The 288,358-nt window shown below is 37.0% G+C and overlaps 1 protein-coding gene, 1 non-coding gene and 1 pseudogene across 2 annotated transcripts; all 3 read right to left on the bottom strand.

Moving 5' to 3' along the window:
* Positions 1 to 46,791: 46,791 nt before the first annotated feature.
* Positions 46,792 to 262,851, bottom strand: HTR1F (5-hydroxytryptamine receptor 1F). Its single transcript, XM_030939734.1, has 3 exons — positions 262,730 to 262,851; positions 224,731 to 224,847; positions 46,792 to 48,011 (listed from the first exon to the last, which is right to left on the bottom strand). Exon 3 carries the CDS (start codon positions 47,967 to 47,969, stop codon positions 46,869 to 46,871), a length of 1,101 nt encoding a protein of 366 aa, XP_030795594.1. The 5' UTR covers positions 47,970 to 48,011; positions 224,731 to 224,847; positions 262,730 to 262,851; the 3' UTR covers positions 46,792 to 46,868.
* LOC115892216 lies at positions 129,570 to 129,695 on the bottom strand. The gene has a single exon (XR_004052104.1). It is a non-coding gene; the product is annotated as a U6atac minor spliceosomal RNA (small nuclear RNA).
* Positions 262,852 to 274,902: 12,051 nt separating the features above from the next.
* On the bottom strand, positions 274,903 to 275,509 carry LOC104677660 (annotated as a pseudogene).
* Positions 275,510 to 288,358: the final 12,849 nt, after the last annotated feature.

The following is a 288,358-nucleotide window of genomic DNA, read 5'->3' as shown; positions in this document are numbered from 1 at the left end:
AGAATAAATTTCTTCTTAGCGTTATTTACGTGTGAATTGTTCTGTTGTATATTTGTGCATATATGTGTGTGTAAGAAATTCCTTGTTATGGGTGACCCACTGTCACTATCTATTATATTTCTGATGTGATTTTTTTCTGATGCCATCTTTGTGTCTTTCTAGGAATTTTTCCAATTTCATCTACGTTTTCTTATCTGTTGGCATAAAGTTGTTCATCATTTCCCTGTATAATGTTAAGTTTTGTAGAGTCTGGGTGATATCCTTATTTCTGACTTTAATAAATTATGTCTTATCTGTTTTGTTCTTGGCAGGGCTTGCTAAAAATTTATTAATTTGTTAATATTTTCAAAGAACCAACTTTTCACTTTATTGATATTCTCTATTGTCTTTCTTTGTTTTCTGTTTTCTATTACTTATTTTTAAATTGACAGGTAAAATTTTTATACATTTATGGTGCACAAAAACAGAAGGAGCAGCAAGGTCAGCTGAGGAAGGAAAGTTAGTTTAAAAAAGTAAGAGTTGGCCGGGCATAGTGGCTCACGCCCGTAAATCCTAGCACACTGAGAGGCCGAGGCAGGCAGATCATGAGGTCAAGAGATCGAGACCATCCTGGCCAATATGGTGAAACCCCATCTCTATTAAAAATACAAAAACTAGCTGGGTGTGGTGGTGCATGCCTGAGTCCCAGCTACTTGAGAGGGAGGCTAAGGCAGGAGAATTGCTTGAACTCAGGAGGAGGAGGTTGCAGTGAGCTGACATCACGCCATTGCACTTCAGCCTGGCAACAGAGCGAGACTCTGTCTCAAAACAAAATGAACAAACAAAAAAAAAGAGTCATGGATACCAATCAGACTGAGCCAAGAGACAGGCATTGACTGATGATTAATAGTTTTGATTAAGTTTTTTTTTTTTAAACTTGCTTTCAGGAAATTTAATAGTTTCTATGATTTGATGTTCTGGATTTAGTTAATTTGTCATTTTTTGATAGTTTTTCATTCTTAGTTTCCTAATAAAATTTCTTTTGAAAAAATACCAACACAAAATACATATGCTGTAAATACAACTGAAGATGTTCAACAAGCCCTGGATGTTAGTTCTGACTTGTGCGTACACTACTTGCATAATTTGGATGAGTTCGTATCAACTCTGAATCTGTTTTGTTTTTTTTTTTTTATTGAGACGAAGTCTCGCTCTGTCACCCAGGCTGGAGTGCAGTGGCCGGATCTCAGCTCACTGCAAGCTCCGCCTCCTGGGTTTACGCCATTCTCCTGCCTCAGCCTCCCGAGTAGCTGGGACTACAGGCGCCCGCCACCTCGCCCGGCTAGTTTTTTTGTATTTTTAGTAGAGACGGGGTTTCACCATATTAGCCAGGATGGTCTCGATCTCCTGACCTCGTGATCCGCCCGTCTCGGCCTCCCAAAGTGCTGGGATTACAGGCTTGAGCCACCGCGCCCGGCCGAATCTGTTTTAACTTCTGTGAAATGGCAAGTTTGGTCTATCTGGTCCCCAAAGTACTTTTTGGTTTAACAACGATGAGAGAAGTTCTGGTATGTGTTGAGGTGCTGATATGGTAGAACACTCAGCCTGCTCTTCGAAGAGCAGAGTCTGGAGGTATTTAAATGGTCAGAAGCCAAGAAGGAAAGAGTCCAGACAGCTGTAGGTCTTGTGAAATTTCTTCCTGAACTACTCATTTATATTGGTGTATAAGTAAGTTAAGCATAAATGTAAAAATATCTTAGCGTCAACTTTAGTTGTGGTGACAAAATATATACAGTGGCGATAATATAAGGTAGAATGGTATACAGCTGTAAGAGTAGTACTCTGAGAACAGAGAGGAACAAAAAGCTTTCTTTCTTCATTTTTGGTTTTGCACAAAAAAAATGTTGAAAAATATCATCTACAAGCAAGGAGCGTTAAAAGTTAATTGGGCTGTGTGGTAGATTAAATATGACCCCGAATTCCTTGACATTCCTCCCATCCTAACATGAAGATCTATGTTCCCTCACTTTAAATCATAGTGGGCTCAATGACTACTTTGACAAATAGAGGACAGCAGAAATAATGCTATGCCAGTCTCTAGGACTTAAGAAACTCACAGCTTTTACTAACTGTTACTTACAAAACTCTTTCTGGGTGCTGTAACTTGTCATGTAAGAAATATTATCTTGCAACTGCCATGATGGTAAGGTCACATATTGGTGCTCTGTTTAATTGCTTCAACTGAAGTCAGCCTTTTAGACTTTTTAACAAAGGTGCCAGTGATTATCTCAATCAATCCCACACGGAGCAGTAGAGTCTCTCAGCTCAGATCTGTTCAACTTCTTTATCCACAAAATTGTGAGATATAATGTAATGAAAATTGTTGTTTGACACGGCGAAATCTTGGGGTAATTTGTTATGTAGCAATAAATAACCAAATAAAATGATAAAATGCAATAGATAACCAGAAAGTAGATCCTTTTTTCCCTGAAGTTTTATTGGATTTGTGGTATACTGGAAAGACAGTTTATAAAATCAGACCTTCTCATCTTGGGTCTTTTTTGATAACTTCTTGAATGTTAAATATAGACAGAATTGCCTATGTTCTCTTTTGCTCCTTCTCCTTTCTATTTCTGGGTAGCTGGGTTGGCATAGAATTCCTTTAGGTCTTTTCGAATGGTAATCCAAGCCCTATTAGGTAAGATCCAACACCCTCTTATTTATTTTTTAAAACTTTGTTTATTTATTATTCCTTTGATTTTTTTTTTTTTTTTTTTTTTTGTAGATATGAGGTCTGATGGTTTGGCTCTTTGTCCCCACCCAAATCTCTTATCTAATTGTAATCTCCACATCTCTAGGAAGGGACCTCTAATACCCATGTGTGAGGGAGAAGGTGATTGGATCATGGGGGTGGTTTCCTTATGCTGTTCTCATGAGAGCGACTGAGTTCTCACGAGATCTGTTGGTTTTGTAAGTGTTTGGAAGTTCCTCCTCCACTTCTCTCTCTCCTGCCACCTTGTGAAGAAGATGCCTGCTTCCTCTTCTGCCATGATTGTAAGTTTCCTGAGGCCTCCCCAGCCAAGCGGAACTGTGAGACAATTAAATCTCTTTCCTTTATAAATTACCCACTCTCAGGGAAGTTATTTTTAGCAGTATGAAAATGAACTAATACTAGGTCTTACTAAGTTGCCCAGGCTGATCTCAAATTCCTGGCCTTGAGTGAGCCTCCCGCCTCAGTCTCCCAAAATGCTGATGTTAGAAATGTGAGACATCTTGCCCAGGCAACCTCCTATTCGAAACAGGCAATTTCCTCCCATATATTTCTGCTTCCGTGGTTGATAACATGTTGGAATTGGGAGAAATTCTATATCTATTTTTTAATCAGCTGAATTGGGATAGAAGAGCTAAGACTTTTATTTTTATTTTATTTTATTTTTTTTTTTGAGACAGAGTCTCGCTCTGTCGCCCAGGCTGGAGTGCAGTGGCCGGATCTCAGCTCACTGCAAGCTCTGCCTCCCGGGTTCACGCCATTCTCCTGCCTCAGCCTCCCGAGTAGCTGGGACTACAGGCGCCTGCCACCACGCCCGGCTAGTTTTTTGTATTTTTTTAGTAGAGACGGGGTTTCACCGTGTTAGCCAGGATGGTCTCGATCTCCTGACCTCGTGATCCGCCCGTCTCGGCCTCCCAAAGTGCTGGGATTACAGGCTTGAGCCACCGCGCCCAGCCGAAGAGCTAAGATTTTTAAAACAGAATTAAATTTTTCTACTTAAACTAATCCTGTTTCACCACAGGCAAACTACTAGATTTACTATTTTGTTTTATTTTTTAATAAAATGAGGATAGTAATTTCTACTTTGTTGTGAGGCTGGTAGCAAGTGTATACATGAAAAGAAAGTGCTATAAAACAACTTGGTAATAAATATGACATACAGTATGAAAATAATTTGACCATTAGAATAAATTTCTTCCAAGTTCAAGTCCCATTCTGCTTCTCTTTCTGTTCATTTCAGTTATTACTGAATGCCTGACATATTTCAGGTTGTAATCTAGATACTGGACATACAAAGATGGATAAGTCACAGCTCTGGCCTTGAGGAGCTCACAGATCAAAGAGGGATTTGGAAATTAAGTCATATATGTAAAATCATATAGCTCCACAACTGAGGCATTGGAATGGCTTGTTTATACATCACGGCAGCCCTAAGAACAAAACACAAAATCTAAGGAAGTTATTAAGATGTAGAACTCAACAGGAGAGATTCCCCACAAGCACCGAGTGTGGCAGGAGACAAATCATGTTCTGAAAATCACAGTGAGAGGAGATATTGAGAACAAGAAAATTATTGTCAAATAAACTCTGGGCAAAAAAACCCAGGTGAATTAAACATGCAGAATGAGCAAAAGCTTCTGATAGGCACAGATCAGAAAAAGGTTTGGTAAAAGGTTGTAAAAGGTTTAGTATAGGATGCTAGTCCTTTGTTAAAGAGGTTTAAAGGGAGCTCAGTTGAACACTTGATGCCAGTAAGGCAGCAGTGCCCGTAAGGCAACACTGCCAAACTAGACCCTTTCACTCTGAGAAACTGAAAGTGAAACGAATTGCAATAACATCTAAGTAGCCCACCAAATAACATGAATGCATGCGTATGTATGTTTACATCTGATCCACAACTGTTCTAAAAGTCACCTAGTCTCATGTTCAAGGACATATAACACCTCCCCACCCATACTCAGCCAGAGGCCTTTTATAGACAAAACTCACACTCAGCCCCATCTGCACCATCTTCCAGGCCCTACCTGCTGTGTCTCCTGAACTTTCCTGTTACTCTTCCAGACAGAAGAGTTCAATGAAGGCTATTTAAATAAAAATGGTATGCTGTAATTGTATTGGCTCTTCATTCCTTCAAAAGTATTACTTGAGTACCAGCTATATTCCCAGTATACCAAATCATGTAAATTTTATTTTCAACACAAATGATTCATTTAGCAAATGGTTTTTATGGACTATCTATCATAAGCCCTTTGACAGCCTTGATAACTTGAGATCCTGAAGCCAAGATTTCTTTGGGACAATTATTTTTGCATAAAGGAGAGTTCTGTTCTCTCTGGATTCCAAAATTAATCACCAAATTTAAGTATGTCAGTTTCTGTACAAAACTATGTTTGGCTTAAGACAGAGCTATCACCAGTTTCAATACAATGGAAAATGCATGAATAGATAATTTGGTTGTTAGGTTCTGTAAGTATCTAAAACAGAGATCAACAATATCTCCATTAAGGATAGCCAATTGTTGGAGCATAAGTAAATAAGCATTTAGATACTAATCTAAAAATGCCTTAAGGTACTTAAGCTACTTTAAAGATCATTAAAATATTTTAAAGTAAAAAAGAGAATTAAAACATTAAAATGTGATAAAAGCTAAGACTTTAGGATTAGATAATGTAATGAATTATTTTTAGAATAGTTTGATGTTTGGCTAACTATATTTTTCCATGATTGCCAGCTTTCCTATTTAAATATAAAATTTTAAAAATTATAATTATAAAACTGATTATGATGCAATTAAATGTTTTATTCTGCCAAATATCTGTTTTTAGAATTTTATTTTGCTGTTTACTAGAAAAACACTTCTTATTGGATTATGAGAATTACAAAATCTAGAACTATCAGCCTAGTACATTTTATACATAAGAATAAATATATTTCGTTTAGATAACTTTAAGTACAAGATGCTTTCTGTATTTTCTATTTACAAATAAACTAGTGACTTTTTTTCATTGTATGTTATTATTCTAATTGACTCATTTGGAATGATAATAATCTAAAGGTTTAAATTGGATAAATACTTATTCAATTTAAATTGATAATATTGGATTATCAAATAGGGGATTGAGAACTTTATGGCTAAAGTTTGCTGAGAGATAAAGCAAAATGAAACCCAAGAGGAAACCTGATTCAGAAAGCAAAACCCAAAATCTTTCAAAGAGAGATGTCCATTAACTTGGCTGTATGAAAGAGTGTGATCTTTATTTTATGTGAAATACAATTTCCATTTTACATGATTAATAGTCAACAGTAATATGACACTATTTTTTTAACCTCTGGCAAAACTAGTTGCTAGTCTCACTTTTGGATCATGTTATGCTGTGATTATTTGTACAACCTTCTCTTGTTTGATTTTTGTCTCATTTAACTTTATTATATTTCCTCTTCAGATTCTATTCCCTTTCATATCTAGTCCCTTCTCCCCAGGGTATATTCTAGGAGATTTTTTGTATCTTTAAAAATTTCATAATATTTCTTTTGTATTCACTCGTTTTTAATTTACACAAATGATATTACACTAGGGTTTTCTTGTTTGTTTGTTTTTACTTAACAGCATGTTTCCAAGATCTACCCATTGGCTTTTATTATGTCTAATTCACTTTTTCTGACTACTTCATAACATTCTGCAACGTGCATCATCACAGTTAACCTATCTGTTATCTAGGTGATGAACAACTAAGGTGTCTTCAAGTCCTCACTTCCATAAGTAATAATGTGAGAAACTTGTATCTGTTGCTTTATGGGCATGTGTAAGATTGTCTCTGGGCATATTCCCTAGAAGAGGTTCTAAGTCATCAATATTTATATGTCCATCTTATATGTCTTCTCAAAGAACCAGGTTTTGTTTTGTTGATTTTTAAAATTTTTTATTTTGCTTTGTTGCTGTTCTCTAATTTATTATGTCTTTATCTTTTTTATTTCTGTCCTTTCTAACTTTTTGAACCTTAGCTCATTTATTTTTAATTGTTCCAGTTCTGTGATATATTCAAAACTATACTGCTTCTGTGAAGCATTACTTTAGTAATGTTCCATAGATTTGATGTATAGTATTTCATAAGTTCCCCTCCACATTGTTTTGTTAACCAAAGGGTAATTTAGTAGTGTGCTATTTTAAATCCCCAAACATACAGGATTATTAAAGGCATTCTTTTATGCCTAGTTCTATAGATGAGCTGGATTAATATGTTGGAATAAGCTAAAAATGAACTGCTGCTGTACTATAGACCTACTCAGGTGTGGCCCTGAAAAACAATGATGAAGGAAAATCCTCCAGGGCTGGGGTTCAAGCAGCACACTAGGTCAGCACCTTTGTGGATAAAGAAGTGATTTGAAAGAAGACTATACATAATGTTTTAGAAAGTGCCATGAAGGTTGTCTGGTGGGTCAGGAGCTCAGAATGAGATTGGAAGATCAGATTCAAAAAAGATTGGGGAAGAGGCTTGTAGATACATCTTTGGTATGAGCATAAAATAAAGGGAAGGATTCAAACAATCAAGTGTACATCTAAGTTAGCTAGCCTCTGTTATCTTGGCCATTCCAGTGTCCACAATGAACCCACAAAGAGTGGTCATGGTGGTGGAGATGGAGGTTATACATGGGCTCAACAGTACAGATTCCTCCTACTAACATTAATCTAACTACTGCAGCTATTGATTAAATCAAATCTGCCAGCAGCAGAGACGGATGCTGAGTCCTCAAATAGAGATCAACCTTTTGGTAAGTTGGTTGCACTGGCCCCCTTATGTCAAAGGAGGGATGAAAATAGCAGGTGACCAGGATCCACTGGTCCTACCATATACCACATTACCCTAATCTGTAAGTCTGATAGTGAAATGGAATTGTTCCCTTGATCCCTTTGCAGGACTTGCAAAGGAGTTGGCTTGTTTACTCAGTCCACAGTGCTCAACCCCTCATGGAATGGGGAGCACACAGGTGAGCAGGTGCAAGGGCCTAGGACGAGTGCTTTTGGGCGCCGGCAGGAGCAGAAGTCTGTGTGGTCCTGCGGCAGCGTCTGGGGGGTACCGATGACTCCTGGAGCCCCAGAGGGCATATGTTACAGTGCGATTTTAGCTTTGCCATCCACAGATGGCTGAAGTGTTTAACAACTCAGTTTGACAGCCCTCTGTATCCTGAGCTCTTGTTGGGCGTCCAGGAAGAATCAGGACACATGAACAAATTGAAGATGGTAAATGTGGGGGATTTTATTGCTGACGAAAGTGGCTCTCAGCAGGATGGAGAGTTGGAAAGGGAGAGTTGGAAAGGGGACAGAGTGGGAAGGTGGTCTTCCCCTGGAGTTCAACCATTACCAGCTGAATTCTTCTCTAATGTCTAGCCATCAAGCTGTCCCTCTGAAGTCAAGCTGCTTCTTGCTGATGTCAAGCTGCTGCTTCTCTTCTCTGCTTCTCTGCCACTCTGCTGCTCTGCTAGTGGGGCCTAGGGGTTTTTATGGATACAGGATGGTGGGCCAGGGTGGTTTTGGAAAAGGTAACATTTGGGTGGGAAAACAGGAATGCATGTTTCTCACTTTGGGCCATGGGTCCAGGCTTGAGGGTGGGGCTTTGCTAGGGACCCTGCCCCTTTCTGGCTAGTATTTCTCTGCCTCTTGTCTGTTTCAACAGAATGTTAAAACGGCCTCTTAACAATAAGCCTTGTGGATGGCACTGTGGCTTTTGAGTGCTGTTTTTTAGGATATGGTATATATTTTGAACGAATGGCCATTATATGTCCTATCACTGTGACAGCTAGAACATATGGTTTCAGGAATAAAGGATAGAAGTAGCAGTGGGTCTTATTATTACTCACAATGCACCACTTTGGAGGTTTGTGCTTTCATCTGCAAAGCTTGTGTTATACTGGACTATAGGGGATCAGTAAGGTTCTACTAAATTTGAAGCTCTGGCGGCCACTGGCTATTTTTGGCTCCTCAGGCCAATAGACCAGCAAACAAAGAATGGAATTGCTATGCAGAAAGTGTAATCGATCCTTAAGGTGGTAGAGAGATAAAGTTACTACCACTTAATGGCAGCAAGGAGAATTATGCCTTGAATTTAGGGGACTCACTAGGTTCCTCTAGGTGCTTCTATGTCTAATGATCACAGTGAACAGGCAATTGCAGCAACCATGAACTGATTAGAGAACAATAAAAAGGGGATCAGATCCAAGGGATATGGGTCTGAGGTTCATTAAAGTGAACCGATCTAGACTAGAAGTGGTGGCCAAGGTTGAGTGAAATGTAAAATGTCTGCTAAAAAGGTGAGATGATGAATAGCAGTCATAGCCTCAGGCCAACTGCAGTAGCAGAGGCTGCAGTTTGTCCCACTGGCCTCCTATGGTTAGTATTTAATTTCATTTTATTTTAAAATTGTGACTAGCCACTACATTGAAGAATAGTTGCTAGGTGGAGGGAATTTGATTCAAAGCATGAGTGAGTCTGCACAGTACAGTGAGTACAGTATAGCAGTTACAGCCATATCCCCTATGCAATTATGTTTCCCACACATGCCAATAACTTCTTTACTTGAGGTAACTTCTTTACTTGAGGTAATCCCTTAGCCAGAGGGTTTCCTGGTTGGAGGGTGCTTGGCCTCTGTAATCTCCAGGGAGTTATTAACCATGAGCACAGCTTTTAAACAATGAAGAGTAGAAATTGATCTTCTCCTGGAGTTTGGCCATCCAGCAGCTGATTTCCACCTTTCTTGCCCCTTGAATGGAACAACTCTGAGGCAAATTCTACATCTACTAAAGGGCTCCAGTGAGACCCCATCCAATTGCCCCAAGTGACAACCTGCTTGTTAAGGTATTCTGAATTCAGATTAGTTCTCTGTTATTCTCTATCTTACTTCTGCAGTCCCCTGTTGGTGCTTTTTGAGATCACCACACGCATGCAAACATTTGCACTAAAATCCTTGACTCAGGGTCTGATTCTGGGAAAATCCAGCCTTGCACAATATGGATATGCTCCCTTCCAAGAAGATCAGTATGTTAGCCCTCTTTTAACACCCACCAATCTTTTTATCATCCTTCAACTACATTGACATTATTATTAGTTTAATCGCAGATCCTTATGAGACAAATAAGGGACAAGGAAATACCAGATAGAAAAGGACAGTTCCCTGGCAAAGGTCCCACCCTCAAGTCTGGAAACCTAAGGACCTAAATGGGAACAGGCGGTACTGTGGTAGTGCCCCAAAGCTGCCTTTTGGCCTGCCACACCCCTCTATCCTGTACACATAAACACCATAAACCACAGGCACCATGAGCAGATGAGCAGATAAGCAGACAAACAGAAGAGCAGAAGAGTGACAGAACGGCATGGCAGAGAAGGAGAGAAGAGAAGGAGTGCCTGAATATCAAGAGGAGTTTGGCTGGGGATGGTCAGAGGGGAGATCGATGCTGGATGGCCAAACTCCAGGGGAAGATCATCTTCCCACTCCATCCCCTTTCCAGCTCCCTGTCCATCCCACTGAGAGCCACCTCCATCACCCAGTAAAATCCCTGCATTCACATCCATGCATAACCTGATTCTTCCTGGATGCCAGACAAGAACATGGGTACCAAGAGGGCACTAAGCTGGTTATCACTTAAGCTGTCTGTGGATGGCAGAGCTAAAAGAGCACTGTAGCACACCTATGGGGGCTTTGAGAGTCACAGGCACACATCCCTAGACATCACTGTCGGGCCAAAGCCCAAAAGCACATACCTGGCTCCTGCACCTGCCCGTCTGTGTGCTCTCCCTCCCATGAAAGGTTTGAGCAGTGGCAGCAGCCAAACAGGTGAGTCACATCCCTGTCACACATCCTGTGAGGAGGGTCAGAGAACTCTCCCATTTCACTTATTGATGCATTGTTTTCATTTCTTTCTGTTTTTATTTTTTTTTCTATTTTTGACAGTGGTTATATAAAAACAGTCTTATTCATTATTTCCAAAAGTGTTTTCAATAATGGTTTTAGTTTTAGTGTGATGAAATCTCTGAGACTATCAGGGAAACCCACCCCCAAAAATTCAATGTATTTCACGTAGGTTCTTTTCTGTTTCCCTAAGTGTCGGCCGGTCTGAGAAATTAAGGGAAAGAGTACAAAAGAGTGAAATTTTAAAGCTGGGTGTCCAGGGGAGGCATCACATGTCAGCAGGTTCCATGATGCCCACTAAGGCGCAAAACCAGCAAGTTTGTATTAGTGATTTTCAAAGGGGAGGGAGTGTATGAATAGGGTGTGGGTCAGAGAGAGCACATGCTTCACAATGTAATAAAATGCCACAAGGCAAATGGAGGCAGAGAGAGATCACAGGACCAGGGCAAAATTAAAATTGCTAATGAAGTTTTGTGCACGCATTGTCATTGATAACATCTTATCGGAAGACAGGGTTTGAGAGCAGACAACTGGTCTGACTAAAATTTACTAGGCGGGAATTTCCCCATCCTAATAGGCCTGGGAGTGCTATGGGAGACCAGGGCTTATTTCATCCCTTATGTGCAATCATAAAACGCAGACATTCCCAGAGCTGCCATTTTAGAGACCTCCCTATAGGAACACATTCTCTTTCTCAGGGCTGTTACTTGCTGAGAAAAAGAATTCAGCGATATTTCTCCTATTTGCTTTTGAAAGAAGAGAAATATGGCTCTGTTCTGCCTGGCTCTCAGGCAACCAGACCTAATGGTTATCTCCCTTGCACCTTGAACATGGCTATTATCCTGTTTTTTTTTCAAGGTACCCAGATTTCGTATTGTTTAAACAATTTGTGCAGTTAACACAATCATTACAGGGTCCTGAGGTGACATACATCCTCATCTTACAAAGATGATGGGATTAAGAGATTAAAGTAAAGACAGGCATGGGAAATCACAAGAGTATTAATTGGGGAAGTGATAAATGTCCATGAAATCTTAACAATTTATGTTCAGAGATTGCAGTAAAGACAGGAGTAAGGAATTATAAAAGTATTAATTTGGGGAACAAATAAATGTCCATGAAATCTTCACAATTTGTGTTCTTCTGCCATGGCTTCAGCCAGTCCCTCTGTTTGGGGTCCCTGACTTCCCACAGCAGGCAACAGGGTGAGACTCTGTCTCAAAAAAAAAAAAAAGAAAAGAAAAGAAAAGAAAAAAAGAAAGAAAGAAAAGGAAGAAGGAGTTAAATTTAGGCTGAAGTTCTCACATAGCACCAAGAGATTTAATCATTAATAATAACTAACAATTTTTAAATTGCTTGAAAAGTATTCATTTTTTGCTTCTATTTTCAACTTTTAACAGGTGTGCTTGTAAATCATGTATTATTTAACTTCTAAGTATTATGGAATATTAAAATGCACATTGAAAACAAAGATACCAGGCCTTGCACTCAAAGAATTTCAGATGAATTTAAGATGACTGAGACACACACACACACACACACACACACACACACACACACATATAACAAGAATATAGGATAATATAGATTATTTTTCTTGCAGGAAAAGTCTTGAAAAATTTTGGAATACATATAGTAAGAATGCACTTCACTGCAGCAAAAGTAAGTGTGGCTTTGAACAAAAGTTTGCTTCAGTATAGCTGTTGTGTGACACATAGTAGCTCTGTGGTTTTTGTGGACCCGTAAAATAAACTGAACTCTGAAGAGCATTTCCACAGTAGTCTATTTTACATAAGTACACTGGTGCCAAACATTTAAGGCTAACCACAGAGTGAAAAAGGCAGGATGCATATAAATAAATAAATAAAAATTGAGATGTAAATATCATAATCACATCACTATAAACCACATGTTTTTTATGAAATATCTTAGTTTTCATATTGGCAGGCTGAGCACCTGTAATTGGAGAAAGCCTTCAAACTAAATAAATATAATCTATTATAAACATAAATAATTTGAATTGATTGGGATAGGGGAGTAGCTATAAATTATTTGATATTTTATCAAATCCCAATTACCACAGCTAAGGCCGGGCATGGTGGCTCATACCTGTAATCCCAGCACTTTGGGAGGCTGAGGTGGGCAAATCACTTGAGGTCAGGAGTTTGAGACCAGCCTGGCCAACATGGTAAAGCCCCATCTCTACTAAAAATACAAAAATAAGCTGGGCATGGTGGTGTGCTCCTGTAATCCCAGCTACTCAGGAGGCTGAGGCAGGACAATCACTTGAAGCTGGGAGGCAGAGGTTGCAGTGAGCCGAGATGGCGCCACTGCACTCCAGCCTGGGTGGTAGAACAAGTCTCCATCTCAAAAAATGAAAAAAAAAAAAATTACCACAGCTAAATTTAAAAAGTATAGTCAGGGAAATCCTTTATGCTTTACTGAATCAATATGCTTTAATATAAAAATACGATTATTGAATGAAACTGGAGGACACTATGCAAAGTGAAAAAAGCTAGGCACAAAAAGATGAATACTATATAATCTTAATTACATGATGAATCTAAGAAAGATGATCTCATGGTAACAGAGACTAGGAGGAAGAAGAGCGATTGGGAAAAGGAAGATGTTAAACAAAAGCTACAAAGTTTCAGTTAGACTGAAGAAATAAGTTTTAGTAATCTATTGCACTATATGGTGACCACAGTTAATAATAATGTATTGTATACTTCAAAATTGCTGAAATAATAGAGTTCTAACTTTCTCATCACACAGACAAAAAATGCTAAGTTGGTCAGGTAGTGGATATGTTAATCTTTCTATAATGTATACATAGATGAAAAGATCACATTATATCCTATAAATACACATAATTACCATTAATCAATTAAAAGTAAATTTTATTTATTTATTTATTTATTTATTTATTTATTTATGTTTTGGGATGGAGTTTCACTCTTGTTACCCAGGCTAGAGTACAATGGAGCGATCTCAGATCACCGCAACCTCTGCCTCCCGGGTTCAAGCTATTCTTCTCCTCAGCCTCCCCAGTAACTGCAGTTACAGGCATGTGCCAGCACACCCAGCCAATTTTGTATTTTTAGTAGAGATGGGGTTTCTTCATGTTGATCAGGCTGGGCTTGAACTCTAGACCTCAGGTGATCTGCCAGCCTCAGCCTTCCAAAGTGCTGGGATTACAGGTGTTAGCCACTGCACCTGGCTTAAAAGTAAATTTTAAAAATAAACAGTTTAGAAATTAGAATTAATAAACAAACATTGAAATTGTATTTAAAAGAATGTTTCCAAATACAAATGGTTTAAAAAACCAGTTCTCTATGTGATAAAAACCCTCAACAAATTGGATATAGAAGGAACATATCTTAGCACAATAATGGCCATATATGACAAGCCCACAGCTAATACCATTCTGAAGGTGGAAAAATTGAAATCTTATCCACTGAGATCTGGAACAAGACAAGGATGCCCACTTTCACCACTTTTATTCAGCATAACACTAAATGTTCTAACCAGAGCAATTAGACAACAGAGAAAAGTTAAGTGCATCCACATTGAAAAGAAAGAAGTCAAATTATCTTTGTTTGCAGATAACAAGATCTTATATTTAGGAAAACCTAAAGACTCCACCAAACTACTCTTAGAGCTGATCAGCCAATTTATTTAAATCGCAGGATATAAAACCAACATACAAACATCATCTGAAAGGGAAATCAAGAAATTCCATTTACAATAGCTACCCAAAAATAATAAAATGCTTGGGAATAAATTTAAACAAGACATGAAAGATCTCTACAAAGAAATCAACAAAACACTGATGAAAGACAGTGAAGAGACCAAAAAAACCAAAAATAGACCATACACCTGAAATAGTTTGGACATGTGTCTCCTATAAATCTCATGATGAGTTGTAATCCCCGGTGTTGGAGGTGGGGCCTGGTGGGAGGTGATTGTATCACGGAGGCAGATTTCTCAGGAGTGATTTAGCTCCTTCCTAATTAGTGCTGTCCTCTCAATAGTGAGTTCTTGCAAGATCTGATTTTTTTCAAAGTGTCGCCACTTCCTCCACCTTGCACCACCATGCTTTCACCATGTGAGATGCTTGCGCCTGTTTCACCTTCTGTCATGAGTAAAAGCTCCCTGAGGCCTCCCCAGAAGCTGAACAAATGTCAGTGCCAAGCTTGTATAGTCTGCAGAAGCATGAGCCAATTAAGCTTCTTTTCTTCATAAGTTACCCAGTCTCAGGTATTTCTTTATAGTGTTAATTAAAAAAATGATGAGACAAGTCTCAATCATTTTAGGAGGTTTGTTTGCCAAAGCTAAGGACAGGAACTCATGACACAGCCTCGGGAGGTGCTGACAACATGTGCCCAAGGTGGTCGGGGCACAGGTTGGTTTTATACATTTTAGGGAGACATGAGACATCAATCAATATATGTAAGAAGTGCATTGTTTTCGTCCAGAAGGGTGGGACCAACTCGAAGCAGGGAGGGGGCTTCCAGGTCACAGGTAGGTGAGAGATAAATGGTTGCATTCTTTGAGTTTCTGATAAACCTTTCCAAAGGAGGCAATCAGAATGTGCCTGTATCTCAGTGAGCAGACTTTGAATAGAATGGGAGGCAGGTTTGTCCTGAGCAGTTTCCAGCTTGACTTTTCCCTTAGCTTAGTAATTTTGGGGCCCCAAGATTTTCCTTTCACAATAGTAACACAAGAAAAGGCTAACACAATATCTCATCCTCATGGATTAGAATAATTAGTATTGCTAAAATGTCTATACTACTTGTATTAGTTCTCATACTGCTATGAAGAAATACCTGAGACTGGGTAATTTATAAAAGAAAGAGTTTAATTGACTCACAGTTCTGCATGGCTGTGGAAGCCTCAGGAAACTCACAATCATGGCGGAAGGCACCTCTTCACAGGGCAGCAGGAGAGAGAATGAATGCCGAGCAAAGGGGGAACAGCCCCTTATAAAACCATCAGATATCATGAGAATTCACTTACTGTCACAAGAACAGCATGGGGGTAGCTGCCCCCATGATTCAATTAGCTCCCACCGAGTCCTTCCCACAACATGTGGGTATTATGGGAACTGCAGTTCAAGATGAGATTTGGGTAGGGACACAACCAAACCATATCACTACCTAAACCAATCTACAGATTCAATACAATTTCTATCAAAATAGAAATGACATTTGACACAGAAATAGAAAAAAACAATTATAAAATGTATATGAAACCAAAAAGAAACACAAACGGCTAAAGTAATCCTAAGCATAAAAAGTAATCCTAAGCAAAGAAAGAATAAAACTGGAGGTATCACACTACCTAATTTCAAATTACACTACAAATGTATAGTAACCAAAACAGCATACTACTGTCCTAAAAACAGACATCGACCAATGGAATAGAAGAGAGAACCTAGAAACAAATCCACACACTTATAGCCAGTTCATTCTTGACAAAGATGACTAGAACACACACGGGGAGAAGGACAGTCTCTTTAATAAATGGTATGGGAAAACTGGACATCCTAATGCGGAAGAATGAAACTATATCCCCATCTTTCAGTATATACAAAAATCAACACAAAAAGGATTAAAGATTGAAGTGGAAAACCTGAAATTATGAAACTACTGGGAGAAAACATAGAGTAAATGCTGTGGGACTTTGATCTGGGCAAAGATTTTGGAGGTAAGACCTCTAAAGCATAGGCAATAAAAATAAAAGTAGACAAATGATATTACATCAAGCTAAAACATTTCTGCACAGCAAAATAAACAATTTTAAAAATTGAATATATATCCTACAGAATGAGAGAAAATATTTGCAAACTATCCCTCTGACAAGAGACTGGTAACCAGAATATATAAGGAATTCAAACAACTCAATAGCAAAAAACAAAAATCCATTTAAAAATGGGCAAAGGATCTGAATAAACATCTCCTAAAGGAAGACATACAAATGGCCAACAGGTATACAAAAAGATGCTCAACATCAATAATTATCAGGGATGTGAAAATCAAAACCACAATTAGGTATCATCTTACCCAGTTAAAATGGCTATTACCAAAAAGACAAAAATAATAAATACTGGCAAGGATGTAAAGAAAAAAGGAAAACTTATACACTATTGGTAAGGATGTAAAATAATACAACTAGTATGGAAAATGGTATGGAAATCCTCACAAAACTAACAATAGGCCTACCACACAATCCAGCAATCTCACTGATGGATATATGCCACCCCCACCACCAAGAAAAGGAAATCCGTGTATCAAACAGACATCTGCACTCTTGAGTTTATTGCAGTACTATTTACAATAGCCAAGATATGGAATCAACCTACATTTCCATCAACAGATGATAGGATAAAGAAAATGGGGCACATATACACAATGAACTAGTATTCAGCCATAAAAAAGAATGAAATCCTGTCGTTTGCAGCAACTGGATGGAACTAGAGGTCATTGTGTTGCTTGAAATAAGCCAGGCACAGAAATACCAATCATCACATGTTCTCAGTCGTACGTGAGAAATAGAAAAGTTGATCTCATGGAGGTAGAAGATAATAATGGTAATTATCAGAGACTGTAAAGGTAAGTGACAGTAGGGGAGGAGAAAGATAAGTTGGTTAATGTTTGAAAACATACCATTAGATAAAAGGAATAAGTTCTAGTATTCAATAGTACAATAGGAAAAGTATAGTTAAGAATAGTGTATTGTATATTTCAAAATAGCTAGAACTTTAATGTTTTCAACATAAAAGAATGGTAATTTTTTGAGGTATCCCAATTACCCTGACTTGATCACTACACATTGCATGCTTGTATCGAAATATCACATATACCCCATAAATTTGCATAACAATTATATAACTATAAACATATTTTAAATGGGTGAAAACAATTATGTTTTGAACTGAATTATTCTGTCTTTATGAACTTTCTTATATAATTTACAAAAATATTCTGAGTTATTGATGTCTAAATTCTTAAATTTTAGTGTTTTGTAAAGCATAACACACTAAAGGTAGAAAATGTTAACTCTGAGTCAGAAACCACTCACAGATTTCTTAAAGCCAAGAAAGTAAACAGGAACAATGTAATCAGTACCACCAAATCTATATCCAAATTGTAATCTACTGCGGTAAAATTGGTTGGTTTGGTAAACTGTGAATGGGTTAAAGAGGTAATGGTGAGCATTTGCATTCTTGTTATACTATAAATACAAAATATGTCATGTCAATCCAGCAAAGGCTATAGTAAAAATAGTCTATAATAAAAACATATCTATTTTTGATAGCCCCAAATTCATTTCACTGCAAGCCCTGATGGGGCTGAGAATAGGAAAAGTAGAGGATGCTGGATGATGGTAGTGCAACTCCATGGAATCACGTGGAAAATTATCAGATTTCTCTGGGCTGGGCTTTCTACATAAATACACAACATACACTCATTTATTCTTGTTAGTCCTGGTGCCCCAGAAGCAGACACCAAGATATAGTCAGAAACTCAAGAGGTACAATGAGAGTAACACTTGTGCAAGATAAGGAGTAGAGGGAGAAAGAGTAGGCAGAGATAGCCTACAGTCCACCATGCAAGTCCGACACCTGAGAAAGAAAAGGTGTAAGGAAGAAAGATGGAGGGGGAAGAGCCTCAAACTCTCTGTGGTGCAGAAAATCTCAGTGAGCCCAATGGGGAGCTCTAGTGCACAGATTGCTAACAGAAGAGTTTCAAATTGAGAGGAAATTGCCATGACCTAATACCCCTGCTTTGTTTAGTTATCTAGCACCCCTGATGTGCTTAGTGTCACTAGGGAGCTGACTGAAGAGAGTTGGAGGCTGTCAGCTCACTACACTCTTTGGGGCAGGCTCTCTCTTGAGGAAAGATCTAATACACCTTCATGACTGTCACATTTCCTGTTCAAATTATAGTGGCCCTTGAAGTTTTCTTTCCCCATAATGATAACACAGCTTTTGAATGCCAAATGTAATATATATTATCTTAGCAATATGTCATATGGACAATTTGATCTTGCACTCACTGTGAAAATAAATTATATACAAGAAAAGTTTCCAAGAAGATGCAAAAAGATCATATATAATGGAGAAAGAATTAAAATGATATCAGGCTTCTTAACAGCAACAGCAGAAGCAAGGGGAAAACAAAGCAGTATTTTTTAAGTGCTGAAGAAACTTTAAATTAGGATTTTATGTCTAGATAATCATTTAAATGTAAGGTAAGTTGAAGATGTTCTCAAGCATACAAAGTCTCATATTGCGGGAAGTTAGGGACCCCAAATGGAGGGACCAACTGAAGCCATGGCAGAAGAACATAAATTGTGAAGATTTCATGGATATTTATTAGTTCCCCAAATTAATACTTTTATAATTTCTTACTCCTGTCTTTACTGCAATCTCTGAACATAAATTGTGAAGATTTCATGGACATTTATCACTTCCCCAATTAATACTCTTGTGATTTCCTATGCCTATCCTTAATCTCTTAATCTCATCATCTCTGTAAGCTGAGGATGTATGTCACCTCAGGACCTTGTGATGATTGAGTTAACTGAGCAAATTGTTTAAACAATATGAAATCTGGACACCTTGAAAAAAGAACAGGATAACAGCAATGTTCAGGGAACAAGGGAGATAACCATTAGGTCTGGTTGCCTGAGAGCCAGGCAGAACAGAGCCATATTTCTCTTCTTTCAAAAGCAAATAGGAGAAATATCGCTGAATTCTTTTTCTCAGCAAGTAACAGCCTTGAGAAAGAGAATGTGTTCCTAGGGGAAGGTCTCTAAAATGGCCATTCTGGGAATGTCTGTCTTTTACAGCTGCAGATAAGGGATGAAATAAACCCTGGTCTCCCATAGCACTCCCAGGCCTATTAGGATGGGGAAATTCCCACCTAGTAAATTTTAGTCAGACCAGTTGTCTGCTCTCAAACCCTGTCTCTGGATAAGATGTTATCAATGATAATGCGTGCCCAAAACTTCATTAGCAATTTTAATTTTGCCCCGGTCCTGAGATCTTGCCCTGCCTCCATTTGCCTTGTAATATTTTATTACCTTGTGAAGCATGTGATCTCTGTGACCCACACCCTATTCTTACACTCCCTCCCCTTTGAAAATCACTAATAAAAACTTGCTAGTTTTGCAGCTTGCGGGTCATCACAGAACCTGCCAACATGTGACGTCTCCCCCAAACACCCAGCTTTAAAATTTCTCTCTTTTGTGCTCTTTCCCTTTATTTCTCAGACCACCTGACACTTAGGGAAATAGAAAACAAACTACGTGAAATACGTTGAATTATCAGGGGTGGGCTCCCCCAGTAGTCGCCCAGGCTGGAGTGGAGTGCAGTGGTACCATCTCAGCTCACTGAAACCTCTGCCTCCCAGGTTCAGGTGATTCTCATGCCTCAGCCTCCTGAGTAGCTGGGACTAAAGGTGTGCACCACCTCACCTGGCTAATTTTTGTATTTTTAGTAGAGATGAGGTTTCACTATGTTGGCCAGGCTGGTCTTAAACTCCTGACCTCAGGTGACCTGCCTGATTTGGCCTCCCAAAATGCTGGGATTACAGGCATAAGCCACCACACTTGGTGGTGTTCATTCGTTCTTCCATTCTTCCTTCCTTCTTTCCTTCCTTCTTTCCTTCCTTCCTTCCTTCCTTCCTTCCTTCCTTCCTTCCTTCCTTCCTTCCTTCCTTCCTTCCTTCCTTCCTTCCTTTCTCTCTCTCTCTCTCTCTCTCTCTCTTTCTTTCTTTCTTTCTTTCTTGCTTGCTTGCTTGCTTGCTTGCTTGCTTTCTTCTTTTTCTGTTTCTTTCTTTCTATACTTTTGGTATTGGTTGCCCTTTCAAACAATGAATACAGATGTTAATGAAAATATCATTTCAATCTAGGAATTATGAATATGCTGGATGAGCCTAGATCTTCTAGTCTTTCCACAGTGATCATTTGTAGTCATGGTGGAATTATCTGACCTTGGTAAGCTTACTCAAATATGAAGATGAAATCTCTAACTTTGGCTAGTTACCACTCTGCTTTTTCTATCCACAGGCTATGTCATTAACTCTCTTCAGTTTCTTTTTCCCCCAAATGCATGGTGAAAATTCGAAGTTGATATCAACCATACAGGCACATTCTGGGGAAAGTGGTAGAAGGATGTCAGTCCATGACCTCAGTCTTTTTCAGGCTCATTACAAAGACATTGGGAGGAGGTGTTAAGGTGTTCGTGGGCCCTTTTATAAAGACTTGTGTGGAAATATTAGTAGCCTGGGTTCCAGTTAGTAGTAGTTCCTGTAATATTGTTTCAATATAATACTCTATTAAATAAAAACATTTCTCAGATATCTCTAAATCTGTCCATCCTTCTGTAATCATTTATTAAGCTTTACAATATTTGTCCCAGAACTTTGCTAGGCTACAAGCTAAGTAGACAGGAAAAAATATGTATGGCTTTTGATGTCAAGGAGCTAAGAGGTTTGGAGAAGATGATAATGAAAACAAGAACCCTCAAGCCTGTAATCCCAGCACTTTGGGAGGCCGAGACGGGCGGATCACGAGGTCAGGAGATCGAGACCATCCTGGCTAACATGGTGAAACCCCGTCTCTACTAAAAAAACACAAAAGCTAGCCGGGCGAGGTGGCTGGCGCCTGTAGTCCCAGCTACTCGGGAGGCTGAGGCAGGAGAATGGCGTAAACCCGGGAGGCGGAGCTTGCAGTGAGCTGAGATCCGGCCACTGCACTCCAGCCTGGGCGACAGAGCGAGACTCCGTCTCAAAAAAAAAAAAAAAAAAAAAAAAAAAAAAAAAAAAAAAAAAGAAAAAGAAAAAAAAAAAGAAAAGAAAACAAGAACCATAGGGAAAATAGGTGCTCAAGATAATAGAGGATATAGCAAGAGAAGAAGTTGAATGCTAATCTGGAGTGGAGAAAACTAAGAGAGGTTTTTAGGAAAGAGGTATTACTCAAGCTGAGTTTAAAAGAATGAATAAAATTGATCAGGGGCTTTAACTTTACAAGCAAGTTAAGTGTAAGAGCTGGGGGTAGAGTATAAAATAAAGTTGGAGAGGAGGGCGGGGGCCAGTTTTCTCCATCTTGCTAAGGAGCAAGGACTTGATCCCACACAGGTAGTGGGGAACCACTGAAGGATGTAAACAAGAGAAAACCTGGACCACCCTTGAGATTTAAAAGAAGACTTCAACAATTTTTATGGAGGACAGATTGCACTTGGATAGAGTTGGATGTAGAGATAGCAAAGGAGAGACAATGAAATCTTAAACTTGAGACATAGTAATGAGAAAAGGAGAGAAGGGGATGAATAAGAGACCTATCAATGTACACACTAACTTGATGTACTCATAAGGGAAAGGAGGGATTGAGGAAGCTTCTCAGGTTTCCCGTTTAGTTTGGTTTCTTGGGAGTATAATGGAACTATTAAACCGAAAGAGGGAAGCTTAGAAGAGGAGAATAGGGCAATGCATCATAGTAATGAAATAACATTTTTACACGTTGAGTTTCAAATGCCTACGGGCATTCAGTTAGAGATGTCCATTAAGCTGGTCGCAGGGCTGCCATGAATTGTTTTTGACGTTGTCCGCCATCCTAGGGTGCCATTCTCATGATCTGCAATGTGAATGTTGCTCCCTAGTTTGTGCAGAGCATTGTTTGTGCAGAGTATTGTTATAAGTGGTGGCCATGTCATTGGTCTAAAATAGAAGGAAAGGATATGAACCAGGAACAAACATTTCATTTAATCTTTAACAAAGTTTTGAGTGTGTGTGATGTGCCAGGCACTTTTCTAGGCACTAGGGATACAGCGGTGAGCAAATCAAAATCCTTGATCTCATTGGACTTGCATTCTAGTGGAGAAAATACTTATTTGCTCATTTTACTTTCTTGTTATTTATGTGCTCATTTTATTTGCTTATTTTCTGTCTTCTCCATTAGAATATAAGTGCAATGAGAGAATTTAATGGCAGATAGTAGTATAGGCTATTATTAATACATCTATAATTAATAAATAAGTAGTCAGGTGGAGAACTATTCCAAGTAACTTAACAGGGAGTCCCTGAAGAAATAGCTGGTTCTAGATTTTAGACAGGAATACAAGAAGATAACCTTATAATATCTTCTTATTTGAGAAAGCAAGCAAGTTACCAAAGACTACAATGTTGTGTATGTCCAAAGGACCCAGGAGCCAACTTGAAGAAACTCGTTATCAACTCAGATTCAGACAAGAGAAGAGCCGTGACAACTATTAGGGAAGCAGAACGTTTATGATAAGAATTGAATTTACATGAGTGTGGAAAAGCTAGGAAGGAAGCCAGAAGATCACATCATTAATGTTTTCAGCTTGAAGCTTGAAGTGGCTTGAAAGGCAAGAATTTGAGAAGAGTGTGAGAAGCTTTTAGTCTTCCTCCCACAGGCAAAATGGCAGCTCATGGAGAGGTCTGTGAAGCCACTGAATATCTGCTTCCACTTCCAACTTCCAAATTTTGCCTAAGTTACATCTAACTCAAAGTCACATAGGGAAGGTAATTCTGGGAATTGTAGTTTTCAGCCATAGAAGATGTGTCAGGAAATTCTCAAGTAAACGCAGGACCCCACTCTCCAAATATAGACAACTTGAATATCAATGATGATATTGACAAATACATCATACAATCAAATCCACGAGTTAATAATGATCTTAGAATAATGATCTGATAACTGGAACAATGATCTTAAGTTAGGCTGACTGCAAGAAAAAACAGCCTAAAGTATTCTTTTCCCTATATTCATATTCATTTTGCTATGTTGGCAGCTCCTTCCATAAAGAGGTATTTTTCCCCATCTCTTGAACCGGAACTAGCCTTATAACTTGCTTTGATGAATAGAAGGCAGCAGAAAAAACAATATACCAGTTCTGAATATAGTCCTCAAGAAGCCTTGTGTGCTTTCTGCTTACTCTCTTATACAATTTTGCTTTCTCATTTTTGCAACACTGCCACCACCGTGTGACAAAGTTCAGGCTAGCTTCTTGGCCAATAATAGATTACACGAACAGAATTAAGTCATCTCAGCTGAGGCCTAGACCAGCCAGCTATCACCTGACCAACAAAGCTCAGCCCAAAGAAGTCAAACTACCCAGCTTATTTTTAATGCCTATTAAAAAAATTTTATTGAATTAGACACACAATAAACTATACATATTTAACATGTACAATCTGCTAAGTTTTGATGTATGTGTGCATGCATGAGACCACGAACATGATGAACATAGGTATCCATCATCCACAAAAGTTTTCTGAAGCCCCTTGGTAATCCTTCCTGCTTGTCCCTACTGTTCCTCAACCCCAGGAGACCACTTCCATGCTGTTACCACACATTAGTTTTCATATTCTAAATTTTGTATGTATGAATAAAATAGTATGTGCTCTTCTTCTGGCTTTTACTCAGAATAATTATATTGAGATTCAACCATATAGGAGTGCTTATCAATAGTTCATTCCATTTTAGAACAAATTTACCTATTGATGGAATTTGGTTGTTTCCAGAGTTTGGCTTTTACAAATAAAACTGCAATCAGCATTCATGTGCAAGTGTTTGTGTGTATATATGCTTTTATTTCATTTGGGTGGAATGTGGAATGTTTGGATCATAGAGTAGGTGTATGACAAACTTTTAAAGAAACTGAACTGCCTAAACTGGCAAAGTGCTTGTACTATTGCATATTCCCACTATTATTATTCCCACCAGTATTAAGAACATTCCAGTTCATCCACATTCTCTCCTACATTAGATATAATCAGTTTTAAATTTTATTTTAAATATAGCCATTGTAATAGATGTGGAGTTGTATCTCAATGATTCTGGTTTGTGTTTCCCTGATAACCAATGATACTGACCGTCTTTTCATATGCTTATTTTCCATGTGCTATTTTCTTTGATGAAGTATCTGGTCAAATCATTTGCCAGTTTTTATTGAGCTGTTAATTTTCTTACTATTGAGTTTCTTCAGACTGTCTGAATACAAATTTTTTATTATATATATAATTGGCAATGTGTTATGCTTGTTTGTGGTTTAGAGATTATAGAAATATCAGTTTTTGTGTATTATTCCTCTATTCCGTAGACTTGCTAAGTTAATTTATGTGTTCATAAATTTTTTGAAGATTTTATTGGATTTTATTAATAAATAGATTATCTACTCAACTGCTAATAAAGAGAATTTTACTTCTTTCTTTTCAAACCAGGTGCCTCTTATTTATTTTTTCTTACCTATTCACACTGAATAGAACTCTAGCACAATGTTAAATATAAGTAGAAATTTTTGTGATTTTTTTTCCTGATCCTAGGAGGAAGGCATTCAATCTTTCACCATTAAGTATGATGTTAGTTACAGATTTTTCATAAATGCTCTATATCTGATTGAGGATTTCTCTTCTATTTCTATTTTTTACCAAGATTTAAAAACTTTTTAATTTGATTACTGTTTATTTATTTTATTTTATTTTTTGAGACAGGGTCTCACTCTTGCCCAGGCTGGAGTGCAATGGTGCAGTCTCAGCTCACTGAGCCTCCTGGGCTCAAGTGATTCTTCCACCTCAGCCTCTGGAGTAGCTGGGGCTACAGGTGTGCGCCACCATGACAGGCTAATTTTTTTTGTATTTTTTGTAGATACTGTGTTTTGCCATGCTACTCAGGCTGGTCTCAAACTCCCGGGTTCAAGCAATCTGTCTGCCTTGGTCTCCCAAAGTGCTGGGATTATAAGCGTGAGCCACTGTGCTAAGACTAAGATTTATTTATTTTTTTTAAATCAGAAATGAGTGTTGTCAAATCTATTGAGATGAACATACAATTCTTAAAATTTGGATTTTTTAAAATGTTAAACTAGCCTTGTATTTCTGGGATAAATACCACACTTGAAAAACAATGGTGAGTCAGGTGCAGTGACTTACACTTGTAATCCCAGCACTTTCGGAGGCTGAGGTGGGCTGATCACTTGAGTCCAGGAGTTTGAGACCAGTCTGGCTAACATGATGAAACCCCGTCTCTACTAAAAATACAAAAATTAGCTGGGTGTGGTGGCACATGCCTTTAATCCCAGCTACTCGGGAGGCTGAGGCAGGAAAATCGCTTGAGTCTGGGAGGCAGAGGTTGCAGTGAGCCGAGATTGCGCCACTGCACTCCAGCCTGGCTTACAGAAAACAAATAAACAATCAAAAACAAACAAACAAACAAAAAAAAGTGTATTTTTCTTTTATATACTGTTGGGTTAATTTGCTAAAATTTTGTTTAGAATTTTAAATCTCTGTGAGAAATACTAGCCCATGGTTTTTTTTCCTTATAATTTTTTTTTCTCACAGTGATGTTGGCATCATAGAATGAACTGGTATGCATTCCCTTACGCTGTGAGGCATTCCATGGGTTGCCTTGATATCTTCAAGCCTCCTGGGCTTCCAAGGCCTAGCTGTGTGTTCCTGTGCTCTTATCAGATCTGCCTCCCACCAGTGTGAAAGTTTCTCTGTCCAACTAGTTCTCTATTAGCTGGACCAATTGCACTCTACCTAGTCTTCAACCTAACAGGTTTTATCTCCCTGTCAGCTTGTAAAATTATTCAAAGAAGCCAATCACATCCTCCCATAGGGACCAGTGGTCACCCCACCCTGTTTTCCCTACATAGCCTGCCTCCCCACAGTTCCTGCTTTACTCTGTTCCTGAGTGCAAGCTTCATGTGGCCATGTGGCTTGTAGTATCATCTTCCCCAGTCTGTGAGTACTGTATATGTGACTAATCTTAATCTCTTAGTCTCATCTGTGCAGTGTTAGGTGTTGTGTATTTGGTCATCTTGTTCTACTTAGGGAGGGGACCCCTCCTTAACGAACAGGATGAGTAGGAAGTGATTAGAACATCTCTTCATTTCAGTTCTCTAGAAGAGCTTGTGAGGAATTTGTATTATTCCTTCCTTTAATGTTCGGTAGAATTGACAGTGAAGCAAAGTGGCTTGGGGTTTTCTTTATGGGAAAATTTTAAACTATAGATTCACATTTATTAATAGATAGATGGTTATTAGGTTGTATATTTCTTCTTGATTGAGGTTTGGCAGTTTCTGTCTTTCAAGATTTTTTTTTTCCACTTCATTAAGGTGTGAATTTGTAGGCATAAGGTTGTTTGTATTTCCTTATTATTCTTTAGTAATTGTAGATTCTTTTTTTTTTTATTATTATACTTTAAGTTCTAGGGTACATGTGCATAACGTGCAGGTTTTTTACATATGTATACTTATGCCATGTTGGTGTGCTGCACCCATCAACTCGTCAGCACCCATCAATTCATCATTTATATCATGTATAATGAGGTTCCCTCTCTCACTGTATCTTCTCTCTTTTTCATGATCAATCTGGCTAGCAGTTTATCAAGTTTATCGATCTTCTGAAATAACCAACTTCTGGTTTCATTGATTTTTCTCTTTCTTATGTCATTAGTTCGTGCTCTGGTATTTATGATTTCCTTTCTTCTATGACTTTGAGTTAATTTAATCTTTTAAAATAGTTTCTTAAGGTGGAAGCTAAAGTAATTTATTTGAGATCTTTTTCTCTTCTACTACTGGCTCTTATAATAAATTTCCTCCTAAGAAATACTTTACTGGCATTTCACCAAATTTGTTACGTTCTGTTTTCACATTCAATACAAAATAATTTCTGACTTCTCTTTAGTTTTCTTCTTTAACCTCTAAGTTATTTAGAGTTGTATCAATTAGTTTCCAAATATTTGAGAATATTCCAGATAACTTTTTGATATTAGACTTTATCACGACCAGTGAACACATTTTGTGTGGCTTTAATCCATTTGAATTGAGACTTGCTTTATGTGTCAGAATACAGTCTCTTTTGGTAAGTGTTCCATGTGCACTTAAAGAGAATGTGTATTATGCTGTTGTTGGATGGCATACTTTATAAATGTCTATTAGGTCAAATTCTAATATTCTATATCAGTAAACTTTTTTTTAAAGAGAAGATAGTAAATAATTTAGGCTTTGTGGGCCCTAGAGGCTGTGTCACATTATACTACTTCTAAAGTGGAAACTGAAATCATTTATTCAAGATGCTTTTTCTTTTCTTTTTTTAAGACAGTCTCCTTCCTCTATTGCCCAGGCTGGGGTGCAATGGCACAATCTCGGCTCACTGCAACTTCCGCTTCCTGGGTTCAGGCCATTCTTCTGCCTCAGCACCCTGAATAGCTGGGATTATGGGTGCTCACTGCCACACCTGGCTAATTTTTGTATCTTTAGTAGAGATGGAGTATCACCATGTTGGCCAGGCTGGTCTCGAACTCCTGACCTCAAGTGATCCACATACAAAATCATTCGATGAAATTATTTTGTAACATTAATGGTTTTAAAGGCTTTAAACTGTTTGTTTAAACTCTTGGCCTCCCAAAGAGCTGGGATTACAGGTGTGAGCCACCGCGCCCAGCCCTTTCTCTTTTTTTATAATGGCACTTAGTACTATCGATTTTCCTTTAAGTACTGCTTTAGTGGTGTTTTTATTTTCATTTGTTACAAAATATTGGCACCTAGTGCCAATTTCCTTCTAAATTCTACTCTTCTGTTGTAATGCGAAAGCAGCCATAGACACTATCTAAGTGAATGAACTTAGACACAATTTAAGTGATTGCTGGGTCAAATGGTAGTTCTGTTTTTAGCTTCTTGAGAAATTGCCACACTGCTTCCCACAATGGTTCAACTAGTTTACAGCCCCCCACCAACAGTGTATAAGAGTTCACTTTTCTCTGTAACCTTGACAGTATCTGTTATTTTTTGACTTTTTAATAATAGTTGTTCTGACTGGTGTGAGATGGTATCTCATCGTGGTTTTAATTTGCATTTCTCTAGTGATCAGTGATGTTGAGCTTTTTAACATATGCTTGTTGGCCGCATGTATGTCTTCTTCGGAAAAGTGTCTCTTCATGTCCTTTGCTCACTTTTTAGTGGGGTTGTTTGATTTTCTCTTGTAAATTTTTGTACATTCCTTTTAGATGTTGGGTATTAGAGCTTTGTCAGATGCATAGTTTGCAAATATTTTCTCCCATCCTGTAGGCTGTCTGTTTACCCTGTTGATAGTTTCTTTTGCTGTGCAGAAGTTCTTAAGTTTAATTAGATCCCATTTGCCATTTGTCAGTTTTGGTTTTGTTGTGATTACTTTTGACATCTTTGTCACTGACATCTTTGTCCATTCTTATGCCCAGGATGGTACTGGCTAGGTTGTCTTCCAGGTCTTCTACAGTTTTGGGTTTTACATTTAAGTCTTTAACTCATCTTGAGTTGATTTTTGTATATGGTGTAAGGTGGAGATCCGGTTTTAATTTTCTGCCTATGGCCAGCACTGTTTATTGAATAGAGAATCCTTTCTCCATTGCTTGTTTTTGTCAGCTTTGTTGAAGATCAGATGGTCTTAGGTGTGTGACCTTATTTTGGGGCTCTATATTCTGTTCCACTGGTCTATGTGTCTGCTTTTGTACCAATACTACGCTGTTTTGGTTACTGTAGCCTTGTAGTATAGTTTGAAGTCAAGTAGCGTGATGCCTCCAGCTTAGTTCTTTTTGCTTAGAATTGCCTTGTAGACACTGGGGCCTGCTTGAGGGTCAAGGGTGAGAGGAGGGAGAGGGGCAGAGAAAATAATTATTAGGTACTAGGCTTAGTACCTGGGTGATGAGATAATCTGTAAATGAACTCCTGTGACACGAGTTTACCTGTATAAAAAACCTGCACATGTACACCCGAACCTAAAATAAAAGTTTTTTTGAAAGGAACTCAGAGAATAAAACAATAAAATGTGGTTGGTTGAATCCATCATTAAGAATTTATCTTAATGAAACAGAATTTTATCTCTAATTGATTCATTGACTTTTTAGAGACCCTTAATATTTACAGTTACACTCATGTCTCCAAAGACATACAGATGTGGCCTGCCATTTCTCTCTGCTCAAGTTTTGCCTCTATTCCTTTTTTGGATGTGATGCCATCAGGGATTCTTGGGCAGTTTTCATGTGGTTCTGTGGTTACTGATTCTGAACAAGGAAGCCAACATCTCTATGTACACATCACGACCTGTTCATAAAAGATGAAATGATTTTGTAACATTAACGGTTTTAAAGGTTTTAAACATTTAAAAAAAAAAATCTATTTGGACTTCTGTTCTGCATTTAGATTGAGATTCTTACAGAAAACCCCAAGTACAATTCATCATTTATTAGAGAAGATATTTGCCTTTCAGAAAAAAAATGAAAAATGTGGCCTGACTATGAGCTCTTGAAGGCAAGAATGGTATGTTTGTTATTTTTCTGTATTCACAGATGTGATCATTCACGATACATTCACATTGCAGCATGAATGAACAGATGCTTGATAAATGTTGTCCAATTGACTCACTGACTGAGAAATGGATGTTTCTTCATTGGTAAAATATAAAGAATAATAAAGCCTACTGTCCTCTGAAAAAACTAAAAGATTACCATGGTTTTGAACAATTTGATTGTAATGTACCTTGGTGTGTTTTCCTTCATGAGTCTTGTTCTTGGGGTTTGTTGAACTTCCTGGATCTGTGGCTTTATAGTTTTCATCAAATTTAGAAAAATTTCAGTTGTATTTCTTCAAATAATTTTTCTTTTCCCCCTTTTGAAACGTCCTTTAGGCACTTATAAATATGTGTACATTAGTCTGTTTCAATTGTGTGACAGCTCACAGATCTGTTCATTACAAAACATTCCCTGTTCTCTGTGGTTTTATTTTGGATAGTTTCTATTGCTGTATATGCAAGCTTACTAATCTTCCAATCTCTTCTTCTGAAATGCTAATCTGCCATTAACTACATTCAGCATTTTCATTTTACACATTGTAGTTTTAAGCTCTAAAACTTTGGTTGGGGTCTTATAAATATCTTTTACATCTCTATTTACCTTTTCAAATGTATGGAATACAGCTATAATTTTTAAAACATTGTTGGTTGCTAATTCTAACATGTGCTGACCATTCTAGCTTGGTTTTGATGGAGTGACTTATTTTCCTACTTCTCTCCAGGCCTAATAATTATTTATGGGTTGCCAGATGATGTAAATTTCACCTCATTGGATGTTGAATATTTTTGAATTCCTATAAGAATTTTTGAGCTTTGTTCTGGGTTACAGCTATGTTACTTGAAAACAGTTTGACCTTTTGGGTCTCGAATGTTAGATTTCTTTGATGAGACAAGCTCAGTAGTTAGGCTAGTGCTAATTAATCCCTTTCATTGAGACAAGACCTTTCCATGTACTCTTCCCGATGCTTTATGAATCATAGGGTTTTCTAGTCTGACTTGTGGCCATAAGCACTATTCTTGACCACATGTGAATGACTGGCACTGTTGGCTCTCTATATTTGAAATTCTCTATAATAGAATTAAAAAAGGGATAATATCAGGGAAAGCAACAGAGCCATAATGAGTGCTGTTTTAGTTAGGGTGGTCAGGGAAAGCCTCTCTTATGAGATGAGTTTTGAGAAGAGGCTTGATTGAAATGAATTAGCAACATGAAGATTAAAATAAGTTAAGTCTATAGTGTGCTTCAGTTAGAAAGCCATTGATGGCTTCATTCTATTTTACTGTTTTCAGTGGAGAGTGGGGGATAAAGTTTGAGTGAACTGGCTGAAAATGAGGAGGGGAAGACAGTATTCTTTTTTTTTTGAGACATGGCTTTGCTTTTTATCCAGGCTGGAGTGCAGTGCAGTGGTGGGATCTCAGCTCACTGCAACCTCTGCCTCCCAGGTTCAAGCCATTCCCCTGCCTGAGCCTCCCAAATAGCTGGTACTACAAGCATGCACCACCACACCCAGCTAATGTTTGTATTTTTACTAGAGATGGGGTTTTGTCATGTTGGCCAGGCTGGTCTCAAACTCCTGATCTCAAGTGATCCGCCTGCCTCAGCCTCCCAAAGTGTTGGGATTACAGGTGTGAGCCATTGTGCACGACCAGTATTATTCTTTCTAATAGTTTATTCTTTCTAATAGTTTAGTAGAAATACCTTTCTAATAGGAAGGGAAGAGAAGAGAGTTGTTTTTCTTCTCTCTGGTGGGAAGGACACTAAGCATATCTGACACAGTACAGAATTTTCCACGTCTCTGCTTGGAATTGTCATCTGACTGTAGCTTTCTTTCTGGGGCCACTTTTTCTGATCCTATTTCCTTTTAATTTTAGGTAGTTTTCTTATCTTTTTTTTTTCTGCCTAGTTATCTTCTTCAGCCCTGCATAATTCCTTCCTTTAGGAAGCCACCTTTGAATCTCTTATCAATACCAGGTACCACATAGAGAGCATTACCAGAATCCTGTGCTGTTGGAGGCTTTTATTTCCTCAGCTTTTGCACACATCGATTCTTCAATTGTTTGTCTTTTTACCTGTTTTCTCTCTACTGACTTTGACTTCATTATTCACTTTCCATTTCAACCTTGTCTTGCCTTTTAGACTAGATTTTCAGCATTGTTTTCTTATCTATAATCTTGTCTACTTGTTGGCCAAAAATTAGGTCCTTTGTATACACTTTCTTGGGACACACTGTCTTGGGATTATTTCAGTGCAGTCCCAGGATCTATATGCTGTTTACTGAAGTTAAGCTACTAAAAATCGCACATTAGGTTGTTATCCTACAGTTCTGGATACCTTCTTGGTAAAGCTATGGCCAGTTTGTGCTCAAATTAACATCCCCCATGGCTAGCTAACCTGTCATGAGAGGCAGAAAAACATCACTCTTATAACCAGAATCCCTGGGCCCAATAACCAGTAATAGAGACCAGGGCAGAACTGCTGTTTCTGCATCCAAAGGCGCAACTCCACAGTTCTGGAAACTCTCAGAACACTGTGGTTTATTCTAAAGCACCCACTAAGGCATTTTTTCCACCAGTTCAGTCCTGCTCTTTTCTAATGTTTTGTGTGATGACATGGGAAGTGTGCATAAAGCACTTTTGTTGAACAATGAGTATGATGATGGTTATCTTGAGAAAATCACTAGGGACCTAGTTTGAATTGCAACTGAATTATCTGCTTCTTGCCATGGAATGTTTTTTCTACTTGAAAAAGTGACTGCCAGACAGACCATGGTTATTCAGATATGTGCATTTGGAAAATACTTTCTCAAAAATGAATGAAATGAACTTGTTACTTCAAGAAAGCAACTGACAGTATTTGTTGTCAATGATAAATTTCAAGTTTTTGAGCAAAGGAGGATGCCTTATATTTATGAGGTTTACTTTAGTATTTTTTTCTACTTAACTTTTCTGTAAATTATCCAAGTGATGGCCAGGAAATGGCCTCTATTAAGCAACACCTCCCATACGGTGTTCTGTTATTTGACACAACCAACCGGTACAATTCTTGTTGTGGTAAAGGAGCTATTTCTCGCAAAATAGGATTTTAGTGGCCAAGTACTACACTTTAAAAATGTGATTTAGCAATTGTATTATCTTACCAGTAAGGGGCAGCAAATAACAATGTTTGTTTGAAATCCTAAGCCATTATTGTACAGTAATTTGGAATCTGTCCTTTTCTTCTTTTGCTTAATGAATAAATCTCTGACTCCTGTCTCACTCTTCCTACTGATGTTAAAGTAAGAGAGATTGAGGATGAAAGGCACATTCTAAAGGGAAAAGAGTAAATTATGACATTTAAACTATAATACTAAGAAAAGTAAATCTGCCAGTCCTTTATGCTGACAAATGGTGACTTTCTTTTCTAAGTTGGGTCTTAGTAACTGCCATAAACCAAGTATCCACAAAATGTATTCAGTCCACTAATGAGAAAGAGAAGGTAAAAGTAATATCTTGCCTTAATTCAATATTTCTATCAAAAGATTGGTTTCTCATCTGTGCTTTAGCCATCTAGTTTAATAAAAACTTTTATGTCATTTTAATAAGTATTTATCAAGTACGTACCATAAGCCAGGGCCATTCTAGGTATTTGAGACAAAGGATAAGCAAAATAGATTTAATACCTGTTCTTGGGGTACTTTGCTTTAGAGGGGAGAGTTATCCAAACTAAGGGAGGGGCTAGGTAGAACAGAAGAAATGATGAACACCCGACATAAACAGAGAGTAAGATGCTAGTGAAAGGATGGACAAAAGCCAAGTGATTGCGCTGGCAACATTTCTTCAGAAACTTCTTTTGAATCTTTCACTATTTTTCTCCCATCATAAACGCTGGTGTGAAATGTAATGTTTTTCTTTCATCTGGATAAAATCTCTATCTCCATACCCTTTTCTGTCTGAAGGATAAAGCTTAACGATTTTCAAGTAAGCTTCATTGCTCCATGGGTTTCTTAGTGTTTCACTTGACTCAAATTCAGAATCTGTTCTCCCTAACACTCTTTCACCTTAGGTTTAGGAAACAACTTTTGTTGTTTGGGCTGTCTCAGTGCTGTGTTGTAATCTTTGAAATATAACTCATTGCATATGGTACTCGTGAGTTCTCTTTCATGCTGACATCAATATCAAGATGTGATTACAACCAAGATGTGATCTGCTGTGGTGACTTCTGGCACTCCAGAGGACCTCTGCAGGGCAGCTCATGGGCGTGCACACACGTGTGCTCTCTCCCTGTCTGTCTCTCCGACTTTTACATCCTTTCTGGAATCTTTCAGAATTCCCAAGCCAAAGCAGGCCATAGGATGCTCACTGGGGCTGCACCAGATCTTTACTGCCCCTATATCCTGTGTGGCTATATTTAAGAAACTGAACCTATATTCACCTTGAAAAGAAAATTATGTGGAAATATTCTGTGGAATAGAATATTTCAGTTGCTCAGGGTGCTATAAGTAAAGTAGGCTCAGAAACCGTTCACTTTTACAGTCCTTCATATATTCTGGGGGCTTCTATTATCCATATCTATACTTTGAAACTTAATAGTTGGAGGAATTAAATGAGATATACAGTCTTTTACAAGGCTTTTGAACTTGAGGGCTGATATTTGCACTTATTCCAGAAAAGTTTCCTTGAATGAGGGGTAGTCTAGTCAACTAATGAAAAGGAATTTAGAGGAAAAAAATGATTCAGTATCAATCAAGCAATGATTTACAATTTGACCTACATGTTCAACTACACTGTTATTTAAGAATCAAAATCAAACCAACACATAACTTCTATCTTAAGCATATTTCTCTTTTCTTTTTACTGCTAACCTTCTCAAAAGAGAAATACCTACTTCTCAATCATCCAACATGTAAAATTTCCCAGTCATATGGCATACATGAAATGGAAACAGAAATACTTTGCAATTTCATGAACAGTCTTATTTCAAGTTCACTAATGTACATCTGCATTAGAAAGAATATAGAAGTTTCTGTGTTTTCCAGAATTCCAATATTGTCTGTGAGTTTTAGATTCACCTGCAGAGGGCAGCAAATAGCAGTGCAAATCCCTGTTCTGTAACTTTAGACCTCAGGTTTGGTAGTAGCAATTGATTATGCAAGCATGAATGCTTGCTTACGTCACTTAAAATCAATACTGAAAGGTTTTTTTTTTAACGTAAGAAAGATTTTTTTGTGGCTACTTAAAAAAATAAAAGTAAATGCTGGGCTGACAGTGAAAAAGACGTAGTCAAATTTATTTTTGGTATCTCTTTATTCCTCTGGTACTTCTAGAGCTTTTTTTTCTAGACAACTATGACCCGCTTACTTAAATAAGTTTAAGGCAGAAACCATGAGAGAAAAGTAAAGCACTGACATTGGTTTTTTGCCTTAGTGGCAATTGCTGAGCACAGAAGATCTCAAGCATTTGTTGTTAAGGGTTCATGGACGGAAGACAAAGCCTATGACCCACTCAAGTTTGAGATTATACCAGGAGATTCCTTCTAAACAAAACCAGAACCCCAAAGTGTTATACTCCCAGTTTAAGAATGCATTAGAAATAAACTCTGACATTAATCTGGAACAGAACAAAAAATTTCCTATCTTGAAACTTGATTATTCAACCTTGATTCTCATGGGAGGTGGAAAGAATTTCTCCTGAAGATTCCCACCCACAATTTGGCTTCTATTCAAGTTTGTATCCAGAATTCACACCACCTGGTGTTATGAAACACACACACTCAAGCAAGAAACCTGAAGCCAATGATTTAGTTTAAATTGATGCAGCACTGATGATGTCCACAAATACCTGACAGAAGCAAATGCTAATCCTCCCATGAAGAAATCCACTTTCATCTCAGGCCTCAAATAATTTCCACAGATAAAGTTCAAATGAAAATGAGAAAATTCAGGCCAGGGATGCTGGCTCACGCCCGTAATCCTAGCAGTTTGGGAGGCCGAGGTGGGTGGATCACCTGAGGTCAGGAGCTTGAGACCAGCCTGGCCAACATGGTGAAACCCCGTCTCTACTAAAAATACAAAAATTAGCCAGGCCTGGTGACACATGGCTGTAATCCCAGCTACTCAGGAGGCTGAGGCAGGAGAATCGCTTGAACCCAAGAGGTGGAAGTTGCAGTGAGCTGAGATCGCGCCATTGCACTCCAGCCTGGGGGACAAGAGCGAGACTTCATCTCAAGCCAAGGCATGGTGGTGGACGCCTGTGATACTAGCTACTCAGGAGGCTGAGGCATGAGAATCGCTTGAACCCGTGAGGTGGAGGTTGCAGTGAGCCAAGATTGTGCCACTGCACTCCAGCTGGGGCAACAGAGTGAGACTTTGTCCAAAAAAAAAAAAAAAAAAAAAAAAAAGAAAGAAAGAAAAGAAAAGAAAATGAAGAAAATGAGAAAGCTCAAAGAGAAAAAAAGTCACTAAATATACAGGGAAACAAGGCACTGTGAATGAGAGCAACTATAAACAATATTAAGGCTCAAAAGTCTTCATATGTGGGAATTATAAAACTGAAAAAATAAAAACAAGCTTGTTTACAATGTTTCACACAAACATATAGAATGGTGAGTAAAAAGTTAATAGATGTGTAAAACCCAGCCGTTCTAGAAATGAAAAATATAATGAAAATGGACGATTTTACACAAAATTGTCTGTAATTGAAACCCAGAGTTATAAAGAAATAGAAAATACAAAAGAGACACGAAGGACAGAATAAGACGGTGTAATATTTATCCAGTTGGGATAATAGAAGAAGAGAGAGATAGAGATAGAACATGAGGTAGAAGCTGTATTTGAAGATATTAACTGAGAACCTTTTAGAACTTGTGGAATAAAACAAGCATTAGTTCCAGGAACTCTAGTGAACGAGGATAACTTAAGTCAAAGTTAGAGGTTCAGCAAATTGCAAATCATTACACAAGAAACAAGAAAAAAATAGAAAGAAAAAAGAGGAAAATATTCTTAAAAATTTGATGGAATTTTTTCTAAGTAAGAAATTTATCCAAATCCCATTTCCTGCCATATCCCTAAGAAATAATTTGTCTTATTCTTTCCCCCAAATACTTGGACAAGAGCTAGAAAAACCTGTACTGTAAATCCTATTCCTGAATAAAAGAAAAAGAGAATATTTTTGGGGGGGAGGAGTATGGGTCAATTAGAAAGGTTTTATCTTAGTTGACAGCTGTTAGATGTTTCTGGAGCAGTGTCAAGACGTGAGTGGACACCTCTATCTTTGAACAGGTAAACGTTTTTTGAACGTTTTTGAACGTATCTTTGAACAGGTAAACGTTATTACATTTGTGCTAGTATCACAAAATTAAATTCAGCTGAGCTAAGCTGACAACGTACAAGATACAATTTGCTCTGAGAGAACCACTGTGCGGCATAATGGTTACCAGCAAGCTGAGTAACAGGCAATAAACAGTCCGGTTATTCTACAGTCAATTTACTTCGGCATGAACCCAGTCGCTGATGTGAAGGGGAGGGGAGGGGTCAGCGTAGTTAGGGAATTTGAGGCTCCTGTGACTGCGCATGCTCTAAGCTCCAAGCCCACAACCTCCTTTGAACGAAGACTACCGCCAACGCTAGCGCAAGGGGGCAGATGTGGTTGTAGGTTTTCTGCCTGCAGAGGTAGAAAAATAGTTCATCTAACGTCTCAGCAAGTAAGTCACAGGAACCTGCCAAAGCTCCACCCTCTAAATCGCAGCTGTATACACGGAAGTGATACTGTAATCAAAATAAGGAGGAGGAGGGAGAGAGGGGAGAAAAGGGGATACAAAGATACAAATAAAAGTAAAACAATCTCACTTTTCTCGAGTAAGTACAATTACCTGTTCGCAAATATTTGGGAATAGGTGCAAAGATTTGCTTTAAAATAATTTTTAACATAGTTTCCTTAATAATTAATGAAGGTATACCTTTCTCTATTGAATACTTGCAAACATACTTATTCAAAGAGCATTCATTATAACTTTTTCTTCTCATTCTCTTAAATGCCAACAATGTTTTTCGCTTTGTCTCTGTCAAGATTTATTTTGGGAGGGAAAAGTTGAAGGAAACTGTTTCTCAAAATTTAATACATAATTCTACGTGATTACATTCAAAACTGTTCTTGCAAGATTTGAATTCAGAATATTTAATAACAATATTTCAGTAACTATGTTTACTTATTTTTTAAAAATTTAAAAAAGGAATTGTCTAGAATATTATTTAGTAATGATATTTCAGTAACTACATTTACTGAATTTTGTTTAATTTCAGAAAAATAAAAGGAATTGTCTTTGTTCTATATTGAGTTTTAAAAATGAGAACGCTAACTCTTTTGATTTTAGTGAAGTGAGGTGAAGGACCAGAGGTGAAGTTATGGTAGGTTTCATGGTCAAATGAAGGTGACTCATTTTAAAGTTCAGGCTGCCACAAACACTTTGGACAAGCACTTGGGCACTTAAAATTCATGTCTACTGCATACCATTATTCTTCCTTTGTAGTTTTCTTAACAGGATGCTATAGGATGTTTTGAAATCATTAAGTTAAAGCCAACACTCATTATTTGAAGAATATGGTTTATTTCATATTATATTATATTTTTGGGCTAAGCAACATTAAATTCCAGCATACATTTATTTTTTTTCCACCCTCAACAACAGCAACAAACTGAGCAGATTATACCTCATAGATTCCTAAAATTCATGTTTGAACATTTTCTGTAGTTTGGGCAATTGGTATTAAAATTGTTAAAATAAACTTGACTGTTTTTTCTTGTCTTTTTTTAAATGAAATAAAACAACTACTATATATTATTTTTTATTAATGGGAAGATTTTGAGAAAGAAAATACATTTAAATTTTGGCTCAGGTTTAATTGCATACATACACAAGTCTCGTTCAGACAATATTCAATAGAAAATACAAATATAAGAAATCTATTATTCAACCTGAGCCTCTAAATATTTTGCATATGATATACTAATAAGAACAGGGAAAAGGACAGTCGATTCCTAATATATGCATGCATTTATAATTGAAGTTATTTTTGTGTAAGTATGGTAGGTAGAATAGATAGTATTTAAACCTTTAGATTTATAGGATGATAAAATAGGAAAATACCCCAAAGCTTAACACAAAAAGTCATTGTTGAGTTCAGTTTCATATTTTGAAACACTGAAATGAATAAAAACACAATAAATAAATCTATGAACTTGCAATTTACCTTTTATTCCCTTTTTTCTAGGATATGTAATGACAATACAAGTTTGTGAACAGAGGGACCACCATGACGAACAGGCTTCTTGGAGAACAAGGCGAGTCCAGTTCGGTTGCCAGAGTTAACATATAGTATGTTTCCTGTGATTGGTGTGGTTCTCAGGTGCTTGCTGTGAATTCGGGCAGTGTTAAAGGGTTGGCATTTCTATGTTTGGTCAACCTGATAGTGCTTGTACCATAATCATATAGGATGGTGAAACAGGTATGGGACTTAAGTCCTTAAGAAATTTAAGATTTAACTTTTTAAAATGTAAAAGATCTAATCTTTTATATCATTAAGATTTGATCTTTTAAGATGCTTGAGTTAACTGAAACTCATAAGAAACTGGTAAGTTGTTTCTCTAGCTTTTAAAAATATATGGAGTGAGTTCTATAATTCCTCAGGAGGTAAGAGCTGTTCCTTTTGAGCTGAAGAACATATTGCATTTCCTATTTCATTGCAGAGATATTTCCATACTTTAAAATGTTATCCTCTTTTCATCCACACAAAAATTGTGAAACAGAGAGGGTTGGGGCCAGCCAGGAAGTTATGAAGAAAAGTAATTTCACATTAGGTGGGCTGGAAGCCAATAGCTTAATTTTAATATGACCAAGTAGATTATTTATTATTTATATCTGTTTTAAAATAATAACAATTATAAAGACAATAATAAAAAATATTGTCTTTAAAATAGGTGATTTAAAGCATATTTATATATTGCATAAATGATTAATAATGTATGATTAGCAAACAGCTTTTTGAAATTTATCATTATGCATAGACAATACTTAATTTCCAGAAAATTAGTGTTCTATGAATTTTATGTATTTCATTATCAGTAAGGTATTCTGTAATCATTGAAAAATAAGCACTGCTTTTCTATTTTTAGCAACCTCTCAGTTTCCTTTTTGATAATAACACGTTTGTATTTCTTTTATTACATATAGAAGTGAAGATAAACATTTGGGATATATGTGGAAGGGACAGAAATAAACACATGTCCTTTAAGTAACTTACAGTACTCTTTATAGTTGGTATAAAAACCAAACACTCATGAAGAAATTGGAGATATTTAAAACAAATAAGGAATTATTGGAAATAATATTAAAGGATACTGACTTCAAGCACAGTATGGATTCAGTTTCAAGGAGGAAGTGAAATTGAATCTGTACTTTGAAGGATAAGTTACTTAACATCAAGGAGGTGGAGGGCATTTCTTGTGGGAGATGAAAACAAAAAGCCTAAAGAGCAATGAAGACAAGAATGAGGAAGGCACATGGTGAGGACAGTGGAGAGAGGGACCAGATTGGAGAAGATAGCATTTGTTGGGACTAAGCAGGACAGTGGGAAGTAAGATTTTCCAGAGAGTGGTATTTTGCTTATAAAGACCCTAAAAGCCAAGCAAGAGAGTCTGGATGCAGTGAAATAAGCAGCAGAGAGACATTGATATTGAGTAGTTTCTTAAGTATTAATATTTGCATATAAATTAGTAGTATTTTTTCTAATACTTAATAGAACCTAAAATTACACCTTTAGTCTTGTTTTCATCAACTTAGAATTTTCATTTCAAATGAAAATTTCACCTTTATTATTTAAAGGATTGAAATAAAACCCTAATCTAGAACATACGGAAAAACGTCTCTGAATACATCAATAGAAGAAATTGCTCCTGGAATAATTGCAGTTATGAATTTAATAAGGTAGAATAATTGCATTACATTTTTCTAGAAAGCTAAACAAGCTTTGAGCATGCCAGTCTTTTAGTAATAAGGATGGCAGTATAGAGCAAAGGAAAAGACTGTGAGTACCCACAGGGTGGTATTTGTGGCTGTGTATGGGGTTATTGGGAGTTACTGTTCTACCATGGAGAGCCAGGAGCAGGAGGCCATCGACGACTTACTGACGCTTCTCCACACTCAGAAACAGGAAACACATAATGCAGAACACCAGGTTGCATGTCAAATGCCCTCTGACTCACTCCTTAGTAGGGGGAATAGTGATAAATAATGCAAATTCCTATTTTGTAGTCTTTTAGCATTTTTTCAAGAGCATTTGTGTTATTTCACTTTATTTCCGTAGCTGTTCATCTCTAATCTGAAGAAAGCAGGTTAGATGAAAGTTGCTTAGCATCAAGTTAATGATTAGCAGAAGAACCATAATTCAACTTCAGCCTTTTCTGATTTCAAATCTGGAATTTACCTTTGTAACAAGCATCTTTGCTGATTCTTATGCACATTGCTTTGGTTTTCTATGTCTACATAAATCAATAAGGTAATTTTAGTGTCCTTGCAGAGGAAGAAACTGCGGGAAAAATTGGAACTGAAACTAAAAACAAGTTTTGATGAAAGATTGCTTTGACAAGATTTACCATTGTTACTGTTGATAAAATAATATGCTTTTTACTCAAACAAAAATTTTATCGTTTCTGGCCTAACCAGAGTGTGTAAATTCTTTGAAAAAGTTCCATTCTTTCCAGATTGACTTCAAGCATGCCACATTTTGTACAGAGAAGATATTCTGTATGAATAACTCAGTATTTATTATAATGCTGGAAAAGATTTATCTCAACAGTAAGTTTCTCTCATTTCAAATAATGAGAGAAAGCATATTGGCTCAAAAGAGCAAGATAAATTATCACAATATCATAAGAAAATATTTACTTTATTCATGACAAAAATACTAGTTTGTTTTTAGAAATATTTTCTGGCAAAATAAAGGTCTGAATATAATCATTTTAGTTATCTAGTTATTAGAGTCTAGGAACACATTTTCTGAAACGAATTAATATGGACACATTTTGAATTGAGCAGGATTACTTTTGAAGGACTTCAGGATATGTTAAGGAAATATTTTTCTTGCTTCCTTTGTACTACCAAGCAGTAAACCTAATTCTTTGACCTATAAGTTAAAAATAGTCTGCTGTAAAGTCATCAGAAAATGGTTTCTTCCTTGAAGTAGAGGAATGCATTTCAGCAATAACCTTATGATAATCTCCACTTTCATGCTATTTGGTGGAGCACATCAATGCATTGCCTAGTAATTGGCTTCCGATGAATTCTCCATTTAGTTTTGACACAGGACTCTTTGGGTACAGAGGGACAAGCTTAACTTTGAGCCTGTGAATATGGGGATGATGCTGGACTAAGGGAATTTTAAAGTTTGGAACTGACATAACTGATATAAACAAGGGACATACCACTTAGGGCAAGCTGGGGATGGGTGGGTGGGGAAACAAAAACACTACAAAAGGGAGAGGAAACTGGTTTTGGAGATTCAAGTTGGAAATCGGCCCTACTTAAGGATGGACCCACTGACTACCAGGACTTGGATAAACTGTGCTAGAGATTTGACCCTGTGTGTTTATTGTAAAATAGAACAAAACCAAAACAATTCAATTAACTTAGGCAATCCATATACTTAAACCAGTTCTACAGTAAGACCATGTTTCACAAGCAGAAGTGAATTTTCAAGCATAATTTTTACATAGGTATGTCTAATGGTAGAGTATTGGAGTGAATTTAGTTTTTAGTAGTGTGACTTTCTGTCTTTCTTTGGTCTCTTTTCCATGCCTTTCATCACTTGATAAGTTTTAGAGGAGTGGAGCAAAAATAAAATTTTCACTTAATTTTCCAGGGCCAGTATACTTAAAATTCTAGCTGGAGGTAACTCTTCCTTATCTAGTATTTAGCTATTTTTATGATATTTATATTTTCTTTTTCTACCTTATCAGTTTAATACATAAATTCTTATATTGCTACATTTGTTATAGGTGCCAAATATATATATGTATATCTGTAAAAATGCTTAGCTATTAGTAACTTGGAGGATTTTTCAATGAGAGAAAAATCTCATTGAAATCCTATGTATTCAGAGAAATATATCATGTTAATTGTAATCTGTCCTTCATAAGTTTCAAAGAAAGTACAAATTATAAATGATTAATCTCTATGTAACCTACCTGACCCTACCACTTTGAAGATATTAAAGAGAGGCCAGGTGTGGTGGATCAAGCCTGTAATCCAAATGCTTTGGGAGGCCAAGGTGGGAGGATCACTTGAGGCCAGGAGTTTGAGACCAGCCTGGGCAACATAGCAAGATGTCATCTCTACAAAAAGTAAGAAATAAAAAAAATTATCCAGGTGTGGTGGTGCATGCCTGTAGTCCCAGCTACTTGGGAGACTGAGGTGAGAGGATCACTTGAGCCCCAGAGGTTCAAGATTGCAGTGAGCAGTGATTGCACAACTGTACTCCAGCCTGGGCAACAGAATGAGACTTTGTCTCTAGAAAAATAAAATGGGCTGGTTGTGGTGGCTAACACCTATAATCCCACCACTTTTGGAGGCTGAGGTGGGAGGATCACTTGAGCTCAGGAGTTTAAGACCAACCTGGACAACATGGTAAAACCCCGTTTCTACAAAAGATAGATAACTTAGCCAGGTGCAGTGATGCACGCCTGTAGTCCCAGTTACTCGGGAGGCTGAGGTGGGAGAATGGCTTTAGCCCAGGAGGCGGAGGTTGCAGTGAGCCAAGATCACACCACTGTACTCCAGCCTGGGCAACAGTGAGACCCTGACTCAATAAAATAAAATAAAATAAAATATCTAAATATTCATGTTCATATTTTTTGATGAAGGAAGGCATGTTCTGTACCCTCAGTATGTGGGGAAACACATAGATGAAGTGATAATAATTGGAATTTGTTGTGGTCCTTTGGATCATACACAGTAATGATAAACTTGATTCTCCTCTGAGTTCTGAAGGGATCTATTACTTTGTCACTTACAATGTTATTTTCCTTGATTTGGGTCTCAGTCCAACTCAGACCAGAGGGCAGTATCTGTATTTGGGTGAGCCTTACTCTCCTTGGGTTGTTGATGGGTTGTGTCTCTTAGTTTCCCAATACAAATACATAAATTTCTGAGATGGGTATAAATAAGTTAACTTAACAGATAATTTTAACTTTAGCAAAGTCATTGAATGAAGACATCACAGAATTAAATTTTGGTAAGTGAGAAGAGAAGGGAAAGAGAAGTAAGCAGAGAATGACAGGGACTATGGCCGACTTTGGCCTGTCAACATAGCATAAGGGCCCTTGGGCCGTCAAGTGAAGTGAAGTGACAAAAGAGATGGCTGGGACACTCGTTTACCTGTCAGTTTTGAGGTCAGAGAGAAACCTCATCTACCTGTCAGTGTTGCTTGAGCGAGACGTGGTCTTTAGTATCTATGAGCTCTGACATGTCTTTATGTGTTTAACATACCCAAAAAAGAAGTAACTGTTTCACCATTAGGCCCTTTCTGTTGGGTTCTTCATTTTGGTTAAGGACGTCATCGCAGTGACTCATGTCTCTCCCTCTGCTTGCTTATTAAAGAATTTGTTATAGCCTGAGGATTGTACTTCTTTTGTACCATTGTTCATCTGTTTTTTTCTTTTTATTCCCCTTGGTAGAATCAGGTTCAGGACTTCATCACCTCTTGCCTGGATTATTGATTTGCTTTCTAACAGGAAGTTGTTATCTCAATAATAACTCTGCTTTCTCTCTGATGGAATTGAGACAGAACCAGTTTTCTTTCTTTTTTTGCTTAGATTCACTCTAAACTTGTAATATTTTTGCTAAAAAGTATCAGTGATTACCCATCATTACCAATAAAATTGACTGTAGACTTTTTTTTCTGACGTTCAAAGTCAGCCACAAAAATGCCCAATTTTTCTTTTAGGCTCCTTTTCCTCTATTGCTCTAAATAGTTGCCAAACTCATCGCTATTTCATGAACATGCCCCACCAAATACTTACATGGTGCAGTTTGTATCCTGATGTTGCCATCACCTGGAGTGTGCTCTTCCACTTCTCTTGCCCCAGTGCTGTGTAGTTGACATGTTTTCCAGATACATTCTTTGTGAAATATTTCTGATTTTTCTAAACAAGATGTAATCAGTTTTTCCTCTGCACCATCATAGCTGTGTAAACAACTTCCATGCTAGATTTTAGTTTGCTCTTTTCTATTATAGTTTTAATTTTTCTTGTTTCTCCTTTTAGACTGTAAACATATTCAGGAAAAAAAACTGTATTTTATTATTTCCTGTATCTTCTATCTAGTATATGTCTCAATGCCTTGTATAAAACGGGAACTCTGTAAATGTTTGTTAGATTGAGAGTAATTTGTCATAGATATATATATACATACACACACACACACACACACACATACACATACGTAAAATTGATGTAATGTGCTTTTACGCACACCATCAGGAAGGAATATTTACAATGCACATAAAGGTATGACTTAAAAAAAGGTATATATTGTTTATCAAATGATCTTGGTTGATGATAGGTCTTCTCAAAAGTAGTCTATGACCTTGCTGGTTCAAATAAAATAAAGTTCTCTCAAACTCATGGTTCTATTGTTTTCAAATCCTTATGTAAATATGGAAGAAAAAATTGCTTTGGCTCATTGAACTAGTAGAGTGACTAATTATAAAAACATATGTAAGTGTGTACATTTATTAATTAGTGCAATATGAGTCTTTTTGCCTGTTCATTTCTATCAATTGGAAAAGTAGACATATTTTAAAGTCAAGGGAAAGTTCTAAAAATTTCCATTGCATTCTGTCTAATAAAAGGGAAATAATGTTTAAATCAAAAGTATGGAAATACTGAAGTGCAAAGTACCACAGACAATTTAGTTAGTAACTGAGCTTATTAACATTAACAGAAATGAAATGCATTTTTTACTTTTAAAAAGATGTTAAGAGTATAATAACTGTGGTGAGTAATCTATGATATGTAGTGCCTTAAATTTGATTCCTAAGTAAACAAGGAGCAATTACAACAATGTCACCCATGCCCCTTTGTTGAGTTATTGTTACTAAGGTAAGGCTTTGATTTCAAATGCTGATAATATATGGATAAGATAATATTATTCTAGAAGTTTTTATTAAACAAACATATTAAATATGCACAAGTTCAGTATCGAATTATTTTGGTGTACTTAACCCACTTTTTGATTACTCTTTACTACCTAAACACAAGGACAATTTCAAGCTCTGACTTTTTTACATTTTCTCCAGTCACACTAAGTAAGAGTTGCCTCCTTCCCCCTCCCTTTTGCTCAGGGTAAGATGGAGAAGGGACAAGAATGGAGATAGGCTAAATGTGTGTGCTTTGTGGTGAATTATATTTTCTTCTACAAAATAATATAATTATATTATAAAACAATAGGACTAGATAGAAATTATGGAGGGAGGTATGCTGTTAATTGAAAACTCTTCTATAATTATTGTGAGACATAAACATGGAAAATCGCTGTCATTAACATTGTATATATATGTATTATTTTTTTCCAGTCAGCTTTTTAGGAACATTGCATAGGCAAAATATTGTTTATAACCTACATAAATTATTTTCTAATTTTGAGTACCCTAGAATAATGGTGATCAATAAATTTTATATTCACATTGCTATTAAAATATAAACTATAGCCTTATCATTTTAGCAGTATTCAGGTATTTCCCTCTAAAAGCTTAAGTGTTTTATTATTTAGCATTCATCTAGTTACTCCTCCCCTCAAAAACCCCCATCCTTCAATAATAAACATTTTTAAAACTAGCATCGACATCGCACAAGTTTTTGGAATGCTTTCTTGAAATCTTCATTAAAGATTGTGTAAATCAGTGGATTTATAAGGGAATTGAGATATCCAAGCCATGTTAAAAAATTGGACATTTCTTCAGAAATTTTACATTTTTCACAAACATTAACAACTAATTCTTTTACAAAAAAAGGAAGCCAACATATTACAAATGCACCCAAGATTAATCCCAGGGTAGTGGCTGCTTTCCGTTCTCTTGTACCTGAGATCTTTTGCCTTCTCCAAGATTTCTCATGCTTGAATTCAGACCTGAGACTTCTCACTGTGCTATGAATTTTATCAAAGTCTGTTGATGGATCAGTTAAAGACTTTTCTAGTACATACGGTGTGGAAACTGATTTAGTGCTTTTCTCACTGCTCTCCAAAAGGACTTGGCCATTCACCTCCTCCTTTGCAATCCTACTTGCTTGTCTCTTGTGGTACAATGTCTTTGCTGCTCGATATATTTTGTAGTAAAGGATCAAAATCAATGCCAGTGGGATGTAGAAAGCTCCAAATGTTGAGTAAATGGTGGAAACAATGTGGTCGTGCTTGATGATGCATTCATCATCTCTGCTAGTTCCTTGGTGCCTCCAGAATAGAGGAGGCATAGAGATAAAAACAGATATAATCCAAACTACTGTAATCATAATGCCAGCATGCTTTGGAGTCCTTTTCCTGGCATACTCAACAGCATCTGTGATCGCTCGATACCGATCCAAAGCTATAGCTGAGAGATGCAAGATGGAGCACGTGCAGCAGGTGATGTCAACACTCAGCCAGATGTCACAGACCACTTGCCCCATAATCCAGCTCTCTCTCACAATGTACACAATGCTGAAGGGCATCACCAGGACAGCCACAAGAAAATCTGTGACTGCAAGGGAGCAAATTAAATAATTGGCTGGATGGTGCAGCTTCCGGGTCACAATAATTGCAGCAATCACAAGGGAGTTGATAGTGGTTGTCATCAGTGCCAGCCCAGAGAGAGTGAGGGACACCAGAATTTTGGACGGCATTCTGTTTAACAGTTCCTCTGAGGTCAAGTTTTGATCCGATGAATTTAAGAAATCCATTTTCTTTGTTTTAAAAGATTAATGTAGCTGAAAAATGGATATCTGTAACAAGGGAAGAGAAAAAACAGTTCAGAGAAGGCTTCAAGAACTTTTCCTTTCAGAATAATTTAAAAAAAGTATATGTTATCTTTTCCCAGGATATTCTATAGATTAAAAAAATGAAGTTCAGATGGAAGGTTTTAGTTTTCCTTTTTATTTAATTTAAGAAATTCAATGAGAACAGTAAAAACAAACAAAACAAAACAAAAGTAAATTCCAAAACATTTCTTAAAATATAAGTTAAATACAATAATTTTTAATGGATACACTAACTAGTTACTCAGTGAAATCTCTGGCATTATAGAGTTGGTTTTTAAAACTGTATTAACTCTTTGCTATGCTTTTCTCTTTGTCCATGTCAGAAAAAGTTTAAAAGTGTGGCAGGCCCAGTCTCACTAATGCAGGCCTCCATGTCAACTGTCTCAGTGCTACTGACTGAGTAGTTAAGTTAAATATTCAGAGCCAGTGCCCTTATTCAAAGGCTGGAATATAACAAAGAGCGCACCAAGAATTTTGCCTAGGCTTTTCCTAGGCTTGAAGCATGACAAAATAACGAAGGAATTCTTAACAGGATCCATTTAGGACTAACAAGTTTTATTGGGGGTCTGAAGAAACTCCACAAACAAGTTTATTGGGGTCTAAAGGAACTCCCCAAGCCTTTATGATCTAGCGGGAGACAAGAAAACGGTAATCACCCCAGCACCTAGACCCATTCAGATTAAGTAAACTTACTGAGGCTCCAGAAGAAGGCCTTCAGGACTCAGACCTCAGTTATAAATTAAAAGAAGTTAATCTTCTTTGTGTTTAGATGAATGCACACTTACACGCAGACATATAGCTTAGAAGGTATTTAAGCTCTGGAAAATGTTGTAATTTCCAGGTCTTCTCCCTGTAACTGGTTACAGAAATAAAAACTCGCTTCCTCCCTAGTTTATCTGCATCTCATTATTGGGCTGTGAAAAACAGCAGCCTGACCCTCGGTTTGGTCTGGGAACAAAAGCACATGCCGTTTGTGCATTGTATGATGTAATATGAGAAAATATTATATTAAAAACAGTATTCAAAATAATAAATAACTTTGTACTTAATTGAAAGTTACATAGAGAACATTATCATTAGGCTTGTGGAGACTAAAGGAATTTTAATATATTTTATGTCAAGTTATGGAGGTTATATAAAGAGAAATAGCAAAAAAAAAAAAAATTAGTATATCCTTAGGATTCCATGATCATTGTATGAAATTAGGAAAATGTCAGAGTGCTTACTTGTCTTTGTGGATATAAGTAGTTAATTTGGTTTAAAAAGATAAAATAAGATTAGTTGGAGTCAAATAATTGTACAACACTACCCATTATAATAATGACAACTATGACCAAACAACTCAGTTACCAAAGAAATTTGCTGGTAAGGACAGCTCCTAATAGCACTTATCCTGAAATAGAAATTCTTCTTCTGTATAAGTCACCATTGTAATGACTGGGTTACCTTGCTTCTGAAAAAGGACTCTCCATTCATGGCTTATAAGTTTTGCTTTAGTCTGTGATATTAATTACAAGTCAATTAAGAACATTTGGACTATAATAAAATAGGATTAATATCTTTGATAAATAGCATATTATTTTTTATCAATCCTCTTTAATAACTTTTTAGCAGTTACCTATATTTTAGGAAAGGACAATATGGAGACCTGATATTTTATTCTTAGTTAGAACTATTACTATATTTTCGTATTCCTTAAATTAACTTTAAAGTAGTTCTATTTTATTGGAACTGATAAAATAATACTTTAAAATACTTAATATTTTTATATCAAGTACTTCCTAAGAATGAGTAATCATACATATAATGTGGTTAGGTATATTATAAAACACCTTGAACCAGACCTGGTAGCTCATTCCTGTAATACCAGTACTTTGGAAGGCTGAGGTGGGCGGATCACTTGAGGTCAGGAGTTCGAGACCATCCTGGCCAACATGGTGAAACCCCATCTCTACTAAAAATACTGAAAAAAAAAAAAAAAATTAGTGGAGCATGGTGGCACATGCCTGTAGTCCCAGCTACTTCGGAGGCTAAGGCAGGAAAATCACTTGAACTTGGGAAGTGGAGGTTGCAGTGAGCCAAGATCATGCCACTGCACTCCACTCTAGGCGACAAAGCGATACCCCATCTCAAACAAACAAACAAACAAAAAAACAAAAAACCTTGAAATGCAGCATATTTTCTATTCTATTCTACTTTGGCTACCAGTACTAAATTTAATTTTTAGTAACTGTTTGGGTTAACAGTACTAAATTTAATTTTTATTTTCAGACATTCACTGAAGGCAAGTGCTGTTAAGCAAATTGAGTGGCAGAAGAAATTTGAATACCTGAAAAAGAGTGATTGTCTACTGGGTATTTGAGAAGTAGTTGCCTTTATATATTTTTTTTATGTGGACATTAAGCCAGTTGTAAAGGGCAACTAAGACAACTCCTGGTAAAGAATGGAGGTTAAAGTCTTAGAAATTCTAAACCAGTAGTTCTTGAATTTGGGGTACCTCAGAATCACTTGGAGGGCTTGTTAAAGCAAATTGCTGTGTTCCACCCTCCGGAGTTGGTGACTCGGTAAGTCTGGTGAACCTGGGGATCTAAAATCGACATTTCTAACAAGTTCCCGGATGATACTGATGCTGTCGGTCCAGGAAGTCAGGTTTCCGGGCATAATCAACAGGTTGTTTCTCATCTGTTTGTCTTAAATTTTTTTCAATGCTGTTACATCTATGGGTTTCTCTCTCTTGATTTTTGTCCTCTGAATTTCATGCTATATAATTTTTTCAGTGTCTCTCATTTTTACATTCTTATTTCTTGGAGTTTCCTAAATAAATTATCTTACAATGGCATATATATATATATATTTCCCTATTTTTATTGCTATCTTCATCCAGCTCTTGGACTTTGTTTTCTGGGTCTTTTAACTCCCCTTCTCTCGTAATGTTTCTATTCTTTTCAGCCAGTGTGAAAGTTACGCTATGACCATATTTCTTAAAATTAGTATTGGATCACAGGGCCTATGATGTAATGGTGTGCTTAGGTACCATCAGGACAGAAATTAAAATTCTTGATATGTGTTTTTAGTATCAGTGAACCTCACAGTCTTTAGCTATTTTCCCTGGAAACATTTGTAGAAGGTCAATGATTACATGTAAAATGCTTACTTCAAAGTCAACAGGATGTATTAGTAATGTGGCAAATTAATTTCTACTTTACTTCCAATATTTCCTCTATTCCCTTATAAAATTTGCACTAAATATTAAATTTAAAAAACTGAATATTTTCTTAATTGGTTAATTCCTTTGGAATGGTGTTTGTTTGTTTATCTATTTTGTTTATTTTATTTTATTTTTTTTGAGACAGAGTCTCACTCTATACCCCAGGCTGGAGTGCAGTGGCATGATCTTGGTTCACTGTAACCTCTGTCTCCCAGGTTCAAGCAATTCTTGTGCCTCAGTCTCCCAAGTAGCTAGAATTACAGGTGCCTGCCACACCAGGCTAATTTTTTGTATTTTCAGTAGAGACGGGGTTTCACCATGTTGGCCAGGCTGGTTCAGAACTCCTGGCTTCAGGTGATCTGCCCACCACGGCCTCCCAAAGTGCTGGGATTATAGGTGTGAGCCACCATGCCCGGCCTGGAATGGAGTTTATTTAGTGCTATGGGAATTGATTTAAAAGTGCTGACAGTTTTCATAATATGAGCAAAAATAACTTTCCATTTTAATTTGCCTGATAAACAATTTTGGAATAAGAGCTCTTCAAGAGATGATTCCGAAATTACCTTTGGAATACAATTTTAAACAAGAGAAAGTGTCAGAAAGAGTTATGTGGGTTTCCAGAATAAAAATTAATTATGTAGCAAAATTGACAAGCTTAAAATTAGAGGGTGAATTAGTTGATAGTTCAATGGATTTCCCTAAGCATCAAGTTGTAGCATTTAAATTAAGCTCAATAAAATGGTACCTAATGCCAAGAAAAAAAAAAAAAAAAATTGGGGGTCATATTCTAGAATTATATGACAAAATTTTTCTGTCACATAAATTATATTGTAGCTTTCCAGAAATCTTTTTAATGTTAAATTTAGAACTGTAATTAATCTTCTGATAGTTGTATTTATAGACAACAAAGAAAATAGAAAAACAAAGGCAACCGAGGACATTGGGTTTTATTTTTATTTTTCTCCTATTTCTCTTGCTATTTACAATGATAAATGTAACAAACCATCTACCTTTATTAATTTAGACACGGCCTCTGACCAGGTTTTTTTATGTTCCTTTATATCTTAAGTTCCTACTGTGCATCCTTTTGGTGCTAGGGACTACCTCTGGGTTACTGGACATAGAGTATGTTACGTATGTCCCTCCTACTCTTAGAACATAGACTGCATTCTATATTTGAATGTCTCCACTGGGAAAGAATCAAGATTAGTTTGTAAGTAGAGCCCGCAGTCTCACGTGTTATATACAACCTTCTTGATAATAACAGAGAAAGAAAACTTCCCCAGGTTTTATTCAACATGAATATTTGCCAATTTGTTGATTTAGCTGCATGATGCATTTACCCCTCTGCTTACTCAGTTTTTAAAATCTAATGCTTATTTACATTCAGGTGTTTGTTTGATCTTGATATCCAATTATACTGTCCTCAAGATTAAATTACTAGCTCCTAGCCACGCAGTTTAATTCATTTTATATTGTAAATAGCCTGAGAGGGCTGTCATACACAAATAGTTTCTGTAATAACATTGTGAAGTAAAATTCAATTCTGTCGAGACCTCATGAATACCTACAAGTTGGCTGTTTTAATTAGAATAACAATAACATTCATCTTTTCTGAGTGTTTACTTCTGCATGCAATGTACTAAGTGCTTTCCATGCATTAACCTGTTTAATCCTCATAGCTAACGTCTGAGGTAGGTACAATTATTGTCTTTCTTCTCATAAATAAGATAACTGAAGCACAGATGTTTAATAATCTCTACAATGACAACACATCAAATAATTGGTAGAAAAATCTATTCTTCTACCATCATTTTTCTCTCTGTAGGAGATGTATTACTGAATAGTTGTATTTCAGTCATGAGGCTTATCAAGTAACTACTTTTTCTTTTCTTTTTTTTTTTGAGATGGAGTTTCGCTCTTGTTGCCCAGGCTGGGATACAATGGCGTGATCTCTGGCTCACCGCAACCTCCGCCTCCTGGGTTCAAGTGATTCTTCAACCTCAGCCTCCCGAGTAGATGGGATTACAGGCATGCACCACCACACCCGGCTAATTTTGTATTTTTAGTAGAGATGGGGTTTCTCCATGTTGGTCAGGGTGGTCTCAAACTCCCAACCTCAAGTGATCTGCCTGCCTTGGCCTCTCAAAGTGCTGGGATTACAGGTGTGAGCCACCATGCCCGGCCCTCAAGTAACTACTTTTTCTATAAAATAAAGATTATGTTATAAAATGAGAAGGGTGTTCAAACGTAAGCAAATATCCAATAAAGTTAATGTTTAAGGTAGCAACCAGCAACCAAATATCCAATAAAGTTAATGTTTAAGGTCTACATGTGTTGATTGTAACAGTAGGAATGTATTCGTAGCGCTTTCCAATTTTTTTACTGCCTTTTCAACTCTGAGACTTACCTTTTGCTCTTATATTTCTTTGCTTTCATTTATTCCTTTAAAAACCTTTTTAGTGAGTGTTATTTTTTGTGCTAATAAATTTGAGAGTTATAAAAATACCTCTTTTGGCTGGGTGTGGTGGTGCACACCTGTAATCCCAGCACTTTGGGAGGCTGAGGCAGGTGGATCACCTGAAGTCAGGAATTCACGACCAGCTTGACTAACATGGCAAAATCCCGTCTCTTCTGAATACAAATAATTAGCTGGGTGTGGTGGCACATGTCTGTAATCTGAGCTACTTGGGAGGCTGAGAGAGGAGAATTGCTTGTACCTGGGAGGTAGAGGTTGTAGTGAGCCAAAATTGTGCCATTGCATTCCAGCCTGGGCAACAGAAGTGAAAAAGCAAAAGTCCATCTCAAAAACAAACAAACAAACAAACAAACAAACACCCTCTTTCCTACCAGCACCAAGAAAAATCTATCCCTGGACAAAACAAAACAAAACAAAACAAAAAACAGCCAAACAAAACAACACTTTGTACTTGTCATTAAGAAGCTAGCTTTGGCAATGAAACCTCTTAACATATAATTATAATACAATTATACAATGCAATAAGGGCATTATAGAGATATGTATAAAGTATCCTGGAAATACTGGTGAGGGAGAACTAATTAATCATACCGTGATTAAACAGGGAAAGCCTTTGCTGGTAGAGGAAAAAGTGTGAGCAGAAGCAGAGGCGTAAAAATGCAGGATGCATCAGACATGTGAAATTAGCAGTCTGATGTGCTACCTACTTACTCTAAAGGCACTTTAGGGCTAGAGTTGGAGGTGAGAGATGAAAATTAACTGAGGAAGACAAAGAGGAGGCTTGCATGCCATGATAAGGACACTAGGTTTTATTCTGTAGGCAGTCAGAAGTCTTAGTGATGTTTAAGAAGGTAAGTGAAAGGATATCTGAGTTTTGGCAGAGTGAGGTGTGTAGGTGGCAAGGTACAGCTTGAAGACAGTAGTGCTGCTGCTCCAGGGAAAAGGCGTAAGCAAAAAGATTAAAGAACGCTTTTGAGAATATAGCTGAAATTATAACCTTCAAAAGGTAACTGCAATAAAAATGGTCTATTTTTTTTTTACTCTTCCATTAGTGCTTGAAAATTAGGGTTTATATTGCTAAGTAAAACATAATTCAATTTATTCAGGATTGGATCAGGAATTGGGCCAAGGGAAAATGTTGGTGGGTATGCTGGATCAGTACCAGTTTCATAAAACAGAGGCCAGAGAGGGCAACATGCTGAGAAAATGGGCCAGCATTGAATAATTTGAGGTCCTGATGAGGTTCAGGAGCAGCTGTAAAGTGGGCTCAGGTAATGTGCAAGGATGAAAAAAAGATGAGATTGTGGTTAGGTTCTGAGCCTGGGATTGTAGAGCTTTGAATTTCAGGAGTGATTCCAGGGCTGGAGTATGAAGATGTGTAGGATTGCTCTATGACTCTTCTGTACCAGTGAAGACCTGCTTATAGAGAGAGATGGGAAACTGCAAGGCTTTTATAGCACTTCAGTCCATGGAACCTTGCCTATATTTGCCATGTATATGTGTACATTTTCTTTTCCCTATATTTTTAAAATCACTGCCTGCTGGATCTGGCCTCTAGGATCCTGACATACACTTCTCAGATTTGTACACTTAACTTTTTGACTTTGAATACTCATCCCTTCCCACAATGTCTTGCTTTAACTGTCCATGTCCAACTTGGGGGGGTGCTTGTGTTTCCTAGATGTCTGACCTATTCTTTCTTAGTTTATGAAGTATCTTCCCTTTAGTTCGTCTGTTGGCTCCAGTGACTTCCATCCATTTCATAAGCAAAATATATTCACCTTATTCACCTGCTCCCCAAGCTCCCCCAAATCTCGTCTAATCGTGGCACCAGTCTTGAAGTCCATGATCTCATGTATTGTATCAGGTGAAGAAACAGATGAGGCTCCTTGAGGCTGCAATGCCCCTTGACTCAGAGAGCTGTGAACTAAACAGGCAATTTATCTGTTCTCCAATCCTTTATATGTAATGGTGAGTTGAGGGCAGGATAATTGCAATAGACACCTCCATTCAAAAAGATAAGGAAATGGGAAACACATAGTGGCCACAGACCCGAAATTCACCCAGACAAATAGTATCAGAGTGCTCTCCTCTGAGGGTTAGAAATTCACCTTCATTAGTGTCCACTTCTGCTTCCTGATTTGGTTCTCTAAATCACTGCACTCCACGGCTCTTGAAACCCTCTCTGGGCTCTTGACTCTGCTCTTGAAGAGATCCTGTCTGGTCTCTGGAAAGTAGTCTGGATTATAGCTTGATAGCCTTCTTAGCCTGCTTTCTGCCTACAGAAAGTCTTTTCATTTTGAGCTTTTTCCCTTTTAGTCCAAGTCAGTATAGTTTTCTTCAAAACTTTGTGTCTCCCTATGAATTGGATTGACAGTCACTACATGCCCCAAATGTCATATGCATAATTCTTTCCAAGACAGATTTTCTTCTTTTTCAGACTATTTCAGACTATTCTTAGACTATTAGGGCTGTGGGGCAACACTCTTAAGATTTTTAGAAGTCCCTTTCTCTAGCTTAGATATGTAGAAAATATCTGAGATATTTAAAAATATTTAGAAAGAGCAGGGTGCAGTGGCTCATGCCTGTAATCCCAGTATTTTGGGAGGCCAAGGTGGGTGGATCATTTGAGGTCAGGAATTTGAGGCCAGTCTGGTTAACAAGGTGAAACCCCAACTCTATTAAAAACACAAAAATTAGCCAGGCGTGGTGGTAGGTGCCTGTAATACCAGCTACTCGGGAAACTTGGACATGAGAACTACTTGAGGTGGAGTTGCAGTGAGCTGAGATCTGCCACTGAACTCTAGCCTGGGTGACAGAGTGAGACATAAAAAAAGAAAAAATTGGAAAGAAGAAAGCATTCTAATTTTAAATCAAATTTACATATACACACACTTCATTGCTCAAATGGATCTGGTTGTTTTCAAGAGACACCTGCTAGTAGTCTGCTACACTTGAGAAAATAAATTGCAACAATGACAATCTTAGATAAAATGACACCATATTCAATGAACACACTGAAACCAGCTACAGGAGTACCTGCTGTGGAAAAGAGAGCAAATACACATGTACAGACTCAGTAGGTTGTACTATTTGCTTTGACTGTTGCTGAAACCTAAAGAGAAAAGAAGTTGAGGATGTGGGGTGGAATGTAAAGGAAGGGTGGGGAGATGTGGCAGAAGTGGAGTTGTGAAGGTAACAGAAGGTGATGTTTATTCCTGAGATTATGACTTCAACTAATTAAGAGACTATCAACTATTGTGAATAAAACCCACAATTGTGGCCAGGCATTGTGGCTCACGCCTGTAATCCTAGCACTTTGGCAGGCTGAGGTAGGCAGATTGCCTGAGCTCAGGAGTTCGAGACTAGCCTGGGCAACATGGTGAAACCCCATCTTTAGTAAAATAAAGAAAAAATTAACCAGGTATGGCAGTGTGTGGCTGTAGTCCCAGTTACTCAGGAGGCTGAGGCCAGTGAATTGCTTGCACCTGGGAGGTGGAGGTTGCAGTGAGCTGAGATTGCGCCACTGCACTCCAGTCTGGGCGACAGAGCAAGACTCCGTCTCCAAAACAAACAAACAAATGAACAAACAAACCAACGAACAAACAAACCCAAAACATAAAACAAACCCACAAGTGCTAGTGATGGCAGTGATGGCCCATCTGGAGAGGCGGCTGCAAACCTAGCAGCTGTGGCAGGTGAGGTGCAGGCTGGGTTGTGAACTTCAGGGAGCTGGTGGGCGTTGGGAGCAGGTGAGAACCCTGCACCCTTCTGAGTTGGTAGGGTGGGAGCCCCATCCCCCAGGTGCAGCAGCAGCCCCCAGCTATAGCTGTGGACATGGACATTCCTATGCTCTCAGGGTCATGGGAACCCTCTGTGACCCCGGAGGCTCAGAAGTGCCTACTCTCATTGCCTGATCTCTCCCTACTCCCAGTGCCCACTCTCATTTAGGAGCAAAGTTGAAGCCCAGCCAAGTGCTGTGTGTATGCTTGAAGCAGTGCTGACATGTCAGCCCCCTGCCACCTTGGCATCCTCTGGACTATGGTCACTGACAAGCATGGGAGGGAGGCCAAGGGGGAACTGAGGGCAGCTCGGTGCAAGCCTGCAGATGCCCGTCAGCGTGAACAGCCTGAGTGCCATGGATGATGTAACTGATGGTGGCAGGAGGCAGACAGGCTCCTGGGTGGAAAGGAGCAAGCCCCCAGTGAAACTCCACCTTCAAGCCAGGGATGGCCTGAAGCCTGGAGGCTGGGCTGCCTGTTCTGTAGCCAGGAGTGAAAACTTACGGTGCTTTTTCCATGGCTGCTCATGGACCAGTCAGAATGCACTTCCTCCCTTCTGAAGCCCATGAAAACCCTGGACTCAGCCAGACTTGGAAAGATGACAGGATGACCTGCCCATGGATAGGAGCTACCCACTCTGGGTCTCCTCTCCACTGAGGGCTGCACAGATGTTGGGATGACCTGCCTACAGACAGGAGCTACCCACTCCAGGTCTCCTCTCTGCTGAGGGGTGAAGAGATGTCATCAGGACGACTGCCTGCAGATAGGAGCTACCCACTCCGGGTATCCTGAGACCTGTAATATTGCCCAATAAAGCACTCCTTTGCCTTATTTCCTCTCCAGTTGTCCATGTACCTCATTCTTCCTTGAAGCAGGACAAGAATTTGGGACCCACTGAGTGGCAGAACTGAAAGAGCTGTAACACAAACAGGGCTGAAACACACCCTGCTGCTTGCCACAGTGTGGGCAATGAGGAGAGAAGAGCCATGGCCTTTCCAGGAGCCCAGACCTAAGGGCTCCCTGAACCAGGGCTGTGACACTCTCTTTGGATCTCTGCAGTTCCTGGCATTTTCAAGCTTCCGGGTGCCACTGTATTCTCCTCATCTAGATGTGGGTGCCTACAGCAGAGGCTGCTTGCAGAGCATCTGATTCAGCTGCAGGGTTGCCCAGAAGTGGCACCTGGGGCTGCCGGCCCTGCCACAGCAGACAGCGTGCCTGGCTATGTGCAGTAGCTGGATCCCCTACTCTCTTGCTTATGCACCCCTTGCTGCTCCACTCCATGCCTGGCTCACCCTTGGAAGGCATGGAGTCTTGGCTGACAGCCAAGCTGAGAGCAGCCTGCCAGGCTGAGTGGGCAGAACAAGCCCAGTGGGCCGAGTAAAATTCAGGCAAAGGTGCCACTGGCCACAGAAGCTTCTGGCTGGAAAAGTGACAACCTAAGGATCCTGTGACATTTTTGGGGGCTCATCCAGGATCTGTGGAGGGGTGAGCACTAGCAGATTTGGTGTTTTACGTCCAGTTTTCAGAGTCCCTAAACTCCACAATCACCAGAATGAAAGGAAAATACTGGACCTCTGTCAGCCAACTAGAAATGACTATCGTGGCTGCTGGACTTAGGACACATAGGACAGACTTGCCAGGGAGAACACTGTCAATCCCCCATCATGCTCAGGTGTTGGGAATGTGGGATTTGTTCCAATCCAGTTTCTCTTCATGGAGGTCTAGTGGTTGTGTGGATTGGAAGGAGGTCCTGGGGCAACTGAAGGTATGGCTGAGGCTACTCCTTGGTGTTATACAAAAGCCCCTGGACTAACTCCAGTCCCTGACTGCCCATTAGGGTATAGCACCAGGACCCTCAGTCTTTCCCCTCCCTCCCCCCAACACACAAAAACCAACGCCCCTTCCGCCCTCCCTCAAAGGAACAAAACAATGGCCAGACGGCCAATCCCTCCCACGGCCTGCCTTCCTTCCTGTCCTTCCCCCTGTCTCCTTCCTGTCCTCCATTATTCTTCCACTCCAGTCCCTGATTGCTCATTAGGGTGCAACAATAGGACCTTCAGTCTTTCCCATATCTCTCTTTCTTTATTCGTTCTCAGCTCCATCCCTTCCCATCCAGCCGTCCTTAACTCCCTTCTTTTCTTTCTTTTTTCCTTCCTTCCTTCCTTCCTTCCTTCCTTCCTTCCTTCCTTCCTTCCTTCCTTCCTTCCTTCCTTCCTTCCTTCCTTCCTTCCTTCTTTCCTTCCTTCCTCTCTCTCTTTTTCTTTCAAGACTGCCATGGCCACTATCCTCTTCTTTACATACAATGTTAAGGGTGTTGTTACACACCACAAAGATAATATCACTGGGTAGAATGAGGTTTTGGCTGTCATCAGTAGTGTAAATCAGAACAGTGTGGTATCTGTCTATCTTTAGAAGCAAGGAGGATGTCACAATTGAGACTTTTCTTTCCCATACTCAAAAGGAATCCATTTGCATAGGGCAAGAGGCTTTTCCCCCCAGGCACCTTTCCCTCCTCTGCACTCAAGTTGTTTCTTTCTTTCCTCCACTATGTCAGGAGTCAATACAGTCCTGTGAATACAGGGAGCTTTTTTATGTGAGATATTGATTTTTTCCTTTTGGGAAGCATCTGATTAGGCCAGGTCCCCAATTCCCGGGACTCCTTTTCTCTCCCTTGTTTGGGAGGACCTGGTTCTACAGTGTCACCTGCTTATGATAAAGAAGCAATGAAAATTAAGGGGGATCTTGGCAAGTTTTCAGATGACCCTGTCAGGTATATAGAGGCTTTCCAGGACTTAATCCAAGTATTTAAACTCTCCTGGATAGATGTCATGTTACTCGAATCAGATCCTGACTACCATGGAAAAGCAGGCTGTTCTGCAAGTAGCAGAAAATTTTGGGGATGAGCTTTGTATCTCATGTAGTGCCAGGGAATGGGATGAGACTTCTCCAATTGGAAGCATAGTAGTACCGTTAGAGTACCTTAAATGGGACCCCAATGATGAAATGGGAGAATGGAAGAGAAAACACTTTCAGGTGGGCATAGAGGAGGGAGGGCTTACATAGGACTAGAAGTAAGCCTCTCAATTACTCCAAGCTACCCATGATACACCAGGAATTAGATAAGAATCCTACTGCCTTCCTGGAAAGGCTAAGAGGGCCCTTGGTATAAAGCACACCTATCTCCTAATTCAGTTGAGTGACAATTACTCCTGAAGTGTGAACGTATTATTTAGGCAGTCCCAGACATGAGGAAGCTGCAGAAACAGGCCATGGGGCTGGATGGTGCATTAGGGAACCTCCTGAAAGTGGTCATCTTGGTATTTTACAATAGGAATCAGGAGGAGGCCCAAGAGAGGGAAAGGAAACACAGGAAAAAGGCAAAGGCTCTAACAGCCACCTAACAGGCTCACAAACCCCAGAGTCCTTGGGACGCATCTGTTAACTGCTACAAATGTGGCAATCCAGGGCGTTTTAGGAAGGACTGTCCAGACAGCAGAAGGAAGCCACCTTGAACCTGTCCAATTTGCAATGGGGACCACTGGAGGGTGGATTGTCCCTAGAGACACAGGTCTCTGGGTCCAGCCCAAATCGTCCAGCAGGACTGACAGGGCCCAGGGCTCCTCTCCCTGGTTCCAGTGGTTCAGAAGTTGAAGGGAAGAAGTTGGACCTCCCCCTGGACACTGGAGCAGGAATTTGAGTTCTGTTCTCCAGTCTGCCCCCTGCCTCTCTTAGCATGATCATGGGGGCGCATCTCAGGAAAACCTTTAACCTGCTATTTTTCCCAACCCCTTAGTTGTAGTTGGGGATAACTCTTGCTTATTGTTCTTGCCTTTGTTCTGTTTCTCACCATAAGGTGTTTTTGTCAAGGACTCTTTAATCCTGAATTCCCAAAGGATTATCTACTCCCTTAAATAGTTATTTCTCTTTTAAAATTTAATTGTCCCTATACAAAATTCAATTTCTTCCACTACGGTGAAACAGCTCTAGCCACAATATTGTTTTCCAAATAATTAGTCCATTTTTTTTTTTAAGATTTTTTCCTTTTAGCTCCTCTTTTTATAATACTCATATTTGGTCCATGCATACTTAACCTCCTTGTGAAATTTGTGTCTTCTCACCTAGAGGCCATCAAACTCCAAGTGGTCACGCAACTGGAGCTGTGGACAATGACTCCCTTTTAATGGAATAGGCATCTGAGAGAGATCTGACTGTCATTTTCCCCAAAACAATGCCCCTTGTCGGCATGAAGCAGTTAAAAGCAGTCATTGTTTTTAGTGCCTACTGCCTCCCTGGAAAGGCTAAGAGAGCCCTTGGTAAAGCACACCTATCTCCTAATTCAGTTGAGGGACAACTAATCCTGAAGTATGAGCTTATTATACGTATTATTTAGGCAGCCCCAGATATGAGGAAGCTGCAGAAACAGGCCATGGGGCTGGATAGTGCATTAGGGAACCTCCTGACAGTGATCATCCACCCTAACAGCAGCTGTATGTACTTCTTAAGAGTGAGAATTGATGGCAGTGGCAGCCCGTCTGGAGCAGCTGTCAGGAAGGTGCCCGCTACAGCAGAGAAGGTGTGACTGGGGCCGTGTGCTCCACGAAGCCAGCAGGAGCCAGGAACAGGTGGGAACCCTGCCACCTTCTGAGTTGGTGGGGTGGGAGTCCTACCCTTCTGGGAGCAGCTGTAACTGTCTAGCTGCAGCTGTGGACCTGGGCATCCTTGTACTCTTGAGGGCCCGGGAAGCTCCCCTGCCCCCTCAGGCTCAGAAGTACCTGCTCCTACTGCCTGGCACCTGGCACCCTGCTCCCAGCACCTGCTCCAATTTCAGAGCAAAATCGAAGCTGAGCCCAGGCTCTGTCGTGACCTGACCGGATGTGTGTGCACTCGGGTTGGCACTGACATACCAGCCCCTGCCACTCTGGCCCCCGCTGGGCTTTAGGCACTGATGAGCATGAGAGGGAGGCTGAGGGGGTGCTGATGGGCTGATGGTGGCTTGGCATGGACCTGCAGGCAACCCTTGGCATGAAGAGCCTTGGTGCCATGGACAACATGATTGATGGCAGTAGGAGGCAGACAGGCTCCTGTGTGGAAAGGGGCAGGTCCCTGGTAAAACCTCACCTTCAAGTCAGGGTTGACTTGAAGCTTGGGGGCTGGATTCCCTGTTCCATGACCTGGAGTTAGAACTTATGGTGCTTTTTCCAGGCCCTCCCATAAACCAATCAGCACTCACTTCCTCCCTTCTGAAGCCCATAAAAACCCCCGGACTCTGCCAGACTCACAGAGACATTGGGACGACATGCCTGTGGAGAGGAGCTATCCATTCCTGGACTCCTTTCTGCTGAGGGCCACACAAATGTCAGGATGACCTGCCTGTAAATAGGAGGTACTGGGTCTCTTCTCCCCTGAGAGCCACAAACAACCTGCCTGTGGATAGGAGCTAACCACTCTGGGTCTCCTGAGAGCTGTACTGTTACTGTATTGTACTGAGAGCTGTACTGTTGCTCAGTAAAGCAGCCCTTCACCTTGCTCACTCTCTAGTTATCATTCTTCCTAAACGTGGGACAAGAACTCAGGACCTGCCAAATGGTGGAGCTGAAAGAGCTGTAACACAAACAGGGGTGAAACACAGCTCCCCCACTCATCAGGTTGTGGGTGATGAGAAGGAAAGAAGAACTGTGACCCTTCTGGGAACTCAAGGAGTGGTGCACTCGAGATGACACCCTCTTTGGGGCTCTGTGATTTCTGGAGTCTTCAAGCTTCTGAGTGCCATCATGTTCCCCTCATGCAGAGGTGGGTGCTCACAGTAGAACCTGCTTGTGGTGCATCTAATCCAGCTGCAGGCTTATATGAAGCTGGCACCTATGCCAGCTCCTGGAGCTGCCCGCCCCTCTGCAGTTACAGCTATGTGCAATGACTGGACCCTGCATTCACTCACTCACATACCCCTTGCCTCTATGCATCTAGCTCTCCCTTGGCAAGCATGGGATCTGGTCCAGTAGCATGAACTCAGTGCAGCCTTCCAGGATGAGTGGGAAGAATAAGTCCAGTGGGTCTAAGTAAAACTAACACAAAGACGCCACTAGCCACATTGGCTTCGGGCTGGAAAAGCGACACCCTAAAGATCCTGTGACACTAGATTTCAAGAAAAATTAGTTTAAAGTGACTCCCCCAGATAATAGTGTGAGCTCAGGAAAGTCATTTCAACTTTAAAAGACTCAGCTTCGGCTGGGTGCGGTAGCTCACGCCTGTAATCCCAGCACTTTGGGAGGCCAAGGTGGGCGGATCACGAGGTCAAGAGATCGATATCATCCTGGCTAACATGGTGAAACCCTGTCTCTACTAAAAATACAAAGAAAAAAAAATTAGCTGGGCATGGTGGCAGGCGCCTGTAGTCTCAGCTACTCGGGAGGCTGAGGCGGGAGAATGGTGTGAACCCGGGAGGTGGAGCTTACAGTGAGCTGAGATCTTGCCACTGCACTCCAGCCTGGGTGACAGAGTGAGACTCTGTCTCAAAAAAAAAAAAAAAAAAAAAAAAAGATTCAACTTCATTATCTGTAGAGGGAAAAGATAAATGTCAAACATTATGAAGGGTTGTTGAAGATTATATATAAATCTGTTAGGTACCTGGCTTCTAAAACACTTAATATTTTTATTTGTCATCTGGAGTATAGGGCTAGCAACTCTACCTTTAGGATTGTGGTTAATGTTGTTAATAGTTATGAAATAAGTCTAGCTGGGTAAAAAGCATTTTAATTTTTACCCCAGTCTTCCTTTGACAGTATCTATAGTACCATCATTGTCTAATATCAAGTTTTCTAATTCTATAATATGTAAGGGGATGGTGGGAGGAAATAAGGTACAATTACCATACATGAGGAATGGGGTACTCTCTCCTATTATGTGAGTTAAAATGAAAAACAGGTAATATGTTAGCAAGCTAGAGATGGAAATTTTGAAAGCTTATGGTCGTGATCTTTTCCTCTGCGTTGACTACCATTCCCTCTCCTTGAGTAATAAACAAGGCAAATAGTTTTCTCCATGGTGACATTGGATATAATAATAGACTATGTAAGTGGTTATTACCAGTAACTACACAAAAGGTCTGGGTATTCTGTACCCTTACTGGGAAGTTACTAAAACGCTGTTATTTAACTATGTGCAAGACATGAAAAATATTTTAAAACTTTTGTTTGTAAAGTTAGCTATCTGATAAATATCTTCATCTAGGGGAAAATGTTGGGTTGGACAAGGTCTATCTCAAAATGGGGGGTGATAATAGCTATTTTTCTTAAACATGAATAAAAACATTATGTTAAATTATTTAGAAAAACGACATGCTTAGGGTGTGTTAAAACTTAATGAAAGCTGTTGTGATGTTTAAAAGAAAATTAATTTTAGTGATGATATTTGATTTAACAACTTCAGTTTTTTTTAAGAGATGGGGGTCTTGCTATGTTGCCCAGACTTGACTTGAATTCCTCAGTCTCCTGAAAAACTGGGATTATAGGCGTGTGCCATGGTGTCCAGCTAGATTTTTTTGATCAATAATAATTAGTGAACCAAGCTAAGCTGGCAAAGTTTAAGCAATTTCAAGTACAACATATTTATTTCCCTCTCTTTTATTTTTGTTTTTTACTAGCACCAGGAATTAGACTGTTACTTATATTTTATACAAATGTAATTAATGGAATAAAAGGTGTTTCACTTGATCATAATGTATGCTTTTCCATTGTATTCTATTTTTCTTTTGTAAATATGTTAAATTAAAAGTATTCATTCTCTTCTTTAGTCTTCAATCTACTTTTTCTCTTTTGATTCTCTTAAGCTTTATACTTAAAGTGTATTTTACATCAGGTAGGCTTAATAAGTACCAGATGATTAACTGAGTAGCATAAATAAGACAAATGATTAATACTGACATTTATTGGGCACTCATGGCTTGGTGGGGCTGGTGCAGAAAGCAGAAGTCTAGTAACATAGCGTGAGTGCTAATTGCTGTCAGTTGAAATTGGGCAGTTGATTTGTCATCTTCAATTAATGGTATTACAGAAGGTTCAGCACTCAACACAAGGAAGATGTTATATGGCCACGATTTGGAGCTCTGCTCATATGCAATCTGGTCTTTCAGTCTGCTCACTAACCAAGGCTGTCAACGAAAACATGAGGAAAAACTTACCTTTTAAACTTGGATAAGGCAGGCAGTGATTGGCTGAGACTTGTTTAGTAAGTTTAGTATCAATGTACACTGACTTTATCTAAAGTTGAAAAAGGCCATGATTTTAAATAAGAAGGGTATCTTCCTATTTTTATTTTATTTTATTAGCGTTACTTAATGCTGTAGAATAAAATATCTTGTTTCTTCCTGTTTTATACAGTAAATTATCATGGAATACAAAGATACACAGTGAAGGACGGGACATAATTAACATACTAACATATTGAGATTCAGCTCCAAGATAATTAGGACGCATTTGTCTGTATTTGAATGACAAGAAAGGAGAACTTTCTTCAAGTACTTTGACTTAACATTCTTTTTACCATTTGAGAATACTGAAATTGATACCAAATAGTATCAATTCTCCAAGATTTTTGGAGAAAAATCCAAATATTGGATTCCAAAGTTTGGATTTTTGCAAGGTTTGGAATTTTTTTGAGATTTGGATTTTTTCTCCTTTTTGGAGATTTTTGGAGCGTTCGTTTTCTCCAAGATTTTTGGACTAGCATTTTTACTTAAGAAGTTCTTATGCAGTTACTCTGATTACTTCTGGACTTCGTTGACTTTGGTTACTACTGTAAGAGTAGCAATTATTATCTCTAGGTTGAAAGTATTTTAATAAATAAGTACACTTGAGACAGATACTCATAAAATTCTTATGTTTTAGAGAAAATTATAAAAGATTATAGAGTATGTTGGATATTTCAGAAATGACATGGTTAAAGGATGATGGATTTATATATTCCCTAGTTGTGACCTAGCACAGAACAAATCTGAACTGTCATCTGAATGGAATTAAAAAATGCTGGAGAACATAAATGCTAAACCTTTGACCTTGTTTCCTAAGTTTGGAGCATCAATCAGTCAATGTTTATTAAGCAATACAGTGTGTAGTAGTTTCTATATGTAATACACGTGCATAAAAGATGCAGCTCATACAATCAGAAAGAATATTGCTTATCAGCAGTTCAGGAAAAGACACATACACCTACTCTGCAAACATTTATTTATCCACCATTATAGTTGGCACTCTGGATATAAAAAGAATATGGCTGAAAACATTTTCTCTAATAGCTCACTATTACATATAGGAATCACTGCAATACGACGAGATAAAGGCATTCTGGTAGTCATTTTTTAAAAAAAGATTACCAGGCATCTAAGCCTGTTTTTCTTTTCTTTTCTTTTCTTTTTTTTTTTGAGACGGAGTCTCCCTCTGTCACCCAGGCTGGAGTGCAGTGGTGCGATCTCGGCTCACTGCAAGCTCTGCCTCCCGGGTTCCCGCCATTCTCCTGCCTCAGCCTCCCGAGTAGCTGGGACTACAGGCGCCGCCACCACGCCCGGCTAGTTTTTTGTATTTTTAGTAGAGAGAGGGTTTCACCGTGGTCTCGATCTCCTGACCTTGTGATCCGCTCGCCTTGGCCTCCCAAAGTGCTGGGATTACAGGCGTGAGCCACGGCGCCCAGCCCTAAACCTGTTTTTCTTATACTAGTAGAGATACTAGCAGCCATATTTGTCGTTAAAAATATAGAAATGCTTCTATACCAGTTGGTAAATAAAATATTAAGACTGTAACAAGCAGTAAATTTAATAACATGAACTCTGAAATAGACTCATTAGTACAAGCCAGTCAAAACAACTACAGAAAAATTGTTCTCTTATTTTAACGTCCATTGATAACAGAAATATTGAATATGGAAAAATCTTGGCAGATTTTAAAGGCCAGCTTCTGCTGATATCTCAGCAGAAGCTGAGGGAGGATTCAGCATGATGAACAAGATAGCTGTTGTTAAGACATTTTCTCTACTTGAGGCCACAAGTTCCGTAAAGATGTTGCCCGTTGGCAACGATGAGGTGGGAAATAGGATCTGGGCATGGCTTCTGCATGGAAGCTAGTTTCCCTGGTTGCCTGCTGAGCAGACGAGGTTTCAGCAGTGGCATAAGCAATTATCATCTGCTGCTCGAGAGTTGTCTCTCACACCAAATTGGCACTGGTGGCTCATTGGGACTTGTCTCTGGGTCCAGGTCATGTGTAATTCTGACTTCTAAGTTCATACCTGGCTGTAGTGAACAGGCATCCTGTCTAGACTATTGATTAAGCTCACTTACCCACACCACATCTTTATAAATAGTTCTTATATAAATATGTTCTTTCTGCATTATCCTAATTTGAGCATGCCATCGGTATTTCCCATTATGAAGCTGATGGATAATAAAACTCATAACTCCCTGGCAATGACTGTTAACTAATAATAATGATTAGTTTAGTAGGGCATGTGTCCAAAGGCAAGTGAATCCTAGTAATTTTACAGGAGTTTCCAGGAAGTAATTTTTATTTTTATTTTCTCACTGGACAGGCAGCAGTGAGTATTTAAGCCTGGATCTCTTGAAATCCCTTGCATCCACATGAGACACAAAGCACAATGTATTATCTGAAGTAGCCTATGCATTTTATGTATTAGTGAATGTGTTTTTGATGGTTATGGCAGTTTTGCCTGGGAGGAGTAGAAAAGATGTTACACTGAAGTTTTAAATTTAAGCTAGGCTTGGATAATGAGTTTATTGAGTCAATAGATGGTTCGGGGGAGTAGGCTGCAGAGACAGTCTTTTTGGGAGAGGAAATAGAATTTGCAAAGTTATAATATCAGGAAGAGTATGGTAGTAGAATAATTTGAATAGGTTGTGGCAGTTGAGGATTGAAAAGTTGAATGGAAAGGAAACTCTTTACATACCACAATCCTGGAGGCAATGGAGAGCGACTGAAGATGAAGCAGAATAGGTAAAGATTAGAGACCATGATAGGGATTATTATTACTTATTTTTTTTGATATGGAGTTTTGCTCTTATCACACAGGCTGGAGTGCAATGGTGCAATCTTGGCTCATTGCAACCTCCGCCTCCCAGGTTCAAGCGATTCTCCTGCCTCAGCTTCCCGAGTAGCTGGGATTACAGATGCACACCACCATGGCTGGCTAAATTTGTTTTTCTGTATTTTAGTAGAGCTGGGGTTGGCCAGGTTGGTCTTGAACTCCTAACCTCAGGTGATCCGCCTGCCTCGGTCTCCCAAAGTGCTGGGATTACAGGTGTGAGTCATCATACCAGGCCAGCTATTATTATTAAGTAGTTGAGATGACAGACAATGAGACTCTAGCCAACAAAATGAAACAAGGTGATGGAGAGAAAGAAAACAGGTTTAAGCTTCTTAAGTGTATGACACTATAGCTTATTTTTGGAGGCGAGGAGGTAAGACTTGAGGAAGAAGGAGGTTTGATTCCTATGTTACTCGGTGGGCAACTAGTGGATGATAATGTCGTTTGCATGATTGGGAACACAAGAAAAGGAGGTTTAGAAGGGATTGAAAAGGATATAGGGTCGGGGAAAGTAATAAGTAGTTTCAAACACATTGAGACTAAGGTATCATGAGATAGCCCACATGGAGTTGTCTAGAAGACAGATCTGGATTGAAATGTAATTTAAAATACCTAAATGATTAATCACAACCTTGTGCATCTATAGTCACCAGAGATTGGTGAAGACAATATATTGAAGGATGAATAAAAGATGAAAAAATCGGGAAAATATATGTGAAGTGTTCATTTAAAAGATTTGGTTACTAACAAAAAACTTCAAATTTAGAAATTTGAAAAAAGGCAAACAATAGATGGAAACTTTAAGTTAAGAAAATTGATTTTTTTTAAAACACAAAGATATTTTGATGTATGTATGTGGTAATGGAACTAAATATGGCAAAGTAAAAATTTGAATTACAAATTTAACCACCGTTTATAATTTATTGTATGTCTTCCCTCAGTAGAATGTAAGATCTAGAAGGGTGGAGACTTTAATCCCTGGGCCTACAACAAAATTTGGTTCCACTAGTCACTCAAAAATTGTTTAATAAATGAATGAACGAATGAAAAACACTGTGTGTTAGTTGAAGGTGAGGAAAAGCATGCACACTTACACATTGCTGACGTAGACTGGTAACCCCTGGGAGACAATATGGCAATCATTTTGATCCAGTTATTCTAAGAACTTTCCCTATAAATAAATTTGCATGTGGTATGAATGAATATGTATATCAATAGAAGTAGGCAAGTAAGTTATTGTATATACTTAAAATGAACAAAGCAGCTCTTTATATTTTGATATGAAAGAATTTCCAAAATGTATTTTAAAGTGAAAATAAGTGCTGAAAAGTGTACACGGCAGGTTACTATTTATGTAAAAACAATGTACTTGCTTATTTGTATATGGAATATTTCTAGAAAGATACACAAGAGGTGGTTAACTGTGATTGTCTCCAGGGAATGTGTGTCTAAGAAAACGGTTTGGATAGACTCTAAAATTTTGCACCCATTATGCATTTGTTACTTAGTTTTTATTTTATTTTATTTTATTTTATTTTATTTTATTTTATTTTATTTTATTTTGAGACAGGGTCTCATTCTGTCATCCAGGCTAAAGTGCAGTGGCATGATCACAGCTCATGTCAGAGTCAACCTCCTGGGCGCTGGTAATCTTCCCACCTCAGACTCCCAGGTAGCTGGGATTACAGTCACTCTCCAGCACGCCAGGCTAATTTTTATAGAAACGGGGTTTTGTCATGTTGCCCAGGCTAATCTCAAGCTCCTGGGCTCAAGTGATTCTCCTGTCTCGGCCTCTCAAAGTGCTAGGATTACACGTATGAGTCATCATGCCTGGCCATTGTTACCTATTAAAAAAAAAAAAAAGAGTGAAACGAACCAACCAAATGTATTGAATACTTTGATTGGGGTCAAATGCTTTTCCAAGTACCTTGCCTTGTCCTATTTGAGGTCAGAAAGAAGAAGGTAAGTGAAGGAAGTAAATTTACAGCTGGTGAATATGCGAGCATGTATGTGTTAAGGTGGTGGTAGAAAATGGCAGAAACTTAAGGGTTTTCATGTATCCTAATTTCTATTTTCTTTTTGGATGGAAGGTAGTGTCATCTGTGGAAGCGGAGGAAGCAGGGATCATGAAGGTAGAGGAACATTCAGCACAGTTGCTATAGGAAGGAAGGTGAACAAAGGCAGATAAACAAATTCTGTGTATCATTTAAAGTTGAATAGGCATCAATCTATACTACTGTGCAATTTTTCTTTGGAAGTATTCAGTAGCTATGTAAGAGTGGAAAAGAAACATTGTTGGATTATATATGTTGCTGTGGGGAAGCACATGGTAACAAGGGAGCTGAAGATATTAACAAAAAAGTAGCTAAAGTCAAATGTAAATAAAGACATCAATAGGGAAATAAGTTTAGATTATAAGAGAAGGAATCAGTGTCTTGAAAACAAGGGTGAATTTCATTAGTTGAGAGACAGTGAGAATTTCAAGGCAGAGAGAGCTCTTATCTTTTCCAATTGATCACAAAAATTCTCCCCTCCGGCCACAATTTTTTGGTTCTCAGCCCATAGGCTCTAAAGGGAGCCCTCTTGAGTAAAATTATTTTAGAATAGTTCCAGCTATTTCCTGCATGGCCCTCGCTCAGGGAAATATTCATATTTCTCATGTACATTCCCATTTTGGGCTTTTCCTCTACCTTAGCAATTTTCAGAGTGTAGTTTCTGGATCAACAGCATCAGCATCACCTAGGAAATTTAAGAAATGCAAATTCTTGTCCTCATCCCTGACACTGAATCAGAAACTTTGGGAATGAAACTCATCAATGTGTTTTAACCCCTGCCCCCACCAGAGGACTCTGATACATGCTTAACTTAGAACCATTGTTCTAGCTGTTCCCCTATATCCTTTTTTTTTTTTTTTTTTTTTTTTTTTTATTTTTTTATTTTTTTTTTATTATACTTTAAGTTCTAGGGTACATGTGCATAACGTGCAGGTTTGTTACATATGTATACTTATGCCATGTTGGTGTGCTGCACCCATCAACTCGTCAGCACCCATCAATTCATCATTTATATCATGTATAACTCCCCAATGCAATCCCTCCCTCCTCCCCCCTCCCCCCTCCCCATGATAGACCCCAGTGTGTGATGTTCCCTTCCCGAGTCCAAGTGATCTCATTGTTCAGTTCCCACCTATGAGTGAGAACATGCGGTGTTTGGTTTTCTCTTCTTGTGATAGTTTGCTAAGAATGATGGTTTCCAGCTGCATCCATGTCCCTACAAAGGACGCAAACTCATCCTTTTTTATGGCTGCATAGTATTCCATGGTGTATATGTGCCACATTTTCTTAATCCAGTCTGTCACAGATGGACATTTGGGTTGATTCCAAGTCTTTGCTATTGTGAATAGTGCCGCAATAAACATACGTGTACATGTGTCTTTGTAGTAGACTAATTTATAATCCTTTGGGTATATACCCAGTAGTGGGATGGCTGGGTCATATGGTACATCTAGTTCTAGATCCTTGAGGAATTGCCATACTGTTTTCCATAATGGTTGAACTAGTTTACAATCCCACCAACAGTGTAAAAGTGTTCCTATTTCTCCACATCCTCTCCAACACCTGTTGTTTCCTGACTTCTTAATGATTGCCATTCTAACTGGTGTGAGATGGTATCTCATTGTGGTTTTGATTTGCATTTCTCTGATGGCCAGTGATGATGAGCATTTTTTCATGTGTCTGTTGGCTGTATGAATATCTTCTTTTGAGAAATGTCTGTTCATATCCTTTCCCCACTTTTTGATGGGGTTGTTTGTTTTTTTCTCGTATATTTGTTTGAGTTCTTTGTAGATTCTGGATATTAGCCCTTTGTCAGATGAGTAGGTTGCAAAAATTTTCTCCCATTCTGTAGGTTGCCTGTTCACTCTGATGGTAGTTTCTTTTGCTGTGCAAAAGCTCTTAAGTTTAATTAGATCCCATTTGTCAATTTTGGCTTTTGCTGCCGTTGCTTTTGGTGTTTTAGACATGAAGTCCTTGCCCATGCCTATGTCCTGAATGGTACTACCTAGATTTTCTTCTAGGGTTTTTATGGTATTAGGTCTAACATTTAAGTCTCTAATCCATCTTGAATTAATCTTCGTATAAGGGGTAAGGAAAGGATCCAGTTTCAGCTTTCTACTTATGGCTAGCCAATTTTCCCAGCACCATTTATTAAATAGGGAATCCTTTCCCCATTTCTTGTTTCTCTCAAGTTTGTCAAAGATCAGATGGCTGTAGATGTGCGGTATTATTTCTGAGGACTCTGTTCTGTTCCATTGGTCTATATCTCTGTTTTGGTACCAGTACCATGCTGTTTTGGTTACTGTAGCCTTGTAGTATAGTTTGAAGTCAGGTAGCGTGACGCCTCCAGCTTTGTCCTTTTGACTTAGGATTGTCTTGGCAATGCGGGCTCTTTTTTGGTTCCATATGAACTTTAAAGCAGTTTTTTCCAATTCTGTGAAGAAACTCATTGGTAGCTTGATGGGGATGGCATTGAATCTATAAATAACCTTGGGCAGTATGGCCATTTTCACGATATTGATTCTTCCTATCCATGAGCATGGTATGTTCTTCCATTTGTTTGTGTCCTCTTTGATTTCACTGAGCAGTGGTTTGTAGTTCTCCTTGAAGAGGTCCTTTACATCCCTTGTAAGCTGGATTCCTAGGTATTTTATTCTCTTTGAAGCAATTGTGAATGGAAGTTCATTCCTGATTTGGCTCTCTGCTTGTCTGTTGCTGGTGTATAAGAATGCTTGTGATTTTTGCACATTAATTTTGTATCCTGAGACTTTGCTGAAGTTGCTTATCAGCTTAAGGAGATTTTGGGCTGAGACGATGGGGTTTTCTAAATATACAATCATGTCATCTGCAAACAGGGACAATTTGACTTCTTCTTTTCCTAACTGGATACCCTTGATTTCTTTCTCTTGCCTGATTGCCCTAGCCAGAACTTCCAACACTATGTTGAATAGGAGTGGTGAGAGAGGGCATCCCTGTCTTGTGCCAGTTTTCAAAGGGAATTTTTCCAGTTTTTGCCCATTCAGTATGATATTAGCTGTGGGTTTGTCATAAATAGCTCTTATTATTTTGAGGTACGTTCCATCAATACCGAATTTATTGAGCGTTTTTAGCATGAAGGGCTGTTGAATTTTGTCAAAAGCCTTTTCTGCATCTATTGAGATGATCATGTGGTTCTTGTCTTTGGTTCTGTTTATATGCTGGATTACGTTTATTGATTTGCGAATGTTGAACCAGCCTTGCATCCCAGGGATGAAGCCCACTTGATCATGGTGGATAAGCTTTTTGATGTGCTGCTGAATCCGGTTTGCCAGTATTTTATTGAGGATTTTTGCATCAATGTTCATCAGGGATATTGGTCTAAAATTCTCTTTTTTTGTTGTGTCTCTGCCAGGCTTTGGTATCAGGATGATGTTGGTCTCATAAAATGAGTTAGGGAGGATTCCCTCTTTTTCTATTGATTGGAATAGTTTCAGAAGGAATGGTACCAGCTCCTCCTTGTACCTCTGGTAGAATTCAGCTGTGAATCCATCTGGTCCTGGACTTTTTTTGGTGGGTAGGCTATTAATTGTTGCCTCAATTTCAGAGCCTGCTATTGGTCTATTCAGGGATTCAACTTCTTCCTGGTTTAGCCTTGGGAGAGTGTAAGTGTCCAGGAAATTATCCATTTCTTCTAGATTTTCTAGTTGATTTGCGTAGAGGCGTTTATAGTATTCTCTGATGGTAGTTTGTATTTCTGTGGGGTCAGTGGTGATATCCCCTTTATCATTTTTTATTGCATCGATTTGATTCCTCTCTCTTTTTTTCTTTATTAGCCTTGCTAGCGGTCTGTCAATTTTGTTGATCTTTTCAAAAAACCAACTCCTGGATTCATTGATTTTTTGGAGGGTTTTTTGTGTTTCTATCTCCTTCAGTTCTGCTCTGATCTTAGTTATTTCTTGCCTTCTGCTAGCTTTTGAATGTGATTGCTCTTGCCTCTCTAGTTCTTTTAATTGTGATGTTAGAGTGTCAATTTTAGATCTTTCCTGTTTTCTCTTGTGGGCATTTAGTGCTATAAATTTCCCTCTACACACTGCTTTAAATGTGTCCCAGAGATTCTGGTATGTTGTATCTTTGTTCTCATTGGTTTCAAAGAACATCTTTATTTCCGCTTTCATTTCGTTATGTACCCAGTAGTCATTCAGGAGCAGGTTGTTCAGTTTCCATGTAGTTGAGCGGTTTTGATTGAGTTTCTTAGTCCTGAGTTCTAGTTTGATTGCACTGTGGTCTGAGAGACAGTTTGTTATAATTTCTGTTCTTTTACATTTGCTGAGGAGTACTTTACTTCCAATTATGTGGTCAATTTTGGAATAAGTGCGATGTGGTGCTGAGAAGAATGTATATTCTGTTGATTTGGGGTGGAGAGTTCTATAGATGTCTATTAGGTCCGCTTGGTGCAGAGATGAGTTCAATTCCTGGATATCCTTGTTAACTTTCTGTCTCGTTGATCTGTCTAATGTTGACAGCGGAGTGTTGAAGTCTCCCATTATTATTGTATGGGAGTCTAAGTCTCTTTGTAAGTCTCTAAGGACTTGCTTTATGAATCTGGGTGCTCCTTTATTGGGTGCATATATATTTAGGAGAGTTAGCTCTTCCTGTTGAATTGATCCCTTTACCATTATGTAATGGCCTTCTTTGTCTCTTTTGATCTTTGATGGTTTAAAGTCTGTTTTATCAGAGACTAGGATTGCAACCCCTGCTTTTTTTTGTTCTCCATTTGCTTGGTAGATCTTCCTCCATCCCTTTATTTTGAGCCTATGTATGTCTCTGCATGTGAGATGGGTCTCCTGAATACAGCAGACTGATGGGTCTTGACTCTTTATCCAGTTTGCCAGTCTGTGTCTTTTAATTGGAGCATTTAGTCCATTAACATTTAAGGTTAATATTGTTATGTGTGAACTTGATCCTGCCATTATGATATTAACTGGTTATTTTGCTCGTTAGTTGATGCAGTTTCTTCCTAGCCTCGATGGTCTTTACATTTTGCCATGTTTTTGCGATGGCTGGTACCGGTTGTTCCTTTCCATGTTTAGGGCTTCCTTCAGGGTCTCTTGTAAGGCAGGCCTGGTGGTGACAAAATCTCTAAGCATTTGCTTATCTGTAAAGGATTTTATTTCTCCTTCACTTATGAAACTTAGTTTGGCTGGATATGAAATTCTGGGTTTAAAATTCTTTTCTTTAAGAACGTTGAATATTGGCCCCCACTCTCTTCTGGCTTGTAGAGTTTCTGCCGAGAGATCTGCTGTTAGTCTGATGGGCTTCCCTTTGTGGGTGACCCGACCTTTCTCTCTGGCTGCCCTTAAGATTTTTTCCTTCATTTCAACTTTGGTGAATCTGGCAATTATGTGTCTTGGAGTTGCTCTTCTGGAGGAGTATCTTTGTGGCGTTCTCTGTATTTCCTGAATTTGAATGTTGGCCTGCCCTACTAGGTTGGGGAAGTTCTCCTGGATGATATCCTGCAGAGTGTTTTCCAACTTGGTTCCATTTTCCCCCTCACTTTCAGGCACCCCAATCAGACGTAGATTTGGTCTTTTTACGTAATCCCATACTTCTTGCAGGCTTTGCTCATTTCTTTTTCTTCTTTTTTCTTTTGGTTTCTCTTCTCGCTTCATTTCATTCATTTGATCTTCAATCGCTGATACTCTTTCTTCCAGTTGATCGAGTCGGTTACTGAAGCTTGTGCATTTGTCACGTATTTCTCGTGTCATGGTTTTCATCTCTGTCATTTCGTTTATGATCTTCTCTGCATTAATGAGTCTAGCTGTCAATTCTTCCACTCTTTTTTCAAGATTTTTAGTTTCTTTGCGCTGGGTACGTAATTCCTCCTTTAGCTCTGATAAGTTTGATGGACTGAAGCCTTCTTCTCTCCTCTCGTCCAAGTCATTCTCTGACCAGCTTTGATCCGTTGCTGGTGATGGGCTGCGCTCCTTTGCAGGGGGAGATGCGCTCTTATTTTTTGAATTTCCAGCTTTTCTGCCCTGCTTCTTCCCCATCTTTGTGGTTTTATCTGTCTCTGGTCTTTGATGGTGGTGACGAACTGATGGGGTTTTGGTATAGGTGTCCTTCCTGTTTGATAGTTTTCCTTCTGACAGTCAGAAGGACTCTCTGTTGGTCTGTTGGAGATTGCTTGAGGTCCACTCCAGACCCTGTTTGCCTGGGTATCAGCAGCAGAGGTTGCCGAAGATAGAATATTGCTGAACAGCGAGTGTACCTGTCTGATTCTTCCTTTGGAAGTTTCCTCTCAGGGGTGTACTCCACCCTGGGAGGTGTGGGGTGTCAGACTGCCCCTAGTGGGGGATTTCTCCCAGCTAGGCTACTCAGGGGTCAGGGACACACCTGAGCAGGCAGTCTGTCCGTTCTCAGATCTCAACCTCCGCGTTGGGAGATCCGCGGCTCTCCCCAAAGCTGTCAGACAGAGTCGTTCGCGTCTGCACCGGCTCCCGCTACTTCCCCTGTTGGTCTTCAGCTGTGCGCTGTCCCCAGAGGTGGAGACTACAGAGACAGGCAGGCTTCCTTGAGCTGCTGTGAGCTCCACCCAGTTCGAGCTTCCCAGCGAGTTTGTTTACCTACTTAAGCCTCAGCAATGGCGGGCGCCCCTCCCCCAGCCTCGCTGCTGCCTTGCCGATAGATCGCGGCAGACTGCTGTGTTAGCAGTGAGGGAGGCTTCGTGGGCGTGGGACCCTCCCGGCCAGGTGTGGGATATATTCTCCTGGAATGCCTGTATGCTTACAGCGCAGTATTGGGGTGGGAGTTACCCGATTTTCCAGGTGTTGTGTGTCTCAGTTCCCCTGGCTAGGAAAACGGATCCCCTTCCCCCTTGCGCTTCCAGGTGAGGCGATGCCTCGCCCTGCTTCAGCTCTCGCTGGTCAGGCTGCAGCAGCTGACCAGCACTGATTGTCCGGCACTCCCTAGTGAGATGACCCCAGTACCTCAGTTGAAAATGCAGAAATCACCGGTCTTCTGTGTCGCTCGCGCTGGGAGTTGGAGACTGGAGTTGTTCCTATTCGGCCATCTTGCTCCGCCCCCCCCTGTTCCCCTATATCCTACCTGAGATAACCACTTGGTTAATTAACTCCAACTCCTTCAAATCTTTGCTCAAATTCCCGTTAATTAACTTTAACTCCTTCAAATCTTTGCTCAAATTCCCACTACTCTGCTTAATTTTGCAACATACATATACCTCTTGTCCTCCATGAATTAGTCTGTTCTCACACTGCTGATAAAGACATACCTGAGACTGGGTAATTAATAAAGAAAGAGAGGTTTAAAAGACACACAGTTCCACGTGGCTGAGGAGGCCTCACAATCATGGCAGAAGGTGAAAGGCATGTCTACATGGCAGCAGGCAAGAGAGAGAGCATGTACAGGGGGACTCCCCTTTATAAAACCATCAGATTTCTTGACACTTATTCCCTATCATGAGAACAGCATGAGAAAGATGTGCCCCATGATTCAATTACCTCCCACTGGGTCCCTCCCACAACATGTGGGAAACATAGAAACTACAATTTGACATTTGGGTGGGGACAGAGTCAAACCATATCATTCCACCCCTGGCCCCTCCCAATATCATGTCCTCACATTTCAAAACCAGTCATGCCTTCCCAACAATTCCCCCAAATCTTAACTCATTTCAGCATTAACTCAAAAGTCAACAGTCCAAAGTCTCATCTGAGACAAGGCAAGTCCCTTCTGCCTGTGAGCCCACAGAATAAAAAGCAAGTTAGTTGCTTCCTAGATACAGTAGGGGTAAAGGCACTGGGTAAATACACTCATTCAAAATGGGAGAAATTGGCCAAAACAAAGGGACTACAGGACCCATGCAAGTCTGAAATCCAGCAGGGCAGTCAAATCTTAAAGCTCTGAAACGATCTCCTTTGACTCCCTGTCTCACATCCAGGTCATGCTGATGCAAGAGGTAGGTTCCCATGGTCGTGCGCAGCTCTGCTCCTGTGGCTTTGCAGGGTACAGCCTCCCTCCAGACTGCTTTTACGGGATGACATTGAATGTCTGTGGCTTTTCCAGGCACACAGATGCAAGCTGTCAGTGGATCTACCATTCCAGGGTCTGGAGGATAGAGGCCCTCTTTTCATAGCTCCACTAGGCAGTGCCCCAGTGGGGAATCTGTGTGACAGCTTTAATCACATAGATCCCTTCCACACTGCCCTAGCAGAGGTTCTTCATGAGGGCTTCATTCCTGCAGCAAACTTCAGCGTGGACATCCAGGTGTTTCCATACATCCTCTGAAACCTAGGCGGATGTTTCCAAAACTCAATTTTTGACTGCTGTGCACTTGCAGGCTCAATACCACATGGGAGCTGCCAAGGCTTGGGGCTTGCACCCTCTGAATCCATGGCCCAAGCTGTACCTTGGTCCCCTGTAGCCATGGCTAGAGTGGTTGGGATGCCAAGCACCAAGTCCCTAGGCTGCACACAGCAGGGGAGCCCTTGGCCTAGGCCAGGAAACCATTTTTGCCTTCTAGGCCTCTGGGCCTGTGATGGGAGGGGCTGCCACAAAGGTCTCTGACACGCCCTGGAGACATTTTTCCCATTGTCTTGGAGAGTAATATTTGGCTCCACATTAGTTATTTTAAATTTCTGTAGCCAGCTTAAATTTCTCCTAAGAAAACGAATTTTTCTTTTTTACCACCTTGTCAGGCGGCAAATTTTCCAAACGTTTATGCTCTGCTTCCCTTTTAAACTTAAGTTCCAATTCCAAACCATATCCTGTGAATACATAAAACTGAATCCTTTTAACATTTAAGTCACCTCTTGAATGCTTTGCTGCTTAGAAATTTCTTCTGCCTGGCCAGGTGTGGTGGTTCACGCTTGTAATCCCAGCACTTTGGGAGGCCGAGGCAGGTGATCACCTGAGGTCAGGAGTTTGAGACCAGCCTGCCTAACATGGTGAAATCCTATCTCTACTAAAAATACAAAGATTAGCTGTGTGTGATGTCAGGCACCTGTAATAGCAGCTACTCGGGAGGCTGAGGCAGGAGAATTGCTTGAACCTGGGAGGTGAACCTTGCAGTGAGCCAAGACCATGCCATTGCACTCCAGCCTGGGTGACAAGAGTGAAACTGCATTTCAAAAAAAATATATATATATTCTGCAACATGCCCTAAATCATTTTTCTCAGGTTCAAAATTCCACAAATCTCTAGGGCAGGGGCAAAATGCCACCAGTCTCTTTGCTAAAACATAGCAAGAGTCACCTTTACTCCAGCTTCCAACAAGTTCCTCATCTCCATCTGAGACTACTTCAGCCTGGACTTTATTGTCTATATCACTATCAGCATTTTGGTCAAAGCCATCCAACAAGTCTCCAGGAAATTCCAAACATTCCCACATCTTCCTATCTTGTGAGCCCTCCAAACTGTTCAAACCTATGCCTGTTGCCCAGTTCCAAAGTTGCTTCCACATTTTCAGGCATCTTTACAGCTGCACCCTGCTATACTGGCACATATTTACTGTATTAGTCTATTCTCATGCTGCTGATACACATACCTGAGACTGGGCAATTTATAAAGAAAAAGAGGTTTAATGGACTTATAGTTCCACATGGCTTGGGAGACCACTCAATCATGGCAGAAGGTGAGAGGCATGTCTTCCATGGTGGCAGGCAAGAGAGAAAGCATGTGCAGGGGGAACTCCCCTTTATAAAACCATCAGATCTCATGACACTTTTTCACTATCATGAGAACAGCACGGGAAAGACCTATCCTCCCCCATGGTTCAGTTACCTCCACCGGATCTCTTTCATGACACGTGGGAATTATGGGAGCTATAATTCGAGGTTTGGGTGGGCACAGTCAGGCCATATCACTCCTCAAGGTACTACTTTCCCTGTTTTTTTTTTTTTTTGTTTTTTTTTTTTTGTTTTTTTTTGGCGGGGGGTGGACAGAGTCTCACTCCATCACTCAGACTGGAGTGTAATGGCACAATCTCAGTTCACTGTAACCTCCGCCTCCCTGGTTCAAGTGATTCTCCTGCCTCAGCCTCCTGAGTACCTGGGATTACAGAAGTGTGCCATCACGCCTGGCTAATTTTTGTATTTTTAGTGGAGACAGGGTTTCAAAATGTTGGCAAGGCTGATCTCAAACTCCCGACCTCAAGTGATCTGTCTGCCTTGGCCTCCCAAAGTGCTGGGATTACAGATGTGAGCCACTGTGCCTGGCTGAGGTCTTGATGTTTTCATTCAGAAGGGAACAGAAGGGAATGTTTTCATTCAGAACTCTTATAAGAAAAAGAGTTAAAAAAATGTCATTTAACCCATTTCTATTTAAATTTCTTTACTATTAGGATAGACTTAATATTTTCATTGTAGGTAGTAGAACTTTTCAGTCAATAAATTATGTAAATAATTCTGTAAGCAAACTTCATTTGTAGGTTTAATTTATTAACTCATATACTCTTAACTACTTAATAGCATAAAATGGGAGTATATGGGTTAATGCAAATTATTTCTTGGAAATCCTCAGTAACCATATGAGAGTAGAAAAGGAACATTGTTGGATTATATGTCTTGCTGTGGGGCAGCACAAGGTATTTTTGTAAAACGTGTGATGGCATTCTACTCTTACCTAATTAAGAGTATATATGAGCTAATGTACTTAAGAAATTTTCCATGCCATAGCAGTTATCTTTTATCTTATTAGTCTTAAGAAGTATGTAATGTAACTAATGAGCAAGTATGTATTTTAATTCTTAGATAACTAATGAAGATGATAAAAATAACTTGAATTGAGTCATCAACTTAAAATTTAACTCATTTACCATTTTCTGTCCAATATTAATTGTCATAAAACAAGGTTAAAGAAAGTACAATGCAAAAAGTGTCCATGTGACAGACCATTATTTTTCTATCAAAGGTGAAGTTTAATGTGCAACAAACATAAGACATCACATTTAGCCGTCAATTTTCTTCTTTGGATAGAAAAAGCTCACAAAAGTGGGAAAGACTGATCCAGAAGCTAGTTATGTAACAGTTCTGGTATCTTTCTGCCAAGCTGTGAATTGTTTATGTCTACCCAAATTGATACATTGAAATCCTTACTCTGGAGGTTATGGTATTAGGAGGTGAGGTCTTTGGGAGGTGATTAGGTCATGGGGGCAAAGCCCTCGTGAATGGGATTACTGTCTTTATAAAAGAGGCTTGAGAAAGGTCCTTGGCTCTTTCTACTACCTGAGGTTAGAGTGAGAAGGTGGCTGTCTATGAGGAACATAGACACCAAATCTGCCTTCCTCTTGGACTTCCAGCCTACAAACTCTGAGAAATAGATTTGTTGTTTATAAGCCACTCAGTTTATGTAATTTTGTTATAGTAGTCTGAATGGAATAATAGACTCTTTTAATATCCTATTATGTCTAGGAGGAGGAAGACATAATATGAAGTCCCTAAAGGACATTTTAGTAAAGAATTTAATAAGCCATCTGAAATGCAAGGGAGCTAAGCGAAGAGGATGTAGTGTTAGTTTCAGCTGATGTGGCTCTAATCTGCGTATAAACAGCCTTAGTCAATAAGCTTTTGGCATTGACTTGAAGAACAATTCACAAGCACATTTCTTGCCTTAATACTCCTTGCTAAATTTTGTATTGTGTAAGCTGTCTAAAATTAGTGCTTTGAGGATATAATCTCAGGCATGTGTGTTAATTCTGTGCTTATTTAGTATCTTCTTGCAAAAGTTGTTCCAAATAAGGTGTGTCATCAGTTATTATCTTAAAGACATTATTACCTTGTGTCCCTGGAATATGTCTATTGACTTTATTTTTAAGAAGCCAGCATACTATCAAAAGGCTTTTTAACTGTATGGAAGGTCCAAAAGGAAATGATGTGCCATTTTCAAATCTTGCTTTAGTCCAATTTAATCTCACAATTTTCATCCTCCTATTTCATAATTTGACAATACTTACGTCCTTTGGATTGATATTTAGCTTTGCAATATATGTGAAAAATATGTGAATTGTGCAAAAAATGATAGGAGATGTGTATCAAACAGATTTTGAAACATCTTTTTAGACTCCATAATGTAGAATATTATTCACTTAGAAATGTATGTCACCAATTCAGACTTTCTGCAAGTTCATGTTATTAACTGAATTAATCTGGGTTTATGAAGGGCATGACTGTTTATAAAAAATGAAATCCAATTAAATCAGCTTAAGAAAAAGAGGTCATCAACAAGTGACTTCACATCACACAGGGACAGTATATTAGTCTGTTCTCATGCTGTTAACAAAGACGTACCTGAGACGGGATAATTTATTTTAAAAAAGAGGTTTAATGGACTCACAGTTCTTCATGGCTGAGACCTCACAATCATGGCAGAAGGCAAAGGAGGAGCAAAGGTACATCTTACATGGGAGCAGGCAAGAGAGCTTGTGTAGGGGAACTCCCCTTTATAAAACCATCAGATCTCATGAGACTTATTCACTATCATGAGAACGGCATGGGAAAGATCCACACTCATGATTCAATTACCTCCTACAGGCCCCTCTCATGACACCTGGGAAATATTGGAGCTACAGTGAAGATGAGATTTGAGTGAGGACACAGCCATATCATATTCAGGCGGGAAACAAAGTATAGCTGGGCTACTCAGAGGACTGGAAAGGAAACTGGAAAGGAAGATCTCTTACTATCTTTCCAGATCCTAGTGGTCTCTCCCATCCACATTTTTCTTTGCTTCTCTTTCCCTTTACTAACTCTCTGTTTTCAATCCTGGCCCCGGTGTTGTATAACCTTTCTGTTCAACTGCATGGCTTCATCCAGCAGTTAATTTACTCAATAGCTCTCTGTCCTATTGGTAAACTCTGAGAAGAGGGTTTGGATTGGTTTCAGAGTAAAGTGCTATCAGATGTCATCTGGAGAGTAGAGTCAGGAGTTGTGGCTCAGGGAGGAGGAGGGCAGCAAAAGGAATTTCAAAGAAGGAGTGATTACTCCAAACTATGTTGATTAACTTTAAATATCAAATAGTGTTTTAGAATTTTATTACTTCCATGCTGCTTATTTTTATTGGTATGCTTATGGCCAGGATAAATAAATGACATCAGAGCTACAGGAGTGATTTACTTTGGCCTCATGTATACCCAGAAGGAAAGAATTCAGATTAAGGGTGAGGAATATATTATCGTTTTATATTCTAATATTCAAGGACAATTATATAGCAGTTTTATGGTTAATCCAAATCCTTAGGTGGAAGTAAGTGGAGAGCTGTGATAATTGAGTTAAAGCACCCCGCAGCCAATTTTAGGGAAAAAGAGCCTCGAGGGGCTTGTGAGGGTGTTAGAGGAAAAAGACATTAGTTTGGGTTCCTGAGTCCTGCTGCAAGGAAAGCAAGGAAAGCTGGCCTGGACTGGAGAAAGTTCCTGGAGCTAAATGAAAGAAATATGCATTTCACTCCTTAGTATTAATTTCTGAATTATTAAGGAACTCCCACCAAGTATGAACCTGGTGCTCTGGGGCTCTGAAGAGTAAGAATGAAGTATTGACCTTGCTTCCAAAGGGTTTAGAACTCAGTTGGAAAGACAAAGCGCATATATTGCTAGATAGGTTGGGATAAACCATGCCATAAATTTACAGAAAGATCTCTAACCCTGAGGTGCCAGCATAGATGCTTTTTCTCAAATCCTTTCACTTCCATTCAGAAGATGAGGGATCATAAACTCAGAGCTTCTTGGTTCTGAACTATAAAATCATGGATTTCCCACAAAGACCTAATATTGTAGAAAATGTTTGAGACCCACAGAAATGTCGAAAGGCATAGAATCTGGAGGTTGCTGCGTTGGAGAAGAGAGGATAGTTATTGTCACCTTGGAGGACAATACACAGCAAATGGCTCATTGTTTTATTCCTTGTGGAGTTTCACTTTTGGGACAAATAAAGATTTAGTGAAAGTAACTCTGAGTTTTAAAAATTCTTTATGTTTAGGCAATTAGGCACATCAGGATCTCAGCATCTTCTTCTTGAATAATATATTATAAGAAGCTTTCCTAGAGATAGTTGTGGCAGGAACAGCTCTATTTACAGTGCAATACTTTGTCAGAAATAGTATAACTGTTTCTGATTATTGTCCAGAAGCACAGGAAAATATTCTTAGGATAGATTTGGCTTGCACATTAAATTATCAACTATGAAAAACAAATCAAGAAAACGAGGATGCTTCAATAAAGAAAAAGTCCAATAATTGACATTTGGTACATTTATTTGGCCAGAAGGTTAAAAATGTCACTAACCCTTGCCCAAGACCATTAATTTTCCATGTATTAACAAATTTTGTAAATATCATTATCAGAGTATAAATCAGTATTTTTAATCTTTAGCAAATTACTGAAGAGGATTAAATTACACATGATTATTTGCTCTATTAAGAATTTATCAAGAAAGTAAAAAATACAATTTTCAGTGTTGTTAAAATGGTATTTATTGTCTATTAGTATCACTAGGTTAAACTACAACCAAAGAGAGAATATCTGGTGAGGGGAAGGTTGTCTGCATTTGCTTAAGAGTTATTTGGAAATCATTTTATTTTCATTATTTTAAAATGTTCTTTCCAAGCAAGGACAAAGTAAATTGTCAATTGTATTCTGTGTTTCCATTTTTTCCCATTAGTTGGATACTTCAGAGATTCTGTATTCTGTACATATAAAACTGAAGAGTACAAACATTAAAATACAAATCAATACCATTTGTAGTTTTCAAAGGAATTTCTGATTACTTCATATCCTGCTAATATAAACATAAAAGAAAAACATCTCTTATGTTTATAATGAATGAATTCATAACACTGGTATACATTTAACTTCCTTTTTTATTTTTAGAAATAGTTCTCTGACAGCACAATTCTCACATGTTGACTTAAATATAATGAAGTTCATGTCGTCTCTTTTGTGCATAAATTTCTCTCGGCTTATCTTTAGTTTTATGCTAAAAGAATTTTACATTTATTCAAATAAAAGCTATTTATTGATTCGTAACACAAATAAATTGCAGTTTGAAATAGGTTTAGTACCTATTTTTCACACTGTCAATCTTTATTTCTCTAAGCAGTTCATGCAAAATTTAACTAAGATTTGCTTTTTAGTTTTCCATTTTTCCCCTTGAATATTACTGTCCTAAGTAGTAGCCAAATCAGCTATTCTGAATTCTCAGGCTGGTCCTAATTTTTATCATCTGTTTGCAAAAAATCCAAGTTGTCTCTCTTTCTTTTTCTCTTTCGGCATGCCAATGTTTGAAAACTAAAAAAGTATTTGCTTTTTTTTGGCTTATATTCAATGGACGTCATTTTTGATGCAATGTAGATAGCACATTGAGGTTGCCAAGTTTAACAAATGAAAAAATAAGAATGCTCAGTTAAATCTGAATTTCAGATATACAATGAAGAATTTTTTAGTATGTCTATGATATTGCATGGGACAGGCTTATACTGACAAAAATATGTATTGTTTATCTGACATTCAAATTTATCCTGCTGTCCTATATTTTATCTGACAACCCTTATACATTTTGTCATAGTTGGTAGAATTTCTGTAAACCTTTGATTCTTTTTTTAGATCTTATCACCTCTCTTTTATACTGTCTCCATTATTTTCCATTTTTCAGGTTACAAAATAAGAAAACAATGGATTTGATTGTATAATTTTTTGTCACACAGTGAAGTTGTCTCGCTGGGTGAGATATTAGATACTATGTTCACATATAATACATTAAAGTTCAAAAAAATTTTTAAGTTATGTTTTATTCATTCATTCATTCATTCATTCATTCATTCATTCATTCATTCAGAATAGAGATGGGTCTCACTATGTTGCCCTGGCTGGTCTCAAGCTCCAGGCTTCAAGTATTCCTCCCATCTAGGCCTCCCAAAGTGCTGGGATTATAAATGTGAGCCACAAAGTCCAGCTGAAGTTATAAAAACATTTAACAGCACAAGTAGCCAGGATACTGATGACACTTTCAACTTTAAATCTCTAGTTTAACATTTTGTCTCAAAATTTAAAATCTCTCCTACACCTTTTTGGCTTCCTCCTTTGATTAGAGTTGGCTCGGAATGGGGTCTCTTCCAATGACAAGGAGGAGTATATCAAATTAATTTTCTTGCTTTTGACTAGTCATCAATAATATCATTCATTAGTATTCTCAATCTATGCTCTTTGCACTTGGACTACTACAATTGTTGATTGGTGCTTGTAGTGGGGAAGCGGTAGTCAAATAAAATTGGGAAATCCTGGGTAAAAAAGGTGTCTTGACTGAAGAACTTCTCTGAAACTTCAGTATTTTACTTTTCACTGGACATCACTAATAGGAGAACCGCAGTATACTGCTTTTCCCTAATTTATTTGACATCAGAAAGTTTGTGTGTGTGTGTGTATGTGTGTGTGTGCCCGTGCGTACCATACCAAGTACATTTTTTTGCAACATTAAGAGTTTTAGAAAACACAGTTAGGAAATTCTAAAGAGGGTTCCAGCAACTTTTTATCTGATTTCCAGGTCACAGGTGGCTTAAAGAGTAAAGTAGCATGAAAGTCATTAGTAACCTGTCTACCACAATATAGGTCGGGCTGCATCAACATGACAGATTTCAAACAGCTCACTCTGATTACAGATGGGTGAATTTAAATTTAATAAACCCAAGTCCAAGTAACAGAGAATGGGAAAAGCATAGAGGTAGGTAGGAGAAACTTGGAGCTAATCTTTGTTGTGCACTTACTGTGGTACTTGAATCCATGTAAGATGTTTTTATATAATTTATATAAATTATGACTTCATAATACCCTCACAACAAAAATATAGCCTTATGTAGATGAGGGAACTCAGAATGGTCTAGTGATTTGTTTATTGTCCCATAATCAGTTGAAACAGCCCAACTGAAATTCAATACAGGTTCTGTAGGCTTCAAACGCATATTCTTTCCCTACTCACAAAAATCCACTTAAAGTCATTTTCCTTTGGCTTCTGCTATTCCTAGAAGGACCTAGACTACTCCTTCAGTTTTGAGAATTACTGTCTAAAGAAGCAATGATTCTTTCATTTATAAACCATCTGGGCAGCTACTATTTTCTGATACTTACAACGACCACTTCTTTTTGTGATTTATTTAGGATGTTTTCCAAATTGCATATTAGTAACCACTCACAGGGGTAAATGAAGGCTCATCAAGTAGTGAAAAGGCAGCTGTTCTCAATTTGCTGGCTGCCACTGGAATCATCTAGTGACCTTTAAAAATGTTGATGCCTGCTTTTCAGCCCCACAAATTCCAATTTAATTGATTGGGGTATGGCAAAGGCGTTGGGATTTTAAAACACTACCTAGGTGATTTTAATGTGTAGCCAGGCTGAGAACTATTGTTTTTTAGGGATCAAGATGAGAATGTAAGTATTTCCATAAAGAAGTAAAAGAAATAATATTACTATTTATTTAACAAGCCCAATGTTTTGAATAGCTGCTGAATTTAAGGATTTTTTCAGATGGAAAATAAACAATTTAAAGTTTGATGTCTTTTTCTATATAAATGATATCTGTATTCATTTGAGGAACCTGTTTAAATATGTGCTTATTTCACTAGTTAGGTTACTGAGTCATTCTTATTTAACCTGTAAAACACATAATTCTAAAACAAAACCATGGCGGTCTCACATCATATCCCAGTGTAGATTTAATTATTACACTAAGAAATTCACATTTTCAGAACAGCATGAGCTATCCCTAAATCAACGTCTTAAATCCTTTCAACAATGCACTTTTTACATCTCATATTTGTCTCTCTCATATTGACGTTGTCGAAGGTTTAACAAAGTGAATTTAAGTAAAGTACCCCTTTCTTGATGTAACTACAGTATTTTTCAAACCATTCTTTAATTTTGGAAGTTAATTTTTTTCTAATTGGCAAAGTTGCAGAAAAAGAGGCTCTATTAGATTTCTACTAGAAATAATATACTTAAAGTAACAAAGTGACCATACAACAGGTTGAAAACAAAGCATTCTAATTGCCAGGCTTTGGCAATGAATAGATGTAGGAAGCAAGGGATAATTTGGATATTATAAGGAGGGCAAAAATTTATGGTGTACTAATTGCCTTATACATTACAGTCTCATTAAACTCCTAATAATACTAGCATTTAGGTACTATTACTATTCCAACCGTACAAATGTGAGAATTGAGTCTCAGAGAGTAGGTTTTGAACTCAGTTTATTTCTAGAGCTTGTGGTACTAACCATTATATGTCATTGCCTTCCTCTGAATGATAATATTTTCTGCTTGAGTGACTAAGAGATTGATTACATCAAACAACATAGATATATAACTCAAGTGAATTAAAACTTTCAGAGTAGGCTATCAAGGTAATAAGTTTATACTTGGACATATTTAATTTGGGTACAGGGATATTACCTGAGAAAATACTCATTAGTCGGTTGACAATATGGATCTGACAATCACTTGAAAGTTCAGAGATGAGGAAGACAGAGTACCAAATGCATGGTGCTCGTGGTTGAGAAAGTGGCAGTGGATAAAATAAGGGAGGAAATATAGAGTAAAAAGAGTTTTAATATATGATCTTGTGGGAACACCTCTAATTGTGAAGCAGATAAGGCACAAGTGGATTGGCAAGAAAGATGGCACAATAACAGAGACTACATCACAGAAACCAAGAGAAGAGACGTTTTTAAGAAAGGAATGGCGATAGCAGTGTCAAATGTGGCAGAACTGGACTAGGATAAAGTGTGGGTAAAGGGATACTGGATTTGGCTGTTAGAAAGTCATTAGCAATCTTCTAAAGAATGATTTTAATATCCTTGTAGGGCTAAAATGGAGACTAGGTTAGCTTCCTGAGTAAACAAAGGGTGTCTGTTTATAATTAGTTACTGTTTGTGGAGTGCTTCCTATAAGCCATGCGCTGTTCAAGGGTTTTACATGTTTTTAATGAGCTAACAACCCTACTCAGGGATTCAGTGTACTCAAGGGCACACAGAATTAAAGAGAGACAGATAGTCACTCCAACATATTAGAAGTTTTAAAAAACTCTTCTCTAAGCTAATGATGGAACAATTCGACCAGAAAACAAAACAAAAAACAAAAACAAGACAGAAAAACAATCACCCAAAGAGTTTATATATAAAGGATCTAAACAACACAATTTTCCACCTTGGTCTAATTTATATTTAGAACACCCAACAACTGCAGAATACGCATAAGATATTTAACAAAATCGTAAGTATTTGAAAATTGAACAACGTATATCTAAATAATCCACGACTCAAATAAAAAATTACAAGGGGAATTTAAAACAGTTTTAACTGAATGTTAATAAAAATACCATATGTCAAAATTTTGGGAGACAACTAAATTGCTCTTAGAGGGAATTTAGAGCTTATTATTTATATTAGAAATCAATGACCTATGGTTTTATCCTAATAAACTAGAAGGAGGAGAACAAACTAAATCCAAGTAGAAGAAATAAAATAATAAAATAAGAGCTGACATCAAAGACATAAACAACAGACAAAAGAAGAAAGCCAAAAGATGTTTCTTTAAAAAGATCAACAAAAGTAATGGAATTCTAACTATACTGGTTAAAAAAAGTCTAATCAGCAATATCAGAAATGAAAAATGGGTTTTCTATACAAATCATATGAATATTAAAAGGATAAAAAGAGAGTATTAAGAGCACTAATGTCAACAAATTAGGCAACTTAGATAAAATGGACAAATTCCTTGTAAGATGCAAAGTAATAAAGTTTACTGAAAAAAAATAGTTACGTTGGAGACCCTTATTTAATTAGTCATTAAACACTTATCCAAAAGGAAAACTATGATTCCATATGGTTTCTTTGGTAAATTCTATCAAATAGTTAAAAAAGAAGCAATATAAATTTAATACAAACGCTTTCAGTAAATAGAAGAGAAACATTTTCATCTGATTTTCTGATTTCATAATTATCCTGAGACCAAAACCAGAGAAAGACACGAAAAACAAAAACAGAAAAAGACCCACCCTCCCCATGAAGTTAAACGTTAAAATCCTTGCCAAAATATTAGCAGCTGAATCCTGCAATATTTGCAAAGGATAACATATCCTGACCAAGAGAGATTTATCTCAGGAATGAAAAGTTACCTTAAGATTAAGAAATCAATCAATATAATTTAACTTATTAAGAGAATGAAAGAGATATACCATGATATCATTTCACTGGAATCAGAAAAAAATCCATCTGATAGAATTTAACGTCTATTCCTGATAAAAACTCTTAGAAAAGTAGGAATAGAAAGGAACTGCCTCCATCTGATAAGAGGCATTTATAAAACATCTGCACCTAACATCATGTTTCCTTCTGAAAGTCTTAATGGTACTCTCCGAAGACTGGGAACAAAGATGCTTACTTTTACCATTTCTATTCAGTATTGTATGTCATAGACCTGGCTAAAAATGCAAGAGAAAATAATTCATGAGGATCAGGAAAAAAAAGATAACACTGTCTCCATTTGGAAATGATGAATCTGTTTACTTTGAAAATCTACAGGAATCTAAAAATCAACTATTAGAATAAGCAAATTTTACCAAGTTGCAGAACACAACGTTAATAAAAATCAATTGTAGTTTTATGTAATAGCATTAAATAATTGGTAAATGAATTTTTTAGAAGTCATATCTAAGAATACTAAGATCATAAAGTACTTGGGAATTAATTTTTCAAAGATATACAAACCATCTGCTCTGAAAATTATGGAACATGGTTGAGAGAAATTTAAAGAAGACCTAAATAAATGGAAGACATATATTTAAAGACTCAGTGTAATTAAAATGTTAATTATTCCAAAATTTATCTCTAGATTCCACATAGTCCCAGTCAAAATTCAAGTGGGGTTGTCTTTAGAAACTGACAAGCTGGTTCCAAATTTACATGGAAAGGTAAACATATTTTAAGAAAGAACATAGTTTAAGATGCACAATTCTTGATTTCAACACTTACTCTAAAGTTATAATACAGATAGTGTGGTATTGGTGAAGAGTAGAGATATAGATCATAGCAATACTTTAAAGAGTCCTCAGATAGACTTGCAGATAAATGTTCAATTGATATTTGAAGATGGTGCCAAGATAATCCACCGGAGTGAAGGAAAATCTATTAAACACCTGGTTATCCATATGAAAAATAATGATTATCAGTTCTTTATAGATACACAAAAATTAACTTGAAATGAATCATAGACATAAAAGTCAAAACTATAAAGCATATCAAATACAACATTGGAGAAAATTTTAGCTACATTAGATTAAGCAAAGGTCTCTTAGTATAAAGGAATACAAATTATAGTGGAAAAAAATCATTAAATTTGATTTTACCAAAGTGTAATAAAGCTTCTGATTTCTAAAAAACAGTTAAAAAATAAAGTCAAGCCACAGAATGGGAGACAATACCCGTAAGACCTGGGAATTATTTACATGATAAAATATTTGTATCCAGACCATATGCAGAACTCTTATATGTTAACAATAAGACTAATAATTCATTAAAAAAGACTCACTTACAAAATAGACACAAAATTTAAACAGATACCTCACAAAAGAAGACATTTGAATAGCCCAAGTCTCAGGGAATATTGTTAACATCACAGTCTTCAGGGAAATATAATTTTAAATGATAACAAAATACCAGTTTATACTCATTAGAATGGCTGATGATAAAAAGATGAAAAATACCTACATTGGTGGAAATATGGGGTGTACAGAATCTTCATGCATTATTAATAGTAATATAAAATGGTACAACTACTTTGGAAAACTATTTGGCATTTTTAAAAAAGGTTAAACATATATGTCTGACAATATGACCCAGCCATTCCATTGCAAGGACTTTACCCATGACGGATGGAAGCATATGTCCACAAAATATCCTGTACATTAATGTTAATTGTATTCATAATAGCCTCAAACTAGAAACAACCCAACTCATCAATGGTGAATGGATAGAAAAGATGTGCCATTCACACAATTGAATGCTATTTATCAATTAGTACAAAGCAGCAAACTACTGATACATGCAACATGGATGAATCTCAAAATCATTATGCAGAGTTAAAGAAGCCAGACATAGAAAGGGTCCATTTTGTATTATACTATTTACGTAAAATGCAAACTAATATGGGTGCAAAAAAGCAGATGAATGATTGCCAGGGTCCAGAGACAAAGGCAGGGAAGGACTGCAAAGAAACCTGAGGAATCTTTTAAAGGTGGTTTGAATGTCTATTTTGATTATGGTGGTGACTTCAGGATATACATAACCATTAAAACTCATAGAATTTTGCATTTTAAATTAATATAATTTAACTTATGCAAATTATTCCTCCATAAAGTTGGTGAGGCAACAAACAAAACAGATGGACACCAAACAACTGAGACAGTAAAGCAGTGGTAGCTAGAGTCCAGAACATTCTCCAAGCAGAATATAGCATAAAGTAGAGCAAGTGTATCTTGGAGACACCAGAAGATCTACAAACACTACTTGTGATGTTGAATGGGGTTGAAAACAGAAAAACGAGTTGAAAGTTTAATAGATTCCTTTACAATATTTCTAATACATGTCAGAAATAGCTTACTGAATTTTTGCTGTGATAGATGATGACTTAGTTTATTACTTCCATTATTCCACCTGCTAAGCGCCATTCTCCATATATGTTTATACTAGTATTTAAAATGTTTTAATTGGTTATCTTCATGGCTTTCCATAACACCCTATCAATTTTCTCTTTGTTTTCATTACCAACAAAATGTAGTTTTTGACTCTGTACTGTGTGAAATGATATTCATCAACCCCTGTTGATCCCTTAAATTTTCTTTTGCTTTATACTACAGAATTTCTCCTTTTACATTGTTGAGGTTCATAACATTTCTCAATTTTCTTATCATTATTAAGTTTACACAGCTTAGAACAGGTTTAATCTAAAAGTTATAAGTCAAATACATAATCGTGGCTATGTAAATATTATTTATTGCAGAACCAGTGGCTACTAATATTATACGTCTCATTTATCAGCTTTTGCTTTTCTTAGAGTTTCTAGTTTTCCTACTTTTTAATTGATACATAATATTTATACATATTTATAACATACATGTGATATTTTGATACATGTATATAATGTGTAATGATCAAGTCAAGTGATTTAGGATATATATCACCTCAAACATTTATCATTTATTTTTGTTGGGAACATTCATATCTTCTCTTCTAGCTATTTTGAAATATATAATATATTTTGATATATATAATATATCGCTGTTAACTATAGTCATCTCACTGTGCTATCAAACATACAACTTACTCCTTCTAGCTGACTGTTCATTTGTATCTATTAACCTACCTCTCTATGCTGTCTCCACTTCCCCACCACCCCACCACCCATTCCCTGTCTCTGGTAACTATCATTCTATTCTCTACCTCCATAAGATTAGCTTTTTAAACTTCCACATGTGAGTTAGAGCTTTGACATTTGTCTTTCTATATCTGTCTTATTTTACTTACCATAATGACCTCGATTTCCATCCATATTGCTGCAAATGACAGGAGTTCATTCTTTTTAATGACTGAATAATGGTCCATTATGTATATTTACCACATTTTCTTTATCTATTTATCCACTGATGGGCACTTAGGTTGATTCCATATCTTGGCTATTGTGAATAGCATTGCATTAAACATGGGGGTGCAGGAATCCTTTTGATATACTGATTTTCTTTGCTTTTGATAAATACCTACTAGTAAGATTGCTGAATTATATAGAAGTTCCATTTTTAGTTTTTGAAGAAATCTCCCACTGCTTTCCATAATGGCTGTACTAGTTTACATTCCCACTAACAACAGGTAGGTATGTCCTTTTCTCTGCATCCTTGCCAGCGTTTTCATTTATCCTTTTGGTAATAGCCATTCTAACTGGGGTTAGATGATATTTCATTGACTTGCATTTCCTTCACGATTAGTAAAGTTGAGCAGTTTTTCATATACCTGCTGGCCATTTGTATGTCTTCTTTTGGGAGATGTCTATTCAGATTCTTTGCTCACTATTTTCTTTTCTTTTCTTTTCTTTCTTTCTTTCTTTTTTTTTTTTTTTTTTTGCTGTTAAATCAATTTCTTTATATTTTCTGGTATTAATCTCTTGTCAGATAAATAGTTTGCAAACATTTCCTCCCATTCAACAGGTTGTCTCTTAAATCTGTTGATTGTTTTCTTTGCTGTACAGAAACTTTTTAATTTAATATAGCCTCATTTTTCTCTATTTTTGTTTTTGTTGCCTGAGCTTTTGAAGTCTTAGTCATAATATCTTTGCTTAGACTAATGTCCTGAAATGTTTTCTCTTTATGTATTCTAGTAGTTTTATAGTTTCATGTCTTGTGTTCTAAGTCTTTAATACATTTTGAGTTGATTTTTATATATGTTGAGATATATAAAGATTGGTTATATGATTTCTGTAAACCTGTATCCTCATTTTTCTTAGTTATTACTTATTTTGATGAAAAACATACTCACATAATTGTAGAAAATATACATGAGCTAGCTTTTATGTGTCCTTGTATGGCTGAAAATGTGGTGCAATTAGCATGGGAAAAAACAAGTAAAAACGCATAGAGGTAGCCGCCTCTGGAGAAAGCAATTGGGATTTAGAAGAGACGTGGTGGGTGACCATTGTTTTTCAGCATCCCAAAGCTTGCATTATATTGATTATAAATATTTAACAAAAGTTCCTGGTGACTTGTTTTATTCTATGCATTGACCATTTTCAGAATTTTGTCAGAAATTACATGTGTTAATTGCAAATGATGCAAAACAATTTGAGAAACAGGTTTTTAAATATCTGTGTGAAGATATCATTTCCTTTATTGCTCTTAGGGCTGATTGCAATTTACTGATGCTGGCAATGTTTTAGCACTTTTTGTACTTGTCTTTACATCTTAAAATACTTTTATGAGGAAGACACTATTTTTAATCCCCATTTTATAGACGAAAAAAGGGAGGCTCAAAGAGGTTTCCCAAAGTCTGCCTGTTTCCATATCAACATTATATTGTATTAATGAGATTCTGAAATTCTGGTAGCCTCAGTTGCTCTTTGGGGATGAATTGAATGCTTTAGAAACTATAAGGCCAGGTATAAAAACTGATAAATATTAAAAAGGTCTAATTATTGCTGTTGTTAAAAAATAAATTTTAGAATAGTTACATTTTGTTGTTGCAAGTTAGTAAAATACAAACACGCTTCATTCACGTCTTACCTGAGTCAGTGTAGAATGGGACCTTGTTTACTTTAAATATTGATATCAGGACTCAACTTGAGGGGATATGAGTTAATGCCACTTTGAAAAAAATCTTTTTTTTTTTTTTTTTTTTTTTTTTTTTGAGACGGAGTCTTGCTCTGCCGCCCAGGCTGGAGTGCAGTGGCCGGATCTCAGCTCACTGCAAGCTCCGCCTCCCGGGTTTACGCCATTCTCCTGCCTCAGCCTCCCGAGTAGCTGGGACTACAGGCGCCCGCCTCGTCGCCCGGCTAGTTTTTTGTATTTTTTAGTAGAGACGGGGTTTCACCGTATTAGCCAGGATGGTCTCGATCTCCTGACCTCATGATCCGCCCGTCTCAGCCTCCCAAAGTGCTGGGATTACAGGCTTGAGCCACCGCGCCCGGCCTGAAAAAAATCTTAACCAAGATTTCCTTTAGTAGGTCAATAGATTAACTGTGGTACATCCAGACAATGGACAATTATTCAGCGCTAAGAGGAAATAAGCTATCAAGTCATGAAAAGACATGGAAGAAATGTACATGCATATTACTAAATGAAAGAAACCAATCCAAAAATACTACATGCTGCGTGATTCCAACTACATGACATTCTGGAAAAGGCAAAACTATGGAGTCAGTACAAAGATCACTGATTGCCAGGAAACAGGAGGAGATGAACAGGCAGAGCATAGAGGATTTTTAGGCCAGTGAAACTACTCTGTATGATACTAAAATGATGGATATATATATCCATCATATATATGCATATAATTATATATTTGCCTACATCTATAGAATGTACAATATCAAGAGTGAACCCTAATGTAAACTGCTATGGACTCTTGATGATGATGTGTCAATGTAGGTTCATTAGTTGTAGTAAATATCCTACTCTTGTGGGGGATGTTGATAATGGAAGAGGCTATACATGTATGGGGCAAGTAGTATGTGAGAAATTTCTGTAACTTCCAATCAATTTTTCTGTGAACCTAAAACTGCTCTAAAAATAAAATCTATTAAAACAATTCTGTGGTAATGTACCAACACACTTTAATTTCTTTAGCAAGTATTTATTGAATGGTGTCAACTTCCTCATGCTTATTTTACTTATTTTTATTATGAGAAAGGTAATGGTATTGACCTCATAGGATTGCTAAGAGGATTAACTAAAATGACACATCTAAACTGTACAGTGTCTAGCACATAGTAAACTTTAATATATTACTATTCATGGTAATGCTGTTATAATATGTTTTAGACATTATGCTTGATATCTTTGATAGAATGGTATGCAAACACTTACAGTCTGAAATCACAGAGATCATATATAACCTGAATCCACCTGCACTTAGCAGTATTGGAGTGAGAATAGAACAGTTGTTAGGGTTTTCCAGGTTTTGGAGGTTGGCTGTCGGATGGGGAAATTGGAGACAGTGAGCGCTTCTGAAAGCAGGACTAATGTGGAAGTCGCAGATACTAGGATGAAATTACTTTTGTTAGATCCAGACAAAACAGGGCCAGGAAGGACAGAAGGAGAGGAGACACATTTATCTCTGAGATAAGAACTTGTTTCCAAGACTGTCTAAATACCCTTAATGCATTTCCTGCTTTGATAAGGCTTATCACTAGACATTATTTAGGACTGCATTAATTCAGACACAGTGTTCTTAAAGAACACTTGACCAGTAATGACATCTCCACCAATGAATTGACAACAACTCTGACTGTGAAACTCTGAAACCAATGAACTCTGTTTCTAAGCAGCACATATAGTTTTTTTTTGTTTGCAATAAAAGCTCCCCTTTCCCCCTCCCATACCAAATGTACTGATGGCTTGCTATTCCATGCATTCCAGATTATAATCATTCTTTTTATTCTCAAGTAAACCCAATATATTTAGAAATAATACTCTTTACTCCTTCCTTTTTTTTTTTTTTTTTGTTTTTTGAAAGTAGACACTATCATTATTGAGGTCTAAGATAAATCTGTTAAAAAATGACATCAGGGCATCCTGATCAACTGAAGAACTGGAAGGAGTCAAGACTTGGTTATGTATGAATAAAGCGTTGAAAGAAAAAAAGAAAAGATGGTTTTAGAGTACCAGATTTTGGAGTTAGGTTTTCAGGGGATTAGATTGGTGTAATAAGGAAGTCCAAGACAGAACTTTTGAGAGGACAAAATAGAATATATACAAAAGTTGTTTGCTATGGTTTGCATATAGTTTGTTTACACTGAATCTCATGTTGAAATTTTATTTTCAGTTTGGCAGTATTGGGAGGTGGGGCCTAGTGGGATGTGTTTGGGTCGTGTGGGCAGATCTCTTATGAATTGCTTGGTGCCATTCTTGAAGTAGTGAAAGAGTTCTTGCCTTTGTAAGAGTACATTGGTTCTCAAGGGAATGGATTAGTTCCTGGGAGAGAAGACTGTTACAAAGCTAGGGTGAGCCTCAAGTTTGGTTCCTTCTCATAAATACCTGCTTCCCCTCTGACTTTCTCTGCGGTGTTTTGAGGTAGCACAAAAGCCCTCATCAGAAGCTGAGCAGATACGCGCCCATGCTTCTCGTCTAGCCTGCAGAACCATGAGTTAAATAAACCTCTTTTCTTTATAAGTTGCCAAGCCTCAGATACTCCTTTCTAGCAACATAAAGTAGATCAAGACATTGTTCGAATTGGGAACTGTGAGGTGACCCTGTCTTATGTTTTGAATTCCCAAGGGCTCTCACAGAAAATGAAAGAAAATGAAGACTTACTTGAAACCTATGGCCTCTGATATTTAAGTCAGTAGATGGTAATTAGAGTGGTTACAGGAAGGGTGATGTAAAAGGAGATGGTATGGGTTTCAAGAGTGAGGGGATTTTGGAGTCATAGTGAGAAGGCAAAGGTCTGGAAGTGGCAATAAGAAACAAGAAGACTGTCACTCATCCCGTCTGGATTCAAGAAATAAAAAGGAGAGATAATTGTGGCTTTTATTTGAACTTTATAACCTGCCATTAAACTGTTTGCTTTCTCAATGTCACTTCTTTCCCTAACACATACATCAGACTTGAAGGAAATCTGTGTTCCTTTAAAGGAGCCTGTCTTTCTGAAGGAGTCCTCTTCTCCTAAGGACTGGGTAGAAGAAGCTTTGATTTATACCTTACAAAGACCTTTTCTAGATAGGCAGTGTTAGACTTTTAAACTGCTGCTATTAGAAACTGACTGAGCTGTCAGAAATAGAGGTACTTAGGTAATTAATAATTGTGTAAGTAGTTAAAATGAAATTATTTGTAAGACAGTGTTAGAAACTACCCTAAAGGATCTTTGCTCTACTTGGCAATACAATTAGCTTCTATCATTTTGTGTGTGTGTCTGTGTATATACAAACTCTTTTGGCTTTGAAGAACAAATTTACATACATACTTTATCAAATTCAAGTCTAGTTCGAGAATTTTTTTTAAAGTCATTTCCAAAATCTAAGCAGAGCTAAACACTGATAGGATATAAATAGATACACAATTTGTTTTACAACAGAATGGTTTATGAAACTGATCTGAAAATAAATATACTAATGAATAAGACTTTAGTGTTTAACAGATTCAAGAGGCTTGTTATTGTGCATTATTCAGTACTTCTAAAGCAAGGTTCCATAATATGGCTATTGGTACTACAAACATGGCATAACATTAAAAATTAAAGTCTTCTCAGAATAGTTCTCAAATAGTGATATTAAAATAATAGTATATAAAAAAGACTGGGCACAATGGCTCATGCCTGTAATCGCAGAACTGGGAGGACGAGTTAGGCAAATCACTTGAACCCCAGAGTTCGAGACCAGCCCGGGCAACATGGCAGAACCATCTCTACAAAAAATAAGCAACATTAGCTGGGCTCGGTGTGAGCCTGTAGTCCCAGCTACTTGGGAGGCTGATGAGGCAGGAGGATTGCTTGCGCCCAGGAGGTCAAGGTTGCAGTGAGCTGTGACTGTGCGACTGCACTCCAGCCTGGGCAACAGAGTGAGGTCCTGTCTTTTAAAAAAAAGCATATAAAAAAGAATTCTAGCTGCCAGGAGAATTGAAATGTGCCTTTCCTCTTACTTGAGACTTTCAATTTATGCATAAATAAATGTAATGAAACAATTTAACAGGATAAATAAATACATTTTTAGATACAATAAAATACAATGTCTCGGAGCCTCTTTATTCTAGTGACCTCTGCCTTTCTAATTAAGTATAGCTACCTTTTGGTCTTTCAAGTTCCTTTAGTTCACAAAAGGTATTATAATAATTAATTAGGATGCTCTGAAATTTGAGAACAGATCAGCCAAAATGAATGAAGCACTGAAAATAGTCAAACTTATGATTCAGAATCTTTAAAATTGAAGGCTAAATACTTTTTTTTACTTTACTTTTCTAAGATGATAGGATAAGCCTTAATGTTTTATAACATTTTTCAGAATGTATTTTTTTCAATGGAATAAACATCCAAGATTAGTAATACTAGATAGGATTTTTTTCACTCCTTGACAAAAACATACATATGAGTGGTTTAATATATTTTTAAAAAGAGCAGAAAATTTCAGCCTGACGAACTCAAATGTTGATTTGGCAATATTAAGACAAATTTAAAGTTACATATCAACATTATTCTATTTGAGTGTATTAAGAAATATATTAGCATTTCATTAACCAAATTTAAAAACTACGCTTATCAATAAACATAAAATTATATAATAAATATGAAGACGATTAATATTTTTGAGCAGTTACTTTGTGTCAAGCATTTTAGTTTTTATTTTATTTTATTATTATTTTTTTTGAGACAGAGCCTCGCTCTGTTGCCCAGGCTGGAGTGCAGTGGCGCGATCTCAGCTCACTGTAAGCTCTGCCTCCCGGGTTCCCGCCATTGTCCTCCCTCAGCCTCCCGAGTAGCTAGGACTACAGGTGCCCGCCACCACGCCCGGCTAATTTTGTTTTTTCTTTTTCTTTTTGTATTTTTAGTAGAGACGGGGTTTCGCCATATTAGCCAGGATGGTCTCGATCTCCTGACCTCGTGATCCGCCCGCCTCTGCCTCCCAAAGTGCTGGGATTACAGGCGTGAGCCAACGCGCTGGGCCACATTTTGGTTTTAACATACATTATGTCAATTAATTTTTAGCCCCAAATCCTACACAGTGGATGTTATTGTTATCTCATTTTATCCAACGGGTTACAGCTAGGAAGTGGCTATTCCTGGCCTTTTTGGGTCCAGTACTCAAGCTTTTCCATACCATGCTATAGATGCTCTTTTATATTTTTTGTACCTTTGACATACGTGGTTATAACTCAGAAACATTTCTATGTTTCTAAATGTTATGACTTTATGTAATAGTGTATATGAAAATAGTTCTCTTACAGTTCATTGAAGAAAAGAAAATTATCAATTCCCTCCTGCACTTACAATTACAACTTCAGACTTTGAGAGGAAAAATTTATTTTTCACTTGTTTGTGAAGAGAGAACTATTCTAGTATTCCACATATAATCATGTCATCTGTTTTTCCTGTACTTTGACATTTAAGTTAATAAGATTTGAATGTAGAAGACTTCTGTCTAGCATAGTCCTTCCAGTAATAAAAATTTCAAATTTCTCTAAATGAATGAAGAGAAAGAATATATGATAGCATTAATATTACTTTAAAGGCAAAAATACGTTAAAAACACTACAAATTGCTGAGTTTAAAATATGTTTTATTTTGATAAGAATTCAAAGCTACTCATCGAAAGACAAACTTGAAAAGTTTGTTCTTAGATTTTTTAGATAAATCTAAAAATGTATTCTTAGATTCAAAATATTCACAACCATTTTCAACACAACGATTAAATAATGAAATTAACTTTTCAGAGTATTTAGGGACAGACCTATTGCTCCTTCCTCACTCCTTTCTCTCATTTAATAATATATATGTAAATTACCTCTATCTTTTCATCTATATGTGTTAGGTACATTACATCTTCTTTAGTGTAGATAAGCATTTGATTTTAGAGAAGTTAGAAAAACTTGTATTTGTTTTATTCTTATGAATAAAAATAAATGATTTTTTGCCTATTAGAAAATGTTATGTTCCTTGGGTACAAGACTTCAGGTTCTTTTATTTGATTATATTTTAAAATTATTTTTCAAATTTGTAGAACTTCAAAACAAATCAGTATACTAGGAAAAATAAATAACATATTGGCATTGCAGTTGTAGCTTTATCTCTTTACCTTCCTTACCAAATTACTGTATTTTTCTGTGAATAATCGATGCGTACAATGAAAACCATGAGACATTTCAATATTCTAAGTATGACATTAGAACAGAATATTTATTATGTAAAATCAAGTATAATCCTTTAAACTCCATGCTAATATTCAGTATTTTCAAATTTCATTTCTTTGATTCTTATTAAAAGGATGATATTTGTATAGCTTATATGAACTAATATATTATCAGTATTTCCCCAAATATTAATAAAGATTCCAGAAGTCCTTATTAAAAACATTTGTGAGTCAATCAATCATGCTTCATATATTTTAGAAACATTATTTTCCAATGATTGAAGACATTTCTATTACAAAATATGTAAACTTAAAAAAACAAGAATTAAAATATGGAAGGGAAAAACCAAACCAAATGAAACAAAAAACCCCCCAAAATATGAAGACCACAGATCATTGGAAAGGAGAAATAAAATTCACATAATCAACACTATAATTTTTTTTAAACTTTTATTTTGGGTTCAGGGGTACATGTGGAGGCTTGCTATGTAGATAAACTCATGCCATGGGGGTTTGTTATATTGATTATTTTACTGCCCAGGTACTAAGCCTAGTACCCAAAGGTATTTTCCCTGTTCCTCTCCTTCCTCCCACCCTCCACCCTCAAGTAGGCCCCAGTGTCTGTTATTTCCTTCTTTCTGTACATGAGTTTTCATCATTCAGCCCCCACTTCCAAGTAAAAACATGTGATTTTTTTTTCTGTTCCTGCGTTAGTTGGCTAAAGATAATAGTCTTCAGTTCCATCCATGTTACTGCTAAAGACATGATCTCATTTTTTTTTTTTTTTGTGGCATAGTATTGCATGGTGTATATGTACCACATTTTCTTTATCCGATCTGTCATTTGTGGGCATTTAAGTGGATTCCATGTCTTTGCTATTGTGAATAGTGCTGCGATGAACATTTGTGTGCATGTGTCTTTATGGCAGAATGATTTACATTCCTTTGGGTATATACCCTATCATGGGATTGCTGGGTCAAATGGAAGTTCTGTTTTTGGCTCTTTGAAGAATCACCTTACTGCTTTCCACAATGGCTGAACTAATTTACACTCCCACCAACAGGGTATCAGTGTTCCTTTTCTCTGCAACCTCGTCAGCATCTGTCATCTTTTGACTTCTCAATAATAACAATTCATTCTGACTGGTGTGAGATGATAGTTCATTGCGGTTTTGTTTTACATTTCTCTAATGATATTGTGCTTTTAAAAAATATGCTTGTTGGCTGTATGTATGTCTTCTTTTGCAAAGTGTCTATTCATGTCCTTTGCCCATTTTTTTTTTTTATTATACTTTAAGTTCTGGGATACATGTGCATAACGTGCAGGTTTGTTACATAGGTATACACGTGCCCTGGTGGTTTGCTGCACCCATCAACGCTTCAGGTAAGGTGATGCCTCTTGCTTTGGTCTTTTTGCTTAGGATTGTCTTGGCTATTAAGGTGCTTTTTAGGCTCCATATGAATTTTAAAATAATTTCTTCTAGTTCCATGAAGAATGTCATTGGTAGATTGACAGGAATAGCATTGGATCTATACATTGCTTTGAGCAGTATGGCCAGTTTAATGGCATTGACTTTTTATGCCCATGAGCATGGAATGCTTTTCCATTTGTTTGAATCATCTCTGATTTCTTTGAGCAGTTTTGTAGTTCTACTTGGAGAGATCTTTCACCTCCCTAGTTAGCTGTATTCCTAGGTATTTTATCCTTTTTGCCAATTGTGAACAGGACTGTCTTCCCGATTTGGCTCTCCAGTTGCCTGTTGTTGGTGTATAGGAATGTTAGTAATTTTTTTCGCATTGATTTTTGTATCCTGAGACTTTGGTGAAGTTGTTTATCAGCTTAAGAAGCTTTGGGCTTACACTATGGGACTGTCCAGATATAGAATCATGTCATCTGCAAACAGTGTTAGTTTGACTTCCTCTCTTCCTGTTCAATGCCCTCTATTTCTTTCCTTTTCTTTCCTTTTCTTTCTTTCTTCCTCTCTTTCTCTCTTTCTTTCTTCCTCCCTTTCTCCCTTTCTCTTTCTCTCTTTCTGCCTCTCTCTCTCTCTTTCTCCCTCTCTCTCTCTCTCTCTGTTTCTCTCTTTCTCTCTTCCTCTCTTCCTCTCTTCCTCTCTTTCTCTCTTTCTTTCTCTCTCTCTCTCTCTTTCTTTCTTTCTTTCTTTCTTTCTTTCTTTCTTTCTTTCTTTCTTTCTTTCTTTCTTTCTTTCTTTCTTTCTTTCTTTCTTTCTTTCTTTCTTTCTTTCTTTCTTTCTTTCTTTTCTCCTTTGAGATAGAGTCTCATTCTGTCACCCAGGCTGGAGTGCAGTGGCACCATCTCGGCTCACTGCAACCTCCGCCTCCTAGGTTCAAGCGATTCGCCTGCCTCAGCCGCCCGAGTAGCTGGGACCACATGCTCATGCCACCATCCACAGCTGATTTTTTGTATTTTTAGTAGAGATGAGATTTCACCATGTTAGCTAGGATGGTCTCGATCTCTTGACCTCGTGATCCTCCTGCCTTGGCCTCCCAAAGTGCTGGGATTACAGGCATGAGCCACTGTGCCCGGCCCTATTTCTTTCTTTTACCTGATTGCTCTGGTGAGGACTTCCAGTATTATGTTGAATAGGAGTGGTGAGAGAGGGCATCCTTGTCTTGTGCTGGTTTTCAGGGGGAATGCTTCCAGCTTTTGCCCATTTGGTATGATGTTGGCTGTGGGCTTGTCATAGATGGCCGTTATAATTTTGAAATATGTTCCTTCAATACCCAGTTTAGAGATTTTAACATGGAGGAATGTCGAATTTATCAAAAGCCTTTTCTGCATCTACTGAGACAACCATGTGGTTTTGGTTTTAGTGCTGTTCACCTGATCGATCATATTTATTGATTTGTGTATATTGTACCAACCTTGCATCCCTGGAATGAAGCCTACTTGATCATGGTGTTTAACATGTTGCTGGATTCAGTTTGCAAGTATTTTGTTGAAGATTTTTGCATCAATGTTTACCAAGGATATTGGCTTGAAGTTTTCTCTTTTTGTTGGTTTCTGTCAGGTTTTAGTATCAGGATGATGCTGGTCTCATAGCATGAGTTGGGGAGGAGTTCCTCCTCTTTATTTTTTTGGGGTAGTTTCAACAGGGATGGTACCAGTTTCTCTTCGTACATCAAGTAGAATTTTGTTGTGGATCTATCTGGTCCTGGGATTTTTTTGGTTGGTAGGCTATTTTGATTCGATTTTGGAGCTCATTATTGGTCTGTTCAGGGAGCCAATTTCTTCCTGGGTCGGTCTTAAGAGGGTGTAGAGTCTAGAATTTATTCGTCTCTTCTAGGTTTTCTAGTTTGTGTGCATAGAGATGTTCTGAAATGAAATGTGTATCTCAGCCAAATGAATGGACTTGTGTGTGTAAATCTCCTAGTGGGTAGTAAACAGGCTTGCTATTAAGAGCTCTGGCTGTCCTGAATCTCCAAACAAAACATTTCAGTTGTTTATGCTCTGTGATTTAATGTATGAAATCAACTAAATTATAGATTGTTGTGCTTCAAAGGTCACTCTAGCTCTTATTTTATATTTTATAATTTACCATCTTATAGATCTTTTGCTGAAACCGTGGTCAGAAACATCACAGATTTTACCTCCAGTCTATGGTATCTTACTGGATGGAGTGTTATAAAAATTATCTTTTTCTAATTCATTTATTCATTTATTAAAACATTAAATGTTTATTATATTCTGTAATGTGGTCAATAACTAGATGATAAGTTTTTAAAAAAGATAAATCCTAAAGCAGTCATGGAGACTCAAGTGGCTTAGAGGAAGCAAAATTATTAATCTTTCAGTTTAATACAGTTGTATTCTATAGTGTCATTTACAAATCTTTTACCTTTGTTTGCTTAACTTCCTATATTAAAAAGTTACAATAGAGGACAAAAAATTTAATTTTAGCATACTGAATGCACAATTGTATTCTTTTAGAAAATTATTTTTGTGTAAAATTTCTCAAAATATAAAATATATTATTTGGGGTGTGTGATAGACCGAAGGCATCAGCAAACATTAAAAAATTCTACAAACAGGCCAAGCGCAGTGGCTCACACCTATAATCCCAGCACTTTGGGAGGCTGAGGTGGGCGGATCACTCGAGGTCAGGAGTTTGAGACCAGCCTGGCCAATATGGTGAAACCCCATCTCTACAAAAATAGAAAAATTAGCCAGACATAGTGGTGGGTGCCTGTAATCCCAGCTACTTAGGAGGCTGAGGCAGGAGGACCGCTTGAACCCAAAAGGTGGAGGTTGCAGTGAGCTGAGATCATGCCATTGCCCTCCAGCCTGGGTGACAGAACAAGACTCCATCTAAAAAAAAAATCCTAAAAATGTGGGAAAATGTTATTAAGTCAAATTTTTTTCAGAGAGAATAATTATTTGTCCAAAGCATTTCACTTGCAGCCCATAAAACTTCTAACACAAAGATGTTGAATAAAACCTTTCATAATTTTATGATTTCAGAATATTTTTCAAAAAAATGGAAAATTAATGAAACAGTGAAATGGTTTGTTTTTAGATTATTCTCTAACTTTAAATTTTAATTTGAGTACATTAGATAGAAAATTTTAACCCAGTTAGGATTTTCAAGTAGTTGATTTCCAATTTTGGAGGTAGGTCTTTCGGCTGAATGAAGCAGTTTCATTTAGTGGAAGACCTTTTTTTTTAATTCCTTGTTTCTCATTTAGTGGAAGATCTTTAATGAGGATAAGATACTTGCAGGAGCCTCATCCTGGTGGAATTATTTAGGTAAAAACTGGGGGAAATGGAGATAAGTTGCCTGCTCTCCTTTGAGAGGAAAGAAGAGTGAAATTGACGCTTAAAGAGCAGTCAATGCAATGCAGAGTCACCAACAATGGAGCCCGTTGGTGAGAGACAATGATGGGAGTATGGAGGAAGTAGGATGCTACCCACATTCCTTCTCCTTTTTCACTTAGTTTTTGGGTCCTTGTTAGTACTCCTCATGTTGTTGTCTCTGCCTTTAGAATCCAGCTTTTGAGAAATAACAGTTAAGAACCAGAGATGGTGGTTCACACCTATAATCCCAGCACTTTGGGAGCCCAAGTCAGGAGGATCACTTGATTCCAGGGATTCAAGACCAGCCTGGGAAATGTAGTGAGACCTTGTTTCTACAAACAAATGAAGAAAATTAGTTGGGTCTGGTGGAACGAGGCTTTGGTCCCAGCTACCTGTGAGGCTGAGGTGTGAGGATCACTTGAGCCCAGAAGGTCAAGGCTGCAGTGAGCTGTGATAGTGCCACTGTACTCTAGACTGGGTGACAAAGTGAGACTCTTTCTCAAAATGAAAACCAAAAACAGTTAAGAGCATGAGCTTTAAATTCAGACATTCTGAGTTTTTAATGCAACGCTGTACTTCTTAGGCTGTGAAGTAAATTGCTTAACTTCCCTCTTGGGGGTGATGTGAAGATTAAAAGAGATACAGCATTGCAAAGTGCTTCAGTCTTATGTTTGATTACTCAGAGACAGATCCTGGAATGAAGATTTGTATGGACATGATCGTTGAAGTCATCTTGGGAGAAACCAACAAAGGAGTCAGAGACAAAGTCAAGCAAAGGTGTGACTTCTTGTAAAGTCCCACTGAAGATAATTTCTACATGACCCTAAATAGCACCTTAGAATAGTCATGACTGATCCACAGGAGCTGGGGTTTCATGACTGCACTAGCCAGTCATTAGCCTTTGCCTTGAGATCAGGGAATAAAAACTCCCAAGCACTTCTGGTTCTTTTTACAGAGACAAAGCAGTTCGAGATGGTTAAGGGAAGGGCAGTCCTCCATGGAGAGTCAAAGATGTGGACTACTGGAGTGGGGACAGAGGGTGGGTATTAGTGATATAACAGGATTAAGGTGGAACACCAACAGTGTATGCTACAACTTTGCACAGTGCTTGGCAATGTTAAACTCGCAGCATGTGTTAACCCTTATTGTTATTTTTCACACTATTTTTCTCTTTCATTCATTCTCTATTACTGTTACTTCACTAGTGTTTTCTTGATATGCTTTGATTAACAGTTACTGTTCATGGGTTCAAGTAGGTCAAGATAGCTCACTGATAAATAGCTTGTGGTTAGAAAGAAGTATGGGGAAGAAGACTAAGAATGTGTGCCAAAGACTAACCAGATATTATGAAGTGACACACAGCAGGAACAGTTTTCCCAGGGACTGGAAAAGCTGACCAATAGAAATTTAAGGTGGCAATATAGAAAATGATGCCAGTGGAATACATGTGTAGGCTGATCCCAGGAAGTCTTGTCTTCTCATTATAGTCTGGAAAGTATCTTGGCAGAGCATGTTACTGCCCATGACTTTCAAACAGCTGGAATGGAATTAATTTCCTTATGTGTTGGTTTAAAGAAAGACCATGGCACCAGTATTCAGTCATTAAAAAGAATGACACAGAGTTATTTGACTTGGAGGAATTTCCAGAATGTCTTATTCACTTATTGAGTGAAAGACTGAGATGTACAAAAGTGTGTAATATATTTCTGTTCTTGTAAAACATCAATAATATATATAGGTGTGTATGTAAATAAGCATATATGTATAGGCACGTGTGTAAACAAATAGTAGTGGTTCACATGTATATAGTGATAATTATGTGCTATGCACTGTTCTGAATATTTTTTATTGTTATTATTATACTTTAAGTTCTAGGGTACATGTGCACAACGTGCAGGTTTGTTACATATGTATACATGTGCCATGTTGGTGTGCTGCACCCATTAACTCATCATTTACATTAGGTATATCTCCTAATGCTATCCCTCCCCTCTCCCCGCTCACCACAATAGGCCCCAGCGTGTGATGTTTTCCTTCCCGTGTCCAAGTGACCTCATTGTTCAATTCCCACCTATGAGTGAGAACATGTGGTGTTTGGTTTTCTGTTCTTGCGATAGTTTGCTGAGAATGATGGCTTCCAGCTGCATCCATGTCCCTAGAAAGGACATGAACTCATCCTTTTTTATGGCTGCATAGTATTCCATGGTGTATATGTGCCCCATTTTCTTAATCCAGTCTGTCATTGATGGACATTTGGGTTGATTCCAAATCTTTGCTATTGTGAATAGTGCTGCAATAAACATACGTGTGTATGTGTCTTTATAGCAGCATGATTTATAATCCTTTGGGTATATACCCAGTAATGGGATGCCTGGGTCAAATGGTATTTCTAGTTCTAGGTCCTTGAGGAATCGCCACACTGTTTTCCACAATAGTTGAACTAGTTTACAGTCCCACCAACAGTATAAAAGTTTTCCTATTTCTCCACATCCTCTCCAGCACCTGTTTTTTCCTGATTTTTTAGTGATCACCATTCTAACTGGTGTGAGATGGTATCTCATTGTGGTTTTGATTTGCATTTCTCTGATGGCGAGTGATGATGAGCATTTTTTCCTGTGTCTGTTGGCTGTATGAATGTCTTCTTTTGAGAAGTGTCTGTTCATATCCTTTGCCCTATTTTTGATGATGTTGTTTGTTTTTTTCTCATAAATTTGTTTGAGCTCTTTGTAGGTTCTGAATATTAGCCCTTTGTCAGATGAGTAGATTGCAAAAATTTTCTCCCATTCTGTAGGTTGTGTTCTGAATATTTTACATATATGATTGATTCATTTAATCCTCACCAAGTCTATAAAGTACAAAACTCCTCAACAAAATACTGGCAAGCTGAATTCAGCAGCACATAAAAAAGTTTATTCACCATGATCAAGTAGGCTTCATTCCAGGCATGCAAGGTTGGTACAACATACACAAATCAATAAATATGATTCATCACATAAACAGAACTAGAAACAAAAACCACATTTATTGTCTCTCAGTAGATGCAGAAAAGGCTTTTGATAAAATCAACATCCTTTTATGTTAAAAACTCTCAATAAACTGGATATTGAAGGAACATATCTCAAAATAATAAGGGCCACCTATGACAAACCCACAGCCAACATCATACCAAATGGGCAAAAGCTGGAAGCATTCCCCTTGAAAACCAGCATAAGACAAAGATGCCCTCCCTTACCACTCCTATTCAACATAGTATTGGAAGTCCTGGACAGAGCAATCAGGCAAGAGAAAGAAAGAGAGGACATCAAACAGGAAGACAGGAAGTCAAACGATCTCTGTCTGCAGATGATGTGATTCTATATCTAGAAAACACCATAGTCTAAGCCCAAAAGCTTCTTAAGCTGATAAACAACTCGGCAAAGTCTCACAATACAAAATCAATGTCTAAAAATCACTAGCATTCCTATAAAACAGCAATAGCCAAGCTGAGAGCCAAATCAGAAAGGCAATTCCAAAAGGATAAAATATCTAGGATTACAGCTAACCTGGGAGGTGAAAATTCTCTACAAAAACACTGCTCAAAGAAATCGGAGATGATACATAAACAAATGGAAAAACATTTCATGCTCATGGGTAGAAAGAATCAATATTATTAAACTGACCATACTGCTCAAAGTAATTTATGGATCCAATGCTACTCCTATCAATCTACCAATGACATTCTTCAAAGAGCTAGAAAAAACTATTTTAAAAGTCATATGGAGCCCAAAAAGACCCTGAATAGCCAAGACAATCCTAAGCAAAAAGAGCAAAGCTGGAGGCATGATGTTACCTGATGTCAAACTATCCTATAAGGCTACAGTAACCCAAACAACATGGTACTCGTACAAGAACAGACACATAGATCAAATGAAACTGAGCAAAGAGCTCAGGAATAAGTCTACACATTTACAACCATCTGATCTTCCACAAAGCTGACAAAAATGATTAATGGGGAAAGAACCCCTTAATCAATAAATGATGCTGGGATAACTGGCTATCTATATGCAGAAAATTAAATCTATAAAGTATTTCCTATTATTACCATTCCCAATATACAGGAGTTAAGTGAATGTTCAAAGTTAAACAGCTAGTAAATTTTGAAGCTGATTTTCATCTGAAAATAGATAAAACCAGATATAAGTAATCTGGTTGCAATATATGTTATATGTTCTTGTATACAATTATATTACTGTGGAGCCAGCAACAGAAGGAGACTTTGCCCTGAAGAAGAGCTTCATAACTGTTTTTCTGAGAATCAGTGCATTTTCTCTACTAGTGACATGCCAGGTGCCATGTGCTTTCTATTCTTGGCTGTTGGTTACTTTTACACTCCTGCAGCTACCAACATCATCTAAGTTGGGGGGGAACACCTCATTTGTTTCCAGACAATAGCTAATTCCTGTTAGACTCGAGTTCTCACTCACCAAATCTAAATCTGTCGTACGTTATATGCTTCTTTACCTCCAGCTGACAGGTGATATGAGGAGAAAAATGTCTCATTTCTCCAAACTTACATACTACCTTCTTGCAAATAAAAATGGATATGATCTTATCACATTATCACCAGTAGAGTTGCTCAGAGTAGCTTTTAGGCTCAGACAGCTCTTTTTCACTGACGGCTTTCTTGGTACCTGGATTACACTGGAAGTGAAATGTTGTACCCTTACACACAGAATGTATATTTCTTTCTTCCTCTTTAAAAGTTAATGTTTTTCTTTTTTTCTCCTGTTTATCAGTGGTCTTGCTTAGTTTTCTGTGTTATCTTGTAGAAATAAAAGTAAGCTCATAAAAGACAAATGGGTACATGAAAGAATGAATAGTGCAAAACCAAAACATGAAATAGGAGAATCAAAAGCTGTGGAAGGTGGTTCATTTCAGCATTGATACTAATGGTTCAAATAATTATGTGTGCACCATGGCAAATAGCAGGACTTGGGTCTGGTATATAGATTGATTTTGCAAATGAATGTGTCTGTATAAGTGAAAATAATCATTTTTAGGGACACACAAAATCATATTTAGTCGTGAAATAAAATAATATAAAATAGTATATGAACAAATGAAACAAAATCACCTATACTATTACTTATAAATACCAGAGCTGTCCAAATAAAATGTTCAATTCACAAATTTCACCATGTTGAAGAAACCATACATATTTTTCAATTAAAAGTAAATCAAGGGCCTGGCGTGGTGGCTCGTGCCTGTTATCCCAGCACTTTGGGAGCCTAAGGCAGGTAGATCACTTGAGGCCAGGAGTTTGAGACCAGCCTGGCCAATGTGGTGAAACCCCATCTCTACTAAAAATACAAAAATTAGCCAGGCATGATGGTGCATCCCTGTAGTCCCAGCTACTTTGGAGGTTGAGGCATGAGAGTTGCTTGAACCTGGGAAGCAGGGATTGCAGTGAGCCAAGATTACACCACTGCATTACAGCATGGGTGACAGAGCGAGGCTCTATCTCAAAAAAAAAAAAAATAAATAAAAGCAGACAAAGATATTGAACTATTGATATTTGTACATGTAATTTAAGGCATAGAGAGTGATTTATGAAATAATTTATTAAGTTTATTAAGGCACTAAAGGAGATTATTTACATATTTCTTGATTACCTTTGATATAAAAATTTTAAAAAGCTTTAAAATCAATGAACTGTAGAATCATCCTCTGTAAAATTATTTAACTAGTATTAATATTTATACAGTTTATTGAAGTCCCATTTGTTATGCACTTTTGCCTGCGAGAAGAATGATAGCATCTCTCTTATTTACTTGTGTATCTCCAGTAATTAGCACTATGCTTTGTACAGGTAGGCATGAATAAGTATGTGTTGCATAAATAAACAAATGCAATAATTTAGTTGAAATATTTGATTGGTATTTGTAGAGGTGATATAAATGATTAGAAAGAAATGTCAGAATAAATTTGTGCTACAAAGGTTCATATTCTTTTTTTCTTTCATTTTTCAAATAAAGGTAGCTCTATAAAATGTGATTATTTAGATTTCTAAACATAATATACCATTTAGGAAACTCAAATGGTATAATATACCTTTTTTTTAGTGAGATTATAGAGATCACTGGAAGTCTTATTTTTTTATGACATATTTTATGGATCTGTATTACATGTACTTCTTTTCACTGGGAACATTCAAACTATGGACTGCTGAGCATATTTTAAAAATATTAAAAAATTATATTTACATTTAAAACCAAGATGAATAGATATTTTTCTGTAATCAACATCAAACAACATGTGATCAACATTAGGGGTCTTGTTTTTCCCTTTTCTTTCACAGTCTTCTCTAGCGCTCCAGGAGATAACTGTCTTTTAATCAATCAGCTGTTTTTCAGGCTCTTATTGTAATTACATCCTTTGCAGACTCACTAGTGATCATCTGCACTTAAGTTGTGGCATATACCCATGGTACTAGTTTTTTTGTCTGACAGGTTGGAATTTCTGAGTTTGGGCAAGTCTTCTGAGAGTCCTCTACAAAGCCCAGACTGTGGCTTTCCACCACTCCCCTGTCAATTTTTCTCTTTTCTCTTTTCATCAAAGCAGTGGTAGCAGATTCTACCAAAGCAGCAACTCTTGCCATTCTTATCACCTCTCCCAATTCTCAGACTTGATTCTGAGCCATTTTAACTAACTTATATTTCTTAGTAGATCCTGAGGAGAAATATTTTACTGAGTAATCTTCAGAAGAGAAGACAGCAGTGCCAGGATACCTTACCTATCACCCTGTCTTCCTGATCGTTGAACAGGTGTGGGTAGCAACTCTTCCTAAGTGAAACAATTTTTTTTATTTTATTAAATTTAGTAATATGAACCCAAGTGAGTATAGTGACAATAAATCTTACCAGTAGAGGTCAATGGCTCTTTTCTAGCTTAAAGATCTTTCAGTATAAAACGATCTTTCTGTATACACTATATGAGGGCAATATTTTTCCCAGAGACTAAAAGAGAAGAAATCAATATTATTTAATAATTCTTTTTCATTTACCTATCTCTTTGAAATTTATGATGTAGTAGGCATTGATGCTTTGTCTAAAATACAAAGATTAATGGACAATGTTTCATCAAAACAAGCTCACAGGTTAGGGGACATATAAATAAACTAATCAATAGAATATTATTAGTGTTCTGATAAAAAGAAAAATGGAATGCTATGGGAGCATAGAGGAGAGTCGCCTACATGAGACTGTGCTGATAAGTGTGAAATAGTAAAGATATGTTCCAAGTGGAATTTTATCTCTGTACATATCCTACTGTCTAATCTAAAATATCTAGTTAATCTAAAGTCCCTATTAAACTTGAGAGTCAACACTGAATGAACTGCAGTGAGTACTTTTTAAAAGGATCTTGTATATAACTTAAGGTAGAAGACCTATTAATACCAACTTTATCCACTGACATACTTTCACTTCAGTAATGTCAAAAGCATGTGAATATGTAAATACAATTACATTTCTGTAAAAAGCATGGATTTAAGCCTATGTCTTAAAATATGAAATAAATGTATCTGCTTTTAGGAAAAGCAAAGTGTAAGTAATAGATGATATCAAGATAGCTGATGGGAGGTGTCCAGTGCTCATCTTTCTTTATTAAAAAATGACAAAAACAACAAATACATAACTACATTTCAAGTAAAGTATCTAAGGGAGAACACTGGAATTCAGTAAGAAGCAACACAGTCTTCTGAAGCACAAAGACTCAAGATGGCAGCATAGAGAGAGAAGTAAAGCACCCAGCCAAGATTGTGGAGAAATGGTAAAGGGGAACTCTCTAGCAGTGTCCAATACCACTACAGATACCTGCAATCATAGCTACAGAAAAAGACCACATTCCATGCAGGCCCTGAGCCACATAAGATGATCTCTGGAGTCCAAGTGTCTGCATTACTCCAGAGAAGAAAGCCATGCAGGGTCCGCCTACCCTCCAAGATGGAAGCTGCTATGGCTTGACTTCATTTTGAGAACAGAGACATTATTATGGTGCATTGTAACCTGGGAGCCCCTGCATCTCCACATTCCTAAGACCCTCATTTCGTTTCACTTTTATTTCCCTATGCCCACACCAAAGGCTAGAACACCATTACCCCAGTTAGATCAGTGGTACAACTGTGACTGCAGTACTTAAGGCCATACAGTCCCCTGCATCCCCAAAAAGAAGTGGTCCAGCACAGCAGGGAGGTCACCTCCAAGACCCAAGTAACTGATATGCACATCCTCTAGAACCCAAGGACTGACCACCCAGCACCCACAACTGCCAGTGACTCTGCCTCCACAACCAGAAAATTGTTCTATGTGCCCCCTAGAGCCTGAGGACTGGCCTGACCAACATCTGCCACCATTGATGGCCCCACTCCCTTGACCAGTGGAGCCTTCCAGAGCCTAAGAACTGACTTGCTCAGCAGCTCCATCCCTTAGCAAAGCCACACTGCTGCCTCAACAAACACCCACAGGCTAGGTCACAGGAGCATTTACAGTTTCCACTGATGTTGATTACAGTTGAAGAAATCATGAGGAGACAAAAAAATAAAAGAACAAAAAAGAATGAATAAAACCTATGGCACTTAGGGAGCACCATATTCACATTGTAAGAGTTCCAAGGAGAAGAGACCAAAACTAAAAAAAATATTAAAAAGCATAGTAAACCTATTTAATGACATAATAACTGAAAATTTCCCAAGTCTTGAGAGAGTTAAACACATCCAGATCCAAGAAGCTAATAAATTCCTCAATAGATTCAACCCAAAAATGTCCTCTCTGAGGCACATTGTAGTCAAATTGTCAAGTCACAGACAAAGAGAGAATTTTAGAAATAGTAACAGAAAAGCATCAAATCACATATAAGGGAACCCTCATTAGACTGACAACAGATTTCTCTGCAGAAACCATACATACCAGGAGAGAATCGGATTATATGTTCAAAGTGCTGAAAGAAAAAATACTGACAGCCAAGAATAGTGCACCCAGCAATGCTATCCTTCTGAAACTAAGGAGAAATAGTCTTTTCCAGACAAACAAATACATGGAATTTGTCACCACTTGGCCAGCCTTACAAGAAATGCTTAAGAGAGTCTTAGATCTGGAAGTAAAAGGACAATAACTACCATCATGAAAACACATGAAAATATAAAATTCCCTGGTAGAGCAGACACAAAACTGAGAAAGAAACCTTGTCACCACAGAAAGTCACAAAACTGCAAAGGGAAGCAATAAGAAAAAAAGCTACACAAAACAAACTAAAAACAATTAATGGAATTATACAAGTCTTAATCTATCAATAAGAACTTTACAAGTAAACATTAAATTTTCCAGTTAGAAGATATACACTAGGTCAATGGATTAAATAATCAACCCAATTGTATACTTTGTAAATAAAAAATAAAATTGCAAGGCCCTCAACCATCTGGATAGACCCCTCCTCTCATTCAAAGGTTAACCAGAGTTAACCTGAAAATCTAGTTCAGGCCATGATGGAAGAAGGGTTGGACATGCCTCATTATATCCCTCCAGCGTTAACATTAACATAGACTTTAAGTTTGATAAGAAATATTTATAATCTATTCTCTCTGAAGCCTGTTACTTGAAGGCTTCCTCTGTATGATAAAACCTAGGTCTCCATAACCCCCTATTAATATCCAGACATTCCCTTCCACTGACAATAACTCAACCAATTGCCAATCAGAAAAATTTAAAATCTATCTATGATCTGGAAGCCCCTGCTTTGAGGTGTCTGCCCTACTAGATCAAACTAATGTAAATCTTACATGTATTTACTGATATATTATGTTTCCCTGAAATGTATTAAAGCAAGCTGTATCCTGACCACCATGCCATCACGACTATGTCACGGATGTGTCCTTAACCTTGGCAAAATAAACTTTCTAAATTGACTGAGACCTGTCTCAGATATTTTGAGTTCACAACTTTTCATACAGGAAATTCACTTCACTTATAAAGACACACAAGTGAAGATATTTCATGGACTAAAATTGAAAGGATCAAAAAAGATATTTCATGCAAAACTGAACAAAAAATGAGCAGCAGTAGCTATAACTGTATTGGATAAAATAGACTTTAAGTCAAACACCATAAAAAGAGACAAAGAAAGTAATTTTATAGCAATAAAGAGATCAATTTGGCAAGAGGATACAACAATTGTAAACATATATGCACCTCAAACTGGAGCACCCAGATATGTGAAGCAAATATTATTGGAACTAAAGGGAGAGATAAACTCCACTGTAATAATAGTTGGAAACTCCAACACTCTACTTTCAGCATTGGAAAGAGCATCTAGACAAAAATTCACTAAAAGGCATTGGATTCAAACTGTACTATAGACAATATAGAACTAAAACATTTATAGAACATTTCATCCAATTGCTATAGTAAATTCTTCTCATCAGTGCAAAGAACATTTTCTAGGATAGATAATATGTTAGGCCACAAAACAAGTTTCAACAAATTTAAACAAATTGAAATCATATCGAGTATATTTTCTGACCACAATGGAATAAACCTAGAAGTCAGTAACAAGAGAAACTTTGGAAAGTGTACAAATAAATGGAAATTAAACAACATACTGATGAATGACCAATGGATCAATGAACATATTAAGAAGAAAATTTAAAAAATTATTGAAACAAATAAAAACAGAAATATAGCATGCCAAAACCTATGAGATATGGTAAAAGTAGTACCAAAAGGAAAATCTATAGCAATAAACATTTACAACAAAAAGTAGAAAGATACCAAATAAACAACCTAGTGCTGAATCTCAAGGAACTGGGAGAGCATGAGCAAATCAAACCTCAAATTAGTAGAAGAAGAGGAATAATAAAAATCAGAGCAAAAGTAAACAAAATTGAGAATAAAATTACAAAATATAAATGAAACAAAAGTTGTTTTTGTCAAAACAATAAAATCAACAATCATTAGTTAGAAGAAATAAGAAAAAAAGAGAGAAGACACAAATCATAAATGAAAAAAGAGACATTACAATGGAAACCATAAAAACACAAAGGCTCATAAAAATCATAGGCTACCATGGACAATTATACATCAACAAATTGGTCAACCTAGTGGAAATGAGTAAGTTCCTGGACACATACAATTTACGAACGCTGAACAGGAAGAAACAGAAAACCTGAACAGACCAAGAACATGTAATGAGATTGAATCATTAACAAAAAGTCTTCTGAAAAAGAAAAGCCCAGGATGAAATGGCTTCATTGCTGAATTCTACCAAACTACCAATATTTCTCAAAGTATTTCCAAAAATTAAAGACTTGAGAATGCTTCCAAACTTATTCTACAAGGCCAGCATTACCCTGATATCAAAAGCAGACAAGGACACAACATACAAAAGAAAACTACAGGCCAATATCCTCAATGAACAGAGATGCAAACATCCTCAACAAAATACTAGCAAGCCAAATCCAATAGCACTTAAAAATAGCATATAACTGATCAAATGGGATATATCCCAAAGATGCAAGATTGGCTCAACACATGCAAATCAATAAATGTGACATATCACATAAATAGAAGGAAGGATAAAAATTATAAGATCTTCTCAACAGAAGGAGAAAAAGCATTTGCTAAAGTTTAATATCCCTTAATGATTAAAAACTCTTAACAACGTAGGTGTAAAAGAAACATACCTCAAAACAATGAAGTTCATATATGAGAAACCCACAGCTAGCATCATACAGAGTGTGGAAAAATTAAAAACTTTTCCTCTACGAAGCAGAAAAAGACAAAGACGATCACTTTCATATCACTTTTATTCAACACAGCAGTGGAAGTCCCAGCTAGAACACATAGGCAAGAGAAACAAATAAATAAAATCCAAATTGTAAAAAACAAAGTCAAATTGTCCCTGTTTGCAGACATAATTTCATATATAGGAAAACCTAAGGATTCCATCAATAAACTCTTAGAACTGAGAAAAAAATCAGTAACATTGCAGGGTACAAGATCAACATTCAAAAATCAGTAACATTTCTAGAAACCAATACCAAACGAGTTAAAAAAAAAAAGAAAGCAATCTCATTTATAATAGCTATAAAAAATACCTAGCAATAAATATAATCAAAGACCAAAAAAACTCTATGATAAAAGCTATAAAACACTGATGAAAGAAATTGATGAGAACCCCAAAATGGAAAAATATCTTGTATTTATGGATTGTTAAAATGATCATGCCCCACAAGAGATCTGCAGATTCAATGCAATCCTTATTAAAATACCAATAACATGCTTCACAGAAATAAAAAAAATTCTAAAATTCATATGGAAACCACAAAAGACTTTACATGGCCAGTGGAATCCTGAGCAAAAGAAGAAAGCTGGAGGCATCATACTACCTGACTTCAAAATATTCTAAAAAGCTATAGTAACCTAAACAGCATAGCAGTAGCATAATAAAAGATACATAGACCAATGGAACACAATAGGGAACACAGAAATAAATCCACATATTAACAGCCAACTGACAGATAAATACTCCAAGAACATGCACTAGGGAAAGGACAGTCTTAATAAATGTTGCTGGAAAAACAAGATATCCAGAGGAAGAAGAATGAAACTAGATCCCATCTCTCATTATATATAAAAATTTACTCAAAATGGGTTGAAGACTTACATGTAAGACTTACATGTAAGACTAAGAAACGACTAGAAGAAAACATAAACGCTGCATGACATTGGCCCAGGCAAAAACTTTATGAATTTTATAAATAAGATCTCAAAAGTACAGGTAACAAAAGCAAAAACAGATAAATGGATTATACCAACTTAAAAGCTTCTGCACAGCAAAGGTAACAATCACCATAGTGAAGAGACAATCTGCAGAATGGGAGAAAATATTTGCAAACAATTCATCTGACAGGGGCTTAATATTTACAACATAGAAGAAACCCAAACAACTCAAAAGAAAACAAATTTGATTTCAAAATGGGGACTGATATAAATAAAATTTCTGAAAAGATTCCTATAAATGGCCAAGAAGTATATGAAAAAAATGCTCAACACCACTAATCAGGAAAATGCAAATCAAAACCAAAATAACATATCATTTTATCCTAGTTAGACTGGCTATTATATAAAAACAAAAATAACAGATTCTGACAAAGATGGAGAGAACAGGAAACTCTTATGCATTGCTGGTAGAAATGTAAATTAGCATGCTCATTGTGATGAACAGTATGAACTTTCTTCAAGAAACTAAAAGTAGAACTACCATATGATCTAGCAGTCCCACCACTGGGTGATTATATATCTGAAGGAAAGGAAATCAGTATGTGAGAGATATCTGCACTCCCATGTTAATTGCAACACTATTCACAAAAGCAAAGACGGAATCAACCTCTGTGTCCATCAGAAGATGAATGGATAAATAAAATATAGTATATATACATAATGGAGTGCTATTCAACCATGTTGCTAAGCAACATGGACAACCCCTGAAGTCTTTATGTTAAGTAAAGTAAGCAAGGCACAGAAAGACAAATAGCAACATGTTTTCACTTAATATTTCTATGGTACACAAGTCAATCATAGAAGTAGAGAGTGGAATAGTTGTTACTAGAGGCTGGGAAGGATAGAGAGGAGAAAGGGTAGGGAGATATTGGTTAATGAATACAGCTGGATAGGAGGATTCTAGTGTTCTACATCACTATAGAATGATGAGACTCAACAATTATTTATTACATAGTTTCAAATAGCTAAAGAGATGGTTTTGAATCTTTCCAACACAAGGAAATGATAATGGTTTCAGGTTATGGATAGTCTAATTACCTTGATTTGATCATTACACATTGTAAACCTATATGGATATATCAATCACACTGTACCCCATGAACATATACAATTACAGCATGTGTATCAAAAAAGCCATGTTATATCTCAAGTTCTTTCATATGAAAGAGTGTAAGGTAAATCCAATCAATATATTTAAACACTAGATGCCCTGTCATTTTTAATTTTGATATAGGCCGTTAACACAACAAACAGAATTATGTTCTGTTATATTGAATGGTTTAATCTGAATTTTAATGATTCACCTCTAACATCTAGCAATAGACATCTACTTGTAGGTCATCAACAAATATGAAAGATAGCCTCCCTATTTCAGTTATAATGAAACAGTGTGTCATGTATATAATATACAGAATAACATTAAAGACCAAGTATTGAGCTTTAGGGGATGCCATGTGAGACAGTAAGATAGTAAATTAAAACCTAAAGAAAGGATAATCAGAAAGAAAGAGGAGAAGCAAGAGGGAGCAGTATCATCTTGGTTAGAAAAAGTGCATTTTTTAAAAACAGTTTTATTTCAGGTTCAGGGACAGATGTGCAGTTTTGTTATATAGTTATTTGCATCATGCGGGTTGTTGTAGAGATTATTTTGTCACTGAAATACACTACTCAATAGTTTATTTTTATTTTTATTTTTTATTATACTTTAAGTTCTAGGGTACATGTGCACAATGTGCAGGTTTGTTACATATGTATACGTGTGCTGTGTTGGTGTGCTGCACCCATTAACTCGTCATTTACATTAGGTATATCTCCTAATGCTATCCCTTCCCCCTCCCCCCACCCCACGACAGGCCCCGGTGTGTGATGTTCCCCACCGTGTGTCCAAGTGTTCTCATTGTTCAATTCCCACCTATGAGTGAGAACATGCGGTGTTTGGTTTTCTGTCCTTGAGACAGTTTGCTCAGAATGATGGCTTCCAGCTTCATCCATGTCCCTACAAAGGACATGAACTCATCCTTTTTTATGGCTGCATAGTATTCCATGGTGCATATGTGCCACATTTTCTTAATCCAGTCTATCATTGATGGACATTTGGTTTGGTTCTAAGTCTTTGCTATTGTGAATAGTGCTGCAATAAACATACATGTGCATGAGTCTTTATAGGAACATGATTTATAATCCTTTGGGTATATCTTGTGGAATAGTGTCAATAGGATTGGTACCAATTTACCTTTGAATATCTGGTAGAATTTAGCTGTGAATCCATCTGGTACTGGACATGTTTTTGTTGTTGTTGGTAATTCTTTACTTACTATTTCAATCTCTCTGCTTGTCATTGGTCTGTTCAGGGTATCCAACTCTTCCTGATTTAAGCTAGGAGGGTTGTATCTTTTCAAGAATGTATTCATCTATTCTTGGTTTTCCAGTTTATGTGCATAAAGGTATTCATAGCAGCCTTGTATGATCTTTTGTATTTCTGTGGTGTCAGCTGTAATATCTCCCATTTCATTTCCTATTGACCTTATTTAGATTTTTCTCTCTTCTTTTCTTGGTTAATCCTGCTAACAATCTATCAATTTTACTTATCTTTTCAGAGAACCAGATTCTTGTTTCATTTATCTTTGTATTTTTTTGTTCCAATTTCATTTAGTTCTGCTCTGATCTTGGTTATTTCCATTCTGCTGCTGGGTATGGGTTTGCTTTGGTTTTGTTTCTCTAGTTCCTTAAGGTGTGACTTTAGATTGTCTGTGCTCTTTCAGACTTTTTCATGTAGGCATTTAGGGCCATGAACTTTCCTTTTAGCACCGTCTTGACTGTGTCCCAGAGGTTTTCATAGGTTTTGTCATTGCTTTCATTCGGTTTGAAGGATTTTTAAATATCCATCTTGATTTTATTTTTAACCCAATGATCATTAAGGAACAGGTTATTTAATTTCCATGTATTTGCATGGTTTTGGAGGTTCCTTTTGGAGTTTATTTCCAGTTTTATTCCACTGTGGTCTGAGAGAGTGCTTGATATAATTTCAGTTTTCTTAAAATTATTGAGAATCATGTTGTGGCCTATCACATGATCTATCTTGGAGAAAGTTCCATGCGCTGTTGAATAGAATGTTGTTGGATGGAACACTCTGTATATATCTGTTAAGTCCATTTCTCCAGGGTATAGTTTAAATCCATTGTTTCTTTATTGACTTTCTGTCTTGATGACCTGTCTAGTGCTGTCAGTGGAGTACTGAAGTATTATTGTGTTGCTATCTCATTTCTTAGTTCTATTAGTAACTGCTTTATAAAATTGGGAGCTCCAGTGTTAGGTGCATATATATTTAGGATTGTCATATTTTCCTGTTGGACAAGGCCTTTTACCATGATATAATGTCCCTCTTTGTCTCTTTTAACCATTGTTGCTTTAAAGTTTGTTTTGTCTGAAATAAGAATAGCTACCCCTGTCCATTTCCTTGAAATGTCTTTTTCCACCCCTTTAATTTAAGTTTATGTGAGTCCTTATGTGTTAGGTGAGTCTGCTGAAGGTAGCAGATGGTTGGTGAGTTCTTATCCATTCTGAAGTTCTGTATCTTTTAAGTGGAGCATTTAGGCCATTTACATTCAAGGTTAGTATTGAGATGTATCCAGAGAAACTAAGTTACCCTTCCATTCATCATGCTATTTGATGCCTGTGTACCTTGTTTTTTTGTTTTGTTTTGTTTTGTTTTATTTTTGCTTTTTAACTTGCATTTTTTTTATAGGTCCTGTGTGATTTATGCTTTAAAGAGGCCCTTTCTTGATGTGTTTCCAGGATTTGTTTCAAGTCTTAGAGCCCCTTTTAGCAGTTCTTGTAGTAGTGGCTTGGTATGGCGAATTCGCTCATCATTTGTCTGAAAAAGACTGTATCTTTTCTTCATGTATGATGCTTAGTTTCTCTGGATACAAATTTCTTGGCTGACAATTGTTTTGTTTGAGGTGGCTGAAGATAGGGCCCCAGTCCCCTCTAGTTTGTAAGGTTTCTGCTGAGAAATCTGCTGTTAATCTGATAGGTTTTCCTTTATAGGTTACCTAGTGCTTTGTTCTCACAGCTCTTAAGATTCTTTCCTTCATCTTAACTTCAGATTACTTGATGGCAGTGTGGCTAGGTGATTATAATATTTGCGATGAGTTTTCCAGGTGTTCTGTGTGCTTCTTGTATTTGGATTTCTAGGTCTCTAGCAAGGCTGGGGAAGTTTTCCTTGATTAGACCTCCAAATATGTTTTCCAAACTTTTAGATTTCTCTTCTTCCTCAGGAACACCAATTATTCTTAGGTTTGGTCATTTAGGATAATCCCAGACTTCTTGGAGGCCTAGTTCATATTTTCTCATTCTTTTTCTTTGTCCTTGTTGGATTGGGTTAATTCAAAGACCTTTTCTTTGAGCTCTGAATTTCTTTCTTCTATTTGTTCAATTTTATTGGTGAGATTTTCCAGAGCATTTTGCATTTCTATAAGCATGTCCAATGTTTCCTGAAGTTTTGATTGTTTTTTCTTTATGCTCCCTATTTATTTGCATATTTCTCCCTTCACTTCTTGTATTGTTTTTTGGGTTTCCTTGCATTGCACTTAACCTTTCTCTGGTGCTTCCTTGATTAGCTTAATAACTAACCTCCTGAATTCTTTTTTAGGTAAATCAGGGATTTCTTCCTGGTTTGGATTTACTGCTGGTGAGCTAGTGTGATTTTTTTGGGGGGTGTCATGGAACCTTGTTTTGTTATATTACCAGAGTTGGTTTTCTGGTTCCTTCTCCTTTGGGTAAGCTTGTCGGAGGGGAGGTCTAGGCCTGAAGGCTGTTGTTGAGATTCTTTTGTCTCATAGTATGTTCCCTTGATGTAGTATGTCTCATAGTATGTTCCCTTGATGTAGTACTCTCTCCCTTTTCCTATGGATGTGGCTTCCTGAGAGCTGAGCTGCAGTGATTGTTGTCTCTCTTCTCGGTCTAGCCACCCACCAAATTTACCTGGCTCTGGGCTGGTACTGGGGATTGGTTGTCTGCATAGCAGAGTCCTGTGATGTGAACCATCCTTGGGTCTCTCAGCCCTGGATACCAGCACCTGTTCTGGTGGAGGTAGCAGGGAGGTGAAATAGACTCTGTGAGGGTTCTTAGCTTAGGTGGTTTAATGTTCTATTTTTGTGCTGGCTGGCCTCCTGCCAGGGGGGTGGTGCTTACCACAGAGCATCAGCTGTGGTAGTATGGGGAGGAAACGGTGGTGGGCGGGGCCCTAGAACTCCCAAGAGTATATGCCTCTTGTCTTCAGCTACCAGGTGTGTAGGGAAGGCCCATCAGGTGGGGGCAGGGGTAGGCGTATTTAAGCTTAGACTGTCTTTGGACAGTCTTGCTGGGGCTGCTGTGGAGAATGGGGGTGAGGTTCCCGAGTCACTGGAATTGTGTACCTAGGAGAATTATGGCTGCCTCTGCTGAGTCATGCAGGTTGTCAGGGAAGTGGGGGAAAACTGGCAGTTACAGGCCTCACCTGTCTCCCACACAATCTGAAAGGCTGGTCTGACCTGCACCGTGCCCTCTCTAACAGCACTGAGTGTGTTTCTGGGCCATGGGTGGGCAGGGCTTGAGAACTTGCCCCAGGATACCCACCTCAGCTGTGAAAGAAAAGGGCTTTGATTCTTCCCCTGCCCATGGAATCTGCATATCGGATTCATGGCCTCTGCCGAGTTCTGGCCACGAGGCTTCTCGATCAGTTCAAATTGTTATAAAATTCAGCTGGAGATCTCCTTCTCCCTGTGGCCTTTTCCCAGTGCTTCTGGCCAGCCTCCTGAAGCTCCTCTGTGAGGTCAGGCAAAAACGGCTTGGTAAGGGACCCAGCGAGCTTCCAGGGGTTTTCCTGCTGCCTCCTCTACCCCTGTATTAGCTGGGCTCCCTAAATTGACTGAGCTCCAGGTAAGGTCAAAATCTTCTCTTGTAATCTAGGCCTTCAGCTTCCTGGACAATCTCCCTTTCCCACTTTCACAGTTTGGGCATCACAGTATTTGGGGTGTCTGCTGGGTCCTGCAGGAACAATCCACTTCCTTCAGGGGGTCTGCGGATCTTCTCAGGTTTCCTGCTTTATTCCTTCAGTCGTTCTAAAGCAAAAATTCATGATAGGAGCCTCCACATGCTGCTCTGTCCGTCCAAGTTGGAGCTGCAATCTAGTCCTGGCTCCTGTCTGCCATTATCCCTGTGATATTTTGTTTTCTGTTCCTGTGTTAGTTTCCTAATAATGGTCTCCAGCTTTACCCACGTTGCTGCAAAGGACATGATCTCATTCTTTTGTATGGCTGCATAGTATTCCATGGTGTATTTATTGTACCACATTTATTTTATCCAGTCTGCCATTGATGGACACTTAGGTTGATTCCTTTTTTTTTTTTTTGCTATTGTGAATAGTGGTGCAATGAACGTATGCATACATGTGTCTTTATAACAGAACAATTTATGTTTCTTTGGGTATATATCCAGTAATGGGATTGCTGGGTCAAATGGTATTTCTATTTTTAGGTCCTTGAGGAATTGCCACATGGTCTTTCACAATGGTTGAACTACTTTACACTCCCACCAACAGTGTATAAGTGCTCCTTTTTCTCTGCAACCTCGCCAGCATCTGTTATTTTTTTACTTTTTATTAATAGCCACTCTGACTGGTGTTACTGGGTCTCTCATGGTGGTTTGGATTTGCGTTTCTGTAATGACCAGTGATGTTGAGCTTTTTTTGGTATCATTGTTGGCCACATGTATGTCTTCTTTTGAAAGGTGTCTGTTCATGACCTTTGTCCGCTTTTTAATGGGTTTTTTTGTGGTTGTTGTTTCTTGTGAAGTATTTTAGGTTCCTTATTGATGCTTAATATTTGACCTTCGTCAGATGCATGGTTTGCAAAAATTTTCTTCCATTCTGTAGATTGTCTGTTCAGTCTGTTAGTAGTTTCTTTTGTTGTATGGAAACTCTTAAGTTTAATTAGGCTCCATTTGTCAGTTTTTGCTTTTGTTGCAATTGTTTTGAGGTCTTCATCATAAAATATTTGCCTATTTATCTGTCCTGAATCATATTGCCTAAGTTGACTTCCAGGATTTTTATAGTTTTGGGTTTTACACTGAAGTCTTCAATCCATCTTGGGTTGATTTTTTCATGTGGCATAAGGAAGGAATCCAATTTCAGTTTTCTGCGTATGACTAGCCAGTTATCCCAACACAATTTATTGAATAGGGAGTCCTTTCCTCATTGCTCGTTTTTGTCAGCTTTGTCAAAGATCAGTCATTTAGGTGTGCAGCCTTATTTCTCAGCTCTCCATTGTTCCATTGTTCTATGTGTCTGCGTTTGTACTAGTACCATGCTGTTTTGGTTACTGTAGCCCTGTAGTGTAGCTTGAAGTTTAGTAGCATCATGCTTCCTGCGTTTTTTTTTTTTTTTTTTTTTGCTTAGGAATGCCTGGACTATTCAGACTCTTTTTTTTTTAAACTTTATATGAACTTTTAAATAGTTTATTTTTCTAGTTCTGTGAAGAATGTCATTGGTGGTTTGACAGGAATAGCATTGAATCTGTAAATTGCTTTGATCAGTATGGCCAATTTAATGATATTGGTTCTTTCTATCCATGAACATTGAATGTTTTTCCATTTGTTTGTATCATCTCTGATTTCTTTGAGCAGTGTTTTGAAGTTCTACTTGTGGAGATCTTTCCCCTCCATGGTTAGCTGTACTCCTGGGTATTTTATCCTTTTTTTTTTTTTTTTTTAGCAATTGTGAATGGGACTGTCCTCCTGATTTGACTTTCATCTTGGCTGTTATTGGTTTATAACAATACTAGTGATTTCTGCACATTAATTTTTTATCCTGAAACTTTGCAAAGTTTTTTTTTTTTTTTTTTTTTTTTTAATTAGCTCGGGGAGCTTTTGTGCTTCAACTATGGGGTTTTCTAGATATAGAATCATGTCATCTGCAAACAGGGATAGTTTGACTTCCTCTCTTCCTATTTGGATGCCCTTTATTCTTTCTCTTCCCTGATACGGTCAGGACTTATAATAATATGTTGAATAGGAGTTGTGAAAGAGGACATTCTTGTTATGCTGATTTTCAAGCGGAATGCTTCCAGCTTTTGCCCATTCAGTATGATGTTGGCTGTCAGTTTGTTATAGATGGCTCTTATTATTTTGAGATATATTTCTTCGATACCCAGTTTATTGAGGGTTTTTAACATGAAAGGAAGTTGAATTTTATCAAAAGTCTTTTCTGCATCTACTGAGAGACAATCACAGTTTTTATATTTAATTCTGTTTATGTGGTTAATCTTATTTACTGATTTGTTTATGTTGAACAAATCTTGCATTCCAGGGATAAAGCCTACTTGATTGTGGTGGATTAGCTTTTTGATGTGCTGTTGGATGCAGTTTGCGAATATTTTATTGAGGATTTTTGCATCGATATTCATCAAGGATATTGGCCTTTTTTGTTGTGTCTCTGCCACATTTTGGTATTAGGATAATGCTGGCCTCATATCCCTTCTCAATTTTCTGAAATAGTTTTGGTAGAAATGTTAACCAGCTATTTGTACAACTGGGGCAGTTCTGCTGTGAACCTGTCTGGTCCTGATAGGCTATTTATTACTTATTCAGTTTTGGAGCTTGTTAATTGTCTATTCAGGGAATCAATTTCTTTTTGGTTCTGTCTTGGGAGGGTATATGTGTCCAGGAATTTATCCATCTCTTCTAGGTTTTCTAGATTGTGTGCACAGAGGTGTTCATAGTAGCCTCTAATGGTTGTTTGTATTTCTGTGTGGTCCGTGGTAACATCCCCTTTGCCATTTCTAATTCTGTTTATTTGGATCTTCTCTTTTTTCTTCTTTGTTAGTCTAGCAGTGACCTATCTTGTTATTTTTTTTAGAAAACAAACTCCTAGATTTGTGAATCTTTTGAGTGTTTTCTCGTGTCTTGATCTCTTTTGATTAAGCTCTGATTTTGTTTTTTTCTTGTCTTCTGCTAGCTTTTTGGTTTGCTTTTGCTTCTCTAGTTCTTTTAGTTGTGATCTGTCAATTTGAAATTATTCTAACTTTTTTGATGTAGGCATTTAGTGCTATGAATTTCCATCTTAATATTGCCTTAGCTGTGTCCCAGAAATTCTGGTATGTTGTATCTTTGTTCTCATTAGTTTCAAAGAACTTGATTTCTGCCTTAATTTCATTATTTACTCAAAAGTCACTGAGGAGCAGGTTGTTTAATTTCCATGTATTTGGATGGTTTTAAGCAATTTTTAAAGTATTGATTTCTATTTTTATTGTTCTGCAGTCCAAGCGTATGTTTAGCATGATTTCTGTTCTTTTGAATTTGCTGAGGATTGTTTTATGTCTGATTGTGTGTTCAGTTTTAGAGTATGGGCCACGTAGTGATGGGAAGAATTTATATTCTGTTGTTTTTAGGTGCAGGTAAGATACGTTTGGTCCAATGTTGAGTTTAGGTTCAAAATATCTCTGTTAATTTTCTGCCTCAATGATCTGTCTAATACTGTCAGTGAAGTGTTGAAGTCTCCCAGTATTATTGTGTGGGAATCTAAGTCTCTTTGTAGATCTCTAAGAACTTGCTTTAGGAATCTGGGTGCCTCTGTGTTGGGTGCATATATATTCATGATAGTTAGGTCTGCTTGTTGAATTGGACCCTTTACTATTATGTAATGCCCTCCTTTGTCTTTTTTGATCTTTGTTGGTTTCACGTCTGAAAAAAATGATGGTTAGATGCCACAAAATAGGTGGCAATGTCTTAACCATATATGTCTTGTCATGCCCGAGGGCCTCTTCCATCCTTGTCAAGGAGTGTGGTAACCTTTTCTCCTTTCATACAACACAGGAAAAGTTTCAAGTTGTAATTGGTTCCAAATAATTTGGGATAAAAAGCTTCCTTAAATTTGTCAAGAAAAGAGAGAATGTATACTTAGGAGAGTAATATCAATATGTATATGAAGAATAAGAAGGGATATGTTTAGATATTTAAACAGCTAAAAGAATAAATAATATAGAAAATTATTATAGATAACATAGGATACAATTTTGGCAGGAAGTATGGTACAGATTGTAGTTAGTCTGTATTAAGAATAGATTCATCTGTTAATCAGTTAATATATATTAATCAAATAATAAGAAGAATAAAAGACCATGGAGTATGCTTGAAGAAAGCTGGATAGTATACTCTTTTGTCATTTTCCTCTTTCTCCTGGTGAAGACCTTCATGCCAGTGTAATGGTTGGAGCAACAGCAGTTCTTAGACCAACTGAGAGACTTTGAAAATAAAGTCATGAATGGAGGACTATAGCAGAAAGGTAGGAGCCTGGATTTCTGAAGACATTGTGGCGCTGTCAGTTTAGACCTAGGTTTGAAGCTTAGCTTGTTCACATAAAAGAAAAAATAAACTTCTATCATGGTTTAGAAAATCTTACTTTTGGGGGCGGAGCAAGATGGCCGAATAGGAACAGCTCCAGTCTCCAACTCCCAGTGCGAGTGACACAGAAGACTGGTGATTTCTGCATTTTCAACTGAGGTACTGGGGTCATCTCACTAGGGAGTACCAGACAATCGGTGCTGGTCAGCTGCTGCAGCCCGACCAGTGAGAGCAGAAGCAGGGCGAGGCATCGCCTCACCTGGGAAGTGCAAGGGGGAAGGGAATTCCTTTTCCTAGCCGGGGGAACTGAGACACACAACACCTGGAAAATCAGGTAACTCCCACCCCAATACTGCTCTTTAAGCAAACGGGCACACCAGGAGATTATATGCCACACCTGGCCGGGAAGGTCCCAAGGCCACAGAGCCTCCCTCATTGCTAGCACAGCAGTCTGCGATCTAACCGCACGCAAGGCAGCAGTGAGGCTGGGGGAGGGGCGCCTGCCATTCTGAGGCTTAAGTAGGTAAACAAAGCTGCTGGGAAGCTCGAACTGGGTGGAGCTCACAGCAGCTCAAGGAAACCTGCCTGTCTCTGTAGACTCCACCTCTGGGGACAGGGCACAGCTAAACAACAACAACAACAAAAAGCAGTAGAAACCTCTGCAGACGCAAACGACTCTGTCTGACAGCTTTGAAGAGAGCAGTGGATCTCCCCACACAGAGGTTGAGATCTGAGAATGGACAGACTGCCTACTCAAGTGGGTCCCTGACCCCTGAGTAGCCTAACTGGGCGACATCCCTCACTAGGGGCAGTCTGACACCCCACACCTCACAGGGTGGAGTACACCCCTGAGAGGAAGCTTCCAAAGTAAGAATCAGACAGGTACACTCGCTGTTCAGCAATATTCTATCTTCTGCAACCTCTGCTGCTGATACCCAGGCAAACAGGGTCTGGAGTGGACCTCAAGCAATCTCCAACAGACCTATAGCTGAGGGTCCTGACTGTTAGAAGGAAAACTATCAAACAGGAAGGACACCTATACCAAAACCACATCAGTACATCACCATCATCAAAGACCAGAGGCAGATAAAACCACAAAGATGGGGAAAAAGCAGGGCAGAAAAGCTGGAAATTCAAAAAATAACAGCACATCTCCCCTGCAAAGGAGCGCACCTCATTGCCAGCAATGGATCGAAGCTGGTCAGAGAATGACTTTGATGATATGAGAGAAGAAGGCTTCAGTCCATCAAACTTCTCAGAGCTAAAGGAGGAATTACGTACCCAGTGCAAAGAAACTAAAAATCTTGAAAAAAGAGTGGAAGAATTGACAGCTAGAATAATTAATGCAGAGAAGGTCATAAATGAAATGACAGAGATGAAAACCATGACACGAGAAATACGTGACAGATGCACAAGCTTCAGTAACAGACTTGATCAACTGGAAGAAAGAGTATCAGCGATTGAGGATCAAATGAATGAAACGAAGCGAGAAGAGAAACCAAAAAAAAAAAAAAAAAAAAAGAAGAAAAAGAAATGAACAAAGCCTGCAAGAAGTATGGGATTATGTAAAAAGACCAAATCTGCGTCTGATTGGGGTGCCTGAAAGTGAGGGGGAAAATGGAACCAAGTTGGAAAACACTCTTCAGGATATCATCCAGGAGAACTTCCCCAACCTAGTAGGGCAGGCCAACATTCAAATTCAGGAAATACAGAAAACGCCACAAAGATACTCCTCCAGAAGAGCAACTCCAAGACACATAATTGCCAGATTCACCAAAGTTGAAATGAAGGAAAAAATCTCAAGGGCAGGCAGAGAGAAAGGTCAGGTTACCCACAAAGGGAAGCCCATCAGACTAACAGCAGATCTCTCAGCAGAAACTCTACAAGCCAGAAGAGAGTGGGGGCCAATATTCAATATTCTTAAAGAAAAGAATTTTAAACCCAGAATTTCATATCCAGCCAAACTAAGTTTCATAATTGAAGGAGAAATAAAATCCTTTACAGATAAGCAAATGCTTAGAGATTTTGTCACCACCAGGCCTGCCTTACAAGACCCTGAAGGAAGCCCTAAACATGGAAAGGAACAACCGGTACCAGCCATTGCAAAAACATGCCAAAATGTAAAGACCATTGAGGCTAGGAAGAAACTGCATCAACTAACGAGCAAAATAACCAGTTAATATCATAATGGCAGGATCAAGTTCACACATAACAATATTAACCTTAAATGTAAATGGACTAAATGCTCCAATTAAAACACACAGACTGGCAAACTGGATAAAGAGTCAAGACCCATCAGTCTGCTGTATTCAGGAGACCCATCTCACATGCAGAGACATACATAGGCTCAGAATAAAGGGATGGAGGAAGATCTACCAAGCAAATGGAGAACAAAAAAAAAAGCAGGGGTTGCAATCCTAGTCTCTGATAAAACAGACTTTAAACCATCAAAGATCAAAAGAGACAAAGAAGGCCATTACATAATGGAAAAGGGATCAATTCAACAAGAAGAGCTAACTATCCTAAATATATATGCACCCAATACAGGAGTACCCAGATTCATAAAGCAAGTCCTTAGAGACTTACAAAGAGACTTAGACTGCCATACAATAATAATGGGAGACTTCAACACTCCACTGTCAACATTAGACAGATCAACGAGACAGAAAGTTAACAAGGATATCCAGAACTTGAACTCAGCTCTGCACCAAGCGGACCTAATAGACATCTATAGAACTCTCCACCTCAAATCAACAGAATATACATTCTTCTCAGCACCACATTGCACTTATTCCAAAATTGACCACATAATTGGAAGTAAAGCACTCCTCAGCAAATGTAAAAGAACAGAAATTATAACAAACTGTCTCTCAGACCACAGTGCAATCAAACTAGAACTCAGGACTAAGAAACTCAGTCAAAACTGCTCAACTACATGGAAACTGAACAATCTACTCCTGAATGACTACTGGGTACCTAACGAAATGAAGGCAGAAATAAAGATGTTCTTTGAAACCAATGAGAACAAAGATACAACATACTAGAATCTCTGGGACACATTTAAAGCAGTGTCTAGAGGGAAATTCATAGCACTAAACGCCCAGAAGAGAAAGCTGGAAAGATCTAAAATTGACACTCTAACATCACAATTAAAAGAACTAGAGAGGCAAGAGCAAACACATTCAAAAGCTAGCAGAAGGCAAGAAATAACTAAGATCAGAGCCGAACTGAAGGAGATAGAGACACAAAAAACCCTCCAAAAAATCAATGAATCCAGGAGTTGGTTTTTTGAAAAGATCAACAAAATTGACAGACCGCTAGCAAGACTAATAAAGACGAAAAGAGAGAAGAATCAAAAAGACGCAATAAAAAGAGATAAAGGGGATATCACCACCAATCCCACAGAAATACAAACTACCATCAGAGAATACTATAAACACCTCTACGCAAATCAACTAGAAAATCTAGAAGAAATGGATAATTTCCTGGACACTTACACTCTTCCAAGACTAAACCAGGAAGAAGTTGAATCCCTGAATAGACCAATAGCAGCCTCTGAAATTGAGGCAATAATTAATAGCCTACCAACCAAAAAAAGTCCAGGACCAGATGGATTCACAGCTGAATTCTACCAGAGGTACAAGGAGGAGCTGGTACCATTCCTTCTGAAACTATTCCAGTCAATAGAAAAAGAGGGAATCCTCCCTAACTCATTTTATGAGGCCAACATCATCCTGATACCAAAGCCTGGCAGAGACACAACAAAAAAAGAGAATTTTAGACCAATATCCCTGATGAACATCGATGCAAAAATTCTCAATAAAATACTGGCAAACCGGATTCAGCAGCACATCAAAAAGCTTATCCACCATGATCAAGTGGGCTTCATCCCTGGGATGCAAGGCTGGTTCAACATTCGCAAATCAATAAACATAATCCAGCATATAAACAGAACCAAAGACAAGAACCACATGATTGTCTCAATAGATGCAGAAAAGGCTTTTGACAAAATTCAACAGCCCTTCATGCTAAAAACGCTCAATAAATTCGGTATTGATGGAACGTACCTCAAAATAATAAGAGCTATTTATGACAGACCCACAGCTAATATGATACTGAATGGGCAAAAACTGGAAAAATTCCCTTTGAAAACTGGCACAAGACAGGGATGCCCTCTCTCACCACTCCTATTCAACATAGTGTTGGAAGTTCTGGCTAGGGCAATCAGGCAAGAGAAAGAAATCAAGGGTATTCAGTTAGGAAAAGAAGAAGTCAAATTGTCCCTGTTTCCAGATGACATGATTGTATATTTAGAAAACCCCATCATCTCAGCCCAAAATCTCCTTAAGCTGATAAGCAACTTCAGCAAAGTCTCAGGATACAAAATTAATGTGCAAAAATCACAAGCATTCTTATACAGCAGTAACAGACAAACAGAGAGCCAAATCATGAATGAATTTCCATTCACAATTGCTTCAAAGAGAATAAAATACCTAGGAATCCAACTTACAAGGGATGTAAAGGACCTCTTCAAGGAGAACTACAAACCACTGCTCAGTGAAATCAAAGAGGACACAAACAAATGGAAGAACATACCATGCTCATGGATAGGAAGAATCAATATCGTGAAAATGGCCATACTGCCCAAGGTTATTGATAGATTCAATGCCATCCCCATCAAGCTACCAATGAGTTTCTTCACAGAACTGGAAAAAACTGCTTTAAAGTTCATATGGAACCAAAAAAGAGCCCGCATTGCCAAGACAATCCTAAGTCAAAAGAACAAAGCTGGAGGCATCATGCTACCTGACTTCAAACTATACTACAAGGCTACAGTAACCAAAACAGCATGGTACTGGTACCAAAACAGAGCTATAGACCAATGGAACAGAACAGAGTCCTCAGAAATAATACCACACATCTACAGCCATCTGATCTTTGACAAACCTTGAGAGAAACAAGAAATGGGGAAAGGATTCCCTATTTAATAAATGGTGCTGGGAAAATTGGCTAGCCATAAGTAGAAAGCTGAAACTGGATCCTTTCCTTACTCCTTATACGAAAATTAATTCAAGATGGATTAGAGACTTAAATGTGAGACCTAGTACCATAAAAACCCTCGAAGAAAACCTAGGTAGTACCATTCACGACATAGGCATGGGCAAAGACTTCATGTCTAAAACACCAAAAGCAACGGCAGCAAAAGCCAAAATTGACAAATGGGATCTAATTAAACTAAAGAGCTTCTGCACAGCAAAAGAAACTCCCATCAGAGTGAACAGGCAACCTACAGAATGGGAGAAAATTTTTGCAATCTACTCATCTGACAAAGGGCTGGTATCCAGAACCTACAAAGAACTCAAACAAATGTACAAGAAAAAAACAAACAACCCCATCAAAAAGTGGGGAAAGGATATGAACAGACATTTCTCAAAAGAAGACATTCATACAGCCAACAGACACATGAAAAAATGCTCATCATCACTCGCCATCAGAGAAATGCAAATCAAAACCACAATGAGATACCATCTCACACCAGTTAGAATGGCAATCATTAAAAAGTCAGGAAACAACAGGTGTTGGAGAGGATGTGGAGAAATAGGAACACTTTTACACTGTTGGTGGGATTGTAAACTAGTTCAACCATTATGGAAAACAGTATGGCAATTCCTCAAGGATCTAGAACTAGATGTACCATATGACCCAGCCATCCCACTACTGGGTATATACCCAAAGGATTATAAATCATATTGCTATAAAGACACATGCACACGTATGTTTATTGCGGCACTATTCACAATAGCAAAGACTTGGAATCAACCCAAATGTCCATCTGTGACAGACTGGATTAAGAAAATGTGGCACATATACACCATGGAATACTATGCAGCCATAAAAAAGGATGAGTTTGCATCCTTTGTAGGGACATGGATGCAGCTGGAAACCATCATTCTTAGCAAACTATCACAAGAACAGAAAACCAAACACCGCATGTTCTCACTCATAGGTGGGAACTGAACAATGAGATCACTTGGACTCAGGAAGGGGTACATCACACACTGGGGCCTATCATGGGGAGGGGGGTGGGGGAAGGATTGCATTGGGAGTTACACCTGATATAAATGATGACTTGATGGGTGCTGACGAGTTGATGGGTGCAGCACACCAACATGGCACAAGTATACATATGTAACAAACCTGCAGGTTATGCACATGTACCCTAGAACTTAAAGTGTAATAATAAAAAAATAAAAAAAAGAAAGAAAATCTTATTTTTTATTTCTGTTTTATGGAGCTGAACTTATTCTTTCTGATAAAACTGATTTTGCATCTCCAAGCCTCTTGAATTTTACAAAGTGTTTTTCAAGTAGGCTTCTAAAGGGAAAGAGAATGGGAAACTGATTTGATGCACTGTCTTTTCAATGCATATCAGTGAATTGTTCTGCTTTTATATTAAGCAGAGGAAGCATATCGTGAGCACTTAATGAGTTGCCATTTTTGACCATTAATGGAAATATGTGTGGTCATGAAGAAAGATTTTGTAATTAGATACTGACCAGAGGTATACTGAAGCACATTGGCTAGGTTACACTGTAAACCACCAGCATTTCAGTAGCTTAAAGCAATACAACTTATTTCTTGCTCACTATACATGTTCAGCATGATTTGACTGGGGATTCTTTTCCATATAGTCACTCCACACCCTATGCTATCTCCTTTGCACAGCAGGGGAAGAATGGGTTAGAGAGTTGGGCACTGGTATTTACCACTGGTGACTCACATATTCCCTCACATCTCATTTACTAGAATTAGTTACATGACTGTGACTAACTCCAAGAAAGGAAGCAGTATAGGCTTCCTCATACACAGAAGTAGGAAAGAGCTGGATATTTAAGAACATTAATTATATCTACTACTCTATTAAAACATAAAATAACCTGTGCAAACACTTTCAGTGCACAAATACGTTTTTATCTTTTGTTAAATTAATTTCTTTAGAAAGGTTTTCCTCTAAAAAGAACAAAATAAACCATTGCCAGATGAGAATTTCTACAAGATTAATCTCTCTTTGGCAGGTGAAAGATACTTTAACTGAGAAATAACAAGTCTCTTTGTTTAAGAAACAGATGAGCACTAAATCTTAAAGATTCACAAACACCCACACAAGTTTATTCATCCATTCATTTTGTAGACACTGATTGAGCATCTGCTAAGTGTGGTTCTGATGAAACCTATTGAAGTTAGAACGCAGGGTGCCAGATTTAAAAAGGGGAAATGGACATGACTCTAAATATTTCTAAAATTCTTTCTCTAAACAGAATATTATTCAAAATACAGAAACTACATTATAATCTCCAAATACATTTACGTTACCAGATAGTTCTTGGAAACTAATTATATTACTATGATTAAAAATACCACAGTGACATTCATCCCAACTGGGAAACATTTAACAGAATATATTTAACAAAACACGTCAGAATCTCTGGGAATAAGGTACTGAGAAGACTTTCCTGACCAGCTGACTCTAGCTAGCTGCACACACATTTCATAATAATAACTTAGCAATATGGTTATTTTCCACAAAATAGACAATTCACTGGTTTTTAATTTAAGAGATATCAATCTACTTCTTTTTGTTTTCTTACGTGATATTTATTGAACTGTTCTACATAAAGTATCACTGTATCAGAATTTCTTATGACAGATTAATAGTAACATAAGGCAATATTTCAAATATCAAATTGGATAAAATCTCTGATGGAAAACTTCTCAATAGATAGGTTGCCAATTATACTTTTATGTTCTATATGTATTGGTATAACACTTCTGGAAAGATTTGAAAAAGTATTTCTCCAATTCCTGATTATTTTCTTAGGATAGATGACTTGAAATGGCAATATGAGTTCAAATTTATAAGAACATAAATTTAAAAGAATAAATTCAACACATACTTTCAAATTGTTTCCAGACAGAAACTTATACTAATTTGTACTCCGATATATAATCACTCTACTAATGGCTCTTTATTTTGGTTAAAAACTTTATCTAAAATTATTCTTTCTTTGCTATTCCATTGCTTTCATCTTGAGAAGGTACTTCTCTATTCAGAAACCATGTTATTACTTACCTATATTTAATTCTAGTATTATGATTTTGTTTTACTCTATTGCCTCCAATCTATTTAAGTAATATTTACTTTATTCCTTTAAACTGTAGGTTCTTGAGAGCAACGACTTTCCTGTATACCTTTTAAACAAGAGTCTGTCTCATGGTGGATATGGTGTGAATATTTCTAGGATAAATGGGGACTATGATGTCTTTTACCTTTTGAACATCTCATGAATTTTCTATGCCTGAACATGATTTTTCAAATCAATTTTGTTTTAGACAAAACAACATTTTAATTTTTTAATTATGAAAACATAGCTATGTTGATTTCATATTTTTTGGTGTGTTTAAACATACAACCAACAAAGGACTAATATCCAGAATCCACAGGGAACTCAAAAAAAATCAGCAAGAAGAAAACAAAGAATCCCATCAAAAAGCGGGCTAAGGACGTGAATAGACAATTCTCAAAAGAAGATATACAAATGGCCAAAGAACATGAAAAAACACTCGACATCACTAATTATCAGGGAAATACAAATCAAACCCACAATGCAATACCACCTTACTTTTGCGAGAATGATCAATGATCAAAAAATAAAAAAAATAGATGTTGGCGTAGATGTGGTAAAAAGAAAACACTTTTACATATTGGTGGGAATGTAAACTAGTACAACCACTATGAAAAACAGTGTGGAGATTCCTTAAAGACCCCAAAGTAGAGCTACCATTTGACCCAGCAATCCCACTCCTAGGTATCTACCCAGAGAAAAAGAAGTCATTATATAAAAAAGATACTTGCACATGTATGTTTATAGCGGCACAACTGGCAATTGCAAAAATATGGAAGCAGCCCAAATGCCCATCAGTCAACAAGTGGCTAAAGAAACTGTGGTATATATATACATCATGGAATACTGCTGTCATAAGAAGTAACAAAATAATGGCATTTGCAGCAACCTGGATGGAACTGGAGACCATTATTCTAAGTGAGTAACTCAGGAATGAAAAACCAAACATCATATGTTCTCACAAGTGGGAGCTAAGCTATGAGGATGCAAAGGCATAAGAATGATACAATGGACTTTGGGGACCCGGGGGAATGGGCAAGAGGGGAGTGAGGAATAAAAGGCTATACATTGGGTACAGGGTACCCTGCTTGGTTGATGGGTGCGCCGAAATACCAGAAATCACCACTAAAGAACTTATTCATGTAATCGAATACCACCTGTTCCCAAAAGTCTATTGAAATAAAGATAAAGAAAAAAGTCAAAAGAATTCTTCATTAATTATAGTTCAGTTTGGTAGGCAGCAGTATTTATCAGGAGACTGTCAACAAGAAAAGATTTTTATTTCAAAACTGAATGCGAGAAAACACTATAAAATTATTCTCTTTCTTTGCTCTACAGGAATCATGGAAATATTCATCATAATAATCATATAATGACTTGTTCAATCATATTATTTCTAGTTTCCTAAAAGTGCTTGCTTTTTACAATGCATACAGTTTGATATCAATACAGATAAAGAAGGGCAGGCAAGTTTTGCATAAGGCCTTATTCATAAAAAACTTCAATTAAAGTTAGTTTCAGAAGACCAAATTTCAGAAGTTATTCTATAGCCTTAACCTTTGGTATTTTTACCCTGAATTATATATTGGAATGCTTTTATTCCCAAGTGACAATTTAGTATTTTATGTTCTTTTTTCTCTTTTTACTGTAAAATAAAGCACAACACAATAATGTATAGTTCAATTAATCCTTATAAGGTGAATATTCTTGTAACAATCATCCAGGTCAAGAAATTGAACCTTGCCAGCCATCCCAAAGTCCTCCTTTTTTCCTGATCCCAGTGGCCTTCATTTTACTCCAACAGGAATCATTGTCTTGACTTAAATCAGTATCTCTGTGTTTGCTTGGAGTTTATCACCCAAATGTGCATTCATAGGCACCACATTTTAGTCTTCAAACATTCTACTTCAAAGCTTTAAAAAATGCTGTCTTTGTGCCAATTTCTCCGAAGATTAGAATGATAGTTACCATTTATTATTATTATTTATTTTTTGCTAAATAAAGTCTTTAGAAAAGGTTACACCTTTGAGTTCTCCTTGAATGGAATGTACATTGCTCTCATATTCACACAAAACATGGACAAATTGCAGTAACATTCTTTAGAAGAAATTCATTTCAAAAAATATGTTTCAATGACAGTATTGTCAAAGGGGGCATCCCAAATTTCTACAATTTATTATGATAGCAATTATGTCTTTGTGCAGACTGCACAAAGTTTTTGTTACTACTAACCAACCTATATACTCATGAAAAAGAAAATGTACATGTTTTAAAAATTAAGGGGCAATGAAAATGTCAGTGAAAAAAGTCAGGTTTTGAGTAGAGAATTTGGTTGAGTCTAAGCCAACAATTAATGTAAATGGCACCAATTTCCTTTTCTTGGTGATTATTTTTAGACAATTTTTTTTTGAGGTGGGTTCTCACTCTGTTGCCCAAGCTACAGTGGCACTGGCGTGATCATAGCTCACTACAGCCTTGAACTGCTGGGCTAAAGAAATCCTCCTGCTTCAGCCTTCTGAGTAGCTGGGACTACAGACATATACCACCAAGTTCAACTAATTTTTAACATTGTTTTAAGAGATGGGGTTTTTGCTATGTTCCTCAGGCTGGTTTCAAACTCCTGGCCTCAAGCTATCCTCCCACCTCAGCCTCCCAAGTAGCTGGAGTAATAGGTATGAGCCATCATACCAGGCCTGGACAAACACTTTTATTGAAACAAAACTATATTGAAGAATACATAATTCATCACTGCACAGCTTTTATGAATTTTTATGAAGGAAAAATATTATAAGCCACCCCTCAGATCAGACTGTAGGACACTATAAGCAGTCAAAATAATAAGTATCCCTATGTGTCCTCCAAAACATTATCACTCCAACTTCCACAAAATGTAACCACTATACTAAGTTCCATCAATCTAGATTAGCTTACTGGTATTCGAAACATGGAATAATGTGGTATAATGTGTATGCATTCTATTGCACTTGGCTTCCTTTGCTCAACGTTGTGATAGTGAGTTTCATATTGTTGCATGCAATAGTAGTGCTTCTTCTTGCTGTGTAGTGTTGTATGGTATGACTATACCACAGTTCATTTATTCATTTTATTACTGATGGACACTTCAGTTGTTTTCAGTTTTTGCTTCATTAAAAATAATGCTGCTAGGAGCCTTCTTCTACTTTTCTTTTGGAGAATATATATATATATATATATATATACACACACACACACATATATATATATGTACACATTTCTGTTGAGTAAATAGAAAGCAATGAAATTGCTTAATGAAAGAGTATTGAGTGTCCCAATTAGCAGATACTGCTAAACAGTTTTCCAACAAAAAATTTTTTAAGTGACTTTCCTGGGTTCACTCAGCCAGGAAGCAGTGAACAGAGATTCAGAATCTGCATTGTATCCACTATGCCATGCATTGAATAGCTGGAGTGGATGCCTTTTTGCTGGTGTTACATTTTTGCCTCCTGATGTTCTTGCTAATTGCCAGTCCACACTTCTCATCTCTTCTCTCTCTCTCTCTCTCTCTCTTTTTTTTTATTACACTTTATGTTCTAGGGTACATGTGCACAACGTGAAGGTTTGTTACATAGATATACATGTGCCATGTTGGTGTGCTGCACCTATTAACTCGTCATTTACATTAGGTATATCTCCTAATGCTATCCCTTCCCGCTACCCTGATCCCACAACAGGCCCTGGTGTGTGATGTTCCCCTTCCTGTGTCCAAGTGTTCTCATTGTTCAATTCCCACCTATGAGTGAGAACATGCGGTGTTTGGTTTTCTGTTCTTGCGATAGTTTGCTGAGAATGATGGCTTCCAGCTGCATCCATGTCCCTACAAAGGACATGAACTCATCCTTTTTTATGGCTGCATAGTATTCCATGATATATATGTGCCACATTTGCTTAATCTAGTCTGTCATTGATGGACATTTGGATTGGTTCCAAGTGTTTGCTATTGTGAATAGTGCTGCAATAAACACACATGTGCATGTGTCTTCATAGCAGCATGACTTATAATCCTTTGGGTATATACACAGTAATGGGATGGCTGGCTGGGTCAAATGGTATTTCTAGTTCTAGATCCTTGAGGAATCACCACACTGTCTTCCACAATGGTTGAACTAGTTTACCCTTCCACCAACACTGTAAAGCTGTTCCTATTTCTCCACCTCCTCTCCAGTACCTGTTGTTTCCTGACTTTTTAATGATTACCATTCTAACTGGTGTGAGATGGTATCTCCTTGTGGTTTTGATTTGCATTTCTCTGTTGGCTAGTGATGATGAGTATTTTTGCATGTGTCTGTTGACTGCATAAATGTCTTCTCTTGAGAAGTGTCTGTTCATATCCTTTGCCCACTTTTTGATGGGGTTGTTTTCTTCTTGTAAATTTGTTTGAGTTCTTTGTAGGTGCTGGATATTAGCCCTTTGTCAGATGAGTAGATTGCAAAAATTTTCTCCCATTCTGTAGGTTGCCTGTTCACTCCAATGGCAGTTTCTTTTGCTGTGCAGAAGCTCTTTAGTTTAATTAGATCCCATTTGTCAATTTTGGCTTTTGTTGTCATTGCTTTTGGTGTTTTAGACATGAAGTCCTTACCCATGCCTATGTCCTGAATGGTATTGCCTAGGTTTTCTTCTAGGGTTTTTATGGTTTTAGGTCTAACATTTAAGTCTCTAATCCATCTTGAATTAATTTTTGTATAAGGTAAAGGAAGGGATCCGGTTTTAGCTTTCTACATATGGCTAGCCAGTTTTCCCAGCACCATTTATTAAATAGGGAATCCTTTCCCCATTTCTTATTTTTGTCAGGTTTGTCAAAGATCAGATGGTTGTAGATGTGTGGTATTACTTCTGAGGGCTCTGTTCTGTTCCACTGGTCTATATATTTGTTTTGGTACCAGTACCATGATGTTTTGGTTACTGTAGCCTTATAGTATAGTTTGAAGTCAGGTAGCGTGATGCCTCCAGCTTTATTCTTTTGGCTTAGGATTGTCTTGGCAATGCAAGTTCTTTTGTGGTTCCATATGAACTTTAAAGTAGTTTTTTTCCCAAATCTGTGAAGAAAGTCATTGGTAGCTTAATGGGGGATTGCACTGACTCTATAAATTACCTTGGGCAGTATGGCCATTTTCACAATATTGATTCATCCTATTCATGACCATGGAATGTTCTTCCATTTGTTTGTGTCCTCTTCTATTTCATTGAGCAGTGGTTTGTAGTTCTCCTTGAAGAGGTCCTTCACATGCCTTGTAAGTTGGATTCCGAGGTATTTTATTCTCTCTGGAGAAATTGTGAATGGGAGTTCACTCATGATTTGACTGTCTGTTTGTCTGTTATTGGTGTATAAGACTGCTAGTGATTTTTTCACATTGATTTTGTATCCTGAGACTTTGATGAAGTTGCTTATCAGCTTAAGGAGATTTGGGGCTGAGATGATGGGGTTTTCTAAATATACAATCATGTCATCTGCAAACAGGGACAATTTGACTTCCTCTTTTCCTAATTTAATACCCTTTATTTCTTTCTCTTGCCTGATTGCCCTGGCCAGAACTTCCAACACAATGTTGAATAGGATTGGTGAGAGAGGGTGTCCCTGTCTTGTGCCAGTTTTCAAGGGGAATGCTTCCAGTTTTTGCCCATTCAGTATGATATTGGCTGTGGGTTTGTCATGAATAGCTTTTATTATTTTGAGATATGTTCCAACAATACCGAATTTATTGAGAGTTTTTAGCATGAAGGGCTGTTGAATTTTGTCAAAGGCCTTTTCTGCATCTATTGAGATAATCATGTAGTTTTTGTCTTTAGTTCTGTTTATATGCTGAATTACGTTTATTGTTTTGCATATGTTGAACCATCCTTGCATCCCAGGGATGAAGCCCACTTGATCGTGGTGGATAAGCTTTTTGATGTGCTGCTGAATCCGGTTTGCCAGTATTTTATTGAGGATTTTTGCATCGATGTTCATCAGGGATATTGGTCTAAAATTCTCTTTTTTTGTTGTGTCTCTGCCAGGCTTTGGTATCAGGATGATGTTGGCCTCATAAAATGAGTTAGGGAGGATTCCCTCTTTTTCTATTGACTGGAATAGTTTCAGAAGGAATGGTACCAGCTCCTCCTTGTACCTCTGGTAGAATTCGGCTGTGAATCCGACTGGTCCTAGACTTTTTTTGGTTGGTAGGCTGTTGATTATTGCCTCAATTTCAGAGCCTGCTATTGGTCTATTCAGGGATTCAACTTCTTTCTGGTTTAGTCTTGGGAGATTGTATGTGTCCAGGAATTTATCCATTTCTTCTAGGTTTTCTAGTTGATTTGCGTAGAGGTATTTTAGTATTCTCTGATGGTAGTTTGTATTTCTGTGGGGTCGGTGGTGATATCCCCTTTATCATCTTTTATTGCATCTATTTGAGTCTTCTCTCTTTTCTTCTTTATTAGTCTTGTTAGTGGTCTATCAATTTTTTTGATCTTTTCAAAAAACCACCTCCTGGATTCATTGATTTTTTTGAAGGGTTTTTTATGTCTCTGTCTCCTTCAGTTCTGCTCTGATCTTAGTTGTTTCTTGCCTTCTGCTAGCTTTTGAATGTGTTTGCTCTTGCCTCTCTAGTTCTTTTAATTGTGATGTTAGGGTGTCAGTTTTACATCTTTCCCGCTTTCTCTTGTTGGCATTTAGTGCTATAAATTTCCCTCTACACACTGCTTTAAATGTGTCCCAGAGATTCTGGTATATTGTATCTTTGTTCTCATTGGTTTCAAAGAACATCTTTATTTCTGCCTTCATTTCATTATGTACCCAGTAGTCATTCAGGAGCAGGTTGTTCACTTTTCATGTAGTTGAGCGGTTTTGATTGAGTTTCTTAATCCTGAGTTCTAGTTTGATTGCACTGTGTTCTGAGAGACAGTTTGTTGCAATTTCTGTTCTTTTATGTTTGCTGAGGAGTGCTTTACTTCCAACTTTGTGGTCAATTTTGGAATAAGTGCCATGTGGTGCTGAGAAGAGTGTATGTTCTTTTGATTTGGGTTGGAGAGTTCTTTAGATGTCTATTAGGTCCACTTGGTGCAGAGCTGAGTTCAAGTTCTGGATATCCTTGTTAACTTTCTGTCTCGTTGATCTGTCTAATGTTGACAGTGGGGTGTTAAAGGCTCCCATTATTATTGTGTGGGAGTCTATGTCTCTTTGTAAGTCTCTAAGGACTTGCTTTATGAATCTGGGTGCTCCTGTATTGGGTGCATATATTTTTAGGATAGTTAGTTTTTCTTGTTGAATTGATCCCTTTACCATTATGTAATGGCTTTCTTTGTCTCTTTGATCTTTGTTGGTTTAAAGTCTGTTTTATCAGAAACTAGGATTGCAACCCCTGCCTTTTTTTGTTTTCCATTTTCTTGGTAGATCTTCCTCCATCCCTTTATTATGAGCCTACATGTGAGATGGGTCTCCTGAATATGTGTCTCTGCATGTGAGATGGGTCTCCTGAATATGGTACACTCATGGTTCTTGACTGTTTCTCCTATTTGCCAGTCTGTGTCTTTTAATTGGAGCATTTAGCCCCTTTACATTTAAGGTTAATACTGTTATGTGTGAACTTGATCATGTCATTATGATGTTATCTGGTCATTTTGCTCATTAGTTGATGTGGTTTCTTCCTAGCATCAATGGTCTTTACATTTTGGCATGTTTTTGCAGTGACTGGTGCCGGTTGTTCCTTTCCATGTTTAGTGCTTCCTTCAGGATCTCTTGTAGGGGAGGCCTGGTGGTGACAAAATCTCTTAGCATTTGCTTGTCTGTAAAGGATTTTACTCCTCCTTCACTTATGAAATTTTGTTTGGCTGGATATGATATTCTCATTTGAAAATTCTTTTCTTTAAGAATGTTGAATATTGACCCCCACTCTCTTCTGGCTTGTAGAGTTTCTGCCAAGAAATCTGCTGTTAGTCTGATGGGCTTCTGTTTGTGGGTAACCCGACCCTTCTCTCTGGCTGCCCTTAACATTTTTTCCTTCATTTCAACTTTGGTGAATCTGGCAATTATGTGTCTTGGAGTTGCTCTTCTCGAGGAGTATCTTTGTGGCATTCTCTGTATATCCTGAATTTGAATGTTGTCCTGCCTTGCTAGGTTGGGGAAGTTCTCCTGGATAATATCCTGCAGAGCATTTTCCAACTTGGTTCAATTCTTCCCATCAGTTTCAGGTACACCAATCAGACGTAGATTTGGTCTTTTCACGTAGTCCCATATTTCTTGGAGGCTCTGTTCATTTCTTTTTACTCTTTTTTCTCTAATCTCTTCTTCTTGCTTCATTTCATTAATTTGTTCTTCAATCACTGATACCCTTTCTCCCAGTTGATCGAATCATTTACTGAAGCTTGTGCATTTGTCACATAGTTCTCGTTTCATGGTTTTCATCTCTGTCAGGTCATTTAAGGACTTCTCTACATTGGTTTTTCTAGTTACCCATTTGTCAAATCTTTTTTCAAGGTTTTTAGTCTCTTTGTGCTGGGTTTGTAATTCCTACTTTAGCTCGGAGAAATTTGATTTTCTGAAGCCTTCTCTCAACTTGTCAAAGTCATTCTCCATCCAGCTTTGTTCTGTTGCTGGTGAGGAGCTGCATTCCTTTGGAGGTGGGGAGTTACTCTGATTTTTAGAGTTTTCAGCTTTTCTGCTCTGGTTTCTCCCCATCTTCGTGGTTTTCTCTACCTTTGGTCTTTGATGATGGTCCCATACAGATGGGGTTTTGGTGTGGATGTCCTTTCTGTTTGTTGTTTTTCCTTCTAACAGTCAGGACCCTCAGCTGCAGGTCTGTTGGAGTTTGCTTGAGGTCCACTCCAGACTCTGTTTGCCTGGGTATCAGCAGCAGAGGCTGTAGAAGAGTGAATATTGCTGAACAGCAAATGTTGCTGTCTGATCATTCCTCTGGGAGGTTTGTCTCAGAGGTGTACCCGGCCATGTGAGGTGTGAGGTGTCAGTCTGTACCTAGTGGGGGATGTCTCCCATTTAGGCTACTCAGGGGTTAGGGACCCACATGAGCAGGCAGTCTGTCCATTCTCAGATCTCAACCTCCATGCTGGGAGAACCACTGCTCTCTTCAAAGCTGTCACACAGGGACATTTACATCTGTAGAGGTTTCTGCTGCCTTTTGTTTGGCTATGCCCTGTCCCCAGAGGTGGAGTCTACAGAGGCAGGCAGTCCTGCCTGAGCTGTGGTGGGCTCCACCACAGGAAGTGAGCTTCTTGGCCACTTTGTTTACCTACTTAAGCCTCAGCAATGCTGGGCACCTCTCCCCCAGCCTTGCTGCCCCCTTGCAGTTAGATCTCGGACTGCTGTGCCAACAATGAGGGAGGCTCCGTGGGTGTGGGACCCTCCAAGCCAGGCGTAGGATATAATCTCCTGGTGTGCAGTTTGCTAAGACCCTTGATAAAGTGCAGCATTAGGGTAGGAGTAACCCAATTTTCCAGGTGTTGTGTGTCATGGTTTTCCTTGGCTAGGAAAGGGAATTCCCTTCCCCCTTGCACTTCCCAGGTGAGGTGATGCCTCGCCCTGCTTCAGTTCTCACTCTTTGAGTTGCACCCACTGTCCTGCACCCACTGTCTGACATGCCTTAGTGAGATGAACCTAGTACCGCAGTTGGAAATGCAGGAGCCAACCCATCTTTTGTGTCACTCACTGTGGGAGCTGGAGGCTGGAGCTGTTCCTATTCGGCTATCTTGGTGCCACCTCCTCCTTTTCTCCTCTCCAATGAATTTAAACCTTTTTACACTCTCATCAGCAAAGTAAGATTTCCACTTGCTTGTCATTGTCATGAACACTTGGAATTGTCAGCCTCCTAAATTTTAGGTATTTTGTTAGGTGTGCATTGATATCTCATTGTGGTCTTTTTCTGAGGATTAATGAGGCTGTAAACCTTTTTTAAATGCTTATTAGCTACTGCCTATCCTTTTTGGTGAAATATTGGTTCAAGTCTTTTCCTCATTTTGTGTTTAACTGGATTTTCTTTTTATTTTTAGAACTTTTTAATATATTCTGCATATAAGGGTTTCATCAGCTAGATGTATTGCAACCATCTAGTAACCATGGCTTAACTTTAACATTCTTAAATAATCATTTGGTTACTAGACATTCTTAGCTGTAATCAAGTCCATCTTTATCTTTTTTTTCCCTCTTTTTGTCCTGTTTAAAAAACTACCCAAGATCATGAAGTATGTTACCTTCTAGATGCTTTACTGCTGTCTTCTTACATTTAGGATTATGATTTATCTGGAATTGCTTTTTTTTTTTTTCCCCCAATGCTTTGGGGTAGGAATCAAGATTCATATTTCTCCCCAGTGAAATTAAATTTTTTCTGGAGCAATTCATGAAAAGAATAACTTCCCCCTTTGCGTAGTCGTGGCATGTTGATTATAAATCAGGTGACTATTTCTGCACGAGTATCTTTTTGGGGTCTCTGTTTTGTTCTATTGTGCTAATTTCCTGTCCTTACAACACCACTAATCTTAATTACTGCAGTTTTATGTATTTGATATGTGATTATTTAAGATGTCTGGTTTTTATTGTTTTATGTATTGAAGAGTATGTTATATATAAATTTTAGATTCCAATTTCCACCTAAATTCAACTGAAATAATTTTGATCAATTTGTGAAAAATTAATATATTTATAATATTGATGCTTTCTAACTATGGTTTATTACTGCATTTATTCAGATCTTTATCTTAGTAATGTTTGGCAGTTATTTTACAGAGGTCCTGCTGATCTTTTGTTAGATTTAATCCTAAGTACTGGATACTTTTGAAGCTAGTGTATCAGAGCCTAAATAACATATGTCACTAGAAAAGTCATTCCAGACTGGAAACAGATGATACAGGAAACTAGATATCCTCCTACATAAATAGTTATTCTCATAGAATACTAAGTAGAGACCTTTTTTTTCATTTTTGGAGAGTATATATGTAAATTGTTAATATTTAAGGAACAATTATATCTAATACATAATCACTTAAGCAGCTAGCTTAATTTCATTCTCTACATCTGTCTTAATATTACAAATAATAGTAATAATAACAGAAAGTTGAAGCCAGAAGTAAGCCCCTTAAGAAGTCTAGAAAATCTCAGGCCACTACTAATTATTGGGTGGCTTGTACAACAGAAATGTATTTTTCTCACTTCTGTAGGCTTGAAGTCCCAGATCAAGGTGTCAGCATGGTTATTTCCTCTAAGATCTCTCTCCTTGGCTTGCAGATGGCTGTTTTTCTCTCATCTCTTCATGTGGTCTTTCTTTTGTGTGATGGCGTCCTAATCTCCTCTTCTGATAAGGGCGCCAGTCATACTGGTTTGGGAACCCAACTCATGAGTTCAATTTATCTTAGTTACCACTTTAAAGCCCCTGTCTCGAATACAGTCACATCCTGAAGCCCTGGATGTTGGAAAAGGTTTCTTGCCATAATTTCAACAAATGATGGGGTATGAAAACAAGCTAAAGTAACAGAATATTTTTCAGATGTTTAATTGAGCCATATAATTGTACTCTAAAACAACTGTGTTATTGTAAAATAATTGCACTGTTGCAAAGTCACACTTGATACTGTGCCTTTTCTCTTTCCTTCTGTTGGTGCGTCTATCCTAGACCCAGTCCTTGGATGTCTTTCTCCTCTATGTGTACTATCATGGCATTTCTTACTATGTATGTATATGTCCTTATGACTTCCAAACTTACCTATTCTGGGATCCTATACATATAAACACAACTATCTACTTAAAATTTCTGCATGGATATCTAATACACATCTCACATGTAACATATCCAGAAACAAATTTCTGCTGCTTTCTCCAAACCTGCTTCTCTTGCTATCTTGGTTAGTAGCAACTCTTCCAGATGCTCAGTATAAAACCCTTGGGGACTCTCCTTAACTCCTCTTCTTCTCTTTTGCGGTATATATTTAACCCATCAGCAAATTGCATTGGTTCTAACTTTAAAATATATTCAGAAACAAATTCTCACTGCCACCTCTAGAATCTCGCAAGTCCACTTCCCATTATCTCTTGCACCCAGGCTTATGTTATATTCTGCTCATTTTTTTCCCTGCTTCCACCCTTACCACCTTCAGTGACGGAGCAGTCAGAGTCACCCTGCTGAAATGTAAGTCAGATCATACCCCTCCATTGCTGTGGATCCTCCAATTACTTCCCATCTTATTTAAATTAAAGGTTTCTACAATACCTGATTCCCCCAAACTTGTCTGGATTAATTTCTGACAACTCTTTCCTTCACTCAGCTCCAGCTACGTGGGCCTCCATGCTATTCTCTGAACAGAGACGGAGTGCACTTTTTGATTCTTCTGCCTTAAAAGTTCTTTCCAATATATCCCAATATATCTTTTCTATTGCCCCCTTCAGGTCTTTGTTTAAATGGCATTCAATCCACGAGGCTGTGTGACTGTGCTGTTTAAAATTATAACGTTATACTACTCCCTTGACTCCTTACTTTGTTTTCTTTATATTAATACTACTTATCCCATTGAAAATACTATAAAATGAACTTAATTATTTTGGTTTTATCTGCTTTTCTGCACACATGTGTAGAGCCTATGTAGATAGTAGTTTTTATTTGACTCATTGATGCATTCCCCACACATAAAATGATAGACTGTGGTTTTTGTTAGGAATCTCGCTCTGCCACCCAGGCTGGAGTGCAGTGGTGCAATCTTGGCTCACTGCAACCTCCATCTCCGGTTCCAGCAATTCTCCTGCCTCAACCTCCCGAGTAGCTGGAATTACAGCCACAAGCCATTATGCCTGGCTAAATTTTTTGTATTTTTAGTACAAATAGGGTTTCACTATGTTGGCCAGGCTGGTCTCGAACTCCTCACCCCAGCTGATCTGCCCGCCTCAGCCTCCCATAGCCGGATTACAGGCGTTGAGTCATCGCACCCGGCCATGATATACTGCCTTAACGCAATAATTAGGCTATTTAAAATTACTATGTAAATTATAGAAATTACAAAAGGATTTAGCTTTCCTACAGAGCTTTAATGTTTATAAATATATAGAAGTAACTCCTACGTAAATTAAAAGGTATTCAGCTGGTTTCCATGTTATGACAAGTAAAAACAAAAATGAACAAACTAGCTACCAGGAATAGGGAAGTGTGGGAATTTCTAAAATGCTGTTTTAATGCAAGAAATCTGGTAGTATTTATGATGGCTAAAGAAAAGTGAACCTAAAATATACCACAGTGTATAAACAAGGCTGATGGCACTAAAATACTGAGGATTGTCACCTTTGTGTCTGGGACTGAGGATATAAGTTGTTTTAGTTTCCTTGATACATTATTTGGCTTGCCTCGCATTGTCAAAGGACAGTATTTACTTAAGTTATTTAAATTAATTTTGAGAATGAAAAATTCATAAGGCTGAAAGAGGGCCATAGAAGATAAAAATTAGTTCACAGAAAATGTAATGTCAATGCTTACTTCCTGGAGCATGTTAATATATTCTGTTTTGTTCTTCATAGCAGAATCTTGTTAAAATTTCAGAACAAAAAAGGAAATAGATTCCTTGTAAAGAGACTGACTGTATCTTAGGTAGGAAAAACATACACAAAAGTAAATGTTTTGCCTCAGAAATAACTTGTATAACACTTTCAATATCCAAACATTTATTTTTAAAATACAATTTGGATTTCTCTGAGTTGCTTATAAATAAGCAACATTTCTTATAGGAATAATTTCAGCAAGAAATAACTAAGATGAATACATAAAATATTATATGTATGCAAATCGAAAACATTTAAAAAAAGAAATACCCCTCAAGAAAAAAAAAATATTGGTCAGCTACTATATCTAACTAGTTATATCTGCTAGCTTAGTGTATGGTAGTTACTGATTTTATATTTCTAAATGAAAAAATAAATTCATCTTTCATATAAAATTATTTTATAATTAAACTACAATGTTAGAGAAGAATTGAATCATATTACAGTAACATTATACCTTTATCTTATTAATAGTTAATCTGTCGAGGTGTGAGTTATGACTTAGTTTTATGACATATGCCAATTTCTTCCTACTCATTCTCGCTTTGCTTAGAAAAAAACATCAGCATGAGCTAAAACAACTTTTAAAGACTAAATGACCTACACGAGGCCTCAAGAGATTTTGTAATTCTGGGCCTTATTTTCTGTATCTGTAAAATAAAAGGCTAGGAGTAGAAGACCTAAGATGAATTCCAGGCTCTATCATCCCACAACTCTAAGACTGCACAAATAACTCACCTGATATAGATCTGTAGTCATCTCACTCAGAGCTCTTATCACACTGTCTTGTAATCTGGGTTCTTATTTATTTTTAGTCCATCTTGTTCCTTGGTAATACTGTAAGGGGATTTCCACTCTGTCTTACCTACACCCATCCAACTATCCATCTAGTGGTACACGCATCTATTTTTCATCCACCTATTTATTCATCTAACAATCCACTTATCATCCATCCTTTGATCTATTCATCTGCTCGTTTATTCATCAACTAATTATTGATCACTTGATCTGTGCCAGACTTACACTGTTGGGGAGACATGCATATAATCCAATTATAACATAGTGAAATAAGTATAATAAACAGGTTGCATAAAGTAATACACATCCCAAAGTTCTTTGGAGATAGATAAGAAAAATTTCCTATAGGAGGAACCAGGAAGAATTTCAGGACACTGTGGGAAGATAGAATGGAAGTGAAGAAGTGCTGTATGGAGGAGTGTGAAAGAACATGAAGAGTGGATAAAACAAATTGTTGCTTCTGGGAAAGTCCACATATGTGCTTTCAAGGAGAGGCAGGAAACAGGGAGGTCATAAGAATTTAGGCTGGATAAATTGGTGTCATCAGATCATGAAGGGTTTTATATGCCATAGTGGGTACTATTAAGTTAATGTAAAATCTTCACAGGACAGATACGAGTTAATAAGCTCAAAATGAATAAACTAATATTTTCATGGATCACAATATCCATTAAGAAATTAAAAATGGTTTTTGGTTTTTTTCCAAACAAAATTGAATAGGCCCTCTTATCTGACAAGGTTGCACTTGCACTGATATGTGGCCTGTTTATTGAAGAAATATATTTGACCTTTTTTTGGATTTCACATATACATGAGATCATGCAATATTTTTCTTTTTTGTGTGTCTGGCTTATTTCACTTAGCATTATGTTTTTTATGTCTATCTAGGTTGCAGCAAATGGTATAATCTCCATTTCAAAGGCTGAATTATATATATATAATATATATATGTTTATATATTATACAAACAGTTTCTGTAACCATTTGCTCACTGCTCATTGACAGGCACCATCGTTGTTTCCACATTTTGGCTATTGTGAATAATGTTGCAGTGAACACGGGAGCACAATATCTTCAACAGGTGGTACTTTTATTTCCTTTGAATATATATCCAGAAGAGGGATTTCTGGGTCATATGGTAATTCTATTTTTAATATTTTCAAGGAATATTCATATTATTTTCCATAAGGGCTGCAATAAGCTACATTCCCACCAATAGTGTACAAGGGTTCCCTTTTCTCCACACTCTCGCCAACATATATCTCTTGTCTTTTTGATAACAGCTATCCTGATGGGTATAGTGGCTTTGGCTTTGATTTATGCTTTCCTGATGATTAGTGATGTTGAGCATCTTTTCATATACCTGTTGGCCATTTTCGCGTCTCTGGAGAAATGTCTATTTAAGTCCTTTGTCCATTTTTAATTAGGTTACATATTTTCTTGCTATTGAGTTGCTATATGCATTCTTTATAAATTTTGGATATTAGTCCGTTTTCAGATCTATGATTTACAAATACTTTTTCCCAATGTATAGGTCACCTTTTCACTTTGGTGATTGTTTCCTTTGCTGTGCAGAAGCTTTTTAGTTTCGTATTGTCTCATTTATTTATTTTTGCTCATATACCCTTAGCTTTTGGTGTGATAGTCAGGAAATCACTGCCAAGGCCAGTTAGATAGACCTACTTTTAAGTTTAAATCACTTAGTGTTCTTTGAGCTAATTAATTTGAATAAAGATACACAACATGTTCTATCTTGGGCAACATCATGTAACGATGTGATTATAACTGTCAGGCACAGTACCTGGCACATATTAGACACTCAGATGAAATAGTAGATGGACTGTTACGTCCCTTCTCTGAAGCCTGGTTAGGCTCTAGGCTCCTTCCCACTCTTCAGAAGGAGGCCAAGGCTGCTGATATGACTATTGGTGTATGCACTGAGCAGGTAAAGCTCTTTTCAGTTAATGTCCCTGAGGTGAGATTGATTGACTGGTAAATAGTCAGAGTGGTCCTTGTTGAGCAGCACTAGGAGACAGCAACATTGAGAGACAAGAAGGCCATCTGTTGTCCCTGGCAATGTCACTGTTTGACATTGTGGGGGAAATAAATGATTCATAACCATTTCTCTTTCCCATTTTATTTTAAAAAGTATTTCTAATGTAACAATATAGATATTTTAAAGCACTCTTCTTATAAATATATCTTTTGGAAGGGCTTCAATTCATTGCTACTATAAATCACTTACTCATCACACCATCTGCCAGTGTTTCTCTCTCCCTGCCTGTCTTTTTTTGGTTTCAGAGCTATTAACTCTTATCTTACCTGTGCCAAATGTTATGAACGATTAGAAAGATGTCAAAAATTCACCAAAGTCTTAACTTCATTTTAAGGAGTTTCTAGAAATGATAAATGCTCAAGTAAGGAAAAGTTTTTCTATCTACAAGTATGACATATTCACTCATTTAATCTGGCAAATGAGTAATGTAAAGATGATGGTTGAAAACTATGAGGTGCAGAAATCGCTTAAACTCAGTTTCTTTTCTTCTATAACTTGAACTTGCTATTAATCTGGTAAAATCCAAAGACGTATTTTGTATCATGAGGAAATCATTCCTAACAGTCAAATTCTTTTGAAGAGAAAGATCATTTAGTATAATATATTCAGATAATATAATACCCAACAGAGAGTTGGTATCCCGTCAATATTATTTGTGTGTATATGTACACAAATAATATGTGCATATATATGTATATATAATACAGGTATATGAGCATCTTTTCATATATCTGTTGGCCATTTTTGCATCTTCTGAGAAATGTCTATTCAAGTCCACTGTCTATTTTTAATGTGTATATTTAATGTGTATTAAATGTGTATTTAATCTGTGTAAAGTGTATATATAAATATTTACACACATATTATTTCATCTACTTTTCACAAGAATCCATGAGATAGGGGATACACTTCATGTTATTAAGAGAGAAATCAAATAGTTTGGTCAGTGTTATCCACCTAATAAAAGGCAAACCTACATCTGTGACTTCAAGTCTGTGCTCTTTTCATCACCACTGTCTGAGTAGATACTCTTTTAGTTTTTGAATTTTGCAAACTAGTTAACCCCCTTTAATCCTTTAGGAATAATACCCAATTTACTATTTTGCCTTTTCAATAGTGATAGTAGTAATAATACCATTCGCTAAGCCTTAATCATGAGCCAGGCATCACGCTAATAATGCAGTATACACTATTCTATCCTTTCAAAAACTCCTTGAGGTATTTAAAATGACCAACATTTGTGTAGCCATTCTTATTTGCTAGTGGCTTTTCTCAGCAGTTTTCTCAGCATATTGACTGTCTTAATCCTCATGTGATTTGTATTATTTTATACCCATTTTACAGTAAGGGAAACTGAGGTATAAGGAGACTAAGTTATCTTGGTTAAGATAGTCCAACAGGCAAATGCAGAGATGAGATTCACATGGCTCCAGAGTCCTTGCTCTTTACTTTTATTTTGAAAATGAGGCTGGGCAATCCAGCCTGGGCGACAGACAGAGACTCCATCTAAAAAAAAAAAATGAAGATGGGCGCCATGGCTCATGGCTCACCTTTGTAATCCCAGCACTCTGGGAGGCCGAGTTGGGCAGATCACTTGAGGTCAGGAGTTCGAGGCCAGCCTGGCTAATATGGTGAAACCCTGTCTCTATAAGAAAACACAAAAATTAGCCAGGCATGGTGGTGTGTGCCCATCATCCCAGCTACTCTGGAGGCTGAGGCAAGAGAATGGCTCAAATCCTGTAGGCAGAGGTTGCAGTGAGCAGTGATCATGCCACTGCACTCCAACCTGGATGAGAGTGAGACTCTGTCATTGTATGTTCTTACTCATAAGTGGGAGCTAAGCTATGAGAATGCAAAGGCATAAGAATGACACAACAGACTTTGGGGACTCAGGCGGAAAGGGTGGGAAGAGGAGGAAGGATAAAGACTACCATCTGGGTTCAATGCATACTGCTTGGGTGATAGGTGCAGCAAAATCTCACAAATCACCACTAAAGAACTTACTTACGTAACCAAATACCACCTGTTCCCCCCAAAACCTATGGAAATAAATAAATAAATAAACAAACAAATAAATAAAAGCTATCCAAAGCAGAAAGGAAAAAAATGAGCAAACAACTCTCAAAATTTAGGTAAATTGAGGAAGATGATTTGGATAAAATTGGCCAGGTAAGGACTGTAATGCATGTGTATGGACAAGTGGCCAATCTCGAGCATATGCACCTTTGCTTATGTAGCATTATAATGAAATTAATGACACAACTTGTAATCATTTTAGATGGATATTTGCTTTGTCTTCTTAGAGAAGAATGCAGAGCATAACTTTCTGAGATGACTTAGGAACAGTCTCGTGAAAGAACACATGTTATTGTCACGGATTGCAAAGCAAAGATGCTGTCAAGAGCCATTGGCATGGATAAGGTTATTCGTGCTAGCATTAAATTGTCCCAGGCCGCTGCACTTGAACACGTCTTCTTCGTGGCCAGGCATTCTGGCCAGCCACTTGCTGCTGTTGACATTGTGCCTACCTCTAGCAGTCTTTTAATTTGGTATGTTGAAATCAAGTATCAAATAGATGAGTCAATGGATTGATATTTCTCAAATAATAATCTGCAAAATTGTAGAATCTAAGGATGTATTAGGATTCTTTGACTTTTTTAAAAAAATGAGTTAATATATTGCTCAATTTAGCATTGTAAATTAAGCGCGTAACTGTAGGTGGAATATTTTTGAGGAATGATAAACAATGTGAACAGACTCATACATGTACTAGAATTCATGCTTGGGGTTGATACCAACAATTTTGGCGATTCAGAAATATACTTATTTTGTTTAATTATACTTGATAGGTTTGAGTTTCCAAGTAAGTGACTTGTAGATAAAAAATACTAGTAAGGTTTGTGCATATATCACTCACTCTTCAGACGTACTGTCACTGGACTAGAAATTAAAGTGCATCAGGACCAACTCCCTTTATATTTTTAGCCAATTGTCCCTTACAATTAAAAAACTTTGTCAACTGTATTACAAACTTTAAAGATCTACACTGTAAAACATTCTATAATAAATCATACTTAACTTACACGTGTATATATTTTTCCTTTTTTGGTATGTTAGTTCCCTTCTCCTTTCAGGAAATTAATTAATTATTCATAGGAAATTTTGACAAAGGTAGGCCTGACAGATGAAGGTAGCAAACTGTTTTTTATTTAACAATTGTGATATTAGCTACATCCTACAAATATTTGCAGCTATGCCCAAGAGATCCTAGATGCAAACTAAATGACCTTTATTACAGTATAGAGGAAAAAAATAGCCCAAAAAGAGTGCACAATGATATAATTAATTGTGTTTTATGCATTTGAACATGCAGTATTTTCTAGATAATTAAAACCGCAAGTGAATCTAAGCTGAAAATTAATGCCATGAAAGTTAACATTTCTGGAACACCTACCATGTGCCTACAAGTGTACTGGGTAGCTTTATAGATGTTGTTTCCTTTCAAGCCCGATTTTATCCCCTTGTTCAAGATGAGAAAACTGAAGGTCAGAGAAGTTATATAAAAATATCTTGATTTTGAATTCAGGTCTCTGATTTTGTAACCCAAATTCTTTCCACTGTGTCTTGCCACCTTTGTGGTAATTGTAAAGCAAGCAAACGTAACAATGGATCTGGATATTAAACTGAAAAATTTTAATAATCATTGGAAATAAAAATGTTAAATGAAACAGATAGAGGCTTTAACATCTTCTAGGGAAAGTGCCAGTAACAGAATTAAACTAACTTTTGCTGTTTTGCAGCATACTCCATTTTATAGCTTTCACAATTTTATCTATGCATTTATTGTATCATAGCAATATTTCCCTGATTATAAATCTTTGGCTTATTATCTAAATTAAATAAAATTATGCCAGTGATACAGTTTATCCCCAATAATAACAGAAGTCACAGAGCTATTGATAGGTTCTAAAAAGGAATAAGGAGGCTGATACCAAAGATGGGGTTAAAACACTCATGTGAGTTTAATTTGATTTTTCCCCTCGAGGTGTCTGCAAGATCCGGGAAAGAAGAGAAGATACGACTATATGAGAGGGCGAAAATATGTCTTGAGTTGGCAGCTTGACAGGAACGTGAGCTTGCCTTAAGTCATCTGTGTTTCTCCCTCTCCTGGCATTGTACAGTAGTCAGAGACTAATTACAGTGGTGATTATAAAGTTAATGAAGTTGAAAAATTCCTGGAAATAATTATGTCTGAATGAATGGGATAAAAAATGTGACATACAAGACATAATGACTAATCAGACACTGAAAGACCTGATTTTGTGAACATTCCTTCATGAAAAAGAGCTCAGTGAGAGAAACATATCGAGAAACAACCAAGTATCAATCACTTGACCTGAAATAATGATGGGTCTGACAAACAAGAAAATAAAACATAAAGAGGGTTTAGAAGACAACTGGATAATAAGCAGATTCTTTGAGGTGAGTTAAGGATACTGAATCCAAATTCTTTTCAGGCAATGAAAAGCAACGTAAGGGTTTTGCAGGAAAAGGAGAACATTTGGAAAGTTCTGTTGTTAAAAGAAAGGAACTTAGATTAGATTTGTAAATTATTCTTGTTAGGTGTTTGAAATGCTTGAGGGATTTAGGTGTTAAAATTTGTAATTGAAATTTAAAATGTATAAAGAAATTGAATTAATGAGGTTCATAAGTGGTGTTAAATGTTTAGGGAAAATTAATCTGTCGACCATGTCAACTGAGCACTGATCAAAGAAAAAAAGGGAGAATGACTTTTTTTTTATTTTAACAAAAACACTCAATTTGTATGTACATTTACTAGATATCTCTTTGAAGATTTGAAAAGAATTAATTTAAATTATAATTTTAACAAATTGAATTCAAATTAAAATGAGTAACTGTAAGTACTCTTTTGTGTACATATGCATAAAATTGTCTTGGACATTAAGAAATAATTGAGCCGGATGTGGTGTCTTATGCCTGTAATCCCAGCACTTTGAGAGGCCAAGGTGGGGGGGGGGGGATCACCTGAGGTCAGGAGTTCAAGACCAGCCTGGTCAACATGGTGAAACCCCCTTTCTGCAAAAGCACAAAAATCAGCCAGGCTTGGTGGCAGGTGCCTGTAATCCCAGCTACTTGGGAGACTGAGATGGGAGAATCACTTGAACCTGGGAGGCCCAGGTTGCAGTGATCTGAGATCATGCCATTGCCCTCCAGCCTGGGCAACAGAGCAAGACTCTGTCTCAAAAAAAAAAAAAAAAAGAAAGAAAAGAAATAATTGATTTGTAGTCAAATCAGGGAATGCTTTCAGCTGGAACTTTAGTCCTACCATCAATATTTGTGTACTTTTTAAAATAATAAACTCATTTTGGAATAACTTGAAACAATAAGACTTGCCTTTCTCATCTCATCATGTCAGTGGGTACATGATATCCATATGACATTACTGGTGGTGTTTATCCTGATTACTAAGTTAAGGTGGTTTTGCAAGTTTCTCCACTGTACAGTTAATATTTTTCCCATCTAAAACTCTATTCTATATCTAGCCCATACTAAAAAAAAAAAAAAAAAAAAAGGATCAGGAGCTAAATTTCACCTTCTGGAGAGGGTAGTTACATACATTGTTTGGAATTCTTCTGGAATAAAAGCTTTGTTTCTTGTTTTGCAATTGTTTACTAAACCTCTTAGAACCCTAATCTCTAACATTACTCACGCTTCACTCCGCAAAGGATTGTTGTGAGGACCCGTAATAGAGATAAAAAATTTTATAAAAGCTGCAAAAGTTGTTAAGTGATTATACTCCCTCAGGTATATTTCTGAGATTAAGTACAAACATATATATGTAAAAATAAGAGGAAATTGTATTTTAGTGTGTTAATGCACTGAATATCGCTTTGAACTACTTTTGCTTCCTTCAGTTGACACGATGAGCAAATCCGTCATCAATGAAGTGCAGATTGTGGATTTGGATGACACACGCTTTAAAAGAAGCACACTGTATAGGTCTTATATGTTTACCTTATATTACCTGGGTACATACAAGGTATATATCTGGGTACACAAGTACACACCACAGGGTTCTAAAGTTTCCACTGAAATAACAAGATCACTTTTGTGTCTTTTGACAATTTGATACCAGGAAATATTTATAAAGCATTTTTATGACATTTTAGAATGTGTTATTACTTTCGTAAAATCCAAATTATGTTTTCAGTAGAGGTGCCTGGTGCAACACTTGTGATCTAAACTCAAAGGCTATCATATCTAAATGACAGTTAAATTATTAGTCTCATTTTCATATCAGAATTTCACTTGTCAGATTCAGCAAGTTGGCAATTACTGAGTGCAATAGGTTTCCAGACATTAAATAATAAAATGGTAAATGTCAAATTACCAAACATGGCTCATTTAAAGGAAACAAAAAAAATCAAATTTTATATAGTTTGGATTATCAGGCAAAACAGCCCTTGTTTTCAAAGAATCTTTAAATAACTGCCTAACATTTTCCTTGTGGCATCTCAAACCCAGATATGTGGGTTTTTTTTCACCTCCAAATCTTCTTAGTCAGAACACTTGCCCTAATTTGGAGGAAAAAAGAGATGTTCTCTATGCTTAAATTGATAAAATTAGATCTTTTGTGTTTTGGAAACAGTGAAGAGACTTGTTTGAATGTCCTAAAATCTAAACATGAAATAATCTTCTATTATAATTGGGGAATGGCAGGTGATAAGATGAAATATATACATTTTTTTGTATTGCAAATTTAGTCATTCACAATTTTATGAATATAACTTCTGACTTAGTCTGTTTAGTGTTGCTCTAAAGGAATACATGAGGCTGGGTAATTTATAAATAAGAGAAGATTATTTAGTTTATGGTTCTGTTGGCTGGAAAGTTTAAGACTGGGCATCTGGTGATGACCTCAGGCTGCTTCTACTCACGATAGAAGGTGAAGGGGAGCTGGGGTGTGTAGAGATTACATGGCCAGAGAAGCAGCAAAAGAGAGTTGGGGAGGTGCCAGGCTCTTTATAACAACCAGCTCTCATGAGTACTAAGAGTAAGAATTCACTCTCTTCCCCACTAGGAAGAGCATTAATCTATTCATGAAGGATATTCTCCCATGACCCAAACACATACCATTAGGTCCCACCTCCAACAATGAGGATCAGATTTCAATATAAGCATTGGAAGAGACAAACTATAGCACTTTCTGTTCTTCCTAAAATAAGAGTAATTACAGATGCTAATTTTTTTGAGTGCTTATTTTGTGGTAAGTACTGTGCTAAACACTTTAAGTTCATTATCTCACTTAATCTTTACAAAAACCTTAAGGTAGGTAGTTTTATGCTCCCCATTTCACATATAAGGTCAGTCAGTTTAAAGGAAGTTGGCAAGGAATGAACAAAAAACAGACTACAGAGCTTATGCTCATAGCCATTAATTATTTAGTGCTATACTTCCACAATATAATTCAATAACTGCATTTCCCGATATGAACATTTGTGACATCAGATGGAATTTTTATGAAAATCCATAAAGTCCATATTCTTTGTCTCACAATGTTTTTTTTCTCATACTCAATGTATTTAGTAATTTCATACTTCTATTTTTTTTATTATGCTTTAAGTTCTAGGGTACATGTGCACAACATGCAGGTTTGTTACATAGATATACATGTGCCATGTTGATTTTATGCACCCATACAGTGATGTTCCCCACTCTGTGTCCAAGTGTTCTCATTGTTCAATTCCCACCTTTGAGTGAGAACATGCGGTGTTTGGTTTTCTGTCCTTGTGATAGTTTGCTGAGAATGATGGTTTCCAGTTTCATCCATGTCCCTGCAAAGGACACAAACTCATCCTTTTTTATGGCTGCATTGTATTCCATGGTGTATATGTGCCACATTTGCTTAATCCAGTTTATCACTGATGGACATTTGGGTTGGTTCTAAGTGTATGCTATTGTGAGCAGTGCCACAATAAACATACTTGTGCATGTATCTTTATTGCAGCATGATTTATAATCCTTTGGGTATATACCCAGTAATGGAATGGTTGGCTGGGTCAAATGATATTTCTAGTTCTAGATCCTTGAAGAATTGCCACACTGTCTTCCACAATGGTTGAACTAGTTTGCAGTCCCACCAACAGTGTAAAAGTGTTCCTATTTCACCACATCCTCTCCAGCACCTGTTGTTTCCTGAGTTTTTAATGATCGACATTCTAACTGGTGTGAGATGGTATCTCATTGTGGTTTTGATTTGCATTTCTCTGATGACCAGTGATGATGAGTATTTTTTCATGTGTCTATTGGCTGCATAAATGTCTTCTTTTGAGAGGTGTCTGTTCATATCCATTCCCCACTTTTTGATGGGGTTGTTTGTTTTTTTTTCTTGTAAATTTGTTTCAGTTCTTTGTAGATTCTGAATATTAGCCCTTTGTCAGATGGGTAGATTGTGAAAATTTTCTACCATTCTGTAGGTTGCCTGTTCACTCTGATGGCAGTTTCTTTTGCTGTGCCGAAGCTCTTTAGTTTAATTAGATCCTATTTGTCAATTTTGGCTTTTGTTGCTATTGCTTTTGGTGTTTTAGTCATGAAGTCCTTGCTCATGCTTATGTCCTGAATGGTATTGCCTAGGTTTTCTTCTAGGGTTTTTATGGTTTTAGGTCTAACATTTAAATCTTTAATCCATCTTGAATTAATTTTTGTATAAGGCATAGGAAAGGGATCCCATTTCAGCTTTCTACATATGGCCAACCAGTTTTCCCAGCACCATTTATTAAATAGGGAATCCTTTCCCCATTGCTTGTTTTTGTTTGTCAAAGTTCAGATGGTTGTAGATCTGTGGTGTTATTTCTGAGGCCTCTGTTTTGTTCCATTGGCCTATATATTTGTTTTGGTATCAGTACCATGCTGTTTTGGTTACTGTAGCCTTGTAGTATAGTTTGAACTCAGGTAGTGTGACACCTCCAGCTTTGTTCTTTTTGCTTAGGATTGTCCTGGCAATGTGGGCTCTTTTATGGTTCCATGTGTATTTTAAAGTAATTTTTTTCCAATTCTGTGAAGAAAGTCACTGGTAGTTTGATGGGGATGGCACTGAATCTACAAATTACCTTGTGCAGTATGGTCATTTTCACGATATTGATTCTTCCTATCCATGAAAGTGGAATGTTCTTCCATTTGTTTGTGTTCTCCTTTATTTCTTTGAGCAGTGGTTTGTAGTTTTCCTTAAAGAGGTCCTTCACATCTCTTGTAAGTCAAAATTCCTAGATATTTTATTATCTTTGTAGCAATTGTGAATGGGAGTTCACTCATGATTTGGCTCTGTTTGTCTGTTATTGGTGTGTAGGAATGCTTGTAATTTTGCACATTGATTTTGTATCCTGAGACTTTGATGAAGTTGCTTATCAGCTTAAGGAGATTTTGGGCTGAGATGATGGGGTTTTCTAAATATACAATCATGTCATCTGCAAACAGGGACAATTTGACTTCCTATTTTCCTAACAGAATACCCTTTATTTCTTTCTCCTGTTTGATTACCCTGGCCAGAACTTCCAACACTATGTTGAATAGGAGTGGTGAGAGAGGGCATCCCTGTTTTGTGCCAATTTTCAAAGGGAATGCTTCCAGTTTTTGCCCATTCAGTATGATATTGGCTGTGGGTTTGTCATAAATAGTGCTTATTATTTTGAGATAGGTTCCATCAATACCTAGTTTATTGAGAGTTTTCAGCATGAAGGGCTGTTGAATTTTGTCAAAGGCCTTTTCTGCATCTATTGAGATAATCATGTGGTTTTTGTCATTGGTTCTGTTTATGTGATGCATTATGTTTATTGATTTGTGAATGTTGAACCAGCCTTTCATCACAGGGATAAAGCTGACTTGATCGTGGTGGATAAGCTTTTTGATATGCTGCTGGATTCAATTTGCCAGTATTTTATTGAGGATTTTTGCATGGATGTGCATCAGGGATATTGATCTAAAAAATTTTTTTTTCGTCATGTATCTGCCAAGCCTTGGTATCAGGATGATGCTGGCCTCATAAAATGAGTAAGGGAGGATTCCCTCTTTTTCTATTGATTGGAATAGTTTCAGAAGGAATGGTACCAGCTCCCCTTTGTACCTCTAGTAGAATTCGTCTGTGAATCCATCTGGTCCTGGGCTTTTTTTTTGGTTTGCAGGCTGTTGATTATTGCCTCAATTTCAGAACCTGTTATTGGTCTATTCAGAGAGTCAACTTCTTCCTGGTTTAGTCTTGGGTGGGTGTATGTGTCCGTGAATTTATCCATTTCTTCTAGATTTTCTAGTTTATGTGCATAGAGGTGTTTATAGTATTCTCTGATGGTAGTTTGTATTTCTGTGGGATCGTTAGTGATATCCCCTTTACCATTTCTTATTGCATCTATTTGATTCTTCTCTCTTTTCTTCTTTATTAGTCTTGTTAGTGGTCTATCAATTTTGTTGATCTTTTCAAAAAACCAGTTCCTGGATTCGTTGATTTTTTGAAGGATTTTTTTGTGTCTCTATCTCCTTCAGTTCTGCTCTGATCTTAGTTATTTCTTCCCTTCTGCTTGCTTTTGAATTTGCTTGTTTTGCTTCTCTAGTTCTTTTAATTGTGATGTTAGGGTGTTGATTTTAGATCTTTCCTGCTTTTGTTTGCGGGCATTTCGTGCCATAAATTTCCATGTACACACTGCTTTAAATGTGTCCCAGAGATTCTGGTATGTTGTGTCTTTGTTCTTATTGGTTTCAAAGAACATCTTTATTTCTACCTTCATTTCGTTATCTACCCAGTAGTCACTCAGGAGCAGGTTTTTCAGTTTCCATGTAGTTGTGCAGTTTTGAGTGAGTTTCTTCACCCTGAGTTGTAATTTGATTGCACGATGGTCTGAGAGACAGTTTGTTGTGATTTCTGTTCTTTTACATTTGCTGAGGAGTACTTTACTTCCAACTATGTGGTCAATTTTGCAATAAGTGTGATATGGTGCTGGGAACAATGTATATTCTGTTGATTTGGGGTGGAGCATTCTGTAGATATCTTTTAGATCTGTTTGGTGCAGAGCTAAGTTCAAGTCCTGGATATCCTTGTTAACCTTCTGTCTCATTGATCTGTCTAATATTGACAGGGAGGTGTTAAAATCTCCCATTATTATTGTGTGGGAGTTTAAATCTCTTTGTAGGTCTCTAAGGACTTGTTTTATGAATCTGGGTGCTCCTGTATTGAGTGCATATATATATTTAGGATAGTTAGCTCTTCTTGTTGAATTGATCCGTTTACCATTATGTAATGGCCTTCTTTGTCTGTTTTGATCTTTGTTTGTTTAAAGTCTGTTTTATCAGAGACTAGCATTGCAACCCCTGCTTTTTTTGTTTTCCATTTGCTTGGTAGATCTTCCTCTATCTCTTCATCTTGAGCCTATATGTGTCTCTGCATGTGAAATGGGTCTCCTGAATACAGCACACTGATGAGTCTTGACTCGATCCAATTTGCCAGTCTATGTCTTTTAATTGAGGCATTTAGCCCACTTACATTTAAGGTTATTATTGTTATGTGTGAATTTGGTCTTATCATTATGTTGTTAGCTGGCTATTTTGCCCATTAATTATTGCAGTTTCTTCCTAGCATCGATAGTCCTTACAATTTGGCATGTTTGTGCAGTGGCTGATACCCATTGTTCCTTTCCATGTTTAGTTCAGGAGTTCTTGTAATGCAGGCCTGGTGGTGACAAAATCTCTCAACATTTGCTTGTCTGTAAAGGATTTTATTTATCCTTCACTTATGAAGCTTAGTTTGGATGGGTATGAATTTCTGGGTTGAAAATTCTTTTCTTTAATAATGTTGAATATTGGCCCCCACTCTATTCTGACTTGTAGAATTTCTACCAAGAGATCCACTGTTAGTCTGATGGACTTCCCTTTGTAAGTAATCCGACCATTCTGTCTGGCTGCCCTTAACATGTTTCCTTCATTTCAATCTTGGTGAATCTGAAAATTATGTGTTTTGGGGTTGCTCTTCTCAAGGAGTACCTTTGTGGTGTTCTCTCTTTCCTGAATTTGAATGTTGGCCTGCCTTGCTAGGATTGGGGAAGTTCTCCTGGATAATATCCTGAAGAGTGTTTTCCAACTTGGTTCCATCCTCCCCGTCACTTTCAGGTACACCACTCAAACATAGATTTGATCTTTTCACATAGCCCCATATTTCTTGGAGGCTTTGTTCATTTCTTTTTACTCTTTTTTCTCTAAACTTGTCTTCTTGCTTTATTTCATTAATTTGATCTTCAGTCACTGATACCCTTTCTTCCACTTGATCAAATTGGGTACTAAAGCTTGTGCATGCATCATGTAGTTCTCGTGACATGGTTTTCAGCTCAATCAGGTCATTTAAGGTCTTCTCTACACTGTTTATTCTAGTTAGCCATTCGTCTGATCTTTTTTCAAGGTTTTTAGCTTCCTTGTGATGGGTTCAAACATCCTCCTTTTGCTCGGAGAAGTTTGTTATTACTGACTTTCTGAAGCCTATTTCTGTCACCTTGTTAAAGTCTTTCTCTATCCAGCTTTGTTTCCTTGCTGGTGACGAGCTGCCATCCTTTGGAGGAGAAGAGGTGCCCTGGATTTTAGAATTTTCAGCTTTTCTGCTTTGGTTTCTCCCCATCATTGTGGCTTTATCTACCTTTGGTCTTTGATGTTGGTGACCTACAAATGGGGTTTTGGTGTGAGTGTCCTTTCTGTTGTTGTTGATGCTATTCCTTTCTGTTTGTTAGTTTTCCTTTTAACAGTCAGGTCCCTCAGCTGCAGGTGTGTTGGAGTTTTCTGGAGGTCCACTCCAGACCCTGTTTGCCTGAGTAGCACTAGCGGAGGCTGCAGAACAGCAAATATTGCAGCACAGCAAATATTGCTGCCTGATCCTTCCTCTGGAAGCTTTGTCCCAGAGGGGCACCCACCTGCATGAGGTGTCAGTCAGCCCCTAATGGGATGTTAGGCTACATGGGGGCCAGGGACCCACTCGAGGAGCCAGTCTGTCTGTTCTCAGAGCTCAAACACTGTGCTGGGAGAACCACTGGTCTCTTCAGAGCAGTCAGACAGGGACGCATTTTCTGTGTGCCTTTTTGTTGATGATGTCTTTTAAAGAGTTGATTCATTTTGGTGAAAATTATCTTTAAAAATTTTTTATTGAGATTAATCTATGTACAATGAACTACATCCATTTAAAGATACAATTTGATACTTTCTAAAGACATATACAACTTTAAAACACACCACAATTAAGATACAAAACTTTTCTCTTACTCCCCAAAGTTTTCTCAAGCCCCTTTTCAGTCCATCATTCTTCTTGTCCTGCACCCAGTCTATCACTTATCTGTTTTTATGTCACTATAGATCAGTTTGAAGTTCTTAAAATTTTGTAAACTGAATCACAGTGTATCAACTTTTTTCGTGCCTGGCTTTTTGCACTCAGTAAGAAAAGTTAATTTTATTGGGCCTTAACTCTCAGATTTTCATTTTATATGAAAAAATACTGTTTAGATGTTAAATTTTGTATCTCTTTTAAATAGGAGGAAATATATTAGAATCACCAGACAGGAAATTCTTAATGGTCTGTTTGTACATTTTAGAGTTATGAATAGATAACAGAAAAAAATATGCTATCATTACAATTTATGTATTATTAATGGTGTGAGAAATAAGATAGGCTGATGTTGTAAGTATAGAAGCTAAAAAAATCTTGCTTAACTAAACTTTACTTACAAATTAATGTGTCAGTTAACTCCATAAAATTAAATATTCATTTTATGGAAATATAGGTGATACTTTATAATGTATTAGAATAAATTATGAAAAATTTGCTTCTTGAGCTAAAAATTTAAGAATCTTGAGAAACTGGCATAGTTTCCTTTAATGAACAATTCTACATATCCTAGAATGTTGTTATGATGCCATTACAGTTAAATTTAATTAAAAATATCATTCAAGGGTATGTGTGGGAGGGGAGAGGGGTTATGTGCTAGGGAAGATTCTTGGCTAATGCACTACCAGGTTGGCATTGCAATAAGGTGATTTTACACATAAGGAACCTCTGTAAAGCTATGGAGGGTAATGGGTTAATACCCAGTAAGTAAAAAAAAAAAAAAAAGATATTTAATATCTTGATATACATCAGTACTAAGAATGATGTTGTACAAGCAAAAATGGGAAGTTAAAATATGATTAAATGCATTATACTCTCAGGGTGAATATTTTAATTGGGAATTTGCAAATTTTTATTGCAATAAGTCAAATTTTAATTCTGTTTAACAATTACTAATGCTATACAACATGATTCCACTTAGACTGCAGATTATGTTACCACTTTTGACTTTTAGCATTCTTTTAAACTAAAGAAAAAGAAATTACTTAGTTGAAATCTTCAGGTAGTCAAGAAAAGATTCACAGTATATACTATTTGAAAAAGTTCTGTATGATTACTATACAAACACTTAAATAGCACAAATCAAAATTCATTTTCTACTTAAAAATATTTCTATCTATATTTACATATACATAACAGTTATTTTAGGTGTTAATTACATAATTTCTGCTGAAAGATGAAAAGAATAACAGACTTCCTACTGTTTTCAGAATATTAACAAAGTGAATGTTGCTTTTCTCAACTACAATATGACACCTATGAGATGAACTAAAGTTCAAGCAAAGATCTAAAGCAAGACATAAACCAACGAACAACACATAACTTTTACTTAGTGGAGGAAAACAGCCTAAACATATTTTTTTTTTTGTTTTTACTTTTCTCTTTACTTTCCTCCATTTCAAAAAAATCTCTCTGTGTGTGTGTGGTGTGCATGTGGCGTCTGCATGTGTGTAATTTCAAAGAGCAAGATCAATACAACAGAGTAGATCTGAAAGCACAATGCCTCCTCATTTTTACTTAGAGATATGATGGACATTTTTGAGAGCTTACTGCCTCTGCCTCATCCTACAATTTTAGGTGAAGCAAAACTATGAGCAAAAGTAAGAGTCTGATTCATTTGAGGAGGGCAGAAATTCTCTTTTATTCCATTTTTGTCCTGCTGGATATAATTTTTTATCAATATTTCTGTTTCAATTAGACATTTCACATACACATAAAATGATTTAGCGTTTACTTCCTGGGTCTACCAGGCTTCTTCTGGGAACACTGCTCCGGACACTGTTGCAATACAACCATCTTAAGTAACATCTACTTTTCTTCAAGATGATTTAACACTCAATGATCTGGATCATAAATGGTCTGAAGTTGTGTACTAGATTCCTGACATGTTTCAGTTGAACTTTTTCAAAGCAAAACCTCTGCTCTAGAATGACTAATTTTGTTATTGGTTACAAAAGTCCTCTTATTTTTACCTCAGAGTCCGTTCCTAGACTCTCAATCTATTCAAACTTAATCCATTCTCAAGACCCTGTCCATTCTCTCTTTTTCATTAAAACTACTATCAGTCATTCAAGTCTATACTTATTTCCTATTGGCTAATCATTTTAGAAGACCTTAAATAATAAGGTATTAAAACTGAGAGAGAAATTGGATAAACTTTATAAAATTCATTGTGTTGGAGGTCTGAAAGAGGTGGAAATTTAGAAGTGGACAGGAAGGGAAGGAGCTTTGCTAGACATTTCTCTGTTCTCTTATCCTTACCCAAAGATAAACATTGTTCATATTTTCATTGATTTCTTCTTCTATGCAAGCCTGCTTTACACATTTGAGCTCATCCTCCATGTACAGGATAGTATAGCAGCTGCTGGAAGCTTGAGCTTTAGAGTTAACTCAGAGTCAGATGAAGCTCTGCTCTTACTATTAATGGTTGGGGCCTTGGATATCACTTAGATCCTTGAAATCTCAGGTTCCTTTTTGGTAATGGGAATAATAATAGTGCCCTTTTCATGTTTGTTGTCAAAATGATATGATATAAAGCAATAATATATAAAGTGCTTAGCACATTGTAATAACTTACTCATCATTAACTTTTACATAAAAATTAATAATTTATTAAATAACTTCTTATGTAACTAATAAATCCTCCATTTATAGTTTTGGAATGGTTTTTCTTTCAGTTCACTGAAAATTGATTGGGTACCCACTCAATTTTCAGTGAGTTGAAAGGAAAAGGGAAAGGACAAATAAAATTCATTGTCTCCTATGATCAGACACAGCACAGGGCTAGAAAACTCAGGCACATCACTCCATTTAATCCTTATCACATACTAAGTAGTGGGTAACATTATCCTATTTTCTTTTATTACAAACAAACAAACAAATAAACGAAAAACAGGATTGGAGAAGTAATATCATTTGGCTAATGTCCTAGAACCTGTATGTGGCAAAATGATGGTTTCTTTCCAGAGATTTTAACTCACTACAAATCTTGTATTCTTCTATATCAGTTTGCTCTCCTATTTTAGCTGAAATAAATGGAATGACCCTATGAAAATAGGATGATTCATTCTAAATAACTTTGTAGACTATATATTTAATATCCTAGGCCTAAAATTACTTTTTGAAATGTTTCTTTTTTTATTTTAGTAAAAAGCACATATAATTAAATTTACCATCCTAATCACAATTTACCACCTTAATGATTTTTAAGTGTACAGTACAGTTTTATATATATGAACTTTATATGGCTTTAATGAAAAAGTGGGAATGAATAGGGCCTTAAGAAATAAGTTAAGTTTGAATAGACTGAGAATCTAAGATATACATATGAACAATATATATATATATGTTGTTCTTCAATAGATCGCTATACAATTTACACCTTGAAAAACTGAAACTCTACATCCATTGAACAACAAATCCTGTCTTACACCTCTCCCTGGTCCCTAGCAATAAGTACTCCACTTTTAGTTTCTGAGAGTTTGACTATTTTGTATATCTCATATAACTGAAACCATGCAGTCTTTGTCATTTTGTGACTGGCTTATTTCACTTAGCATTTTGCGGCTTATTTCATTTAGCATTTGTCATTTTGTGATTGGCTTATTTCACCTAGTATAATGTCTTCAAGGTTAATCTATGTTTTACTATGTGACAAGATGTCTTTTTTTCTTTTCTTTTTTGAGACAGAATCTCGCTCTGTCACCAAGGCTGGAGTGCAGTGGCATTGATGTCGGCTCAGTGCAACATCCGCCTTCCAGGTTCAAGAAATTCTCCTGCCTCGGCCTGCCAAGTAGCTGGGACTACAGGTGCCCACCACTATGCCCAGGTAATTCTTTTTGTATTTTTAACAGAGTTTCACCATGTTAGCCAGGACGGTCTTGATCTCCTGACCTCCTGATCTGCCTGCCTTGGCCTCCCAAAGTGTTGGGATTACAGGCGTGAGCCACTGCGCCCAGCCATCTTTTTTTTTTTTTTTTTTTTTTTTTAGGCTGAATAATATTCCCTTGTATGTATATACCACATTTTCTTCTTTTTTGTCACATTTTCTTTATCCAGTCATCCATCAGTGGACATTTAGGTAACTTCCACTTCTTGGCTATTGTGAATAATGCTGCAATGATCATAGGTGTGGGAACATGTCTTTAAGATCCTGTTTTTAATTATTCTGGATATATATACCCAGGAATGGTATTTGTGGGTCATGTTGTAATTTTACTTTTTTAAGGAATGTTCATACTGCTTTCCAGAGCAGCTGCACTATTTTGTATGCCCATCATCAACACACAAAGGCTCCAATTTTCCACATCCTCCCAACACTTGTTATTTTATGTGTTTTTTAAATAGTGGATATTCTAATGAGTGTGAAGTGATATTTCATTGTGTTTTGATTTACATTTCTCAATGACTAATGATGTTGAGCAACTTTTTATAAGCCTATTGAGTATTTGTGTAACTTAGGAGAAATGTCTATTCAAGTCTTGCCCATTCTTAACTAGGTTATTTGATTTTCTGCTCTTGTGTTCTCTGAGTTCTGTACATATATTGGGTATTAACTGCTTATCAGATATGTGTTTTATAAGTGTTTTCTCCCATTTCATAGGTTGCCTTTTCACTCTGTTGGTTGATTCCTTTGCTGTGCAGAAGTTGTTGTTGTTTTTTTTTTTTTTTTTTTTTTTTTTTTTTTTTTTTTTTTTTTTTTTTTTTTTTTGTGACGAAGTCTTGCTATGTCACTCAGGCTGGAGTACAGTCGTGTAATCTTGGCTCACTGCAACCTCTGCCCCCTGGGTTCAAGCAATTCTCCTGCCTCAGCCTCCCAAGTAGCTGGAAATACAGGCATCCACCACGACGCCTGGCTATTTTTTGTATTTTTAGTAGAGACGGGATTTCACCATGTTGACCAGGCTGATCTCGAACTCCTGACCTCAAGTGATCCACCTGCCTTGGCCTCCCAAAGTGCTGGGATTACAGGCGTGAGCCACCACACCTGGCCTGCTGTGCAGAAGTTTTTAAGTTTCATGTAATCCCATTGTTCTATTTTTGCTTTGTTAACTTGTGCTTTTGGTGTCATATCCAAAAAATTATTGCCCAGACCAATGTCAAGATGCTTCTTCCCTATGTTTTTGTCTAATAGTTTTACAACTTCAGGTCTTCCATTTAAGTCTTTAATCCATTTTAAGTTGATTTTTATATATGGTGTAAAGTAAGAATTTAACTTAATTATTTTCACATGGATATTCAGTTTTTGCAACATCTTTGGTTGAGGAGACTACCCTTTCCACATTATATAGTCTTGGCACCATTATTGGAGATTATTTAACCATATACTTCTGGGCTTTCTATTATGTTCCACTGGTCTATATGTCTGCCTTTATGCCAGTGCCATAGGGTTTTGATTGCTGTAGCTTTGTAATATGTTTTGAAGACAGGAAATGTAAGATTTCTAGCTTTGTTTTTCTTTCTCAAGATTGTTTTGCCTATTTGTTGTCCTCTGAGATTGCATATAAATTTTGTGTTTTTTTTTTTCTATTTTTGCCAAAAAAAAATGCCATTGGGATTTTGGTAGGGATTGTATTGAATCTGTATATTGGTTTGGGTAATAAGGGCACTTTCACAATGTTAATAAATCTTTTAATTCATGAATATGAGATGTCTTTCCATTTGTTTTGTCATCTTTGATTTCTTTCAGCCATGCTTTGTAGTTTTCCATATACAAGCCTTTTCCTTTCTTAGTTAAGTTATTCCCGAGTATTTTATTCTTTGTGGTGCTATGGTAAGTGGGACTGTTTCCTTAATTTTCTTAATTTCGTTTTCAGATTGTTCATTGTTAGTGTATGAAAATACAAATGATTTCTCTGTGTAGGCTTTGTATCCTGCAATTTTGTTGAATTATTCTACTAGTTCTGACAGGTTTTTTTTTTTTTTTTTGTATGTATGTGTAGAATCTTTAAGGTTTTCTACGTAGAAGATCATAGTATCTGTGAACAGAGATACATTTATTTATTCTTTGCCAATTTGGTCACTTCTTTTTCTTTTTCTTGCCTAATTCCTCTGGCTAGGAACTCCAGTATCATGTTGAATAGAAGTCATGAAAGTGGACATCTCCTTGTCTTGTTCCTCATCTTACAGGAAAAGCTTTTACTTTTTCACCAATGAGTATGATGTTAGCTGTGAGCTTGTCATATATGGCTTTTATTATATTGAGGTAATTCCTTCTATTCCTATTTTGTGGAGTGTTCTTTTCATGAATGTGTGGTAACTTTTGTCATGTACATTTTCCGCATCTATTGAAATAATCATAGAATTTTTGTCCTTAATGTTATTGTGGTGTATCACATTGACTGAGTTTTGTAAGCTGAGTCATGCTTGCATTTTAGGAATAAATCCCATTTGGTGATGGTGTATAACCCTTTTAATGTGCTGTTGAATTCAGTTTGCTAGTATTTAGTCAAAGATTTTTGCATCAATATTTTTGATGGTTAATTATATATGTCAATGTGACTGATGTGACTGTGCTAAACAATGCCCAGATAGTTGATAAAACATTATTTCTGAGTGTGTCTATGAGGGTGGTTCTGAAATAGATTAGCATTTGAATCAGCAGCCTGAGTAAAGATGACTGGCCTTATCAATGCAGGTGGGCATCATCTAATACATTGTATCTTGAATAGAAGAAAAAGACAAAGGAAGGGGTATTTTCTTCCTGTTTGAAGTGAACCATTCATCTTCTCTGCTCTCAGACATTAGTGTTTCTGCTTCTTGGGCGTTCAGACTCTGACTCGTACTTACACCATTCATCACCTTCCTCCACTCTCATGGTTATTAAGCCTTTGGACATGGACTGGGACTTACCCCATTGGCTCCTCTGGTTCTCAGAATTTTGGACTTAGATTAAGTTATACCACTGGCTTTTCTAGTTCTCTGGCTTGCAGATGGCAGATAATGGCACTTTTTGTCCTCCACAAGCATATGAACAAATTCCTGTAATAAATCTCATAAATCTCTCTCTCTCTCTCTCTCTCTCTCTCTCTCTATATATATATATATATATATATGTGTGTGTATGTGTGTGTGTGTGTGTGTATGTGTGTGTTCATCCATCGTATTGATTCTGTTTCTCTGAAGAACCTTGACTAATAAAATATTCATCAAGAATATTGGTTACTGGTCTGTAGTTTTCTTGTAGTATCTTTGTGTGGCTTTTGTATCAGCGTATTTCTTGCCTCATAAAATGGTTTCAAAGTATTCCTTCCTCCTAACTTTTTGGAGAGTTAGAGAAGGATTGGTGTCAATTTTTCTTTTTCTTTTTTTCTTTTTTATTATACTTTAAGTTCTAGGGTACATGTGCACAACATGCAGGTTTGTTACATGTGTATACATGTGCCATGTTGGTGTGCTGCACCCATTAACTTGTCATTTACATTAGGTATATCTCCTAATGCTATCCCTCCCCCTTCTCCCCACCCCACAACAGGCCCTGGTGTGTGATATTCCCCTTCCCGTGTCCAGGTGATCTCATTGTTCAGTTCCCACCTGTGAGTGAGAACATGTGGTATTCGGTTTTCTGTTCTTGCGATAGTTTGCTGAGAATGATGGTTTCCAGCTACATCCATGTCCCTACAAAGGACATGAACTCATCCTTTTTTATGGCTGCATAGTATTTCATGGTGTATATATGCCACATTTTCTTAATCCAGTCTGTCATTGATAGACATTTGGGTTGTTTCCAAGTCTTTGCTGTTGTGAATAGTGCTGCAATAAACATACATGTGCATGTGTCTTAAAAATTTGGTGGAGTTGTCTTGTGAAGCCATCTGATCTTGGGCATTTCTTTGTTGGGAGGTTTCTGATTACCTATTTAATCTCCTTACTAACCATAGGTCTACTCAAATTTTCTATTTATTCGTGATTCAGTCTTGATGGGTTGTATATTTCTAGGACTTTATCCATTTCTTCTAGGTTATCCAATTTTTTGGCCTTGTAATTGTTCATAGTAGTCTCTTGCAATCCCTTTTATTTCTGTGGCATTAGCTGTAGTGTCTGCTCTTTCACTTTTAGTTTTTATTATTTAGTCTTCTCTTTTAGTTAGACAAGCTTGGTGTTTGTCAAATATACTGATCTTTTCAAAAATCCAACTCTTAGTTCTGTTTATTTTCTATCACTTTTTCTATTCTGTTTCACCTTTTTATGCTTTAATTTTTATTATTTCCTTTCTTCAGTTAACTGTGAGTTTATTTTGTTCTTATTTTCTTGCTACTTGCATAGTAACAAGAAACTTGCATAGAAAATAAGTCAGGTTGTTGACTTGAGAGCTTTCTTTTTATTTAATGCAGGCGTTTGCCACTATAAACTTTTCTTTTGGTATTGTTTTTGCTTCAGACGTAAGTTTGGCATGTTGAGTTCTCCATTTCATTTGTTTCAAAATAGTTTTTAATTTTCTTTGTGATTTTTTTCTTTGACTTATTGGTTGTTCAAGAGCATGTTGTTTAATTTCCACATATTTGTGTATTTTACAACGTTTCTTTTGTTATTGGTTCTATGTCCATTTAACTGTGGTCTGAAAAAACATTTTGCCTGATTTCAGTCTTTTCAAATGTGTTAAGACTTGCTTTGTGACCTAACATATTACCTATCCTGAAGAATGTTCTGTGAGCTCTTGAAATAGTTCATTCACTGTTGTTGGGTAGAATACTCTGTATATATGTTTGTGAGGTCCAATAAGTCTATAGTGTTCAATAAGTCTGTAGGGTTGTTCAAGTTCTCTGTTTCTTTATTGACCCTTTGTCTGGTTGTTTGACCTATTATTCAAAGTGAGATACTGAAAATACCTACTGTTAATGTGCTACTTCCTATTCTCCCTTCCATTCAATATTTGCTTCATATATTTGCGTGCTCCCTTCTGGCCTATAGAATTTCTGCTGAATAAGTCACTGATAATCTTATGGGAGCTCTGTTATATGTCATGAGTTGCTTTTTTCTTGTGGCTTTCAAGATAATTTTTTTTTTTTTTGCTTTTGATTTTTGACATTTTGATTATAATGTGTCTGTCTAGCTGTGGGCCTCTGTGGATTCATCCTAGTTGGAACCCATTATGTTACTGAATTTAGATGTCCATTTTCTTCCTCAGATTTGAAAAGTGGTCAGATATTGTTTCTTCACATAAGCTCTTTGTACCCCTTCTCTTTCTCTTTTCCTCCTGGGACTTCTGTAATTTATATACTTTCCCAGTAATTTATATATTTATATAGGGGACCCCATAAGTCCCATAGGCTTTTCTTCATCCTTTTTTCTTTTTCCTTCTCTGACTCGATATTATCAAATGAGGTCTTTTCAAATTCATTGATTTTATTCTGCTTGATCATGTCTGCTGTTGAACTCCTGTAGTAAATGTTTCATTTTAGTTGTTGTACTCTTCAGCTCCAGAATTTCTGTCTAGTCTTTTTAATAGTTTCTCTCTCTTTATTTATATTCTCATTTTGTTTGTGCATTATTTTCCTGATTTTTAAGGTTTCTATCTATCTGTGTTTTCTTGTAGCTTACTGAATTTTAAAGATATTTATTTTAAATTTTTTGTTAGGTAATGCATTGATCTCCATTTTTAGGGTTGGTTTCTGAAGATTTATTTTGCTTCCATGATTGAGCCATATTTCTCTGTTTCTTCACATGATTTTTTTTTTTTTTTTTTTTTTTTTGCTGAGATTTGAGTATTTGATAAAGCAGTCACCTCTCCCAGTCTTCATGGACAGGCTTCATACAAGAGAAGACTTTTACCTATCATCCCAGCCAGTGATTCTGGGGACCTTTCAAACTATTTCGGGGCATGCATTTTCTCTGGAATTGTGCATACAAATTTCCAATTAGAGATGTATGTTGGATGCTTTTTCAGAATCTTGTAATAACTTGCTTCTTCTAGCATCTATCTGTGTTACTGTGGTTTCTCTGGTGCTGCCACAAACTCCAGAGCTCTCCTTTGTTCTTAGTGACCCCTAGGCATCCAACGTATGCTGTATCTCCATCAGTGCTCTGAGTCAGATGAGACAGAAACCAATTCCTCAGGCAGCCCCGTGAAAAGCCAGAACATTTGTTGTGTGTTCTACTTTGTTTCGCTCTCCCAAGAGAGAAGCTGTCAACTGGGCATTTTTTTTTTTTTTTTTAATTGCACCAAGCTGTGCTGGCTTGGGAAGGGCTATTATGAATGAAATCCAATAGCTTTTCTTAATTGTTTCATTTCAGTTGTTCTCAGCTTGATGCATGTCTCCAGGTATGGCAACTTCTAAGCTGGTTTCTGAAGTCCTTGTAAAGCTTTTTGGCTAATATATTGTTATTAAGTTACTGTCTTAGTTGGGGAATTGTTCCGTCTTGCTACTGTTGCTCTGAAAGTTTGATTTCTTTACACAAAATCTGGAACATCCTGAGAATACTCCTTGAGATATAATGATAACTTGTGGGGAAAGTTTTGACAGTGAATCTTACATACTACTCACTTGGAATATAGATCTTGCTTTTATTATTAAAATAATTATAGAAAACTCACTTATAGTTTTCAGTTATGAAGTATGTACAATACCTGTCACATAGATGGTGCTCAGTAAATATTTGACTTCTTCCCCTTTAAGAATAAAATGTTTCAGAGTAAACATAATTTCATTGCATTTTTATGTAGCAATCATTTAAAACACATAATTTAGAAATAATTTTTACTATAGCTTACTAATGATGGGTTAGCAAATTGAGAATTGTATCTTATTTTATCAAATGTGATAATGAATTAGAATAGGAAATTTTCATTCGCATCTATGACGATTAATTTATGTGTCAATTTGGGCCACATGGTATCCAGATATTTAAACACACATTATTTTAGATGTTTTTGAGAGGTTGTTTTGGGTGAGATTAACATTTAAATCAATAGACTGAGCCAAGCTGATTGCCCTTCCTAACCTGGGTAGGCCTCATCTGATCAGTTAAAATCCTAAATAGGACCAAAAGGCTTGTCCTCCCACAAGTAATAAAATTTCTCCTGCTTAATATCAGTTCTCCTTGTGTCTTGATTCTGGCAACCTTTAAAGTAGAACTCTGCTGGCCGGGCGCGGTGGCTCAAGCCTGTAATCCCAGCACTTTGGGAGGCCGAGACGGGCGGATCACGAGGTCAGGAGATCGAGACCATCCTGGCTAATACGGTGAAACCCCGTCTCTACTAAAAAAAATACAAAAAACTAGCCGGGCGACGAGGTGGGCGCCTGTAGTCCCAGCTACTCGGGAGGCTGAGACAGGAGAATGGCGTGAACCCGGGAGGCGGAGCTTGCAGTGAGCTGAGAGCCGGCCACTGCACTCCAGCCTGGGCGGCAGAGCAAGACTCCGTCTCAAAAAAAAAAAAAAAAAAAAAAAAAAAAAAAAAAAAAAAAAAAAAAAAAAAAAAAAAGTAGAACTCTGCTGTTTCTTAGGCCTTTGAACTTGAACTGAAAGTGCATCATCAGCTCTCATGGGTCTCCAGTTTATCGACTCACCCTGAACATCTTAGGACTTTTCAGCCTCCATAGTTGTATAAAACAGCTCTTTAGAATATTATCTATCTATCTATCTATCTATCTATCTATCTATCTATCTATCTATCTAATCTATCTTCTTTTTGGTTCTATTTTTTTCTGGAGAACCCTGACTAAAGCACTCACCTAACATACTATGGTATGGACAGCTTTCAAATAATGTTCATGATAATTAAACTAGGAGATATCTTACAAGGACTTATTTGAATTAGTTGGACATATTAATATATATTTAGGGTAAGTGCTATGTGTTTCAGTAGTTTATTTGCATTATAAAGCTGTTCTATTATATATATTTGTAGTTGTATGCGCAAAATTTAAGACTGTTTCTTAGGTTGTGATAACAATAAAGTTCAAGGATTGAGGGAAGTTACTTTCTTCCTTGTTATCTTACTATTGTTTATTCAAATATGAATGCACATGTATAATAGGTAGCAACATTTGAAAAAATTCAAAGGTCAGTGCTATTTCAATTTTTCTTTCTTTTACATTGTTAATCCTTATATTAAAAATCAACACCTTACATTTATTATTGTTCATGGATTACCAATAATTTAAAAAGTCAAGACTGCATAATGTTCAGATAATTGACTAGAATGTTTGTTGTAAGTAAATGTACATTGATACCCAGCGCAATTAAGCTAACTTCATGGACTTGCTAGATCCTTAAGAGGATTTAACTGAACTATGCACTTTATAGAGAAAAAAATGCAAATAATAAATATCATTATTTGCATGATAGATGCAGGCTTAATAGCAGACAGAGGTTTTTCTCTAATTCTCTGCTAAGGCTATCTATTTTGGAGTTTCATTTTATTTAATTCTTATCTAAAATATATATTCTAATTTTTTCCTGAAGCTTTGAAAAGTTTAAATTTTATGATAATTTAGATAGGAAATATTTTACCTAAAAAACAGAGTATAATCAAGATACCAAATGTGAATAAAGACAAAAAATACTTTAAGAAAACCTGCTACTAATATTTCTGTTGCATTAATTCTTCTATTTAATCATGCCTTTCTCAGCCACTTCTTTCTCTAAGAAAATCCTTTAACAAGTGTTAGTAGCTACGATATATAAAGTGAAATCACATCTAACCCAAATTTCAATCAGAGAAAAAAATCATATAATTAATCCAATTAGTTCTTTATAGTTTTTTCATGAATTGGTTAATTGTTAATCTGAGTGAGAGTCATTGATTTTATTATCCAATAAAAAATTAAAAGGGCTAGAAGAAACAATGAGATCCAATGAATGTCAGAAATCTCCAAGCTAAAAGCCACTATGGCAACAAAATCATCTTCTAAAGAAAGTGTCAGAGGTTGTGCGTATTTTATTTGATGAATTGATGTGCTTAACTAGAGAGAGACAACTGTTAGTAGTGCATTAAAAAATAACAGGGAAGAAAATGCAAAAACCTAAAATATTAAATGGATCTTTTAAGGCAAACCAGATCATAATCCATAGTAGAATCATCTATATTTACTTAGAGCTAGTTTATTCCATTTGTGCAGCAGAATCGCCATTTAAATATAAACTTCTAATTAATGATTTAGACAAGAAGAAAGGGAAACTATGAAATCAAATCCAGATATGAAGTTTTCTGATGGAATTATTATATATCAAGGTCCCTATTATTGTGTACAATATGGTACCACTTTAAACCTCAACCACAGTGTATTTCTCCAGTGAAGAAACTTAGAACACTTTTAGTAATATGATTTAAATAGAATTTGATATTATTTAAACAAAGAAACTCCAAGTTGCATAGAAGAATTGACAGATTTTCACTGGATAGCAGACCTCTAGTTTCCTGTAGTGAGGACTGCATACATCTTGGGGACATATATACACTGGTTTTCTGGGGGTGGTCACTCAGACAAAAAATATATAATTAATTTTCCTGGAGTATATATTTTACTTTGATATTTTGGAATAAATATTCAATTTTTTTGCCACTTAAAAGTTTTTCCCATGCTTGAACAAATGAAAATTGAGTCTTGTTTTTCCCCCCCATTTTAACTACTCTGAAGAGATCAGCATGGGTGTGTGAAAAAAAGAGAAAACCCGAGAGAGACAGACAAAGAGAGAGAGAAAGGTAAGATAGAACATTTCAATGTGCAATGAGAGATTTAAAAGTTTGATACCTCTATGTTCTGCAAGAACTTGCTGTTTTTACTACCACATTCTTATCAAAGGTGAAAATGCCAAAGAATTTGAAGCCAACACCATTGATGCACACAAAAAGTGCAAATGTGCTGCCCTAGGAAGCAATGAGGTTGAAGAGGGAATTTCCTAGTGAGTTCTGGAAGATTTCATGGCTTGGTGTTTGAAAAAATACTTTGACACATTACAAGCTACTATTAATTCTTTTGAATTCTATAATACTTCTCACGGATCAGTTCAGTTTTCTGCAACAATCATATTGCATCAATATTTTGTTTATAAACTTAATTATCTAAGCTATTACTTCAGGTTCAAACTGATGTTTTTAATAGAAATACTGCTCAGGGGAGAGCATAAAGAAATATACAAAAGTGGTACTATGCACCTTTTCTTCCACCTTAACAACCCTGCTCCCTGAACACACACACACACGCACGCACACACTGGTGCTCATGTATAATAATATGCTCTAATAAATTCTAACCCAAACCGTTTTCCTGCCCTTTGGAAATAGGTTAAGAGAAACTGTAGTCAATAACTGTAAGAAAACAAACATTCAATTTTGCAGGAAAGGCACTTGAAGTTTTTTGGTTTGGGGTTTCTGTTTTGCAAGTATGAGAGAAAAACTGGCTACAAGAAACAATATAGTGGAAAGTGTAATCAAACTAGCAAACTCCTTGTTTTCTGAAGTGTCCCTCTAGGTTAGTTATTGAATTCCCTTACAGTGTAAAGGTCATAGTGTTGGGTAAAATCTGGTGATGGCTTGTAGTACAGATAAAGTCATATTTTAATATTCTCCAGAAGCCTTCTAAAGGAGCTAGTTGTTTTTCAGTCAAAGGATTTATAACTTTGCTTATGGATGAATTAGAGCTAAGATAATTGCCTTGATTAGTCGCTTTCCATCAGGACTCTGAATCCAAAGTCATGCTCTGACTAGCAGCTCTAAATCCTACCTGAGTAGACATTCGGACCCTACCTCTGATGGGGCATATGTTTGTAACACCTCAATACAAAATATCTGCTTTTGCATTTGACTCCCTTATTTTAAGTATTCTAGTTGGAAATATTGAACAATTATTTGACATTGTCTTAGGACACTGGATTATTGATTTATGGAAATTATTTTACAAAACGTTTTTCATTTTCCTCACATTCCTCATTGGTCCTCCTTTTAGAAAATGTCTGGGTTAAGGAGGCTAGAACAGAATATCTTAATTGGAAAAATTTTCTGGCATTGCATCATAAAAGCAAGTAAGTATTGGGAAGGATGTGGAGCAGATGAAGCCCTCATTCGTTACTGGTGATTGATAATCAACTTTTTGGTAAGCTGTTTGCCAGTATCAGCTAAATCTGAACATATGCAAGCCCCATATGCCAGCAGTTTCACTGGTGGATATATATGCAACAGGAATTTATATACATTAACACTAAGAGGCATGCACCAAAATGTTCATAGTAGCCTCTGTGTAATAGTCCCATACCAGAAACAACCAAAATATCCACCAAGAGTAGAACAGACACATAAAATATAATTTTTTATATGAGAGAATATTATACACTTGGGAGAAATGGGAATAGTGTTAAAATGAATAAAGTTAACTGAATAAACCATTGCTACATACAAACAATTTTTATGATTCTCAGAAATATAATGCTGAGTGAAAGAAACTAAACACACAAAAAATTCATATTTATTGTGTGTTTATATATAGTTCTAGAATGAGGAAAACTAAGTAGTGATGGTAGCAGTCAAGATAATTATTAGCTTTAGGGAAGGGGGTTTATGGTGACTGGGAGATGGCATAAGGTGATTGTCGGTGGCACTGATAATATTCTATTTCCTGATCTGGATGTTGGCTACTATGGTCTGTTTATCTCGAGAAAAATTCATCAAGTGGTACACTTGTTATTTGTGCATTTTTCATAATATGTTTTGAATTTCAATAAAAATATTTTCCTAAAAATATCTGACAGCAAGAGAGACTGCATTAGGTACTAAGAGAGTTATTATGAAATAAAATGAGTGATACAGGTGATGATGTAAGGCAAAAACATTGTTTTATTGGAATTTGACATATTGAAGCAAGTAAATAAAGTCACCAACAAGCTTAAAAATGAATATCAAAGCTTTTGGTATGACTAAATAACTCAGATCAACCCTTAGACCAACCTTCATGCAGATAACAGTTATATTTTATCTCTGAAGAAAGACAAAACTTCCTGAAGACAGTAGACACTGTCAAAAAGCAGACAGATGCTGGAAGAAAATCAAAACTTTGTAGAAGGGAATTATGCTAAACAAGTTTTCCAGATATATTGCTTTTCTTTTCTTTTCTTTCTTCTTCTTCTTCTTCTTCTTTTTTTTTTTTTTTTTTTTTTTTTTGAGATGAAGTCTCGCTCTATCACCTAGGCCGGAATGCAGTGGCTCAACCTCAGCTCACTGCAACCTCCACCTCCCAGGTTCAAGCGATTCTCCTGCCTCAGCCTCCCAAGTAGCTGGGATGACAGGCACCCACCACCACACCCAGCTAATTTTTGTATTTTTAGTAGAGATGGGGTTTCACCATGTTGGCCAGGCTGGTCTCGAACCCCTGACCTCGGGTGATCTGCCCTCCTGGGCTTCCCAAAGTGCTGGGATTACAGGCATGATCCACCATGCCCGACCGATATATTGCTTTTCAACTGATAACAGGCACCAGTCTTCATCTTGTAGGGGAACTAAAACTCCAGTAGAAAACCTACAATCTTTCTAGCTTGAAGAACCTGAGGACAGAGTTTGGGTCAACCATAGTCGCTGAATAGTGTCAGATAAGATCCTGGAAATAAGAGAACCTGTAAGGGAGGGTCCTGAATTCTATGTATAAACTAGCAGTTTTCTGGCTGACCTGAACAACATATATGTGGTGCAGACTCCTAGAAGCACATCTCACGCTAAAGGAGTGAACTGAGATTTAAGCTGCCACCATTGCAAAGAAGGTAGTTTGAACTTTAAACTGGCTATGGTAGGCCAAATAATAGCCTCCCAAACTGTCCATGTTCTAATACCCAGAAACTGTGGATATGTTAAATTACATGAAAAAATGGAATTAAGGAAGCAGAGGGAATTCAGGTTGCTAATCATTTAACCCAGAAAAAGGGAAGTTTTTCTGGATCACATGAGTAAGCCCAATGTAATCACAAGGGTCTTTAAATGTGGAAGATGCAGGCAGAAGTATCAGTTGCAGAGTGATGCAATATGAGAAAGAATAGACTAACCATTGTCAGCTTTGAAGATGGAAGGTGGCATGAGTCAAGGAATGTGGGCAGCTTTTAGACATTGGAAAAGACAAAAAATATATATATTCTGGGTTGGGGGTCTTCAGAAAAGAATGCAGTGTTGCCAATGCATTGGCTTTAGCCTGGTGAGAACCATTGCAAACTTCTGATGTCCAGAACTGTAAGATAAATATGCATTATTTTAATTCACTTAATTTTCAGTAATTTGTTACAAAACCCACAGAAAAGAATACAGATTTTTATACTGGAAGTTGGATACTACTGTTACAAATACCTAAAAGTGTAGAATTGGCCTTGGAATTGTGCAATAAAAGCTGGAAGAATTTTAAGGAGCATTATAGAAAAATTGATTTCCCTGAAAAGGGTGTTAGTAAAAATATGGATGTTAATAACTGCTAGGGAAAACTCAGAAGGAAATAAGGAACATGTTATTGGAAACTGGAAAAAAATAAATCCCTGATATATAGTGGCAGAAAATCTAGCAAAATTGTATTCTGCAGGTATATGGAAAGTAGAATTTGTAAGTAATGAATGTGGATATTTAGCTGAGGCTATCTCATCCAAGCAAATGTCAAAACTGGACTCTGATTTCTTTTTGCTTCTTACAGTACATTGTGAGTGGAAGGAAATTAAATGCTTGAAAAATCATTAAACAAAAAGGACTAGGATTTGATCACTTTGGAAATTCTCAGCCTATGCAGATTGCAAAAGACACTAAAAGATTAACTGTCAGGAAAATGTGCTCTGGAAACAAACCAATAAACGCCCCCCGCAAACTCAAAGCAAGGGAGGGTATGGTTGGATGACCTTTTGCTAATCCTTCAGAAGGATCATTAGGTCATAAAATGCATTCATATAAAAGACTCTTTGAAAAAAAGTAAGTATGTGGCCAGGCACAGTGGCTCATACCTGTAATCCCAACACTTGGGGAGGCCAAGGCGGGTGGATCACTTGAAGTCAGGAGTTTGAGACCAGCCTGGACAAAATGGTAAAACCCCACCTCTACTAAAATACAAAAATTAGCTGGTGGTGGTGGCACATGTCTATAATCCCAGCTACTCTGGAGGCTGAAGCAGGAGAATCGGTTGAATCCAGGAGGCAGAGGTTGCAGTGAGTTGAGATCCTACCACTGCACTCTAGTCTGGGTGACAGAGTGAGTAACTGTGTCTCAGAGAAAAGAAAAAAAATTAAAAGAAAAGAGTAAGTATATGAATCAGATTAGCCTTTTCAACAGAAGTCAAAAATAGAGAAATTAAAGAAAAATGATGCATTTTATAGAGAAAAACACACAATTTCAATGATTGCAGACTTTTCATTAGAGACAGTGGAAGTCAGGAGAAAGTAGACCATAAAGTGCTGGTTTCTAGAGAAGATCCATGGAAGAGGCACTCGTCTAATGGAGTAAATGTGTGTGACATATATTGGAGATCCATGCATTGGTTTTGAAAATTTTATATCAGCAGAAGCACTGCCAGTTTGAGTTAAAAAGTACAGAAAGAGTACAAAATAAAGGAATGCTGTTTGTCTCTCAAGATTCTATATGCAAGATACAAGATGGTAAAACTACTCAGCTTCAAACACATATTATCTTTCACAATAGGGAAGGATTGTTCATGAGGGTTCGGTGATCCCAGAGGGCAGATTGTTAAATTATAGAAAACTGTTTTCAGGTGTTAAAAACAAATGACCTTTACTTGGTTGGATTTCAAAATTGCTTGAGATTGGTACCTTATCAACCAAGAATTCTATATCCATGGAAAAAGTTCTTAAAGAGTGAAGGTAAATTAAAGACATTTTCAGGTAAATGAAAACCAGTACATTTGCATTACAAAAAAATGCAAAAGAACATTATTCTGGAAGATGGCAATTGATACCAGATGATTCTTCAGGAAGGGATAAAACACATTGGAAATGGTAAATATGTGGTTCAATATAAGAGGTTATTTTTCCTCCTTATAATTTGTTTAATATATCATTAATTGCTTACAGAAAAATTATAACATTTGATTGTGGGATTTATAACATATTTAAATGTGATATACCTGAATGGAATAAAGGATAAAGAAATAAATGGACCTATATGGCTATATGGTTTTGATATTTTATGTGCAGTGGTATAATATTAATTGTAACTAGAATGTGAAAAGTTAGGAATCCCTAGAGCACTTGTCTAGCAATATTTCAAAGAATTATACCTACAAATAATAAATGAAAGTTAATATCAGCAAAAGCTTAGAAAAACACAAATTGATGTAAATAGAAGAGCTATGGAAAGGAATTGGCCATCTAATTTTCACCAAGCAATGGAAAAGAGCTATTTATGTGTTTTCTAAAGTATTTATGAGCTCTGAGGCCTCAAACTTTAGCAAGAGAAATTTAAACCTTATATAATAAGAACTGTAAGGCATGTTAAATATTGTTATTCTGTACAAGCACAGAAAATGGCTTGTATGTCTATGCTGGTAAAAGTCAATAATAATTGTTAGTATCATATATTTATGGAAATACAGTCCTTGGAAAAGTATAAAATGAATATGGCAATAATTTTGATTTTTTTCTAATTGAAGACTAAGGAAAATTGTCATTTTCAAGGAGGTAAAGCTCTTCATCCTTACTTGTGGGGCCTCCTTTTCTAATGTAATTATTTAGACTGTATTCAAAATGGATTTAGTATTCACAGTGATAGGAAGAGTGAACACAACGTTCTTAGTGAGTAAATTTAATTCCTAGTAAAACAAGTGGAATCACCATCTCAACGTTTTACTGATGAACAAAATCCAAACTTGCAAACTTTCTTAGATATAATTGTTTCTTAATTGATAATAATATTTTATTTTTTTTTTGAGATGAGATCTCACTCTGTAGCCCAGGCTGGAGTGCAGTGGTGTGATCTTGGCTCACAGCAAACTCTACCTTCTGAGATCAATCAATTCTCATGGCTTAGCTTCCCGAGTAGCTGGGACTACAGGCGCCCGCCACCACGTCTGGCTAATTTTTATATTTTTAGTAGAGATGGTGTTTTGGCATATTGGCCAGGCTAGTCTTGGACTCATGGCCTCAAATGACATGCCCATCTTGCTTACCAAGGTGCTGGGATTACAGGTATGAGCTACAGCAACTGGCCTAATGTTAATATTTTATATGTAAGTCAAAGTAAGTCACTTTGACATTCTCTTATGCAGTTACTTATTTGACTTCTCACTTACTAACAGTGAGTCTAAGGATTTCTGAACACAAAATTTAAATATTCTAGTCATTATGCCATGTCCTTATGCAAGCAAATGAATGCTGAACTATGATTCAGAAGAATTCAATATACTTTTCTGATTCTTAGCCTCAACCTTAATAAAATAGAAAAAAATGGATATCTCACTACGTGTATTACTTCACTGATGACGAGAGGGAAAAATTTAATATAAAATTCAATATACACGTTAGTTTTTCAAAGCAACTAAGAATGGCTTTGAATTTAGAAAATAATAACAATTCATAGGGAAAAACTGTGAGTGCCAAAGGAAGCATGTCTGAATAAAGATGTGGCCTGATGTCAGAGCTCTATTGAGAAAGGACAGTGAAATAATTCTGAACCCAGCATAATGTTCTCTGCAAAAATACAATCCAGTGTATGTTATGCGTCAGTTAAATAGCAACACAAACTATAACCCAGTGTGTCACGGCACAATGTATTTACGTATTATAGAAGCACCCTTGTATTGATCAATTGCTATAGTAAGTTTTAAAGTATGGTTATTGCTTTCAATCTAGAAAAGAGAGTTATTTTATAGTGACTTAATTTCATTTAAAACTTTCAATTTTCCACTTTAAAACTGCATATGCTACCTAGAATGTTATTAATGTAAAATGGTATATGCAGATTATTATGATATAGATTTCTCAGCAAAATTCTATATCTGTGCAGAATATTTTGAAATTTTCTAAGTTACCTTCAATGCCAGTGTGTATATTTTTTATAACTGGCCACTTCTGAAAGATTACATCCTTAGGAACCACATTTGTAGTGAAAATTAAATGTTCATATTTCTCCCTTTTTGTTATTATTGTTGTTTTTATTTTTGTTTTGGAGTCTATTGGATTTCTAATAAGATATCAATTTAGGTCAAGGCATAAATATTCATGATTTTGATCTCTGGATGAAAATGCCGAGTGAAATATCTAATTCTTTCCCCAGCTTTATTGAGGACTAGACTTGCAACCTGAAAGGAGACTGAGCTTGTCTCAGTTATGATTCAGAATTTGTTGGCTTTTGTCAAGATATGGCCTAGGTTGAATGAATTAAGTTAAAACGTAGTGGTGTGTGCCTGTGTGAATGCAGCAAGATGGAGGCTGAGCCACTGTGGAGAGCACACAGGCTCTGCCTAGGAAACCTCATGCTTCTTGTGTGCTTGCCACACCAGATGTTGCACTTTCAGCAGCTTTTTAAGTTCATTGAGCATTGCTGAATCACAAGCAGTAGGCCAGGCTGCTCCAAGGACACATAGGTAATATAAGTTCATTTCCTGAAATGATTACAATTTTGTTAATATGCTTCCATTGTGTGATTGTTCCTACAAAATTTGATTTGGTAAATCTTAAGTGCCTTATTAAGGGGCAAAGAATGCTGAAGTACTTAGCTTCCAAACCAATGAGAACTGTTATTCAAGTTAGTATTAAAGCACTATCTACAGCAAAATTTTAAAATCAGGATAAATTTACATGCAAGACAACCTCAATCACCTAATCAATGATATGTAAAATATTACTTTTGGTGCTACCAGCAGATACAGATGAAATCAGTAGAAAAACAGAACAGTATGTGATTTACTTGCAAAATTAATTGTGCAGAAAATAATTATCGGAATTTAGAAAAAGAGGAACACCTATTAAGCTGGGTAGGTATAAAACAAAGGCAAGAAAAGAAAGGTCTGGCTTCTCTGGTAGAATTACACACACTACAAAACTACTCTCTAGAGTGGTGCTTGTCAAATTCGAATGTGTTGAATGAATCTTCTGGGGATGTTTTAAAACATAGATATCAGATTCAGATTGGGACAAGGTTCTAAATGCTTTGTAAGCTCCTAGGTAATGCCAATGTTGTCTAATAAGTTCCTAAGCAATGTCAATATGTCAGAGACCACACTTTGGAGCAGTTTATGTAACAACTTTTCTCCAACATATCCCCTTCCTCAGAAATTACATTTATGTTGCCATCTGGCATATTGATAGTGACATTGTTTTAGGCAAGAACTTAATCCTTAGGAATAAATATCAAAGTAGTAGATAACACAGCTCCTTAGCTAAAGGAGATGGGAGAAAGAATATTCCTTTAATTTATGGCGTCAGTGTTTCCTTAGGATTTTATCTAGAAAAAACAATCAATATCATATGGCTCTACAGATGACATTGATCTGTGGTTCTACTGTAGAAGCAGCATTCTTTTAGTACCTCATTCCTGTTGTTATAGGTAGAGCGGCACACTACATATCAATAAACCAGCTGGTCTTCTTATCCTACCCCCAGAACCCTGAGTCGGGACAATTTAGAAGTATGAAGTATTTTTTTAGACTGAGTGACTGTTTACTTGAGACTAATACACTATAGTGATGGACAGCAACAATAAATTCCTGTGCCAAAATTTCTCTTTTTTAGTTTAACTTTTCTTTTTTGACATGGAGTTTCACTCTTGTTGCCGAGGCATGATCTTGGCTTACTGCAACCTCCACCTCCTGGGTTCAAGCAATTCTCCTGCCTCAGGCTCCCAAGTAGGCTGGAATTACAGGCACCCGCCACCAAGTCTGGCTAATTTTTTGTATTTTTAGTAGAGACAGGGTTTCATCATGTTTGTCAGGCTGGTCTCGAACTCCTGACCTCAGGTGATCTACCCTCCTTGGCCTCCCAAAGTGCTGGGATTATAGGCATGAGCCAGCACGCCTGGCCCAAATTTTCTTAAACTCAACAAAGGAAATGCACTGGTGAAAAAGAAGACTATTTGTCTCAGATCTGTAATTTCTGCAGCCGGATTTGTAAAGGAACTAGAAATAATGTGGTGCATTACAGAGAATGTACTAACTTTTATGGTAAAGTATTTCCTTATCATTCTTAGTAAAGGTATCACACTTGCTTTTAGGCAAAAAGGAGGCTATAAATGAAGGTTACACAAAAGAGTCCATGGTAAAAACAAAAACAAACAAAAAAACCCCCAAAAACCCAGAATATCCATTTATTTCAGATAAAATTAATTTTACAGACAACTACAGGTGCTTGCAAGAATTGAATCAACCACATCCATAAATATAGTACTTTAGTCCCCCAAAATATAGGTACTGATTCTCAAGAAAGAGTTCGTGTTAGACACGGGATTAGGATGAATCTGTAAAAAGTAAACCATGGAGAGGAAAAAAGCTGAACTGATGTGAAGGGCATGCCACGTCGACAGACAAGCTCACAAGAACAGATCTGTCTTCTTGGGCAAAACAATGTAACATGATGGCTTGACCCATGTTCTAACACAGACAGGCTTCTGCAGACGTTCACAGAGAATCACAGGCCATGATGACATAGAACTATTCAGTCTTGGGCACACTTTGTACCCGTTGAGGTACACAAAATTTTACAGTGCTCTATACATGCCTTTGCTCAGTAAAATTGTAGACTTACACTCAACAGATTGGGTGTATTTATCAAGCCATAAACTCCTTTGTCAACAACAAATCATTTAAGATTTACTGAAAATAATTAGAACAGAGCCCGAGTTTGTGGGACTAGGGTAGATAATAGATTAAAATTCGTTTTCTCCTTTTACTATTGCAATCCCTACCAAAGGACTGATAGAGTAATAATACACTTTACCATTTTTCTTTGTTATTATGATTTTTTAACTTTACAACATAAGAATACTGAAGCAATTCAATTGAATAATAAAAATAGTAGTGATATTACCATATCTTGTGGTAGGCAGAGTAATAACCCCCCAAAAAGTTCCATACTCTAATCCCCAGAGCCTGTGAATATGTTACCTTACATGGCGAAAGGGAATTTGCAGATATGCCTTAATCCATAGAATGTACAACACCAGGAGTGAACCCTAATGTAAACTATGGACTCTGGGCAGTGATGTGTCAATGTAAGTTCATCAGTTGTAACAAATGTCCCACTCTGGTGGGGAATGTTGCTAATGGGGGAGGCTATGCGAATTTGGGGAAATATGGGAAATCTCTGTACCTTCCTTTTATTTTTTCTGTGAGCCTAAAATTACTCTGAAAAAAGAGTCTTTAAAAAGACTTGGGATAGAGATCATGGACATTTACAAGACATACTAAAATATCTTCTTTAAAATGAACTATTCCCTGTTTTTCTATTTTGGGTCTATTTATTAAGGAAAAATATCACTAGAATTATTCTTTCTTCTGGAAGGTATTTGTCATATGTCATAAATCTGCATGACTGGCTTTAGGTGGAAATATTAATTTTAAAAACATGAATTACATATTTTATATTCTTCCTATTCAGTTTTCTCTATACTTGGAATGCAAATTGTAATGATTTAGTAATCCGTATTCTATTTTTTTTTTTTTTTTACCATAACGAGATGTTTGGTAAGAATTTTTTCTGTTTATTGGAAAATATTTTAATTTACTCCAACATAAAAATATTTGTCAAGTTGTATTTCTGAGAAACCTGAGACAGTTTTCTCTGCTTGTCTCCATTCTGCCTGATGCTCATTGTGCTCTTCAAGCAGAAAAATAAAATAATAATAAATAATAAAATAATGTATTGGTTTCACAGAACAGTCCTAGGTACAGCCATATCATAAATAAATACAGCAAGAAATAAAAACACTAATAAGTCTGGGGAAATAACAGGATAACAGAAGCTGTAACTCTGTGAAAACATTGGCAGGATCAGTGGCAGCTGGTACACACCATTTTTGCTAATAATGCCCAAGGACTGTGTTTTAAGATCTTCAGAGGGTAAAAATTTAATGTGGGGCTATACAGATTGGATTATATAAAAACAGGTTATATGCCTTTTATTTCATTCTTAGAGCTACAGGTAGAGATTATGCCATTTTCTATAATACTATAATACAAGATTTGTCTGAATGCACGTATTTACATGGGCACACATTTAGGAAAAAAAGTGGTTAGTGGCATATTCTGGAAAATTTTTAAACATTTTATCTTTTTGGTTTAATAATTTAGCATTAGCGACTAACTGAAGATTTGTCTTCCTCTGTAATGTTGGAAGAAATTCTTTACAAAAAGCAGTTTTTTTTGTGCATGCCACAGAGAATAAGTAGGTATAAATGTCAAGTCAATATTACACAAGACAAGTAAGTAAAAGCTATTCATGGGACACTTTAAACTTTCAAATTATGTTCTAATATATTTACTTCTACGTTCCTCATTTTTTAAAAGAAATAGACCATTTTTAGAGCAGTTTTGAGTTCATTGTAAAATTGAGTGTAAGGTGCGGAAATTTCCCATGTGCTGTGTGGTGGTGAGTATACCTGATTTTAACATGTTACTTTATTCTGATTACACAATAAGGATTCTGTCCTCTCTTACCCATGGGAGATACATTCCAATGCTCCCAATGGATTCCTGAAGCTCTGGATAGTACTAAACCCTAAAAATACTAATTTTTTCTACAAATAAATATCTATAATAAAGTTGAATTTATAAATTAGGGCCAGTAAGAGATTAATAGTAACTAATAATAAAATTAAAAAATTATAACAAGATATTGTAATAAAGGTTATGTGAATGCATTTTCTCTCTCAAAATATCTTTTTACTGTAGATCTTAACCTCAAAATATAATTTTTTTCTTAAATCAAGGACTTTCGCCTTTTCACGTAAAGGAAGCACTTCCTGGCTTCTCTTTGGTGTATGCCGATTACCAACATCATTAATGTTGTGCTTCAGGGCCATTATAAAGAAAAATAAGTGTTACTTGAACACAAGCACTGTGATACTGCGAGAGTTAACCTAATACTGAGAAGGCTGAGTCACTAATAGGGAGAAAGTGTGGACAGTGTGGATACGCTGGACAAAAGGATGATTCACATTCCTGAGAGGGACACAGCAGGATGGAGAGAGATTTTATCATGCCACTCACAATGACGTACAACTTAAATCTTATGAATTGTTTGTTTCTGGAATTTTCCACTCAATATTTTCAAACCATGGTAGATTATGGGTAATTGACACCAGGTACAACAGAACAGCAGATAAGACAGAACAACTGTATAAGTAATACAATGGACAGAGAAAAAAAGATTCTAAAAATGTGGCCCCCTAATGTATCCCACTTTTCTCCCACTGTCAATATCAAATCAAATTCATTCTCTTTGCTGAATCTACCATTCAGACTTGCTGGGGGAGTTACAGAAAAAGCGATTGGAGGATTTTTATGCTCTGTTTTGGAGAAAGGCGTGGAAAGCAGCCTTGGAGGCCTCTGGGGTAAAGATCTGAACAAAGCTTTTTCTAGGAAGAACCTGATCCATGAGGATCTCTGGATTATCAGGAAAAGGAAAAGATTAATAAAAGTTCCTCAGATCTCCATGTTCTGTCTTTAGCAGGCCAAAGAGTAATTAAATAGGTGAGAACTAAATTCTATCCCCACTTAAGGCTTCAAGAGCACAAGGGAACAGAGGAGCAGAGAGTCACCTCCAGATGCTTTGGGAGACTGACAAGCTGATGCTAATGTACCACTGCATACAAGAGCAGTTGCCATAGCACCATCCATTACTGACTGTCTGGGCAAGTGGTGTAGAAGCCATTGAATATATGAAGAAATGTATAACATGTCTAAGTGGGGAGAAGATAACAATGAGAGAGAGAGAGAGAGAAAGAGAACATACAACTAGGAAAGATGCTCTGATGAACAGATCTGCTTGAGGAGACATAAAGCAACCTGACCAAAAAACAGTAACATCAACAAATATCTGAAACATTCAGGAACAAAACAATAACATTTCTAGAATGACAAACATAATTTTTGAACAAAAAGTTAATAGATATGAATGTCAAGACAAGTCTTAAATTAGTGGGCTGAAATTTCAAGAGGAAGAATGTCTCAAACTATAGAACAAAAATGCAAAAAGAGTATACCAGTAGGTTCAATTTCATCTGTTGCAAAGAAATTTTTATTTTTTCTGACTATAATCAGTAATAATGAAAATACATAATAAAACTGTGTTTTTCCGAATATTTTACTATATAGAATTTAAGAAGAAAGGAGGCTGTCAAAACCGGCATTACATTTTTAAGGAATTAAACACTTAAACTTTCACATCAGAATGAATGGAAAGCACCAAAAATTGTGCTCAGAAACAAATATATAGCCATGCTTACCCTAAGTATTAAGTCAGGCTAAGAAATAATAAATATTAGGAGTAAAGATAGATAAAAAGGAATCAATGAAGATAAAAACTAAATCAATTATTTAGAAAAAATCTTGGAAATTAAAAACAAGTCTCAAATCTGATTCTTATCACTCAGAACAACTAATGAGGTAGATAAGACACAAATAAATACATTCAAGAGAATAGAAAATCACAAATATGAAAAAAGAGAAAGGAGTCCTAAAACTATAATTCTTTTAAATAGAAACACTAAAATAATTTTCAGGGAATGCTACATGAAATATATTGGAAATGGGGTTTAAATTCTACATAAATGATTTTCTATAAAAATATAAATTACTAAGATGAGCATAAGAAGAAACAAACAAAGTGAACAATTGCTGTAGAAATAAATGTAAAGATATTAAAATGATGACATTAAAAAGGTACCAGGATAACATAGAGTTATAGCCAAATTTTACTGGCTTTTAAAAAGCAGTCATTCATGCATCTGACAAAGGTCTAATATCCAGCATCTAAAAGTAACTTAAACAATTTTACAAGAAAAAAACAAATAGCCCCATTAAAAAGTGGACAAAGGACGTGAACAGACACTTTTCAAAAGAAGCATACATGTGGCCCACAACCTTTGAGAAAAAGCTCAATCTCCCCAATCACTAGAGAAATGCAAATCAAACGTACAATGAGATACCATCTCACACCAGTCAGAAAGGCTATTATTAAAGAGTCAAAAAATAATAGATGTTGGCAAGGTTGCAGGGAAAAAGCAACGCTTATACACTGTTGGTGGGAGTGTAAATTAGTTCAACCATTGTGGAAAGCAAAGACTTCAAAGACCTAAAAACAGAAATACCATTCAAATCAGCAATCCCATGAATGGGTATAAACCTAAAGGAATATAAATTGTTCTACTATGAAGACACATGCAGGCAAATGTTCTTTGCAGCACTATTAACAATAGCAATGACATGGAATCAACCTAAATGCCAATCAATGATAGACTGGATAAAGAAAATACGGTACATATACACCATGGAATACTATGCAGCCATAAAATGAAAAGATCATATCCTTTGCAGGAACACGGATGAAACTGTTATCCTTAGTAAACTAATGTAGGAACAGAAAACCAAATACTCCATGTTCTTACTTATAAATGGGAGCTAAATGATGAGAACACATGGACAAATAGAGAGGAACAACACACACTGGGGCCTACTTGAGGGTGGAGGGTGGGAGTGGGGAGAGGATCAGGAAAAATAACTAATGTGTACTAGGCTTAATACTTGCGTGACAAAATAATCTGTACAACACACTCGCATGACATGAGTTTACCTCTATAACAAACAAAGAAACTAACAGAGTGGGAGTCTATAGAGTGAGAATCTGAAGTCGAAGCACATATTATAAAATCTATTGAGTGGAATTGATCTGAATATTTAAAAAGTCTAATGAAAGGCTACTCGGGAGGCTCAGGCAGAGAATTGCTTAAACCCGGGAGGCGGAGGATGCAGTGAGCCAAGGTTGCACCACTGCACTTCAGCCTGGGCAACAGACTGAAACTCCGTCTCAAAAAAAAACAAAGCAAAACAAAACAAAACAATAAACAAACCTATTGTTTTGAGTTGCTGAATTGCTAATGTTCAGAGATTTTTCATTTTACAGAAGAATGAATATACAATGTAACCTTAATGGGAATGAAGAAATTCTTTTCCAATCTAATCAACTTTTAATTTCAGGAAGAGAGGGGAAAAACGTTACTAGGAGTGAAGTCTAAGCAGAAGCTCTTGGGAAATCTTCAAAAGATGAAATTTATGTTAGTTTAGTTTTTTTTTTTTTTTTTTTTTTTTTTTTTTTTTTTTTTTTTTTGAGACGGTGTCTCGCTCTTGTTGCCCAGGCCGAGTGGAGTGGCATGATCTCAGCTCACTGCAGTCTCTGCCTCCAGGGTTCAAGCGATTATCCTGCCTCAGCCTCCTGAGTAGCTGGGGTTACAGGAGCGTGCCACCACATCTGGCTAATTTTTGTATTTTTAGTAGAGACAGGGTTTCACCATGTTGCCAGGCTGGTCTCGAACTCTTGACCCCAGGTGATCTGCCTGCCTTGGCCTCCCAAAATGCTGGGATTACAGACGTGAGCCACCACACCCGGTCCTATGTTAGTTTAGTTTTTAAGGTAGTTGAGCTTCACAGAAATCTAGAATTTCAAATACCATATAGACGATGCATTTTCTTTAAACTAGTTGCTCCACTGACAGAGTTCCCAACTCCCCTTGCACTTTCATATATCTGTTAATACAATTAGTGGGAGAATGGATTAATATTTTAGTTCCTGTTAAACATATAATGCAATTGTAAGTGAAAAAGAATATTCGCTGCCAGATTTGATTAAAAGGATTGATTAATAATGGGAATTTCAGGGACTAAGAAAATCCTAGAGCAGTTTTGCTTTAATGTTTACAAGAGACTCTATTTTTTATTTATTAAATTTTTAAGAGTTTTAATTGACAAATAATTTTGTCATATAATAATTTTATTAATAATTGACAAATAATTATATATTTATGGGGTACAATGTAATGTTTTGCTATGAGTGTACAATGTAGAATGATTAAATCAGGCTAATAAGCATATGTATGATCTCAAATATTTATGAGTTCTCTGTGCCAAGAATATTTAAAATCTCTTCTCTTTAAAATAAATAATACATAATTATTAATTATATTTTCTTTGCTGTGCAATGAAACACCAGAACTGTGTCTCTTATCTAACTGCAGCTTTGTACCCACTGACCAACATCTCCCCTTTTCCCATCCACACTCTCTTCAGAGCCACTGGTAACTATTTTTATTTTCTACTTCTATGAGTTCAATGTTTTCAGATTCCACATACAAGTGAGATAATACAATATTTGTCTCTCTGTACCTGGTGAATTTACTAACACAATACCCTCTAGGCTCAGCCATGTTGTTGCAAATGACAGAATTTCCTGTATTTTTAAAGCTGAATAATATTTTATTGCATATGTACACCACATGTTAAAAATATTCATCTAATGATGAGCAATATTGAGTTATTGAGAATAATGCTGCAGTAAATATGGGGGTGTGGATATCTTTTCAGTGTATTAATTTCAAGTACTTTAGGTATACTCCAGTAGTGGGATTGCTGGATCATATGTTAATATTATTATTATTGTGGGAAGCTCTGTACTGTTTTCCAGAATGGCTGTGCTAATTTACAATACTACCAACCCTGTGTAAGTGTTCCCTTTTCTCTACAGTATAAAGCTTCCCTTTTCTCCACATTCTCACCAACATTTATTTTCATGTTTTTCATAATAGCCAATCTTACAGATGTGAGGTGATATCTCATTATATTTTTAATTTGCATTTCTCTGATAATTACAGTTGAGCATTTTTCCATATATCTGTCAGCCATTTATATGACTGCTATAGAAAATATTCACAAACTATGCATCTGACAAAGGTCTAATATCCAGCATCTATAAGGATCTTAAACAAGTCAACAAGCAAAAAACAAATAACCCTATTAAAAAGTGGGCAAAGGACATGAACAAACACTTCTGAAAAGAAGACTCAGCAATCCTGTTACTGGGTACACACTTAAAGGAAAATATATCATTCTACCAAACAGACACATGCACCCATTTGTTTATCACAGTGCTAATCACAACAGTGAAGAAATGCAATCAATCTAGGTGTGCATCTATCTGTCCATCAGTGGTGGATTAGATAAAGAAAACATGGTGGATACATACTATGGAATACTATGAAGCCATGAAAAAGAATGAAATCATGTCCTTTGCAGCAACATGGATGCAGCTGGAAACCTATCCTAAGCAAAGTAATGCAGAAATAGAAAACAAAATTCTGCATGTTTTCACTTACAACTGGGAGCTAAACACTGGGCACACATGGTCATAAAAATAGGAACAACAGACACTGGAAAATACAAGATGGGGGAGAGTTGAAAAAAAACTACCTATTGGTTACTATGCTAACTACTTGGGTGACAGATTCATTTATACTCCAAACCACAGCATCACACAATATACCTTTGTAACAACCCTGTACATGTACACCCTGATTCTAAAGTAAAAGTTAAAAGTGAACAAAACAACAACAAAAAAATTCCAATGACTTTTTTTTTAAAGAAAAATATCCTACAATTTGCTTACAATCACAAAAGACCCCAAATAATCAAAGCAATCCTGAGTGAAAAGAGCGAAGCAGGAAGCATCACACTATCCAACATCAAAATATATTACAGGACTATAATGATCAAAACAGCATGGTACAGGCATAAAAGCAGACACACAGAACAATAGGACAGAATACAGAACTCAGGTGTAAATCCATACATTTTTTATAAAGTTGCCAAGAATACAAACTGAGGAAAGGGAAATCTTTTCAGTAGATGGTGTTGGTAAAACTGGACATCTACATGCAGATGAATGAAATTAGGCCCCTATCTTATGCTATCCACAATGAGCAACTCAAAATGAATTAGTGACTTAAACAGAAAACCTAAATTGTAAAACTATTGGAAAAACACACACAAAACATACAAAAAAGCTCCATGGCATTGATCTAGGCAATGATTTTTTTGAGTATGAACCCAAATGCACAAGCAACCAAAGCACAAGCAAAAGAAAACAAAAAAAAAAGATTAAATCAAACTAAAAGGCTTCTACACAGCAAAAAAAAAAAAAAAAAAAAAAAAAAAAAAAAAGAACAATTAGTAGAATAAAGACACAATTCTTGGATTGGGAGAAAATATTTGCAAATTATGCAACAGATAAGCAATTAATATCAAAAGTATACAAGAAACTCAAACTACTCAACAACAAGGAAACAGCCTTACTTAAAAATGGGTAAATAATTTGAGAACTTTTTTTTTTAGGAAGGAAGTTTTCAGACTCATATCATGGCATTAAGGAAGCTGTTCATTCCTTCTAGATTTTGCCATTAGATTTGAAGAAAGTAGAGTTATTCCAATTGTGTTTTCTTATCTACTGTATTCATAATGCATGTCCACAGTTCAATTGGTTTTCATTTCAGTCCATTATTGAGAGGATATTGCAATAATTTAAATGTAAAACTCTTCACCTACAATGCAACAAAAGGTAATCACAGCAGTCAAGGAAAAATTATTGCTATATACAATAACTTAGATGGATCACAGGGGTATTATGTGAAGTAAAATTTTTTTAAAAAGCCAATCTCAAATTTCACATACTATATTATTCGACTCATATAGCTTCTCAAAACGACAAAATTATAGAGATGGAAAACAGAGTAGTGATTATGAGCAGAAAAGAAAGAATTATGGAGAGAGGTTGAAGATAGATGGCGCAGGGGATAGTTGGTAGATTAGGGTCCCTGAAGTGGCTGGCAGGGATGGAATACAGAACAAAGAGAAAATGTTTATCCTGACACTGGTAGGGTCCCTCTACCATTGACAGGAGACAGAACATTATAGGAGTGGTGTTTTGACTAGTAGCCACTTCTTCCAGCAAATACTCCAGATAATCAGCCCTTAACATCTTTCTTCCCTAATGGTCAATTTCTATTAGCAATTATTATATCATTAAGATTCTTTTTCTGTATTATTTAATGAATGTAGCTTTATGGAGGTTTGACTCTGGTTTCTCTCAAGAGATCTTAAAGTAAATAAGCATTTTATATTCTGAAATACATCGTTCCATAATCTCAGTTATTATTTCCATATAGTATCCACATGGATAAAATCTAAAAACATTTGAGAAAGAAATAAGAAATTCTAAAAATATAAGAAAATGGAAATGAAACGTATAGATTATGGATAGGAGATAAAATATTTTTCAATAATAGCTATACTGTAACAATAATATTTTATTGTCTAAAGTCAAGGAAGAGCTGTAGTACATTCAATGCCACTTAATGCCAGAAAATGGGCTAAGTACCTTCCACTTAAAATATATGTGATATTTCCAATAGAAAATATGAAGTGCAAAATTAGAAAATTGTCACACATTATATAGTATGCCTTTAATAATAATAAATTAATAACAAATTATCCAATGTATTTAGAATCCTTTATATTCATGTATTTCTACTGTTTTTTTTTTTTTTTTTTTTTTATTTTATTTTATTTTATTTTTATTATACTTTAAGTTCTAGGGTACATGTGCATAACGTGCAGGTTTGTTACATATGTATACTTATGCCATGTTGGTGTGCTGCACCCATCAACTCGTCAGCACCCATCAATTCATCATTTATATCATGTATAACTCCCCAATGCAATCCCTCCCTCCTCCCCCCTCCCCCCTCCCCATGATAGACCCCAGTGTGTGATGTTCCCCTTCCCGAGTCCAAGTGATCTCATTGTTCAGTTCCCACCTATGAGTGAGAACATGCGGTGTTTGGTTTTCTCTTCTTGTGATAGTTTGCTAAGAATGATGGTTTCCAGCTGCATCCATGTCCCTACAAAGGACGCAAACTCATCCTTTTTTATGGCTGCATAGTATTCCATGGTGTATATGTGCCACATTTTCTTAATCCAGTCTGTCACAGATGGACATTTGGGTTGATTCCAAGTCTTTGCTATTGTGAATAGTGCCGCAATAAACATACGTGTACATGTGTCTTTGTAGTAGACTAATTTATAATCCTTTGGGTATATACCCAGTAGTGGGATGGCTGGGTCATATGGTACATCTAGTTCTAGATCCTTGAGGAATTGCCATACTCTTTTCCATAATGGTTGAACTAGTTTACAATCCCACCAACAGTGTAAAAGTGTTCCTATTTCTCCACATCCTCTCCAACACCTGTTGTTTCCTGACTTCTTAATGATTGCCATTCTAACTGGTGTGAGATGGTATCTCATTGTGGTTTTGATTTGCATTTCTCTGATGGCCAGTGATGATGAGCATTTTTTCATGTGTCTGTTGGCTGTATGAATATCTTCTTTTGAGAAATGTCTGTTCATATCCTTTCCCCACTTTTTGATGGGGTTGTTTGTTTTTTTCTCGTATATTTGTTTGAGTTCTTTGTATATTCTGGATATTAGCCCTTTGTCAGATGAGTAGGTTGCAAAAATTTTCTCCCATTCTGTAGGTTGCCTGTTCACTCTGATGGTAGTTTCTTTTGCTGTGCAAAAGCTCTTTAGTTTAATTAGATCCCATTTGTCAATTATGGCTTTTGCTGCCGTTGCTTTTGGTGTTTTAGACATGAAGTCCTTGCCAATGCCTATGTCCTGAATGGTACTACCTAGATTTTCTTCTAGGGTTTTTATGGTATTAGGTCTAACATTTAAGTCTCTAATCCATCTTGAATTAATCTTCGTATAAGGGGTAAGGAAAGGATCCAGTTTCAGCTTTCTACTTATGGCTAGCCAATTTTCCCAGCACCATTTATTAAATAGGGAATCCTTTCCCCATTTCTTGTTTCTCTCAGGTTTGTCAAAGATCAGATGGCTGTAGATGTGCGGTATTATTTCTGAGGACTCTGTTCTGTTCCATTGGTCTATATCTCTGTTTTGGTACCAGTACCATGCTGTTTTGGTTACTGTAGCCTTGTAGTATAGTTTGAAGTCAGGTAGCGTGACGCCTCCAGCTTTGTCCTTTTGACTTAGGATTGTCTTGGCAATGCGGGCTCTTTTTTGGTTCCATATGAACTTTAAAGCAGTTTTTTCCAATTCTGTGAAGAAAGTCATTGGTAGCTTGATGGGGATGGCATTGAATCTATAAATAACCTTGGGGAGTATGGCCATTTTCACGATATTGATTCTTCCTATCCATGAGCATGGTATGTTCTTCCATTTGTTTGTGTCCTCTTTGATTTCACTGAGCAGTGGTTTGTAGTTCTCCTTGAAGAGGTCCTTTACATCCCTTGTAAGCTGGATTCCTAGGTATTTTATTCTCTTTGAAGCAATTGTGAATGGAAGTTCATTCCTGATTTGGCTCTCTGCTTGTCTGTTGCTGGTGTATAAGAATGCTTGTGATTTTTGCACATTAATTTTGTATCCTGAGACTTTGCTGAAGTTGCTTATCAGCTTAAGGAGATTTTGGGCTGAGACGATGGGGTTTTCTAAATATACAATCATGTCATCTGCAAACAGGGACAATTTGACTTCTTCTTTTCCTAACTGGATACCCTTGATTTCTTTCTCTTGCCTGATTGCCCTAGCCAGAACTTCCAACACTATGTTGAATAGGAGTGGTGAGAGAGGGCATCCCTGTCTTGTGCCAGTTTTCAAAGGGAATTTTTCCAGTTTTTGCCCATTCAGTATGATATTAGCTGTGGGTTTGTCATAAATAGCTCTTATTATTTTGAGGTACGTTCCATCAATACCGAATTTATTGAGCGTTTTTAGCATGAAGGGCTGTTGAATTTTGTCAAAAGCCTTTTCTGCATCTATTGAGACAATCATGTGGTTCTTGTCTTTGGTTCTGTTTATATGCTGGATTACGTTTATTGATTTGCGAATGTTGAACCAGCCTTGCATCCCAGGGATGAAGCCCACTTGATCATGGTGGATAAGCTTTTTGATGTGCTGCTGAATCCGGTTTGCCAGTATTTTATTGAGGATTTTTGCATCAATGTTCATCAGGGATATTGGTCTAAAATTCTCTTTTTTTGTTGTGTCTCTGCCAGGCTTTGGTATCAGGATGATGTTGGCCTCATAAAATGAGTTAGGGAGGATTCCCTCTTTTTCTATTGATTGGAATAGTTTCAGAAGGAATGGTACCAGCTCCTCCTTGTACCTCTGGTAGAATTCAGCTGTGAATCCATCTGGTCCTGGACTTTTTTTGGTGGGTAGGCTATTAATTGTTGCCTCAATTTCAGAGCCTGCTATTGGTCTATTCAGGGATTCAACTTCTTCCTGGTTTAGCCTTGGGAGAGTGTAAGTGTCCAGGAAATTATCCATTTCTTCTAGATTTTCTAGTTGATTTGCGTAGAGGCATTTATAGTATTCTCTGATGGTAGTTTGTATTTCTGTGGGGTCAGTGGTGATATCCCCTTTATCATTTTTTATTGCATCTATTTGATTCCTCTCTCTTTTTTTCTTTATTAGCCTTGCTAGCGGTCTGTCAATTTTGTTGATCTTTTCAAAAAACCAACTCCTGGATTCATTGATTTTTTGGAGGGTTTTTTGTGTCTCTATCTCCTTCAGTTCTGCTCTGATCTTAGTTATTTCTTGCCTTCTGCTAGCTTTTGAATGTGATTGCTCTTGCCTCTCTAGTTCTTTTAATTGTGATGTTAGAGTGTCAATTTTAGATCTTTCCTGCTTTCTCTTGTGGGCATTTAGTGCTATAAATTTCCCTCTACACACTGCTTTAAATGTGTCCCAGAGATTCTGGTATGTTGTATCTTTGTTCTCATTGGTTTCAAAGAACATCTTTATTTCCGCTTTCATTTCGTTATGTACCCAGTAGTCATTCAGGAGCAGGTTGTTCAGTTTCCATGTAGTTGAGCGGTTTTGATTGAGTTTCTTAGTCCTGAGTTCTAGTTTGATTGCACTGTGGTCTGAGAGACAGTTTGTTATAATTTCTGTTCTTTTACATTTGCTGAGGAGTGCTTTACTTCCAATTATGTGGTCAATTTTGGAATAAGTGCGATGTGGTGCTGAGAAGAATGTATATTCTGTTGATTTGGGGTGGAGAGTTCTATAGATGTCTATTAGGTCCGCTTGGTGCAGAGATGAGTTCAATTCCTGGATATCCTTGTTAACTTTCTGTCTCGTTGATCTGTCTAATGTTGACAGCGGAGTGTTGAAGTCCCCCATTATTATTGTATGGGAGTCTAAGTCTCTTTGTAAGTCTCTAAGGACTTGCTTTATGAATCTGGGTGCTCCTGTATTGGGTGCATATATATTTAGGAGAGTTAGCTCTTCCTGTTGAATTGATCCCTTTACCATTATGTAATGGCCTTCTTTGTCTCTTTTGATCTTTGATGGTTTAAAGTCTGTTTTATCAGAGACTAGGATTGCAACCCCTGCTTTTTTTTGTTCTCCATTTGCTTGGTAGATCTTCCTCCATCCCTTTATTTTGAGCCTATGTATGTCTCTGCATGTGAGATGGGTCTCCTGAATACAGCAGACTGATGGGTCTTGACTCTTTATCCAGTTTGCCAGTCTGTGTCTTTTAATTGGCGCATTTAGTCCATTAACATTTAAGGTTAATATTGTTATGTGTGAACTTGATCCTGCCATTATGATATTATCTGGTTATTTTGCTCGTTAGTTGATGCAGTTTCTTCCTAGCCTCGATGGTCTTTACATTTTGCCAAGTTTTTGCGATGGCTGGTACCGGTTGTTCCTTTCCATGTTTAGGGCTTCCTTCAGGGTCTCTTGTAAGGCAGGCCTGGTGGTGACAAAATCTCTAAGCATTTGCTTATCTGTAAAGGATTTTATTTCTCCTTCACTTATGAAACTTAGTTTGGCTGGATATGAAATTCTGGGTTGAAAATTCTTTTCTTTAAGAACGTTGAATATTGGCCCCCACTCTCTTCTGGCTTGTAGAGTTTCTGCCGAGAGATCTGCTGTTAGTCTGATGGGCTTCCCTTTGTGGGTGACCCGACCTTTCTCTCTGGCTGCCCTTAAGATTTTTTCCTTCATTTCAACTTTGGTGAATCTGGCAATTATGTGTCTTGGAGTTGCTCTTCTGGAGGAGTATCTTTGTGGCGTTCTCTGTATTTCCTGAATTTGAATGTTGGCCTGCCCTACTAGGTTGGGGAAGTTCTCCTGGATGATATCCTGAAGAGTGTTTTCCAACTTGGTTCCATTTTCCCCCTCACTTTCAGGCACCCCAATCAGACGTAGATTTGGTCTTTTTACGTAATCCCATACTTCTTGCAGGCTTTGCTCATTTCTTTTTCTTCTTTTTTCTTTTGGTTTCTCTTCTCGCTTCATTTCATTCATTTGATCTTCAATCGCTGATACTCTTTCTTCCAGTTGATCGAGTCGGTTACTGAAGCTTGTGCATTTGTCACGTATTTCTCGTGTCATGGTTTTCATCTCTGTCATTTCGTTTATGATCTTCTCTGCATTAATGAGTCTAGCTGTCAATTCTTCCACTCTTTTTTCAAGATTTTTAGTTTCTTTGCGCTGGGTACGTAATTCCTCCTTTAGCTCTGATAAGTTTGATGGACTGAAGCCTTCTTCTCTCCTCTCGTCCAAGTCATTCTCTGACCAGCTTTGATCCGTTGCTGGTGATGGGCTGCGCTCCTTTGCAGGGGGAGATGCGCTCTTATTTTTTGAATTTCCAGCTTTTCTGCCCTGCTTCTTCCCCATCTTTGTGGTTTTATCTGTCTCTGGTCTTTGATGGTGGTGATGAACTGATGGGGTTTTGGTATAGGTGTCCTTCCTGTTTGATAGTTTTCCTTCTGACAGTCAGAAGGACTCTCTGTTGGTCTGTTGGAGATTGCTTGAGGTCCACTCCAGACCCTGTTTGCCTGGGTATCAGCAGCAGAGGTTGCCGAAGATAGAATATTGCTGAACAGCGAGTGTACCTGTCTGATTCTTCCTTTGGAAGTGTCCTCTCAGGGGTGTACTCCACCCTGTGAGGTGTGGGGTGTCAGACTGCCCCTAGTGGGGGATTTCTCCCAGCTAGGCTACTCAGGGTCAGGGACACACCTGAGCAGGCAGTCTGTCCGTTCTCAGATCTCAACCTCCGCGTTGGGAGATCCGCGGCTCTCCCCAAAGCTGTCAGACAGAGTCGTTCGCGTCTGCACCGGCTCCGGCTACTTCCCCTGTTGGTCTTCAGCTGTGCGCTGTCCCCAGAGGTGGAGACTACAGAGACAGGCAGGCTTCCTTGAGCTGCTGTGAGCTCCACCCAGTTCGAGCTTCCCAGCGGCTTTGTTTACCTACTTAAGCCTCAGCAATGGCGGGCGCCCCTCCCCCAGCCTCGCTGCTGCCTTGCGGATAGATCGCGGCAGACTGCTGTGTTAGCAGTGAGGGAGGCTTCGTGGGCGTGGGACCCTCCCGGCCAGGTGTGGGATATATTCTCCTGGAATGCCTGTATGCTTACAGCGCGGTATTGGGGTGGGAGTTACCCGATTTTCCAGGTGTTGTGTGTCTCAGTTCCCCTGGCTAGGAAAACGGATCCCCTTCCCCCTTGCGCTTCCAGGTGAGGCGATGCCTCGCCCTGCTTCAGCTCTCGCTGGTCAGGCTGCAGCAGCTGACCAGCACCGATTGTCCGGCACTCCCTAGTGAGATGACCCCAGTACCTCAGTTGAAAATGCAGAAATCACCGGTCTTCTGTGTCGCTCGCGCTGGGCTCTACTGTTAAACTGTGGAGGACATTTTTTGTTTTCCTCTATGGAGAATCCAGTTTCCTCTCTCTGAGTAATGGTGCCTTTATTTTCCTGAGGGAAATATTCCTCTCTATTTTTTTCCCTTGTGGTTTGTGTGATGTTGGACACATACTCAGCTTCCAGATTGTGAACTTGCCTCAGGTTGGCTTATCAAATAATTACAATGATGCTCAATTTCAGATTTTTGCTGGAACTGTAAGGAAAGAGGTCCCCTGTTCTGTTGGCACTGTTAAACTAGTAAGATGTAATCCTAGAGTTGCTGATGACTGCCTTATTTCTATAAAATAATTCATAATAAAGTGAACACAGAGGAAAGCAGAAGTGAGAATATGGAGGAAGAATTATGACACTGTGAGATTCTGATTCCTTGGCCTGTTCAGTTATGTAAGCTAAATTCCTTTTCTTCTTTATTAATGGAATATTGTTTAATTGGTTTGCTAATAATTGCAACTAAAAAAAGTCTATTTAATAGTAGTGAAAATGAATATCCATGAAATTTAGGAAATTAATATTGACTAGTAAACCATGTTAAGGAAAAAAGTCCTTCTGAATTCTTTGTAAACATAGTAAATCTGTGAAAAAAATTGATGTTTCTTATCATAAAAAACTAACAATATACCACTGACATGAAATGTTCTTCCTGTAATCTACAAAGTATCATTTTATTTTAATGATACTATATTAATAGCTTAAAGATAAAAGTTACCATAATTAATTTTTAATTATGGAACTAAGGATAGGAATAAGTAGATACTGAAGTACAAAAGGAAAAAATGGGCTCCAAGATTTTGTCTTGTTTTTCGTTTTTCTCTAATGTTTCACCCAAACTCTCTGACCCTTAGTTTTAGAAGATGTAGGAGAGAATAGGTACATACATTTAAAACTTTTTCCTCAGAGAGGTATCTGGAAGATCATTGAATTTCTTCTCGTCAGTGCTGTGAACTTTTCTGAGATTGGGACATTCTGAATATAACTTGGAGTTATAATTCGACGGGAGACGTCAGCATTCCAAGAAATACCAGTCTTGAATAAATTGCAAACTAATGAAATTGAAAACATTAAGACATTCTGTAGCTTCACCTTTATTCAACACTTACTGGATGAATCTATTATTCATAACAAATTGAAAAACCACTTATGGATATTAAAATTATTTTCTAAATAAAATTGAGTGACTCAAAGTGAAACAAAAATAAAATCATCTGAGAAATTGTTTACTAGGACACATTTTATGACTCTTAGCAAAAAAAAAAAAAAAAAAAGCTAAAAGAAAAAATACCCTTTTTCATATCCAAAAACCCAACATCTCAATGAATGAGAGTATTCTCTTGCTAATGGTAATTTGATGAGTACATTAAGTTTACTGACAACCTCAGCTCTCTAAGATAACAGAATAGAATTATTGCCTTTCCTAAAACGGTGAATTGGTTGACTAGTAGAATTACAAAGATTCCCTAAAGGAAGCTGAACACTAGCATGGAATCCATCTGGCCAAGGGCGTACATGTTCACCACTTTGCAGATAATAAAAGAAATGAATGATATCTCCTTTTCTGCTGCGTAGAACCCTGGAGAATAATACCTAGAATTATTATAGGTTTAGTGCAGCTTTAGTGTTGGTTCGGTGTAGGCTTAGTTCTTGTGACCATAAAATCATCAAGTTAGGATCCTTTGCACTGGCACACTACAGCTAATGCAAGGGTGTGGGGAAAAGAAAGAGAGATCAGACTGGTTACCCCTGGAGTCACCACAGCACATGTCTCTTGCAAGGACAAGGTTGGGGGTAGGGTCATAGATTAACAGCATCTCAAATACAGAACAAAATGGAGTCTCTTATGTCTTCTTCTTTCTATATAGACACAGTAACAGTCCGATCTCTCTTTCTTTTCCCTGCACAAGGGTCTGAAAATGCCTCAAGGAATGTTCCTCATTTGCTTTATAATGTGCAGACCCAGAGGGTACAGACAGCTGATAAGTGCCCAGGGAAAGCCTTATTCACAAAGAACAAAAATGGCTGTAAATAATGGCTCAATTTATCTGTAATTTGGATGTCTCTTTAGGATAATGTAAGATCCAACCATTGATGAAGTTCATGCTAAAAAGGAATTTGGTCTCAAGAATAGGGAAATGACATTTAGTCTTTTATGATAGGAATGCTACTTCTTGATTTAATACTAGAAGGAAGTAGAGGAAATTGAAAAATTATCAGCCAAGAACATTGCTAAGTGCTTTTTATGCATGGTCTGTTGTGACTTCCAAAGTTTTTGAGACAGATATTATCAACTACATGGCAGCACTATGAAAATAGGGGCTCACTATGAAAATAGGGGTTCAGATAGATTCTTTAACTTGTGACGGCATCATATTTCATTATGTTGTAATCTGGCTTCATGGAAGTCTAACCAGTGTGACCAGGCTCAGAAAAGTCCCACACTTGGGTTTAATGCTCTGTGGTTGCTATCTTGAGATTCTTAGTCATTTTGTTTTGGAATTTATATGCCATCTCCATATTTCGCTCATGTCTGCCCTGGGGGTGGGGTTGGCTTTGGAGGGGGCTCTTGTGGGTAAGGGTCCTTTGCCATTGCCAGATATTTTCCTTTTGCCTTGAGCCCCACAAGTTATGTAGCCAGTCCTGAGCAGAGTCACGATTTAAATCCAGTTCTGCCGGACACCAAGAACCTCTGGAGCAGGAACCAAGATGTATGGTCCAGAACGAAAATCCATTTTCTAGGCTTAGAGAAGTACGGAGAAAATGGCATTGAATTCAGAGTTCAAACACCTAGCGATGATTCCAGATACATAATTTACATTTTTGTAGCCCTCTGGGCAAGACAATCTTTCTAAACTGAGGCATCCGTAGACTTTCTGTAAAGGGTCAGATATTAAATATTTTCAGCTTTGCAGGCCGTATGGTCTCTGTTGCAGCTACTTAACTCTATCATTGCAGCACAAAAGCAGCCAAAATACTTAAACAAATGAGCATGGCTGTTTTCTAGTAAAACCTTATTCATGGATACTGAAATTTGAATTTCCTATAATTTTTATGTGTCATAAAATCTTACCAACCTTTTGATTTTTAAAACAATTTTGAAATGTAAAAACCCTTCCTAGTACCAGGGATGTGAAAATAGGCAGCAGGCTGGATTTGGTCCTGCAGGTTATACTTTTCAGACTTCTGGTCTACGCTATTGGTTTTCATTCATTCATATGTCCATTCATCAGTGTTCAAGGTGTTTTTATAACTGGATTAGGCATTAGGGATCAAAGACATGGATTTGTATGATGTAGACCTTGAAGTTCTTAAGCGCCGCCTCATGTTGACTTTCCCAGGCCTAAATAAACAAATGAAAACAAACTAATGGGAAATAGCTTGGGGAAAAAAGAGAGCTAAGTCTTTCCTAAAATAGCATCTGCTTTTTAAGTCCCAAATTGTTTTCATTTTTAATATATGTATATATTCACATTTATATGAGTATTTGTGTGCATATATACATATATACATATACACACACATATACATGTATTATTCATACCTTATGTGTACATGTACATATATGCATACACACACAGTATTTTACAGTTCTGAATTAGAAATTCAATCACATTGCAGGTACAGTATAGTGATTAGAGGAATCCAACTTGGGTTTTATATCCAAATATATCATCCCTGTCCTAGAAATAACAACCACTGAAATAAATTACAAACAGTACTATCAGATAGTTTGTAACAATTAGGAATACTCATCTTACTAAGTAGTTTCTTGCCATATGTAACACAAAACGTGCACCTGAGTTGAGCAGCCAATCTATATATTTTTTGAAGATACAAGATAATTTTTCTTTAAAGACAATCAGAAGTGAACATATAAGCTCTGCTTACAAAGTTATTGAAAATGGAAGTCAATACTTTTTCAGAGAAAAAAACTTAGAATCTTTGTACAAGTATCTATTACAGACAAATATAAGAAGGACTTAAAAAAAAAGTGTTTTAGGCCAGGCGTGGTGTTTCACGTCTGTAATCCCAGCACTTTGGGAGGCCGAGGCAGGCAGATCACGAGGTCAGGAGATCGAGACCATCCTGGCGAACACGGTGAAACCCCGTCTCTACTAAAAATACAAAAAAATTGGCCGGGTGTGGTGGTGGGCCCCTGTAGTCCCAGCTGCTTGGGAGGCTGAGGCAGGAGAATGGCGTGAGCCCGGGAGGCGGAGGTTGCAGTGAGCCGAGATTGCACCACTGCACTCCAGCCTGGGTGACAGAACCAGACTCCATCTCAAACAAACAAAAAAAAAAGTGCTTTATAGGCCAGGTATGTGGTGGATTCTGCCTGTAATCCCAGCAGTTTGGGAGGCCAAGGTAGGAAGACTGCTTGAGGGTGGGAGGAGGACTGCTTGAGGCCAGGAGTTTGAGACCAGCCTAGGCAATATAGTGAAACCTAGCTCTACATAAAATTTTTTAAAAAATTAGTCAGGTGTGGTAGCTACTTGGGAGGCTGAGTCAGGAGGATCCCTTGAGCCCAGGAATTCGAGGCTGCAGTTAGCTACAATCATGCCACTACACTCCAGCTGGGCAATACAGCAAGACCCTGTCCCTATTTTTTCTTTTAAGTGCTTTATAAATACAATGTGGGGTCAACTGAGTTTCTTATTGAAACAGTATACTGTTTCCCTGGTTCCAGCTCAGAGGTTCTGACCCAAAATGTCAGGAATGAGGCCAAGAAATCTACATTTTTTTAAACAAGTAGATTAAGATATTTTAATATAGCAAGCTCAAGGACAACACTTGGGAAATTGCTTTAAAAGAAAAATAGTTAAGGTTTTCATTTTTTATATTTCCCTAGTTCCAGTTTGATGACATTCTGGATACTTACGGGAAGCAGAAGTCTCCTCACCCTATATGCCTTTATCTAGAAACACCTCCTAAAGGAAGCAGAGTCTGCTAGTGGAAACAATGATAGAAACACCTCCTAAAGGAAGCAGAGCCTGCTGGTGGAAACAATGATAGAAACAACTCCTAAAGGAAGCAGACTCTGCTAGTGGAAACAATGACGATATTGCAAGTGGAATTGGGGCCAGAAGAAAACACTGCTGAGAAGAACAGAGTGTTATCCTTTGCAGCTTAAATATTCTAAGCAAGAGGCAAAAATCTCTCATATGCAGCTTTTCCTTGACAGCTGGAGAAAGGTGTTGTTAAAACCCTCACACCTTAAAGAACCTTTGAGTAAGGAAACTGTGATTTCAAGACACTTAAGCCCTGTTACAAGAATCTGAATACAAAAGCAAACAAAACAACAGACAGAATAAAACTTGGCAAATATCTTCTCTATTAATCTACTCATTATACAGAAGCTTTTCATTCCTGGAACTCTTGATAACAGTTTCAAGTAACTCAAATTATAAGTTTCAAATAACCCAAATATAACTTTCAAACATTATTTTGTTACTAATATGTAATCTTGATAATGGCAAATGTGAAAGAAACTCTGGCTATCTGACCATGATGCATGCAGCTTGATTCTCCCAAAGAGGTGAAAGTTTTTGTCTATATTCACGAATTCATTTGTGAACTAGTTACTGTGTTGAGCAATTCTTACAAGAAGGGGTATTCTGGTCGGACGTGGTGGCTCATGCCTGTAATCTCAGCACTTTGGGAGGCTGAGGCAGGCAGATTGCCTGAGCTCAGGAGTTCATGACCAGCCTGGGCAACAGGGTAAAACCCCATCTCTACTAAAATACAAAAAATTAGCCGGGTGTGGTGGCATGCGCCTGTAGTCCCAGCTACTCAGGAGACTGAGGCAAGAGAACTGCTTGAACCTGGGAGGTGGAGGTTGCAGTCAGCTGAGATCGCGCCACTGCACTCCATCCTGGGCAACAGAGCAAGACTCCATCTCAAAAAAAAGAAAAGAAAAGAAAAAAAAAAAGAAGGGGAATTCTTCTGTGTGTGTTTGTGTGTATAATACATATTATACATCTACATTACCTATAATTATTTCTCCTATCACATTAATTTAGTGAAGAATACTTTTATAAATTATTCTTGCCTTTGACAATGCATTTAAGACACATGGAAGATATGGATTTTAGCTTTAGTTATTGGATACGAGTTCTCTTTTAGCTTCTAGGCAGGTGGCACAGTATAGTGGTTATGAACACAGGTTCTTGGCATTAGAGAGCTTGAATTCTTACCACCTGTGTGACAAGTAATTTAATCTTACTAATTCTGTTTCCTTATGGGGATGAAACTAGTACCTATATACTGTTAACAGTAATAATAGTGCATGGTGATGATTTTAGTACCTACTTCATGCAGTTGTGAAGATTACAATAATCCATTAAGTTTCAAAAAGCAAAATGGCTCATGAAAATATAAAATAAACATGTGTCAAAGATATTATTCTATTTCTTAATTAATGAATAAACCAATCAGATGGCAAGGCTGATTCAAAGAGCATTTTGAAGATCTGAATATTTATAGGCCTTTTGAGAAAATATTAGCATAAGATTTCTGCACATGAGTCAAAGCTGGTTAATGATGCCCTATGGGATAATAATCTATAGCACTGAAGTTTGTTTTTCTTCTGGATAGAAATAATTTGTAGCTGTGTTGGGAAAAAAAATCTACAAGTAGACATGGAACTTCACGAAGTCTGAAATTTTCCTCAGTAGCAAACAGTGAATTTAACAAATTATATTTCCTAGATGATGAAATAATTTGGAGTGGGCCTGTTAGATACTGAAAGTACACCCCTTCTCTTGTTTACATGTCTTGAATAATTTTTCTGCCAAGCATGGTGGCTCAACGCCTGTAATCCCAGCCGGTTGGGAGGCCGAGGCGGGCGGATCACGAGGTCAGGAGATAGAGACCATCCTGGCTAACATGGTGAAACCCCGTCTCTACTAAAAATACAAAAACTTAGCCGGGCGTGGTGGCGACGCCTGTAGTCCCAGCTACTTGGGAGGCTGAGGCAGGAGAATGGCGTGAATCCGGGAGGCGGAGCTTGCAGTGAGTGAGATCGCGCCACGGCACTCCAGCCTGGGCGACAGAGTGAGACGCTGTCTCAAAAAAAAAAAAAAAAAAAAAAAAAAAAAAAAAAAAAAAATCTTAATATCTTTTAAAGTACAAAGACCCTACTAAACTTAGTTACTAATATTTGCATTTTATTTACTTTGTAGACCAAAATATTTTGTTCACCTTGATTAGATTATTACTTTATTGGAGCATGATCTTTGTCCATCATATTAGCAAATTCTTCTCATATATATAAGAATATTTAAAGAGTTATTTAGGGTATACTGAGACCATGCATACCAGGAGCCAGAAAAATAGCTATGAATTTACCATCTCCATAGATTGATTCATTGATTAATTTTCCACTTATCAACTATTAATTCAGTGTCAGACTCAGAGGATATTGCACTGAATAGGACATAGTCCCTTCTTTCATGGAACTCCATGTAATATGATTTATATGTAGTAGTTACTTAAAACTAATTTCTACTTCAAATATCAATACATGTGCCATAAACATTGCTTAGAGAAAGAACTCATTGTAAAATATTTTTCAGTAATATTGATTTTCACCCAGGAACTTCTTTACTTGACTTTAAATCTCTGGTGCAAGTCCATCTGTCTCTTAATGCAAGATACAGGTGGCGATACGGTGTTGGTGTTCACAATTAGAGCTCTCTAATGCTACACATTATTTTTCTAAAACATCCAAAATGTTTCTCTGTGTAAAAATATAAAGTAACCAAGATTCAGTGAGATGTTGCTAAATGCACTTTAATGAGATCTTCTCAAATCTATTTTGCTGCCACTAATTTCAAGATACTTATTTTTGTAATAAAGGATTATTTTCATAGATTGCACAAGAAATCATGAGAAATTAATGTCTTCATGATGATAAACCAGAGCATAGGAAAATGAGATAGTGAATAATAAAGTTGTATCATTATAATACATAGTTTTATGACATGACGAAGAATATTCCTATTATTCTGAAAATATATTGATGTGCATATGCTGATGGACTTATCACTACTTCGTGTGCTTTAGTGAGTCCATACACATGCATATTTTTTCAGTATTAAAAAACATACTGCCTGGAGGAATTTACACATAATTGAATAGATTTCATTTTATGTCAAGGTTCTGAGGAAAACTGTTCTACCTTTCACACCAGAATGATATAATACTAGGACACGCATATTTTTGCATACAATTTCAAGGAACTTATAGACTCTCTAGAATTATTTCCAGGTGAAACAAATGTGTCACAAAAAGACTATGTCAACATTAAATATTTAACTACCCAAGATTTTGTTTTTATGTTCTACCAAATTATTTTCAAAATAAAAATTCATTTTCAAATGAAATAATAGGACTCAGTTTATTTTGTACATAAGACTAAAAAATGCTTAAATTAGGGAAATACTATTGTATATATCAGACTAAAGATTATTTTAGGATAAAAAATTTTAAACAAGGAAAAGTGATTAGTCAGTTTTTAAAGATCATAGTTATGCGTCCGTTGCAAATATTAATGACTGACTTTAATTGAGCATATCAGTAATCTATGACGTACTTACAAATTGTATATACCTTTGATTAAATAATGGTAAATTACAAGGATAAATGATGTTATTTATTTTATTAAGTACATCATTATTTTTGCAAATTTCCTTTTCTAAAGGAAGACCTATGTATTATCTCCATGAGCATAAAAGTGTGTTTTGAATGAGTGACTGGTTCACTTGAAGCAAAAAAGAGTAGTTAATAAATGTTTGGTGAGTGGAGCACACGTGTGCAAACATAGATGAATAGCTCCCTCAGGACAGTGTGAATGTGCAAATGCAATCGGAGAGAATCCCAGAGTAATGACCGTGAAGGCTAGTGGTCCGACTGCCTTCTCCTGAATGGGGAGGCTTTCTCCTCGGCCGAATTTGGAGGACTTGGATTTCAGTGTTTTAAGGAAGATCACAGCTTTTTAGGCACATTCTGAATATCACATATGCTTCATTTGACAGTCTCAGTACTGGATTTCAGATTCTGCTTGTTACATACAAATGTAGAATATTACTTATCTTTAAATGATAATAAATGGAACTAATTTTTGTTTGTTTGTTTGTTTGAGACAGAGTCTTGCTCTGTCGCCCAGGCTGGAGTGAGTGGCGCGATCTCGGCTCACTGCAAGCTCCGCCTCCCGGGTTCCCGCCATTCTCCTGCCTCAGCCTCCCGAGTAGCTGGGACTACAAGGCGCCGCCACCACGCCCGGCTAAATTTTTGTATTTTTAGTAGAGATGGGGTTTCACCATGTTAGCCAGGATGGTCTCCATCTCCTGACCTCGTGATCTGCCCACCTCAGCCTCCCAAAGTGCTGAGATTACAGGCGTGAGCCACCGCCCCAGGCCCAGTGAAACTGATTTTTAAAAGAAATTGGTGGATAATTTTCATGAAGGTAACCACACCAGGCCCAGTGAAACTGATTTTTAAAAGAAATTGGTGGATAATTTTCATGAAGGTAACCACACCAGACCCAGTGAAACTGATTTTTAAAAGAAATTGGTGGATAATTTTCATGAAGGTAACCACACCAGGCCCAGTGAAACTGATTTTTAAAAGAAATTGGTGGATAATTTTCATGAAGGTAACCACACCAGGCCCAGTGAAACTGATTTTTAAAAGAAATTGGTGGATAATTTTCATGAAGGTAACCAACAATAATATCAGAGTTTGGAGACCAAACTGAGGTGCAGCAAACAGGCAGAAGGACGTGTCTTTGGTTCTTTTCTCTTTGAAAAGGCTCGTCACTCAACCAGGAGGTAAAACAAAGATAATCCAACACAGCAACAGCCACAGAAGTCTCCTTCACAGCCTCACAAATACAGCATAGGACAGATCCTTTTTTTTTTAAATTTTTTTTTGTATGCTGACTTTGCCACAATACATTTTAAAAAATTGCTTGTCTACCCTGGAAATGAACCACATGTCAGCAAGTGGTTTTCTGTTGATGAAAAGCACCTGAAGAATCCAGGCAGAAAAGGGAAACATTTATTTGTTTTGTTATTGGGAAGGGATGGATTTGGTAAAGTATGACATAGTTCTAGCACTGTTTCATCCAGAAGGTTGAATTAAATATATTAATCTACATTTTCAAGTAACAATAGAACAGGAGATCTTTTCAAGAAAGCCCACACACTCAAAAAATGTTTTGTATTTAGTTCTGTCTTATAACATCTATTGCTATTATAAAACTAAAATGAAGATATACTTCATTTTAAAAGTTCAAGGATTAGATATAAAATTTGTGATTGATTCAAGTGCTCAGGTTTCTGATTTCCCTCTTTCTGGCTGCTCTATTCAGTACCTAATTTACCGCTGATCAGCAATTCTTCCTTGGGTGAGGTGTCAAATAAAAGGTGATAAAATCCACACAAATGAATTCTTAGCTCTAAGCAATGTTAAGAGCTCATTGGGAACAAAGGTTTAATGTGCTCTTTAAAATAAAATTTTGAAATATCTGTAAATTCCAATTTTCCATTCCCTGTTGTTGTGGATAATTAAAAGTTATATTTATACTTAAACGGAATTTGTTAGAAAATTCCTTTTAAAGTAAGAGAAAGAGGCTAAAAACATAACTAATCGACCTTGAATGACACTCCCAGTTTATGTTATGCCAGGAAATATATGTTCCTCATTTTGTCGGTTATTTTACAAAGTGAGTTTTTGAAAGTTCTCATCTACCAACTGAAGAATGCAGAATGCACAGGCATGCTACAAATTACCAGACTTTTTGAGAAATGGCACAGAATTTATAAAATGATCTTATAATAAAGTAAATAATATAAACATATCACAGATATGGGAGAGAACAGTACAATTACCCTCCTCTACCCAGATGGAACTATAGAACTCTCCAAACCTAGTACAGATCTACCATAAAGTAGGCTTGCTTGCTACATATTTAAATGCTCGGCTCTCTCTGGCCCTTACCTGAGTGATGAAGATCCTGTACAGGTAGCCACAGAAGTTCATTAAGTTACCCCAGGAGAGAAGGGTACAGTTCCTATGAATGTGTGGTGCCTTTTTTCCTAGTTGTACTGAAACTATGATACAACAGCTGAATGCGAGTTATTCCTAGATCACCTCACCCTTTTCCAAGCAAGGAAGTTTTCTCTCAGGACCGTCATGACAGGGTTATGTTTTCTGGCACCAACTTGCAATATGAAAGAACTTAGGAATAGAATGTGAGTGTGTATTTTGAAGGTTGTTAAATTATGCTTCATTGCTTTCCAATTCATTTATTTAAAAAACTGGAAAAATATGATTAATTTTTCTAAGGATTTCTTAAAGAAGGCTTTAGAATTTCTCAACTTGAAATCTCAATTATGCAATGCTATTTTCATGCAAATGAGAGAAGCATACATACTGCAGTTTTCTTCTAGGTTTTAAAGTCTTGGTGTTTAGAATTATATAAAAATAGTGCTTGCATAAAAATTATACTTGTTTATGACACAGGATACAAAATGGTAGCACAGTTTGACAAAGAAAATTCAGCTAAAAATGTGACTGCCTGGGAAAGGAAAAAAATTAACTTGATAAGGGCAATGACAATAGTGATAGTGTAGGTGGGAGTTGAGCAATGAGAACACAGGGATGCGGGGGGGGAGCAACACACACCAGGGCCTGTTGGGAGTTGGGGGGAGAGGGGAGGAAACTTAGAGGACGGGTCAATAGGTTCAGCAAACCACCACGGCACACATATATCTATGTAATGAACTTGCTTGTTCTGCATATGTATCTTGGAACTTAAAGTAAAAAAAAAAAAAAAAATACATAAATAAAGAAAATAATGATAGCGGTGGCTCAAACATGTTAATTCCCACACTTTAGGAAGCTGAGGCTGGCAGATGACTTGAGCTCAGGCGTTTGAGACCAGCCTGGGCAACATGGCAAAAACTTGTCTCTACAAAAAATACACAAATTAGCCAGGCATGGTGGCCCAGGCATGTAGTCCCAGCTACTTGGGAGGCTGAGGTGAGAGGATCTATTGAGACCAGGAGGCAGAGGTTGCGGTGATCCAAAAGCACACCACTGCACTCTAGCCTGGGTGAGAGAGCGAGACCGTGTCTCCAAAATAATAACAATGATAGCAACACCTTCCATTATCTACTGCTTGTGGACTTTCAAGTACATTCTAGATGCTGTGGTACTATTATCCATCCAAGGAATTTACGCTATAGTGGCTAAGATAAATAGTACCAATATGGCAAGATACAGGCTTACAGAGATGCATCAAAGTGCACTGCAGGGATAGGAACACTAAGCTGGAAAACACCTACTTTCTGAGATAAAGCAAAGATTGGCAATGCTTTGTAGAGGACTTGATCTGAGAATAATGGGCGTTTACAGCACATTTAAGCAGGGAAAAGCATTCTAATTGGAGATGCTGGCTGTGGAAAGGACCGAGGATTAAAAGAACATGGACTTTATGAGAAAGCCAAGCAGGCAAAAAGAATGACCAGCAGAGTTGATTTCATAAAAATATGCAAGGGTAGAGTAGAAAAAGCTATGAAATATTTAGTTTTGCTTGTAACCTAGGGGAAATCAATCACTGATGTATGAGCAAGAAAATGGCATGAAGAGAAACAGTTTCCAGCTATTAGAGAAAGAGGATTTGCAGAAGCATTGATTAAACAGGCTCCCTGAGACAGAATATGGTGTCACCCAGGTTCTCTAATACTGTTTGAGAAATAAAGATATCCTTGGTCGCTAAATGATGGCAGGACAGGAGAACTAGGAAAGCAGGCAAAGTTTCTGCAGACGGGCTCTGGTATCATTGATGGTGCCTAGAAGTGGCAGGAGAATGCAAGAAGGAAATTATCCTCTAGTGAGCATTTAATACATTACAGCAAATATTTTTTAATACACATGATCTCACTTAGTCTTCACAACAATCCTATGAAATATGAATTATTATCTCAAAGTAAAACACAGTTAAACTAAGTTCCAGAGAGGCAAACGTATCCAATACTACACCACTGATAGAGGTGGTGGTATGCCCCTAAAATGGGATCTAAAACCCTGCCTGTCTGTCTGGTATCACAACTTACACTCTTTCTGTAGAATCTCCTATCTCAAATGGTACCTCTGTCGTTGGGTATATAGCAACAAGACAACCATTTTGCTTTCGGGGAGAAGGCTTTGTGACATGATTCTAAGCTAATTCCTCTCTGATTTTATGGGAAAGTGGTGGCAGTGTTAGAAGCCAGGCGAGTGCACCTGTGTAAGACTAAAATGGGTTAGTTTTTAAAGGCAGCCATGGTACTAATGAAAAGAGCATAAATCCCAGAAACATTTTGTATGATGAATTGAGAAGATAAAGTAACCAACTAGATATATGAAATAAAGGAGAGCCAGGCATTAAGGAATGCCTCTTCTGGCATGAGAGACTGGAGAAAGAACCATCAAACAGCATACAGAATATAGAAGGGGAAACAAGCGCCAGGTAAATGTGACATGAAAGCAACAATACATATTTTAGTGATTATTAGATTCAGGAGAGAGAAGTCAGGGATTTTACAACCGCACATTTCCTATATTTCTGGTAATTAATATATTTCAGGCCCAGGCAAACTACAATATAAAGGGCTATAAAACTCATTATCAGTGAGATCAGGACAGCTCTGAGGACGATTATTTGGGATCGTTTAAATATACCATACACAACTGTAAGTTCTGAAACAGACACTACTCTTGTGATGGGAGAGATGCAAATCACGCTTGAGAGTCCATTTATTATAGCTGTTGTCTGAAAGGTTGTTAGGGCAAATAAGACATTACAAAGAGTAGGAAAACAGATTTATTGCCATGACATATTTTTATGTGCTTTAACTATTGCACAATTTGAAATAATTGTCATAATAATACTTCTTATAATCACTATTATCAAGTCTGAACATCATTTTTACTTATGGGAAGAAAGCCACAAAATCTGAACATCAGTGTAAAAATTCAGAAGCTAGAGAGGGGTGGCTGGAAACATGAAAAATTCAAAATAGAATCAAAAACAGTTTCTTTTGCCTTGTTTTGGGAGCTTTCATACTTATAGAATTATCTTGAGTTGAAAACAGAATTTTATTATTTATTTGAAATAATTTGACATTTTTGACTCTGAAGTCATAAGTAATGCCATGAATGTATTTCGTACAGAAATAATGTGCATACGAAAACACACCTATACACATGTCCCAGTCCAGGACGCTGATGGTCATGTGCAGCTGTCAATCTCATTCCCATCAATTCTAGGCCTGTTTCATTCAGGGATTCGTATTACAGCTATCAACTCATCCCTTCATTCACAAGGTTTATTGAGTGCTTACCATAATTGTGGTAGGCATTATTCCAGTTCACTATATTGACTTAAGAATAAAACTGAAAAAAATATTTTCCTAATAGAGAGAGAAATGTAAATTAACAGAGAAATGTAATTTCTAGAAGGGATAATGTGCTACGAAGAGTGATAAGTAAAAAGGCCTGTTTTATGTAAACAAGCTTGAAATACTGGCCAGGGATCCAATCATGTAGCATTTTAAAGGGCATCATTAGGGATATATGTTGGAGTAAGACACATAGGATTTGCTGATGGGTTGGACATAGGTAAGACCCCCAAATTTTTGGTCTAAGCAACCAAGGGACTATAATAGGAAAGATTTGGAGAGGAACAAGTTTAGATGGAATATCAAAAAGTTAATTTAGTAGATATCTATTTTGAAACATTAAGTAGACATACAAGGAGAGATTTATAGCTCTTTGATATCTAAGTAAGAAATCATAGGGAATTCAGGGCTGGATAAATATCTGGGAGACTTTTGCATATGTTAGCTTTTATTATTATTATTATTATTTTTTATTTTGGAGACAGAGTCTCACCCTGTCACCAGACTGGAGTGCTGTGGTGCGATCTTGGCTCACTGCAACCTCTGCCTCCCAGGTTCAAGTGATTCTCCTGCCTCAGCCTCCCGAGTAGCTGGGACTACAGGTGCGCAGCCATGCCCAGCTAATTTTTGTATTTTTAGTAGAGACAGGATTTCACCATGTTAGCCAGGATGGTCTCCATCTCTTGACCTTGTGATCCACGCATATCGGCCTCCCAAAAGTGCTGAGATTACAGGTGTAATCTCACCGTGCCTGGCCTGTTTTTTTTTTTTTCTTAAATCTGTAATCCCAGCACTTTGGGAGACTGAGGGGGATGGATCACTAGAGCTCAGGAGTTCGAGACCAGCCTTGGCCGGGCATAGCGGTACACACCTGATGCCTGTAGTCCTAGCTACTAGGCAGGCTGAGGTGGGAGAATAACTTGATCCTGGGAGGTGGAAGTTGCAGTGAGCTGTGACTGTGCCACTGCACCCCAGCCTGGGTGAAAGCATGAGACCATGTCTCAAAAAAAACATATATGGGACCCGTTGAGAAAACCTGAGTGGAGATATGGATAAAGAAGGGAAGAGGGCTGAAGATGTATTCCTAAAGTGTTCCAACATCTAGAGGTCTTGAAAAGGAAGATGAGCTACAAAGTAGACTTTGCAGGGGCAAGCGGGTCTTGAATCAGTAACTGTTGATATTCTCCATCATAATTGAGAATCAGTGTACTTGGAAAATAAAAACTTTTAAAAAAGAATACTAAGGAGAATGGGTACCATTGAGATTTTCAAAATCTAATGTGTAGAATTATAAATTACTATAAACTTACAACATTTGCAATAGACAGTACATTACTGTCAACCATTTAATTAAAAAATCATTTATTAAACATATACTTTTAGCTTTGCGACAGTAGCTTACATGACATATGTCATGCTGTCTCTTAAAAATATTAAAATCCATATATGTGACAAGTGACTATCCTATGGTTGCATTAATCTTCTAAATAATAATGTGCATTTATATAAAACTTAAAATTTTACAAAACATTCTTTGACTAACCCAGAAAACTGTGTAAGATTGGGAAGGTAAATATTATTGTCACCATTTCCCTAACAAGCACTCTGGATTCAGAGAGGCTAATTGATATGAATAGTATTATCCAGCTAGGAGCTAGCAGATCTGTGACCTGAATGAAGATATGAGGGCTCCTAATCCATTGCTGTTCCCAAGAGTAACATTTATTATGTTGTTTCATTTCTTATGTACACATATAATTGGATGCCTCCATGTATGGGTTGTGCAGGTTGTGCATCATGTGGATAAGCTATGAATCGTCCCATCACACTGGGCAGTAAGCAACCTGAGCAAAATAAGCAGTAGCTGTTCTTAAAAATCATACTTTGCCTCAAATAAACTCTGAAACATGGAGATGTAAGAGTTAAAACCAGTCTGTCATCTCACTGAAGATAATTATCACCTTGCCAAATCATAAAAAAGAAAACATTAAATTTTCAAAATCATTATTATAATTGAGAAGATGGCTAAATATAAAATCTGCAGGTTTTTATCTGATTTAATATTTTATGTCTACCTTTCATTTTCTATAAGCATTTTTCTTAATTCATTTTTTCTTTGACTTATGTTCACTTGCCCAAATATTCTCTTAACACCATTTCCAAGTCTCCACCCTATTTTCTTCCTATAGGCTCCCAGACCCATCCTTCCTTTCACCTTGAAACACTATTGGCCATTAGTGAACCAATGATCAGTGGCACTGGCGTTTCCTGGAAGCAGGACCCATATGGACTTTCATCCCTCCAGAGTCCATTTTGCATTACGTTCTTTGATTTACCACATTTTTTTTTCACTAATTGTCAATTTATTTTTCTTCATGGTTTAAAGCTGGGAATGCTTACCATATTGTGGTAGACTGAACTGTGGGTTTGCATCACCATTTTGCCTCCTCATGTTCCTGTTCTTTTGAGAAGTTCATGAAAGGCTTACAGTCCAATTCATTCTCCCCTAAACTCCTCCTTAAAAAAGAAAAGAGTGAAACAAATTATTTCTTTTCTATTCTCCTGAAATTTTCCCAGCCATAATATACCCTGGCTGATCTACTGAAACAATTGTTACCTTTCTTTTCCCCTCTCTGACCACTAACCACTTTTGAAATAAAATAATCAGGTTTAGAAGTCAAGAAAAGAAAAAAAAAAAGTCTTTTTTTTGGGGGGGAGATGAAGATCAGCTGTAATAGCTGCATTATAAAATGCAAACTAAATGAGAACATTTGGCTTGTTCCTTTTGTAATTAACGTTTATTACTATCATTTGATTAGAGAATAAATTAGATAATTGGAATTAAACTTAACTATGACATTTGGGACAGTGGTTTCGCTCCTTGTGGCACTATCATCCTCGACACAGGGGAGCAGGAACAGTGTTATCAAATAACTAAAAAGTCAATCGCTAATATTTTGGGATTTGAGGGATGATGGAAATATATCTAGAAAGGGACATCACAATATCAATATCATGAACATTTTAATATAAACGGATATGTAAGATAGACTCAGTTTCTCATGAGAAGGCAAAAACAAACAGATGACGCTGGCCTTTTCTATTTCATAGACTAGACATGAGTATCAATAAAGGTAAGGTACTTGGAAGTACTTTGGAAAATAAAAGATTCAAACAAAAATGTAACTTACGGGTTTCTGGAATTCTTTACAGGGACTTTCATTAAAAAACAGTGCAGAAAGCTTAAGGATCTTAGAATCTAAACAATGTATTTCATATAATTTAATTTAAACAATCTCTGTGCACCAAAAATATACATCATTCATTCTTTAGTATTTTAGGTAGAAGTAAAATCTTGAATAAAGCACAACTGGTATGAAATATCAAATATTACCAAAAGGTTTGTTTATTCATTGAGAATTCTATTATTTGTTGTCTAAATCAGTTTGAAAAGTCAATTATTACCTTCATTTGAAAGACAATTAGTTGATTTGACATATTCAAGAATGTTTACTGACTGACTTTTGATTTAATCATATTTAGTACCACTCAAGATAAATTTTAATCTGATTTACCTGTTTTTTTTTTTTTTTTTTTTTTTTTGAGACGGAGTCTTGCTCTGTCGCCCGGGCTGGAGTGCAGTGGCCGGATCTCAGCTCACTGCAAGCTCCGCCTCCCGGGTTCACGCCATTCTCCTGTCTCAGCCTCCCGAGTAGCTGGGACTACAGGCGCCCGCCACCTCGCCCGGCTAGTTTTTTGTATTTTTTAGTAGAGACGGGGTTTCACCGTATTAGCCAGGATGGTCTCGATCTCCTGACCTCGTGATCCGCCCGTCTCGGCCTCCCAAAGTGCTGGGATTACAGGCTTGAGCCACCGCGCCCGGCCGATTTACCTGTTAATAGTCATGCAGAACTTTACAAAACATAAATAAGGTTATAAATACCATTGTTACGTGAATCTGTAAATCTTAGCCACTTTATGTTCATTCCTTCCCAATTAAGAAAGAAAACTGGTAATGCTAATTATAATAAATTTATTAAATTGGTTTTAATAAAGTATACTGATATTGTCTACTTTCAAGTATTTGAGAGCATACCAACTCTCAAATTTAGTAAAAATTTACCTTTTAAATTTAAAAAATGTGAAGATATTTTATGAAGTACTATTGAATAATTATTCTAAAACTTTTTAGCATATATCCAAATGACTAATTACATCTTTGATGGTATTTAACTATCTTGTTTCATGTTTCTTGACATCTTGATGACATACATATTTGGGCATAAATCATGTTAAAATGGGTCATGATTCCAGGAAACCAAGTTATTGGAAACTTTACTCATATCCTTTTATCTTTGATCATCAATTTTTAGGATTTGGACTTGTTCATTATTATTATCTTTTGAAGTTGGGTTAAAGTGTTTCTATTCCTCCAAAAGAAATTCACATATCTACACAGAAATATAAAAAAGCAGAATATTAAAATTAAGAATTAAATTTATATATAGCATTGTAATAACTTTGAAAACAGGTGCAATAATTTTAAGAGTTAAATTGTTCACATTTACTATTTAACTTTTTTCTCATTGTACTTAAATCTGTAGTTTGTCAACAGTAATAATAAATTTTTGGTTGAATAATTAATATTGAGTCTCACTTTGGGAAATTCATAATATATGAAAATATTTTTGCTCCTATTAGCTAATATTCTTTTATCTTATATGCATTTTAAAACTTTATAACCTTATATATTGGCATGATGGAGATACTGGTCAGTTATAAAGTTTGTTCATTAATAAATAATTCACATATTCCAATTTTAATTCTTTATACAACTTGCTGAATTTCAGCATAGGTATGAATGTGGAAAATAAGCAGAAAAATTATTTTTAACAAAGGAATAGCATAATGATGATATCCAAAGACTTTTTTAAAAAAAGGCAAGAGAGAAAACAAAACTGAGAATTTTGTTAACATGAGGTAATTTGCTAGTATTCGTCCAGGATCCCAGAATATTCAAACATACAAACTAGGTGAAAAATAAAACTGCCCTCTAGAAATAAGTCAAAAGATGAAACAACCAGCATAAACATGTAAAATATTCCACAGTTAAGAAAAAAAAAAAAAAAAGTTATTGTATAACAATGGGATTTGTATACCAAAAACACGAATACCTATATGTGTGTCTGGTTGTGGGGAAATGAAAACAACCATGCAATTTCATAGTGACAACTATAGAACCTTGGCAGTATCCAATGCATCCCCCCAAATTACTGATAGATTATTGCTGATACTAAACATGCAGAGATAATTTAAATGAAGTCAAACAGTGTGCATATGAGATAAGTCACTGAACTGTGTTTCACAGTGAAAAACTGGGAGTAAGGTCTCTCTGTTGTTCTGTATGTAACAGGATATTGCAGGATATTTTTTCTGTTTCCTGGAATTATAGGCCAAAGCTGAAGATGGAGGGGAATGAGTATGCAATATATGTTTATTAAACCAGCAATAAGGTGCTAGTTGTTGAGGCTGGTCAAATTCCTGCAGAGCTTAAGGAGTAGATTCTAAGTTACCCAGCTATACCATGCTCTACCTCCAACACCTGGGACTCTGGTGACGCAAATGAGGGGTCTAGGGTGCAAAGTTAAAGGAGCACTTGCCCAACCCTGAGTGAGTGCCTTCAAAAATTTTGTGCTCTAGGCTTCTTTCCCATTGGACAAGGGTTTGGCCTGTAGACTTGATAAGATATGCCTGTAATTGGGTAAACAGGGGAAAGCATAATTTGAGAGAAGCAGGGCTAAGGAAATAGAGGACAGGGGTCTGAGAAGAGAGGGGCAGTGGAGGAGCCTATCCGCCTACTGTTTGCCATGGCAGGACTGCAGTTCTCTTGTGGATCAGGTACACATCTAGGATGACATTTAGGTTTGAGCCATCATCTTCCACCATTCCTACTGCTCCCCAGATTTTTCTGCTGCTGGAGAAGCCTCACTTTGCAAGTAGCTTTCTTGGTGCAGTACTTGGCAGGATGGCTTAAATAGAGGTATGTTTTAGGTTTTTCAATTGACATAGGAAATATGCAACCCTGCTGTGCCAAACAGTGGGCCTGAAGCTGCTCCATTGTCACCCTTCCTTTATACCTATTCCCTTGTACATCTGTTGTGTTTAAAACTCTCTGATCTGTATGTTGATTTGTATCGATAATGTAAATGCTAGAAAAAACTTGGAGCTTTTGTCATATATATGAATGTATTTAGTACAGCTCTTTGCAGGTGGTATGATTCATTCAGAGGGCTGCTTTACATCTTAGCCAAAGTCTCTTTGCTGAGAGCTTCTTCAACAAGATGCAAATAGTATGTGCAGAATCCCCAAAGTTAAACTGTTTGTATAATTCATTAAAACAGCCAAGGATAAATTACAATAACTCTTGTTTTTCTTAAAACCTAAAATTGTAGAGTGCCATTTCTGAAGGTTATCAGTTTCCACACAATTTGTACTTGTCAATTCCATCTTTGATGAAAAATATTTTTCTAACTCTCTCGAATTTGATAGAGCTGTGCTTTATATAGCATAACTTCGTCAATAACATGAGCAATAGTAGTACTGAGGTGGCATCAGCAAACCAATAAATGATGAAAACTTTGCCATACAGTTACATCATCTCAGTAGTCTTACCACTTGTCCACTTTAACTTTTTAAATTTAAACTTTCTTTATGTCACTTGGAGTAAAGGCATCTACAAGATTGCTCACAACAGCAGCAAAGTCACATTTAAGCTATGTGTCTCATTTGTAAAATTTAAGTTTGCAGTATTGCCAAGTGTTGGTTAGTTCATATTCAAAACGACAACAAAATGTCAGAGCACTCAGTGATGCAACAAGTGTAGTATTCCCGACTGGTACGGTTTCAAGGACTGGTAAATAATGTTTTGCTAGCTAAAATGCATACCATTCTGTATAGGAATTTTGCAGTGGGGATTGTAAGAACTGTTGCCTGACTTTTCTAATTGAATATCAACTTTGTATTGCTTCTGATCATGTCTATTACCATTCAGAAAGTTATTCTCACTATCAAAGACACTTGGTATTGACTGTTCTTGTATAATGATACATTGCACACTATACAGAGATGTACTTATCGTCTTTCAAGAATTTAAAATATAAGATAACAATAATAATGTAGGTTAATATGATTTAAAACACATTGTCAAATGGAATAACTGTCTCCCCCATGATAGCATTCAAGTATGGGGGTACCAAATCAGCAAAGTTGATAATTTTTCCACACATTGATACATAGAAGAATTAATAAAGATAGGAAATCCAGCAACATTTCATTTTATTTGTGGGATATCTTGTGTGTGCACTCACATGTGCATGTGTGGCTGTCTGAAACTTTAGTAAACTAGAAGCTCCTAAGATTCAAATTGGTCTGTTTTTCTACACATAATAACTTACATTTATAAATACCTTTGTAACCAATATTGTTATTTTGATACCAAAATATTACGAGATTTTAAAGGGGGGGCATAATTATTATATCCATTTTTCAGGTAAGTAAACGAAAACACAAAAAAGTTTAGAGACTTGACCAAGATGGTATTACTAATAAGAAAATCAGGTAGTATTAGTTCATTGAACTTTCATTTTCTAGTTAAACATGCATTTGCTGATTCTGTTAACCTTATTTTAGTCACCAGTCACTATGTACAGAAGGATTAAAGGCATGTTCTTTGCTCATTCAGACTGAGGATGGGGGAGATATTTTTTAGACATAAACTATACATACATATAGTAAGTTCAATGATACATTTATATAAATAACAGCTGTAGAATCCCAGTAAATTAACTAGCAAGTTCTGCAGACACTCTAAGTAGATTTTATTGAGAATATGATTGTTAAGTACTTCTGAGTTGAGAAAATCAAAATGGTAAAATTAATCTGATCTAGAGGTAAAGTTGGAAATGCACATGGGGCCAGATTGTAAAGAATGTTTACATCAGGTTAAGAATATTTGATTTTTTACTCTTTTACCCATTCGCTTTTTGCCACTTCCTGTTGACCTCCAAGTACTACCAAAACAAAAAACAAACAAACTAACAAATTCTATAAAATGTGGAAAGAATGCTTAAAATGTAAAAAAAGTCAGGAGAGCATTGCTATAGAAACGAATTAAAAATATTTCCAGAAATAGTTTCTGTAAGTCATGGTCAAATGCTGCCAAATGATAAGACAGGATGAGGGCTGAAGATTATTTTGTGCATTTATCAATTTGGAAGTTACTGAAGATTTCAGTGAGAACACTCAGAAGAGAGTGGTATTTCCATAGCCACTCAATTAAGTCCCTTTTCTTGCATAGAATTGTGTTTGGAAACTTAGTTCTTTCCTTAATCACATTTTCCTGTCATGTTTCAAATTTGCTCAAGGTTCACTTCTCTGCAAATGAAACTGAAAAATGAATCTAAACTAGTGCATTTCATGAGAGTAGATGGATTAACTTATCCCTCAATGAAAACTTGCATTTAATAATTGCCTAGATAACTTTTGTTTTATATACCAGAAAAGGCAAAAGCCCCTTCACTGATATGCTGCAACGAGGGAGGTGAGTGAAATGCTGGGGGCTGGGTGTCACTCTTGTTTTTAGAAGGAATGCTACTAAGACATTACCATATGCTATATGAAGAATAAGCCATTGGCATCTATGGTAATCAATAGCTTCTAAATTTGCCTTCAGTGTAAAATAAGGCAAGAATTTTAATTTGAGAATGTCAAATAACTGCAGGAACTTACACTTTCCATCATGTTACTTCCCTTGTCAGAAACTTCCAATGTTTCTTGAGTGATAAATTGTATAACCTTAGATCATCAATGTAAACTGGTCATCAGTTTCCTCTTCTATACAAATGGCATGATGCTTTCTTTTTAGTATCATTTGGGATTAATAAAACATAAATAAAGCAGTTAATACAGTGTATGCATCTTCAAATATGATCATTACATAGGAAATAAAAGACAAATCCATAGGCTCATTTGCTAACCTAGTACCAAGCTAGTACACTTCCTGATACTACCCTAAGCTTACTTTGCATTTGGAATATATTAAGCGACTTACCTTTTAAATAAAAATTAATCTTTTCTACTTCTGTATCAGTTTATATATATATTTTGATTCACCTACAATGTTCTAAACTGATCATCTTCATTCATTAAAACACTGCAGACACTATTTTTAATGTCAGGTTTTTAAATCACCCCTGTTTATTATAGCCAAAAGCTATTTTATTTCATGAATCCCCATGACACAGCATTCCTACCTTTTACAGAATTGCATTTTTATGGCAAATACCATAGGTTGGTCCACTCAATACCCCTTCCACATTCCTTGACTTCTTTTTCCTGAATCATAGAGGCTACAAAATAATAAGTAACAAAATCGGGTCATGAAGATTATCCATGTGTCGTTGCCTGTACCTTTTTAAATTTTGTCAAAGATGGAAAGGAAAATGAATTTTGGTACTGAATTCCTCCTTTGGTGCCTGCATTTTTCATGAACTCTCCCTCCTATATAAGAGTAATTTTCAAGTAGCTACGTAGGTATATTAACAACTAGAGTCGTATCATTCCCTTGCTAATTATAATTCATATTCTGACTTCAATTTATATTTTCTATTGAGTAAGGACAGCTAGAAGGAAACAAGTAGTATAGAAGCTGGAAGAAAAATAATAATTCCTATTTATATACCAGATACATTCATGTTTATTGTCTTTATTGTGTCTTTTAATCATTTTAAGATGTTTGCTAAATAGTTCCAATCTTGCAGTATTTTACAGATGGATAATTGAAGCCTTAATATTTGGAATCTAAAAAGATTGAACTCAAAGAAACAGAATAGAATGGTGGTTACCAGGGGCTGGAGAATGACATTTGGTCATAGATTACAAAAATATGAGTTGGATAAGAGGAATAAGTTCAAGAGCTCTATTGTATAACATGGTGACAATAGTTAATAACAATGTGTTCTATACTTGAGAATTGTTAAGAGCGATTTTAAGAGTTCTTAACACAAATGAGTAATATATGAGGTAATACATATGTGAATTAGTTTGATGTAGCCATTCCATAATGTATACATATTTCATGTTGCACACCATAAATATATACAGTTTTTGTCAATTAAAAATAAATGAAATAAATTAAGACAGATAAAGTAGGTAATTTTGTTAAAATCACACACTAGGTTACGATGCTGGGATTTAAATCTGTGAGTTTTTGATTTTATGATCTCAATCATTTTCAATTTTACCACATTGCCTCATTCATTACTTTAAATGTGAAAGTGTGTATTACCAGGCACAAGACACCTTTTACCTTTACCAATTAGATCTTATCTAGCCTAGTAACCACTTTTTAAAATGCTGTAAAGATTATCCCAGTGGTTTTCTGGTGTATTAGTCTGTTTAGCACTGCTGTAAAAATCTGCACAAGACTGGATAATTTGTTAAAAAGAAAAAAAAAAGAGGTTTAATTGAGTCACAGTTCCATATGGCTGGAGAGGCCTCAGGAAACTTAAAATCCTGGCAGAAGGCGAAGCAGGCATATCCTATATGGTGACAGGAGAGAGAGCATATGAAGGAGGAACTGTCAAACATGTATAAAACCATCAGATCTGATGAGAACTCACTATCATGAGAACAGCATGGGGGAACCACCCCCATAATCTAATCACTTCCCTCTTTCCACGTGTGAGTATTACTGGTCCTTCTCTTGACACGTGGGGATTACAATTTGAGATGAGGTTTGGGTGGGGACACAGAGCCAAACAATATCATTCTGCCCCTGGCCGTTCCCAAATCTCATGTCTTTTCACATTTCAAAACCAATCATGCCTTCCCAACAGTCCCCCAAAGTCTTAACTCATTTCAGCATTAACTCAAAAGTCCACAGTCCAAAGTCTCATCTGAGACAAGGCAAGTCCCTTCTGCCTATGAACCCGTAAAATCAAAAGCAAGTTAGTTGCTTTCAAGTTGTAACGGGGATACAGGCATTGGATAAATGCTTCCATTCCAAATAGTAGAAATTGGCCAAAACAAAGGGCCTACAGGCCTCATACAAGTCCGAAATCCAGTAGGGCAGTCATTAAATCTTAAAGCTCCAAAATAATGTTTTTGGACTCCATGTCTCAAATCCAGGGCATGCTGATGCAAGGGATGGGCTTCCACAGCCTTAGGCAGCTCCTTCACAGGCTGATATTGAATGTCTGTGACTCTTCCAGGCACACAGTGCAAGCTGTTAGTGGATCTACCATTTTGGGGTCTGAAGGATGGTGACCCTCTTCTCAAAACCTCACTAGGCAGTGACCAATGGAGACTCTGTGTGGGGGCTCTGACCCCACATTTCCCTTCCTCATTGCCCTAGCAAAGGTTCTCCATGAGGGCCCTACCCCTACTGCTGCCTGGACAACCAGGCATTGCTATACATTTTCTGAAATGTAGGTGGAGGTTCCCAAACCTCAATTCTTAACTTCTGTGGACACGCAGTCCCAATACCATGTAGAAGCCACCAAGGCTTGGGGCTTGCACCCTCTGAAGCAACTGCCTAAGCTGTACTTTGGTCCCTTTTAGCCACAGCTGGAGCTGGAGCAGCTGGGACACAGGGCACCAAGTCCTGAGTCTGCAAAGAGCAGAGTGGCCCTGGACCAGGCCCAAGAAACCATTTTTTCCCTCCTAGGTCTCTGGGCCTGTGATTGTAGGGGCTGCCACCAAGATCTCTGACATGCCCTGGAGATATTTTCCCCATTGCCTCGGTGATTAACATTCAGCTCCTCATTACTTATGCAAATTTCTGCAGCAGGTTGAATTTATTCTCAGAAAATGGGTTTTTCTTTTTATTGCATCACCAGGCTGCAAATTTTCCAAATGTTTATGCTCTGCTTCCCTTTAAAACCGAAGTTCCTATTTCAGATCACCTCTCTGAAGTTCAAAGTTCCACAGATCCCTAGGGCAGGGGCAAATTCCACCAGTTCCTTTGCTAAAGCATAGCAAGAGTGGCCTTTGCTCCACTTCCCGAGAAGTTCCTCATCTCCGCCTGAGACCACCTCAGCCTGGACTTCATGGTCCATATCACTATCAGCATTTTGGTCAAAACCATTAAATAATCCTAGGAAGATCCAAATTTTCCCACATCTTCCTGTCTTCTGAACCCTCCAAACTCTACCAACCTCTGCCCATTACCGAGTTCCAAAGTTGCTTCCACGTTTTCTGTATCTTTATAGCAGTACCCCACTCTTTGTACTAATTAACTATATTAGTCCATTTTCACATTGCTACAAAGGACTGCCTAAGACTGGGTAATTTATAGGTTTAATTGACTCACAGTTCTGCATGGCTGGGGAGGCCTCAGGAAATGTAAAATCACAGCAGAAGAGGAAGCAATCATTTTTTACATGGTGGCAGGCGAGAGTGCATATGAAAGACAAACTATCAAACACTTATAAAATCATCAGATCTCATCAGAACTCACTCACTATCATGAGAAAACATGGGGGAAACTACCCCCATGATCCAAACACCTCCCCCTCTCAACACATGGGGATTATAATTCAAGATGAGATTTGGGTAGGGGCACAGAGCCAAACCATATCATTTGGAGATTACTTTCACTAGTTCATGAGAATCATTGGGCATATTTCTTCCTGACTCTGTATTCAGTGACTTCATGCTGATAGCTTGAAATTGATCATGTTGGGAATATTTACACTGTGGAAATTGGCAAACTTCATGAATCAGGGCTTTTCCTCTTTCTCCCCAAGCTTTGTTTTTAAACATTTCCCAGAACACCACTAGTCAAAACACTTTCATTTGGAATACATCTTTTCATAATTTTAATATTAACACTTTTCTTTTGCTATTATACACAATTCAGGACTATTTCATCTGTTGACATTTGAGAAATCATTGTCATGTCCTTTATGTTTCAAAGACATCCCACTATTAAAAAAAAGCCCAGTAATTTCAATTTTTCCCTATTTACTCCTAGATCTTCTTTGCTCTTTTTTAAAATTGCAATTTCAATGTGCAGTCCTACCAAGAACTATCACATTGAAGTAGTTTGAGTGTCTGTAGGGAGGCTTTTTTTGTTGTTGTTGTTGTTACAATAGCATTCCATTGAATAACCTGGAAATAAATGAACTGCAAGGGTAGATCTGTGGTAAACCAGTGAGCCAGAGTACTGGATAATCTCCAATTTTGCCACTATGGTTCATATATAATTTTAAGTATTTAATATATGATAATCCAAGAAGTATGAAATGAGGAACATTTCTGAACTAAGGGAAAAAACAAATTAATAAATTATCTGAAATCAGGATTACTTTCTAGTACCTACTATATGGCCTATTGGCACATAAAAACAAAGTCAAGTTATCTGGGAAATAGCAAGAGAAAGTTTTAATATTCTAAGCTTGTAAAAGCTGATAGAAGATCTATCTCAGATGAGTTCCATGTCAGTGTATACACATACTAGTCAAATGCTTCTTAAAATTAACTCCTGTGCAAAGTAACTGTGTTTTCTTCTTCACATGAAATATAAACTGTATCGAAGTCACAAGTTGTATTGAAGTCATTGTATTGAAGTATGTATTGAAAAGTCACATATTTTCAAGATTGCATGTAGTTCCTCATCTTCCTGAGTTCAGATTGAAATACTTTATAAGCCAGTAAAAGAGGAAACAATGGAGCCATTTTTAGAAAATGACTAGTGATACCAACATCTTCCTGGCCAAAGTTTCAGGAATTTCCATTGAAATAGTGTGATTCAGTTTGATGGAAGCCACAGAGGATGGAAATATAACAATATTAAATTTCACCTCCTTCAAAAAAGCTGTCTAGAAGGTAAATAAAGATAATGCTGACTGATTCAATCGGCCACACCCTGAGTGAATGGGTCAAAGAATGGCATCAAAAGAAAGTATGGGGAGAAATGGAAGTCATTTCTACGCCTACTGTCTGCTTGGAACCTTGGGAAAAATGCCTACATCCAGAAATGTGTGATTTGGTCAAGCATAAAACGAGGCACTGCTAAAGTTTATTATACTAAAGACAGCAACATCAAATGGAATGAACAACGACATTTCCGATGAAAGAAGTTTCTTTTGGGACTGTTTTTTCCTTCCACTTCCTGTCAGGCTATAAGATCTGAAAATGATAAGGAATTCAAAGCATGACCTATATCAGTTTCTAGTAGAATCCATATAAACTCCATTTGGCTATAAGTAAAAATTGACTAAACATGTATTTTTTCCAAAAGAAGAAATAAATGAAGAAATTATTCATCCATAAAAAAAGACAATGACAAAAGAGAAAGAAATGACAAAAGAAAAAATAAAACATTGAAACTTGTTTGATCAGGTAAAATGGAACCTGATATTTATGGTAGCTAATTAAAAAATAAGGTGAGTTCATCTACTGAAAGGAAAAACATAACCAGATTGTGTAAAAATATTTAACAATATTTTGCTTTTAAGAAAAATTCAATAAAATGACTCAGGCCCACAAACTTTAGGCAGACTTAAAGAAAGGAAAAATAATAAGGCTAACGTTAGACAAGATGAATGTAATAAAATAAAGTAAATTTCACATAGAAATATTGGACAATCATATATTTTTAAGTGCCCCCAAATTGAACACCATAGCACACAAATAAGCATAAGATGGTTAAGTCCAGTGGAAGAGAGACAAGTATGATTATAGAGGGAGACTTCAGTGTATTTCTAGCAATCATATACAATAACATAAGAATATGGAATGCTGAATACAATGCTGTATTATCAGTGTAGTATCCAGTATGCAATTTGCTGTTTGTCAAATGTACAGTGGTACTTATCACAAATTAAATGCATATAAATCAAAAAAGAAAAGCTTAGTTAAGCATGTCAATTAGAAATCATGCTAACTACATTTTCTAGCCAAAATGTAATATTAAAACTATGCATCAACTGAAAATACTTAAACATAAAACTCCAAATATTCATGTTTGAAATAGCTTCTTAAAAATAACTTTTTGAGTCAAAGAAGGACCCTTAATTGAAGGACACACTATTTGGTTTGCATGATTGAGAGTGATTTATAATACTTAAAATGGGCTAGCTCTCTAAATATAATTATATGCTATTATTTAGTGTATGAAGCAGAAAAAATATTGCTGAGTTAAAAGTTTCACATTCAAAATATTGTCTATTATTTTTAACCCTATCTTCTATGTGATGATATATTAACTGGTTTAAATAGCCAAGAAAATCAAATAAAAATCTATTCATATTAATAAGAATTAAGCAAATTAAATAGATAAAAGGTAAATGAACAAAAATATGTGACTGTTCTATAAACTAGCCAAAATCAAAAGGAAATGTAATAATATGTTAGGACCAAAAACAAGTCTCAACGAACTTTTAAAAATAGAAATTACACAAAATATTTTCTCAGACTACAATAAAACTAGAAATCAATAAAAAGAGAAATTTTGTAAACTATACAAATTAAACAACATGCTCCTGAAGAACCACTGGGTCAAGGAAGAAATTATGGTGGAAATCAAAACAATTCTAGAACCAAACAAAAATTCAAACACAATATATTAAAATCTATGGGATACGGCAAAAGAAGTGCTAAGAAGAAAGCTGATAGAATAAATGCCCACATAAAAAAGTAGAAAGATTTCAAATAGACAATTTAAAGATGCACTTTAAGGAGCTGGAAATGCAAGAACAAACCAAACCCCTAATAAGTGAAGGAAAGAAATAATAAAGATCAGAGGAGAACTAAATAAAGTAGAGGCAAATGAAAAAATGCAAAGGATAAATGAAATGAAAAGTTTGTGTTTTGAAAGATAATCAAAATAAATAAACCACTTGATAGATTAACCAGGAAATAAAAGAAAGAAGGCCCAAGCAAAATCAGATATTAAAAAAAGATATTACAACTGACATCACAGATACGCAAAAGATCATCAGACACTATTATGAACAATTATACATTAAAAAATTAGAAAACCTAGAGGAAATAGATAAATTCCTGGACTCATACAACTGAACAAGATTGAATCAGGAAGAAATTAAAAATGTGAACAGATCAATAACAATAAGATTTAATTAGTAATAAACAGTCTCCCAACAGCAGAAGTACAGGTCCTAATGGTTTCACTGCCAAATTCTATCAAACTATCAAAGAAGAACTAACTCCAATTCTCCTCAAACTATTCCAAAAAATTGGAGAGGAGAAAATTCTACCTAACTTATTCTGTGATGCCAGCATTATCCTGATACCAAAACCAGACAAGGGCACAACAAAAGAAAACTACTGGCCAATATACTGATAAACATAGATACAGAAATTCTCAACAAAATACTAGCAAACCAAATCCAACAGCACATAAAAAAAAATATACCACAATCAAATGGGATTTATCCCAGGGATGCAAGAATGGTTCGATGCATGCAAATTAATAAACATGATACATCACATCCACAGACCGAAGTACAAAAAACATATGATGATCTCAATAGACATGGAAGAAGCATTTAATAAAATTCATCATCCCTTCATGGAAAAATTTTTCAACAAACTAGGCGTAGAAGGAACATACTTCAGCATAATAAAGGTCAAACATAACAAACCCACAGGTAATACCATGCTGAATGAAGAAAGACTGAAAGCCTTTCCCCTAATAACCAGAACAAGACACAAGGCTGACAACTTTCACCACTCCTATTTAATATATTACTGGATGTCCTAGCAAGAGCAATCAGGCAAGAGAAAGAAAGAAAAGGCAATCAAATTGGAAAAGAGGTCAAATTGTCCCTCTTTGCTGATCATACGATCTTATATATAAAAAAACCTAAAGATTCAATAAAAAAACTCTTAGACCTGATAAATTCAATGAAGTTGCAGAATACGAAATCAGTGTACAAAAATTGGAATCATTTCTATATGCTAATTAATGTACTAATAAATTAATCAAGAAGGCAATCCCATTTACAATAGCTACAAAAATAAACAATACCTAGGAATAAATGTAACCAAGGAAATGAAAGATTTCTAAAAGGAAAACTGCAAAACACTGTTGAAATAAATTGAAGGGGACACAAAGGGAAAGACAGTCGATGCTCGTGGATCAGTAGAGTTAATATCCTTCAGATGATCATACTGCCCCCTTGTGATCTACAGATTCAATGCAATCTCTATCAAAATACCAATGAGATTTTTTACAGAAATAGAAAACATAATCATAAAATTTGTGTGGAACCTAAAAGAGCCCAATTAGCCAAATCAATCCTGAGCAAAAAGAACAAAGCTGGAGATACCACACTACTTGAACTCAATATATTACAAGGCTATGGTAACTAAGATAGCATAGTACTAAAACAGACACAGAGACCAATAGAATAGAATACAGAACCCAGAAATAAGTCTACATATTTACAGCCAACTGATTTTTGACAAGGATTCCAAGAACATACATTGGGGAAAGAGTCTCTTCAATAAATGGTCTAGGAAAACTGAATGTAGAAAGTGAAACTAAATTCATCTCTCTCACCATATCCAAAATCAACTCAAAGTGGATTAAAGACTTAAAGGTTAGACCTAAAACCATAAAAACCCTAGAAGAAAACCTGGGCAATACCATTCAGGACATAGGCATGGGCAAGGACTTCATGACTAAAACACCAAAAGCAATGGCAACAAAAGCCAGGATAAACAAATGGGATCTAATTAAACTAAAGAGCTTCTGCACAGTGAAATAAACTACCATCAGAGTGAACAGGCAACCTGTAGAATGGGAGAACATTTTTGCAATCTACCCATCTGACAAAGGGCTAATATCCAGAATCTACAAAGAACTTAAACAAATTTACAAGAAAAAAATCAAACAACCCACCAAAAAGTGGGCAAAGGATATGAAGAGACACTTTTCAAGAGAGGACATTTATGCAGCCAAGAAACACATGAAAAAATGCTCATTATCACTGGTCATCAGAGAAATGCAAATCAAAACCACAATGAGATACCATCTCACACCAGTTAGAATGGCGATCATTAAAAAGTCAGGAAACAACAGGTGCTGGAGAGCATGTGAAGAAATAGAAACGCTTTTACACTGTTGGTGGGATTGTAAACTAGTTCAACCATTGTGGAAGATAGTGTGGCGATTCTTCAAGGATCTAGAACTAGAAATGCCATTTGACCCAGACATTCATTACTGGGGATATACCCAAAGGATTATAAATCATGCTACTATAAAGACACATGCACACGTATATTTATTGCGGCACTATTCACAATAACAAAGACTTGGAACCAAGCCAAATGTCCATCAATGATAGAACTGGATTAAGAAAATGTGGGGGAATGGAGCAAGATGGCCGAATAGGAACAGCTCCAGTCTCCAACTCCCAGTGCGAGCGACACAGAAGACCGGTGATTTCTGCATTTTCGACTGAGGTACTGGGGTCATCTCACTGGGGAGTGCCGGGCAATCGGTGCTGGTCAGCTGCTGCAGCCCGACCAGTGAGAGCAGAAGCAGGGCGAGGCATCGCCTCACCTGGGAAGCGCAAGGGGGAAGGGAATCCCTTTTCCTAGCCAGGGGAACTGAGACACACAACACCTGGAAAATTGGGTAACTCCCACCCCAATATTGCGCTTTAAGCAAACGGGCACACCAGGAGAACATATCCCACACCTGGCTGGGAGGGTCCCACACCCACGGAGCCTCCCTCATTGCTAGCACAGCAGTCTGCGATCTAACCGCAAGGCAGCAGCGAGGCTGGGGGAGGGGCACCCACCATTGCTGAGGCTTAAGTAGGTAAACAAAGCCGCTGGGAAGCTCGAACTGGGTGGAGCTCACAGCAGCTCAAGGAAACCTGACTGTCTCTGTAGACTCCACCTCTGGGGACAGGGCACAGCTAAAAAAAAAACAAAAAACAAAAAAACAAAAAGGCAGCAGAACCTCTGCAGACGCAAACGACTCTGTCTGACAGCTTTGAAGAGAGCAGTGGATCTCCCAACAAGGAGGTTGAGACCTGAGAAGGGACAGACTGCTCAAGTGGGTCCCTGACCCCTGAGTAGCCTAACTGGGAGACATCCCCCACTAGGGGCAGTCTGGCACCCCACACCTCACAGGGTGGAGTACACCCCTGAGAGGAAGCTTCCAAAGTAAGAATCAGACAGGTACACTCGCTGTTCAGCAATATTCTATCTTCTGCAACCTCTGCTGCTGATACCCAGGCAAACAGGGTCTGGAGTGGACCTCAAGCAATCTCCAACAGACATACAGCTGAGGGTCCTGACTGTCAGAAGGAAAACTATCAAACAGGAAGGACACCTATACCAAAACCCCATCAGTACGTCACCATCAACAAAGACCAGAGACAGATAAAACCAAAAAGATGGGGAAAAAGCAGGGCAGAAAAGCTGGAAATTCAAAAAATAAGAGCGCATCTCCCCCTGCAAAGGAGCGCAGCCCATCACCAGCAACGGATCAAAGCTGGTCAGAGAATGACTTTGACGAGATGAGACAAGAAGGCTTCAGTCCATCAAACTTCTCAGAGCTAAAGGAGGAATTACATACCCAGCACAAAGAAACTAAAAATCTTGAAAAAAGAGTGGAAGAATTGACAGCTAGACTAATTAATGCAGAGAAGGTCATAAACGAAATGACAGAGATGAAAACCATGACATGAGAAATACATGAGAAATGCACAAGCTTCACTAACCGACTCGATCAACTGGAAGAAAGAGTATCAGCGATTGAGGATCAAATGAATGAAATGAAGCGAGAAGAGAAACCAAAAGAAAAAAGAAGAAAAAGAAATGAACAAAGCCTGCAAGAAGTATGGGATTATGTAAAAAGACCAAATCTGCGTCTGATTGGGGTGCCTGAAAGTGAGGGGGAAAATGGAACCAAGTTGGAAAACACTCTTCAGGATATCATCCAGGAGAACTTCCCCAACCTAGTAGGGCAGGCCAACATTCAAATTCAGGAAATACAGAGAATGCCACAAAGATACTCCTCCAGAAGAGCAACTCCAAGACACATAATTGCCAGATTCACCAAAGTTGAAATGAAGGAAAAAATCTTAAGGGCAGCCAGAGAGAAAGGTCAGGTTACCCACAAAGGGAAGCCCATCAGACTAACAGCAGATCTCTCGGCAGAAACTCTCCAAGCCAGAAGAGAGTGGGGGCCAATATTCAACGTTCTTAAAGAAAAGAATTTTCAACCCAGAATTTCATATCCAGCCAAACCATGTTTCATAAGTGAAGGAGAAATAAAATCCTTTACAGATAAGCAAATGCTTAGAGATTTTGTCACCACCAGGCCTGCCTTACAAGAGACCCTGAAGGAAGCCCTAAACATGGAAAGGAACAACCGGTACCAGCCATTGCAAAAACATGCCAAAATGTAAAGACCATCAAGGCTAGGAAGAAACTGCATCAACTAACTAGCAAAATAACCAGTTAATATCATAATGGCAGGATCAAGTTCACACATAACAATATTAACCTTAAATGTTAATGGACTAAATGCTCCAATTAAAAGACACAGACTGGCAAACTGGATAAAGAGTCAAGACCCATCAGTCTGCTGTATTCAGGAGACCCATCTCACATGCAGAGACATACATAGGCTCAAAATAAAGGGATGGAGGAAGATCTGCTAAGCAAATGGAGAACAAAAAAAAGCAGGGGTTGCAATCCTAGTCTCTGATAAAACAGACTTTAAACCATCAAAGATCAAAAGAGACAAAGAAGGCTGGGCGCGGTGGCTCAAGCCTGTAATCCCAGCACTTTGGGAGGCTGAGACGGGTGGATCACGAGGTCAGGAGATCGAGACCATCCTGGCTAATACGGTGAAACCCTGTCTCTACTTAAAAATACAAAAAACTAGCCGGGCGACGAGGCGGGCGCCTGTAGTCCCAGCTACTTGGGAGGCTGAGGCAGGAGAATGGCGTAAACCCGGGAGGTGGAGCTTGCAGTGAGCTGAGATCCGGCCACTGCACTCCAGCCTGGGCGACAGAGCGAGACTCCGTCTCAAAAAAAAAAAATAATAATAAAAATAAAAAAGAGACAAAGAAGGCCATTACATAATGGTAAAGGGATCAATTCAAGAAGAAGAGCTAACTATCCTAAATATATATGCAACCAATACAGGAGCACCCAGATTCATGAAGCAAGTCCTTAGAGACTTACAAAGAGACTTAGACTCCCATACAATAATAATGGGAGACTTCAACACTCCACTGTCAACATTAGAGAGATCAATGAGACAGAAAGTTAACAAGGATATCCAGGAATTGAACTCATCTCTGCACCAAGCGGACCTAATAGACATCTATAGAACTCTCCACCCCAAATCAACAGAATATACATTCTTCTCAGCACCACATCGCACTTATTCCAAAATTGACCACATAATTGGAAGTAAAGCACTCCTCAGCAAATGTACAAGAACAGAAATTATAACAAACTGTCTCTCAGACCACAGTGCAATCAAACTAGAACTCAGGACTAAGTAACTCAATCAAAACCGCTCAACTACATGGAAACTGAACAACCTGCTCCTGAATGACTACTGGGTACATAACGAAATGAAAGCAGAAATAAAGATGTTCTTTGAAACCAATGAGAACAAAGATACAACATACCAGAATCTCTGGGACACATTTAAAGCAGTGTGTAGAGGGAAATTTATAGCACTAAATGCCCACAAGAGAAAGCAGGAAAGTTCTAAAACTGACACTCTAACATCACAATGAAAAGAACTAGAGAGGCAAGAGCAAACACATTCAAAAGCTAGCAGAAGGCAAGAAATAACTAAGATCAGAGCAGAACTGAAGGAGATAGAGACACAAAAAACCCTCCAAAAAATCAATGAATCCAGGAGTTGGTTTTTTGAAAAGATCAACAAAATTGACAGACCGCTAGCAAGACTAATAAGAAGAGAGAGAGGAATCAAACAGACGCAATAAAAAACGATAAAGGGGATATCACCACCGACCCCACAGAAATACAAACTACCATCAATAAGAGAATACTATAAACACCTCTATGCAAATCAACTAGAAAATCTAGAAGAAATGGATAATTTCCTGGACACTTACACTCTTCCAAGACTAAACCAGGAAGAAGTTGAATCCCTGAATAGACCAATAGCAGGCTCTGAAATTGAGGCAATACTTAATAACCTACCCACCAAAAAAAGTCCAGGACCAGATGGATTCACAGCTGAATTCTACCAGAGGTACAAAGAGGAGCTGGTACCATTCCTTCTGAAACTATTCCAATCAATAGAAAAAGAGGGAATCCTCCCTAACTCATTTTATGAGGCCAACATCATCCTGATACCAAAGCCTGGCAGAGACACAACAAAAAAAAGAGAATTTTAGACCAATATCCCTGATGAACATCGACGCAAAAATCCTCAATAAAATACTGGCAAACCGGATTCAGCAGCACATCAAAAAGCTTATCCACCATGATCAAGTGGGCTTCATCCCTGGGATGCAAGGCTGGTTCAACATTCACAAATCAATAAACGTAATCCAGCATATAAACAGAACCAAAGACAAGAATCACATGATTATCTCAATAGATGCAGAAAAGGCTTTTGACAAAATTCAACAGCCCTTCATGCTAAAATCGCTCAATAAATTCGGTATTGATGGAATGTACCTCAAAATAATAAGAGCTATTTATGACAAACCCACAGCTAATATGATACTGAATGGGCAAAAACTGGAAAAATTCCCTTTGAAAACTGGCACAAGACAGGGATGCCCTCTCTCACCACTCCTATTCAACATAGTGTTGGAAGTTCTGGCTAGGGCAATCAGGCAAGAGAAAGAAATCAAGGGTATCCAGTTAGGAAAAGAAGAAGTCAAATTGTCCCTGTTTGCAGATGACATGATTGTATTTTAGAAAACCCCGTTGTCTCAGCCCAAAATCTCCTTAAGCTGATAAGCAACTTCAGCAAAGTCTCAGGATACAAAATTAATGTGCAAAAATCACAAGCGTTCTTATACACCAGTAACAGACAAACAGAGAGCCAAATCATGAATGAACTTCCATTCACAATTGCTTGAAAGAGAATAAAATACCTAGGAATCCAACTTACAAGGGATGTCAAGGACCTCTTCAAGGAGAACTACAAACCACTGCTCAGTGAAATAAAAGAGGACACTAACAAGTGGAAGAACATACCATGCTCGTGGATAGGAAGAATCAATATCGTGAAAATGGCCATACTGCCCAAGGTTATTTATAGATTCAATGCCATCCCCATCAAGCTACTAATGAGTTTCTTCACAGAATTGGAAAAAACTGCTTTAAAGTTCATATGGAACCAAAAAAGAGCCCGCATTGCCAAGGCAATCCTAAGTCAAAAGGACAAAGCTGGAGGCGTCACGCTACCTGACTTCAAACTATGCTACAAGGCTACAGTAACCAAAACAGCATGGTACTGGTACCAAAACAGAGCTATAGACCAATGGAACAGAACAGAGTCCTCAGAAATAATACCACACATCTACAGCCATCTGATCTTTGACAAACCTGAGAGAAACAAGAAATGGGGAAAGGATTCCCTATTTAATAAATGGTGCTGGGAAAATTGGCTAGCCATAAGTAGAAAGCTGAAACTGGGTCCTTTCCTTACTCCTTATACGAAGATTAATTCAAGGTGGATTAGAGACTTAAATGTTAGACCTAATACCATAAAAACCCTAGAAGAAAATCTAGGTAGTACCATTCAGGACATAGGCATGGGCAAGGACTTCATGTCTAAAACACCAAAAGCAACGGCAGCAAAAGCCAAAATTGACAAATGGGATCTAATTAAACTAAAGAGCTTCTGCACAGCAAAAGAAACTACCACCAGAGTGAACAGGCAACCTACAGAATGGGAGAAAATTTTTGCAATCTACTCATCTGACAAAGGGCTAATACCCAGAATCTACAAAGAACTCAAACAAATATACAAGAAAAAAACAAACAACCCCATCAAAAAGTGGGCAAAGGATATGAACAGACATTTCTCAAAAGAAGACATTCGTACAGCCAACAGACACATGAAAAAATGCTCATCATCACTGGCCATCAGAGAAATGCAAATCAAAACCACAATGAGATACCATCTCACACCAGTTAGAACAGCAATCATTAAAAAGTCAGGAAACAACAGATGTTGGAGAGGATGTGGAGAAATAGGAACACTTTTACACTGTTGGTGGGATTGTAAACTAGTTCAACCATAATGGAAAACAGTATGGCAATTCCTCAAGGATCTAGAACTAGATGTACCATATGACCCAGCCATCCCACTACTGGGTATATACCCAAAGGATTATAAATTATTCTACTACAAAGACACATGCACATGTATGTTTATTGCGGCACTATTCGCAATAGCAAAGACTTGGAATCAACCCAAATGTCCATCTGTGACAGACTGGATTAAGAAAATGTGGCACATATACACCATGGAATACTATGCAGCCATAAAAAAGGATGAGTTTGCGTCCTTTGTAGGGACATGGATGCAGCTGGAAACCATCATTCTTAGCAAACTATCACAAGAAGAGAAAACCAAACACCGCATGTTCTCACTCATAGGTGGGAACTGAACAATGAGATCACTTGGACTCGGGAAGGGGAACATCACACACTGTGGCCTATCATGGGGAGGGGGGAGGGGGGAGGGACTGCATTGGGAGTTATACATGATATAAATGATGAATTGATGGGTGCTGACGAGTTGATGGGTGCAGCACACCAACATGGCACAAGTATACATATGTAACAAACCTGCACGTTATGCACATTTACCCTAGAACTTAAAGTATAATAAAAAATAAAAATAAAAAAAATAAAAAAAGAAAAAAAAAAGAAAAGGAATGAAGGAGGAAAAAAAAGGGAAGGAAGAGGAGAGGAAGGGAAAGGAAAGGGGAAAAGAAGGAGGGAGGGGAAGGAAGGAAGGGGAGAGAAAGGGGAAGGGGAGGGAAAGGGGAAGAGTACGAAAGCGGAAGGGAGGGAGACAAGAAGGGGAGAAGGAAGGGAAAAGCAGTGGTGAGAGGGGACATCCTTGCATTGTTTCTCACCACTAAATATGATGATAGCTGTAGGATTTTTGTTGATGTTCTTTATCAAGTTGAGGAAATTCCCCTCTATTCCTAGCTCACTGAGAATTTTTGTTATGAGTAGGTATTAAATTTTGTCAAATGCTTTTCTGTATCAATTAATAAAATCATGTGAATTAAAAAAAAAAAAAAGAAAATGTGGCACATATACACCATGGAATACTATGCAGCCATATAAAGGATGAGTTCATGTCCTTTACAGGAACATAAATGAAGCTGGAAACCATCATTCTGAGCAAACTATCACAAGGACAGAAAACCAAACACCACATGTTCTCACTCATAGGTGGGAACTGAACAATGAGATCACTTGGACACAGGGCAGGGAACATCACGCACCAGGGCCTGTTGTGGGGTGGGGGGATTGGTGAGGGATAGCATTAGGAGAAATACCTAATGTAAATGAGTTAATGGGCACAGCAAACCAACACAGCACATGTATACATATGTAACAAACCTGCACATTATGCACATGTACCCTGGAACTTAAATTATAACAAAAAATTTAAAAGTAAAAAAAAAAAAGACTTAAATGTAAGATTCAAAACAATTAAACTCTTAGAAGAAAACAGGCAAAGCACTTCAGGACATTGGTTTAGGAAAAGATTATGGCTAAGTCCTCAAAAGCATAGACAACAGAAACAGATTTGGACTATATTAAACTAAAAATCTTCTTCACAGCAAAGCATTAATCAGCAGAATGAAGAGACAACCTGTTGAATGGGAGAAAATATTTGCAAACTCTTCATCTGACAAGGGACTAATATCTAGAATATATGATGAACTCAACAGAAAAAATAAAACAAATAATTCCATTAAAAAGTGGGCAAAGGACAAGGGAAATGTAAATCATAACCACAGTGAGTTATCATTTTACCCAGGTTAAAATGGCTATTTTTAAAAAGACAAAAAATTACAGGTGCTCATAAGGAAACAGAGAAAGATAACTTTTATATACATTGACAGGAATATAAATTGTACAGCCACTATGGAAAACAATATGGAGATTTCTCAAAAAACTAAAAATACAATCCAGCAATTCTACTACCAGATATGTATCCAAAGGAAAAGCAATGAGTATATCAAAGCATATCTGTACTTAAATGTTTATTGCAGCATTATTCATAATAGCAAAGATATGGAATCAACCTAATTGTCCATCAGTGGATAAACAGAAAAAGAAAATGTGGGATACATACACAATGAAATACTATTTTCCAATAAAAAAGAAAGAAATCATGTCATTTGCAGTCATATAGATGGAACTGGTGGTCATTATGTTAAGTGAAGTAAGCCAGACACAGAGACAAATTTCATATGTTCTTACTCATATGTGTGAGCTAAAAGTAGTTGATCTCATAAAAGAAATGAATGTGCGTGTAAATGAGGCAAAGAAAAGTGTTTGGTTAATGAGTACAAACATGCAGTTAGTTAGAAGGCATAAGTTCTAATGTCTGATAGCAGAATATGGTAACTATAGTTAGCAACAGTGTACAGCACATCTGTTTTTATTTTTTATTTTTTTTTAAGTTTCAGGGTACACACGCAGGAGGTGCAGATTTGTTACACAGGTAAACGTGTGCCATAGTGGTTTGCTGTATTTATCAACCCATCACCTAGGTATTAAGCCCAGCATGCATTAGCTATTTTCTCTAATGCATATTTCAAAGTAGCTAGAAGAATTTGAAATATTCCCAACACATGGAAGTGATAAATACCCAAGCTGATAGATACTCTAAATAGCCTGACTTGGTCATTACACATTTTATCCATGCAACAAAATATTATATGTACTCTCTATATATGTAAAATACTATACATCAATTTTAAAATAAAAAATGATATGAAACACACAGGAAAAACCCGAATAAGAAATGTGTGGAACTCACAGGAAGTCAATTATAAAATTTTATTGACAAACATGAAACATCTAAATTAATTGAGAGACAATGTATTTCCCTGTGGGAAATCCAGTCAGTCATTTCACATTCATCTATACTCAAATTGCTATTCTAATAAATATCTTAACTTTTTTGCTATCTCACAAAATTGCCCATGCTCACTAAGGAGGAAAAAACAGGAGAGAATAAAGAAAATTTTGGCGAAGAGTGGTAAAAAAAAATCCTTGCTCTACAAGTTGTTAATATATTATAACATTTACAATAGCTAAAAGTAATTTCTGCTGCAACAATCAAATAAGAGAGCAATTAAATAGAACTCATCATGTTAAACAGAAACACCCAGTAGATGGTAAAATTAATGTTTCATAACAATTGGGATAGAATGACTTTCAAAGACGTGGCATTAGTATCAAAAGGTTGACTCTAGAAAAAAAGATTATGATAACAACTCATCACACATGATACATAAAGATGAATTTCAGCTTCATCAAAAGTCTAAATTAAAATAAATAAGGTAATAAAAATCAGAAGATATAAAGAAATGCCAACAGATCTTTAGATGGAAAGTTGCAAGCTTACTGTTGGTTTTAGAAAACCGAAACCAAACCAAAGTAAAAAAGTTGAAATGTTAAACTACATAAAATTTAAAATTACTTATCATCAATAATTTCCATGAAACAAGTGCAAAGACATCAACAGAGGAGAAAATTTGCAGCATACAACAGACAAAGCTTTGGAAAAACAAACACTTCTATAGTAATATGAGCAAAAAACACTGCCAGATAACTCAAAAAGGAGAAATTCAAGTAACAATAAAAATAAGAAAAATACTGATATTCAACTTTCTAGATAATCAAATGGGAAATATACTAAAATCAAGAATTGAGATATATAATTTTGGCTATCAACTCAGGAAAATTTTTTAAAAAGCTAAGATATACTACTCAATGATACTCATTTTTTTTAAATTTTTTTTTATTTTTTATTTTATTTTATTTTTTTTTTTTTTGAGACGGAGTCTCGCTCTGTCGCGGCCCAGGCTGGAGCGCAGTGGCCGGATCTCAGCTCACTGCAAGCTCCGTCTCCCAGGTTTACGCCATTCTCCTGCCTCAGCCTCCCGAGCAGCTGGGACTACAGGCGCCCGCTCAAATTTTTTTTTGAGAATGTTGTCATAAAATTTTAGAGAATTTTTTTTCTTTTTTGAGCAATAAGGTCTTGCTGTGTTTCCCAGGCTGCCTCAACACCTGGGCTCAAGCATTACTCTCATTTCAGCCTCCCGAATAACTGGGACCACAGGCATGTACCACCAAGCCTTGCTTTTATTTTATTATTTAAAAAGTTTTATAAATATATGCATGTTTTCGACAATGAAGAAAATGTTATTAAAATCAAATCGCATTTTTGTATGTCAGAAACACCTGCACGGTGAGAAATAAGAAACAAAATACTTTTTAGTTTTAAGTGTAAATATTACAATTCATTATTATTTTAAACTTGACAAATAATAAAAAGATAAAACACATAAATGAAATCAAAGGAGGATACAGTTTTTTTCTCTAATAACTTAGGGTCAAAGAGCAACAAAATATATAGCTGGAAAATGATAGGACTGAGTTGTAATGTGGAGCTGTGTGCCCAGTTTCACCATTTATCTGTTCTTGGCTATAAAACAAACCATCTCTGGAAATCACTTCCCTCTTCTGTAAAATGGGGATAATCCTTCTTGTCCACCCTTGAAAATAACATGTAGTAAAATATCTGAATGAAACCGTAAAAATAATCAGTTTATTCTCAAGTTACCATGATTGTACTCATGGAAATATATATAGTTCTATATTATTCTTCTACCTACTCAATTGTTTGTATACTGGGCAGAAGAATTCCTTCTATTTTTCATTTTGGAAGATCTGATCTGACTTTTATATGCTTTAGAATTCATTCACTCAGAAAGCACTTCCCTACTGTAACATGAATTGTACGTATTTTGTATCTTATGTCAAATTAGATGCTTATTCTGAGTAATGTTCCAATATATGACACTGGTTTTACTGTAACCTTTCTGAATATCACTGCAGAAGTGAAATTGTCTACTTACAATTTCATAATAGTATGATGCTTTCATATACTTTTTTTTTTCATTAATTTTAACCATGACCTGAGAAACTTGGGATATAACTTTTTTTTATTTTATTATACTTTAAGTTCTAGGGTACATGTGCACAATGTGCAGGTTTGTTACATATGTATACATGTGCCATGTTGGTGTGCTGCACCCATTAACTCGTCATTTACATTAGGTATATCTCTTAATGCTATCCCATCCCCCTGCCCCCACCCCACGACAGGCCCCAGTGTGTGATGTTCCCCTTCCTGTTCTTCCAAGTGTTCTTACAGAGAATACTGTAAACACCTCTATGCAAATAAACTAGAAAATCTAGAAGAAATGGATAAATTCCTGGACACATACACCCTCCCAAGACTAAACCAGGAAGAAGTTGAATCCCTGAATAGCCCAATAACAGGCTCTAAAATTGAGGCAATAATTAATAGCCTACAAACCAAAAAAAAAAAAAAAAGTCCAGGACCAGACGGATTCACAGCCGAATTCTACCAGAGGTACAAGAAGGAGCTGGTATCATTCCTTCTGAAACTATTCCAATCAACAGAAAAAGAGGGAATCCTCCCTAGCTCATTTTATGAGGCCAGCATCATCCTGATACCAAAGCCTGGCAGAGACACAAGAAAAAAAGAGAATTTTAGACCAACATCCCTGATGGACACCAATGCAAAAATCCTCAATAAAATACTGGCTTTCATATGCTTTTTAAAAAGTGCCTCAATCTGGACAGAATTTCCCCCCTTAGATCCTGAGGATAGCAATGATGTTCAATGAGATGTTGCACCTGCTTTTAGTGAGAGGGCAAATCGGGAATATATATATAGAAAGGAAGTTTGCATAGAATTGAGCTAAATCTTGGTAAACTTCTTTAAGACAAAAATAAAGTTTGTAAGTATTTTAATCCATACACTTGAAGGCCCTTTCCAGGATTATGACTAAGATAAATAATATTTTCTCTCTTCTGATATCTTCTAAAATTGATGGCTGAGGGAACTTATCAGGAGAAAGAGGGGAAAGGAAAATTCACAGATGAATTTGAGAGAAAATGGTTTTTGGAGCATTTGAAATCCTGGTTCCTTTTCTCAAAACAGAAAGGCTCCAAATCTAGACTTCATTTATGAAAGGTAAGAATAGACAGCTCCATTGCTTTTATTTCAACCAGAATTACTAAGATTGAAGGGTCCTCCTTGGCTTGTCAAGCAGCTGCCAAGATTCTAAAAAACTGCTAAAAGATACCTTGAATTATTAGTGCTGTATTGTGGTAGCTGCACTTGATAAAATGTAAACAGAATGTTGCAATGGGCAATTTCCAAATCTGCGACTTATTATTTCAAACATTATTTAATAAAAAGGCATGAAAATATGCAACTAACCTATTTACTTTTACGTGTACCATAAAACTGATCTTCCCTTGCTTATAAGCATGTGCCAAATTTGTCTTTTTCTGATGTTACTTAGCTATTAATATAATGGTCAGGAATTTTGCTTCCTATGATAATCAGAAAAAAATCAAGCCAGGAGCGGTGGCTCATGCCTGTAATCCCAGCAGTTTGGGCGGGCCGAGGCAGGAGGATTGCTTGAAGTCAGGAATTTAAGACTAGCCTAGGCAATATAGTGACATACTGTCTCCACAAGGAAAACGGAAAAATTAGCCTCACATGGTGGTGTGGGCCTGTAGTTCTAGCTGCTTTGGAGATTGAGATGGGAAGATCACTTGGCCCCCAAATTTCAAGGCTGCAGTGAGCTGTGATCATTCTACTACTGCACTCTAGCCTGGATGACAAAACAAGACCATATCTCAAAAAAAAAAAAGAAGAAAGAGAAAAAGAGGAAAGAAGCAAGGAAGGAAGGAAGGAAGAAGGAAGGGAGGGAGGGAGCAAGGGAGGGAGGGAGGGAAGGCGGGAGGGAAAGAAAGAAAAAGAAAGAAAAGGAAAGAAAGAAGGAAGGAAGGAAGGAAAGAAAGAAAGAGAAAGAAAAGAAGAAAAAGAAAGAAAGAAAGAGAAAGAAAGAAAGAAAGAAAGAAAGAAAGAAAGAAAGAAAACAAAGCCATGCTTTATATATTTTCCTAAATATCACAAATGACTTAAAAACAAATTGTTAAAGGATCAAAACATAATTATAAAATAAGGACTTTTCATGTCTAGGTATTTGGATGTAATCTTGACTAGTTTAATGTATATACTGCTTTTTACTTCTACAAACTATCTATCTCCAATACGAAAGGAAAATATCTTGGATCCCCAAAATCACTAAGGAAAACTCAAGCTGCAAGCTGCTTAGGGCAAACCTGCCTCCCATTCTATACAAAGTTATCCCTCTGCTCACTGAGACAGCCTCCTTTGAAAAGGCTAATCAGAAACTCAAAGGAATGCAACTGTGTGTGTCTCACCTATCTGTGATCTGGAAGCTCCCTCCCCACTAGTCTTCCTTCCCTTGCTTCAAGATATCCCACCTTTCCAGACTGAACCAACGTACTTCTTACATATATTGATTGATGCCTCATGTCTCCCTAAAATGTGTAAAACCAAGCTCTGCCCTCACTAGCTTGTGCACATGTCATCAGAACTTCCTGAGGCTGTGTCACAGGCACACCCTCAACCTTGGCAAAACCAACTTTCTAAATTAATTGAGACCTGTTTCAGATTTTCTGAGTTCACACAAACAAGATTTTATTCCACTAATTTTTCACTATAAGTGTGCTACTACACTGATATACTATAAGGTATAAGATGAAGAGATAACAGAAAAAGAAAAAGAAAGATTGAAGCTAAATTAGCGCCAAAGACCTTTGAATCCTAGGTAAGCTAGAAAGTTAAGCCTCTGCAAAAGATGAGTGCTTATTAATAACTCCAGATTTAACTCAGATATTTTTGTTCAATATTAGTTGACATTGTTTTGAAATAGATGAAAGTTTGATATAAGGAAAATGTAACCCCATATTCATTTCCAAAAAAGGAATAGAAATAACTATAGTAATGTAAATTTATATTGTATACAAAAAATAAAGGCAGTTTAACACTAAAGTGGGTTATTGAGTGAGGCTATATACTTTTCTTTTCTTGATATTTTGTTATATAAGAGAAACAGCCATCTGTCTTAAAGACTGTAGGTACAGAAGATTACATTAGGAAGCTTCTCTGGGGGTTTATTTTGTCTTTTAATTTTATGAAACAGGTTGAAAGAGAGAAATGCCATAGACAGAGTTACCAATGAACAGAGAAAGACAATTTTTTGAGATGATTTCTAGAAAATTACCCCTACTCAAGGGTAGTTGTAAAGGGTTACATAACATGGCTTGTTTACAGTTGCTCTTAACTTAGGCAACTGTGAGGAGAGTCACAGAAGTTTCCTTTTGATACTGTTTGTGCTGAGCACTACGGTTCAGTCTGAAGATACAGAGACAGAAAAGACTCCATTTCTGCCTTCCAGGTACTCACTAGCCTAACTGGAGAGAACAGACATGTACATAAATAAAATACAAATAGCATGGTGAATGCACTATGGATATTTACAAAAGGTTCACAGCTAATTTAGAGGAGTGAATTGCTTTTTAGCAAAGGAAGAAGTCTGGGAAGGAAAACAAATCCATGTAAATTTTGGCAAATGACTAAGAATTTGCCAGGTCGAAGGAAGGATATTCAGAGCTGAGAGAAGAAAGGAAAACCTATGTCAGAGAAGTGTGAGTAGTTCCCTGTTGCTGAGCATAGGGAGTGGGCTGGCAAGGAAGAGTGGCTGGAAGTAAAGTTGGAGCAGGAATTCAGAGGAAGAAGGACTTGGAAGGATGAGCTACAGGGCTTGGCTTGTTTCCAGAATGACATGAGGAGCCACTAAAGGATTTTAAACATGAGACAGAACTAATCCCTAAAATCAATTTAGTGGCAGTATGGGGAAAACGAATAATGAGGGCAAGGTTAGATTCAGGGAGATGAGTCTGGAAGGTATTGAAAGAGTCTAGGCTAAGCATATTGACTAAGTAAGTAATGAATGATCAGTAAAGTAGAGTATATTCGAGACACCCATCTAACAGTAGACTGCATCCGGTTGAGTCTGGAGGAAAACTTTAAAAAAGAAATTTGGGAGAGTCTCTCTGATAGAATATGGACTATATGAGGCTTAAACATTTAGGGGAGAAAGATGAGTTTAATTATGAACCTGTTAACTGAGCATGGAGGTCATTCATCTGTCCATGTCGCCATCTTGAGGGCTTTTAGTTTAATAGGGAGGATTGGGCTGGATATGCAGAAGAGAGGGGAATTTACCCCAATGCCAGGATGTATCCTACTGGTGCTACTCAGTGGACTACTTGTACAAGCTCATGGAATTACATAATGTTGTATCAGATAGTGAGGGTTTTATTCTTTCAATTTCCTTTCCCTTTGGATTAAACACTTCAAAGACTTCTAGCTTGGTGGAAATTTGTTCTTAACTTTTGCTCATCTACTTTTTACTTCAAGAGAATGTTAGCCTCAGGCTCAAGTCTTTTAGCTGACAATAAATACCTAATTAAAATGTAATAGTATCACTATGTTGTTTGCTAGATTCTTTTTATCATTTCATCTTATTTGTGGCAGTAGTATCAATTTTCCATTAACAATATTGATAAGAATTTTATTTTTATTTATTGATATTTTAAAATATGATTCAATTTAAAGAAATGATATAAAGAAGAAATATTGTTGCATGCGGGTATGAAAAAAATCACGAAGGCAGTATGTATAAGGACGTGGATACGTAAAAGGGGACTATTAGTGGGTAATGCTAGAACTGAGAGTCACCTTCACATTTGGAGAAACTAGGATTCATCATCTCATTTGGAGTTGCTGAGATTACAGTAGCTGATGAAATTTTTGTCTAAGAAAGTCTAGGAAAGATTCCCAACTCTCACTGATGGGCTTCAATGGTCTGCTAATTGTCTAAAATTATCTGCAAATATTTGTATCTATGTGCATTTTTCCCTTGGGGAGAAATGACATTGTTTGTTTTTATTTTCATTTTTTCCTGTTTTTGTTTTGAGACTCTCAAAGGGATCTTTGACCAAAATATAAAATGGAAGTGAATGAACAAGAGAGCTAAGAATGGGCAATGGAAAAGGATCACCAAATGAATGGAGAAGTAAAAATCAAAGAGACAGTAAGGGCACCAGAGAGTGCTGTTAGAGGCTTCACAGGAAAGACAAGTATCTCTGAGCCTCAGGAAAAATAAGGCATGAATGATTAATGGTTAGCTCTGTCCAGCGTTACTGAGTCGTTCGGTGAGCTGAGGTTTCAGGGATCAGTAGCTTCTGATTTAATAATATAGTGACTGTTGCCAAAGTAGTTTCATGGGATGGTGGGAGTGGAATCCAGCCTGTGATGGGAGAGGAGTTAATGGGAGTGGAGGAGCTGGTGACAGGAAATAAAAAGTAGGTTTTTTTTTTTTTTCTTTTTAAGAGAAGATAGCTGAGCAAAGATCAAATGGGACTCTAGCTATGGTGGTGGGGGCTCAGTGTCATGACAGCTTTGCTGTTTTTATGGATGGGAGTGATATAATCTTAATACCTTTAAATAACAAAGTCATGAAATACAGAAGAGGCTCAAGTTGCAGGTGGTTAAAAGAATTGTTTATGAAGTAAAATTCAGATTGGAGTGGGGGCAGTTGTGGGACCCAGAGCAGAGAGGGTGGACAGTTTGACAATAGGCCTAGAGGGAAGCAGAGGAGCTGAGCAGACAGACATACAGGAGTTGGAACTGGTGAGGGAGATTCACTTCTGAGAACCTCTGAAGTCCCAGTAAAGAACTGTCCTGAGACTGAAGGGAGAGGGGGCAGAGACAGTGTTAGTTTGGAGCATGTGGGAAACTGGAGGGAGTGGCAACCAATGGTAAGAAAGATTTGATGAGAGGTTGACGATCTGAACGACATTAAGACCTGAGACTTTATGATGCCATCAACTGCAATCGTTCATACAACTGTCCCGAGCACACTTAGCTTTAGGAATGTAGGATGCTGGCCAAAGGACAGATCCAAATCTGGGAGTTTCTGGGAAATGACACTGTCCCTGTTCCTCATCCTGCTAGTTCCCTCTCTTACTGGCACCAGGCATGCCATCCCCTACCACTTATTAAAGGATTTGCTCCCACAGTAGTCCTTTTTGTGCCCTTGTCAACTTTGCCTTCTGTGTAGTTTATCCTCATTGGTCTACTTCTGACATTAATAACTCCCATTTTCAAAACAAGTCTCCATGGCCCACTCCAGGTACTTTTAATCTTCTTTTTGAAACTTTTTCAGAGTTGTGTTATACGTAGTATTCATTTCCTTGTCACCCATTCTTTATTTTCTTTTATATTTTAAACTACATTTTTTTTTTCAGATTCATATGTGAAGTTTTATTTAGGGGTTTGAATAGCTAATCTATGTGCACATGATTCAAAGGTATTAAAGTATATAAAAATAGAGTTTATCTTCCTTCTATCATTTTACCCTACCATCCAGTTTCCCTCCTTGTAGAAACTACTATTATCTACTGTTTTTAAAATATATTTTCATGGAAAGGCTTATTTTTCTTTGTTCTGTAATAAATGATAGTATTTCAAACATACTGCATTGCAACTTTTTCTGCTAACTTAGCAGACTTTGCAGATCTTTTAATTTTAACATATGGAAAGCTACCTAATAATTTTAACACCTGGACAGCATTCCATTGAATATATATACAGTTGTTCCCAGTTATCTATTAGGCATAGGCCCGAGACCCCCCCACCCCACCCCAGTGAATGCCTGAAACCATTAATAACTCCAAACTCTCTATATATACACTATGTTTTTCCCTATCCATACATACCTATGGTAAACTTTAATTCATAAATTAGGCACAGTAAGAGATTACCAACAATAACTAATAACAAAAATTAGAACAATACTCAGAATGACATGCAATTTACAACATGATTTTTGTATGTCTGAGATTTGCCATTTAATATTTTTAGACTGCAGTTGACTGCCGGTAGCTGAAACTAGGGAAAGTGAAACTGAGTAAGGAGGGACTACTATATATAGATTATTTGGCTTGTGTTCTGTGTATATGTATTTATGTTGTTTTCAATTCTTTGCTTATATACAAAACTGCAAAGAGTAACTGTGAACATCTATTATTATTTTACTTGAGTGCAGACATATCTGTAGGATAAATTCCTAGAAATGGAATCACTAGGTCACCAATCTATGTTCAACTCTTAAAGATCAATCTTGTCACCACCATTTTGACTGAAATAGCTTTTATGAAGGTAATGTAGAATTCCAAGATAATTCTTTCCCTTTATATAATTTTGTACTTTAGCAACATTGGACACAGCTGATCATCACTTCCTTTTTTCTTAAAAAAAAAAATACTTTCTTCTTTTGGCTTCCATAATATCACACCCTTCTGGATTTTTCCCTATTCCACTAACTGCTCCTTCTCAGTTTCCTTTTATGGCTCCTACCCTCTTCAATATCCATATTTTGGACTGCTCTAGAACTCTTTTCTCAGCTTGATCCTTTAAATACATTCTCCCCTGAAATTATTTCATAAAATCCCATTCTTTTAAATGCCATTTATATAATGATGACTCACACATTCTTATCTCCAACTCTGGCTTTTTCCTTGAGCTCTGTCCCATCTACCCCTGTTATGCCTGCACCTGGATATCTAGTAAGCGGCTCAAAATGTAACTGTTTCTTGTCTTCTCTTATCAGTTGGTAACAACTGCATTTTTTCCTGTTGCTCTGGTCATAAATCTAGACATGAGCCTCGATTCCTTTCCTTCCAACACCAACCATATCTAATCTATCATCAAGTCTTATCACCTTTGCCTCCAAATACATCCAGAATTCACACACTTCTCACCATCTCTACAATACATCCTGGTTAAAGAATAGGCTGGCAAACACTAGTGACCGCCTGACAGCTTTCTTCCTTCCCCTCTTGTCTTCCAACAGACACTCTCCACAGAATAGCAAGAAGTCATTGGTGAAACAGTTTCCTGCTGAAATGCTTTCACATCTTCCCACTGTACATAGAAGAAAATAGGAACTCTGTACCCTAGGTTAAATGGACACATATTACTTCTGAGAGAAGAAAATAACACAAAGAAATTGGAAAGATTATGAAATTCATAGAGTTTTCCCTTTTTCATACTCACTGATGTAATTTTTGCCTATTTATGTTCATTTCTAGGCTCTAAAATATGTCTCTTTTGTTCCTTTTCAAGTGGAAGGATCATGTCTGTTTCAGATGTCAATTTTGAGTTTTCCTACTGCACTTCAAGGGTTCTTCACTTTTAGATCAGAAATTAGTATTTCTTCTCTAATTTAAAGCTGAGGGAATGGAAAAGCAAAGTTTCCACTTACAGGGCACAGGAACTGTGGTTCTAGGTTGGATCACTACATATGTTTCTCTAGGGGTTTCTGGACCTGGCCACTAAAAGATTAATAGTGCTTTAAGCTAACAACCAGAAGGCAACACACAGCATCTTGTTTACCCTGCCTCAAACAGCATCCCGTCCATCTTTCATATAGGAAAAAAAAAGAGAATCCTGCCATGGTTTTGCAAATATCGCTATGTCCATGTTGTTTTACATTATCCAGTTATTACTAATGTACCAGAGAGTGCCCTTCAAACATCCTTAAAATGATTCCAGTAAAAGTTAATCAAATTAAAAAGAGACCACATTTGCTAGATAAGAAAATTTAAACTATCACTCCTTTTATTTCGGATTAAGAAGTAAGTTGGCCAGGCGCTGTGGCTCACACCTGTAATTCCAACACTTTGGGAGGCCAAGGTGGGCAGATCACAAGGTCAGGAGATCGAGACCATCCTGGCCAACGTGGTGAAACCCCGTCTCTACTGAAAATACAAATCATCTGGGTGTGGTGGCACATGCCTCTAATCCCAGCTACTCAGGAGGCCGAGGCAGGAGAATCACTTGAACCAGGGAGTCAGAGGTTGCAATGAGCCGAGATTACACAACTGCACTCCAGACTGGTGACAGAGAGAGACTCCCTCTCAAAAAAAAAGAATCAGTCATAATTTTGAAAGTCTTTGGAAAAATATGCACCCAACTTTAAATAAAAACAAAATATTTTCTAAGAAAAGTATGTGTATAATTTTAATTAACAGCTTTATAGTAGTCTTTATAAGAACAATAAAAACTTAATATAACTAGTTAAGTAAAACATTCATTTTTAAAAAGTGAACAAGTTGACTTTACAAATGTGCTGTTGCTCAATCCCACCCATTTATATAATAAAATTTGGCTAATGAGGCAAAAATGGCAGAAAGTGCATTCTTCTTTGAAGTCCTCATTCCAACAAATAAGTTATTTGTATGTTGTTGAAAGGAAATAACCCCTTAATATAACTTAAGCTCATTAGCTCTGTAATAAGCCCACGTGGATGAAGCGTGAATAAATGATTCATACTAACTGAAAAATGTGTGGAAAAATATGCTGAACTTCCTTGCATTAAAAATTAGTAAAATAAGTTATTTTCACAGGAACTCCTAAGTTAACATCAGGCAAGTGTAAAATTTATTCTAGAAACATCTGAGTTTGTTCCTTCATTGAACCATCTCTCCCAAAGCTTAGTAAACCCCTTTTGATGGCAAACAGTGAATAAATACTTTCATTCTCAAGACTGACTTTGAAACAAAGATTAGAACGGGGTTGGGGGGGAAGCAAGAATGACTCTTTCCTTACAGAAGGCACGAAGTGGTGATGCTTGGACCCGTTTATGAGTTTTGGGAGGGGAAAATGGAGAGGAGGAAGAGGAAGAGACTGTAAGCCCAGAGGCGATGGCAGAGTCTTCCTCGTGTTTGCTTCTGCTGTAGATACCCTCACTTTATCAGCGGAAAGTAGCCCAGAGTCCATTCCACCTCTCACAAGAACACACAGACAAATGGGGCACACCAAACGTAAGCATCATTAGACTGTTGATCATCAAATCAAATTTCAAAGACTTGTATGTAAACGGAACTAGGGCGAAACCCATTTTAAAATTTGTACTGTTTTCCTGTTCTCTCTCTCTCTTTCTCTCTCTCTCTCTCTCTCTCTCTTTTTGGCATAGCACATCTACTAAAATTTAATCAAATTGCAATAATTATATATCTGTTCCAGAAGATGGGGGAGAGGTTAATGCCACCTGCTTATGTCATCTTAAATATTCACCTAACAAATCATCTTAACTATATTACCATCGTCAAGGTGCCTGGGAAGTAATTAACATGCAGGAAAAACAAAATCTACTCCGTAGGGCTTCTTCCAAAGTGCCTGTCCTTAGGAAAGGCTCTCTTATCCAGGGCCCCATCAGTGGCCACCTCTTTCATGCAAACTGAAATAACCTCAACATCAAATCCAGCATTGGAATCTCCCCAAATGCCCATCTCCGTTTGCGTTTTTTTCTCCTCATCCCTGAGGTCTCCCAGCCCCTTTAGGGGCAGGAACCCTGAGGATGAACCCTCATTCTGCCGGCCTCTCGAATTCCTCTTTCTCTTTTGCTTGATCGCCCCTCCAAACAGGAAGGCGCCAACAACCCTACCTTGAGTCAGACCTGCGGCAGCCAGGCAGGCTGCAGCTGCGAGGTGGAAGCTCTCTCTGACCCTTTTACCTCAATGGTTCGTACCCGCGGGAAATTAAGTTGGAAAACTGCAAGCGATTTCCGATCTACGGCTCCTTCCAGCTCCTCACATTTATCTTACCGTCCCCCACGTGAATCCTCCCAAGATCCCACCGAGAGATGGATTCGAAGACTCTCCCCTCTTTCCACTGCTGGATTCTGGCCCGTGCCCGGTCTCTCTCCACCCCAGCGGCTCCCTGAGGTAGGAGCGCCGGGAGCCTGCGCCCTAAGTGGGATCTCGCAGGCTTGGACTGCCACCCCTCGCCCTTGGGCCCGGGTCAGACCCCTCCCTCCCTCCCAGCCTTGACCACTGTCTCCGCCTAGCACCACGAAACTTCGCCCCCAGGGAGCAGGGGTTGTGGGCAGAAAGAGGAAAAGGCAGTTCTTGAATTCCTGCGCTGTTGGATCAAAGTAGTGTGGGAAAGGACTTGGCGCCGGCTTCCCAGCGTTTCCGCGGAGAGCAGGCGCTGTCCAGCCTCCCACTCCCCATGTCCCCACGCCCCTTCCCCACCTGCGCGCCAGCTGCGGGCGTGACGCGCACTCCCGGGCTCAGCGCTGTTCCGCACACTCACCCCGGGCTCTCCCTGCAGCAGTCGGAGCTGGCAAGGTGGCGCCCCCAGCCCCGGGGCGCTGGAGGGCAGGGGCGACCCCACAGGGCGGGAGGACAGTGGCGCCTGTCGCCAGCTTTCGGGGCCACGGCGGTGACTGCGCGCTGGGGAAGTCTTGCGCCGCCCTTGCGGGTCCCAGACGCCTGCGGGCAAGCGGAGGTCCGAGGCTCTCCAGCACGCCTAGCACCCCTGTCTTCTTGCCTTCCTCGCTTCCTTCCTTCAACACCCCTCTCTCCCTTTCTCTCTTGCTTCTGTCACTTTTTCGTCTCCCTGCCTGTTCTCTCCTCCGTCTTCTCCCTCCCCTTTCACTGATGCGTGGAAAAGGGCGGGGGAGAAAGAGTCCCGTCTCTTTAACTTGGGTGATACCTTGGAGATTATCTGTTCATGGAATCTGAAAAGGACGTGAATCACTTTTCCAAAAACATTTAAAATAAAATGATTTTTGCCTCATATTTTTTCATCTTTGCGTCTTCTTCCCAGTGACTCTTTTTATCCAGCTGGGTGGCTGACAGTGAGAGAGGTCAGATAAAGAAAGCAAAACGGGAATTATAGGTAGCGGACTTCAGAAGTGGGATCGTGAACAGCCCTTAGGTGGGCCCAGGAATTAATTTACCCACAATTTCATAAAGAAGGCATTTTCTGAAAAAGAAGTGGTGTTGGAGCATGAGAAGGAAGATAGGCAAGATAATAGGGTCAGGATTTATTCACAATTTTATTCTCAGGCATCTCTGGTGGTTTATCCAGGAGATGCCTTAGCATATGCTTGTAGTGCTTTGACCTGGCAGAATACGTGAACTTTTCAGTTTCTGGCCTTAAATCTTTTTCGACTAATGTTTGGTAGCCTGAAAAGATTTCAGTTAGCCTGCCAGGAATTCCCCAAACCTGCTTTAAAAGACCTTAGAAACTTGAATGCTTCTTGGAAAGTGGCAATTTTTCACCACTGGAACAGATCTCCAATGCTGAGAAAGGTGGGACAGATTTTTTTTTTTTTTTTTTTTTACACAGAGCACCGCCTACGTAGTCCACAGATGCACCTTCCCAAGACTGAGTTTTACTCTGAGACTGATTGTCTTAGATTCATATTCCCAGAAAAGAGCTACTGTTAACGAGAGAGCTTTTCTCTTCTCCCATTTCCCAACTCTAAGTTGATCTTAGCTAGATGAGTCTTTCTTATAGACCAAGCCTGTGCTTTCCAGCCCACATTCCATCCATTGGTGAAGTCATCCATGATATTCTTCTGGTGTCATATATTTAAATGAGCTAGCATATATCAAACACTAAACATGATGCTTGGCACTTAGTACTCAGAAATGTTAGCAGAAGTATGGATAATGACGTCAGATTATCATTAGCATTTATTTTGTTTTAATTCTCTCACATAATTCTTTAGCCTCAATTTCCTATCCCGTGACTTGCACAGTTCTTGTGTTTGTCCCTTACAAATATATGACAGTGTGTTTATGGCTACTCTTAGCAGAGGACAGTGAAAATAATTTCAGAGGAAGTCCTGATTTATAACTTTCATAATAGGACACAGTAATTTCTCTGGAAGGTATGATATTGACCGCCTTGATTTTACACTTGTAACTGAAAGTAACTTGTAACAAATCTTGTAGATGACAGCCATGGATAAAGTCCAAAGTTATATTTCCTCAACAAGCAGATTAAGAATATCTCCACTTTATACACAGACTTTCTGCAATTATAGTGCAAACAGCAGGTTGTCCAATAGGAACCAACCTGCAATCTGGAGAATCGAAGACCTCAACTTTAAGGTGTTTCCAGATGACATATTTGAACTTACACAGTTGGAGTTTACAATTTAATGATGTATCTTGGGAGTAGTTATGTTAAGTGAAGGTGCGGAAAATACCCCATCTATGATGCAAAAGGAATATACAGTTTCAGATGCTTCTGCTGTTGCTACTGCAGCAAACAAATTGGTTAGGTATCGGTGATGAAAATGCACCTTGCGTGCTGCACCAGGACATTGTGCCCTAGAGGTATTCCATTTGCTATTCAGTGCACAGATACTTAACCTGGCAGGCAGGACACAGTCACAGCACTCAGCAAGGGATTCTCTGAGGAGCGGATGCCATAGAATTAACACTGTAGGCTGCTTCTTTAGATAGACTACATTTTAGAGACCTCACTCTCAGTGAGAAAGAGGCCAGAATCTCAGTTAACTTTTAAGTTCACTGCTTTTAAGTTGTTTAAAGTGAATTAAAGTTCAGACAAGTTCTTTCTGAATGCTTAGGAGAAAGATCCAGAAAACATTGGTGCTTTTAAGATCTTGTTTATTTCTAATTTTAGATACACAGAATGAGGGACATGTCTTAATAGGCAACACACTTATTGTCTGTTCTTTGAGCTTTTGGCAGAAAGGATATTTTCTTAAGGACAAATTGCACTAATTTGGTGATATCGATCTCAGTTTAAGACGAAGTTGAATCTCTCTTGTTCTTTTCAATTAAGCTGACTGTGAACTGTAAAAAACAGTCACAAAGTGTAAAATTAAGGAAAAAAAATCCAAGAAGTTGTAAAAGGATGTAAGTAGTGTAGACAAAACTAGTACAAATAGTGCAGGCCTAAATAGCATAACCCTTAATAGTTTATGTTCTTCTTGAGTTACTTGGTTAACTGAGGAAGACTAACCTCATTTCAGGTATCTCATAAGATATACTGACTCATCCCATGACATCAAAAGGTCAGTTTTTAGGTGCATTATTTTAAGTACCTTTTCACTGTATTTTGAAAAAAAATACTGCAGAGTAAAATAAAAATTCGCAATGCAAATAAAGCAATCAAATAAGCAACTGCTTCCTGGCTTATGGAAAAAACATTTTAGTTTTTTTTATAATTAGTCAGATGACTGTGTGCAATCATTAAATTCAGGTAATTGCTTACTTCTCCTTTTGGAAGGAAGTCAAATAGAAGGATATGAGAATGTTAAATAAATATAATTATAATATAATAATTCCATAATATGTAGGTTAAGACTGGATTGGAAATAATCCATTGCAAAATAATCTTTATTTGCTTGTAAGTAGAAAATATCCCTAGGCTATTCTCTAGAAAATATTATCATATCTAAAGCACTGACCAAAAATTGGGTTTATAGTTTAAATTCATTTTTTATAGAAATATTTTTTAAATTTTTAAATTTTTAATTTTACTTTTTTTCTTCAAGTCTTATTTTAAGTTCTGGGGTACATATGTAGGATGTGTGGGTTTGTTACACAGGTAAACATGTACCATGGTGGTTTGCTGCACAGATCAACCCATTGCCTAGACATTAAGGCCAGCATCTATTAGCTATTCTTCCTAATGCTCTTCCTCCCCCTGCATACCCCCTAAAAATGACAGGCCCCAGTGTGTGTTGTTCTCCCACATGTGTCCATGTGCTCTTGTCATTCAGCTCCCACTTATAAATGGGAACATTCAGTATTTGGTTTTCTGTTCCTGAGTTAGTTTGCTGAGGATAACAGCTTCCAGCTCCATTCATGTCCCTGCAAAGGTCATAATCTTGTTTCTTTTTATGGTTGCATAGTATTCCATGATATATATGTACCACATTTTCTTTATCCAGTCTGTAATTGCTAGGCCTTTGGGTTGATTTCATGTCTTTGTTATTGTGAACAGGGCTTCAGTGAACATGTGTGTGCATGTATCTATGTAATAAAATGATTGCTAGGTCAAATGGTATTACTGCTTCTAGGTCTTTCAAGAATCACCATGGTCTTCCACAATGGTTGAATTAATTTACACTCTCACCAACAATATAAACACATTCATTTTTCTTTACAACCTCGCCAGCATCTGTTATTTCTTGACTTTTTAATAATTGCCATATCTGACTGGTGTGAGATGATATTTCATTGTGGTTTTGATTTGCATTTCCCTGATGACCAGTGATGTTAAAAATTGTAGACATTCCCATTCTAGTTAGATAAATTTATGAGTTATTTTCCAGACATATGCAATATGTCTGGAATGTGACAGATAGTGAAGGAGATGACTGAATGAGAAGGTCCCAGGTTGGTCATTATGCAACAATCTCGTCTTAGGCTGTAGTTAGCTCATCTCTAATATTGGGTGGGTCCGTAGTGAAGAAAAGAACACAAGCATCAAAATGATCTCTTATCTGTTGCCACAGTGTTCCTTGGCTCCAGAACTGAAAGAATTGTAGCACAACGTTTTGCACATGACAATGAGTGATATGACTGGGCAAAAATGTTAAACACTATGTGATTTGCATCTACTGTGATGGAAAAGTAACAGTTGATCAAATTTACTTTAAATAGATACTAATGATACTAAACTGCTATATAATCAAGCTCTCCAGCTAAAAACCCATTATCTCAAGACATAGTCAATGTCAGTATATCCATGCCTCTTGAAAATTGTAATGTTATTCTCAGTTATATCATAGTTGTATTTTACCTAGAGTCATTGTTTGTATTAGTCTTAATACTTTCAATACCATTTCATAATCTCTCACTTATCCTGTATGTGGTAAGGCAATAAGAAAATTTTAGTTATATCTCTGCATTCATGATAAATCTGGTCATAAATGTCACAAAGGACCCTTGCAGTAGACTTGAATTAAATTGGCTGTTAATTTCATCTAACCATTAACCTGCTTGATGACTTAAAAAGATATTTAATTTCAATTCAATTCAATATCTTTCAATTTCAACTTCCTAAAATTTAATATGAGAATAAGGCAATTCTATCTGTCTCCAGAAGTTACCTTGAGTATCCCAGAGTGTAGTATATGGACTTTCGTAAAAAGGGTAATGTATTTCACAATATAAGACCAAATCTATGTGATGAATCTAGCAATAAAATCAAAACAAAACCATCTGGCTTTTGTTGGGGTATCAATCAAAACACCTGATGGAGTATCTTAGAATCTGCTAATCTTTGGGTTAAAATTTTGTCCTGTCAACACAAAGCAAATTTTAAAGGGAAAATATTTCATAGAAATGTAAATTGCTACTATAAAGCTTCAGGACAACCAGATAGGGTGACTTGTATGCATTTCTACCAGTGGCTACTCCGCCAATTGTAGTACCCTATGATAACATTCAGAAAAGTTGTATATATATATATATAAGGTAAACAGGTTTTTCCCTCTTCTCTTCACAATTGCTACTGGTCGTTTTTATGTAGTTATATAGATAATACCAAAACAAAATAAAGATGCTTTTGAAAAATCAGGATAAAACCCATACTGGATAATTGCCAGTTCTTCATAGTATGTGTAAAATAGTGTAATTAATGTCTACTCCTGGAGTTTTACTAGAAAAAAAGAATAGACCCTGAGTGCTTGACATGGAACCCAATTATCTCAAAACATTAGCAATTAGGAGATTGTTTAATATGTGTGCTTGATGGAGAAAAAAATTACGATTATTTAGAAAATACTATTTGTTACATCTTTATATGTATTCTTCTGGTGAATGTGAAATGAGACAAATTAACAGCTTGCTAAAGGCTAAAGCTGTTGATGTATTATTATTGCTTAATTAAATGCAATACTGAAGGGTTTTAATACAATTTGTTCAAAGCTCATTGCCAATTCTTTAACCATTTAAAATTCCTTTATCGTAATAGCACAAAGTTGGAAACAGCCCAATCCAGCTGTAGATTAACATGAATATGCTCTACTGTTACAATTGTAGTCCTACTAAGATCATCTGATGAAGTAGAAACTTTCTTTGAAATAGAGTTGACATGTAAGTCTTTTAGTTTTCAAAGGGAGAAAAGTTTTTCAATATTTTTAAATTATAAAATGTTTCTTATATGATCTTGAAAAGCGCATATTTATATGTGTAATTGCATTAGTTAGTTTGTTTTAAAGTATGTCTTAGTCCTTCTTTGGGAAGAAGACTCTCCCAAACATTTAATTATTTTTTCCATATGATGCCTCACACTATGCCTATCTTATCATTTGTCATACTTTATTATATTTTATCTCTATGTGTATGTTTGTGCATGTCTCTTCCTCCAGAGTTTTAGCTGCACTAAGGAAAAACTGTTTTTTTCATCTTTGTTTACACTTAGTAATTTGCCTAGTACCTAGGAAGGAGAGGCACTCAGTAATATTTGAAATGCATGGGTAAATGAAGGTATCAGGTACATATCTTTAACCTTTACATCAAGTGAGACATATCAGCTGCTATTTTCCAAAAAATTAGTATTTAACAAATGGTACGAGTTATCAAGAGTCTTTTCCAATATCACCCAATGATGTTACATAAGATAGCCCTCTCCTCCTACCCAGCTATCCACTCTCTGCTTTATATGTTGGAAGTATCTTCAAATGTCTGGTGTTCTTTGGATGTCCATTAATATTCAATGGCAGACACAGAAGCTCTGTGTGCCAAGGTGTATCTTCTTAAGACAGGGCTTCATTAAATTTTGTTGGTTAGTGAGCTGGTTATTCCATGAGCAAAAGAGAAGCTATTCTCTGGGCTGTTCAATTACTATAGTTAAGAATCTTCTAGTTTTCTAGTTTTTTTTTTTTTTTTTTTTTTTACTTGGAGATATTCTGGGAATAGTAAGGGGTAATGGAACTAGAGATTCCACTCTTTATTACTACGTAGATCTGTATTTAATCCACCTGTGCTATGCCTTGTACCTAGTCAATCTCCAATTTCTCTCCTGGAATGAGAGTAGAGAAAATACTGCCTAGCTACAAAGCATGGTCTTGGGACCCAGCCATGGTTTTCCATAGCATAAAAGACTTATAACCTGTTTTCAGCTCTGTGCTACACCTCACCTTTTCAGATGTCATGTGTTTTTTTAGTGCCAAGCCTTTCATGAGTACTCAACGGTGCACCACCACTCATTTATCTGCTCTCTTTCATTATCTATAACTTCTTCTATCTCCTAGAAAATACAGAACTGTCTTTTCTGTTTTCATGTTATTTCATTCCTGTGGCTTAATGTCATTTCCTTTCTTTACTACCATTTTAGCAGGGGTGTTATGGATGAATGCACAAAAACATGATGCTTAATTAACCTTTCAAAGTTAAAGGAGAAACTCTCTGTAAAATAGATAGGCAAATATTTGGTCCTAAGTATTATGAAATATTGTATACTATGCTCTGTCACAGAATGGTATTACAACATGTATAGTTTATATGTGTTTTTCCTATGTTATTGCCGTAACTATAAATCTCCGTTTAAAATATTGACAGAGTAATGATTATTTGCTTTCAGTTGCATGTTTTTTCTTGCTCTTCCTCTCCTTTTTGAAACTTCAATTTCTATTAGTCTCCTGTTTTCTACACATCAAGCTTTATTTTCTTTTCTAAATGGTGACAGAACCGTGAGAGAATTATGTTACCGTGTAATGATTTACCATTGGCTTGAATTCAGTTATTTATGTTTACTTGCTCCTATATTGTGTATAAAGTAAAAAATATTTGCCATTTCATAACTCTTTGATATGAAATAGAAAGGACAAGCTTTTTTAGCTACATCCTCTGGTGGGGGCTAGAAACTATCCTATTAAATAATGCAGTTTGAATTATCATATTGGCAGAGCTTCACTGGAATATGGCAAACTGGCAGTAATTATCACTTTGCATGATAATGATTATTACTACTAGTTCTAGTAACAGTCACTATTTGAGTCCAATACCATGCCAGATACAGGAACCTCATATGTATTGTGAGAGTAAGAGAGAAGTATTAGTGTCCCCATTTCACACACTACAAATGGTCTTTCCTAGGGTCAACCAGCTAGTAAGTGGGATATATTGGGTTGAAACCATCTTATGACTGATTTCAAAGTATAGTTTTCCCTTAAAATACCATTAATAAAAAACAAGTATGCATAATTATGTAATTTTAAAGTCAACAATGCTGCTAAGAGTAGTTATGTGGACAATTAATATTTTAAAGTTTGAGTTGCTGTTTTTATAGAATCTCTAGCACAATTCTACCAGCTCAAATTCTATCCCCTTACTTTGGTGCTCAGCTTTGTCCCCAGGCCTGTTCTTTTTCTTCTGCCCATTCTCTGCTTCTTTACTGTTTCACTAGTAGAAGCTCATAGCCCAGGTACAGCCTTTTTTGTATAACAGCTTTACTGAACTGTAATTTATATACTATAAAATACACCCACTTAAAGTCTGCAATTCAGTGCCTTTTAATATGTTCAGAATTGTACAGCCAACATCACAATAAATCTTAGGTAATATTTGTCATCCCAACAAGAAACTCCATACCCATTAGCAGTCACTCTCCACGGTCTGTCCCCTTGTCCTAGGCAACCCCTAATCTACCTCCTATCTCTATAGACTTGCCTATTTTGGACATTTTATATAATTGGAACCATATAATTTATAGTCTTTTGAAACCTACTTTCACTTAGCATATTTTTCAAGGTTCATCTATGTTGTAGCATGTGCCAGAACTTTGTTCAGTTTTATTGTAGAACTGCATGGATATCCCATATTTTTGTAGGAATGACATATATTTTTATTTATCCCCTCATTAGATGGAGGGCATTTGAGTTATTTCCAGTTTTGACTGTTATGAATAATGATGCCATGCACACTTGTGCACAAGTTTTTGCATAGTCATATATTTGTATTGAATTTATCTCTATCCTTAGGAGTAGAATTGGTGATCATATGGTAACTCTATATTTAACCTGTTCAGGGACTGCCAGATTGTTTTCCAAAGCATCTGTACCATTTAACATTCAATGTGAGGGTTTCAATTTCTCCATATCCTTGTCAAATGTGTCTTTTTAATTATAGATCTCCTACTGGGTGTACATGGTACCTCACTGGTGTTTTGATTTGTATTTCCCTAATGAGTAATGATGCTGAGCATATTTTCATGTGCTTATTGGCCATTTGTATAGCTTTTGAGAAATAGCTATTCAAATATTTTGTCTATTTTTAGTTGTATTATTTAATAGTAAGAGTTTTTAATCTATTCCAGATATAAGTCCTTTATTTGATATATGATTTGCAGACATTTTTCTCCAATTCTATGGGTTGTCTTTAAAATTTTTTAAAATTCAAATTATAGTAGTATATATTTATGGGATATGAGGTGATGATATGTTTATGAATACAATGTAGAATAATTAAATCAAGCTAATTAACATATCCAACACTTTAAATACTTATTGTTTTTTGTGGTGAAAACATTTGAAATTTGTTCTCTTATCACCATGCTGTGCATTAGAACTCAAAAACAAAAACAAGAAAAGAAAGAAAACTCAAAACTTATTTTTTCTGTCTAACCGAGGCTTTGTATTACCCCCGGTCCTTAGCCTCTGGTAACCACCATTATACTCACTACTTCTATCAGTTCAATTGTTTTAGAGTCCACATAAAAGTGAGAACTTGTAGCATTTGTTCTTTTGTGTCTACCTTATCTTATTTAGTGTAATCTTCTCTAATTCCAACCATGTTGTTGTAAATTACAGAATTTCTTTCTTTTGTAAGGCGAAATAATGTTCCATTGTGTATATATACCACATTTTCTTTACCCATTTTCTACTGATAAACACTTAGCTTGATTCTATATCTTGGCTGTTGTGTATAGTGCTACAATAAACATGAGTGAACAAATATATCTTCAACATACTGATTTCAAATCTTGCAGGTAAATGTCCAGAAATATGAATGCTGCATGATATAATAATTCTATTTTTAGTTTTTAAGGGGATCTCCATACCATTTTCCTTAATGACTGTACTAATTTACATTCCCACCAACAGTGTATAAGGGTTCCCTTTTCCTCACATCCTTACCAACACTTGTTATCTTTAGTCTTTTTGATAATTACCATTCTGAATAGGTGGGAGGTGATATCTCATTGTGATTTTAATAACATTTCCCTAATGATTGGTGATATTGAGCATAATTTTACCCATACATTGGCCATTTGTATGTCTGCTTTTGAGAAATGTCTATTCAGGATCCTTGTCCACTTTTTAATCAGATTATTTATTTTTCTTCTACAGAGTTGTTTGAGTTGCTTATATATTTTAGGTATTAGACCCTTATCAGATGTATTTTGCCAATATTTTCTCCCAATCTATAGGTTGTGTCTTCATTCTGTTGTTTCCTTTGTTATGCAGAAGCTTTTGATTTTGATGTGATCCCTTTTATCTATGTTTTGCTTTTGTTTCCTGTGCTTTTGGGGTCAAATCTAAAAAATCACCGTCCTGACCAGTGTTGTGTGAAGTTTTTCTGCTATGTTTTCTTCTAGTAGTTTTATGGTCTCAGGTCTTATGTTTAAGTCTTTAATATCTTTTGAGTTGATTTTTGTGTGTGGTGTAAGATACTCAATACCCGATTTATTCTTTCGCATTTAAATAATCAGTTTTCCCAGCACTATTTATTAAAGAGACTGTCATTTTCCCGTTGTTTTTTCTGGGCACTGTTGTCAAAAATCAATTGGTGGTACATCGCTGTGTTCATTTCTGGGTTCTTTATTCTTCTGTTCCACTGGTCAATGTGTATATTTTTATGCCAGTACCATGCTGTTATAATTACTATATTTTCGTTGTGTAGTTTGAAATTAGATAGTGTGATGCCTCCAGCTTTGTTCTTTTGGTTCATAGTTGTCTTTACTATTCAGATTTCTTTGTGGTTCTTACACATTTTAAGATTTTTTTCTGTTTCTAAGAAAAGTGACATTGGAATTTTGATAGGAATTGCATTGAATTTGTGGATTGCTTTCAGTAGTATAGACATTTCACAATTCACATTTTCACCATACGAATTCTTCCAATTCATGAACATGAGATATCTTTTCATTTATTTGTGTTTTCTGAAAGTTCTCTTAACATTTTATAGTTTTCAGTGCATAAGTCTCTCACCTTTTTGGTTAAATTTATTTCTAAGTATTTTCTTTTATATAGCTTTTGTAAATCGGATTGTTTTCTTGATTTCTTTTTTGGAAAGTATGTTGTTAGTGTATAGAAATACTACTGATATGAGTATGTCAGTTGAGTATCCTGCAACTTTACTGTACTCCCTTATTAGAGTTCTAACAGTTTTTTTGTCAAACCTTTAGGGTTTTCTATGCACAGTCATGCAGTGCATGAGAACATTTTGGTCAACAATGGATCACATATATGATGGGGGTTCCACAAGATTGTAATACTGTATTCTTATTATACCTTTTCTGTGTATAGACACACAAATGCTTCTCATTGTGTTACCATTGCCAGTAGTATTTAGTATAGTAACATTCTGTACAGGTTTGTAGTTTAAGAGAAATAAGCTATAACATACAGCCTAGGTGTTTAGTATACTGTACCATATAGGTTTGTGTAAGTACACACCATGATGTTCACACAATGACAAAATTGCCTAAGGATGCATTTCTTAGAACATATTCCCATCATTATGCAATGTTTGCTGACTAAGATCATATAATCAGCAAACAGTGAAAATTCCACTTCTTCTTTTTCTGTTTAGAAGCCTTGTTTCTTTCTCTTGCCTAATTGTTCTGGCAAGAACTTTCAATGCTGTGTTGAACAGAAGTGGCAAAAACGGGCATTCTTGTACTTGTTTCAGATCTCAGAGGAAAGGATTACAGTTTTTCCCCACTGAGTGTAATGTAACCTGTAGTTTTATCATATATGATCTTTGTTGTGTTGAGGTACGTTCCTTCAATAACTAATTTGTTGAGAGTTTTTATCATGAAAAGATGTTGAATTTTGACAAATGATTTTTCTTTTTCTTTTTATTTTTTTAATGAAGAAGTATTTTATTATTTTGCTGCAAAGCTGTTGCTTCACCATATAAAAATAGCACCAGCAAATGCAGTGTATTGCAAAATCAAGATAGTGGTGTGTCATCTGACACTGGAAAAGCAACAAAAACTTCTTCACTCCCAGTTATTTCCAATGGAAAGATCATTAAGTATTTCATCCCAAATCCAGGTATGGATATATGCAAGTTACAATATTATATAAGGCTTAAGAATAACAACGTTATCTTTGAATTATGTAATTTTTAAAACTAGTTTTTACCATGGATAATTTAATGAATTCTGAACACTAGAGCCTAGTCTAAAATCTATAATCATTAGAAAGTTAAAGGGCATTTTCCTTCATTAGCAGCGTTAACAGTAGTGTTTTTCTTCCCCATCGGTAGTGCTAAAAGTTGCTATTCTAAGTCTTCTATCCACCACTAATTTAAGACAATCTGCTGGGTTGCAGTATTTCATACTAGTTTATTTAGCGGTTCCATTTTCACTCCTCAATAGATTTGATGTATTTCTCATATGCTTCTTCACTCATAAGTTCATCTAGTTCTGAAGGGTTACTCAGTGTCATCTTGATCAGCCAACCATCTTCATAACAAGATTTGTTTACAAGTCCTGGATTTTCTGCAAGAGCTTCATTAATTTCAGTTACTTCTCCTGACTAGCAGCTTTCACATTTTCCAAAGCACCAAACTCATCTTGTTTGTTCAATTTTGTCCCAACTTCAGGTAGACTACAGTAAACAACATCTTCCAATGCTTCCTGTGCAAAATTGCTGATTCCCACTGTTCCAATACCATTTTCTGTTGTTACCCATTCATGTTTCTCTGTGAATTTACGCACCGAGAGCAGAGGGGGTCGCGTGTGCAGTGTCCGGAGGGCGCCCGCCCCCAACTGCCAGGGCCTCAGCGGGCAGGGCGCGGCGGGTGACGGGACCGCGCGCAGGGTGCAGAGCAGGTCCCGCACGCTCCTCACCACTCGCAGTGCCATGTTCGCAGGGACGGGGGTCGCCGACAAATGATTTTTCTGCATCTAATGAGATGCTCATATGGTTTTTGTCCTTCATTCTGTTAATGTGATCATCATAATGTGTTAAACCATATTTGTGTCCTAGGTATAAATTCCACTTGATCATGGTGAATGGTCCTTTTAATGTGTTGTCAAATTCCATTTCCTAGTATTTTGCTAGTATTTTGTTGAGAATTTTTTCATCTATGTTCATCAAAGATATTGGCCTGTGATTTTCTTTTTTATGATACCCTTGTCTGGCTTTGGTAAGACAGGGTAATGTTGGCCTCATAAATAAAGTTTCAAAGGATTCCCTCTCCATCAATTCTTTGGAAGTTAAGAAGGATTGGTATTAATTCTTTAAATGTGTGGTGGAATTCGCCAATGAAGCCATTAGGCCTGAGGCTTTTCTTTGATAGTGGACTTCCTATTACTGATTAAATCTTCTTACTTATTTTTGTTCTGGTCACATTTTCCACGGGTTGTCTTTTAACTTCCTTAGATAGTGTATTGTGAAATCTTCAAATTTGATGAAGTTCAATTTATCTGTTTTTATGGTGTTGTGCTTTTGTGTCGTATCTAACAAGGCTTTGCCTAAGCCATGGTCAGAAAGTTTATTCCTATATGTTCTTCTAAGAGATTTAGAGTTTTAGCTTTTACACTTATGTATTTGACCCGTTTTGATTAGTTTGTGTGTCTAATGTGAAGAAGAAATCCAGCTTTAATGTGAATATTCAGTTCTCTCAGCATTATTTGCTCAAAAGATGATTCTCTTTCTGAATTGTTTTATACCTGTTGAAAATCCACTTATCATAAATGTAAGGGTTTACTGTTGGGCCCTCAATATTATTCTGTTGAGATATGTATTTATCCTTATGCCAGTAGTACCCTTCCCTGATTACTGTAGCTTTGTGATTAGTTTTGAAATTCAAAAATGTGAGTTGTCCAAATTGGTTCTTCTTTTTCAAGATTGTTTTTACTATTCTCCATCTCTTGAATTTGGAGACTGAAAATGGTAAAATTTTCAAGCGAATTTTAGAATTACCTTGTAAATTTCTTTATCAAAAGGAGTTTTGATAGGGATGGTGACAAATTAGATTGACTTAGAGAGTATTGTCATTTTAACCATTTTTGTCTTCCAATCCTTGAACATGGAATGGCTTTCCAATTATTTAGGTCTTTTTAAATTTCTTTCAACACTATTTTGTGGTTTTCAGACTATAAATTTTATAGTTCTTTAATTAAGTTTATTTCCAAGTATTTTATTATTTTTCATACTACTGGAAATGAAATTCTTTTTTTGTTTCTTTTTTTTTGGATTATTTATTGCCAGTGTGTAGAAATACAGCTGAATTTTTTAGATTGATCGTATAACCTGTAACCTTGCTGAACTTCTTCAATAATTTTAATAAATTTTAAGTAGAATCCTAGAAATTTATATAAGATTATATAGCTCTGCAGTTACAGATTTACCGTTTTCTTTTCAGTTTGCCTACTTTTTGTTTTTTCGTTTTCTTGTCTAATTGCCCTGGATAGCACCTCTACTATGACACTGAAAAGATGTGGTAAGGAGAATATCTCTTTTTTTCCCTGATCTTAGGAAAAATCATGTAAGTTTTCACTCTTAAGTATGATGGTAGCCATAAACTTTTCATAGATCCTTTTTCTTATAAAATTGAGGAAGTTCAACTTTATTCCTAGTTTTCTGAATTTTTTCACTAATGAGTGTTGATTTTGTGGCTTTTGTCCTTTATTGTATTATTAAGGTGTATTGTAATAATGAATTTTTGAATGTAAAACTAACCTTACATTTTTGTGATAAATCCAACTCAGTAATGATATGTTGCCATATGTTGTGGGTTCTATGTTTCTAGTATTTTGTTGAGGACTTTTGTATCAATATTTATAAAAGACGTTGGTATGTAGGTTTGTGTGTGTGTGTGTGTGTGTGTGTGTGTGCATGTGTGTGTTTTGCACATAAGGTCTTTTTAATTCAGAACACTGTCCTCATAGAATAAGTTAGGATACGTTACTTTTTTAGGTTATGGAGAATTTTGTACACAATGGTATTAATTCTTAAATGCTTGGTAAAAATCACCAGTTAAGCTATTTGAGATTCTGCTTTTCTTTATGGGAAGTATTTTAATTACAAATTCAATCTCTTTACTTGTTATAGATGTAATCAAATTTTCAATTCCACCTTGAGTCAGTTTAAATTTTTTTTTATCTATACTTTTTATTATACTTTATGTTCTGGGATACATGTGCAGAACATGCAGGTTTGTTACATAAGTATACATGGGCCATGGTGGTTTGCTGCACCCATCAGCCTGTCATCTACATTAGGTATTTCTTCTAATGCTGTCTCTCCCTTAGCTCCATACCCCCGGCAGGCACCAGTATGTGATGTTCCCCTCCCTGTGTCCATGTGTTCTCATTGTTCAAATCCCACTCATGAGTGAGAACATGCAGTGTTTGGTTTTCTGTTCTTCTGTTCCTGTGTGGGTTTGCTGAGAATGATGGTTTCCAGCTTCATCCATGTCCCTGTAAAGGATATGAACTCATCTTTTTTATGGCTGCATAGTATTCCATGGTGTATATGTGCCACATTTTCTTTATCCAGTCTAACACTTATGGGCATTTGGGTTGTCTCCAAATCTTTGCTATTGTGAATAGTGCTGCAATAAACATACATGTGCATGTGTCTTTAGTGGAATGATTTATAATCCTTTGGGTATATACCCAGTAATGGGATGGCTGGATCAAATGATATTTCTAGTTCTAGATCCTTGAGGAATTGCCACACTGTCTTCCACAATGGTTGAACTAATTTACACTCCCACCAACAATGTAAAAGCATTCCTATTTCTCCACATTCTCTCCAGCATCTGTTGTTTCCTGACTTTTTAGTGATCACCATTCTAACTGGTGTGAGATGGTATCTCGTTGTGGTTTGATTTGCATTTCTCTAATGACTAGTGATGAGCTTTTTTTCTTATGTTTGTGGGCTGCATAAATATCTTCTTTTGAGAAATATCTTTTCATATCCTTTGCCCACTTTTTGATGGGATTGTTTGTTTTTTTCTTGTAAACTTGTTTAAGTTCCTTGTAGATTCTGGATATTAGCCCTTTGTCAGATGGATAGATTGAAAAATTTTCTCCATTCCGTAGGTTGCCTGTTCACTCTGATGATAGTTTCTTTTGCTGTGCAGAAGCTCTTTAGTTTAATTAGATCCCATTTGTCAATTTTGTCTTCTCTTGCTATTACTTTTGGTGTTTTAGTCACGAGGTCTTTGTCTATAGAATTGAATAAGTAGAAGAAAGAAATTCAGAGCTCAAAGACAAGGTCTTTGAATTAACCCAATCCAACGAAGACAATGAAAAAAGAATAAGAAAATACGAACAAAGCCTCCAAGAAGTCTGGGATCATGTTAAAACACCAAACCTAAGATAACCAGTGTTCGTGAGGAAGAAAAGAATTCTAAAAGCTTGGAAAACATATTCAGGAGTATATTGGAGGAAACCTTTTCTGACCTTGCTAGAGACCTAGACATCCAAATACAAGAAGCACAAAGAACACCTGGGAAATTCATTGCAAAAAGATCTTCACCTAGGCACATGCTCATCAGGTTATCCAAAGTTAGTGTGGAGGAAAGTCTTCTAAAAGCTGTGAGACAGAAGCACCATGTAACCTACAAAGGAAAATCTATCATATTAGTAGCAGATTTCTCAGTCAGAAACCCTACAAGCTAGAAGGGATTGGGTCCCTATCTTCAGCCTTCTCAAACAAAACGATTATCAGCCAAGAATTTTGTATCCAGCAAAACTAAGCATCATATATGAAGGAAAGATACAGTGTTTTTCAGACAAACAAATGGTGAGAGAATTTGCCATTACCAACCCATCACTACTAAAAGGAACTCTAAATCTTGAAACAAGTCCTGGAAACACATCAAAACAGAACCTCTTTAAAGCATAAATCACACAGGACCTATGAAACAAAAATACAAGTTAAAAAGCAAAAACAAAAAGCAGAAAAAGCACACAGGCAACAAAGAGCACAATGAATGCAATGGTATCCAATATGGCAATACTAACATTTAATGTAAATGGCCTAAATCCTCCACTTAGAAGATACGGAACCACAGAATGGATAAGAACTCACCAACCAACTATCTGCTGCCTTCAGGGGGCTCATCTAACACATAAGGACTCAGATAAAGTAAAGGAGTAGAAAAAGGCATTTCATGCAAATGGACACCAAAAGAGTAGGCTTATATTACACAAAACAAACTTTGAATCAACAGCAGTTAAAAGAGAGAATGAGGGACATTATATAATGGTAAAAGGCCTTGTCCAACAGGAAAATATAGCAATCCTAAACATATATGCACTGAACACTAGAGATCCCAAATTTATATGAGAATTACTAATAGACCTAAGAAATTAGACAGACAGCAAGCAACACAATAATAGTTGGGGACTTCAATACTCCACTGACAGCACTGGACAGCTCACCAAGACAGAAAGTCAACAAAGAAACAATGGATTTAAACTATACTTTGGAACAAATGGACTTCACAGATGTATACAGAACATTTTTATCCAACAACTGCAGAATACATATTCTACTCAACAGTGCATAGAACTTTCTCCAAGGTAGACCATATGATAGGCCATAAAGCAAGCCTCAATAAGCTTAAGAAAATTGAAATTGTATCAAGCACTCTTTCAGACCGCAGTGGAATAAAACTGGAAATTCACTCAAAAAGGAACCTCCAGAACCATGAAAATACATGGAATTTAAATAACCCACTCCTGAATGAGCACTGGGCCAAAAACGAAATCCAGATGGAATTAAAAAAATTCTTTGAACTGAATGACTGTAGTGATATAACCTATCAAAATCTCTGGGATACAGCAAAGGTGATACTAAGAGGAAAGTTCGTAGCCCTAAGCACCTACATCTTGAAGACTGAAAAAGCAAAAACTGACATTCTAAGGTCACACCTCAAAGAACTAGATAAATGAGAACAAAGAAAACCCAAACCCAGCAGCACAAAGGTAATTACCAAGATCAGAGTAGAACTAAGTAAAATTGAAACAAAAAAGACAATACAAAGCAAAATGAAACAAAAAGCTGGTTATTTGAAAATATAAATAAAATTGATAGACTATTAGCAAGATTAATTAAGAAAAGAAGAGAGAAAAATCCAAATAACCTCACTAAGAAGCGAAACAGGAGATATTACAACTGACATCACTGAAATACAAAAGATCATTCAAAGCTACCATGAGCACCTTTACAAGCATAAACTGCAAAACTTAGAAGAGATGGATAAATTCCTGGAAAAATATAACCATCCTAGCTTAGATTCGGAAGAATTAGATACCCCGAACAGACCAATAACAAGCAGTGAGATTGAAATGGTAATTGAAAAATTACCGCACACACAAAAAAAGAAAGTCCAGGGCAGATGGATTCACAGAAGAATTTTGCCAGACATTCAAAGAATTGGCACCATTCCTTTTGACACCATTCCACAAGACAGAGAAAGAGGGAACCTTCCTGAATATATTTTATGAAGCCAGCATCACCCTAATACCAAAACCAGGAAAGGACATAACCAAAAAAGAAAACTACAGACTGATATATTTGATGAATATTGATGCTAAAATTCTTAACAAAATACTAACTAACCGAATCCAACAACATATCAAAAAGATAATCCATCATGATCAAGTGAGTTTCATACCAAGGATTTAGGGACAGTTTAACATACACAAGTCAATAAATGTGATACACTACATCAACAGAATTAAAAACAAACATCACATGATCATTTCAATAGATGCAGAAAAAGCATTTGACAAAATTCAGCCTCCCTTTATGATTAAATCTCTCAGCAAAATAGGCATACAAGGGACATATCTTAATTAATAAAAGCCATCTATGACAAACCCACAGTCAACATAATACTGAAAGAGGAAAAATTGAAAGCATTTCCTTTGAGAACTGGAATAAGACAAGGATGCCCACTCTCAGGAACCCTCTCCAACATAGTACTGGAAGTTCTAGCCAGAGCAATCAGACAAGAGAAAGAAATAAAGGGCATCCAAATTGGTAAAGAGGAAGTCAAATTATCACTGTTTGTTGAATATCTGATTGTTTACCTTGAAAACCCTAAGAACTTCTCCAGAAAGCTCCTAGAACTGAGAAAAAATTCAGCAAAGTTTATGGATATAAGATTAACGTACACAAATCAGTAGCTCTTCTATACATCAACAGCAAACAAGTGGAAAATCAAATCAAGAACTCAACCCCTTTTACAATAGCCGCAAAAAATATATACTTAGGAATATACCTAACAAAGGAGTGAAAAGACCTCTACAAGGAAAACTATGAAACAGTACTGAAAGAAATCATAGACAAGACAAAAAAAATGAAAACACATCTCATGCTCATAGACGGGTAGAATCAATATTGTGAAAATGACCATATGGCCAAAAGCAATCTACAAATTCAATGCAGTCCCCATCAAAATACCACTGTCTTTCTTCACAGAATTAGAAAAAAAATTTCTAAAATTCATATTGAACCAAAAAAGAGTCCACATAACAAAAGTAGGACTAAGCAAAAAGAACAAATCTGGAGGCATCACGGTACCTGATTTCAAACTATACTATAAGATTATAGTTATCAAAACAGTGTGGTACTGATATAAAAATAGGCACATAGATCAATGGAACAGGATAGAGAACCCAGAAATAAACCCAAATACTTACAGCCAACTGATCATTGACAAAGCAAACAAAAATATAAAGTGGGGAAAGACCGTTTTCAACAAATGGTGCTGGGTTAATTGGCTAGCCACCTGTGGGAGAATGAAACTGGACCCTCTTTTCTCACCTTAAACAAAAGTCAACCCAAAATGGATTAAGGACTTAAACTTAAGACCTGAAACTATAAAAATTCTGGAAGATAACATTGAAAAAACCCTTCTAGACATTGGCTTAGACAAGGACTTCATGACCAAGAACCCAAAAGCAAATGCAACAAAAACAAAGATAGATAGCTGGGACCTAATTAAACTAAAGAGCTTTTGCACAGCAAAAGGAACAGTCAGCAGAGTAAACAGACAACCCACAGAGTAGGAGAAAATGTTTGCAACTGTACATCTGACAAAGGACTAATATCCAGTTTGTTGTAGAAGCAAACTCAAACAAACCAGTGGGAAAAAAACAAACAATCCTCTTAGAAAGTGGGCTAATGAATAGACAATTCTCAAAAGAAGATATGTGAATGGTCAAAAACATATGAAAAAATGCTCAACATCACTACGAGTCAGGGAAATGCAAATGAAAACCACAATGTGACGCCACTTTACTCCTGCAAGAATAGACATAATAAAAAATAAAAAATAAAAAAAACAGTAGATGCTGACATGGATGCGGTGAACAGGGATCGCTTCTACCTTGCCGGTAGGAATGTAAAGTAGTACACCCATTGTGGAAAACAGTGTGGAGATTCCTTAAAGAACTGAGAAAGTACTACTACCATTTGATCCAGCAATCCCACTACTGGCTGTCTACCCAGAGGAAAAAGAAGTCATTATTCAAAAAAATACTTGCACATGCATGTTTATAGCAGCACAATTCATAATAGCAAAATCATGGAACCAACCTAAATGAATACAGAAACTGTGATTATATATATATATATATCACATATATATTCCATATATGTGATATATATATATTCCATGTATGTACATATATGATGGAATACTATGCAGCCATAAAAAGAAATAAATTAACAGCATTTGCAATGGCCTGGATGAGAATGGAGACTATTATTCTAAGTGAAGTAACTCAGGAATGGATAACCAAACATGATATGTTTTCACTGATATGTTGGAGCTAAGCTATGAGGACACAAAGGCATAAGAATCATTCAATGGACTTTGGGGACTTGGGGGGAAGAGAGGTAGTGGGGTGATGGATAAAAGACTACAAATATGGTGCGGTGTATACTGCTCGGGGTGATGGATACACCAAAAGCTCACAAATCACCCCTAAAGAGCTTACTCATATAACCAAATGCCACCAGTACTCCAATAACTTATAGAAAAATAAATAAATAAAAATAAATTTAAAAACAGCTGTAAAGTAAAAAGGCTTGTTTTTATGGCCCAGCATATTGTCTCTCCTAAAGAATGTTCCTTGTGTGCTTCAGAAGAATATGTACTCTGCTATTGTTAATGGAGTGTGCTATAGATGTGGGCAGGTCTAGTTGGTATATAGTGTTGTTCAAGCCTTTCTTACTGATATTTTTTCTAGTTGTTCCATACCTTAATGATTGTGGGGGTAGTATATTCTTTGAATCTTATTGTTGAATTGTTTTTCTGCTATGTCAGTTTTTGCTTCATATAGTTTTGGGACTATGTTGGATCTGCATTTATCTTACTTGGATTTCATTTTACTTTTGAATATGTAGATTTATGTTTTTAATAAAATTTGGGGGGTGGGCTGAGAGGAACCTGCCAGCCAGGATAGGAGGCAGTCACTTGTTTGGAGGGTCTCCAGATGGGTATTTGCAATCTATTCTTGAGCAGGGAGTAGACTCCACACCCAGACCTGAGAGGTGAGTATGATGTGTGCTCCAGCTATAAGTGTGGTTGTTGGGTGCTCCCCTTTCACAGGACTGGACTGGGAGGTGTGTGGCCTAGGAGCTATGGTTTTATCCTGGGCAGGGAGTTTAATGGCATTAGCAGTCTTATGATGTGAAGACAAATTGCTTGTGACTTGCCTGGCTGTCTCAGCTTGCTACCAGTAACAGGCCACAGGAGGGAGCCCACTAAGTGGAGAGCATGGAATGGAGGCACTACTGCATGCTAGCATTTGGAGCCCAAACTGCCCCTTCTTCCCTATGTTAACTCATAGAACATCATCAATTGCTCCATTTCTTCGTGGAGAGGTCTCCAGAACTGCGTTCTAACTCCCATCAGGGCCAGCACTTGCACCTGCCTTTGCATGACCCAAGTGCAGACTTGTTTGTCCTAGTCCTGCCAAGCTTTGCAAACCCACCCCCATCTTGGAAGCAGAGCACAGGATTGGAAACACCAGAAGTTCCAAGGCCCAGCCCATCACCTGGGACACCCAAGTATATCTCCTGGTTATCAAAGATCAAGCATAAACTCGACTGCTACCACTGCAGCTGGCTTTCACTGACAAGTGCCACCTACTGACTGGCAGGTCAACATGCACAGCCCATTACAACATCTGCTGACACAAGTGCACGGTGCTCGTAATGTCCCACAAAACAATTACACAAAGGAGGAAGAGAGAGAAACAAAATGGCCACACACTTGGACACCAAGCCATAAAGACAAAAAGAAAAAAAGAGAAAGAATCTACAAAGCAACTAGATAACAGTTAAGATTATGACAGGAAAACAAACTTCACATATCAATGCTAACCTTGTATATAAATAGGTTAGATGCTCCATCTAAAATATATAAATTGTAGAAATGGATAAAGAAACAGGAACCAACTATATATTCTTACAAGAAACTTGCCTTACTTTTAAAAACACTTACAGATGGAATGTAAAGAGGTGGAAAAAGAGATTTCATGAAAATGGAGAGCAAAAGTGAGCAGTAGTGGCTATACTTATGTAGATAAAGCAGACCTCAAATAAACAATAGTTTTAAAAAAAGACAAAAGAAGGTCATTATATAATAATAAAAGCATCAATTCACCAAGAAGATATAATGATCCTAAATACATATGCACCAGCACTGAGGCACCCAGATTCATAAAACAATTATTAGACCTAAAGAAGAGATAAACAGCAATACAATAATAGTGGATGACTTCAATGCCCTACTGACAGCGTAAGACAAATCATCAAGACAGAAAATCATCAAAGGAACACTGGACCTAAATTGGACTTTAGAACAAATGGACCTAACATATATTTGTAGAATACACAATTGTAGAATATACATTCTTCTCATCTGCACATGAATCATTCTCCAAGAGAGACCATATGTTAGGCCAGAAAACAAGTCTTAAAAAATTTAAAAATTTAAGATCATGCCAAGTATCTTTTTGGACCATAGTGGAATAAAAATAGAAATCAATGTCTAGAGGGACTCTTAAAATGATACAAATATATGGAAATTAAGCAACATACACTTGGGCCTTTGGCTAAAGTAATCTTTGGGTCAATGGCTAAATAAATACAAAAAAGTTAAAATATTTTTAGATGAATGAAAATCAAGATATAACATACCAGAACTTTTGGGATACAGCAAAAGCAGTGCTAAGAAGGAATTTTATAGCATTAAATGCCTACATCAAAATAATAAAAAGATCACAAGTTAACAACCAAAAATTTTACCTCAAATAACTAGAAGAACAAGAACAAAACTAAGCCAAAAACCAGCAGAAGAAAAGAAACAACAAAGATTAGAACAGAACTAAGTGAAATTGAGAACAAGAGAACAATACGAAAGAGCCATGAAATGAAAAGTTGTTTCTTTGAAAAGACAAACAAGATTGATAGATCACTAGCAAGATAAACCAGGAAAAGAGAAGATCCAAAATGCACATATTCAGAAATGAAAAAAGGAGACATTACAACTGATACCACAGAAACAAAAAAACAATCATCAGAGGCATGTGAAAAACCATACATGCACAAACTTGAAACCTGAGGAAATGGATAAATTCCTGGGAACATACAACCTCCCAGAATTGAATGATAAAGAAATAGAAATCCTGAACAGACTAATAAAAGTAGTGAAATTGAATCAGTAATTTAAAAAATCTCCCCCTCTAAAAAGCACAGGAGCAGATAGATTGACAGCCAAATTCTATCAAACATCAAAAGAAGAAATGATACCCTTCCTCCTAAAACTCTTCCAAATAATCAAGGAGAAGGTATTCCTCCCTAACTCATTCTATGAGGCCAGTATTACCCTGATATGAAAGCCAGGCAAGAACACAGCAGAAAAAACTCCAGACCAATATCCCTGATCAACATAGATGCAAAAATCCTAGCAAACCTAATACTAACAAAGCAAGTCCAACAACATATCGAAAAGATAATTCATCATGATCAAGTGGATTTTATTCCAGAGATGCAAGGATAGTTTAACCTATTCATATCAATAAATGTGATTTGCCCCATAAACAGAAAACAAAAATCATATGATCATCTCAATAGATGCAAAAGAAGCATTTGATAAGATTCAGAATCCTCTTGATATAAACCCTCAACAAGCTAGGCATAGAAGAAACATACTTCAAAATAAAAACATCCATGTAAGACAGACCCTCAGCAAACATCATATTGAATGAGGAAAAATTGAAAGTATTTCCCTTAAGAACTAGAGCAAGACAGAGATGCTCATATTCACCACTCCTATTCAACATACTACCAGAAGTACTATGATTGCCAGAGCAATCAGGCAAGAATAATTCAAGAATAATTATATGGATGTTCAAAATAATAACATCCATATAAGACAAACCCTCAGCAAACATCATATTGAGTGGGGAAAAATTGAAAGCATTTCCCTTAAGAACTAGAGCAAGACAGGGATGCTCATATTCACCACTCCTATTCAACACAGTATTGGAAGAACCTGATTACCAGAGCAATCAGGCAAGATAAAAAAAAAGGGTACCAAATTGAAAAAGAGGATGTCAAATTATCTGTTTGCTGATGATATAATCTTACATATGGAAAACACTAAAGTGTCCTCCAGAAGACGCCTAGATTTGATAAATCTAAAGTTTCAGGATACAAAATAAATGTAAAAAAATCAGTAGAATTTCTACACACTAGTAACAATCAAACTGAGAACAAAATCAAGAAACCAATCCCATTTGCAATCACTACAAAAAATTAAATACTTAGGAATATATTTAACCAAGAAGATGAAAGATCTTCACAAGGAAAACAGCAAACATTGATGAAGGAAATCATAGATGACACAAGCAAATGTAAAAACATGGCATGTTCATGGATCAAAAGAATCAATATCATTAAAATGATCATACTTCCCAAAGCAACCTACAGAATCAATGCAATTTCTATAAAAAATCAACATCATTTTTCTCAAAATTAGAAAAAAATCCTAAATTCATATGGAATCAAAAAAGACCCTAAACAGCAAAGAACACCTAAGCAAAAAGAACAAAGCTAGAGGCATTACATTACTGACTTCAAATTATCTCAAGGCTATAATAACCAAAATAGTGTGGTTCTGGTATAAAAATAGACAAATAGATCAATGAAACAGAATGGAAAACCCAGAAATAAAGCCACATACCTAAAGCCAACTGATCTTTGATAAAGGCAACAAAAACATACATTGGGGAAAAGACATCTTATTCAATAAATACTACTGGAAAAAATGGTTTGCCATATGAAGAAGAATTAAACTGGATTCTTATCTCTCACCATATACAAAATTAATTCAAAATGAATTAATGACTTAAATATAAAACCTGAAACTATAAAAATAATAGAAGAATACCTAGGAAAAACTCTTCTGAACATATGTCTAGGCAAAAAATTCATGACTAACACCTCAAAAATGAATTTAACAAAAACAAAAATAGACAAATGAGATTTAATTAAATTAAAAAGCTTCTGCATATTAAAATAAATAATGGAGTGAACAGACAACCTACAGAATAAGAGACAATTTTTGCAAAACATGCATTCAACAAGGGAATAATATTCAGAATCTGCAAGAAATCCAAACAGTTAAACAACAATTTTAAAAATCAAATAACCTTATTAAAAAGTGAACA

This window comes from Rhinopithecus roxellana, chromosome 1 (genome assembly GCF_007565055.1).
Source record: "Rhinopithecus roxellana isolate Shanxi Qingling chromosome 1, ASM756505v1, whole genome shotgun sequence".
In the NCBI taxonomy this organism is placed as follows: Eukaryota; Metazoa; Chordata; class Mammalia; order Primates; family Cercopithecidae; genus Rhinopithecus; species Rhinopithecus roxellana.
The sequence above is the reverse complement of the archived record's forward strand: the minus strand, read 5'-3'. Positions and strand labels throughout refer to the sequence as shown.

Coding starts and splice junctions, on each gene's coding strand:
- HTR1F (XM_030939734.1), bottom strand. CDS start 47,969: ATGGATTTCTTAAATTCATCGGATCAAAACTTGACCTCAGAGGAACTG.